This window comes from Heloderma suspectum, chromosome 4 (genome assembly GCF_057233095.1).
Source record: "Heloderma suspectum isolate Gila_16-S chromosome 4, 16-S_ref, whole genome shotgun sequence".
In the NCBI taxonomy this organism is placed as follows: Eukaryota; Metazoa; Chordata; class Lepidosauria; order Squamata; family Helodermatidae; genus Heloderma; species Heloderma suspectum.
The window spans coordinates 116,853,540-117,141,897 of NC_139461.1; the positions used below are offsets into that span (position 1 = coordinate 116,853,540).

General features: G+C 44.3%; 2 protein-coding genes across 3 annotated transcripts; one reads left to right on the top strand and one right to left on the bottom strand.

Annotated features, from left to right (window-relative positions):
- Window positions 1-10,949: 10,949 nt before the first annotated feature.
- On the top strand, window positions 10,950-34,994 carry LOC146347354 (MARVEL domain-containing protein 3-like). Of its 2 annotated transcripts, XM_084850513.1 has the most exons (4): window positions 10,950-11,449; window positions 12,930-13,061; window positions 18,793-18,947; window positions 32,992-34,994. In XM_084850513.1, the coding sequence occupies exons 2-4, from the start codon at window positions 12,955-12,957 to the stop codon at window positions 33,681-33,683; spliced, it is 954 nt and encodes a 317-aa protein (XP_084706639.1). In that variant the 5' UTR covers window positions 10,950-11,449; window positions 12,930-12,954; the 3' UTR covers window positions 33,684-34,994. The 2 variants fall into 2 exon arrangements, with proteins under 2 accessions (XP_084706639.1, XP_084706641.1); XM_084850515.1 differs by lacking the exon at window positions 10,950-11,449 and having other exon boundaries at window positions 12,872-13,061; window positions 32,992-34,727.
- Window positions 34,995-46,589: 11,595 nt separating this feature from the next.
- On the bottom strand, window positions 46,590-242,528 carry PHLPP1 (PH domain and leucine rich repeat protein phosphatase 1). The gene is given in 19 exon segments (XM_084850512.1): window positions 46,590-48,895; window positions 51,539-51,767; window positions 55,461-55,655; window positions 59,688-59,792; window positions 65,387-65,517; window positions 67,500-67,662; window positions 70,345-70,545; window positions 84,306-84,461; window positions 86,550-86,645; window positions 88,771-88,831; window positions 92,043-92,245; window positions 95,204-95,434; window positions 100,402-100,548; window positions 114,511-114,677; window positions 127,592-127,717; window positions 133,362-133,558; window positions 240,778-241,761; window positions 241,764-241,828; window positions 241,830-242,528. Coding segments are annotated over 19 exon segments (5,136 nt in total). The 5' UTR covers window positions 242,399-242,528; the 3' UTR covers window positions 46,590-47,785.
- Window positions 242,529-288,358: the final 45,830 nt, after the last annotated feature.

The following is a 288,358-nucleotide window of genomic DNA, read 5'->3' on the forward strand; positions in this document are numbered from 1 at the left end:
CTGGGAAACTACCAAATTATTGGTGGTTGGGAGAAAGGAGGTGGGGCCAGAGGAAGGGGCGTGGCCATCTGGGGAACCATAGGCAGCCAGGTTGGGACCCCGAGAGGCCTGGATTTGGCCCCCAGGACTGAGATTCTGCACCCCTGTAGGAAAAATACCTTGGTCATATGGGGTACCATTGCTTGTGCTTCACAAAGCAGACAGGCTGGGAGTTGAGCAACTGCACTCAGCTAGCACATCTGAATTCTGATTTCACATCTGAACACCCCATGAGCAGATTAATGTCCTAACACAGTTTAGTATATTTAATGGGAGAACTCATCGTTCAGTGCTCAGTTCCTAGAAAAAGAGATAGCAAAAAATGAAGGAGAAAACTCCAGATGCTATTAGTAAAAGCCTTTTTATTCTTGGCCCAACACATTTCAGATTATAAATCCTTCTTCAGGGCTACTATGCATAATATACAAAAGAGAATGGAATAATACATGACAATATTCTAATCCATCAACATATTAAAAACTGTACAGTATAAATTTCTTCCTCTAATTGTTGCGGCACAGATGTAAGTGATACATCATAATTCTAGTCTTACTCTGTGGTAAGACTACTTTTAAACTGATGTAAAAACATATCTAATACAACTTAAGGGTGCATCCTATGGCTGCTAGTCAGCGGCTAGATGGCCATAGGATAGGTTGGTTCCTGGAGAACTGACCCCCTTCCCGTGCCACCTCGTAGGCAGGGTGGATCGGCCCTGTGCGGAGCAGTGCGGAGCGGTGAAAACAGAGCATTCCCAGGGGCGGGGCGGGGAGGTCAGAAGTGCTGGTATGACAAATCGTATGTGTCATCCGGCCACCGCTTCCTGCACTCCAAGCCAAAATCGGAGTCTAGCCGTGAAAGCAGGGCTGGGGCAGCGAAGAGGAGATCCGCTCCTCACCACTCCTCCTGCCCTGCACTAGATAGGTGGTTGCCCCTGGGCTTGGAGGCAACCGTTGATCCACATAGGATTGGTCCAAGGCTCAAATAAGTATTTAAAACATGTCTTATATAATAACAAGAAATCATGCTCTTACAATTTATAACTAGTATGCACAGCAAACATTTACAGGACAAAGCACCCTTACTCAGAACAAACCACAGAAAATGGACTTTAAATATCTGCATCATTAAATCCAAAATTCAATAATAAAGAGACCTGTGGAGATTTGAAAAAACTGTGTGGGAATGAGGGAGAAACCACCACTCTACTGGATTATTATGTATAAAGTTTATTTAACTATAGATAAACAGATTTCATATATACAAAAACTGAAACACACCTTTTGCAGTAATACCCACAAATGCTATAGTTCCTGTAGTAATGGACCTCCATATTGAGATATTTTATACCAACTGCAAACTAATTGCCTATGCAATCAGATAATCACAATCAGGCAACAACAACAAAAATGTTAACAGAAGAAACTGTATGCAAATATAGTTCTTAAGGCTAACCTAATGAAACTGAAGAGGTGTTAACCCTTTATGCACCTAAAAGATCCTGACTTTCAAAAATCTGAAGTGCAATGGATAAAATCCTTACAACATGTTAAGCTGGTTTGATAAAAAAAATAAAATAATATTGACCATGTGCTGAGTTGAAAAATCTCAAAGCTGAAGTGACAATAGACTAAATAAAAACCTTTATTTAGGTTTCTTCCTTTGTTGTAATTTTACATGTATGATCTTGTTTAAGTTTGATTCATTTATTCCATAATTATATGAGATTTGGAATCCTTCAGGCAATGAAAGGGTTAAGGAGCAAGATTAAACTGTACTGTACATGTGTCCTAAAATCAAAATGTGCCAAGCAAGAAAAATTAGTGCAAGTTTAAAAAGTTGTAGAAATTAGACACTTCTGGAGGTTTGTAAAAATAATATGGTAGGACATGGTAGTTTTAAAAATTATTATTAAGGGACATAGGGTTGGTTCACACATCAATAAAAGAGAAAAACAGGACGATGGATGTGGACAATTAAAAAATTAGATGTGGGTCTGTATTGCAGGTTCTAGTTAAAAGGTTGGCCCTGGCCAGAAAAGATTGAAGTCTGCTGCTGCAATGGATATTCAAACATGCATATGATCTGTTGTTTTACTGTACACTGCCTTGAATATACTTCAGTGCAGAAAGTGGCATAGAAATTATTTAAATAAATACATGAGATAAATAAATATCACTGGAGTTTTCTAAACTTGATGACTCACAGCTCAGTGCATGAGCTTTCTCCATAGAGAAGCATTGTTTTTCAGATAATGTCAGAGGTCAGGTAACTTCCATCTACGATATTAGATCCACGATGGCCTCTTCACACCTGCAGATCATCGCATCAAATGGGTGTGCATGTGTGAACCAGCCCATAAATATTCTTACAAACGGAAATTCAAGAGGACATCTCTCATGGTTGCTATGAGCCACATCAAGCACTTGTTGTTGTTCAGTCGTTAAGTCGTGTCCAACTCTTCATGACCCCATGGACCATAGCACACCAGGCCTTCCTGTCCTCCGCTCTCTCCCAGAGTGTGCTCAAGTTCATATTCATTGCCTCGGTGAGGCTATCTAGCCATCTCATCCTCTGCCGTCCCCTTCTCCTTTTGCCTTCAGTCTTTCCCAGCATCAGGGTCTTTTCCAGAGAGTTTTCTCTTCGCATTAGGTGGCCAAAATATTGGAGCTTCAGCTTCAGTATCTGTCTTTCCAATGAGCAGTCAGGGTTGATTTCCTTTAGGATGGACTGATTTGACCTCCTTGCAGTCCAGGGGACTCGTAAGAGTCTTCTCCAGCACCACAGTTCGAAAGCATCAATTCTTCGGCGCTCAGCCTTCCTTATAGTCCAGCTCTCACAGTCATACGTTACTACTGGGAAAACCATAGCTTTGATTAGACGGACCTTTGTCGGCAAGGTGATGTCTCTGCTTCTTACTATGCTGTCTAGGTTTGCCATAGCTTTCCTCCCAAGGAGCAAGCGTCTTTTAATTTCATGGCTACAGTCGCCGTCTGCGGTGATCTTGGAGCCCAAGAAAGTAAAATCTGTCACTGCTTCCATTTCTTCCATATACCAGGAAGTGATGGGGCCAGATGCCATGATCTTCGTTTTTTTAATGTTGAGTTTCAAACCAGCTTTTGCACTCTCCACTTTCACCCTCAACAAGAGGCTCTTTAGATCCTCTTTGCTTTCTGCCATTAGGGCGGTATCGTCTGCGTATCTGAGGTTGTTAATTCTCCCTGCAATCTTAATTCCAACCTGTGATTCATCCAACCCAGCGTTTCTCATGATGTACTCTGCATATAAGTTAAATAAGCAGGGCGACAATATGCAGCCTTGTCGTACTCCTTTCCCAATTTTGAACCAATCGGTTGTTCCATGTTCGGTTCTTACTGTTGCTTCTTGACCCTTGTACAGGTTTCTCAGGAGACAGGTAAGGTGGTCTGGTACTCCCATCTCTTTAAGAATTTGCCAGAGTTTGTTGTGATCCACACAATCAAAGGCTTTAGCGTAGTCAATGAAACAGAAATAGACATTTTTCTGGAATTCTCTTGCTTTCTCCATGATCCAGCAAATGTTGGCGATTTGCTCTCTAGTTCCTCTGCCTCTTCGAAACCCAGCTTGTACTTCCAGTAGTTCTCGATTCACATGCTGCTGAAGCCTAGCTTGTAGTATTTTGAGCATAACCTTGCTGGCATGTGAAATGAGCGCAATTGTACGGTAGTTTGAACACTCTTTGGCGTTGCCCTTCTTTGGAATTGGAATGTAAACTGACCTTTTCCAGTCTTGCGGCCACTGCTGAGTGTTCCAAATTTGTTGGCATATTGAGTGCAGCACTTTAACAGCATCATCTTTTCGGATTTTAAATAGCTCAGCTGGAATACTGTCATCTCCGCTAGCTTTGTTGTTAGTAACGCTTCCTAAGGCCCACTTGACTTCACTCTCTAGCATGTCCGGCTCAAGTTCAGTGACCGCACTATCATGGCTATCAGGGACATTCAGATCTTTCCTGTATAGTTCTTCTGTGTATTCTTTCCACCTCTTCTTAATCTCATCTGCTTCTGTTAGGTCCCTGCCTTCTTTGTCCTTTATCATGCCCATCGTTGCACAAAACGTTCCCTTGAGATCTCCGATTTTCTTGAAAAGATCTCTAGTCTTCCCCATTCTGTTGTTTTCCTCGATGTCTTTGCATTGTTCATTTAAGAAGGCGTTCTTGTCTCTCCGTGCTATTCTCTGGAACTCTGCATTCAGTTGGATATATCTTCCCCTTTCTCCCTTGCTTTTCGCTTCCCTTCTTTCCTCAGCTACTTGTAAAGCCTCATCAGACAGCCACTTTGCTTTCTTGCATTTCTTTTTCTTTGGGCTGGATTGAGTTGCTGCCTCCTGAACAATGTTACGGACCTCCATCCATAGTTCCTCAGGCACTCTATCAGGTCTAATCCCTTAAATCTATTCGTCACCTCCACCATATATTCATAAGGGATATGAATTAGGTCATACCTGAATGGTTTAGTGGTTTTCCCTACGTTCTTCAATTTAAGCCAAAATTTTGCAATAAGAAGCTCATGATCTGAGCCACAGTCAGCTCCAGGGCTTGTTTTTACTGACTGTATAGAGCTTCTTCATCTTTGGCTGCAAAGGACATAATCAATCTGATTTCGATATTGACGGGGCCACCCAAGACGGACAGGTCATGGTGGAGAGTTCTGAGAAAATGTGGTCCACTGGAGAAGGAAATGGCAACCCACTCCAGTATTCTTGCCAAGTTCCCCATGGATACGTTCCCCATGGAACGTATCACAAGGCTAAAAGATATGATGCCGGAAGATGAGCCCCTCAGGTCGGAAGGTGTCCAATATACTACTGGGGAAGAGCAGAGGGAATTTCCAAGTAGCGCCAGAAAGAGTGAAGCGGCTGGGCCAAAGCTGAAAGGACACTCAGCTGTGGATGCACCTGGTGGTGAAAAGAAAGTCCGATGCTGTAAAGAACAATATTGTTTAGGAACCTGGAATGTAAGATCAATGAATCAAGGTAAGCTGGAGGTGGTCAAACATGAGATGGCAAGACTGAACATCGACATCTTGGGAACCAGCAAACTAAAATGGACAGGCATGGGCGAATTTAATTCAGGTGACCATTATATCTACTACTGTGGGCAAGAATCCCTTAGAAGAAATGGAGTAGCACTCATAGTCAACAAAGGGTGGGAAAAGCAGTACTGGGGTACAATCTCAAAAATGATAGAATGATCTCAGTACGAATCCAAGGCAAACCATTCAACATCACAGTAATTCAAATCTATGCCCCAACCACTGAGGCCGAAGAAGCTGAGGTTGATCGGTTCTATGAAGACCTACAACACCTTCTAGAACTAACACCAAAAAAAGATGTCCTCTTCATCATAGGGGATTGGAATGCTAAAGTAGGAAGTCAAGAAATAACATGAACCACTAGAGGTCACAATTGCACCGCCTTGTACAATACCTGTCGGACTGAAAGCATACTGTTGCCTTAAGTAGCCACAATCTGGATGGCTTCATATTAAATGCCAGGGGCTTTTTGTATGTATGATGCACAGCTATTCTTCTGTCATTCATTTCTTTTGTATTCCTTCCATTACCTTAGAGACTAGATCAGACCTGCACAATATAAAGCACACAACCTGTATCTGTATTTTAAACCTCTGCATTGCTGCTAGGTTTTATTCTGCTTGTACTATTATATTGTGATTTTCATATTTTATATTGTTTTATGCTGCGCTTTGTGTTTTTAATTTTTGTGAACCGCCCAAAGAGCTTCAGCTATTGGGCAGCATAGAAATAAATAAATAAACAAACAAACCCGATTATACTGCTCTCCATCTATTTGCAGCCCCCACCTCCGTTCCAGTTTGGGAAACTACATTCCCCTAGTTTGCCAACGTTGCAGTAAACATCTAAGGCCCACCCAAGCCCATCAAGTGTGGAGCAAGGATGACACAATTATGAAGAGAAGGTGGGGGAAATCTGATGCTGCTGAAATCATGACGTCTGCATGGTCCAAGTCTTAAGATGCAATGGAGAAAGAGGCTGCAGACATTCGGATGAGGCTCAACTAGGTGATGTGCTGGTTTGAGGTTGCACCTGGGATTGCCCCTAGGGCTGCTGGAAAAATGAAACAAACAAACGATTGGTCCCCCATTTTTGAAAATATCAAATCCAGCTGTTACTCAGAGCTCTCTCTACCCTTAGGTTCCTTGGTAAGTAGAAAAGAGCAGTAGAGAGAAACTAGACAAGTCTTTATATTTATTTTAACAAAGCTGGATGTAATTTTTGATAGTCTACTAGGTAAAAAAAAAAAGTGAAATTGGTTACTTTTATCTAGAAGTTGGAGAGGATGAACTTCATGGCTTCAACATTCAAGTTCAACATCAATCCTATGCATGTTTAGGCAGAAAAAAGTCCTACAACTCCCAGCATTTCCCAGCCAGCATGGCTGTGCCCTTAGCTTCCCCTGCTCCTGTCCTATCACCCCTGCCGACGTGCTCTTATCTTTCCTGACGAAGAGAGCTGAAGATCTTGAAAGCTTGCACATTTTTTGACCTTTATGTGGTCATTACCCAAAGGTATTATCCTAATACAGATTTTGGAATTCTTCCACATATGACTGGGATTCCTACAAGACTGGGAGTCCTGATCATGTGGAAGCTTACGTGGAAACAGTTGAACGTGCATAGCGTTCCCAGTGGCAAACGCCATTCTTAATCCACAGTCATCCAGGGGGTGGAGTGAGTAGCACACAGAAGTTTGGGGCAGGGCCCGCAGAGTGGACCTGCTCCCTCCTTCCCCATGCTTAGAAGTTACGTGCAGAGGACATCTGAAGACAGCTCAAACTTAAGAAGAATACATTCCGGCATAAATTACTGAAAATGAACTCAGGTTAAGGTAGATTACCACAGTTCTCTTAAGATGATTGAGACTCAGTGTATTACTTAAATTTATCCTGAGATAGAAGCAAACCACAGCATTAGTGCATAAATCTGGTGGGCCTAGGGCTGGCATAAACACATTTCACAGTGACTAAAGTAGGTCTCCACTGGTGGCTTACACAAGGACATTGGCAGTACTGACTGCTGTCACAGTGCCAATGTCTAGCATCAGCTTTTGCCCTGGGAAAGCTATACAGGTCAGTTTCCCAGTGAGCCAAGAAATCCAGCAGGTTGACAACACTTTCTGTTGGAAAGTTGTATTTCTACTATCTGTTCATTTACAAATATCAATCATGTAGGGTTGTATCCAATGGTAGTCCTACTTAGCGTAGATCCATTGAAATGAGTGGGATGCAACTTAGTCGTGAACATCAGGGCCTGCTCCAGTTGCACTGCTCCCACCCCTGGGAGATGAGAGGAGAAGCAGGGCCCTGCTGACAATCTACTTAATTCTCTTCCCTCCGCATCTCTTTTTTCCTTGTGTGTCATGTATTTTTAGATTATAAGCCTATAGGCGGGGGCTGTCTTGTTTCACTGATTGTATGTAAGCTGCTACAGAAGCCTATTTTGGCTGAGGAGTGGGATAAAATTACTTTAAATAAATAATAAATAAATCAGATAGAAGCCATGTTTTTTTTCCAGCGAGGGCATGTAATAGAAAGCTGGCATTTAAAAATAGTTCGAGAGTCTTGCTATTTTCAAAGTTACATGACGTAACTGGCTAATGCTTGGATGGGCCCTTGGTATAATTTGTTCAAGTACCAAGAAGTTTTTATTTATTTATTTATTCATTTATGCCATTAACAAGTTCATCTTCAGAAATATTTTTATATTTGGGTTAATGCCCTCTGCGAGTTTTAGCTTGAGGAGACCGCAGTATGCCTAATTATAACGTATAGCTCTGCACTGTGGCAATGGAGAAGCTGAAGATATTATTTGCTACTTTTTGGTCATCCAATTACAGCAAGGGTTTGGAATAAATTTCTGCAGCAGCTGTTCAATGGCCATGATCATTGGTTTAATACAGAGGCTATTTTAATGGGTAAAATCTCAAGTGGTCAGCTGCTTACCAGGAGAGGGAGCGAGGGCGTGAAATCCTTAGTATGACCAATTTAACGTACAATCCTATGCACGTTTAGACCAAAATAGTCCTGTATCTCCCAGTATTCCCAAGCCAGCATGTTGTAGGACTTTTTCTGTCTAAACATGCATAGGATTGTGTCCCTGGAGAGAATTAGGAGTGGTAGATATTACTGTTTTTAAAGTACTGGAATGGCCTGATTGGACTTTAGCAGCTGTCTCTTGATCTAGTCATGACTTCTTAAAGCATGGATTTATATTCAATGTTTTCCTCTCGTGTGCCTCCCCATTTTTTCCTCTGATTACTTTACTGGCAAAGGTTTTTTTTAAAAAAAATTATTATTTTGTGTCACTTTTTAAATAGTATAGAGTTTTGTGGCACCTTAAAGACTAACAAATTTAGGGAATGATCCTGTGGCCCCTAGACAGCATCTGGGGGGCCACAGGATAGGTAGAATTCCCAGATCCGAGGTCAGAGACAGTGCTCCAGCCTTGAAGCTGGGAATTGGAGCTCTGACCCCCCTCCCCTTCACAGCTGGCATGGAAAGGACAGTGCACGCTGTTCTCCGAGGTCTAGAACGCGATTTTAGAGGATAAGGAAAGGGAGCCTGTTGGTAGGCAGGGAGGGGAGGAGACTGGGGAAGCCAGGATACGAGCTATCCTGAGGCCTCCCCAGCCTCCTTCTCCACCCGCTGAGACACCTTTTCTAGATGGGCAAAAGAGCTCATCTAGTGAAAATGCAGGGCAGGAGGATGTGGAGGTGAAGATCGCCTCTGCTGCAGCTCCTGCCCTGCACAGGATGACTGTAAGCCTCCGAGTTCCCTTATTCTGTGCCCTTATTCTGGCATAAGCTTTCGTAGACACCATCCACTTTATCAGATGCATGACGTGTTAATCTCAAATTGACAGCTCTATACCCACATGCTTAGGAGGTGGAAAGAGACGCAAACTGTGTTGTCAGAGGGAACTGAAATGCAAAATGTACAGAAAGTGATAATTACCTTAACAGTCACCATTCACTAAATGTTGCTGAGTGATAACAGAGACGTTATTACACTGGTAAGCCAATTAACACATGTAGTGTGATTTAAAAACAAACAACAAAAAGCAACACCTTTGTCTTTATTCAAACCACAGGAAATAGAGTTGAATCTCTTGATGAATTGTACTCCAGCAATTTTGCCATGATATCTGTCTTTGAAATTCTTTTTGGACTTTTGAGAAGCTTCAAGGGCAATGCTACAGGGTTTAGTTTAGACTTGCAAAACTTTTGCGACTGGTTTGTTTACAAATATGCATATCAGATTGAGCATGGGAGAGCAGAAAAACAAACCCTGCTAGTCTGTAAAGGCACATCGATCTCCCCAGAAGCAAGGAGGGCCTGAGAAGGCTCCAAGCAGACACTACTTGCTCTGTGCAGCAGTTCTTTGCCTTCTGCTCATAAGAGTCTGTTAGCTCCCAAAATGCTGTTCTTGCATTTTTGTAAATAGACAGATGCTACAGAGACACTATAAGTCTCCACCATTTGCTCTCCTTGCAAGGGAACAAATCCTGTAAGGAGTCCACTCTTAGAACTTCCTGCTGCTTGGGAAGTGTGGTGAGCAGTATGGTAAGTTGACGGTATCTGTTTTGAAAAAAATAAACACATGAAGATCCATGACTCATATCTAGTTTTTCTGCCATGACATCAGCTTCCAGATTGGTGATTATTGTGGAGTGTTCCGTTGGCATAGATGTGAGCTCCTGTTAGATCCAGGGTGGGGAACCTGTGGGCCTCCAGATGTTGTTGAACTGCAACCCCCATCATCCCTGGCTAGGGCTGATGGGAATTGCAGTCTAGCAACATCTGGAGGGCCAGAGGTTGCCCACCCCTTTGTTAAATTGTTTTAGCCTTCCCCAACCTGGTGCCCACCAGATGTTCTGGCCTTCACCTCCATCAGCCCGGGTTAGCATGGGCAGTAGTCAAGAATGCTGGGAGTTGTAGTCCAAAACATCTGGAGGGTACCAAGCTGGTAAAGGCTGGATTATGTATTTGTGTGTGCATGGTCTGCATGTCAAAATAATGTGGATCCAGGCCTTGAGCAATGGTTTCACACCATAGTGCTGCATTAGTGTCTGTTTATATTGCAGGCCCTGGGTATATGAACATAAGAAGAGCCGTGCTGGATCAGACCCAGGGTCCATCTAGTCCAGCATTCTGATCACATAGTGGCCAACCCACAACAGCACCCTCCCGCCCATGTTACCCAGCAACTGGTGTACCTCTGCACACTGCCTCTGATACTGGAGGTAGCTTATAGCCATCAGGACCACTAGCCACTGATAGCCTTCTCCTCCAGGAATTTGTCTGACCCCCCTTTCAAGCCATCCAAATTGGGAGCCATCACTGTGTCATGTGGTAGTGAATTCCATAGTTGAACTATGCGCTTTGGATTTGGAGGTGGGGGTGTCCCTACATAAAAATCATGAAGATCCATGTAGGTCCAGCTGTGTCTTCTTTTTTTCACCTGACTGGAATTATCCGGGTTTGATGGACGGCTATTGCTCAGCTGTCTCTGAAAACATGCACTTTTTAAATTTTACGGTGCCTGCGCAGGATCTGCTTTGTAGCATATCCAGCGCAATAACATCGCTAGCGGAGATCCTCGCCTTTTCTTTATGAAAACCTTCCTTGCCGGCGGGGGCTCTCCGTCTCTGCCTGTTGAATTACACAAAACAACCACCCGCAAACAAACACCAGGCCCCTTTAGCCGGCCTTCACGCGTTGGGCTACCGCTCCAGCTGGGGGCTTATGGGCGCTGTAGCCCAACACCCCTAAGCTGGGGGCTGGGGCTTATGGGCGCTGTAGCCCAACACATCTGGAGGGGCCCCGGGCGGGGAGGGCTGCTTTCAGACGTTCGCGACCTCTTCACCACCTTCCAGAGCCCCCGTGCGCTGATTTCGCGCCAGCATCCTACCCCTGCCGCGCCCTCTGCCTCCCGCCCGGCCCGGCCCTGGACGGCTCCGGGTTCACCAGGTCGCGCCTCTTCGCCCGGCGAGCGCCTGAAACGGCGAGCGAAACTCGACTCTCCCCGCAAGGTCGGGCGGGCGAGTGGGCCGGGCCGGCGCCTCGCCGCGCGTCCTCCCGCCTGGGCGCGCTCTCCTGCCCGCCCCCGCCCCGTCTCCTCTCGCCCTCGCCCTCGCGCACGCAAACAAGGAAACGCGCTCGGGGCTGTCGTCGGAGGGAGGGAGCTCGCGGAGACCCTCCGGCGGGGAGGACGAAGGATCGGCGGGGGGTTGAGGCAGAACCCCCGGCAGCCGTGGCACGAAGGGCCTGAGGTCTTCCGAGCGTCGAGGAACGAGGGAGCCCCCGCGGGCAGCCGCTGGTAACCCGGCCCAGAGGTGAGGAACAGGGAAAACATGGAGGGGGAAGTTGGCCAAGTCGCTCACTAGGGACGCCGAGAGAGAGTGTTTGTGTAAAGTCGTACACAGTGGATTTAGGGGCTGGAGCATGGGGTTTGAGCATGGATTTAGGGCTTTCCCAAACCCGTTGCCAAGTCCCCTCGCCCCCGACTTCGAGGCTCACGAATGTGATGTCAGCAATTCCCCCACCAGAGGAACCTACGTTCCCTTCTGCCCCACTCACAAGTAGGATCCATGTAAAATTCAGCCTTCCCCAAGTTGGTGACCTCCAGATGTTTTGGAGTACAACTCCCAGCATTCCTGACCATTGGCCATGCTGGCTGAGGTTGATGGGAGCAGAAATCCAAGGAAGGCTGATTTCAGCCTCTTCCACTCCCCCAATTTCTGGCAGGTTGCTGGAGTGGAGAGAGAGAACCAGGGGCTCACATTTTCTTCCAACCTCAACCTGTCTCTCACACTCTGATCCCAGCCTCAGGGTCAGGAGTCTCAATTTGGGAAAGCCTTAACTGTTGTGAGGAAAGGATAGGTTTCAGTCTTCATTGCCGGAGTCTGTCTAGGGCAGCTGCTTCCCAAGACTGTTGTGTAGAAGGGAGAATTCCAGTAGGTCCAGCTTCTCCCATCATAACCACAAGCCTTGAGTTTAAGCAGCCACTTAAAGCAGTTTTTGGCTATTATGGTCAGCTTTAACTCTCCTTTGTGGCTTACGGTTATTAAAAGAATGGAAAGAACCGTGCTGCAAAAATGAGAAAACAGGGCCAGTCCATAGCATTTGATGACTGTGACACTGACTGGTTTCTTGTATGTGTCAGTAAGCCTTCCCAGATCAAACACCAAAAACAGAACTTCCTATTGACTCAGATACAACGCTTATCCACTGAACTGCTTCACACGTTCAGCTGTGATTTAACTGCCTATCAAGTGACATGTGTGCATATGAACCCAGTCAGTAGAAATAGGTATATAGCTGACTGAGCTAAAATCCATCCTAGAGAGAGCTGAAATACTCTGTGTAAACTGAACTTTTCTGGAAAAGGTGCAGAAACTTCAACCAAATAAACTGTATTCTTGGGGACAATTCTACATGATAATTTGTGAATTTTAAAGGTTTTTAATCACAGATTTTGGAAGCTCTCTGTCCCATTCACTGCAGTGTATGGTTTTTTTCTGTCCCTCGAAACAGGAATATCTCCATTTTGTATATTTCTGCCTTTTGCCATTTTCCTAACTTTTACATCTGAATGGATCTTTTGGCCTTTTTGAAGGCTAAAATCTTCTGCTCACTCAAGCATATGCTACACTAGAAGCTTTAAAAACTAAAGTTGCAACTGTCTTACAGAAAATTAATATGCCTCTCTCTGTCTTCCTTACTGAGTAACAGGTGTAACTTTGTCTTGCAAATGCTCGTCATTCAACAAATTGAATCAGAAGAGCTATAAGTAGATCTGTGTCTTCTGCACAGGCAGATAACTCCCGCAAGACACAAGATGTCTCGTTCAGAGAGACCTCATAGAGATGAAGATTACAGACACAGAGAGAGCCCCAGCAGCTATATTGATGAAAGAAGTAGGAAACTGTATCCATCAAATGGAAGGTAAAGTGTTTTTGTTTTTTAAAAGAAAATTGGACAGAAGTGGGGAGTGAGATAATCCACAATGGTACCTATTCTGTGCCACAAAATGAAGTTGTTCACTATCCCCATGGTTACAACTCTCTCTAACCTTTTCCCATTGTATGCCATTACAATAGTGCTACTTACTAGAAAGATTACATTCCCATCTGCCAAGGTGACTGAAGCTGCAGTCCTAGGTTTTATAAGGCAATATAAATTGGCACCCACTAATATTTTGCTTCCTTTTATCAATGAAACATTGCAAAACCCACAGTCAGACAACACGTTTATTAGGACCAACCAAAATGCACAAAATTGTGGGTCATAAAGATATTGCCCAACTGCAGTTTTCTTGTGGACCAACACAGCTTTGTTGTTGTTGTTCAGTTGTTCAGTCGTGTCCGACTCTTCGTGACCCCATGGACCATAGCACACCAGGCCTTCCTGTCCTGCACTCTCTCCCGGAGCGTGCTCAAGTTCATATTCATTGCATCGGTGATGCTATCTAGCCATCTCATCCTCTGCCGTCCCCTTCTCCTTTTGCCGTCAGTCTTTCCCAGCATCAGGGTCTTTTCCAGGGAGTTTTCTCTTCGCATTAGGTGGCCAAAATATTTGAGCTTCAGCTTCAGTATCTGTCCTTCCAATGACACTCAGGGTTGATTTCCTTTAGGATTGACTGATTTGACTTCCTTGCAGTCCAGGGGACTCGTAAGAGTCTTCTCCAGCACCACAGTTGGAAAGCATCGATCCTTCGGCGCTCAGCCTTCCTTATAGTCCAGCTCTCAGAGCCATACGTTACTACTGGGAAAACCATAGCTTTGATTATACGGACCTTTGTCGGCAAGGTGATGTCTCTGCTTCTTACTATGCTGTCTCAGTTTGCCATAGCTTTCCTCCCAAGGAGCAAGCGTCTTTTAATTTCATGGCTACAGTCACTATCTGCGGTGATCTTGGAGCCCAAGAAAATAAAATCTGTCACTGCTTCCATTTCTTCCCCTTCCATGTGCCAGGAAGTGATGGGGCCAGATGCCATGATCTTCGTTTTTTTAATGTTGAGTTTCAAACCAGCTTTTGCACTCTCCTCTTTCAGCCTCAACAACAGGCTCTTTAGATCCTCTTTGCTTTCTGCCATTAGGGTGGCATCGTCTGCGTATCTGAGGTTGTTAATTCTTCCGGCAATCTTAATTCCAACCTGTGATTCATCCAACCTGGCGTTTCTCATGATGTACTCTGCATATAAGTTAAATAAGCAGGGTGATAATATGCAGCCTTGTCGTACTCCTTTCCCAATTTTGAACCACTCGGTTGTTCCATGTCCAGTTCTTACTGTTGCTTCTTGACCCTTGTACAGGTTTCTCAGGAGACAGGTAAGGTGGTCTGGTACTCCCATCTCTTAAGAATTTGCCAGAGTTTGTTGTGATCCACACCATCAAAGGCTTTAGCATAGTCAATTAAGCAAGAATAGACATTTTTCTGGGATTCTCTTGCTTTCTCCATGATCCAGCGAATGTTGGCGATTTGCTCTCTAGTTCCTCTGCCTCTTTGGAACCCAGCTTGTATTTCCGGTAGTTCTTGGTTCACATGCTGCTGAAGCCTAGCTTGTAGGATTTTGAGCATCACCTTGCTGGCATGTGAAATGAGCCAATTGTACGGTAGTTTGAGCACTCTTTGGCATTGCCGTTCTTTGGAATTGGAATGTAAACTGACCTTTTCCAGTCTTGTGGCCACTGTTGAGTGTTCCAAATTTGTTGGCATATTGAGTGCAGCACTTTAACAGCATCATCTTTTCGGATTTTAAATAGCACAGCTGGAATACTGTCATCTCCGCTAGCTTTGTTGTTAGTAATGCTTGAGTTACTGAAACCATGTACTGAGAACATACCATCATTCCAATGGAGCAAAATACCAGTCATTATTGTACTTTGTCAACGTATTGCATTCATGTGATTATCCATTTTGATGAGATGTGAGAATCCTGGGCATGGTGGTGGACGAGGAGGATAAACAGCAGACATGTACTTTTAAAAGAAAGGAGTGGTGGGAAGGAGGAGGAGGTGGTTTAAGAATGCTTAACAGGAAACTAAGCTAAAAAAATGGTGTGGGGAAGGGGAAAGCAGTAGGCAAAGAACAGCTGTTTCATTACCTACTGCTAGGGGCCCCACAGCTTGCCCAGGAGCCCCCAAATCTTGTTTCTGTGTTCTTGATGAGTGGGTGATCTTGTGCAATCAAACCGCACCATGGCCAAAAGGCTTAGGTTGTAGGACTGTGTATCTGGTTGTAGGTTTGGAATCTTGGGTTTCTGCCTCTGTGTTTAGCTATTAAGAAATACCTAAGCAAGTGTGTTATTAAATTGGTTCCTTATTGATACTGTAAAGTGGTTTGCCAGTGTCTAGTTGAAGTGGACCTGTTGACGGAGTCCAACTCTCCCCCCACCCCCCGAGCCAGCAATAGATCTGATGTATTTGGGTAAATGTTCACAGTGGCTGGGTTCAGACGATCGTGTCAGGAGAAGAAGCCATCGTGGCTTCTCCCCCTGCTCCTGCGCATGCCATCTGTGCAACCGCCGTTTGCATAATTCCCTCCGATGCAGCGTTGGTTGGCGTGTCATCTGAATCCACTGTGTGGCATGGCGGGGTGGCCTCTTATCCACCCTATAACCCACGACTTGCAGCAGGGGTGGTAGGGTGGGGACGAAAGTATCCTCAACATGCTACGCGCTGGGTTTAGACAGCATGCCAACCCGTGCTGCATTGCGGGGAATTATGCAAATGGCAGTTGTGCGTGCAACACATGCAAGGGTGGGAGGGAAGCCACGATGGCTTCTTCCCCTTACGTGATTGTCTGAACACCCCCAGTGACTCTATATGTTCACACTTTGGGGCACGGCTCAAGTGTGGGAAGAGGAGATGAGATGGGTAGGGTTGTCTAAAAGTTGCTGATGTGCGACTTGGAAGTGAGAGGGATGCAGCAGCTTGTAGCCAGGACCATAACCCAGGGTTCCTAAAACTGGAGAGTACAAATAACCTTGCATATTTTGTTGGTAGCAGACCCATAAAATGGTCAAGGTTTCAGGTTTACCAAAGTGTGGGTCACTGGAAGAGAGGTGTGGGGTCACATGGCCCTGACTTTTGTGGGCCCAGCTACCTCAAGATGAGGAGGCATGCAGAAAGAGCATGGTCAGGAGCCAGGAAAGAAAAATGGTGTGGATGATGGGAACAAAATGGTATCCACAAGATAGGATCCAAAGAATTTCTTGGGGAAGAGAAGGGACAATGGATTGGATCCAGACTCAGTCATATGAGACCCACTGAAATTAATGGGACTGAAGCTAGTCAAATCAAATACCATTGATTTCAATCGATCTTCTCTAAATGTGACTCAGTCTGGATCCACCCCAAAGTACCTATAATGATAAAAGAAGATGTGTGTCTGTCAGCACTATAGCACGAAGACCATGAAATCTACACACCTGAAACTTGGCCTGCATATTAAGGGGGCCCTAAGGGTATGCACCATGGGGTCATTTGGGTTTTAAAATAGATTAATTAATTTTAATTCATGTAAATGTGTCAGTGTGTTTGAATCCTCTGGTATCATCTTCAGGCACTAGGTGGTAGACATCCTTAGCCAGCGCATAGCTTTGCAATCAGCTCAATGTGAAGCCTGGGGAAGTAGGCCAAGGGAGTTATATGGCTGCCCCTCCCCCTGCTGTGGGGCAGCCCCACCTCAGAGAAATGGAGTAGATGGACCAGTCCCCCAGGGGGCTATAGGGATGCACCATGACAGAGGCCGTGCCTAGGGGTGCTAGTGGGGATGGTTTCACTCAGACAGGGTGAGCATAATATGTCCCGCTCTGACAGCTGCATAATGTTGCTTGCTGGTTTCACTGTCTCAAACGAAGGTTTATTCCAACCCATGTGAAGTTGGGTCCATTTGCTAGTTTAAAATATATACTGGAAACAAGCTTACAGCAGAGATCAAAACAACAGTCCATTAATGGAACCACATTATTTTAAAGCATTGTTGTTGTTGTTGTTTATTCGGTCAGTCGCTTCCGACTCTTTGTGACTTTATGGACCAGCCCACGCCAGAGCTTCCTGTCAGCCGTATCTCCCCCTATCACTGTTGCCTTTTGCTTTCCTTCTTTCTTGGGCTGCTTCCAGTGTCTCAGCAGACATCGTGCCTTCTTGGTTTTCTTTTTCTTTGGGATGGTTTTTGTTGCCGCCTCCTGAACAGTGTTGCGAACTTCTGTCCATAGTTCTTCCGGGACCCTATCTACTAAATCTAGTCCCTTAAATCTATTCTTCACCTCCACTGCATATTCATTAGGAATATTAGTGAGCTCATATCTAACTCATCTGTGGGTCTTCTCTATTCTCTTTAGTCTGATTCTAAATTGTGCAATAAGAAGTTCGTGATCTAACTACAATCAGCTCCAGGTCTTGTTTTTACCGACTGCATAGATGTCCGCCACCTTTGGCTGCAAAGGATGTAGTCAATCTGATTTCGGTGTCGATCGTCTGGTGAAGTCCATGTATAAAGTCATCTCTTAGGTTGTTGGAAGAGAGTGTTTGTTATGCACAGTGAGTTGTCTTGGCAAACAGACTAAAAAGAATAAGTAGCAGCAGCAGTTCCATCAAGTTTATAAAGGAGGCAATTTCAATGTCCTCCAGAAACTTTTTTTTCTAAAAAGAGGAAAAATCAGCTTGGCTCTGGAAATGCAACCAACCAACATGAAAGTTGGGACAGAGCACACATTTGCAATCACTGTCATTCTCAATTTGTGGAGCATCGTTTTTTTCCTTCTGGCAAGTAGCTTGTTAAAGAGGGAGGCAGCTGCATCACTGGTGTCCAAGGGATTGCTTTCTGCTTAGTGGAAAGACTTATAAATCACACAGCTTAAGTGGTACAGCTGCTCGGTGTGTACACACTAACTTGCAAGCCAGAGGTCAAGGGCGGGGGGGGGGAGGGTAACTCCCCAGACAGACCCGAACATCTCGGCAGCTGTGATTACAACCAATTGATTAAGTTTGTTCCTATATACCGTCTTCATTGCATGAGAGAAAAGCTTGGGGCAAAACGGGTGACGCTTCTAATTGGCGAGAACATGGCTCATGTGTAAGACCCTGGTAATTAATGCTTGTAGATTACAGTGAATTGATGTCTTTGTGCCAGTGAGAACAGATTAATGTAGAAGAGGCTAGGACTGGAAAGTCTGAACAAATAAACAATAAATTATTGTTGCTGCTTTTAAAACTTAAAAGTTTTTTAGTGTATTTTATCATTGGTTTGTTGTATTTATTTTTTATTGCATATGTCACCCTGACAATTGAAATAATAACAATAGGAAATCCCAAGAATAACAGTCTGGAGCATTATGGGTAGTAACCCAGCAAACTTTGAAAATGGATTGGCAGGGCCAATCTGTCACAATATAACCTAGGCAACTTTGGGGCAAGAATAACAGCCATTGTGGAAGAAATAAAGAATTGCTGATATATCCACCTTTTTAATATTGGGGGACTATTCCCCTGCCCCCCCCCCCGAAATGCAGAGCCCTGGTAATGCAGATCTATCTTATGCAGAGTTAATGTAAGCCTTTCATAGCTATTAGCACTGAACTGCAGATGAACTTTGTTTCCTAGAAATACCATCATGCTAGCACACCTACCTACCATTAAGGTGTCAACTCTTTATCCCTCACCATCTGTAGATCATCACCAGGAATGCTTGAACATTCAAGACCTTCTGCAGACCCTTTCCAAAACTACCCTGGAGCAACACATGGAGGTCTTGATTCCTCACCCCAATTTTATTCTCCCAAAGAGACCTTTTCCGAGAAATGCTCAAACCTGTGCTCAAGAAGAGGTACGCAAATCATTTTTCTTATTTAAATCAATCACATCCTTTGATCTGCACTGTTAACTTGGCTTGAAGAGAAGTATAAGAGGATAGCATCTTCCATTGAGGTCAATCTTTCGTTGGGGTGGGGTGGGGAGAGAATAAAAGGTTTCAAGCTTTTCCTGAACTCTTTGTTAAGCAGAACAAAGAACAGAAGGAAGTGAAGCAACTTAAATTCCCAGCTTGCAGCCAAATCCATTTTATAAACAAATGGGAACCCTTACTAACTCCCACCTGAGTAAGGAGCCCTTAGCATGTCAAATAGTCATTGATAATGGTTTAAAGAACAGCAGATTTTCACATATGTAGTGACCCTTGAAGCCAAAGTTGCCACTTAAGCTGTTATTTGGGGAATCCAGCATGGCTATAGATTTTAGTGGACATCATGAAAGGATGGTAATCACGATATTGATTCTTTGAAACTAACACAGCATACCTCTCCCTTTTCTATCTCCTAGCTAAGAGTTGTTCAGGCAATTGGGAATTGTATCATGGAAATTGCAGTCTTTTTTTTTTTTTTAACATGTCCTGTGTTCCATCTCATTGCTATAGGCAGGGGTGCAGAACCTGAGTCTGTGAGCTAAATCTGGCCTACCTGCGATCCAAAATTGGCCCTTCGGAGTTCCCCACTCCCCTTTCCCTGGCCCCGCTCCCCAACTGCCAGCCATTTGGTGGCTTTTAGGCTTTTGCACGGTCCCCCCCCCCTTCTAAAAGGTTGAAATGCCTCTCCTAAGGATTCCTTACAGGCAGCAAGAGCTTTAAGCCACAACATGCTTTTATTTTGGCTCTGTCCCTTTTGCCTTTGGCTCCGCCCACTACTGGGATGCAACTCCCGAGAGCTTCTCTGAAATTGGATTTGGGCCTTGGGCTGAAGGAGGGGCAGCTGTGACCCCCTCATAGGGCACTGAGGGGTCACAGCTCAGTGGCAGAGCATTTGCCTTGCATGCAGAAGGTCTGAGGTCCAATCTCCAGGTCAAGCTAGGAAAGAACTTTGTCTGAAATGCTGCAAAGCTGCTGTCAGTCCATGTCCTAGGCTAGCTGGACCTGAGGAACCCGGGTGGACTGGGTTGGGACTACATGTGGGCCAGGTTTGGCTCCCAGGTGTGAGGTTCAACACCCCTGGATTGGATGACCACCAAGGTCCCTTCCAGCTCTGTGTGTTAGGTTGTCCCTGTCTTTTCCCTTGCTAATGGCTGAGAATGTGGTGGAAAAGAGCCCTCCAAATTGCTACACCACCCTCATCACATGGAGAATCCCCATGCATTTCTCAGCAGCCACCAAGGTGGAGTGAGATGCTCAGTGCGATGCAGGCTGCCCAGATGGCAAGCTGCTGAGCATGTTAATACATCGCCTGGGGAAGCTGTCTTAGCTGGCCTCCACAGCTACCAACATAATATGTCAATCAGCTCATCATCCTTCATAAAATTAAGTATAACGTCTTCTCCCCCAAATGACCCTGGATCCTCTGCCATCTGTCATGAGTTCAGCCAGGATCGAGATGGGCAGATCTTTCAGGCTGGCATCTATCCGACTGGCTGTAGAGCTGGAGCCTGGCAGTGCAGAGGGGGAACCTGATGGGCCTCCTCAATCACAAGTTGCCCAGACTGCAAGAAGGCAGCAGAGCCAAGCTGCATTACGTCACCGGATCGTCCTGCTAGAATCGTCGGGATGCCCTGCGTCGGGAGTTGTGCAAGAGCCCCAGCTGAACTAGCTTGGGGAGGAACTGTAGCTCAGTGGTAGAGCACCTGTTTTGCATGCAGAAGGTTCCTGGTTCAATCCCTGGCATCTCCAGTTAAAATGGCTCTTTGGTACCAGGTGATGGGATAGAGAGCCACTGCTGGTCAGAACAGATGGTCCTGGGTGGGACAGACAAATAGTCTGACTGGATATAAGGCAGATTCCTATGTTCTGTCTTCTGACCATCAGCCCTGGTGGCACAAGGTGCCTGCATCTGAGCTGTGCAGTGCCTGTTAATAGCCTCCCAAAGGTTAAAGCAAAGGCTTTTATTTTCTCTGCTGTTTTCCCACTTGTTCAGAAAATAGCGAGTTATACTTCTGTACTGCTTATTCGAGTTTTAGGAACCTCAGAGCAGATTCTGTGGAACCCCTGGTAGTCCCCTGTCCAGGGGTTGGATCCAACTTCCTCATTGCGCCCATGGAATGGATGGTACTGGTGGAACAAGACTTCCACATCCTCTCCCTGAAGCCCCCTGCACGTTCTTCAGATCTACTCTGGAGTGTTGTGCGGCCTTCTGGAGGAGACTTGCAGGGTGTCCAGGGGCTAGGAGAGGACCTGGAAGTCCCATCCCACCAGCAGCATCCATTCTGCAGGCGCAACGAGGAAGTTGGATCCGACCCCAGGGGTTAATCCACTTCTCTTCAGTGATGGCGCTGCTGGGTGATTCCCAGTTATTCACTCCTCCCCCGCCCAAGTACCTTTACTGCTGGTTCCTTCCCAAGCAAGCATTTCTCATTTCTCCAAAAATGGTGCCTTAATGTTGTCTCTGAGCAAATCTCTTGAATGGCAGCGTTCCAGGGCACACGTTTCAAACGTCGGCTCTCCTGTGGCGTACGGTGGCTTCTCTCCACCTCCGGTGTCATCTGTTTGCCTCAACGAGGGCACTTGCCATTTGCAAATTAGCGAGGGGCTAAATTGAATTCCAGCAGCAAATAAAATTAGGAGATAGCTATAAAGTGATTTTTTGTTCCTCGCCTGGGATATGCTTGTGCATTAATAAACCAACATGAATTCATGTGTGTCCGGAGAACAACTCTTCTCCCCTCCCTGCTTCCAGATCGCCAAACAAAATCTTAAACTAACTGGAGCAGAGGTCATCCTGTCCTGAGAATGTGAACCTCCTTATCTTCAGGATCAGGGTCATGTGCCAACTTATCCCGATTTCAGCCTTTAGAAAAACCCCAAGTTCTGTGATCAACAAACTGCTGAGAGTGAATTATGCAGATAACTGCAATGTGCATATATCTGCTTGTGTGTTTGTGGTGGTTGTTACGTAGCTTACTCAGCTTCCAAGATCTGGGTCGGGGTGGGCAACTCGTGGCCGTCCAGATGTTGTAGGAATGCAATTCCCATCATTCTTCACCATTGGCTATGCTGACTAGGCTTGGTGGGAGTTTGCAGTCTAACAAAATCAGGGGAGCCACAAATTGCCCATTCCTAGTCTAGTTTTTTAAAACTTTGGAGCCAAGGAAGCATGCTTCCTCTCCACAGGTTCTATCTGTTTCCCAAGTAATAGGCATATGAACCTTTTTAATACATGCTGCACTTCTCCCCTATTTTGTTTAGTCTGTTGGCCGCCCCCAGGAAGCTGTTATGTAAGGTCAGGTCAGCCTTTCCCTGGAACGTAGAAAGCTGCCTCCTACTGAGCGAGATCTTTTTCTATACCTGCCTTCCCCAACCTGGCACCCTCCAGATGTGTCTGGACTACAACTCCCATCATTCATGACCATTGGCTATGGAGTCTGGGGCTGATGGGAGTTGTGGCCCAAAACATCTGGTGGGCCCTGGGTTGTAGAAGTCTGCTCTGCTCTGCTTGGCAGTGCCTGTGCAGGACTTCAAACAAGAGTCAGTCTCGGTTCTATCTAGAGATGTTGGGGATTGAACCTGGGGTCTTCTGCATGCCATGTGTGTGCTCTGCCACTGAAGTAAGGCCTTCCCTGTGGAAGAAGCAGATGGGTCAGGTGCAATCATTATCTTCCCCAGGTTAGGCTAGAGTCAGGCTCGGACCTGGTTGGTCCACTGTGGAAACTAGCTAATTCTTGAGATGGGGTTTTGGAATCCAGTAATGATTTCCTGATAGAACACAGTATAATGGGTCAGGTGGGTAAAACTCTGGCTGGGTGACTGTTCTATTCTTGTGGAACAAAACTTCCATTTGAGTCCTCTTGGGATAAGAAACCACCATGTGTGTTTAAGAATATAGGAACAATCCTGTTGGACTGGATCAAAAGCTCCATCTACTCCAGGGATGTGGAAGCTTTGGTGCTCCAGATGTTCTTGACCTCCAACTCCTATCAGCCCCAGCAATTATGGTCAGTGGTCAGAGATGATGGCAGTGGTAGTCTAACAGCATCTGGAGAACCACAGGTTCCCCACCCCAATTTAGTCCAAAATTCTTTCTCCAGTAGCAGCATCTGGGTGCTTACATCAAGACAATAGCCGTTCCCAGTATTTCCACACATACCCCCCACCCCAGCAATTGCTGTTAAGAGGCATACTGCCTTTCGATGTGAAGATAACATCTAGCTATTTTGCTTAATAACCATGGGTAGACCTCTCATCCAAGAATGTGTCCATGTCCTGTTTAGAGCCATCTACGCTAGTGGCCACCACAACATCACCACATCTTGTGACACCAAATTCTCTTAAGGATACCATAGTATCAAAAGCCACTGAGAGATCAAGGAGAATCAACAAGGTCACACTCCCCTGTCTCTCTCTTGACATACATCATACAGGGTGACCAAGGCTGTTTCCAGGCCTGAACTCTGACTGAAATTGATCTAGATAATCAGTCTCACCCAAGATTGTCTGGAGCTGGTTGGCAACCACCTGCTCAAGGACCTTGCCCAGGAAAGGAACATTTGCCGCTGGCCGAAAATGATTAAGATTTTCCTGGTCCAGGGAGGGTTATGAACTTGGGATGGGATCTTTTCCATCAGAGGGATAGGGAGACATTTTTCTCCCACTCTCATAATACTTGAACATGGGGTCATCCCATGAAGCTGATTGGTGGGAGATTCAGGACAGTTAAAAGGAAGTACTTCTTCACACAGAGTTAAACTATGGAATTCACTTCCACAAAATGTAGAGATGGCCACCAGTTTGGAAGGCTTTAAAGGAGGATTGGATAAAGTTGTGGTGGTGAAGGCAATCAATGGCTATTAGTCCTGAAGGCCATATGCTATCTCCGGTATCAGAGGCAACATGTCTATGTACACTGGTTGCTGGGGAACATGGGACGAAGGGTGCTGTTGCACTCATGTCCTGCTTGTGGATTTCCCATGGGCAGCTGGTTGGCCAGTGTGTGAACAGAATGCTGGACTGGATGGACTGCCCATGGGTGGTTGCGAGGATTGAATGGGAGGAGGAGAACCACGTATGTCACCTTGAGTTCCTTTGAGATCTGCCTCTTTGCAATTCTCCCTCAGGGCCACAGCTTTAGCACAAAGATGCTAAGGAGTTTTCCTTCAAAATTCTCTGGATTCCTCTACTAGTCATGCACTGAAACACAGCTTCATTGTTGATCCTCTCTGAATCAGGGAAGTGTTTCAATACTGATAGAGATCAACTGTGGGAATGAATATTGGAACTATTGTTATGGCATGTGTAGTCCTTAGCTGAACTTTCTTAGCATTGAAACAGCTTAAAGCAGAGCTGAGGTCCTCCATTGGCTTCAGTAATCTTCAGGGAAGCTGGCGTCTGGTTTGCACGTTTTCTAATCTCAAATTGATTGGGGTCGGTTGTACATCCTGAGCATTTCTGGAAGAATACGGCTGACATGGTTTGGATCCAGACTATATCAGTTGCATTTAAGTCCCATTGAAATAAACGTGAAAAGTATTCATAACGTAGTTCCACTGAAATCACAACTAACTTTTCACGTTGGTTTCAATGGGAACTAAGTGCAGCTAACAGAGTCTAGATCCGATCTGTAGACCTTTTCCCAACAGTGGCGTACCTATGGTTTGTTATTCCCTCTATTTCTGATGTTCAGATGGGAGTGCCTTTGCACCATCCACGCACAAGGCAGAGGTAACAACAGGCTTGGGAAACAAGAAGGTTGGCAGAAGTACAAAAATCTTTAGGGGGAAAATCCCCCCACTAAGGACCATGTGAACAGCCCAGTGAGGACTCATGGACGCCGCCTATCTGAAAACAAAATGGAAAGCTGGGTGGGAGGGGGAATAGAATGGTGAAAGGAGACATGGCTGGTTGGAATACCTGGTAGCAGCACTTCAAACTGCAACACTATGATGTTACACACACACACACACACATACACACACACACACACAATAGGTTAAGTTGTACAATTGTGTCCTTATTTACACAAGGGAAATGCAATCTGTGTGTAATGTGCATCTTTACCTCTTCTGTATTTCACAGTCTCCAGTGCAATACAGCATCTGTGGTCTCTCGTGAAATATCTGGGATAAGTCAGAGCATAGGGATGTGCACTGAATTTGGACAAAGTCTGAAGAACGAGCAGAATTGGGCCCCTTTGGACCATTTCTGATGCTTCCTGAGGCAAAGTGGGCTCTTCTCCAAAGCCAACAGAAGCAAAGCTGGGCCAGAATGATGTTTTATTACCATTTCATGCGTGGAGATGCATACATTCTGTGGCCTCTCCAAATAGTGGCTTTTGATTTAGTTTCCACAAAATGCTGATGAGCAAAGGAGGGGAGGAAGTGCAATTGAGTGAGTGACTGACAGGTCCATCTTCTAATCCAAGGGCATGTTTTACCAGGGGCTCCAATCACTGCTTTGGGGGAGGGCAAGGATAGGACTGTGATATGGCCATTCTTCCAACACCATCATGCTTCATTTTGTGGGGGGAAAAAACTGGTTTTCAAACATCATAAATTCCTACACCTATCTTTCTGAAACTGTGCAGGTTCTTTGCCTGGACACACCTTTATGATGTGCACCGTTTTCATACAATTTCCTGTCCTTCTGAAACCCTTCAAGTGTCTTACTTTTTGCTCTTGAGACATCAACCACATGGGGGCTAAGGAGAGCTTAAAAATAATGACCTCCCACCCTGGTGCAAGCTGTGTACCAGTGATTGCTTTGCTTAGAGCAGGGATGGGGCCTCCAGATATTGTCAGACTGCAACTCCCATCATCCCTCTCTTTTGGCTAGGGCTGATGGGAGCTGCCATTCAAAAACATCTGGAGGACCACACCGTCTCCACTCCTGGCTTGGAGCAGTGGGAGCTCCCCCCCCTTTGATTCTGATCCCTTACAGATGTCAGAGGAGGGACTCATGGTGCCGACGGTGAGGAATCGGTGAAGGGGTGAGAGGTTGGCAGGCACTGCCAACAGGGAGCAAGGCTGGCCAAGGCAAACAGGACCTTCAGTGTGCTGGAAGTGGGCACGATTTGGGGGCATGATTTCAGCCCAGCAGTCTCAGTGATTCAGATAGCAAGGGGGCAATGCCGGTGTTGTTGCACTACCCAATTTAGGGACCAGGCATTGAGAGAGAAGTTGGGGGAGAGCAGGTGTAGGTGAGAGCGAACAGGACGAGGAAGCTGAGGAAGAGTCCCCACAATTCCTGGGACTCCTGGTGACTGTACATGGGGGCGGGGGGAGGAGGAACTGGGTGATGAATCAAACCTCTTTTGCTCTCATCTGAGACTCAAGATGGCCGGAAAGGGCAGCATGTTGACTTGATGCCACGTGGTAGCCCAACCTGAGCTCTTCTTAAGAACTCATCAGAAGAAAGTTGCCTTGCTGTAGGAAAAATAGGTTACAGTCTGTTAGAAATGCAGTTCTCAGCCGATAACTTGTGTAAGTGTAATGGAGGAGTGGATGTTTGCAACCACATGAAAGAGGAGGTGCCTCTGCCTACTGGGGCAACAGCACAGACCTGATGCAAGCCAATGTCTGTGTATTGCGAGGCATGCGTTGAGTTGTGTACATCACCTGGAAGGCGTCGCCCTGTCACTTTGAACTGGCTTCGCAGGGCTGCTTTTGAGGTGGGAAACTCTCACCCTCATTATCCATGTGGGTAAGTGTGCCAGTCTGCACATAAAATGTGAACTTGGCTTCCATTTGTGTTCCTGTTTCATGTCCAGATACAGCTTAGTTATTAATTGCTGATTGTAGGTGTTAGCAAGCAACTATGGCAGATCACAGAGGAATCTGCTGAGTACTGAAGCCTACTCTACTAGACCTACCATCTTGATAATGTTTGCACCCTTGCAGACCTGTCTAACCAGAATCTCCTTTCTTTAGACTCACAAACACACGGTCTGATCATAAAACAGCATCTGAAGTCAGTGGGAGGAGTTTGAGTCTGGGCCTTCGGTGCACTTCCTCAGCTTTCTGCTGCAGTGAGAAATGGTGTGTCAGGGGCTTCTGGGAACTGGCAATAACGAGACCAGCCCTACCATTAGGCAGAGTGAGATGGCCATGTTTGGTGGCTAATGGTGGTGGTGGTGGTGGGGCAGTTAGCGGCAAGCTGTTGGAAGACAGAGCTTTCAGAGCCCTGTGCCGCCTCAGCTAGTCTGCCGCCCTCGGGTCCAGTAGAGGATGATGTCTTGTCAACAGTTGAGGTAAGATTCAGCGACCAATCTTGTTGGTTTCTGTATGTAGAATGGGGAGCCGGGGGGGGGGGGGGCATGCTGTCCTTCACCTCAGGGAGCAAAATGTCTCGGATCGACTCTGAGCAAGCAGCACTGGGGATAGATAGAACAGCAGAAAGAGTATATAAAAGGACAGAACGTCAGCATCTGAGAATGAGACTGATGGGCCCTATTTTATGTTAAATTGCTTCTGTCATTTTTTATGTATTTATGTATTCTGTAGTTTTTATGTATTTGTTTTTTTAAACAAGTATGAGGTCCCCTGTTCTTACTGAAAAGTTGGATAACAGCAGAGGCTAGTAGAACTAGAAAGTTACTCAAGTAGACCAGCAATTTATGGCACAATCCTGTTCATGGTTAGACAGAAAAAAAAGGCCTACAACTCCCAGCATTCCAACTCCCATGCTGGGAGTTGTAGGACGTTTTTCTGCCTAACCATGCATAGGATTGCACCCTTACTGCCTTCTCTCACTTAGCAGCAGCAGCTAATAAAGATGAGACTGGTTTAGCAAGCTTCCTACATGGAAGTAAAAACAATCACACAGGTATAACCAGCAGCTGGGAGTCACCTGGTGAGAATTTGAGCTGTCAGGTTTGACTGCGGTATGAAAGAGTTACGGGTAGGTGGACCTTGACTCCTCTGAACCCGCCCTCTGGTGGCTAGCTCTTCAGCAGTTGACATGATTCTAGGCAAGGCCTGGTCAGTTATATACTGAAACTGGGCTGATTTTAGAACAAAAATTTCTGCAGCCATTGCAGCTTCCTGCACATGGAAAAAAAACTAGCTGGTTATAGGTGCGAGTGCCTTTCCACAAGGCGAATGTACAGCATGTTTGTCAGTACTTTTTTTTTAGCATACAGGCTCACTGCTGATTGCTTGCTTAGGCTCATCCAGTATTTTCAAGCTGCAAGGATGAAGAGCCACACTAGTTGCATTTCTTCTAAAGTTTAGAAGATTTGTCAAGAGCATTGTTTGTTTCGGTGGCTGACTCACTGTAGCAAGAGGGGCAGTGGTTCCTTCTCCCACCCAGGTCTAAATTGCTGCTTATCATGTTAATGGTGGCTTCCCAATCTGGCAACGTCCAGAAGTGTGGGACTACAACTTCCATCATCCCCAAGCAGGAAATGTTACATTCTTCCATCAAAAGTTTGTGTTAAACAGATGAAGGTTTAACACACTCAGATTTCTAAAACAACCTTACTAATTTTGTTCAATAGGTGAAGTTACTGTCCTGCTAGTTTTTTCTTATTTTTTCCTCCAGTAACAGCTATGTAGGGACCCTAATTTTGTTGTTTAAAGCCACAGTGTTAGGGACATGATTTTTCCCCGTGTGAGGGTGCCCAAGCTCCACAGAGCCCTGTTCCTGCCCTTCTTGCACTGTGAAAGTTACTCGAGATTTGGAGTTTGAGTAACTCGCTGTGTGTACAGAGGGAGAGCCAGATAATACAAGACGCACATTCAGAGCTCCTGTTCCTTGGACTGACCTACCACACTGTCCTATGTGCATGATGGGGTTGGGTGGGGGAGAAAAGGTCTGCGTCTTACAGGGATCCCTCTATGCGTGGACACTGTACCCTTGTATGGTCCTTCCGTCATGCCCTAAATCAGGGGAAGACAACTTGGAGCCCTCTAGCTGTTTTGGACCGCAACTCCCATAATTCCTGGCCCTTAGCTATGTTGAGTGGGGCTTCTGGGAACTGTAGGCCAAAACATTGGGAGGGCACCTACTCCTGTCCTTGGGTTTCCCCAAGACAAAGCACTAAATTACTGCTTTTGACACAGCAGTACAAAAATAACTATTAAGATTATTCTTCATTATAAATGTAGGTGAAATGTGCTTTGTGGGGGCAGGGGGGAGTGGCTTAGCATGTGGGTGATGACTTTTGGGTTCATTTGGATTCCCGAGGGGTACTGATTAAGTTCCTGGCCAAGTTACTGAACGCCACCAAAAAAAGAAGCTTAAATGACTTTAGAAAGTCTTTGGTGCATCCAAGCTGTTGCCGCTGCTCTACTATGAGGCACAACCATCACTCAGAGCCCTTCCAGCTGATGAGAAGATTGTAAACTGTGTACTAAATGTCCTCAAATGGCTGTTGCAGGGATTTGCTGTTTCAGACAGATGGTACCAGAATCTTCCAAGTCTGTATGCTATGTGAACAGCCCTAATGGGATTCCCCCCCGCCCTTCCTTCAATGTCTTGTCTTGCTTCAAGGTAGAAGCAAAGCAAAATGATTCTTCCATTTCATCGGACCTGGACTTTTATGTTTTGTTTGCCTTTCTGGTTTAATATACTCACTTTCCTCCGTAGCATTAAAATCCCGCCCAGACCTCGAATTGAGCACCCTTTGACAAAGTTTACCTCTGAACAGAAGAATGTAAGAAGAACCCTGCTGGATCAGCCCAAAGGCCTACCTAGTTCAGCATCCTGCTTCCCAGAGCAGCTAGCCAGACATCTCCTGGGAAGCCCATAATTGAGGCAAGAGCCATCTCCCATTGTGCTACCCCAACATTTGGTGCTGAGAGTCATACTGCCTCTGAACCTGGAGATAGCATATAACAGTAGGAGTAGGCAACCTAATGTCCTCCAGATCTTTTGGGCTACAATTCCCATAATCCCCGACTATTGGCCATGCTGGCTAGGTCTTCTGGGAGTTGTAGCCCAAAACATCTGGAGGGCACCAGGTTGCCTACCCCTAACAAATAGCCATCATGACTAGTAACCATTGGCAAATTGGGGGTTGGACTCGATGGCCTTGTAGGCTCCTTCCAACCCTACTATTCTATGATTCTATGAAATACATCACTTACAAAGGATGCCTTCAAGAGAACAGGCTGCATCTTACTGAAAATGTCATCCTCTGGGGAGGGGGGGTTCTATCCTGCTGAGTTACTGTTTCCAGGAGATGAAAGACTAGGACTGCTTTTACACAGCTTCAGCTGCTATGCTATCTCCTATCTGGAGAAGGCTACTGGGATGGGCTGACTGCAGTGCAGGAGCCCTTGCTCTGCTTGAAAGCTGGGAGGGCAGAAACAGAGGAAGACAGTGGCCTGGTTCACATGTAAGGACAACTCAGAATATGGGTTGGGTATGAGCTGCCATTGAATCGTGGGCTGTTATTGAATCGTGGGCTGTTGTTACATGTGAACCTTGTGCTATGGTTTAGCTTTGGATTGTTAACCAAGAACAACCCAGGAAGAGAAGCCATGGCTTTTTGCTGTGTTGTGAACTCTGGTTTTCCTGTGGTTAACAACCCATAGTAAAACGATAGTGTAGGGTTCACATGTAACAAGAACTATTCAGCAACAACCCGTGCTTACAAGAACGATTCAGCAACAACCCGTACTCTGGGTTACATGTGAACCAGGTCACTGGGGGGGATGGGACTTTGCTTGTCCTCCCTCTATATCATCCAACAGAGTCCTGGAGGGGCTTGAAGGGACTTAACCCCAAACTAAACTTTAAGTGGAAATAGAATAAGAAAAAGTAACTGCAGAGTTGGCCTGCTCTTATCTCAGTAAGTATGTCCAATTTTGAACTACTTTTTCCCAATTGAGTAAATGTAAATTAAGTAAGTTAGGAATAAAGTTTAAAGATAGATGGGTTGGATCCAGATTTAGTCATACTTGAGTAGAAGCATTAAAACCAAAGGGATTTAAATTCCTTGTGACTAACTCAGATCCGGTTGATCTCAATGGGTCTACTCAAAGTATGACTAAATTTGGATGCAATTTGGATGCACACACACACACGCACGCTAGTGGGTTTAACTATAGGTGCTTGAGACTGTAAAGGTGTTTAAGAAAAGTGGGTATCAATTGTGTTTTGTTTTTAGGTATTGAAGCTTAAGCTCTTAAAATATAGGGATAATTCATTGGGTTTCTCCAACTTATTTTTGTTTTACTTTAATTTTATGGTAAAAGGACAACAAAAAATAGCTAATTTTTTGTAAACTTGAGTGATAAAGAGCAGGAGAGTAGGATTTTCATGAGAGGATTAAAAAAAATATTTAGCTGCCCCCAAGAAACAAAGAATGGAGGAAATGAAATCTGGGTTTAAGGAAGAATTTAAAAATTTAAGAAAGTGACTGGAAACCTGGCAGAACCCTGTAGCGAGAAGGCTGACAGAGAACTCTTCTTCTTTGCTAAGAAGAGAACTCTGCTATTTGCTCTGCAAAGGCCGCCTGTCCCCACATGATCCTGTTGAGACCTGGCGGGGGGAGTGAGGGGTTGCCCTATACCCCACTGTCTGTGGTGTGGCAGCTCCCGGACTGCAAACCTCCAGAGAGCCTCATCTGCTCCTTCCCATGTAGTCAGTTGGCGAATACTATCCTTGGGGGTGGGGGGAGGGAGAATGCCTTAAATATTGGTTATTTTCCCCCATCCCACCCCAAGCTGTATGGCAGGGTGGGCAGCTTGTGGCCCTTCAGGTGTTTTGGCCTACAACTCCCATGATCCCTCATCATGGGCTATGCCAGGAGTTGTAGGCCAAAACATCTGGAGGGCCACAAGTTGCTCACCTCTGCTGTATGGTTCTGAAGGTACTGTGGAGTTTCTTATTGAGTCTTGAATCTGTTTGTGTTTTCTCTTCTGCTCCAAGGTTTTATTGTGGCTTATTAGGTTGCTTCTCCTTTTATACTTTTTTTTTTCTTTTTTGAACGCTGGCATTTCCCTGCCCTTTTGGGGTCAGGCAGGCATAGAAACAGCTTATGCATTTAAGAAAATGATTATTTCATGTCGAGTCACTGGGTGGTGAAAGTTTCAAAGAGCCCAGCTACTCTATGACAGCTACAGTCATCGCATGGCCAACACAGGTGGTCTGAATGTACCCTTCATCCTGTAGTATCAACCGAGAGCTACCCTCATTACAGATTTTGCACTGAAGGGCACCCACAAATGGTTCTCATTGTGAAGAAGAGTCTAAGTACAAGGAGGACTCACTCCCAACCCAGGACAAAGAGCCGATTACGTGGCAAAATAGTTCCACTCCAGACTGTAGGAGCTGGATTGTACGTGTGAGTGGGTTTCGTGAAAAAAAGAATCGCTCTGTGTCGGGTGCACAACATTTTTGGCCCCGAGGGCTGCATGTGATGATGGCTTGGGAGCCACGCACATGCATGCATCCCAGTGATGCTCTTTCCTCGCTGAGAGGGAGTGGGGAGCCTTCTTTCCATCCCTACCCCAGCAATCCTGATGCAAATTGCTCTTTCCCACTGCTAGTAGCAGCAGGGGAAGAGTGACTTGTATGGAATCGGTGGGGGCTGATTCAGCAGCAGCAGGGGGTGGTCAGGGTATTCCTGGGGGCCACACTTAAGGCCTTGGTGACCTGCCACTTGTGCACCCCTGCTCCATGCAGAGAAGCATGGCAGGGAGAAGGTTAGTTTAAAACCATCTCTCTTGACATCTCACTTTCTGCATGCAGTGATTTCATTAAAAGTTTGGGGTGCGTATGTGTGTAAGCCAGGTCAGAGACGTAGCTGTTCTGGAAAGCCCAGAAATAGTGTGTACCTTGGTGCATGACATAAAGCAGTCATCCTCCTCATCATCACCTGCACAACAGTGCCATACTGTTTTAACTCACAGGCCAGCTTTCCAGGTGTGCTGTTGCACACTGAAAGCAGACATATCAGAAGTCCATGGACTTCTATGAACATTCATTGCCCCACTTTCTTTCTTCTTTTCTGCAGGCATCTTGCAGTTTGTCGAAATTACACTCAACATTATGGTGCTGATCTGCATAGGGGCAACTCAGGCCGGCCTTTCCGGTTTCAGCGCTATGGGAGGTTTCGGCTCCTTCAGCCTCAGTTCAGCCTATAGCCCGTTTGAAGGGACCGAGCTCCAAGAAGTGAGGGACCTGGACATGCAGTACAACCAGATGAGAGCTCCTTGTGTCTATGGCGGCGTGGCCTTCAGCATAAGCATGATGTGCCTCACCCTTCTCTTCCTTGTCGGTGGAGCGAAGCCGATTCATCGTCTCTCGGCCAAGCTGCTCATGGCGGAGTGCCTCTTTGACACCCTCGCTTGCCTTGGGTACATAGCAGCGGTGGGCCTCTACCTTCACTTTGTCATGCAAGTCAATGCCACAGACGTGTGCAAAAGGAGAGAGAGGCTGTATGCGAGGCAAGGCTACACCTCCATGAACTGCCTCATGCAGGGTGGTGATGCAGCGGTGGCGCTCTTTGGCCTGGTGGCGGCGTGCCTGTATTGTGCGAGCACCGTGGTCTGCGTTCTCACCATACGGAGCATCCGGGAGTTTCGGAGACAGGAGGCCAAGACTCATTACAACCTTGCAAGAACAGACAGGGGGAGAGACCATTACAAGGCCTCCAAGAGCCCAGAGAGCAACCAGGTGGCAAGAACCTTTGCCACACTTGTGTAGCTTATCCCAGGTACATAAAAAGGCAGTGTAAAGAAATACAGTGGGAATGGATTCATTTTTGCACTCTGGAGTGTAGCCAAGCAGTACACTACTCGAGGTGTCTTTTGAAAAACAAACTCCTCTCAGCAGTAGGCTACAGTAATAAAAACATTTTTCAGGTAAAATGGAAGCATTCATGGAAGCAATTCCACATTTCCTTCGTGCGTTGTTGTGAACTGACTCATTGTAAGTCTGCTCAGGATTGAGCTAATGAGGGCTGTTCCTATTAAAGTTAGGCAGCTTTCACTAAGGTGGCACCATCTAGATGTTTTGGATGACAACTCCCATGACCACTGGCCATGCTGGTTGGGATTGATGGGAGTTGAACTCCAAAACATCTGGAAAGCACTGGGTTGAGGAAGGCTGGGGAGATGTGGCCCTCCAGATGTGGGGCTGCAACTTCCACCATCACTGATCATTGGCCATGCTGGTTGGAGCTAAGAGTTGGGAGTCCAACATCTGGAGGACCATTCATCACCACTATAATAGGTGCACTGAGACAAGTGGCAAAATGGGGCCTAGGTTGATAGGAGATTGGAGGAGATGAGCCTAGGGCTTCCCACAGGGCACTGTGGGCACCTTAAGGCAATGAGGGACAGGGGGAGCCCTCTGTTGGCCTCAGCAACTGGCCAGAGGGTGTGAGGTGCTTGGTCCCTGAATCACAAAGCTTGGGAGGGCAGCAGGAGGAAGAACCAAGGGCCCCATCACTCATGTTTAAAGGAATTGTAGTGTGGTTTTAGGGTGACCATGTGCCCTAGAAAACTCCCATTTGAAGGGCTGTCCAGTCCAAGACCAGTTTGAAGGTGCCAAACCATCAGAAGGGAAATTAGGGACCTTGGAATTGCCCATCACCAGCTAGCACCTGGACAACAAACTGAGCAGGCACACGGGTGTAACCTGTTCAGCCTTTCCCATTCTGTACTTCTATTTAAATTATAGTAATTTCTAACTTTGCATCTAAACATGAAAATTCATCCTCCCTCCTTTGAGGAGTGATGCAGAAGTGTCCAGCCAATGCACTTCCAATTCAGATTATCAGAATTACGATGTGCAGTCGAACTAAAGGTCTAGTTAGTTCAGTATTCCAACAGCAAGCAGACAATATCCCTAGTGAATGTCACAAAGAGAAGTAGATGCTGGCACCTCTCCCTTGCTTGTCCGTATTACACCCCGTCTGCAATCAATGACTACTAGCCCTGATCTGCCTCTCCTCCTGAAAGTGTCCTCAATAAAATGATAATAAAAAATGTCACCTCGGCTAGCAGCCATCTCAACATCCTCAGAAGTTCCTTGAGTGAAAAAACAAATTCTTCCATTGAGGCTTGTGCTTCTTGTCAATGACTTGTCTTCTACAAGCGAGAAGGATCTTGGAATTGTTGTAGATCACAAGCTGAATATGAGCCAACAATGTGATGTGGCTGCAAAAAAGGCAAATGCCATTTTGGGCTGCATTAATAGGAGCATAGCTTCCAAATCCTGGGAAGTACTAGTTCCCCTCTACTCAGCGCTGGTTAGGCCTTATCTGGAGTACTGTATCCAGTTCTGGGCACCATATTCTAAGAAGGATGCAGACAAACTGGAGAGGGTTCAGAGGAGGGCAACAAAGATGATCAGGTGACTGGAAACAAAGCCCTATGAAGAGAGACTGAAAGAACTGGGCATGTTTCGCTTTGAGAAGAGAAGATTGAGGGGAGATTTGATCGCATTCTTCAAGCACTTGAAAGGTTGTCACAGAGATGAAGGCCAGGATCTCTTCTCGATCATCCCAGAGTGCAGGACATGGAATAATGGGCTCCAGTGACAGGAAGCCAGATTCCAGCTGAACATCAGGAAAAGCTTCCTGACTGTTAGAGCAACACGGCAATGGAACCAATGACCTAGGGAGGTGGTGGGCTCTCCCACACTGGAGGCATTCAAGACGAGGCTGGACAGCCATTTGTCAGGAATGCTCTGACTTGGATTCCTGCACTGAGCAGGGGGTTGGACTCGATGGCTTTGTAGGCCCCTTCCAACCCTACTATTCTATGATTCTATGAACATACACAAAAGACTTTTTGAACAAACCGTAACAAGATGGTTAATATCAGGTCGGACTCAGACTTAGTCATACTTCCAAGTAGACCAACAGAAATCAATGAGACCCAAGTCAGTGGAGGAATTAACATCTGTCCCTTTGTCATGGTCAGATCACTTCCTGCTGAGGTTTAGACTCCTGGCGGCCTTTCCCCTCTGCAAGGGTGGGGGACCTATTAAAATGGTCCGCCCCCGGAGATTAATGGATTCCGATGGATTCCAGAGGGCTCTGGGGGATTTTCCTGCTGGTATGGGTGGTGCTCCTGTCAAAGCCCAGGTCGCTCTGTGGAATGCGGAGATGACTCGGGCGGTTGACACGATCGCGCCCAAGCGCCCTCTCCCTCTGAGCAGAGCCCAGCCAGCTCCTTGGTATACACCTGAGCTGAGGGCAATGAAGCAAGAGGGGAGACGGCTAGAACGCAGGTGGAGGAAAACTCGTGCTGAGTCTGACCGAACACAGGTAAGAGCCCACTATCGAGCCTACTCTGTGGCGGTGAGGGTGGCAAAGAGACAGTTCTTTTCCACCAGCATTGCATCTTCTCAGTGTCGTCCAGCGGAGCTTTTCCAAGTGGTTCGCAGCCTGTTACATTCTGGGCCAGGGAGAGAGATGGTGGAACCCTCAGTAGCGCGCTGTGACGAGTTTGCACGGCACTTTGAGGATAAAGTCGCTCAGATTCGTCATGAATTGGACACCACCATTAATGCAGTTCCATTGGTAGAGGCGTTCAGAGCACCATCTGGTCCAGTTTTATTGGATGAGTTTCAGTTACTGAGGCCTGAGGATGCGGACAAGGTGCTTGGCCAAGTCCGATCGACCACTTGTGTGCTTGACCCTTGCCCTTCATGGCTTATTAAATCAAACGAGGGGTTGTCCGGCTGGGTCCAGGAGGTTGTAAATTCCTCCTTGAGAGAGGGAGTGGTGCCTGCCGCTTTAAAAGAGGCAGTAATTAGACCACTCCTGAAAAAGCCTAACCTGGACCCAGAGGATGTTAACAATTATAGGCCAGTGGCCAACATCCCCTTCCTGGGCAAGGTGCTTGAGCGGGTGGTTGTAGGACAGCTCCAGGCACTCTTGAATGAAACGGATTATCTAGATCCATTTCAATCGGGCTTCAGGCCTGGTTTTGGAACGGAAACTGCCTTGGTCGCCCTGTGGGATGACCTCTGCCGGGAGAGGGACAGGGGGAGTGCAACCCTGTTGATTCTCCTGGACCTCTCAGCGGCTTTCAATACCATCGACCATGGTATCCTTCTGGATAGGTTGTCTGGGTTGGGAGTAGGAGGCACTGCACTACAGTGGTTCCGCTCCTACTTGGATGGCCGATTCCAGAAGGTGGTGCTGGGGGATTACTGCTCTGTGCCATGACAATTGTGCCATGGGGTTCCACAGGGCTCTATTTTATCCCCCATGCTGTTTAACATCTACATGAAACTGCTGGGGGAGGTTATCCGGAGGTGTGGGCTGAGGTGCCATCAATATGCAGATGACACCCAGCTCTACCTCTCTTTTACATCAAAACCAGGTGAGGCAGTGACTGTTCTGAATCAGTGCCTGGGCACGGTAATGGACTGGATGAGGGCTAATAAACTGAAACTCAATCCAGACAAGACGGAGGTACTGTTAGTGGGTGGTTCGTCTGCCCGGCTAGGTGATATTCAACCTGTTCTGGAGGGGGTTGCACTCCCCTAAAGGATCAGGTTCGTAGTTTGGGGGTGCTCTTGGATCCAGAACTGTCACTTGAGGCACAGGTGAACTCAGTGGCACGGAGCACTTTTTATCAGCTTAGGCTGGTATACCAACTACGCCCTTATCTGGACAGAGATAGCCTTGCTACAGTTATCCATGCTCTGATAACTTCTCGTCTGGATTACTGCAATGCGTTATACATGGGGCTGCCTTTGAAAACGGTCCGGAAACTTCAGCTTGTCCAAAATAGGGCAGCAAGATTGTTAACAGGGACTGGCCTGCGAGCTCATATTACGCCAGTACTTTTCCAGCTGCACTGGCTGCCAGTCCATTTCCGGGCCCGATTCAAAGTGCTGGTGTTAACATTCAAAGCCCTTAATGGCTTGGGGCCAGGTTACCTGAAGGATCGCCTCCTCCCATATGTGCCTGCCCAGACCTTAAGATCATCATCAGCGGCCCTTCTCCGTGAGCCCCTGCCAAAGGAAATGAGGCGGGTGGCTACTAGGAGGAGGGCTTTTTCTGCTGTGGCACCCCGGCTCTGGAATGAGCTCCCTAGTGAGGTTCGCCTGGTGCCTACATTGTATTCCTTTCAGCGCCAGGTGAAGATCTTTTTATTTTCCCAGGCATTTTAGCATTTTAGCTTTCTAAATTTTTATCTTTGCCGTTTTAAATCTGTATTTTAAACTCCTGCACTGCTGCTAGGTTTTATTGTGGTTGTATTGTTATATTGTGGTTTTAGTGTTCTGTATATTTTAAATTGTTTTATTGTGTGTTGCTTGGATTTAATTTTTGTGAACTGCCCAGAGAGCTTTGGCTATTGGGCGGTATAGAAATAAATAAATAAATAACTTAAGTCCCATAGATTTCAGTAGGCCTACTCTTAAGTATCACTAAGTCTTGATCCTATTATCTCAAAAAACAATACCTAAAGTCCAAGCACAGGCACCAGATCTGATGTAGATTCAAATGAAGTGACTCGGATGTATATCTCACAAGAACCCTGGCTTCTTTCCCATGGCTGGTTCTCTAGATGTTGTCTGGAGATCCATCACTTGACTGTTGGCCACGCTGGCTAGTGCTGATGGAAGGTGTAAGCCAACAACTTCTGGAGGCTACCAGGTTGGGGAAGGCTGATTGCATTAATTGCTTTTCACCACTGTGTCAAGATGTCTGTTTTCTGATAGGCTTTTGATCTGCTGGTTGGTAAGTTGCTCCTTGATCTCTCGTGTTTTTGAAGTGTTTGAATGCTGTTCTTCAATGTTTTATTGACAAGCTGTTTTTTGTTCTCTCTGCTATTTTTAATTTTAAAAAATGCATTTTTTAATACATTGCGGGATGGTTATTTTAAGTTGCTTGCCATTTGCCGTCTTGGGCTCTCAGCAGAAAAGCAGGGCACAAATGTTTGCAATAAATTAAGGTACAAAGAATGAACATGCAAATAACCCCCCCCCCCCCCAAGTTACAAAGCCATAGCTAGGGAAGACAGGAATTCAGTGAAACAGCTTGCAGAACATACTACATTGCTGCATCCAGCTAATCGGGGGTAGGCAGAAGGTACATCTCCAGATATTTTGAACTCTCAGAAGCCCCTGCCAGCATGGCCAACAGTTAGGAACACTGTGACCTGAAGTTCAAAACATCTGGAGATCTACTGTCTGCCACTCCTGGTCTAGACAGACTGGTAGCAGCTCTCCAGGGTTTCAGACAGGAGTTTTTTCGGGCCCTACCTGGGGGATCTTTTACATGGAGGATAGGGTACTACTCACGACGGCTATATATTACCTCCAGTATCATAGGTAGTCTTGCCTTTGTAGACCTGTTTCTGGGGAAGATGAGCAGGAGAGTGCTGTTGTATTCATGTCCTGTTGTGGGCTTCCCAAGGGGCATCTGGTTGGCCGCAGTCCGAACAGAACACTGGACTAGATTTGGTCTGATGCAGCACAGTTCTTATGCGCTGATGTAAGCAATACATGTGCTCTGTCACTTAGCTACGGTCTTTGCCCTCACACAGGCATAGATGGAGCATAGGAAGGACCATTCGTAGCTCATTGTTTCTGGGGAAGCACAGAGGTGCAGCACAGAACTCTTAAGGGCACTATCCACCAAGCCCTTCTGCCTTGCAAGGCCCATTCATTTCAGTCTCTCTTGTGCTTGCTCTAGAGGTCTGTCCTCAGACTTTTGCATTAGGAAAGCACAATGTGACATCGGTGTAAGATCAGAGAGAGCCAAATTTAGTCTCTACTGAATGCAGTATGCATTTTAACTGGCAGGCACACTTTTCGGTTTCCTGGATCTTTAATAAACAAATGTAAGAAATCATAGGTAAGCAAGGACAAGCTGCTGGAGAAAAACATATTGCTTTCCACAGCAATGCCAAACGTCACTCATTACTCAAAACTATGAGAGTATCAATTCATGGGAAAAAGACAAGCCTATAAATTAAGTCATCGAATTCTTTTGCAGCATCAGAGCAGCACACACAAGACACAGAGCCTGACATAAAACATTCATTCTCCTCACAGGGTCATCAAATTGTCAGCTTGATGTAAGAGGTTGTGCCAAGGGAATGTCCACAATGAAGCTGGGGTATGGGAGTTCTATAAAACATGTGGAGGGCAGCATGTTACCTAGGCAAAGGATGCGATTCATTATAGTTTGTAAATGATGCTATTTGCGCTACTGCTGTGTATAGACAATTGTTTCTGTGGAGCAACAGGGGCTCTTTCCCATTGTTGCTGCTATAGTGGCCCGAGGCTCAATCCAGTTCCGGTAACTGCACAGTCATATGAACATAATTGAAGGGAGCAGAAATAGTCTTGCAAGGGGGGGGGAGCATTCCCATTTTCACTATTTTTCTTTTCAGTCTTAGGAGCTGTTGGCATTAGTGCTGGGAGAGAAGGAAACTCTGTTCAAGTGAAAATAAGATTTCATAAATAAGCGGGGGGGGGAATGAAATTGTGGGGCAGCCCTAAAAGACATGCAAAGGCCTGCATATACATACAACCTTCACTGTACTAAAACAAAAATAAAAAAGTTATCTGAGGATATGAAGGAGAAAGTGAGGATTGGGCGCCACTTATGCGATTGATCTATAAGGACACAAGCAAATTCAGCTTGGGAGGAGGAATTGGCTTGAAGTATGTTCATCAAAAACCTGATTGGAGACTGCTTTGGGGACAGACATAATGTAATAATGCAATGGGACAGACATAATGTACGTGGACTGTGGATGGCAAGGATGCTAAAATACCGCTCAGACTGTTCCAAAAACTGTTATGTCTGTTTACAGCTTGACAAATTAAGTGCTTTCTGGAATATCCAAAATATAGAAGTGTTTTAAGATCACTGCATGAGTTGCCAGGAGAAACTTAACACTTCTCCCCAGTATCTTCCACTACATCCACCCTTTGTGCAGAGGGTTTTATATCACTTCTGAGTTTTGTACAGCACCTTTTACTCAGTATCAAGTAGTAAAAGAGCTAGATGCTCGTAGGCAAACCTATTCTGTAAGCCCCTTCTCCACAAGAAACTCTGGTCAGTCTTTTTTCCCCCCTTTATTTACCCCAAATTTAGGAAAAGACTGGGCACTGCCAGACAATGAAAAGTACCAAGCTTACTCTAAAGGGGCATAATTACGTGGAACTAGGGATGTCAGAGAATTCCGCCACGGATCTCAGTGAGGCTGAATGCCAGTGCATTTGGCCCCCCGAAATCCGTGGCGGAACGAAGCCCCCGCCCCCCCCACGAAAGGTGCATGAAACGGAGCACTTACCTGCTGCCGTCCACACTGACTTTGCTTCCTCATCATAGCTGTGATAGGCTACGTAAGTATTTACGTAGCCTATCACGGCAAGCTAAAAAAACAACAGCGTATACAAATGGCGGCGGCTACAACTACGTAGTGGGCGCTATTTGCATTCCTTTTTTTTCCCGCCGTAATAGCTTACGTAAATATTTACTTAGGCTAAAACAGCGAAAAAAGGGAATGCAAATGGCGGCCACCGTAGCCACCACCATTTGCATACGCTGTTTTTTTTTTTCCCCTGCAGGCTGCCCAGCAGCCGGATGTCCGGCTGCGGGCAGCCCCAGCTGGCAGCTCTGCGGAATCTCAGCAGAGCAGAGCCGGCTGGATTAGGATTTCGGGGGGAGGTGCGGAGTGCCTCCCCCCCACTGCGAATCACCCCGTCAAAAAGGTAAGTGACTTTCGTACATCCCTACACCGAACAATACCTCAGTCAGGCCATATTTTCCATGACTGCATATGAAATTAGAAATACAAGCATTCTGTTTGATTGGAAAATAGGAACTGGGACCATGAATGGCCATAGATAATTTTTTTTGGTAAGAGTTACCCAGTAAAACTTGTTCTGACATAAGAGTCATCATGGTTTCCCATTCAAGGTATTTACCAAGTCCACACCTGTTTAGCTTGATTACCACAGCATCAGATGTATCCAACCACTGCAGCTCTGTTTGGGGAGTGATTCTTCTATGCTGCTTTAAAATTCAGTGGTAGATTTGCTAGTCTTTGCAGAATCATAGGCCCTGTTCAGATGCACATTGGGGAAGGGTGGTTAAGCTAACCATGGTGCATGGTGGTTACTGCGAACCACTGTGTTACTGTCACACATGCAGGTAACCATGTTCTGCAATGTGGTCAGACTAATCATTCTCTAACCATCCTCCCTCTTGCAGGAACACGCAGTCCTCTGGATGGGTGGCCATGCATCCCAGAGGCCTTTGTGCTGTTGGCCATTTTGGTACTTGGTGCCTTCAGCCATTTTGGTGCTCAGTGGCTACTCCTTTGGCTGCTCTTGCTGCAGAGCTCTATGGCAACCGTCATTTAATCACGGAGGCTGTTCAGACATCATGCTAAGCCATGGCAGAGCCCACTAACCATCTTGCAGCAAGTGGTTAGTGAACATGGTTGGTCTGTGGTTAATAAACCACCATGGTTGTTGGGACAGATGCCTGTTCAGATGTCACACTAAGCCAACATGGTTAGGTCAAAACTAACCATCATGGCTTAGTCTGATGTCTGAACAGGGCCATAGAGTTGTAAGGGGTGACAGAGAACTCACCATTTCCCTAGGCAGTTGGTTCCACTGTCTGACTGCTCTGGCCATTAGGAAATTTTTCCTGATGGGTCAACCAAAACTCGTACAGAAGCAGGATTGCACCCCTTCACCTCATTACCTGAGTTCTGCTACCAACTCTAGTGTATTTTATTTAGTTGTCCTGCCCTTCTTTCAAGGAGCTAAGGTAGTACCCCCTTGTTGCGTTCCTACAACTAACCCTGTGAAGCAGGAAACAGAGAGAAAGAGACCCATGCTATATATCCAATAAAATATAAGCTGAAAGTGGTGAAGATCTTGGGAGCATAGACCAAATTAACATACTAAAAATATTGGCTCAGACTTAAGTCTTCGTAATACCCTCATCTGTGTTGCCACAAGGAAATGATATTACTTCCAGTAGTAAGGTGACTAAATGCTAGGAAGATGCATTTGGCTCTTACTGGGAGTGATAAATCACGTCATGCTATAGAAATGACTTTATTACTTACAAATGAAAGGCTGATGGGGTTTTAGTATTAACATTTTTGAACACACAAGCAGGGAGCTTATTTTCAATTACCTACACACACACACACACGAAGATATGAAGAGAATTTGCTTTAACAAATGCAAAAAAATTGTTGCATTTGTCCTCTTCCTTGTAAACAAACAAAATTTATTATCTCAAGCACTTCAGTTTGCAACAGAACTTGCAAGAAACGCAAGTAGAATCTCTCTATGCCTGCTCATTTCTTGGAGCGTTTTTCAACTATTCAAGATGGGGACCGCAATACGCATCCAAGCTCTGAGTAACCCAACTCTTCTGAAACCCTCAGCAAATGATTATTCAGACAGCAATAAAACAAAGACAGTAGCCCTTAAAATGTGGTCTGATAGCCAACAGCAGCCACTGGTACATTTCAGTTAAACAATAATTAAAATAGAGAAAAATGGCAGAGAGCTTTTCCCAAGGTTTCTTGGGAGTTACCACTACCTTGTACTAAATGTACATTGAAAAGAAAGCTGCTTTTCAGTGTACATTTTCAAACTGAAACTGGACCTGCACAACTTATGATGCACTGAGCTGGACGCTGGCAATGAAACTGATGGAGTTGCTAGGTAGGCTGCCAAATGTGCCAGGTAGGTAACAAGATGCAGAGGCCTGACAAACTGAAGATTGGCTGGCCTCTTTACCAGTGCAAGTGGCTGCACCAGAAGGACAAGGAATGGAATGAAGGCGGGCAGAAACCAGTTCCAAGTGGGAGGCAACTGGCAAGATGATTCTCAAGAATCCACTGCAGTAACAAAATGTGGTCCACAAAGAACAAGCCAGCCAGAATAGCGATCCTGAACACACCGAAGAGCAAAATTAAGCATTTGGATATTCAAGCAACTGTGTTCACTTCTGCATATTCCCAAGAAAGTTATCAATATTGTATAACATACTGCTGTACGAACTTGTATTTCCATTGACCATCCTGCCAGGTATGCACCTACACCCCCAGCTTCTCCAATTGTTCACAACACTGTGGGTTGTAACCAATGGCTTGAATCCAGCATTAGTCTAATTTAAGTCCAATTCATTTCAATAGGGAAAATCTTAAATTGTGTTGACACTGGATACAACCCTATGTGTTCTCTACTGACTTTGCTCCCCCCTTGGCTCCAAGATCTTCCCATTATGTTTCTCATATCTTACACATTATATTGGGAGTGGAGAAAAATTGGATGTTGAGCAGAGATATTTTTTTTTTTTTAAATCATGCTTTCAATTCATCCTTCCTAGACAAGAATTTTTTTCTCCTACTTTTTTGCTTATATCCAGACTTCCATCCAGGGAGCTCAGGACAGTGTCCTGCACACACAAATTATATCTTTACATCCATCCTATGAGGTAGATTAGATGGAGAGTCAGTAAGTGGCCTGAAATCATCCAGTGAGAGTCATGGCTAAGTGGGGATTTGACCCTGATGTCCCAGATCCTAGGCTGAGGGATAGGCAACTTGGTGCCCTCCAGATGCTTTGGATTACAACTCCCATAAGACCCAGCCAGCATGGTTAATGGTCAGGAATTGTGGGAGTTGTAGTCCAAAACATCTCAAGGGCACCAGGTTGCAGGGGTGTTGCTAGGCACTGAAAGGATTCAGGTCCGAGGCCCATAGGACAAATCTGCACATGCTAATTTATATCTATATATGCAAATATAGAAACAATTACTAGGATTCCTTTAAATTTCACAGAAGGCAAAGCCATCTCGCTGTCCCTTCCCCAATTTCTCTCTCTCCCTCCTCCTGGAGGAAAATTGTCCCTACCTCAAACAATTAAGTTTAGAAGAAAAGCTTTCATTAGCACCAACAGTTTTTTTTCCCCTAAACTCAATTACCATGTGTTTGGCAGGGGGAGTGTTCCATCATGTGGGGGGGGGTTAATCCTTTCCTCCCCCATTGCAATCCCCCTTGAAAATTGCCCCATGTGTGGCAATTAAGCTAAGAAAGACACCTTTCCACTGGCATCAATGGATACTCAGTGCTCTTGGAAAGAGATATGGGCTGCTGGAAAATAAATTTGGGTCCGAGGCCCATACAACACCCCTGCCAGGTTACCTACACCAGCTCTGTGAAGAACTGAGGTAGAAGTTTAACTGTTGTGTTTTATTTCAACCACTGAGGGTCTGAAGAAGTTAACAGTAGAAGAAAAATGAATGCATTTTACTCAAGGCTTGTGCCTGAGGAGAGTCACATTGTAAATATGGTGTCCCAGCAAATTGGCAGTTAGTTACCACTATGAGGTGAAAATGAAGTCAGGTTCTGTCTTTTTAGATGGAAGGTAGGACTGAAAGTGGCGCAATCTGATTGGCGAATACCTGAACATTCTAAAGATACCCACTGGTCCTAAGTTTACACGGAGGTGGAGTGGCGGAATGTTGGCCACACCAAAGCTAATTGGTTGGAGTGTTCTGACTGGAGTGAATATAAGGAGCTGTGGGGAGGCATCTGGGGGGTCTGTCAGTAGGAGTCTGACAGGAGAGTTTGCCTGAGGAGGATCAGGAGGTGTCTTCATGATGGGCTAGGGAGCCTGAAGAAGACATCGGGCTGGAAGAAGAGCGGGTAGGAGGCCAGGCACAGAGCACGTGAGGCAGAAGCTAGAGAAGTTCTGCAAGCGAGGAGAGGAAGACTTCTGGAGCATCCTTCAGAGGAAAGAGCTGAAGCCGAAGCTGGTGGCCGTGGTGTGAAGACTGAGCAGCTGCTGAACCAAATGAAGACTGCAGGAGAAGCCTGGTGAACAGCCTTGAGGGTTCCAGGTTGAAGTCAAACCCAACCAGAAAGAAGACTGCCATTCAAGCCCTCGTGATAGGTCTTTGAGTTAACTGGGGTGGAGCTTGATAGGAGAGTTGGCTTAGGTTCAGTTAGACTTGGGAACTGGGGCTTCCAACACCTGACTGGTGGTAAAAGTAACTATAGAAACCCTGTTTAAAAGTAGTTACAACCTTCTTAAATAATAAGCTTTATTGTTTTCTTTTTAATAAAGTACTATATATCCTTGTTTACTTTTCTGGTACCTCTGATCTGTTTTGTCTCACACCTAATGACCAGCTATCTTCGAAAAAAAAGCTGCATGTTAAATAAAAGGGGTGTAGTTTAATGGTGGCAGCAGAAGTGACGGGAGGGGTGATCCTCCACTTTTATTAATAAGGGGTGCGTTTGGCTGAGGGTAGAAGCCCCCGCCCCAAGACCAGGTTCTCCACAGGCTCTAACCATTACTCTACATTTCCACTATCTCATCTTGCTGCTAACACAGTATCTTCCTTACCCGCTCTCTCTCTATTAACTATATGGACTCCCCCACCCATGCAATTCCAACAGGGGGATTCTTCAATTTCTATGTGGGGAAGAGCCCTATGGAGAACACAGCCATGCCAGATTAGTTCTACAAGTAATTGCTGTAATACAGAATGTGAGAACCTGACTTATCCAGCATCAAACATACAGAGTGGTACCTGTATGTATGTATGTGTGCACACATGCCTAGACATGACAGCAGGCTGCAAGTATTTGTAAATTTTTATATTTATTATAACAAAAATTATGACATGTTCATTTGTGCATTCTTCTTTAATATAACTCTTGGTATGTAAATGATCTACAGTAAATGAACTCTATACAATCATGCTGGTTGTGGTGGCAGGGAGGCTCACACACACAAAAATGTGCCTGCAAAAGTTAATGGTGAAGAAAGACAAAAACTCGGGTATTTGTGGCCCCAATACCCACCTAATGCTCCTGCTGACTTTATGCAGATCGTTAGCCCAAAGAATCAAATCACTGAGGGGCAATTTCACAGGTGAGCAAACACACCCTTGGTGACTTGGGCCCAGCCAACCGAGATGGCGACTGGAAATGGTGGCATAGACACAATGGGTCACCCAGGGCCCATACTCCTCAAAGCAGCTAACCCACTGGGAGAGCATCATGCTTATATGATTTCCCTGCCCTCAGGTTCGGTTGCATCACAGCTTGCCGGAGAGAACTTGGATGTACATGCGATAGCACCCAGGGTGGGTGAGTGTCAGTTTATCAGGTCGCGTCCTCCTGCCCAGACTACAAAACATTTGAAGCATCACTATACAACACTGAGTTATTTACAGGAATTTCCCAATCAGCTGTTCTCTCAGAGAAAATTAGTGAATCTCAGTGACTTAAAGTCACCTGAAAGAGTAAAAGCAACTCCTAGGAGTTAGTCTCCATAATTCTACAAATGTCTATCCATTTTCAAGACCAAAAAAGCCTTTTTTTCTCTCAAAGAAATACAGTATTACAATATTACTTAATCATTTAGCACTGGCAATACTGCCCTGTTTTCCAAACAGACCCCCCCCCCAAAGAACCAGAACAATTTTTAAAAATATTACATCAATGTCATCATCAGTTTTCTCTGTAATATATTAAACCTTTTGTATTTTTATTTTTTTCTCCGCTTTTTTATTTTTTACATTTGATATGTTAAGGAAGGGGAAGAGTTAAACTAGTTTTTAATTCTAACCGGTGAAGCATCACTAGAAAAGAAAAGAAAAAAATAGGTGATTATTACAGCTAACAAACAAGAAGCAGCTGCATTTCTCAGTAGAAGGGAAGGGTCTGGAAGAGAAAGTGGAACAAAAGCTTTCTTTCTTCCCACCCTGCTAGTGTAATACAAACCTAGGAGCCTCCAGCTCTCAACGTCTTGTTATCTTGTTTCGGGAAGCTTGGTCATAGCGGCGTATCGTAATAATCGGGCAGCTGGTCCATCTGGTATTGCCGCTGCTGCTGCTGCTGCTGGTGTTGTTTCATTATCTCCTTGACTTCTTCCTCGAGCTCTGGTGGGATGATGAACTGATCGTCTGGATCTGGCTGAGCTGGGGCTGCAAAGTAGCCCCCCGTTTTCCTGAGTGGCGCGTCGGCTGCTACTTCAATCAGGTTGTGGCTCCTCTCTTGAGGGGCCACGGAGCCGTTGCCGCGGCGGCGCCCCATGGTACCTGTGGCAGAAGGGTCTGCCTTCCGAAGGAGGCACGTCTCGTCCTCGTTTGCGCTGATGACGATGCCTTCGTCGCTGGCTTCCGCGGGAGCCTGCAGCAGGAGCCGCTTCTCCTTCGCACGGCCACAGTGGATGTCCACCTCTACTTCGACCCTGCTGCCATTGGAAAAGACCCCTTCAATGGGCTCCTCGTCGTCACTGTCAAGGCCATTGTCTGAAAAGGCGCTGGAGAAGGTGGCGCTGGACAGCTGCCTTTGGAAGGAGTTGGAGAGGCAGACCGGGTGGAGCACGCAGCGCTGCTCGCTAGGGTAGGCGGGGCTGTTTTCATTCATGGTTACCTGAGGCGGCTCATCGGAGGCTGTGGACCCCACCTCACTGCTCATTTCTGAGGTGGAGATCTCGCTGCTGATCTCGGACGCCATCCCACTGCTAGAGGAGGGCATCCCCAAAGCATCGGAAGGCTTATCTTTAATGACGACGTTGACAGACTGGGGGAAAATGCCGGGGCTGGGAGGAGGGACGCCATTGAGCTCACAGCAGCAGAAACTGTCTTCGGTGACGTTGAGCTGAACCACCACAGCGCTGAGGCTGTCGTTGCAGCCGTAGCTCTGGGCCAGCGTGCAGAGTTTCTTTGCTGCTCCCAGGGCATCAGGCACATTCCTGACGGCTTCCACAGCTTCATCGACAGAGAGGCTGTCCCACAGGCCTTTGCTGCCCAGAATGAAGAACTCATCCTGAGGAGTCAAAGTGATGGACTGCACGTGGGGGCGAGGGACCACGCTCGGGTGAAGGAAGGTGTATCCCAAGATCCTCGTGGAGTCTGTCACACCATTCACTTTGCCATCCTGGAACAAAGGAGGATACATTTATTATGGTAAATGCTTAGCTCTTAACAATACCCAGTTCTTAATGCTTGTGGGGTTGAGTGGGAGAAGCCAAGCAGGCTTCCCAAGGGTGCCTTTGTAAACCTGCAGTCCTCATGCCACCTCAGAAAAGGGGCTACAATAGTGTGAGAAAATAAAACTTCTACATGGGCAATAGCAGAGCTGGGTTCAAGAATCTGGAGCTGCAGGTTGCTCCTGTTCATTTGGCTCATCATTTTTGGCTCACTGACAAGCTCTGAGATGGAGATAAAAGTTGCTGGCATGCCTTGATGGTCCAGAGTCAAGGAAATGCTCATTTGATATCACAACTGAACACAAATGGCAATGCTTCATGTTTTAGCCGAGGCATGCAAGTATGTTGACAGTATCTGCTAAGAGGCCAACACTAGGAGTGTGGAAGATGTTTTAGCCTACAACTCCCATCACTCTTTACCACTGGCTATGCTGGGTAGGGCTTAAGGGAGCTGTAGGCCAAAACATCTGGAGGGCCACAAATTGCTGACCCCTGACCTACAAACACACACACTCACACTCAACTTACATGGCCATCAATGGCATGGTGAAAAAGGACTGAACTAAGGATGTAATCACTAGTCACAACTGGTACTCTGCTCCAGATGCATTTAATGTTTTACAGAAATGTATCTGTGGACACACATTGTCTACAAAAAACTGGAGGATCTTTTGGCTCTAGCTTACTTTTCCTCCGCCATACCAACCCAAAATTATTCATCTACACTTGGGAAAACCAGAGATTTACGTCAAGCAGGCAGAGAGCAAGGGCTGGTGAGTGTGGAATCTTGTTTGTTTTCAGTCAGCTGTGCTGTAGTGAAAATGTTTTCACATGCCCCAATTACTTAATACAGTTCTCCTTTAGATATGGCAATTCCCAAAGGGAGAAGGATTAACATCTAAGAGGGAAAACACTGTTTAAAACTACAGGTCTTGGAGAAAACAATACTATGTATATGTTCAGGTCCCCAAGTTTGGGCTGGGCTATGATCCAAGCAAATCAAGCTAAGAACAAGGAGTTTCTAACACGCTATGTTGACTAATTTCCTTGTGTCTGCTGGAACAGACATGAAAGGAAAGTAAAACAGTGAGAAACCTCTTATTTTTTAAGTAGTCTCCTGTATATCTGATTAACTTCATAGGCTATCAATAATATGAGAAACAAACAGCAGAAATGGGTGAGGTGGGCGACATATTTAAGCTTGAGCTGGGACTCCTTTCTTCATTTTATACGCAGAATAATATCACACACTCCTGGACGTTACACTATCCTACATATTGCTTCCTTTTTAGTTCTCTTGACTCGTTGGGCGAAACAGTTGATTGACTGGGGAGATTTAAAACAGAGATGGTATGTAAACAGCTCCAGACCTTTCTCCCTTTTCTAATGGTTACAATGCATACATATAACAGCTATGCATGTTTATGTACTTTATCTGAAAAGATGAAGCAGGCTCTCCCCTGCCTCCCCCCCCACACAGACGCACACCAGTTGCTGCTTAGCCTCAGGACTGCTTCAAAGTTCTTCCACAGCCTTCCTCAGGGGGGAGCCCTCCAGATGTTTTGGTGTACAACTCCCATAATCCCTAACCATTGGCCATGCTGGCTGGAGCTGGCTGGAGTTGTAGTCCCAGGACATCTGGGGGTCACCAGATTAGGGAAGGCTGTTCGACCAGATACAAGTTACAGATCTGGTGTATACATTCATATAACCCTTAATGGATGAGCAAGATGTGTATTTAGCTTCCCCATGTACGAGATCAACTGTGAAAAACTTCTGCTCTCCACCACATGCATGATCGGTGAGCATCCATGGGATCCATTAGCATGAAGCAGCCCTCATAGAAACACAGAATCATAGAACAGTAGGGTTGAAAGGGGCCTATAAGACCACCGAGTCCAACCCCTTGCTCAACGTAGGAATCTAAGTCAAAGCATCCCTGACAGGTGGCTATCCAGCCTCATCTTGAATGCCTCCAGTGTGTCATTCATCCCTCTATACTTGATGTCTTCTCTGGGGGGAGACCACATTGAGAGAGACCAAGTTTTTCTCATGAATTAACACACAGCATCTAGGCCTCTTCCTCAGCAAAATACCTTATTTTCAATTTTATGTTTGCCTCCATAGAAAGTGTGTGCACCTCATTTGCAGAACACATTAGTAATCGAGTCCTTTGAGTCAGAACCTGGGAGTCCCCACCCTTTCAAATTGGTTTCCTGGGATGATCCAAAGCACCATAGCAGACACCAGAGGATGGGACACCCTTGCTTTCGTTGGGCTCTGCCAGCCTGGCTCTTAATGCAAAGGCAAGCAGTTTCTCCTCTGGGAAGAGGAGCCTCCATCTCTCAGTTTATTTTAAGCAGCAGGCTATGCACAGATAAACAGAGCAAGAAGGCAACCAATACTACAGCATTATGGAAGGGGACAAAGCTGTTTCAGTTCTATTACAGCCCCTGACTTTCCACTACAGCTTAAAACTGGTGCAAGACAACCAGAAAGGAATTTAGTTTTCATCGCTCTCCTTTCCAAAGCTGCAACCTGCAGATCATCCCCCTATGGTCTCCTGCCCACCCAGCAATCCAGTTTCTTACTTCTGTGATAATGGCCTTGTGCTGCTTGATCCTCCTTAGCTCTTCTTCACAGCTCATCATGTAAGACCTGGATAAAGGCAGAGGTTTCCCATTCCTGCAGAGAACGGATTGGCACTTCCCCACATTTGCAGAAGTTAACGTGAAGCATCCTCCTGGGTCTATTGGATCATGTTTTATATGGCAAAGAACAGCAGAGCCTCCAAGCTTCTGTCCAGCAGTTCCAAGTTTCCTGAAATGTCAAGAAATCAACATTTGCTCTTTTGCGGTTTAAAAGGGGGCACAGAATGACAAAGATCACTAGAGGTGGTGAAAGAGCCAGTGTGGTGTAGTGGCTAGAGTGTTGGACTGGGAGCGAGGAGATCTGGGTTCTAGTCCCCACTCAGCCATGGAAGCTCACTGGGTGACTGTGGGCCAGTCACAGACTCTCAGCCCAACCTACCTCACAGGGTTGTTGTTGTGAGGCTAAAATGGAGAGGAAGAGGATTATGTACGCCACCTTGGGTTCCTCAAAGAGGAAAAAAGGTGGGATATAAATGTAATAAATAAATAAATAAATAAATAAGCATCGATTTTCAAGATCCAGCATAGAACGTGAGGAATTTCCAGTTCAAAACAATGGCATCCATACCATGTGTTCCATGAAGCAGTCAGGTGAGCTACAGATAAAATACAATATGCTCTTATTGGTAGAACCCCTAGTGAAATTTCACCTGAAATTTTGGGAGGTACCACTGCTTGGTGGTAAAACACATACTTTGCATGAATCCCAGATTGGGTTCCTGACATCCCCAATTCAGAGGATAAGATAAAAAATGGATGGGAAAGACCCTGAAGAACCACAGCCAATCAGAACAGACTAGTCTTCCCTAACCTGGCACCCTCCAGATGTGTTGGACTACAACTCCGATCACCCCCAGCCAGCATGTCCATCCGCCGCATTTGCTGGGGATGATGGAAGTTATAGTCCAACACACCTGGAGGGTGCCAGGTTGGGGAAAGCTGGAATAGACAATACAGGGCTAGATGAACCAATAGTATGCCTTCAGCATCAGGCAGCTTCCTACATTCTGAAAGTAAGAGTCAATGTACATTTGAAAGTTTTCCTAATGCAAAATATCTGAAAAATTGAGGGAAGCCAAACATTTTGATAGCACTGGAATGTTGTGGGGTTTTATGTGTGTGTCTGTGTGGCGGGTGTCTCTCGTTTCTGCCTATGAGTAAATAGATCTAGCAAGGCATATTCTACTTTACTCCTTCTTGGCACCAATTCTAGCTCTGTGCACTCCTTGCTTTTATGGCAGAGGGGTCCCCAACACGGCACCTGTGGGCACCCATTTTTTTACATTTTAATTTCCCCCGTTTTTTAAATATGCGTGCATGGACTTGTATGAAACATATATAACTTTCTAAGAATTATACATCGGTTTCAACAAAAGTGGACCAAATATCCAAATAAGTATCTATTTGAAGGTGGTGACTATATGCCACCTGTTCAAATGTTGAAAGTGTAGTAAGGTCCTCAATCAATTGCATTATAGGAGGTGAGCGTTTATCCTTCCAGTGTTGTAATATCAATCTTTTAGCTGTCAAGAGGACACAGAGAATCCATTTATGACGACCATTTGTTAATTTCCATGAAGCAGATAAATAATTTAAGAGTGTGTACATCAGTGAATATTTAAGACTGTTCCAGTACAACATTTCTCTGTGTAATCACTTCCTCCCCAAAAGAAGCAAGTACTGGACATTGCCAAAACATATATTTTAAAAAAAGCATTAGCTGTGTGGCACTGCCAGCAATTAGCTGCATTAGATAATCCCTTATTAAAGTGATGCTGTGGTGTCCAATAGACACAAAAGTTTTTGCTTGAATAAGACACAGCCTAAGATCCATTGACATCACAGGTAGACACAAAAGCGGCAATCCACCGACCATTTTGTGGTGGCGCCCAGAGCAGTTTCTCAAATTCCCAAACGTGCCCACAGGTCCAGAAAGGTTGCAGACCCCTGCTGTATGGTATCATCAAAAACTGGCATAAGGATTTCTGAACTGATCTGACACCCAGATCATGATTAAAACTGCACATTACTGACATCCTTTTAATTCTACACATCTCCTAAAAATGAGGCCTTTCCAAATCATTTCAGGTTTGTCAAGCCTATATAAACATTGCATTATAACATTTCTTTCTTTTTTTTCCTCCCCCAAAGCCTCTTCAGGCTGCAATTTAAACAATTTTTCTACAACGAATCAGTCTGGGAGTTAGGCAACTGAAAATAACATTTTTCATGATTGATATATCTGTATATAGGACAGGCCATTTCTCTTCCTTTCTGGGGGGGGGGGGGTTTATGGGTGGGTGGGAATATAGGAAGAAGCATATCACATTTATTTTTATAAGGCGTTAAAAGCCCTTCAGATTAGGGCTTGGAAAATTGAATGGAGAAAGGTGTGCTACAACAAAGAGATACACACGCCATAAGTGCTGGTGCCAACTCTTTTTTATCCATGACAAGATGCAGACAGAAAAGGCAGCAGTGAAGTCACTATTGTTTCTGGGAAAATGGGGTTATCTTGCCTGGAATGTGTGCCACCGCAAAGTGCTGAGTGTATCTTCTAACATACACTGTCAATGCACACAGGGCTGCGGGGAAGCCTAGTTTTCAGGAGCTAATCAGCAGACTATGGGTGAAAAGGTCCCCCTGCCACTGTCCAACACCATGCTGGCATTTTGAAGGAGGCAGCCAGAGGACTGTTGCCTGGAGTGGCTTAAAAACACAACACTGCTTCTCTAAAACATTAGCAATTGCAGACAAAGAGGCCCAGATTCTACAACATTGAGATCTATCGTGAATGTCTGAACTGCTTAGGGGCCAAGGCAAAGACTGTTACGGGTTACCCAAAACAGAATGATCTGGTTCAGATGACACGACAGACAGCCCACCATGGGTTAATTAACCTTCAGGGCACCGTTATGAATATGCAAGCCCCAGCCGGGGCTTGCCATGTTGTCTGAACCCATGAGGTGGCATTTTTTTCAGGGTTAAACAACCCTCACATGACACATGGTATGTTTTAGAGTTATGCAAGGGTTGTTTAACCTTCAAATAACCCCCAGCATGTGGGTTTGGACAACATGACAAGCCCTGGCTGGAGTTTGCATATTCATAATGGTAGATGGCATGCAACCCAGCACCTAGAGGGTTAATTAACCCATGGTGGGTTGTTGTGTTGTGCGAACTGGCCCACTGTGTGGTTCTGTTGAATAGCCCTTCCCATAGCTTAGGGGTAGAGCACCTGCTTTGCATGCAGAAGGTGCCAGATTCAATCCCCAGCATCTAACTAAAGCATGGCTGGGCAACTTGTGGCCTTCCAGATGTTGTCGGACTGCAAGTCCCATCATCCCATTGGCTATACTGGCTGGGGCTGATGGGAGTTGCAGTCCAACATCTGGAGGACCACAAGTTGCCAATTCCTGAATTAAAGTGGTCAGGCAGCAGATGACGGGACAGATGTTCGCCAAGATCCCGGAGAGCTGCTGCCAGTCAGAGCAGACAAAACTGGGCCGTGGAGACCAATGGTCTCACTCAGGAGGAAGGCAGTTTCATATGTCCACAGCTGCCATAGCTGACCCATGTGTCAGCTCATATGCATGCTGTGCCTGTATCCCAGTGATGAGCAGTGCACAGCATGCATATGGGCCTGTGCACAGCCTCAGGACTTTTTAAATGATGGAGAAGCTGTGCCAAACACCACCATGGATAAGGGCTTTTCAGTGGCATTGCATGAGGAGCTGCCACATCTCACATTTCCCCTCAAGAGGAGCAAGGGAAAGACAAGTAGGAAAGAAAGGAAACCAACGGATTCAAAGGAAGTGGAGTTGATGGGAGAAGTCCAGTGCCACGAGACAGAAAAGCCAACCTTTGCATTACAATGAAGGTGTTGATCATGTACTCCTCTTCACTCTTGGTTTTCTGCAGCTCTTCTGCCAAGATGTCACTCATGGTACACTGCAGAAGATAAGGTACCTCCACATTACGATCTCCGTCGAAGACTCCATAGAGGGCCTCCCTGTTCTCACAGAAGTTATTGGCAGAAAGAGCTGCCACACAGAGCCTGCGGAAAACAAAGCGGGGCGGGGAACAAGCAACGCCAATTTATTTAGCAAGAAGGCACTCCACATGGGAATTTTCCACACCACCGTTTCTTCCACAATGCCAGCAGGCTTCACCCCATCACACCACCATTTTGCAGATGATGAAGAGAAATTGGTCTAGCACACAAGTCTGTTGGACTCTCAGAGCCCAATAGGAAAAGAGGCGCTTAACCTGAAAACAAGACAGAGAATTAAGTACTTTGTCAAAAAATCTGCATAGAAATTACACTCCAGGGGAATGCAGAGGGTGGGGCCAAAGTTATTTTGGTGCCCAAGACATAAAATTAAATGGCATCACCCTGTTCTCTCTCCAACTTAATTACACATGTAATAAATCAAATAACTGACCAATTTGAAACCCATAAATGTCTCCTCCCAAAATTATACAGCTGCCACATGGTACAGACAGCCCTGAAAACATACTAGTGGTTTTCCTTTTTTTATTGTTTTTTTTTGCATTATGCAAAATTAAGTATCTGAGAGTCAATATTAAGGACTGAAAACCTGCAAAAAGAAAGCCAACATCTGGTTTAATTATAAAACACCCACAACCCAGAAGACAAGGGGACATGTTCCTTCCTGAGCGCTCCAACTGAATGCAGTTATACTCTTGATTGTCAGCTCAGTTGTTTTTCCATTCAATGGCTTATTCAGTATGCAGCAATGAACAGGAGGGATGGAAAGAGGACGTTGTAGCTTAAATTGCATTTAAGCAATTGCATTTACCCTCTAGACCTCAACAAGCGCTGTCAGTGTTGCTCAGTGTGATTATTACTTGTGCTTCTTGGCCAATTTAAAGCCACACTGCCAAGCATGAGATCAACAGAGGACAATTCTGGTGGTGGTTGACTTGAGCTTCAGAAAGCTTCCTATGGAAAATAGCAGGACAGCTTCAAAGAGAAATTATAGAGTCACTGGATATTCTTCTTTTATTGTTGTTAGCCTCCTGGAATATTTGTTCCCTTGAGATGTCAAAATCTGTTTTAGCCTTGTTTAAGAAATGGGCACAATGGAACCATGCAACACAATCCTTCAGATGACGATTGCAGCTCACTGGGCAACAGCAGACACTTCTGAAATAGGAGCAATCCTAAAACGACTTAGGCAAGCCTCCCCCAACCAGCTGCCCTCCGGATGTATTGGACGTCAACTCCCAGAACAAGCCATGGGTTAACTCAGGATTGTTTAACCCATGAACAATCCCAAGTGCCCGGGTTCAGACATCATGGTAACAACCCTCAAATGCCACATTAGAGGGTTGTTACTGGAAACAGGAAACTGCATGTCCCCACAATTCGTGGGTTCATTAACCCACAAATTGCTGCCAAAAGCTGTGTTACATTCAAACAGCCCCATGGTTTGTTGCTGGGTTGTGAACTGTGGGCTATTTAAACCATGGGTTGTCATTGGCTGGGTTCACACAGCATGCTAGCCCACCCAGTCTGGGTTGTTGTTGAACCATGGGTTATCATGTTGTCTGAATGCAGTACGTTTTCCACAGGGTGGGTTATCGTGTTGTCTGAACGCAGCACGTTTTCTGTGGGGCTGCTCGTTAACCATGCAGTGTGGCTTGATAAACACCCTGAACAACCCAACAACAAGCAATGGGTATTCAAGGTGGCTTGTTTGAGAAAAATAAACCATAGTGCATGGTTAACAGGCTACCCTACAGAAAAGGCACTGCATTCAGACAACACATTAACACACCGTGAAGAAAATGCACTGCATTCAGACAACATGATAGCCCATGGTGGCCTAGCGTGTTGAGTGAGCCCGATGTATGAACCTAGAATCGTTGGATGTTCATGCGTTGTTTTGCCAGGCTACAGAGGAAGAAGACAAGAACAGTAAAAAAAAAAACACACACAGCATGCCAGTACAAAGTGCCACAAGGCAGTTGGAATGCAGAGAGGGAGTGGGTGAAGTAGGAGGAAGATGAAAAACCCAGAGCCCGAGAAAACTGTTGACATACCAGAAGACAGAGGTGGCAGAATAAGATCTTGTAGTGGTTGGGGCTCCCGTGCCGTGCATCGTTCACTACAAGGACTACTAACCCCAGAATACATTATGCTTGTTTGGGAAGGGCAGCTGGGAGCTTTTCATGAAATGAAGTTTTACACAGGAGCAACAAAATCTGCTCCCTGAGCCCTCAGCCGGCCCCATCTCTGAGGCAGACAAGACCAGCTTTTCAGCTAATCCTCTGAGCTAAGTGGGATTGAGTCTGCCACAGATGCCTTTACAGATGGGGTGACCAACACAAGCAGGACTACAAGCGGGCATGCTGTTTCCTTCCATATATGCTCACTCTCTTGATGCTACAGGCTGTACAAGCAAAAGAGAATCCAAATCTCTGTGGAGACCTCTGATGGAGATGGAAGTACAAGGTACGAGAATCTTCTCCTGGAGGCAGGTCTATTGTCAAAACACATCTTAAATTGGAGCAGAGATGTGGGGATGCTCACGATCTTGAAGTAAGTAGGATGTGGGAGGAATCAATGGGAAATGTTAAGCTGGGTGCGGGTAGTGGAAAAGTCCCCATTAGATGCGAGACAACAGTCTGAGAATAGATGGGAGGAAGGACCTACTGCTAATATTACATAGATTATATACACAAAAATACAGATGTTTTTATAACTAATTACACACGTGCAAATGCTCTTCCATCATACCCAGCATGATCATAGTATGCCCTTATGGGGGGCGGGGGGTGGAGAATGAACTTCTTTCAATTTTAAATATAAGCTAATAATTATAATAAATACTGTCCATTCCCTGAGAATACGGTATGAGAGAATTCCAGATACAAGCAAACTTCCTCTACGCTGGATTTTAAGAGGAGGAGAGAACGGGTGGTCAAATCAGTATAGACAACAGCACTGCCCATCCAAAGCAGGCATCGTTTCTTGCCCAGACATCAAGGCAATCGTGCTTAACAAATGTCATGGACTGGGACCAGGTAGTAGCCCTGCATAACCACCGAAGAGAAACACCTCTCAAAGAAGCAACCGATTAGTGTCGGAATGGTGGTTGGAACCAATGGCTGGGACAAGATTGATGTGGGTGGTACTGAGGATGGCAGCAAAGCCAAAGCCATTGTAATGGGTGGCTTAGAACAAGCGTGTGGGTGGGATCTGGGCTGTAACTGAATCCAAGGCTTGTGGGGCGCATTCCCAAAGCACTACACAAAGGTGAGAACAGCAGTTCTGTCATGCTTGGCAATGTGCACAGGATTCTACCATATGCCTGTCACCCAAGTAGAATGGGCAGAGGTTGTGGCCACCAGTGGTAGTATTTTGCCGCCACAGTCCACACATGGGGCCCAAAAGGCCCTAAGCCACGGAAAGGTGGAGTTACACCCGTGAGAAAGGAAAATCCTAACTCTAAAGATGGGAAAGAACGAAAGAAAACAAGTGTAAAGAAAAATAAGAAACACAGCTCAATCACTAGGAGATCCAGCAAGTTAATCAGATGAAAGCTCTTGTGGCTGGTGCTACTTCAGTGCTCAAAGAGAAACTGAAGGGACAGGCAGACACGCTGTCCCTCAGGCATGCTTGGGAGGGGGGAGGGAGGGCTTTCTGCCTAAAAATCTCCACTCCAGAAGGTTCCAGCTAGGCATGCTTGGGAAGAGGGAGGGAGGGCTTTCTGCCTAAAAGTCTCCACTCCAGAACGTTCCAGCAAAACTGAGGGGACAGGCAGGCACGCTGTCCCTTAGGCATGCCGGGGGGGAGGGGGGGGGGCTTTCTGCCTAAAAGTCTCCGCTCCAGAAGGTTCCAGTGAAACTGAGGGGACAGGCAGACATGCTGTCCCTTAGGCATGCTTGGGAAGAGGGAAGGCCGGCTTTCTGCCTAAAAGTCTCTGCTCTGCAGATACAGAACCCACGTGTGTGATGCACAGAAACCATGAAGAAGAAAAGCGGTGTTTCCCTCCTGTCACCCTGATTTTATTCTATTGATAAAACCTGAATAGCCTTTCTGGCAATACGAAGGGCTTACTTGTTCTTCACTCCCGATGCTTCAGTATAACCATGGCTCCAGACTGCTGGAGCTCCAGAGGCATCCCCGGATGAAGGCTGGTCAATCTTGAAACAGCGAATGTTGCTACAATGAAAAACAAACCACCCAAAGAATGAGCGCTTCAAAGGCCAAGGAAAGAGTCTCAGTACATTTTGCTTATCTTATTCCATTACACTTGCTATACTTAAAGCAGCTTTTAAGAATGTATTTAGCACAGAAGGTGTACACAGATAAAAATGTTTTTCTTCCACTTTCTGTGATGATTGCATTGTATTCCCAAAATTTCAATGGTTTTTTTAATATCCTTCTCATGCAATGTATAATCCTGCTCACATAGAGATCCACCTGCACAACAATCTTATCCCAGAACAAAATACATCCTGGGCAATTTCACACCATATGTTAGTCTTGTGTTATTAGGAGTTTTCACTTGATGCACAGTCACCATAAGAGCTTGCAGTCCAGAGTTCCAGTGGCATATATTGCCTGTCTGCTTGTCTGAATTTTAGCTGCTGTCTCCAAAACCCTGAAACTTCTCTTTAAATGCTGAAGTTCAATACAGCAATTTTTCAAACTTGGAATTAGAGCTTTTAAAAGGGGGGAAATGCCACGACTACCTGTGCTCAAATTTTCCATTGAAAAAGCACTTGTACCAAATCCCAGGCTGTTTTTTAATTCAACCAAGTTCAGTGTTTTCAAGGTTCTGGAAAGGCAGCTTATCGAGGGGTAAATTTTCATGGAAATGTGGGTGCATACACACTCCGGCCTTCCCCAACCTGCAGCCCTCTAGATATTTTGAACGACAACTCCTAGCATTCCTGAACATTGGCTTTGCATCCTAGGGATGATGGGACTTGGAGGGCACCAGGTTGGGGAAGGCTACTCTGGACTGTAGCCACAATGCAGGGGAGGGCAACTTGGGGACCTACAGCTCCCATGGATCTCTCCCTGTTGCCTATGCTGCCTACTACTGATGGGAGTTGTAGGCCAAAACATCTGGAGGGCCACAAGCTGCCCACCCCTGCTATACTGTGTTAGACAGACAAAGCATTCTGAAAGGGGCGTTGAACCAAAAAGGCTATTTATTTATTTATTTTATTCACAACCTGCCTTTTAACCAAAAAAAATAGCACTCAAGGTGTATTACAGGCACAATTAAAACTGAATTAAAACAATACATTGAAATGAAAGGGACCTTTTCAGATTTCTAAAATGCAGCCTTCGTGCCCTCCAAATGTGCTGAACTACAACTCCCATTATTCCCCAGGTAGCAGGGCACTGGGTTGGGGAAGACTGTTACGTCATCTCTCCCCATCTCCATTTGGCATTGTGTAAATCCGAACCTCCCGCTCTGCCGCCCACAGATCTACCCAATCACCCTAATGCCCCTATATTTCACACTGAAATCCTTTGTAGATTTTTTAGTACATTATAACTATAACAGTCATCTACTCCCTTCCCCATCCCTTTCAAAGAAAGTATATAACCCAAGTAGTAGTTAACCTTTGGTCTGAATTTTCAGCCATCTGAACCCACAGGAAGCATAATACAGCCTTTGGAAGGAACCATCCCCTTTTTGTTCACAACAGCTGTATAGTGTGTGTGCGTGCATGCGTGTAGGGGGAGAGATCCAAGCAACTGCTTAATTGCTGAATGGTCTAGCACAATAGCAGTTCAGAGGCCAATACAAGGCAAGATAATCATATATGGAGAAAACAAGGGGCCCACCCCCAGCCTCTCTCAACCTTGTTTCCCCAGAAATGGGTAGACTACCATCCCTGACCATTGCCCATGCTAGCTGGGGATGATGAGAATTGGAGTCCACCAGCATCTGGGGACCAAAGGTTGGGAAAGGCTGAGCTGTATAGACCTTATTTGGGAGCCCACGCCAAAGGAAGTGAGGTAGGTGGCTACTAAGAACACGGCCTTTTCTGTTGTGAGACCTTGACTGTGGAATGAGCTTCCCAGAGAGGCTCACCTGGCACCTTCATTGTGCTGTTTTTGGCACCAGGTGAAGACCTTATTTTCCTAGGCATTTTAGTCGTCCAGTTTGTTGTTTTAAATCTGCTAGGGCACAATCCTGTGGCTGCTGGGAGTTGTAGGGCTTTTTTTTCTGTCTAAACATGCATAGGATTGCACCCTTACTGTATTTTAAACGTTTGCACAGCTACTAGCTTTTATTTTGGTGTTTCTTTTAATTTATGCTGTAGTTTGAAACTTTTATATTGTATTTTATTATGTAGTATCTTATGGTTTTAATTGCTGAGAACTGTTCAGAGAGCTTTGGCTATTTATTGGGCTGTACAGAAATATAATAAATAGACAGACCCTTCAGAAACCACCCTCCATAGATAGCTAAACAGCCACTTGCGATTCCCCCACAACTCTCCTTTGCTTATAAGCTAGCAAATGGTCATCATGTTTTGTGCGTGTGCGCACACGCATGTGTAAGGATGGGAAGCATCAGTCTCTTCTTCATCCCCAGTCCCTCACTTCTCCCCCGCCCCTGCCCCGCAATCCTGTGGTGACTGAGCCACTTGTTTTCGCCCCATCACAACACTGTTCCCAGCTGCCAATGCCTGCCACTCACATCACATGAGAGAAAATTACAAAGGCATGAATGTGGGAGATCCTCCCCCAGGTGACCCAGTGCCAAGAATGAAGAGTAACTTCAGATCCCTCTCATTGGCATCCCAAGCTGCAGCCTGTTTAATTTTGCCCCACAGAACTTAGCAGGAGCCACTGAAAATAAAGCCGGCCTCTTATTTGCAGAGCCCTGCCCAGGGTTCTAGGTTTTGGCCACACAAAGGCATGTTGGAATGCTATGCAAGGGTGGTGTAACATCTGAGCCCGAAGACAAAACAGGACAGAAGTAAAAGAAGCGCACAGGGCCCAATGGATGTGTGGCAACGACTGGGAGCAGGAGATAATTAACTGGTTAGAATAATAGAATCATAGAATAGTAGGGTTGGAAGGGGCCTACAAGGCCATCGAGTCCAACCCCCTGCTCAATGCAGGAATCCAAGTCAGAGCATCCCTGACAGGTGGCTGTCCAGCCTCGTCTTGAATGCCTCCAGTGTGGGAGAGCCCACCACCTCCCTAGGGAATTGGTTCCATTGTCGTCTTGCTCTAACAGTCAGGACGTTTTTCCTGATGTTCAGCTGGAATCTGGCTTCCTGTCACTTGAGCCCATTATTCCGTGTCCTGCACTTTGGGATCATCGAGAAAAGATCCTGGCCTTCTTCTCTGTAATAACCTTTCAAGTCCTTGAAGAGCGCTATCATATCTCCCCTCAGTCTTCTCTTCTCAAGGCTAAACATGCCCAGTTCTTTCAGTCTCTCTTACAGGGCTCTGTTTCCAGTCCCCTGATCATCTTTGTTGCCCTCCTCTGAACCCTCTCCAGCTTGTCTGCATCCTTCTTAAAGTGCGGTGCCCAGAATTGGACACAGTACTCCAGATGAGGCCTAACCAGTGCTGACTAGAGGGGATCTTGCAGGCATCATGGTCTGTCTACAGCGGGCCTGGGCATGTTTTGCAAAAGAAGTGGACTTTCAGGACGGATCTGAAGAGGCAGCCTGACGAACCAAGCAGGAAGGTTCTGTTCTAGGCAGCAGTATTATGGCAACTGTAATTCATCCAGGGTGTGTTTATACAAGTTCTCAAGGTGGCTCAAAGGCAATGCAGATATTTACAAGGAGTGAGGAAAGTGAACTCTGACAAGGCTTTTTTTTTTTTTAAGAAGAGATAGATATGAACTTGCTGACAATTTCACCCTTTGGAACCTGCAGGTTACAAGAGCCATTTAAGGCCAACGTTCAACTCCAACTTCAAGGAGTGCTCAGAGGAGGAGGAGGAGGAAAAAACCCTGCAGAAATATTTGACTGTGTCACAGGAAACTATTGTGCAATTCAAGCATAAATTAAAAAGCAACAGCAGTTATCGTCTTGGGTTTAAATGGTGGCAATAAATTTCACTGAGGGAGAACTTTGCCATGATTGGGCTTGACGTCATGAGTCGGTGAAATTAGATTGCCCTGTATCTGAGGGGGTCAAAAGGGAAGATGTGCGCACACCGGTGCTTCTTTCTGTTGAAAGCCACACAACTTTTCATCCTTTCAGAAAGACGAAAAGCATGTCCATACGGAAGATGGTTGTATTTGTATACAAGAACTCTGGGGCCTGCATAAGTAGCTTGAGGTTTTTCCTGTAAATTCCAGTCTGTAGAAGAAATTGACCAAATTGCCATCCTGTGGCCTGTGAGGAATACGGGTCCTGCTTATCCTTAAGTGCAGCTCATTCAGAAAGAAAAATTCTTGCCACCTACGACCTGGCATCATCTTTATGAACTTCGCTTGTATTCCTCCCCTTCTCCAAGGCTCTGTAATCTCTTTTTCTACAAATGTTTTCAGCCAAGTCAGTCATTCCTATCAACAGAAGGTAATGTGCTTTGTACAGCTTGCCCTGGTGGCTGGGTTTCCCTGCCCCTTCTGGTCACTAAGGTAGAGCCCCCATAGCATATTGGTTAGAGTGTTGAACTAGGACTAGGAAGACCTGGGTTCAAATCCCCACGCTGCCATGAAGCTCACTGAGAGCCAAACTACACATGACACTAATCGAGTAGCATGTAGCTGAGACTTGTGGTTTGTTTTACTCTAGTATAAATGTGTGCAGCCCCAGTTCAGATCAAGACCATTGTGCTCTGGGAGGGATAAACCTTCCCCCACCAGTGTTCCCCCCACCCCTGAAATCCACCCACCCACTGGGTGGGGGCACAGGAGTTTAAGAAACGAAATAAGTCTCTACTGAGGTCAATCAAGACTTTTTTTCTTTCTCCCTCCCCCAGGAGGGGGGAGAAATTTCAGGGGGGAAAACGTGGGTGGGAAGGAGGTTTAACCCTCCCCTCCTGGAGCCTGGTGGTCCCAATCCAAATTAGACTAAATTAGACTCCCAGTCCACTAGACTAAAACAAAATACAAGCCTCAGCTACATGCTAAGCATAACATGTTGTTGGGCTCTGAATGACCCTGGTCCAGTCACCATCTCTCTCATCCTAACCTACTTTGCAGGGCTGTTGTGAGAATAAAATGGGGGAGAAGAGGGAGAACTGGATATATCGCCTTAACTGAAGAAGGCAGGATATAAATAGCGTTTGAGAAAAGAGGACCAAGAAGTGTACACTGGCTTCCTGATCTTCTGGTTGGAAAGCTCAGAGACTGGCATGAAGCAGCAGCAACCCCCCGCTCCCCTGGCTGTGCTGGGCCCAGAGTGGCCCTCTGAGCCAAATAAAGGAATGATGGTAGCAGTTGCAGTGACCACAAGAGCTCCTCCGGACCACAGAAGCTGCTCCAGCTACATCTCATGAAAGGGAGGCAGGCCTCGATATCCATCCCCAGGACATGAACTGAGATGTGGGAGAAGAGAAACTGCACTATTGGGGTGGAAAGAAGAGGGCTTAGGAACAAACATCTGGGACATTTGTGGGGTAGGGGCTGGAGCTCTACCCCATAACCCAGCAAGTATGCCAGCCATTTAACTAGTGTAGCAACAGAAGACAAAAAATAGCACATTTTTTCCCTTTGAAATCATGGGCACCTGATGTTTATATACTGGGTGTATTTCTTTCCCGAGTGCTTTGTGTTCCCTTCTGCCTGCTGTGTAATAAAACTGATGGTTCCTTACTTCAATAGCTCCAGGGTTTTGTGATCCAGGACAAGTCTGGGGTTTCCAGTTAGGTCTAGTTCCTGCAGCTTTGGAGGCAAGTTTTCAGGTAATGTGACTTCCGTCAGCTCGTTGCAGCTCAGGTCCACACACTGAAGAAAGGGGGAGGGAGAGAGAGGAGGAAAGCAAAGAGGGGACGTGAGAAACAGTTAGCTCCAACTGCATGGCCTTCTACATTTCTTTTGCTACAGCAGAGATGGTAGTAAATCAGGGTCTGGCCTGTAGCACTTCAGACCACAGGCAGGAGCTCACATGATAGAATGCTCCCACACCGGGCAACATTTTCTCAAGTAAAAAACAAATGCATCCATGAGAAGTATAGTCTAGAACCTTCCTTCTTGAAATCTAATTTTCTATATCAAAGAACACGGGGGTGGGGGCTGTGTGGGAGCACTCCCTGGGAGCCCCCACCTGAAGTGTGAACCAGTCCAGCCCAGACATTGCGTAGTATCTAGTACCGCTGCTGCGCCTCCACTGGTTCTGCTGTGCTCATGGGACCCACCAAAAGTTCAACAGAACTAGTGCTTCCTACAGGAACCCTAGAAATGCTTTTCTCCAGAACGGGAAAAGTCACTGGAGCTCCCTTCTGCAACCTCCGCTGACCTGCACTATTTTGGAAACGAACATTTCCATTCTGATCACTTCGGGAGCAACATGGCTCCGATCGCCTTACCAGTAGGTCCCGCTGGCCCAGGGGGCAGCATTGAATTCTGCCCACTGTTTTACTACCTCATCTGCTTTTTGAGGTGACTAGGCCAAAACTGTCCTCAGTGTGGGGAGTTCTACAGGACTGCATCACAAAAGCACTAGGCACCTTTTAATATTCATACTCCATGAAATAATCTTTCGATAATATTTCACATCATCACAAGACATTGTTGAAAATGTGTATTTCCCCTCCACTCACCCCACTTCAACCTTCATGCATGTTGTAGAATAAGAAGAGATTTGCCTGTTTGTCTGTGTTATCAGGGTAATTATTCTCCTTAAGCTAATGGAGCACATCAGTGTTAAGCGAGTTTTAATTAAAAGTAATTTCATGAGTACATAGATCAGGAGCCATTTGGGGAGAAGGATTCGTCTTAATTTAGACAGAACGATTGTTATCAACCATAAGCCCTCCATATAGGGCAGGCTATTAATTTAAAAAGCAGATTCAAAAGCTACTCTGCGCTGAAAAATCAAACAAAATCTAAGAAGTGACAGAGGAAAAGCAAACGAATGGCAACGAACCAGAACACTCCCAAAGATATTCAACTGCATAGTGGGAATACTAGTGATAACAGTAAAACAGAGAGGGAGAGCAAAGAAAGGGAAAAAAGCAACACAGGCAAGGTATTATGGATGATCAAAGCCTAACTTGATCAAAAGAACACCCACTCCTCTTGAATTGCAGAGATGTTTAATGAATTTAATCCAGGGCGTGACATTGTGACAAAAATCCAAAACACACAGATGCGGCTGCACATTCAGAACATGAGTGGGAAAAACGTAGCTTAAAAGCCATATTCAACCTGCCAAGCCTTATTTCATGGCATTGCAATATCAGCTTTGGGGGCTGCACGGTGTGCGACCCATGCTTTTGTTTCAGCTGCACAACCAACCAGGCAATTTGGCATTAGAAGTGGGTAAAGCTATGCAAAACTGACAGAGAACATGCCAGATGGCCCGACTTACTGCAAAGAGATGGCTTGACCCATTGAGGAAGCTGCAAGGTCCTTCTTCCCAGACACAATGGAGCAAAATACCCCGATGTATAGCTTTGTGTGTTCATCATAACTTCACCCCAGCCACAATTCTGACACATCAAATATATTATTAGCTATCTGGAGTTTCCCAGGATTTCTCTCTCTTCCTCTCTCTGATGCAGACAACACAGAACATTTATGGGTCTCTCTCTCTCTCTCTAATGCCTGGATATAATGTAGCCTCACTGATATACACACCGCTGCACGAGACACCATACCCTGACATCTGGGCTTTTCAAAGGCGCTATATTTCCATTACAGACTACTTCCAAACACCAAAAAACCTGAACATTTCAGGGTAAATTATTTTAACACAAAATACGTACCTTGATTTCGCCAAGCTGCATGACTTCTGGAAAGACTTCGATGCAATTAGAGTGCGCAATCACAGTGTGCATACGCCGACAGTTCATGATGGTTGTGGGAATGGATTTCAGCTTATTTCCACTAACGTCGATTTCTTCCAGCTCTTCAAGTTTGGCCATTTTACTACAAACAAAAAAACAAGAGAATATTTTGATTTTTAAAAAGTACTCAAAAGCTTTTATCTCCGAATGACAGCTTTAAATTAACAGTCCAATTTCCTTCAAATCTGTGCGGCCACCTTTCCAGGTACGGTTTACACAGAGAGTGCAGCCATTTTAACTAACATGTGACGACGGATGTGTCCATTCCAGAAGGTGGCAGCAGGTCTATTGGTAGCTGGCACTGGCTCAGTGGACAGGGATTGCATCTGTTGTTCATCCATGATCTCATTTTCACTGGGTGAGGCGTTGGACAAATCACACTCTCTCTGCTCCAGTTTCCCCACTCATAAAATGGAAGTAATGATGACCTCAAAGGGTTATCATAAGGGCAAAGAAGAAAATAAGTGTTGTGTAAGCTATAAAAACATGGGTAGTTCCAGACTCAAACATAAGAGTTGGAAAGCTGATTTGAAGACATTTGACTCTCCTCCTGAATACAGGATCTATGATGCAGGATGACTGTGTTTGATCAGGGGTGGCCAATGTCCGGGGAGGGGGTGCATTGCCCCCTTGGAACCCAGGAGGGAGGCTGCACTTCACTTCTGCCAAAATTGCCGCCGCTGCTGAATTTGCTGCCCTAGAAGCAATAAAAGTGGTGATTTTGCAAGGAAACAAGGTGGACGGGGAGGATGCACCTTGCTTGCAAGTCAAATTTCTCTTACAGGAGGCTTCCATGAAAAAGCATGTATCGGTAGAAGGAATAAGTGCCTTTGTTTCCACACAAAATCACCACAGGAGTTTTGCCGCTGCTCCGGCAAATTCAGGAGCACAGAGCAGCTGCACAAACGGCCATTCAGGGATGTGTGCGTGCGTGCACGTGGCTGTGTGCTGCCCACCCCTTTAAACCACCTGGTTTAAATACTTCCAGGGAAAGAGAGACCACCACCACCTGAGGTAGACTGTTCCACTGTCAAACAACTCTTTCCATTAAGAAGTTTCTCCAAATGTTCCATGAAAACCTGCTTCCCTGCAATTTCCACCCATTGGTTCTAGTCCAGCCCTCTGGGGAAACAGAGAACAAGTCTGCTCCATCTTCTGCAGGAAGGACAGACCTTCTGATATTTGAACACAAAATATGAACATAACATGAGGACTTGCTGCACTGTGTACATGACATGAGCTCTGCTTCTACATTAATGTCTGCCTTTAGCACAACAGTGAATCACAATAGGATGTATAAGTCTTGTTCCTCCTGCCTGCCTGCTTGCTTGCTTGCAAAGTCACTATTGCTGGAGCATCCTCTTCTGGCTGGGATACGAAGCACAATACTGCCAGAGGCCCAAGCCAGAAGCAGAGCACACTCCTCCCACCAAAGGCACCAGGCAGAGGTGCACTTTGTTTCCCAACCAGAGGAGATAGCAACACCAGAGGAGACAGCAACTGGTGGATCAAGGAGATGAACGAGCGGGGAGGGTAGAAAGGCATTAGTCCAATAGCAGAGCTCATGCCACATGCTCACCACAGCGAGCCATCTTCTCTTTGTTTAATCATGTTCATTTCAAGCCATATATTACTAAAACAGTTTACATCCATCACTGCCCTACAGCTACTCCGATAAACATGAACACTCCAACTGCTGAGGGGAAATAGTGAGTTACAGAAGCCTCAAACACAGTGCAGCTGTTGTGAAGTGAAAAGTCAGCTTGGCTGAGAGTCACCCCCACCTTGCTGGAAGGGCTTGATTGGGGGCGGGGGGATCTCATAGTGTCAGAAGGTACTAATTGGTGGGAAAAGGAAGAGAGGAGATGGATGAATTTCTCACAGAGGTTCAAAATATCCAGCCAAATCTTTGCCCGTAGCCCTGTATTCATAAAATGCATGCATACTGCCCATGGCTCTCAAAAGGAGCATGCAGCTGTGTTACATTCCGCCCTAACTCTTGCACCTTGCACCAATCAGGGCAGCAGGCTGGCATACCACACCTCCCTCTTTTTGCCAATCCTGCCCCTTGGGCTTGTTGAACTGGCAGAAACTGCTCAGGGCAAACTCACCTATCAGCTTCCCCCTTCCTCAATTTTTTTTTTTTTTAAATAAAACAGGCCATGAGGCTAAGATCCTGTATCTCCTTTCCTCCTCTGATCTGCTAGGCCCAGGTAAACAGTGAGCATCATCAGCCACTCCACCTGCCTTTGTGTGTATAATGCAAAAACATTTCCCCCCTTCCTACAAGGCTTCAGACCCTTGGATCTATTGGATTACAGCCACATACTAGGCTAGCCAAGCTATGGTTCTGTGTGTGAGAGAAAGAAATACTGGGTTCTTTCCCCCTTCTCCTTGTCAAAAGCTTCAACTACTATGCACATAAAAATGTCACACCACATAGGGAACAATGTATGTTTTGTTTTGCTCCCCAGGATGAAGATTAACTGCATTTGCTCACATACATTCCATCTTAACCTTGCCTCTTTTTTTCCTCCATTCTGTTTGCTACCTCTGCCTCTCTCCCCCATTGCCTTCCACACCACTGAAGTTTAGATTGTAAGCTCAATGGGGCAAAGACCTCTCTCTCTCTCTGCTTTGGTTAGCCTTTAAAAGGGGCATGCACATACAACAACACTGTATAAACAATATTATACCCATCAATAAGTGCTCCAAAACTGTCCCATGAACTGGAGAAACAGCCGCTGCAGCCCTATAATCCTACCTTGCGGGAAAGCTCTGTAGGCGATTGTAGGCCATATGAAGGATCTTCAGGTGCGGATGGCCCGTTAGCAAGGGCACACATTTATCCGTGAGGTGATTGTTGGTCAAATATAGTTCCTGTAAAATGCTGCGGGTCTCTTCGGAAAGAGTAGCTGGAGGCAGCATTTCCAGTTTGTTGGCAGAAGCATTCATGTACCTCAAGCTGCAAAACAAAGCACTGGTAGGTAAAATTTGTACTCTTGTTCATTCGGCTTATTTATTTTGTACACCTCTATCCCATCTCACCTTACGCTCCCTTTTTCCAAGCCAAACAATCCCAGCTGTTGTAACCTTCCCTCATAGGGGAGCTGCTCCAGCTCCTTAATCATTTTAGTTGTCCTTTTCTACACTTTTTCCAGTGTGAGAATTGCATACATGTGGTGCCACATCAGCCTTCCCCAACCTGGTGTTTCCAGATATGTCAGACTGCAACTGCCATCATCCTCAACCAGCATGGCACACAATGGCTGGGGATGATGGGAGATGTAGTCTAAAACTACTGGAGGGCACTAGGTTGGGGAAGGCTTTGATACATGAAAAAATGGCAGGAAGCCATGATGATTGCTTCCAATCACATGTACACCCAGTGGAATAAACAGTGGAATGGTCTGCACAATCAAAACAAGCCACTTAATTAAATCATGGCGTGTGTGGGATGTGATTTCCACAGTCACCACTTGGGCATGGCTTGTCATGTCATCTGAACCCAGACATCATGGCTTGTTGGAGTGGGAAACAACCCCCCAATAACCCACAGCAGCTTATTTTGATTGTGCGAACCAGGTTGGTGTGTACAATGGCTTTTTCTGTGTTGGAAATGTGAAGTGGCATCAAGTGCAACCAAGCAACTCTTCAACCTTATATGAACTTTTGAGAGACAGCAGCAGCCAAATTTGCAGACTTTGATAATTCCGAGCAGCTAACGAAAAATCTAGCATTTCTTTAACCAAAGTCAGACACACTCCATTTTTCTCTTTCGTTTTGTGTTGTATGATACCTCAAATTTGGCAGAGGGGTTGTGTTTTTCTGAAAATCTCCACTATAACTAAAAGGGGGGCATGAAAGCTCAAAAACATGTAGAGCACAGGATTCATGAAAAGGGCAGAATCCCAGGTCTACAGGGCTTCCAGCATTCAGGAAAGAGCAAGTATTTCCTCCTGTGGCTGTTTCCCCACTCCATCATCCCACACTTCTTCGCTCTCACTCCAAAATGGGCAAATATTCAGCTTTCTAAAACAACTGAAATATTACAAACAGAACTATTCTTACAAATACTATCAATTTAATTCAAGTACATATTTGGGGTTATTGTGGAAAACAACTTGGGCCAGGATTTCTGAAAGACTGCCTCTTCCTGTATGACCTTTTCCAAAACATGCCATCTTCACCAGAGGCCCTGTTCTTTGCCCCTATCCCAGAAGAGAGGTTAGGCTGGTGGATACCCAAGATGGGGCTTTTTCTGTAGCAGCAATCTTACTGAGGAACTCCCTTTCCAAGAGAAGTTAGATTGGTTCCACCTCTGCCTTGCTTTCGGTGAGCGGTAAATACTGCTCTACTCCTCCTGGGCTTAAGTGGATTTTAATGTTGCCCTCTGGTTTACTTTTAAGATATATCTGTTTTGCTTTTAATTAGTTGTTGTATGCATCGTTGTTTCAAATGGTACATTGTGTTGATGGCCCTGGTGGGCACAAGGCGATCTATAAATAATTTTAATAATGAACATGCAGATCATTTTTGCCAAGAGCAAAAGCAACTCCTGCATGCAGCAAACGGATTCCCTGAGGTGCTTGTGGGCAGTTTGCCAGTTCTGCCTGAATTCCAAGAACCCCGGCTGTGTGTTATTGTTTTTAAGTTTTAAAGTTCTGAGCTGTCATGGTTGCAATGACATGCTTGAGGTTAGGAAGGCAAACACATTCTTAAGAAAATTAAAATTCAAAGCAACAACCACACGAAAATTCATTATATTTTGTAACTGGCAAGCCCATACTGTCTACATGGTTGCGTTCACCCCCAGCCCCCAACCCCTGCCTGCAAGGCCCAGCTCAAAGTTTCTACACTTAAGCAAAACAAAAAGTTTAATAGAAGAATATTGTACAATAAGCATGATGTATTTTTCACGAAACATAGCAAGGGTGGGGGACCCCTTTCAGCCCAGGGCCAAAGGAAATTGCAGAAAAAGTCTCAGGGGCCACATACCAGGGGTGGGTGTGGCCGAAGGCAAAGGGGGTGGTGCCAAAATTACAAAGACTACCAGCATATCTTAGTGTAAAGCCCTTACTGCCAGTAATTAAGGCTTAGGAGAGCCATGTCAACCTTTTAGAATGGGGAAAAAATTGCACATAAGCCAAGAAACCACTAAACTATCAGTGGTTCGGAGAAAGGGTGTGGCCAGGGGAGGGGGGGCATGGCCATCTGGGGAATCTTGGAGGGCCAGACTGGGATTGGAGGGGGGCAGATCTGGCCCAGGGGCCTAAGGCTCCCCACCCTTGAACTATAGTTAGTCATCCTCTGGGGCCAGGAAGCTTTTGGCTCCATACAAAGGGGCTTCTTCACTACTGCATAGATCTGGGCTGATGAAAGGAATTGGTAGAGTTTGAATGTCATGCAAATTAGTTCAGTTGATTCTTTTTTGTGGGGGGGGCAGGTTTCTCTGTAAATATAATGCTACTTCTGAGACTGCAATTTAAAATGGAAGACGGGTGTGGAGAGAGAGGGATTGCTTAACCATTTTCCTCACGCCACGTCCTTGCTGAACCTCTCCACCCCACCACCCCAGCTTTTAACTTCACTGGGGAAAATATACCAATAAGTATGTTAGTCTTTAAAGAATGCCACCATCTTCATGGTTTTTTCAGCACAACATAACACTCTCTGGAAGTTGTCACTTGTTTGTTAAGTTCCTCCCAACCCCCTTGTTTCCAGGATTAGGGCCTTCTCCACCCCCCACCCAGGGGTCACTGCCCACTACAAGGCTCTGTTCTGCTTCCTAGCCAAGAAATTTAGGATGTGCTCTGTGATTTCACTAAATACAATTTCTTTTGTAAAAGGGGGAAGGACTTATGGCAGTTTTATCATGCCTTTCCTCAGGTGGCTTACATGGTCCCCACCTCACCCCAATTTTTACCCTCAGAACAACTACGCTGACAGACTGGTCAAGGGTCAGCCAATGACCCTTCATTGGGGATTAGAACTCGGGTCTCTCCCATCCTAGTCCAAACACACACATTGGTTCTCAATGGGGACTGTATGTTCAAAAGTGTTTTGAACAGTACAGAGATTAAGGTACGTGCTCCTGACTAATCCCTACAGATGTGTCTCAGGCTACTGGCAGTCAGTTTGTTTGATGTGGATACTGCTTAGATCTGGGGTGAACAATTTTGGAGGCTCCAGGCCAAAATTTCACTCCTGGAGGCTGCAACCCTGCTCTTGCACGCTGCCAAATTTCAGCAGCAGCACCATGAAAACTATCCGTGATTTGCTACTGAATTTCACAGGCAAATCATAATCGTGGCCTAAACAGGCCAAATTTAGAATTAAACTAAGGTTTTGAAGCTAGATTTGGCCTTCTTAGGCCACCGTTGCTGTTCGCCACCAAATTGTTTTGCTGCCCTGACACAACCGCAAACTTGGCAGCGGCCGGGGGCAGCATTTAATGTCAAGTGGCCCACCCCCGCATGCGGCCACCTCCTGGCTTAGGTCTCTGGTCTTCAAACTAGTGAGTTGTGGCCCATGACAAGGAGCCACACAGCTAGACCTAAGGATGGTTGCACCAGCAGAAGCAGCGCTCGTTGTCATTCTTTACATTTTCTTAAGGGAACGAGAGGGCAGATGGGGTGGTGGAGCTAAGAGCAGGGCCCATGTTGCAGATTACAGCAACTGCGTCCCAAACCCAGTGATGAAAATATTGAAGGCTACACTGGCTTCATCATCCATGTGAAGTGACAGCGGGAATGATCAGGAAGCTACTTGGCAGAGGTGAAACAAGGCTGTTTGCTTGAAAAAACAACAAAGCGAATTAGGGAAACCAACAGTGGAAGTAGCCCTTTGATTACAACTTAAAATATTTGTGGTGTACACATTGTGGTGTACTACCAGGGAAAAGTAGGGGAAATATTAGCACTTCTTTCTTCAGATAAACTATATGGAACATCTACACCAAATACTGAAAGATTTTGCTAATGAATAAATTCAACCCCACCCCCACATAAATAAATTCAACACTACCAGCCTATAGAAACTTGCCTTCTGCAAATGAAAGGACAGACACACGACTAAGCAGTCACATGGATGGCACAAAGGGTTTTTTCCCCTGCGTGTATAAAAACCTTTCCAAACCTCTGGGAGCTCAAGAGAACTGAAACCAGGTTAGCTCTACACATTCCAGAGAAGTAATTCTCACAGAAAAACAGAGCTTAATCATCAAGACCATTCATTATTTAACAAGAGCTGTGTGCGTTCATGGGATTGGGGGTGGGGGGAGAACTGAAGTTTACAAGGTCATGAAAAGCACGGGGGAAGCCATTGGATTTAATCCTTCCATCTAGTATCTGGAAAAACATACGTCCATTCACAAATTACTGTAAAAACAAATATCAGACTTGTGAACGCCCTCGGTTCTAAAATAAAGCCAAACAAAATAAAGCCCAGAATCTGTCTCTATATATCTAGTGCTGAAATGGACACCAAAAAAATGGGGGAAGAAAATGCATATATGAGCACCTCTCTCTATTCTCCCATGTAGATAATGGTCTTGATCAAAACACGCACAGACGTGCAAATATGTAGCAGAGCTCCTCACGACTAGGCATTTTACCAACAGCTTCTGGATACCTCAATGTAGACTGGTGTAGGGAAAAATATCAAAGCCCCGCAGCATGCATATCTCATACGTGGTTGCCTGGACTGGGGGCAGTTTGCGGCACCACCTCTACCCTGAGAACAGAAGTGATTCAGTATTGGGTCCACAGCCATTCTTACACCTAAGGAATGAACGCTCACACATGCGAGTTCTTTACTCTGCCTGCAACATGAAATGGTTCCTTGTATGTATGGAACAGTCAGCACAGACCCAGTAGCACAGCCACTACATCGCAGTCACTGCGCTTTTTAATAGAGACACTTCACATGTGTACCTGCACCTCAGAGGGGTGTCTTGCTGAGACACGTGATGTGCATGCATGAATCTGCTCTAGGACACTTGCTTTGTGTTCTTTGAAGGTATAGAGCAGGAGAAGGCAACCTGGTGCCCTCCAGATGTTTTGGATCGCAACTCCCATAAGTCTTGACCGCTGACCATGCTGGCTGGGGGTGATGGGAGTTGACGTCCAAGACATCTGGAGGGCACCAGATTGGGAAAGGCTGGTCTAAGTCATTTTAAACAGATCCCTCATAGAGTCTGCTGTTGGCTGTCGCATTTTTGCCTAGCAAGCCAGAGACGTTGCTAGAGAAGGAGTGGTGGCCAACAAGGTGTAATCATCATATGAAATGTTACATTTGGTTCTGTTGTACCCATTTTTAAAAGGAGGCCAAAGCATCTGGAGGGCACTGGCAATAACAGTTGCCATCTTCCCTTATGTTATGGAAATCAGATTTTCAATCAGTGTAAGCTGTTGAGATTAAATCTGTCCTCGTTTGAGAAAGGAAGTTGGCAATGGGATTCTCAAGACCCAATGGCCTTCCAAGGCCCACTTACTCACAGGGACATTATAATGTTTCATGGGAGTGTAAGGACATCAGGTCATTGCTTGTGCAAATCCCCAACAATATAAGAGGACAATCTCTCTATGAGCCTGCTCAACACATCCACTGCTTTTTATAGAATAAGCAAAGCCATTGGGCTGGTCTAAGAACTTTATGCATGAATGAGAACCTAGCTGGAATTAAATTTTAAAGCATGCTTTTAGAGACCATCACTGGACAGACTTTTCCACCTGCAATATAGGCTATCTTGTTCCACACTTACAAAAAATAATACAGAAATGCATTAAACTTTCCTTGTCACTCACTCACAAACATTTTCATGTCTACCTGCCTAACACACAAAGGGATGCAAGTATTAACCTGATGTGACAGGCCTCACACAGAACATCAAACAAAGCAGAGAAAACAAAGCCTTGAAGCTAGATCAAATAAATGCAGAAGACACTGGGAAGTGTCCCTGAAATCGCCCAGATTTGCACGTTTCCTTTATTAATAACCAGAAGTGAACGAACAGTGCGTCAGAGCCATTTGTTGTGCTAGTTATCTTGCCTTTCTTCCAAAGGAAATAATAGTTTTAGCTTCACAACTAACTTGTGAAGCAAGCAAAGCTAAGAAATTTAAGCCTGGGTGCAAATGTTGACACTTCCAAATCTCTTAACAATGGTTAAGGGACTGGGAAATATTATGCCTGCACCAGGCCAACGACTACTCAAAGGATCCCCAGCGAGTTTTGTGGCCACATTTTCTACATTAGCCTTTTTCAATGCATTCAGTATTTGATCCCTTGAGTTAAGAAATAATCAGCTTAAAGGGGAAATAAAGATTTTAATAGATACAAGTGGAGGAATGGAAAGAATCTGGTCATTATTTTCTAAAAGAAACCACTGTCGGCATGGTAAGTTGTGAGGATGCCCGTGCAGAGATGAAAGAGACAGATTCTGGTAGTCTACCCACCAGCCCCTAACACCCAGAGGAATTCTCCATTTTCACAGTACCATCTGCTGCTGATAATCAAAATGATTATCTGCAGCTCCCCACCGTTCAGTCAAGCTAAGGCCCTCTTACCCATTCCATCCTAGCACAGACGATTTCTGCCAAATAACTGAGATCTGGACACATCCCAGTGGGTTCAGCAGAAAGCATGCTAATGACAACACATTTATCCATGTTGATGAGAAGTCTTAACAAGGTAACCCTAAAGGTTATTGTTGCTGTAGACGATAGCTGGAGCACAGAACAACACAAAAATGCACTACACTCATGAGTGCATTAAAGATTATTGTTGAATTCTATGTATTAAAAAGCAATATAGACATTCCAAAATGCAGAAATTAAAAAGGCAAAAATCAAAACAAACAACACTACAGGTTTCAAGCGATACACATCAGAAAGCATGAAAATTTCATAAGGCAAGATCAGGGGGAGATATTGTAATTAAACCACCTTGAGTATTGTCTGTGCTGTGACAGGCTGCAAGTCATCTGAAAGCTATAACTATTGGCCTGATTAAAATCCAACCCCTCCGCTCCCACACAGTCCCAGTAAAGTAGGCTGGAAGAAGAAAAACATAGATTAAAACTAACTGAGAAAGCTATCTTCTTCATAGTTGGATGGCATGACAGATGGATAACATGTTCCTTCACAGACAACAGGCAGACCCAAACAGGCCATCACTTAAACCTTAGGGGGGTATCATGGGCGGGTTAGCTAATACTTTGGAAGACAGAAACAAAATTCAAAGTGATCTGGATAGACTGGAGCGCTGGGAAGAAAATAACAGAATGACATTTAATAGGGATAAATGCCAAGTTCTGCACCTAGGAAAAAGAAACCAAATGCACAGTTACAAGATGGGGGATACGTGGCTCAACAACACTACAAGCGAGATGGATCTTGGAACTGTCTATCACAAGCTGAATATGAGCCATCAATGTGATGTGGCTGCAAAAAAGGCAAATGCTATTTTGGGCTGCATTCATAGAAGTATAGCTTCCAAATCCCAGGAAGTACTAGTTCCCCTCTACTCAGCACTGGTTAGGCCTCATCTGGAGTGCTGTGTCCAGTTCTGGGCACCACACTTTAAGAAGGATGCAGACAAACTGGAGAGGGTTCTGAGGAGGGAAACAAAGATGATCAGGGTACTGGAAACAAAGCCCTATGAAGAGAGACTGAAAGAACTGGGCATGTTTAGCCTTGAGAAGAGAAGACTGAGGGGAGATATGATAGCGCTCTTCAAGTACTTGAAAGGTTGTCACAGAGAGGAAGGCCAGGATCTCTTCTCGATCATCCCAGAGTGCAGGACACAGAATAATGGGCTCAAGTGACAGGAAGCCAGATTCCAGCTGAACATCAGGAAAAACTTCCTGACTGTTAGAGCAAGACGACAATGGAACCAATTCCCTAGGGAGGTGGTGGGCTCTCCCACACTGGAGGCATTCAAGACGAGGCTGGACAGCCACCTGTCAGGGATGCTCTGACTTGGATTCCTGCATTGAGCAGGGGGTTGGACTCGATGGCCTTGTAGGCCCCTTCCAACCCTACAATTCTATGATTCTATGTTTTGGTCCTGTAGATTAAGGCTTAAGGCCAAAATCACCTCTCTTGTAAGGAGCATTAACAATATAATCCACTGGATTCCCCAGTCATTTTGGGGGAACTCCTAAAGTTGAGTCCCATTCTCAAGTATCCAGGCAGAGTATCCATGATGTTCTCTCAGTTCACTAATGAGTCAGCTTTCCATTTTCATCAGGGAATGTGGCATGAAGTCCAAGTGGGGGACAGCACATCGCCCAGCCTTGTATTTAACAATGCAGCTGGTGGCCATTGCCAACAAGGAATTCCATGCAGGTGAGCAAGGTGATCTTTCCATTTGTCCTCTGACACTCCACTCCAGGGCTGGTTGCAAAGGAAGGGAAGCCTGTCTCTCAGCTCTGATGCTCCTCCACCAGTTGCTCGGTAGAAGGATTTATTTTTTAAACTAGCCTAAGGCACCAATATTCTGCATTTTCATGTTGGCCACTTCCACAGCAGCCAGCATGGAAAAGGAGGCTACTAGCCTCATAGCAGGCTAGTAAAACAAAAAACATTGCAGGCGAGTAGTTTTTGCGGGCATATTTGCAAGGCTGGCAGCCAAAGTGACTGTGTCAGCAAAACAGAGCCTCCAGTTTGGATATCCAAATGCTTAGTCCAGATCTAAGAAATTTATAGACAGGCTTGTCCAAAGACCCGAGCCATTGCTTCGTCAGTGAAATTGGCCTAATTAGTCAACCTGACCTCTAGTAAGAATATTTTCACTAAGTACCGACGGCTAAAAGATAACACCGGTATCCTACAAGAGTACATATTACTAGCTTGTCTTAGCAATGATGGCATTTCACACAGAAAAGACTGAGTCGTCTATCTGTGCATACAGTCACTTCAGTGCTCAAGTAAGCAATTAGAAAGAGATTCAGGGCTTGTTTTTATGGTTTTAATGTTTTATATATTTTATATTGTTTTATTGTGTGCTCTTGGGTTTTAATTTTTGTGAACTGCCCAGAGAGCTTCAGCTATTGGGCAGTATAGACATGAAATGAATGAATGAATGAATGAATGAATGTTATGTTACAGCTACCACATAGAAGTTGCTCGAAAATGCTTCCACAGCACAGTGGCTCCAGGCATAACATCTGAGAACCACTCACCATGTAAGAGAGTCACCCGTCCCCACATCAATGTACCTGCGCCAAGTGCTCCATACCTGCGCCAAGTGCTGGCAGGAGTGTGCAGTGGTGGTGTGGAAATTCTCCATGTGAGAGACAACCCACATGACAAGCAGCTATTGCAAGTCTCCTCTTCACTTGTGTGCAGAAGTGTCTGCAGCAGTTTCCAAATGGTTGTCACAACATGATATGCCCTGTGATGCTTCCAGGTTATTCTAGTTCCTGAGAGAGGAAACTCTGTGTGTAAGAAGGAGCCCCTGTATGAAGTCCTTCCACATGATCTCAGACTACAGATGTCACCTAGAAGCATCAGGAAGAAGCCGCACTGCAGTAGCTCCCACACTGCTAAGCAGAAAGCAGACTAGTCACAGAATAGCCTCTGAAGGCATCTACACGATGGAAATAACTGAAGTTCAGCATATGAGCAATATATTTGTTTGGTTCCACAGAGAATGCAGAAGTCTGTGAATGCCACAGCTGATGAAGATCCATCAATGCAGGCATCTCGTTGTTATGTTGGGTTATTTCCAGTTATTAAGGCCTAAGAATATGGACAAAATGCTTGACCAAGTTCAGTCAACCACCTGTTCAGCCAACCATGCCCGTTGCCTCTCTGGACTTATTACATCTAGCAAGGAGGGAGTGCCTGGCTGCGTTCAGGAGGTGGTAAATGCCTCTTTGAGAGAGACAGAGAGAGACATGAGAGCAGTCCCAGCTCCCTTAAAGAAGGCAATGGTAAACTTTACCTGAAGAAACGTGTCTTGGAACTGGTGGCATGAAGCACCTTTTACCAGCTTAGAACAGTGCACCAGCTACAGCCCTGTCTGGACAAGGATAACTTGGCTTCAGTTATCCATGCAATGGTAATCTCCCATTTGAATTACTGCACTATGCTGTATGGGCTGCCTTTGAAGATGGTCCACAAACTTCAGCTAGTTCAGAATGCAGCAAGATTGATAACTGGGACTGAGTAGTGTGAGCACATCACATTGGTGCTTAGCCATCATCACAGGCATCCACTGCGTTTCCACATCCAATTCAAAATGCTTATTTTGACCTTTAAAGTTCTTCCTGGTTTGGGACCAGGGAAGGATCACCCCTCTCCATACATACCTAAGATGTTCTTCAAAGGCCCTTCTTCAGTAGGTGGCTACTGGCATGAGGGCCTTCTCGGTGGTGAGACCCCTGCCTACAGAATGTCCTCTCTACAGAGGCTCACTTAACACCTAACTTGATACATTTTGGTGCCAGGCAAAGACCATTTTATTTCCCCAGGCCTTTCAACCTGCTCCCAGTCTAAGCAGTTTTATCTTTGCTATATGTTCTTCTGCTGCTTTTACATGTTCTATTGTTGACCTGTTATACTGACCCTAGGGAGAGCAATTCCTGGTTTTCTGAACATACCCAGTTGCAACTCATACTTAGTGAAAAAGTTTCAAGTATAAATTCACCAAAGCAAAAATTCATTGTCTTGAAGAAATCAGAAGGCCCACCAATGAAAGCTACAGGGAATAATTTCAGATTTACAGTTCAGTGCAGCGCTTGCGTAACATAAAAAAGTTTGTGTTGAGAAGTTCGAAACGCTTTAAAACAACATATTTCAGTGTGAACAGCTAGTACTTTCCCACCCCCTTTAAAGCTTAAACTACATGAAGAATTATTTCTATTTGAATGAATAAGACAGCACATCTGTTCTCCTAACAGATGGCTCACAAACTGAAAGGCAAGGTAACCGTATGTGAAAGCAGAAAACTGGTCAGTCTAGAGCTCTATCATTTTAGGGTAGCTGGAAGCTATGACTAAGTGAAAAAGAAAGTAGCAAGATGCCCGACTAATGATCTAGAACACCAAACTGCTTGGAATTTCAAATCGCCACAGTACTTGAGCAATTTGTGAAATAATCTGAACTGAATAAATATTCATATTAAATTTACTAAATGTAATGGGGTCAGAGAGGAAGTAATTGGAAGAGGGGAGGGGATGGAGGAAATATATATTTCCATCCCTAGGAACAAAAGGACCAGAAGGAAACAGCAGGTGGAGGCAAGGAAGACCTCCTCAGTAGCACCACCATCAGCTGGTTTCCAAGATCCCAATAATTCCCCAGCCTTGTGCTCTCCAGATGTTTTGAACCAGACCTCCCAAGATTCATGATCATTGGCTAAGTTGGCTGGGACTGATGGGATCTTAAGCCAAAAAATACGGAGGACACCAGGTTTGGGAAGGCTGAGATAATTCACTACTTCAGTACTTTGTACCAAATGGATTTTGCAGCAGAGATGGTACCTATACCAGGATTTCCCCGCAGTCAGATGGCAGACGCAACCTGCTCTCCCAGTGACTGCTGAAGTTTTATCTCCCCAATCCACAGGCTCCAGGGTGAAAATGGAGGCTCCGTTCCACATGGCTACTAGCTATGATGGTTATATGCTACTGCCTGTATCAGAGGAGGCACGCCTATGTTCACCAGTTGCTGGGGAACATCAGTGGGAGGATGCTGTACTCATGTCCTACTAGTAAGTTTCCCACAGGCAGCTGGTTGGCCACTGCATAAAGATGTACCCTTGGTCTGATCCAGCATGGCTTTTCTTACGTTCTTATGCCAATCACCTCACTTTCTTCAGTGTTGTGGAACAACCCACACAGAAGAGAATGGAGGGATGCCCCTACCCCTTCAAAGCTCCACATGTGTGTTAGAACCTCAACAAGCTTTTGAACTGAAGCTAGCCTAGCAGGAAGTCCTCTGATAATGACTGAACCAGAGCCATCCAGAATTCTAGGGGACGGGGTGGAGCTCAGGAGTAAAGCACATGCTTTGTATGCAGAAGGTCATGGGTTCAATTCCCAGATCTCCAAGTAGGGGCTGGGAAAGACCCCAGTCAAACTTTGGAGAGCTGCCTGCCAGTTAGTGTAGTAGATGAGGTAGATGGGCCCATGGTCTGACTCAATACAAGACAGCTTCCCAGAATTATAATACGCCAACATACTTGGGCTAGGAGAATGCACTTAATTTATCACTGAGGACCAGAGTGGATCATAAGCTGCAATCTATCAGACACCAGAAGGCCAGTGCTAATCTTCTCATTTAGAAAAAAACACAAACACCCACCCAATACATTACATGTAATCTGCACAAACATGGACAACATCTGGTGCACATTGGTAAAATGTTGGGAAGAGTTCCCCCGGAGGTGACTGCATGTGGTATGTTTTGGAGCCGATAAATAAAATAAGATTTCAACCTGATTTTTAAGTTCAGCAGCAAAGGTTAGCATTCATACCCATTAGATCAGAACATGTGTATTTTGGTTTCTGTGAAAGTTGTGGTGGGCCAAGCAGCAACTGCAGCAGCAGGAGACATTTAAGTGACCAAATGCCATTCTAATGCTAAAGGCAAATGTTCAAAAGCATAAGAATTCCCTGAAAGGAAGAGATGCTGAGCTGACTCCAGGTCTGAGTGTGTGTTTTTTTAAATTTTAGTAGCTGCACCACAAAATACCTCCACCCCCAACCTTTGGCTCAACTGTCAATCTTGAGGATTAGACCGGTTTAAAATTTAAAAAGCCGAGATCCTTTCAAAATGCTAACGAGTGAAAAGTTGATGCCAAAATCCGAGAATGGGAACAACACGTGTGCCCACAGGAATGTTTTCCTCACCATCCAGTTAAGAAATGAAATACACCATACAGGCCAGTAATTGCCAAAGGACATGTGCCAAGGCACACTATGGTGCTGTGTGGAAAAAAAAGAAGAGGAATTAAATACTCCTGTGATACAGAAGTTTCCACTGAAGAAAAGGCTGCCTATTGCATCACTGCAAGATCAGAAGGCCAAAGAAGTGAACCAACTCATCTCCATGGGGGAAGACAGTACTGCTGCATCAGGTGGAACTGAAATATCCAATTATTCCTAATGTAGAGAGTGAGCAAGCAGAATTTCAGCTCAACCTGATGCATGTTTACTTGGAAGGAAGCTCCACAGTGCTCAATGAGGCTTACTCCTAAGCAAGTGTGCAAAGGATTGCCGCCTTATTCACCTTCAAGAAGAGAGACTATCCATTGCATCTCTGAATGAGTTGGTATCCTGTGCTTATTGCTAGTTGATCAGTAGACACCAAAATAGTGATTCGCAAACTCCTCTGTGGTCTGGTAATTTCTAATATTACACACGCTAACACCCAGTTTGGATATCATGGTGGCAATTCCAGGGGTCCTGGGTTGGTTTGTGACGTCCAAACCTGGAAACTCTAGATTGTTTAGAGGTTAAACAACTCAGACTTAACCCAACAGCAAACTATGGGTTATTGCTGGGTTAACTCTGGGTTGTTTAGCGATACACAACCCAGATTTTCTAGGTTTGGGCATTATGAAACAACCTAGGAATGGGGCATTCCTGGGCTGTTGATTAAAATCAGATGTGGCTCATGCATGGTGCTCATCCCTGGCAATTCTTGGGTTAAACAACCTAGAAACAAATATGGTTTTAGCCCAAATACCACCACCTTTTCTTGCTTTCTGGTTACCTGTCAGCTTTCAGCAGCAAATTAGACGGCAGCTCTGTAAGCAGGTTGTGTTGTACATCCAGGACCTCCACATGAGTTCGTTCAATCCTCTCTGGTAGCCTTGCTAATTGATTGTGTCCCGCAAGCAGCTTCCGCAAGCTGACATTGCAAAATAGCCTTTAAATAGAAAAATACACACAAACAATAAAGCACAGAACACCAATTAAAGCAAACTTACAACAAAGAGATCCCGAAAAAAATGAGCAACTCTGCAGGGGAAATCATCTCCAGCAATACAGCCAACTTGTTCACTGTGCAATGATTCTACTCACTGAAGCAAATGATGGGGGAATCAATTTATTTTTGCCCAATTCTGTGCACTGAACAAGATTTTACTCCCAGACCAGAGGTGGAAATTCTTGTGTTCTTGGCAGAGTCCTGCTGTATCCCAGACAGTGCTCTAGGGGCCAGTAGCACATTTTGCCACACAAAACAACCTCTACTGGCATCCAGGTTATAGAATGAAGTAAGCACCATGCAGCAGTAAAGGCTTCACAGTTATGCGGTTAAGGCAAATGCACATGCACAACCAAAGGAGTATGCAACTTCATATACAAAATGCAACTGCAAAAAAATTGTAAAAGGAATCTGCCAGCAAAGCCCTACCCCATGTTCTCACCAACTTAACCTCTCTTGGTGGTGGGACACGCAGAAGGGCAGTCTTCATACAGTGGCCCAGTTCAGACATAACACTTTGCCACAGCATCCACTTCTTGGTTTAAAGCAATCACTGATTGTGCCAAGATCAGAATCCATGGTTTGATCTTGACTTGGTTTAACCATAGTTTAAACTAACCACAGTTTAGCCCAGTGTAGATGGAACAAACTGTGGCTAGTTTAAACCAAGAAGCAGATGCTTTCAATCTTCTCACAATCAGCTGTGCTGGAAGAAGAGAGAGGAGGAAGGAAGCATATGAGCCCAAGGCTTGTTTTAGTGTTATGTCTGACCCAGGCCACTATGTTTTTAGATGGACTCTGAAAATATCTTAGGCATACATCAAAAATCATAGTAGTATGAATGCAAGAAGCAAGTGTTTGAAAACAAGCAAATCAGTGGCTCCCTGCTTCATGCATTCTATGATGAAACCTGAATTTGTTGCTATGCAATGTATGGAAGTTTTAATACACAGCCCCCATAGAATGCCTGAGTGTAAAATGTTGAGTGTAAAATGTGCATGGCTTGATGGGGCTCTTTGGCTAAAGTCTCTTTGCACATGAGAAAGTTATTGGTCAAGAACCACCTCTAAACTATTATTTACAGAGCACCACATCACACAGCACTAAACAATGAATGACAAATATTTTTAAAAAATGATTTGACTATTAAGGACTGAATATTCCTGAACAGCCCTGCCTGATACTCAGCACGAGATGTCCATGATGTTCTGAACAAGAAAGTGTTGGGTGCACTCCATCATTATAAATTACAACCCCAAAGAATTAAATGGTACCATGCCCATACACAGGTCTCCATGCTAATACTTTCCATCTTGCCTTTCATCCTTGAATCCACAATAAGCTACCATTTCCCTCCTAACAACCATTCGCATGCCATCTACACTACCTAATTTCCCCCCATTGCTCTACACACAGATCAAAATCATACGGGGTCTCTAGCAGTCAAATATAAACCTTTAGAAACCGTGTCTACATTTTCAATATGCTTATGGGCTAAGCACTATGGAACAGAATCCACCGTGCAATGACCAATTGGCTTGAGCACAACCTTTGGCTTCATAACCATCCATCACATAATCCATTTGTTAAGTGTCATTACAGATTATTTCTGCTTTTACCATCTAGCCACAGAGTGGGTCCCCCCATTTACACCCTTTGGTCCCAAGAACACCCATGAAAAAGAAAAACTGCAATATGTTTTTCAGCTGCTGGCAAAAAACCCTATTTTAATATTTAAGAAATGGGGCTTCAATTTTGAACAGTTGCATGGGTTGCTTTAGAACTTCTGTCTGGAAATCAGAGATACTGGAGGGTTTTGTTTTGGTCTGCATGAAAGTGAAGAAGAAGAAAAGCTGAATTGAAGCTTATGGCACAATGACACCCCATGAGGTTAAAAAACATCAAACAGAATAGAAAATAAAAACAAATGCTTGTCTGTCGCTGAAACAAGCTAAATACTGACTCAGCAATTATTTCCAAATTGTGTATCTTGTTCTTGGTTGTGTCAAGTGTGTCTGCAGGACTCACCGGGAAGGCAGTTCACGTATCTGATTGTGGCCCAGATCCAACACTTCCAGCTTTCTGCTATCACAAACCCACTCAGGAAGGCTCTCAAGGTGGTTTCTGCAAAAGCGAGACAGCAAGTGAACTAGGTAGTGAACACATGAAGCGGTATGAAAGCACACTGCTAATGCACAGGTTTTCAACCAAGGGTACGCAACAGGACAAAGCATCCAGGCCTCTTACGCAATGCACTCACCACCGGGCCTGGTGCAATCATCTGTTATTTCAAGCCAGACACTCATGTGGAGATGGAGTTTGTCACCAAAAATAAACTTCTGCCACTCCCCACCAACAATGTGTAACATGATGTCATGTAGCTGAACAAATGACAACAGAGTGTATTGCTGGTCCAGAGCACTGCAGATGCACATTACGTTAGTACGTGTCACCAGCACTTTGCTAGCTGCTCCAACTTGGATTGGAACATGCAAAGCAAAGCTGAGAGAGAGAGAGAGAGAGAGAGAGAGAGAAGCAGTTGAAAATGCCACTACTAAATCAGAACTACAGGCATGAGTTCTTTCAAAAGTGTGGTTTTTCCTTTGTGATTGAATTTAATTCTGTTCCAAATAATTTACTGAAAGGAGGATTTGGTTATATATTTTTGAACCCTAGTTAATAGGCTAACAATGACCTGTTTCGCTGTCAAAGCAGCATTAATTAATCCAAGATTCGCAGGGACATGTGGCATGTGAGAGCTGCTTCCAGTTTGCAGAAACAACCTACGAATGCCTGTTTGCAGTTGGTAGTGTGACATCCAAACCTTGGGTTGTTTGTGGATTAAACAACCAAAAGTTCATTTATGATTTGTTTATTTTGGTCACTCCATCCCCTTTACCTCCCTTGAAAGGGGAAGATCCACTAAGGACTTTTATCACCACAGCTATGAAAAAAAGTGTCCCGCTTCCATGTATACACTGTTGTTTTCTGATCAGAGTGGGCAGATGTTATTGATGCCTGCAGGATTTGTGCCCTGGGATTACAACTACATGATTCTAAGCAGAAGAGGTCATTAGCACTTTTGAGCAGTGGTGTTTTTTAAGAGTACTGAAACTTGGTTTGCCATAAAGACCCAGGTGCTTGTTGTGTCTAAACAAGAGAACCACAGAGACAAGGGTGTTGCCAGTCACTTGAAGCCTATAAATTCATGAGTCAATATAACTGCATGCCAGAATCTTATTGGTTTGTTTGCAGGGATAAATAATTGTAATTTATTGGAAGAAGCAGACTTTATTTCTACATGTCATGGTAATGAAGAATATTTGATTTCACAATATCTCTGACACTCTTTTAATGGTTTGTTTTCATAATAAGATTGCATATTGAAAAAGTATATGATGCATGAATCCCCCCTCGAACATGTTTGATTAACATGGTATTTATTTCAGAACCCTTGAATGAAAGATATATTGAATATAACTAATACAAATAGTGCTTGCCTCGCTGCAAACACTTCTAACTGAAAGCAACTTTAGAGATTTTTTAAAATATCCTTTTTATTTTCACAACTGGTATTCTGCTATAAAAATTGTACCCAAGTCACTGTAGGCAATACACTCTTGATAGTGTAAAGGGCAAAGCAGTAAACCAACACTCTGTGTAAAAACCCCCAGTTAAGAGTAAGAAAATATTAGGTACCCTGGTCAGTTTCCTTAAAAACCTATCAATGAAAGGGATATATTATGTAAGATATATGTGTTCCATGGATATTTAACTGTCATTTGTAGGATAAATATATTGATAATGAAGGAGTTTGAACCTGGTAAAAAAAAAAAAAAAAGCAGAAATATTCAGGGGGAAACATTTCCCCTCCCCCCAATCCCCTCCCTGAAATCCCTGGGGGAAAAGGGTGGAAGTTTCCCCCCTGCATTTTTCTGGTGTGTGTGTGTGTGTGTGTGTCCCCCCGCCCCCATTTTGCCCAGGCCTTCACATCTCCCAAGCTCTTTTTATTCTGGGTTGTGACAACAGCTACATGTCATGTCAAACTGGGTGGTGATAGAAGAATCATGAGGAAAGATCATGCAGTCTCATGGGCCAATCCTGATCAGTAATGCCAATTACTTGCATCTCTCTCTATTAGCCTTAGAAACATTGCAGCCTTTTCACAGGAGTTCTGGTTTCAGCCAAAGTAGCTCTACATTGTAAAACAAAGAAGATGATACAGTAATTAAAATGGTATTATGCTTACCTAGAAACATCCATATACGTTAAATAATTTGGAACAGGATACACATCAAGGTGAACAAGTTCTGGAAAAGGAAGACAGATAACATATTCCAAAAATAAAGAAAATGTATTTTTTAAAGCACACTATTTTCTACTACCCAAGTTTATCAGTTTGCTATTTTGCAAAAGCAGTGTACAATAAGGAATATGAAATATTTTAATACGGCATTGAACAGAATTCCGTAGACATAACACTCTAGATAGGATTTTCTTTTGTTTTCCCTTCACTTATATGAGACAGCACTCTGTTAGGGAGGAATGCCTTCCTACTTCTGTCTCATTCCTAAATGGCACTCTAAAATTAGTTCGGTGTTTTGACCAAACAACACAGCAAGCTGTGAAACTTGACAGCCCAAGGAATATTTTATCCTCCGGACCAAGACATTTCTATGGCTTTGTTCTCACGGGTGTGGAAAACCCTATATTTGGGTTGTACCACTTCAGACTGCAGGTGGGAGCTCCCACTACTGAATGATTCTCCATACATAAAGGTTTTTTTAAAAAATCCCTCCACGCAGAAAGCTAGCAAACTAACATCTATAGGTTACACCTGAAGTGGACAACTTGCATCCATCTCGGCTTAATTTCAAATGCCCTCTACAAGTGATCAGTTCAAAACTCTGACAAGAGTTATCTCCCCCTCTCCTGGTCAAGACAGAGAGAGAGAGAGAGAGAGAGAGAAGGAGATGGCAGTCAGAAAAAAAAGAAAGGGGGGGGAGAAGGAAGGAAGGAGGGAGGGAGGGAGGGAGGGAGGGAGGGAGGGAGGGAGGGAGGGAAGGAAGGAAGGAGGGGGGGAGGGAGAGAAGAGAGCCACCCACTTTTGGCTTTGCCCCCACCCACCCTTGTCTTCAGCCCCATCAATCACTGGCATGCAGACCCTGACAGATTACCCCAAGGAAGTGCAGTCATCAACAACAACAACAACGGTTCTGTGCCTTTGGGTTATGCCCTCCTCCCAGCAGCTGGTTTTCTCTGTGCAGGGTTTTGTACTTTGTTGTTTTGATACGGAGGCACATTCAATATATAAGACCCCATTTTCAGTCTGCTGCAGCGACACAGTGCAGACACAGGCTTATCTCCTTAGTGAGTACTAGGCCCCTGATATATCAGTGATCCTTCACCCAATCATTCCCCAAGGCCATCACTATTAACGTGACATTATGCTGTCTTTCATTTCTAGGCAAGCAGTCTATCCAAACGTCCTCTTGACCCCACATTAAGCCTTCAATCCGTGACCAGCAGCCATATAATTTTTTATACACTAAACTAACAAAGCCTAACCTACAATTACACCCCATGGCTGCAATGCATACATTCATCTAGGTACAATAAAAATAATAATTATAGAAAGCTTAGTTTTACTGCCAGTTGTTGGAATGTATTTTTATTTATTATAAAACTTGTATACTGCTAAACATATTTAAAATCCCTCAGCAGTACCACTGCTCAACTGTAAAAAGTTATGTATGTATATGAAGTTACAGGATGATGGTCTTCAATCACAGATGGAAGGAAAAAGGAACAGATCAAACGAGGTGAGAGGCTAGGCAATAATCAATCACTATAGGGTCACGAACCCAGGACCTACCCCTACACCAGTCATCAGGGGGATGGAAATGGCAGAAGGAAGAATGAGAGGAAGCACTGCTACTTCCTGTTTGTAACACCTTGAGTTCACCTGCTTATTTTGATCAATCGATCAGGACTTCCACCCAAAAGGGGCTTCAGGGTCCTACACCAATCTTTCCCTTGTCCAGCAGAGGCAGCATTATGCAAAATATAGTTGTGCAAATCCACCTTATTTGCATAATTTACATAATCTGTCTAATTTGGCTTTTATGCTTAGTCTAACCTTTAAATCAAAGAAAGGGATGATATCCTTTCCTGCAACATCCTGCAATGACATTCTTCAGTCAAAAGGAGCTGAAATGCTATATAAAATATAAACTCATATCGTTTTCCAATCTGAGGCTGGAAACCACTTCTTAGCATTATCTGAGGCATGTTGCCTATAAACCAGCTCAGCTACTGGCTTCACTACTGGGATGCCACAGCATGTTCACAACCATTTTGACTGTCAGAGATAAACTGTTAACAATGAAATATAGTGGCTAACCGGTGTAGCGTCTGTGATGAAAGAGGTGGGTCAGTTTGGACTTAAGGAAAATGTGTCATGGAGCCAAGGGCCAATATGTGTTCAGACAAGCGGAAGGCAGGAAAAGAGGGAAGAATGCTAAGTAGGTAAGAGGGGGGTTCAAATGACCCTGCCATGAGATAAATGAACACGTTAGAAAGGTGGTGAGGCTGTGGCCCCATCCCCCACGTTCAGCTGACCTACGAAGGGGCTCTATGAGCATATAATGTATGTGCATAAAGTTCCTCAATACGAGGGGGGATCCTGGCACAATCAGGGACCCGCCCCTTTTGCATGAAGCTGTATGCGTGTACATTAGAATGCTCCTAGAGCCCCTTCCCATGTGGCTGAACATGCAAATGGCAGGGGGCATGGCCACTTACACAGCAGGGGCAGGGCCAGCCTATGTGAACTCACAACCCTCTTTGTGCGTTTGCCACCTCGGGGTCATCTGAACTTCCCGAAGGGAGGGCTGGGAAACTGGGCAGAGTAGAAGACGAAAGGGAGGCAGACAGGCTGAGACCTGAGAAGCAGGAACTTAAGGGAGGGATTGGCGAAAGGGGAGTGTAGCAGACAAGAAGTTAAGGATAGGAGGAGGAAGAGAAATGGGGGACTGAGAAAGAACCTCACAGAGGGCCTAGCAAGGAAGGGCACTATATAGTGTTGGCAGAAAGGCAGCTTAGGCGACTTACTAGGGAGTCTAAAGCGGAAGGAGAAGGGGCTACATTTCACCTTGGCTCCAACTGGCCAAATCTTTGGTTTGGAATAATCTGTTTCCAATGGAATTACATCAATTTTACAGAACTAGAACCTCCAGGCCAGTCACTCTGATTATCTCACTAATTTTATTCAGTTTAGTATGCAAGGCACTTTCGCTGTTTAATAGGGTGCAATATAAATGCTAAGCATCATCATTCATTCCTGACTTGTAAGACCCCCACTGGCACGGTGGTCCTCTAAAATGTTACTGCTAAATGTTTTACATGGTGCCAGTGTGCTAGGAGCTGGATGAATCCAGAATATAATACAGCATACAAATCCACTACAAGAACAGCCAGAAACATCAGCTGCTCTTTGAACTGTGTTCAAAGTGAACATACCATTTGAAGTGGCATAAAGAGCTTTAAGCAAGTATCCGCTGATTTTGAGGGTTACCAGCTGGTTTCTTTCACAGTGCAGTATTTCAACATTATTGAAGATGGTGGCGTCTAGCTCGCCGAGTTTATTGTCCCGAAGGTCAAGCTGGGTCACATGATGTACGAAGTCAGCTTCATCTGCCACCAACCTCCTAATTACATTTAACCTGGCATAAGAACGGGAAGAAAAGAACCAGGATCAGTTACATCGATATTTACATTAAGAAGCTAGAAAGCAAAAAGTTCTCAGTTTATCAATTTCACTGTGCCCTAGGCCAAAAAAAGGCCAAACTCTGGGACTGAAATGAGCCCCTTATTTTTATATTTCTATCTCCATCTTTCTTGAAAAGCTCTTAGTGACCTACATGAGGGCTCCCCCTCAACTCTTACCCAACACACACTACTTAGTTTTAACAATGCTACAACATCAAGCATTTCCCAGAGCACTCACTGGACCCACTGACCGATAATGCTGCAAGGCAAAACCATGAATACTGCTCCCAAGTTAACTCTTGCTTATTTCACTGTGGCACAAACTGGCAGGCTGCAATTTTAGTATTCTTCTGCCATTCCTTATTAGAGATCATTCTTATGAAAAATGAGTCTTGAAAAAGGCTGCAGCAAAGTGGTGTCCTTAGAAGACGATGCACATAGTTAACATTTGAACAACCCTGGTTGATCAAAACATATATGTTGTAGCAAAACATCCAAAGTGTGGTAGATGTCAACATCCACATACGAATGCTAATAATCCCAGAACAAGTTTGCGACTGTCGGCATTCAGTCATGGTGTGAGTCTAACCAGCAGAGGACATACGCCAGTGACATACGTTGTAGGCAACTGTCAGTATTCACTGGTGTATTTCTGGTAATTCACAGAATTCAGCTGGGATTGTCAATACTCACATGTGAATGCTGATATGTGTCAAATTTCAGAATCTCACTGTAACATAAAAAGGTAAAGGTGTCCCCAACCAGTCGTGTCCGACTCTAGGGTGTGGTGCTCATCTCCATTTCTAAGCCGAAGAGCCAGCGCTGTCCGAAGACGCTTCCGTGGTCATGTGGCCAGCATGACTGAACACAGAGGTGCACGGAACGCTGTTACCTTTCCCGCCGAAGTGGTACCTATTTATCTACTTGCAATTTCTTGCTTTCGAACTGCTAGGTTGGCAGAAGCTGGGACTGAAGACAGGAGCTCACTCCATCACGCAGCACTCGGGTCTCAAACTGCTGTCCTGCCGACCTTCCGGTCTGCAGTTCAGCATCTTAACCACTAAGCCACCGCAGCCCCACTGTAACATACAAACACTATCAGATACTAAAGCATTGCCTTGAATTCCTTTGAGGGTAAAGATATGGGATAAATGAACATGAGACTCTACAAGTATTCAGGTCTCCCCATCTCTGGCAAGGTGGTGTAATTATAACTATTCATTCCACACATATCCTGACACCTAACAAGGTGACCCAATGCTCAGTATGAAAGTGGGAGGTGGGAGAATGACCCACTCTCATGCGTGCACGTATTGTAATCAATGCAGACAAGCGAAGAGAACTGGTCTTGCCTGGTCCTTGACTTATTGCAGAAATAAAAGATGATCTATAAAAAGCAGCCACTTGGACAATTTCACTGTACTCTGAAGATTTCAGTTTTATCCCTACCACTGAGCTGACAAGATCAATTAAATCACATAATCAAAACAATGCTTTGTGGTGCAATGAAAGCTCTGAAGGACCAGGACCGCATGTGTACTCTATTCAAAAAATAACGTAGTCTCTTTCCCTAAATTGTACCACATGCCTTCTTCATGGAACCAACGTGCACAAGTAAAATGCAGCAGGGAGCGATTTTCCTGCAACTGTATTTGGTATCATTGGGCAATGAAATCTAATTTAGGGAATCACACTGTATATCCCAGAATGACATTCGTCTTCTGCGATAGTGGAGGAATTATTAAGAGGGATGCAAAGCTTGTAGGAATCGCAGGACATTTATCTTCTAGATCAGATTCTTCAACTTTTTTGTTTTGGTTCAAATCCCCTCCATTAGAGAGAATAAGTAAACACATGGAATGCTCAGGAAAAGAGTAAGAGTGTTCTAACAAGTGACAATAAGAACATCTTTTTAGTCTGGAATGCATCTTGACTCACATGGGAATGTTGCTGATGCAAGACAGAAAAGCAGAAGCAAGCTATTTAAAAATTAAAATTTATGGTAATTTGGTCTGCGTTGCCAGCTCCTGCACAGTTTACTGGTGCAGGAAATGCAAATAGCAGCAACATAAGCATTACTTGTGAAAATGGCCTGATTCACTGATCTTCTGCAACTGTAGGCACGTAGGCAGACAGGAACAGCCATAATTTATATGGTTATCCACACAAAAAACAGTTAAAATCTATGAAACGAGGGGCTGTCTTCCTCCCCTATCACATGGTGAACAGTTTGTACAGCAGTTCCAGCAGTGACCCTTATCATGGGGTTACCTGCTTCATTCTTAAATAAGCTTTAAAGAGCCTTACCCAACCTGGTGCCCTCCAGATGTTTTGGACTTTGATTCCCATCATCCCTGACCACAGGCAATACTGTCCAGGTCTGATGGCAGCTGCACTTCAAAACATCTGGAGGGTACCAAGTTGGGGGAGGCTGGGCTTAGCTATAACTGGTTCGTCATACGCAAACTGCCATTCATACTGGGGGCATTTCATCATTCGTCTAGTGAATGAATCCCCAGCCATAAGGTCAGTCGCATTTGTGCTAGTAAAGAAAATATTTCTTACTGATTAAAATATTCCATTGCTCAATACACATTACATTTTTGAGGCTATTTAATAAAAACAAGTTATTATCTTGGCAAATGCTACAAAACAGTCATTTATTATTGAGGAAGTCAGCCTAATTGCATTGGTTGAATAAAGAAGCATAGATACTTATAACAATGCCATTAGCAAGGAATACCCAAGCTTAGATTTGAATACCTACACTTGAAATTTGCGATTAAATCATGGCTGATCCTTTGAAAATATGCTGGTGAACTGAAAATTATAGCAGCAAATTGGGTCTACCGCCACCCACTAAAACAGCCGTTTCACACCGTGGTTTATTCGTTCTCTCAGAGGGTACATACCTTAGATCTATATGTTTAATGTGTGGCATTCTCCTTAGTGTCTGCAAGCTGAGTGTCTCCATGCAATTTCCAGACATACAGAGCTTATCCATGGCAGGCAGCTTCTCCAATACCCCAGGAATGTCATTGAATTCATTGAAAGAAAGGCCCAGATAGCTAAGCTGGTGCATCCTTTCCAACTCAGCAGGAAGGCTCTGGAGGAAGTTCCCATCCAGCAAGAAGGTCTGTAAACTGTTGAGGAGAATGGAAAGGACACTCATCATTTCTCTTTATAAACCTGTCTTGCAGCAACTGCACAGAATCCTTATAAACGTCTGGTCCATATCAAGGCACTAAAATAGATGTTCAGAAATTCTTCATGGCTTGGGTCCTGCTTAACTGCTTTATTAACATAAAACTCCACCCCATCAACCTTTAGGAAAAGTACCCCCCAACTAGACTACACACACACACACACACACACACACACACGATTTTCCAAGGTACTAGGCATGCCTGGACAATGGTACCTGCCTACTGATGAATACAGCCTTGAGCCAAAGACCATGGCCCTGCTATGTATACCACCTATGGATTACTGGAACCCTCCAGTAAGTCTGGGAAATGAATGGGGCAGCACGAAGGTTTCCATGGGGAAGTTAAGCCAAAGCAGATCCATTCTGAATCTAGAATCAGTCCAGAATGAGTAACAAAATGTTTAAGGAAAGGTGTTCATTTCTTTCTACACAGTCTTTACTCGCCCAAAAGTGATTTCTAAAAACTACGTAATAGGAAAGCTTTTACATAAGACTGTTGTTGTTCAGTCGTTCAGTCGTGTCCGACTCTTCGTGACCCCATGGACCATAGCACGCCAGGCCTTCCTGTCCTGCGCTGTCTCCCGGAGCGTGCTCAAGTTCATATTCATTGCATCCGTGATGCTATCTAGCCATCTCATCCTCTGCCGTCCCCTTCTCCTTTTGCCTTCAGTCTTTCCCAGCATCAGGGTCTTTTCCAGGGAGTTTTCTCTTCGCATTAGGTGGCCAAAATATTGGAGCTTCAGCTTCATTATCTGTCCTTCCAATGAGCACTCAGGGTTGATTTCCTTCAGGATGGACTGATTTGACCTCCTTGCAGTCCAGGGGACTCGTAAGAGTCTTCTCCAGCACCACAGTTCGAAAGCATCAATTCTTCGGCGCTCAGCCTTCCTTATAGTCCAGCTCTCACAGCCATACATTACTACTGGGAAAACCATAGCTTTGATTAGACGGACCTTTGTCGGCAAGGTGATGTCTCTGCTTCTTACTATGCTGTCTAGGTTTGCCATAGCTTTCCTCCCAAGGAGCAAGCGTCTTTTAATTTCATGGCTACAGTCACCGTCTGCGGTGATCTTGGAGCCCAAGAAAGTAAAATCTGTCACTGCTTCCATTTCTTCCCCTTCTATATGCCAGGAAGTGATAGGGCCAGATGACATGATCTTAGTTTTTTTAATGTTGAGTTTCAAACCAGCTTTTGCACTCTCCTCTTTCACCCTCAACAAGAGGCTCTTGAGATCCTCTTCACTTTCTGCCATTAGGGTGGTATCATCTGCATATCGGAGGTTGTTGATAATTCTCCCGGCAATCTTAATTCCGACCTGTGATTCATCCAACCCGGCATTTCTCATGATGTACTCTGCATATAAGTTAAATAAGCAGGGTGACAATATGCAGCCTTGTCGTACTCCTTTCCCAATTTTGAACCAATCGGTTGTTCCATGTCTGGTTCTTACTGTTGCTTCTTGACCCTCGTACAGGTTTCTCAGGAGACGGGTAAGGTGGTCTGGTATTCCCATCACTTTCAGAATTTGCCACAGTTTGTTGTGATCCACACAATCAAAGGCTTTAGCGTAGTCAATGAAGCAGAAATAGACGTTTTTCTGGAATTCTCTTGCTTTCTCCATGATGCAGCGAATGTTGGCGATTTGATCTCTAGTTCCTCTGCCTCTTCTAAACCCAGCTTGTACTTCCGGTAGTTCTCGGTTCGCATACTGCTGAAGCCTAGCTTGTAGGATTTTGAGCATCACCTTGCTGGCATGTGAAATGAGCGCAATTGTGCGGTAGTTTGAACACTCTTTGGCGTTGCCCTTCTTTGGAATTGGAATGTAAACTGACCTTTTCCAGTCTTGTGGCCACTGTTGAGTGTTCCAGATTTGTTGGCATATTGAATGCAGCACTTTAACAGCATCATCTTTTAGGATTTTAAATAGCTCAGCTGGAATACTGTCATCTCCGCTAGCTTTGTTGTTACTAATGCTTCCTAAGGCCCACTTGACTTCACTCTCTAGGATGTCCGGCTCAAGTTCAGTGACCGCACTATCATGGCTATCAGGGACATTCAGATCTTTCCTGTATAGTTCTTCTGTATATTCTTGCCACCTCTTCTTAATCTCATCTGCTTCTGTTAGGTCCCTGCCTTCTTTGTCCTTTATCATGCCCGTCTTTGCACAAAACGTTCCCTTGAGATCTCCAATTTTCTTGAAGAGATCTCTAGTCTTCCCCATTCTGTTGTTTTCCTCGATTTCTTTGCATTGTTCATTTAAGAAGGCCTTCTTGTCTCTCCTTGCTATTCTCTGGAACTCTGCATTCAGTTGGCTATATCTTCCCCTTTCTCCCTTGCTTTTCGCTTCCCTTCTTTCGTGAGCTACTTGTAAAGCCTCATCAGACAGCCACTTGGCTTTCTTGCATTTCTTTTTCTTTGGGACGGATTTCGTTGCTGCCTCCTGAACAATGTTACGGACCTCCGTCCATAGTTCCTCAGGCACTCTGTCTATCAGGTCTAATCCCTGAAATCTATTCCTCACCTCCACTGTATATTCATCAGGGATATGACTGAGGTCATACCTGAACGGTTTAGTGGTTTTCCCGACGTTCTTCAATTTACATAAGACTAGAGATGCAAAATTTCTGGAAATTTTGAAAGGTTAAAAAATCCTTTTTGTATGATTCCCATCATAATTATTTCTTTCATTCCTTGTTAAAATCATTGATCTAATGTATATTTTTCTGATAGACATTTAGGGATGCTCAGGTGACTAGAATTACCATATCATACATATTTAAAAATAATAATAATTCTTGACAGTTTGGCTTTTATTCTGTAGACTGGGTTCACACAACATGACAACCCACTACGGGCAGCCAGCCATGGTGGGTTGTCACGTTGTCCAAACCTGGGGCATTTGCCTCAGGGTGGCTTAATTTTCACAAACAAGCCACTCTGAGAAACCATGGCTTGTTGCAGGGTTGTTCACACCCATGGTGGGTTGCCGTGTTGTCCGAACCTAGTACATTCTCCGCAGGGTGGATTAACTTTCATGAGCAAGCCTCTCTGAGAAACCATGGCTTGCTGTAGGGTTGTTCACACCCATGGTGGGTTGTTGTGTTGTCCAATCCTGGGAGAGCAATTGTACTGTGGGTTGCCAGGATAGGCTACAGAACCGCTTGGCAAGGTCGGCAAAATAGCCTGTGCCGCTCTTCACGATTCTGCCAGTGCCGGCCTCCCTTGCCAGTGACTGCCCCTCTGCCAATGCCCAAATGGCACTTTGGAGGGACCATCACTTGTTCGCCACCTTTTTTTTTTTTAAAAAGCAGTGCTTCAGGAGTATGCAAATGCTATATATAAAAAAGAAGTATGCAAATGCGTTTGTAATTGTTTAAAAAAATTCCCATTGTTTTGCAAGTGGGAATTTTTACAAGCTTTGTAATGCAGCTTGTCTTGGGAAAAATGTATGTATTAGGCAAGGCCGTACAAAATGCACATATTTGAGAAATGTGTGCACAAAACTGCATTACAAAGCAATGGAAAGCACCTGGGAAGCATGTGAACATTTTTAAAAATGTGTTAAAAAATGCATACATTAGGAGAAATTTCAGTACAGATTTTTAAAATTGCAAATTTATGCAGAAATGGGACAGAATGTGCTTGACCTTAAAAATCCAACTATCTCAGTGAGAACAAGACTGACAGGCCATCTGTCCCTAGTCTTGCTGTTCTCATGTTACAACAAGCAACCACTTACACTAGGATGGACCTACATGTATAAAAACTAGAGATGGGAATGGTGTAGGTTCAAGTAAATTAAGTTAAGAACAAACTGTCTGCTGCCCCAGTTATCTGAACCATTATGTCACAGAATGTTCATTTTTGAATGGTCCCACTGCAGAGTGGAAGACTATGCAACAAGTAGAACCCGGACCAAGAGCAGAGTTTGCTGTGGAAGGATAAGAGCACTTTAGATAAAAGAAACATCTGACAAGAGGACCTAGTGACAAAAGCTCTGCATTTCTGGTAGTGGGAGGGGAGGGTGCAGACACATGAGGTTCAATTTCGTTCTGTCTCTCTAATGCTACTTCACAATTTACATGGCAGAGGGGTTTGCTACACCTCCGAATGCGAAAACAAGGGAGAAATGAATTCTGGAAAATTGCCAAATGTCATTAGGGTCCAACAGATTTCAGAAAATTCTTTTTCCTCTCCAGGAGCAACCTGAATACATATGCTTCTTACGTCTAGAGCTCCCTGAGTAAAACTTGTCTATAGCTCCCAGTGACCGAAGAGGAGATTACTGTGCATCTCTGGCACACATCCCATTCACAAACTTACATATACATGCCTCGCCTTCCTATTTCACACTATTCATTGCACAAACACCGGTGTACACATGGCAAACAAGTTTGCTTGCATAAAATACAAAACTAGGCCTTAATCACGCTGGGACTTGTGTGCAGTGCGCTGTCCTCTCCCGTAAAGGACATGAAAACATCGAAGTCCAGAGCAACAAGTATCCTGAGGCGGGGGGTGGGGAATGAGTCGTTACCACCACCACCACCACCAGGCCTTCATACTTACAATCACACTGTTTCCTATGAGAGACCTTACAGAAAAACTAGATAGACTGTTGAAGTGGTGGCAAGGTTTGCCTCCGTCACCGGAAAGGAACCAAGGTGTATTGCAGAAGGTTCACCTCTACCTCAGTTTTGTCCCCCAAGTGCAGCTTCTTCACTTTCTTCCTTACAAGTCTATAGGAGGAAGTCATTTGTATGTGAGGAAGTGAGGTATAGCCAGTTGTATATATGGGTATTTCACAGCCAGTTCAAAATTTTTTTCCATAACTGAGACACTGAAAGAAGTCAGAATGCCAAGGGTTCATGTTGCCCTTGCCATTTGCAGTGTGTACCTACTTGTTCATATCACCGATGGCTGCTGGAATACTTCGGAGTGCATTGCAGGACACATTGAGCTCAGTCAAGGTTGGAATGCTGCAAACTGCCAATGGGAAGTTTCCTAAGTGATTGTTAGAAAGGTTAAGGCTCCTCAGTTTGCTGAACCTATAATGGAGAGACAGAGAGAGAGAAAGGGAGAAAAACAAAATAATGAACAGGGTATGAAATAAATGCCATGTTATTCAGCATTTCTGAACACCACTGAAATGTGGGTGCTAAAAATCAGATAAAGGTCGTTTTCCACAGCATTAAAAAACAGTTAACAATTGGTTGTAGAGAGATCTCCATTGTGAAGTAGCAGTGTGATTTCTACCAGTGTGTCTCCATATTGTCAAAAGGTGTAGATTTTGAAGGGAAGGGGTACAAAGATTTTATTTTCCACATGCCACAGAAAAGAACATGTGATCAGTAGGGCTCAATGATGTCCTAAAATCCCAGACATTTCCAGTTAGAAATCTAAGTTACAACTCAAATATTATTTATTTATAGCATTTATACCCCACCCTTTAGCCAAAAAGGCTCCCAGAGTGGTTTACAAAAATAAGTAGCATGGCAAGTCCCTGCCCTCAGACTTACAATCTAAATTTAAGACATGACACAAAAGGAATAAGGGATGGGGAGGGAAGAGGGAAGAGGAAAAACATGACATGCAAAGTAAGAAAAATGTGGTTTTTAATTCCATTATTTAAATCTTATGCTTATCCTGCACCGGCACATTTGGAGGTAAATAAATGGGGTTGTTCGCATGACATGACTGCCCACCATGGATTATTTATAACCCATGGTGAGGCTGTGGCACATGTGGAGGCCAGCATGCCCGCCATTTTGAATATGCAACCCCTGCTCAGGGTTGTCGTGTTGCATGAACCCGGTGAGCGTGAGTTATGTGAGAGTTAAACAACCCTTGCAGAACCCAAGGTCTGTTTTAGGGTTATGTGGGGGTTGTTTAGCCCTCACATAACTGACACTTGCCAGGTTTGCACAACACGACACTGCCTAAGTGGGTGGTGGATATGTAATTTGGTGCCCATGGGCACCAGAGCTCATAGTGAGTTAAATAATCCATGACGAGCCACAGCATGTCATCCGAACCTAGTCAATGTTGAAGGAGTGGCAGGAGTAGTATAACAATTGTAAAACTGGAGGCGGGGGTGGGATGGGCGGCAGAGTATGGAATTGTTTGTTCTGATTATTATTTCTTTTAACTGGGAAAGGAGGGTTAAGACTTAAAGCAACCCTCACAGGGACCTATTCAGTTCTTCCTTGAAAGCAACAAAGGAAGATATTCCACAGCCACTCTAGAACAATATATCCCAGAGCTGAAATGGCTTTTAAGGGCAGGAAGTTTGTCTTGATGTTTAGGGTAAAATCTACTTTACTGTAAATTCAGCCTTGCCACCATGGCCACCCTTTCCACTACGTGAGGCAATTTGAACTTCCTCAGGTGGCAGATTTTGGAGGCACTATTAAAGGACAATAAATGTTCATTTCTTTCTATACCATGCTATTTGGATTTTTGCCTCAGGCACCAAAATGTCTTGGGCTGTCTGCTTGCAAGTAAGTCCAGGAAAGTTACTAGTTCATGAAGTGTTTCTTACTAGCTGACCTGCACACTCTTACACCTGTTCCAGAGGGGTAGTCATTAAGCCTGCTGCAACAAAAATGACAGTTTTGTGGCAACCTGAAGGTTTACACATCAGTAATTTGTGACACATCATCAACAGCCTAAAAACAAGGAACCGGCTCTCTTCCCATTTGCAAAAGGTTCCATACCAGGTCACCTGGAGTTGATTGTTACCTCTGGCAAATAGGAAAGTAGCCATTTACCAGCTCTAATTCAAATCTATCGTTTGCATGCCTTGTGCTCAAGTTAGTGGTTAGATTCAATGACTACGCTTCCTCTCCTTCCCATGAATGAATTACTGTTCATCTAAATCTAGACTTCCTCTAATTATCCTAATATTTAGCTAAAACATGCTCAGTTTCCTTCTGCAACCATGAGGGCTAGAAACACACTCTATATTTAAACATAATTGCAAGTTAACACCATTCCATGGCAAGTTTTGCAATTCAGGCCATATTTTATGGTCTGCAGCATGAGACTGTGCCACTGTAAACCCCTAGAGAGCCCCCCCCCCAATCAATTGCATTAGTTATCATGTCTCATGAGGCAGAGGGAATATACTTAAGGGGTCTTTGAACATGAGACATATGCTGCATAGCCTGGCTTCTTTTATGTGTCATGATTTTAGAATCAGATAGAAAATCATCAGAGACTTTCCGTAAGCTTTAGTAAAAACGAAGATTGCACCACCATTAAATCTTCTATTAGCAGCCCTTGCCAAAAAAGCAGTTTCTTAGCACCTTCACTGGACCTCACTTCCCCAGGGTAACTGCTTTTTATTAAAAAACAGAACCCAATTCCATTATATGGTCTTGAAATGCCAAGGAAATTATTATTTAATTCCATCTCTTTGACTCTAGCATCCCAAAAAGCAGAACCTGTCCCAGCATATCAATTGCACATCAATTTCAAGAAAAGGGGGGGGGGACATGAAGCAATTACTCAGGAAAGGAAGAGGGCTATCCTGTTATCCATCCTGCATGTGCAGCCACGTTGTTCAGGTTGCCTAACAACTGGGACCAGGAGGTGTGCCTGCAGGCAACCAGCTAAGTGGCTGAATGAAAAGATCTGTGTCGAATTCAGATGAATGAGAGGAAGCGCTTTTCCTGACGAGGTTCACTGGAAGGCTTTGTTTTCCCTTCATTAAATTTTACAGGATGCGTGATGGGAGTGAGGGAGAGTCATGGAATTAATACACACCTCCACAAAACAGAGGCAACCATGGCATCAATCAAGCACTGCAGCCTGAAAAAACTGCAGTCGAGAGGGTTCTTCCCCAATGTTAGCTGCCTTTCTCCCCAACCCAATCCCCTTTCAGCTAGAGAGAACTAGCACAAGAAACTCAATGCAAAGAACAGAACTCAATGTCAGGACGGTTCCTTTCATGAGGCCAAACATGTCCAGTTGAGATGTAATTATCTTGGGCAGATAAACCATGGTTTATTGGCCCACGAATGAGCAGAGTGTCCACATCCTTCCTTCTCTGGAGGAACTGGCTTCAGCATGGATATTGGGGCTTGTTTAAACCACAGCTTCCCCTTCACATCTGAGCCAGAAAACTGTGATTTAATTTCTGCTTTCTAATGGTTCATAGCCTGGTTAGTAAGCAGGGATTAAGCCATAGGCCTGGTTCACACATAAGGAGGACCAAGTGTTCTCTTCATGGGTTGTTTGTGGTCAACAACCCATAGTTAACCCATAGTTCTGGGTTCATATGTGACAACAAGCCATGATTCAACAAACCTTGGTTTGTCATTACATGCAACCCAGGTCATTATGTTCACATCCACCCTCTCAAACAACAGTTGTTTACTCCAGTGTTGTTCAGTAATAAAGTTCTTCCTCACAGTAGGCACATTAAAGCAAACAGGAAATACTTTACTCACCAGTGTAGACAGTACAAAAAACAAAGACCTTTATCCCAGCCGTAGCATCAGCAGTAAGTTACTGCTATTTGAAAAAGATGAACAGGAACACACCCCTGGCCAAGCTTAGGGTGTTTCCAGACAGAGGGCTCCTAGAACTACCAATCAAAAGGCAGTATGTAGCTATTCCATCTTTTCATTAAAAAAAGGGTTTTAAAAACCTATTTGTTTTCTTTGACTTTTAATTAAAATATTTTATAATATATATGCTTTTAGTACTGGTTCATTTTAAATTGGTTTTAAAATTAATTTATGACTTAATGAATTCGTTATATATTGATACAGAATTCTACGTTTTGCATTGTAAGCTTCCTTGGGAAAATGGCAGTCTTGAAAACTGGCTAAGAATGGCGATAGATAGATAGATAGATAGATAGATAGATAGGGGTGTGGGGAGACATTGTTGCCCAGCGACAGTTATAATAAAACCTGAGCTTTCTCCATTGTGTTCTATGACAGCTTTCTCTTCTGCCCTAGAGGAAGAGAAGGGGGTGTGGTCTAAAAGAACTGGAACGCAGGAAGATTACAGCACTATTTGTGTGTTCTGAAAACAGGTTAAAACTGGGGATGGGTGTGCTGGCACCTCCCCCAACATCCTCATGCATATCAGCCGCATCCCCTCAGATCTCTGACCTTGCCGTGTCAAGCAACAAGAACTGCAGGGGAGCTCGCCTTAAGCATGACTGGAACTCTTCATGTGATCAGGGAGTGAATCAGGCAGGGCAACTCCACAAGAAAACCCAGGGTCATCCTTTGAAGCTGATTGGTGGGAGATTCAGGACAGATTAAAAGGAAGTACTTCTTCACATACTGCATAGTTAAACTATGGAATTCACAACCCCAGAAAGTAGTGATGGCCACCAATTTGGATGGCTTTAAAAGAGGTTGGACAAATTCCTGGAAGAAAAGGCTATCAGTGGCTACTGGTCTTGATGGCTATGTGCTATCTCCAGTACCAGAGGTAGTGAGCCTATGTACACCAGTTGCTGGGGAACATGGGCAGGAGGGTGCTGTTGCACTCATGCCCTGCTTGTGGGTTCCTGGTCGACAGCTGGCTGGCCACTGTGTGAACAGAATGCTGGACTAGAGGGACGCTTGGTCTGATCCAGCACAGTTCTTCATATGTTCATGAAGGTGAGCAGACATGCACAAGCTAGTCATGCTGCTGAATTTCCTGTTTGTGCCATACTGTACAAAGCAAGATTTGCAAGATTTCACCAGAAGCTCACATCTCACAAAAGGCAAGAGATAGAAATCCCACTTCACTCCAGAAATTGGGGGTGAAGGTGGGGTGGAGTGAAGCAGATGTGCAAGAAAGCTTTTCTATTTAACCAAGTTCATGTTTACGCCTCTGCCTCTCCCATCTTTAAATGACTGCCCTCCTCTCACAGATATTGTGAAAATGCTCAGGCATTTTGTAACAAGGCAATTAAAAACAAAACACTTTGCTTATGCTCTGAACCGAGACTGCACAACATTGAAATGTTGACAAATATCTTTGAACAGCAAGAACAATACTTATTGTTTAAGCCAAGTGAAATGATGGTTCACAGAACTGTACTCTGAAGCTGCCAATTTCAGAGTGCTGCTATTGATCTTAACACCTGATGAAGCAGTGCAGAAAAGAGAGCAGTATGGGCAAGTCCAAAGTGACAATAACATCATCAACTGCATGATTACAGTTACACCAGGATCAAGCAAATGAGAAAGCCATAGCTGAATGTGTTGCTATTCCTTGTTGATGTTGAAGATGAGTGTCCCTTCATCCCCACCCCACAAAAAAGTTCCTTTAATAATATTTTTAGCATTATATAGAAGAAAAGATATACAAATATAAATTCAATGGGTCTATTCTAAACATGACCAAGTTTAGAACCAACCTTATATACATAATTGATTCCTAAAATTAACTATCACATACATTTTCCTCTATTCTCCAAAACAAATAGTATTATATTTTTATAGCATCTCAAATTTTGACTGAAGCAGACATTCTTTTCTTTTTTTTAAGCTCCATTTCCTCTAGAAGTTCTGAACTGTTTAATTACTCTCTCTTCCTTCTCTGAGGCTGCAATCCTATATCCACTTGCCTGGGAACAAGGTTTCTTGAAATCGATTGCACTTACTTGTGCGTAGACATATATAGGATTGTACTGCAAACTTGTACTGAAATTCAGTATAAACAATATCACCCAAATTCATTCAAACTAACTATCCAAACTGAGGACTCTGTATTGTATTCTGCTTACTTGCCAACTCTGTTCTAGCCACTATAATCAAGTTAAATCACCAACTCTTGAGATTCCTTTAGCATAATATCTTCCATATAGCCAAGAAGCAAACATCTTAGATCCAAGGGCAAAAAGGGGCTATATATACTTGGGATTTCCTTTCCAAAAATCCTGAACTCTCTCACAAGCATATAACATATGATCATCATTTGCCAGGGGTTCAGTGCAACACCAACGTAAATCTGGTATGTTTCTATTACATTTATTAAGTTCAAGAGGACTTAAGTACTATGTAAAAAGCATTTTTCAATTATTTTCTCTAAGACTAATAGAAATTGTAAGATGTATTTCATTCTGAAATATCTCTCATTGTCATCACTCCACAATCTAAGGACCATCTTTCTTTCATCTGTCTCTCCCTCCTACTCATTCTCATAGCAAGATGTCATTATGCTTTGAGTAATCCTTTCATTGTGTAAACTATATCAAGGATTCTTCCAGTTCTGTTAACTCACAATTCACTCCATTCTGTCTTATCATTTCATCAAAGCATTATCTAGTTTCAAAGGAGTACAGTAAAGGAGGGCTTTTCATTCCCATACATAAATATTTTCACATTGCATAGTTTTGTCCAGCCAGGAAAAAAAGTTACTGAATCCATGTCTTCCTGATATTATAGCATTTCCCACTGTAAAATTTAGTTTTAGATTTTGCCATTAGATACCATACCGTGTGCGTGTGTGTTTCTGTAACTTTTTCCAACCTGAAATAAGAGCAAACTTCAGGACTTTTCTTTACAAGATGAATTCATATTTCCCTTTTGTGCCATAGAAAGGGGCCTTAATGGAATTCCAACATACTTCTGTTCTAGTTGCACTGAACTGCATTGCATTGCATTGCATTGCAGGCATTGGGGTGGGGGGGCATCCATAAATCACTGTGCTTTAGCTACCAACTGAGTTGCATAATTCTAAACTGAGATTTTAGGAATATTTGTTCCTTCATTTTCTGGTACAAAATCTCGTAACGGTACTCTTGAGCACCTTCCAGCATTTATGAACCTTCTAAACTTGTATTCATAAAAGCTCAGTGTATTCAATGATATAAAGAGGGATAAAGAAAGAAAGAGGAACACCACCCTTGGTAAGAGAGACCTCTTGAGCTGCCCAAAATAAAAGATGAACACCTTTACTACAATAAAAGAAAACAACATAGTTAATGGATTGATGGATGGATGGATTTTTTGAAGTTCTCTGGCCAGCAAACATAAGGCTGCCAAGACGTTGAATTTTGAGTTCCTAAGATTTACTGGAAAAGATATCCTATTTGTTTCTAGACGTGATGCTAATTAGTCTGAATGGTCGGATGACCATAAGCATGACAGAAGGAGCTGTGCTTTATGGCAAATTGCCTCACAACTAGCTTGCTGGGTCTCCCTCAGTTTCACTGTAATAGTCATCGGTGCTGTTATCCAGGCCCCATATGTTTTTGCTCATGTATCCCATACAATAGACTGCAAAACCTACTGTGGGCCACTCATGCAGCCACCACAGTGCTATGGGCCTGCACCAGAGGCACTTCACAGAGAGAATACGGGCAGGTGCAGTTTGCCACATGGGGAAGAGGCAAATTACAAGGCTGAACACAAACACCACGGCACAGTGTCACAGAAGGTCAATTGTTTTTAACATGCATTATCCAAAATTAGAGTCCTAACTTGTCTACAAGGGCTGGTTACCCTATAAACATTCTGCTTATATGAGGGTACCATGTTTTTGGCCCCAAGGATCAGATACATGTTGGAATGGGGCACACACACTGGCTACTCACTTCTTATCCCCTCCACCATTTCCCCCAATTAGGCTCTTTAATTTCTCTAATTTCTGCCATTTGCTTTGCTTTTAAAAGGTGCGCTCCTCTCTGCTTCCTGGCAGCAGCAACAGCAGAAACAGTCACAGCTGCGCTCAGAGGGCAAAGAGTCAAAGAACCTTCTTGACAGCAGCTGCAAGAACATCTCCAGGAGACGATCTGACAGTCACTCTCAGAGGGCTCTATGGTTCCTGCCCTCCAACTGCCAATCCCGGAGTGTTCTCCCAGAAGTGGGAAGACTCTTATTAGAACAGACAGGAGCTGGGGTTGAGCTGGGGGAAGGAAGGTGATCTGCAGTGGGGGTGGGGGGCAAACTGCATGAATTGGCAACAGCAGTAGGAACAGGGAAAAGGGAAGAAACCTGGAGATTTAGAAGCAGCAGCACAGTTTTTTCAGCAGCAACTGGGCGGGCCGCCTAACAGGACTTGGGGGCCTGTGGGCCACAAGTTGTGCACCCCTGGCTTATACTATTCAGTCTCAGTAAAATTAATAGCTTGTGTTGTATTGTGTTAGCTACCAATGACTAAGAAAACCTGATGCTATCTACCACTTTTACTGGGGCATTTTCACACTACCACAGTTAGTATTAAGATGTGCGCTCCACATGTGAATGCACTCACGGTCTTGCCCAAGTTAAAAGTTTGCCTCAAGCAGCTAACGTGCTTAGAGTCTGTGGAAGCCACAAACCACTCCACTCCAATATGTCAATATGGGCCCGCTATCAGCCTCTTGTGACATAGGCTGCTGCTATGCTGCATATTAACATAACCAAGCCCCCACCCCCCCACCCCGTTACAGCAGGGTTATGCTTACCTAGAGATAATGCCAAAGGAATATAATATACTGCATGCACAGCAACAAAAGCCTAATTGCTTTCTTTTCAAAGCAGACAAATGGCCACAGATGAGAGATCAAACTAGGAGTGCATCCAAATTGCAAGCATTTGCTCAACAGATAATAGAACTCTCGACAAAAAGAGTCTAAAGATAAGAAAGGAGAATGGACAGATACAAGAGGCATTTCATTAATGTAAATAACATGAACCTACATAGTGGGAGCATTTTATGATTCAAATGGGAAACAGGTTCTCTTTCTCCCCCCCCCCCCACGCACACTCAGTAAAACTCCAAAGCATGATATGCACATGGTACCACTATGCTGTTACATCCAGTGGGGCCTCTCCTTGGAGTTGAGGCTTGCAGCCTTAGCTCCAACTCAATTATCTTTTATCAGGAGCGAGGCTGTAGCTCAGTGGTAGAGCACATGCTTTGCACGCAGAAGATCCTGGGTTCAATCCTCCCTTGTAGACCGTGGGAATGCTGTAGACATCATATACCTCGACTCCAGCAAAGCTTTCAACAAAGTGCCCCATGATATCCTGATGAGCAAACTAGCTCGAAGTGGGCTAGATGAAACAACGATCCGGTGGATCCACAGTTGGCTACAGAATCGGACTCAAAGAGTGCTTATCAATGGGACCTTCTCAAACTGGGGAGAGGTAACGAGTGGGGTACCGCAGGGCTCAGTCCTGGGCCCAGTGCTCTTCAACATTTTTATGAATGACTTGGAGGAGGAGGTGCAGGGAATGCTGATTAAATTTGCAGATGACACAAAATTGGGAGGGATAGCTAATACTTTGGAAGACAGAAATAAAATTCAAAGTGATCTGGATAGACTGGAGCGCTGGGCAGAAAACAACAGAATGGCATTTAATAGGGACAAATGCCAAGTTCTGCACCTAGGAAAAAGAAACCAAATGCACAGTTACAAGATGGGGGATACGTGGCTCAACCACACTACGAGCGAGAAGGATCTTGGAATTGTTGTCGATCACAAGCTGAATATGAGCCAACAATGTGATGTGGCTGCAAAAAAGGCAAATGCTATTTTGGGCTGCATTCATAGAAGCATCGCTTCCAAATCCCGGGAAGTACTAGTTCCCCTCTACTCAGCACTGGTTAGGCCTCATCTGGAGTGCTGTGTCCAGTTCTGGGAACCACACTTTAAGAAGGATGCAGACAAACTGGAGAGGGTTCTGAGGAGGGCAACAAAGATGATCAGGGGACTGGAAACAAAGCCCTATGAAGAGAGACTGAAAGAACTGGGCATGTTTAGCCTTGAGAAGAGAAGACTGAGGGGAGATATGATAGCACTCTTCAAGTACTTGAAAGGTTGTCACAGAGAAGAAGGCCAGGATCTCTTCTTGATCATCCCAGAGTGCAGGACACGGAATAATGGGGTCAAGTTACAGGAAGCCAGTTTCCGGCTGAACATCAGGAAAAACTTCCTGAGTGTCAGAGCAATACGACAATGGAACCAATTACCTGGGGAGGTGGTGGGCTCTCCCACACTGGAGGCGTTCAAGATGAGGCTGGACAGCCATCTGTCAGGGATGCTCTGACTTGGATTCCTGCGTTGAGCAGGGGGTTGGACTCGATGGCCTTGTAGGCCCCTTCCAACCCTACTATTCTATGATTCTATGATTCTATAATCCCTGGTGTCTCCAGCTAGGGCAAGAAAACCCCTGCCTGAAACTCTGGAGAGTCACTGTCAGTCAGTCTTCACAAAGCTGGGCTACATGGACCAAAGGTCTGACTCAGTATAAGGTAGCTTCCTATGTTCCTGCTCCCTAAGCAGGGAGTCTTGCTCCCTAAACAGAAAAGGAAAATTTGACCCTTTACTTGGGTGTCGTGCAAAAGCCCCCTAGCTCTTTGGAACTGCTACCACAACAGCAAGGAAGCTAGTTACCTTTTGACAGAAGATGTCTGCAGTGTTGTTGATCAACAATAGAACACTCCAATGGACGCTTTTAATATAGTAGCATTTTCTTTAGACACGTTTTGAAATTGCAACAGCAGATTAGTAAAACTGTAGTGCATGCAACATCTTGAGCAAAGGGCCATTTCACACACTCATTAGAAGGCTGCAGCCATTACTCCTTCCACTAAGAATGCACTTCATCATTTTTTTGGTTTTAAACCGCAGGGTGCTTTTTGGTCGACATCTTTGCAGCTCATGATCTCGTGAACAATTCTGCATTCAAAATGTAGTCAATAACAGTTTAGCAAGCTTCAGAAATCAAGTCTGCCAAATTCAAGTTGGCCAATTATCGGCATGCATGCTGAGCGTTATTCTTTTTAAGAAGAGGTATTTGGCATAATGCAGTAAGACACAAAACTGTTATTTACTCTTCGCAGAGCACTTTTGGCTTGGATTTCATTCATTTTCTCAAGAGCCCTGTTAGACAGCTCACTATTTCAGTTTTTGAGGAGGAAAATGAAGGCCCGCTATGACTAGCTGAACTAAAATTCTGTGGCATAACTGAAGAATCAATTTTGTTCACCTGGTCTGATATGCTACTATTACCGATACTGGTACTATTCTTAACCTTTCATACCGCACTCGATAAATGTATGAAGTGCAGATTTACTGTAGTCATCCTCACAACAATTCTAGGTAGTAGCAAACGAACTACTATACCCACTTGACAGATGGAAAGCTGTGAGAAGTAAGTTGCCTAAGAGCATGCAGTGAATTGATGGCAGGAGCCGTGACATCTGTTAAGTCCAAATCCAACTTTATCCACTGGACTATAAAGGCTATTCAATGGCTGCCATATTTGACTTTTACTCATTAACATAGGAAAAATGATTTTCATCCCCATCCAAGGACAGTGCGTGTGCATCTGTCCTGTAAATGCAAGGGCTGCCCACTTTTAAGAAGATACCTGGGAGTGAATCCTTTCCTACCCACGGTGAGAAAGTAAGCAAATGGCAACAAAGGTTTTCACTCCTACCCTGCAACTCCCTGTGCCAGCCAAAGAAGCCAACGTGCTCTTAGACCCAAACTACACATTACTTTGAAGACACAGCTAGCAGTTCTTTATTTGTTTTTACTTTAAAGTAAGCACAGGGGCCCAATCCAGACGTTAGCATGGGGAGTAGGGGGGCTTTAACCCTTTGTCCTCCCCCCACTGTGGTCCTAATCCAGGATCAGACCTCCATCCCTGTATTTTTTATTGCCAATCACTTGCCAATGTCCTTACTTTAGAGTAACAAAAAAGAAAGGTGTAGCTGCCTTCAACGTAACTTGTAAGTCTTCAATGTAACTTGTAGCTTGGCCCACAGCTTCCAGGCAAATGGCTGTCATGACTGCCCACAGCAGCTGTATCAGGCCTCTGGGAGATGCTGTTAAGTGCACACAAGGGTCAGCTCCCCCGTGTACACTTACTGGACAATTCCACTCCTTGTACAAGAGAATGGGGAAGCCACAACACTGTGGCCTTAAAGCTGAAGTGTGAAAGTCAACAAAACAGGCTCTCTCCTTGGCTGTATGTATTCATGTGGGAAAAAAACTCCAAGAATGTCAAGCTGCAGGGGTTATTTTATGCATGGACCGATTCCATACTCTGATCAGAACATGCAGGTCAACAGCCCTCCTAAGCAAAGGGAAGGGATTTTTTTTTTTACTGATAAGCAGTCATGGCATTTACTGGCACTTGATAACACTGAGTGACAAGATACGACTGTTATTTCTGAACAAAGATACTGAAAACAGATAGTTCCAATAATCGCTCACAATCATACTGCAAATACCTGATGGGATTCTCTGCCTAGGATGACATATCAGCCACCTCATTTAGGAAGGCAGAAAGAACCTCTCTGTTTATGAAGGTATTTGGGTGAGTGGGCTGCTGCTGCATGAGTACAACGGCTGGCTTGGGTGCTGTTATGGTTTTCATATTCCCAGAGTTTTTACTGTCATTTGTATTTGTTTTAACTTGCTGATAGCTGCCCCAAGAGCACCTGCAACAAGTGAGGCCTGCAACAATATGTTGCAGTATCTCCTCACACCTTAATCCTGTTCTGTATTCCAGCCAACCCCTCTTTCTAAGAAAATATAAACTGTGTGGGGCTCAAGCAAGCAAATTCACTCTACCACCCACCCTGGTTCCAATTTTCTATTTTTCTTTTCCAACTGATCCTCAACATTCTGCAGTTCCTGGAGGTCACCAAGCATGAACAGTGTGCACTGGACTGTTATGAGCATTTTGGTTTTTTAAGAAACACAAATTTTGTACTTTTTCATAGCTTGGGTGGACAGTACCACCAGTCCTGCTGGCACCCAACCACCTGAGTTTGCTATCAGAGGACGCAATGATAAAAAGCAAAACAAATCCCCAAGTAAAACCATATGCTGCACTGAGATTTGCTCAAGACCATTTCACCCAAGACATAATTTCTGTGTAGGAACATCTGCGTATCTAACGTATACACTGCTTTGTCTGATGTATGCACCTATGTATATTCCATGTACTGTTTTGTACATGCGGCAGATCAGCTTTTAGCTCCTTATTCCAATAAGCTGCTAAGGCACCAGTTGCCACCTCATCATATAAGTTTCTTTAAGTCAGACCAATTATCAAAATGTGACTTTTTTCATTACACAGTTATGTAATATTTTTACCTTCTTTAGTCATTCAACGGAGTGATATATAAAATGTGTTCCTCTGTTTATATTCTCCTTAGCCCTAAATAACTCTCCCCTCTCCATCACAATTTTTTTTACATAGCTACGTACAGATTTGCCTCTTTGCATCAAGAAAGGAGTGCGCACTGTATAACTTTTTGGGCCAGATGGGGCACACAAACCCCTCCAAAGACCCTTGGGAAGTTTTTTCATATAGAACAGCCATCTCTAACTTCGTGCCTTCCAGATATTTTGGACCTCAACTCCCATCAGCTCCAGCCAGCATGGCCAATGGTCAGGAATGCTGGGAGCTGTAGTCCACAGAAACATCTGGAAATCACCAGGTTGGGGGAAGGCTAATATAGAACTTGAACAAGTTACATTCAGGTTTGTAATAACCACTTGACTGGACAGCTGTAGCAAAAACGAGTTGCCTTGAAGAAAGACCAGGCTGGAAAGCAAGCCATGTAAATGGGAAAAGAGTTGGCTCCTGTTCTCTTCTAAATGGCCAACATGTCACAAATAACCAACAAAGTCAGGTATGTGCAGGCAATGGGCTAGCAAAAACTCTGTGAGCTAACATTTAACAGATTACATTTGTCATTTTATCTGTAAGGATAATTAAGTCAAATGTTCTGTGGAGGATTGTACTGTTCTTTCCAGTCTCCAACTATCTTGGCAGGGCACCCTACCCATAGCGTAATGCACCCACTGTTAAATGCTCTTGCATCAGTGAGTTCCCATGGTACCATCACATTATGTAAACCGGGTGGGGTTCTTGAAAAATGACAGTGGACACACCCAGTTTGGCCCTGACGAATACAAGAAGGAACACAGCTGGAAGCTTTCAAGGAACTGCTTAAATCAATTCTTTAAAAAAGAGGAAAATTAAGAAAGAACAAATGTGATTTCAGTGGTGATGGTGGTGGTGTTTTTAAAAATGATTTACCTTTGTAGCTCATTAAGTCCTCTGGCTGTCAATGCTCCAGGGTTCAGCCTCAGGAAATTTTGCTTCAAATTGAGATGAGTGAGGTCCTGGCTATAGAAGAGGTTGGCAGGTAGATCCTCCAGGCTGCAACATGAGAGATCCACTGAGCTTATCCGCTGTGATGCAATCTGCAAAGCAAACAGCCATAACGTCAAATCAGGAAAAGCCACCGGCATCATGTTCCTTGCTTGAACTTCGACACTTGACTGTTCATCAAATGCTATGGTACTGACTCCAAAGGTGAGGCTGTTGAGGCTTTCATCTTTAGCTTGACAGGCAGTCAGAGTAAAAGTAGTACAATACAGCAGAGCTACAAAAGCTAACTGTACGCATTACTGTTCTCAAAGAACAGACTTCATGGAGGAAATCTCTCATCATTCTGACCATGTGATTCCACTCCTTAAATTCCTTCACTGGCTTTCTGTCTGCTCCTGGAGCCTTCTTGTCCTTAGCTTCAAACCCCTCTGCTGCCTTGCCCTGTCTTACCCCTCTGCGCCTATGTCCCGACACATCCATTCCTGTGAGCTAAGGCCAAAGCCAGAGAGTGATAGGACAGTAACCTAACAGTGAACAACAAGTGCAAAGGAAAGAGGCCAGAGAGAGTTTTCTGCAGCAGTGTGAGAAAAGGTAGTAGAAAATACACAGCCATACAGGGAGTTACATTAAGTTATTCCCAACTTCCGCTAGTTAAGAGGGTAGTAATAAAGATAGAACTAAAAGAAGAAGTGAAGATTCAGCTTCTTTTCAAGGATAGTGGCCATTCCTCCACAACTCATACTGCTCAACTTCATCAGAGTAGGCAATAGCAATAATTGTTTGCCAATAGCAAAGAGGCAGAGTGCAGTATATGGGACCATGCCACACTGATTCAGTTCTTTAGCACTTAACTAAAAAGTGAGTATGTGGAAACTTACTACAGAGACATACTACACCCACTACATGGGGATTCAGTCATCTATGACGACCCACCTGACAGAAGGAATTTTGCCACATGGGCTCCAGTCAGAAATCGAGGGAAGAAGGGGAGTGGTAAAGTTCTCCCTTGCCATGTGGGTAAATGCAGAAGCCACCTCCCCACCACTGTTAAGCTACAATGTGTTAAATGGTCTACTGTGGGAAAGTCAGGGAAAAACATGGGGACGATGATACAATGTGGCATGGGGGGGGGGGGGAGAGAGGACAGCAGCACAACAGTGGCACTCCTTTCTCTTTGGCTGCACTTCCTCTCATGCGGCCTATGCATCTTCAGCAGCAGCTATATGCAAAACTGAGGGAGATCGGAGCAGGCCAGGCATGGGAGTCATACGACCTGTGGAGACCTGTCCAGGGCACAGGTCTCCTGCACGACAAATACTAAAACAAAGGGGCCTTCACACAATCACAGATTATTTCAGGTAGCAGTTTTACTTAGCAACTACTTCTCATTGGAGCAAGACTGGCTACCATATTGCTTATATCACAGGTAGGCAATGTGGTGCCCCCGTACACCTCTCTTGGTGCCTATCAAGGTGCCTTACCCGTCCCACCTCTTAAAAAGAAATAACACATTTTCTTACTGGCGGCCGAGATACAAAGGGCTTGTTAAGTGTGTTGTGGCTCAGACCCCACTTCTGTCTTGTACTCGGTTTTGCGAGGAGGCTATTTCTCCTTTGCCACACTTCCTATTTTGTGGTGGTGCCCAGGACAGTTTCTCAAATTGTCAAATGTGCCCATGGGCCAAAAGGTTTGCCTGCCCCTGGCTTATATGTTCCCCTTTTCTGCCTGACAAGTTCTGTACAACAAAAGCCACCTTTCTTCATTAACCTAAGAACATAGTCTAGATAGCGCTATCTCAGCCATACTGGAAATTAACATGAGAAGCCCTTTCTTAAAGGCTACTTGCATATAAGAGGAATACTTAGGGTTGAACATATTAAGCCAGACCATTGGTCCACCTAGCCAAGTATTATCCCCTCCAACTGGCAGATGTTCAAGGGCTTCAGAGGTCTCGTTCACTCCTGTATTTGAGATCCATTTAGTGGAAATGCTGATAATTGAATCTGGGCAAAGCATGTGCTCTGCCACTAAAAGCTATGGGCCCTCCCCATTCAACATGATTTGAATGTGCAGAAATATCATGTGGTACAGGTGTTTCCTAGCACATTAGGAAGAAGGCTACATGAAAATATTTCTCAGTTGCATGCTACCTTTCTTCAGGCAGGAAACTTCTTTTACAAAGGACAGGCAAGCTAGCATGCATTCCTTCGCCAGCAAGCTAAATGAAGGACTGTACCATGTGCTTTGTCTGCACATTTGAATCTTCTCCATAAGAATAAACATACAACTTTAGGGGAGCCAAGAGCTAGACTTCACGACTTATATAAGATCTTTCAACTCTGAGCCTGCGATTTAACACTACATGTATTTGTTGAAATTTGCGTTTGTTGTTAGGTTCCTGCAGGAATCTTACCGAGTCTGCAAACATTATAGCCTGGGTCATTAACATTTCTAAACTGATGACTCAGCTGTTAATGCAGTATCCATGTAATGGGGGGGGGGGGTGTTTGTAAACACATTACTATATTAATGTGGAAAACCTCCTTCATGCATTATGAGTTCTGTATATATTGTAAGAATATGTCCCCAGGGGGTGGGGAACCATCTAAACTAGCTGATATCACTGCATCAGAGGTGCAGGTAAGGCAGAGACAAAAGCCTGAGGGTTCAATTCAATTTCACAAAACTCTAGCAGATGCATTCCAGTGGTGGGTCCAAAAGAAAACAGGTTGGGCCCTAAGGCAAAGGGGCAAGGCAAAAAATACCAAAAATACCAGCTTAAAGCTCTTACTGCCAGCAACTAAGCTTTAGGAGAGGCATTTCAACATTTTAGAATGCGGGGGGAGGAAAACACGCGAAACCACCAAAATGATTGGTGGCTGTGGGAAAGGGGCTCGCTGAGGAACCCCGGAGTGCTGTACTGGGCCTGCGTTTCTGCACTCCTGCTCTAGGATGACTCAGGACGGGCAATCATGAGAGAGAAATGTAGAGGGCAAGTGGGAAATCTTCACGTACAAGTTGTTGAGTTTACAATCTGTTATGTATCCTCGGGGGGCGGGGGGTACTATGGCTTGGTTATTGTTTTGAACCTTGGCAGCCCCGGTTGAGTTGGGAGTAGCAGCAGTGGGTGAAGCTTCTGCTAAGTTCTGCAGTCCTGTGTGTGATAAAGGACAGTTGTGTTTGAGGCCTGCTAAGTCTTACAGTCATTCCCTCTACCTATACAACACAATGATTCAACAGGTAAAAGTGACGCTACCAGGATTCCATTCTCTGTGCATAATGCAGATACTGGCCCAGAAAAAAGAACTATTTGGGGAAGGTGTGCTAATCCGCATGCCAGCAGAGAACGTCCTGACTGGATGAACGGGGGAGAAGAGCAGAAAGCTAGCCCACCATGCTCTCTCATCAGTGCCCTCTGAAAGGTTATAGATCTTTCAGCTATTCATTCCAGCATCAAATAAAGCTGTGAAACTCACTTGATATTTTCACTGCTGTGGCTTTCTAAAACCTCAAATCAGAATACAATCAAACACAACTTCTAAAATGGCCAGAAATAAAAAGGAGCTGCAACGTTAATGGTTTTGCAAGTGGTATCCAGGGAAAGTGGACAGGAGTTCATTGCTTCACAGAACTTAACAGCTCAAAATTGGCAGTGAGTAAGGCTGGCTTGTTTTGTTTCATTTTTTTTTTTTAAACAGTCATGATCTGAACATTAAAGAACCCCAACAGGAACTGGAAAGGCCAGTAAGAGTCATAACATTCTAATATTGAGCACTGATAGAGTGCCTTTCAAGGACTTCATATGCATCATGCTTTCCCCATCCTGGCACCCTTCAGAGGTGCTGGACTACAACTCCCATCACCCCCCAGCCAGCATGGCCAATGGGAGTTGTACTACAATGCCTCTGGAAGGTGCCGAGTTGGGGAAGCTGATAATCATTATCTTGGTGATCCTTACAATAGCCCAGTAGAGTTAGATTTGTACTGGTATTCCCATAATTTAGAACAAAGGTGGACGGAAATTAGTTATGACAGTACTGGTAGATCTCTGGGGGATTTGCAGTAGATTGGCAAGGGTTTCTGACTCCCAATTATTTTATCAATCACAGCAATAAAATGACTCCCCTCTCACCACCATAAATTATACTGATAAAATGAAGAAAGCCTGGGGTAACCAGGAGTGGATTTTTGTGTGTGGAAGAGGTGTAAGCTCTATTTAGTTTTGGTACTCCACTCAAAACTCCTGGGTTCAGAATCCTTTAATTCTAAGTGTACGTCTTTTGCACCAGGCTCCAACTGGTTGTTCTTTTGCAATTCTAGGGGGAAAACAAAGTAGATCCCACAAACCCAAAGTCTGCCCAGCCGTGTTTTATAGGAAAGTCTGCAGGTACAGAGATGGTGGCTTGCTGCAAGACACATACTCGGCTTAGACTTAATAATCCAGGTACAATAAACTGTGCACTCCCTCCTCGTCTTGGACACCTGGCTTCTGTTTCCTTTGATGTCTGAAGCAGGAAAATATGGTTTAAGGGCTACTGAAGTAGGACATAATCTCAATTTCATATTGTGGTTTTGAGGGAGCCATTAAGCCAGTTTCTTGGTTCAGAAATCAAGAGAAACTGTGGCTTATGAAACCAAGATAACTTCCCTGAAGCTAGGCATGAAAGGAGAGGAGTGAGCAGGCACATGGTTTATTCCCTGACTGATAAACCATGGTTTATCATGCTAGGATTGTTAAACCTGAACTGGGCATCTGAGTCCATGGCTGGGACAGATTTGAACTAAAGACTTCCTTGATCTTGGCTCATATTCATAGCTATTTACATTACATTAGCTTTCCAGTCATGGGGTAGGAAGGTAGCACAACTCTACTGGCTTTTCAAGCAGCAAAGAAGGTTGCTCAAAGGAAAACAGCATCCATTTTCGCTTCAAGGAAAGCATGCAAACAAGAGCAACAACTCAAGTTTAAGAACGATGTTACCACCAATATAGAAAATTTTCACAGACCACAAAAAGAGGCCCGTAGAACCCACTTGTGTCTATGTGTAAATGTTGTTAGACCATGGCCCCAACTGGGACTGAAAATAAGAACAAAAACAAACCAAAGGCTAGAAAGCAGGAGACATCGTTTTAAGTCAAACGTATATTCTAGCCAATGCACATTTTTCATTTGTATTGCGGACAGTTACGGTAAAATAGTGCTTTTAGTGTCATATGTGAAAAATGTTCCTTGGCTTTACAAACCCTCAGTTCTGTCCTATTTGATCTTCATTCCACAGACTACAGACAAGCGAACCAGAGTGAATGCAATGCAATACACCTGGATTATGAGAAAAGGGAACTAGGCCCACCACTATGGTCATGAGAATCCTTATCGTCATGGTAGTCTGAACTGCTTCCCCCTACCCGAAAGTGCCAGTTTTCCAGCTAAGAACTCTGCTATTTGAAATGTGTCACAGAACAAATTTTCATGAGGAAATTAGCATGCCCAGTCTGTGGAGATTGTTGCACATGCAACCATCTCAAATTCATTATTTATGTACATATCAAAGTATATGTGCTTGATCGCCACATGTGACTGCACATCATGCGACAGGTTGAATGTTAATTTTGTATTGTTTGAAGCGGTCTTCACATTTAAGCACCACCAAGACTAGGTATTGCTTTGTTCTATGAACAAAAAACCCTACACATTATTCATGTACCATTCAGAAGGCACAAGTTGAAGGACCTACTAGTGAGCCTATTCTACAGTTTTAACAAGGCCAGAAAATAGTGAGTTGAAATGAGAAAGGAACATTTTCATTGCTAACCAACAAAACATAAAAGAAAATGGAAACTTGAAAGTTTTTCAACTGTTGAGGGGTGTTTTATTTTACTACAAGAAATTAAAGATAAGTCTATTAATCACACTAAATTAAATCACAATTAAATCTGAATACATTTTGCATATGAACAAGACAACGATTTTGAAGAGAAAAACGCACACTTTGGGTAGGTGTGTTTTCAGATGATGCAGGCACACGTTGCAACAAACATCCCAAGAGAGGCATTTTTTCAGGCATGCAAGAGAAATCCCTCTTCTAAAGATGGCACTGCCACCACTTCCCAGTTGTTGATGTGTGTGTTTTTTGTAACTAGCATTATCTTTTTTAAAGGCGACAGCTTTTTAGGTGATAAACAGTTTTTAAAAATCCATTACTCTAATAGGTCCATAAGCTAAACACTGTAGCCCTGATTTTTGTAGCTGATGATGTAATGGGAGGGCCTGCCCTTTTAAAGTCTACGCCAGCACTACGGCCAAACTTGGAGTAGCAACATCATAATCTGTGAAATTCGTGGGAGAAATCCTTCCCCCACAACTACTGCTTCAGAGAAGACGAGCCCAGCAATTTCAGCATGGGTGCAACATCATGCAGGTCCTAAGGTGGTGACAGTTCTGATAGCACATTAAATTTAGAAGCATACTGCTAGTAAATGGGTGGAACATTGCCAACTGTGCGAGTCTCAAGGAAGCAACATTTCTAATACAACATTGAATTTATCAGCACTATTTTAAGGAAGGAGGATTCAGGAAAAGAAATAGTCCCATGCAAGTCTGAGAGCTGAAAGTTGAAGAAAGCAAGTCAAGCATATCCAATTGCTAGACTTCACTCTGAGGGCAGAGTCTCATAAATTATGATGATTTTAAAACCATTTGCTTTCACCCTCAGAAGACAAAGTTATAACGACAGCATAACCACATCCTTTCTAGTATTTTCTAGGTGCCAAACATTATTGTTGAGGACGGAGGCAATTTTGTTTTTTATAAAACAAACACCAGCACAGAACTAGCCTTAGCCCTGGCCATAAATCTGACGTGATAAATCTTGAGTAGTTTTGCACATTACGTGGAAGCACCGAAAGAGAACACCTCAGTGGATCATATTTCTCTGTGGAGTAATGTACAAAGAGGGGAGATGCGTCTCACTGCTGTAGGACGTGGGTGCACTCATAAAGGAACAGTTGGTCCATTAACACAACAATCCACTGAGCAGGGTTGGATAGTCCTCACAAACACACTGTGTCCTTCATGAACAGAATCCACTCAAGCTGAGGGTTTTCCATGCAAACCTGTACACATGAGGAGTCACCTGGGCAAGCGTCTGCATATGTGAACAGGCCCTTAGTCTTTCTCTTTATGCTTGATGCTGTACTAGTACTCTATTGGGAAAACTTGGGCACATGTCTGAAGAGGCGCCTATGTAAAGTTTAAAGGAGCATTTTTACAGTGGCTCCCAAAGGAGCATCCTAGCAATGAACCTTTATACTTGACATGGAGAATTCTATGTAACAGCTGCCATTCTCTCCCTTTCCCCTTGTTTCCCGCACAGGCAGCCTTCATCAATGTGGAAGGGGCAAGGGGACAGGGGAATAATCAACCTTGCCTCAGCATTTTCAAGCAAATAAGTAATTAGGCTGAAGTGACGATTCTTCAAATTTTGCACAGCTTCTATTGTTCGCCATTGCTTCTATTGTTGCAGACTGCATTAACAACATACTGTAGCTCTGTATCCTACTCTTCTCTGCAAGGAGGTCAGTGGAATACATAACAGTTATCCCATTTTATCCTTAAATTTTCGAGACAGCATAAAGAGAGAGATAATGGCCCCACATTCCCTCCTCCCCTCTCCTCCTTGGGCATGTTTGAAGCTTTTGCTTCCAATTTCAATTAACCACAGTTGAATGTGTTGTACAAACCGTAATCCACATTGAACATTAACTATAACAGCCTCCCCCAACCTGGTACCCTCCAGATGTTTGGGCTTCAATTCCCATCAGCCCTACCCAGCATGGCCAATCGTCAGGAATGCTGGTAGTTGTGGTCCAAAACATCTGAAGGGCACCAGGTTAGGGAAGGCTGAACTATGGCCTGTTTAAACAAGCCAGTTTCGTAACCCATGGTTTGAAGTTGGCTTGTTATAAACAAGACACAGTTAACACTAATCACAGTTTTTTAGGTTTGAATGATGTAACAAGCTGCAGTTAATTTAAGCTGGAAATGAAAGCTTCCAAATACCTCCTTGTGGCTATGCCTGAGAAGGAGGAGAGCATGCAAGCCCAAGGATCATGGCAGCTCTTTCTTGTTCCTCTAAGCTATGGTTTAGCATCTGACCAGAGACTGCTCCATTGGGTCAACTAGTGAGTTTATGGCCAAGTGGAAAATTGAACCCACAGCTGCCTGGTCCAATTATAACACTTGGGATTTTAGGGACATGACCCACCCCAAATTTGGGGTGGCAACAAAATTTGATTACACGGGTTAAACTGCACAGGCTAAATGAAGATAGTCTAACAGCAACAGCAACTTGAAATGTTTAAATGAAGGTAGTTTGTTTTTTACGCTGCATGTATGAAAGCTAACCAAGCAGAAAATTACAAGTTGACAGGAACATATGCATGACCTTGTATCATCAAATTAATTCCACAAACATCAGAACCTGACAGTCTCGCACAAACAAATATTATAATGAAAGCAGTTTTTTTTAAGTATCTCAGTTTAACCATTTTCTGCCCAAATAGCCAGGGAAACTATCACAAAAATCTTAGTGAATCCCAACTTTGTCTTATCCATTTTTCAGGCTTGATAACAAAAACACGTGATTAAGTGGAGGAAATAATACAACCTTTATCAGACCTGAAAACTTCAATATTTTAATGCTTCACCAGAAGATTCCCCCCCCCCCCCCCACACACACACAATTAATATCACAGAGCTTCAGCACGGGGAGAAATTGCCAAGACTACAGCAATTTAAGAAAAATTTAAAGTGTGCCTTGGATATGTATACACCAGATTGAAAAAACAGATGCATAAAGGACTTTAAAAAGGATGCCAGTGTGGCTAGGCAATAAGGAAAGAGGCAGTAAGAAATTTACTTTTTTAAAAACTGGATCAAGAAAGAATTTGAGCTTCTGGCAAAACTAATGCGTGTGTTGCAGGAGAATGTCTATCAAAGTTTCTTGGACTTTTTAGCCATGAGAAGATTTCAAAGAGGTAACCAACGACAAGGGGGCAGTGCATAAGGGATTGTCATTCCATTTCAAGACGACAACTTAACCATCTTCTTAAGGCAGGTGTTCTAAAGAACTCCAGAATATCAGCATACCAGCAAATCATTTATACTAATCTGACTACCAGAACCTAACAGATCTGAAGCCACAGAATAGGTAGTTGTGAGCGCGTAATGTTCCACTAAATTTGGCAGGCCTAATCCAGAATCCTGTGCATGCAATACAAAGGGAAATCCTCAAATAAAGTTCTATCTACTAATCTCCCAGTGACACCCCCTCCAAATAGTTTATTAGAATTAGCAGGACTAGATGAATTATTTGTCTAACCCATGATCATTTTCCTGTTATGCTCCTGCCCAACTGTGAAACATTTTACCCTTGCGTGGGCTTTCCTCAAATTACAACATGTTAATATACTCAAGCATGAAGGTGACCCCTTTCTCTTCTGCAAAAGAAAAATTGTTCATGTGTTCAATAAGCTTGTGGAAATGACAGATCGGTGTCATCTTAACTGTGCTTATCTGCAGGTGGCACCAGCAATTCCATCTTTGTTTCAAGCCAAAGTGGAGCAAAGAAACCAGCGCAGGGGCTGTTGGTAGCATGGTTTGTGCAAGACAAAAAAATCTACATCATGAGATCCAAGTGACCCTTAAATCACGGACAGTTGTGTAAGAGAAATAATTGCTTAAACTCTCTTCAATTTCCAGTCTGTGTACACTATCATCATGCGGCCTGTTCAAAGATGGAAATGTGGGAAAACTGAGGGAATGCCATCTCCCAGGAGTAAGGAGTTCACAAACCACTGCTCTTTCAACCAAGGTTGAGGACTGATTTGTATATTAGCCACAGCATGGAGTCACTTCCCCATGGATTCTTGCCATGCCACTCCAGTACCATTTATATTCAGGAATCATATGTACAGGGCCTTCCACACATTTCTTTACTATCCAAAGGTCACCCATCTAGGATAGATAGCAACATGCAAGCAATGAAGTCATGTCTCAATCCTATCTATGAAGTTCCTGGATCAAAACATTACTGGAGCAGCATGGGAAAACCCCACAGAGAATAGCTCTCACATGGCTCTGGGTAACTCATGAATCAGCCTCCACCCTTGGTTGATTCAGTCCTTGGAGACTATATAAAGGAATATCCATTAGTTGTACTAGACATAAAAGAGGAGTTCAGAATTTAGCAGAGGCATACATTACATGGGCTTTCAAGTGACATGAGATAATGAGCAAGGTAAGTGACATGCGTAGGCAATGACTTTGTCTTCTAATAAATTGAAAAAACACATGACCACAAGTGATATTCGCTCTGAACATGTCATTTACCAATGTGTTCTGAAAAATATGACCAGAGATATGGTAAAATCAGTATTTGCAGAAGTACTCCAAAGTACCTCCTGCTTCAAGGTTCCAAAACATTCCCTTTGAAGTTCTACAATAAATGGATCTATTTTCAATCAGGCTGTTGCACAGAACTAGTTGTCTGGGCCAACATTTCTACAAGTGAGTCTACTGATTCCAGGGTTCTGGCTTCTGTAGAGGTCTATGTGATTGGCTTCTGCTTCCCCTCAGACATCTGCGCTCAACACTGGGGAGCCATGCAGCTGACCTTGGGGGCGGGGCAATAGTGTGAACTCACTGCCCCTTTAATAACGTGGAGTCCCATCACGCGATCAATGTGTCAAGGCGCCTACAATCGTCCAATTATGGGAGTGCAGCAGCAGCAAAGATGCAGATATATGTATCTAGGACCTGACAATCTAAGTCTAAAATGAGTTCACTGAGATGACCTTTTTCCAAACACAAAAGATGCCTGCCCCCAACCACACCCTCTTGCCATTTCCCCCATGTCTATGTTTTCATTATTCAGCTATTTTTAGAGAGACACAGCTGCAAACAAATATCTGGGCATTTCCCGCCATAGCTCAAGTACTTTTTTTTTTTTTTCATTTACTAAGAAAAGGAGTTGGGAGGGCTTCTCTCTCTATGCTCAGCTGTCATTAGCTCACAGCACAAAATGACAATTTCTCTGAGCATATGAATACTGGAAGACTACCCATTATTTGCTAGCACCAAGACACAAAGCCCTGAGCTATCAGAGTTTGTTATTTGCCTTTATGGAAGTGTTTCCCAACCTAGCATTTGCCAGATGTGTAGGACTACAAATCCTATCAGCTCCTGACCATTGGTTATGCTGCCTGGGACTGACAGGAGTTGTAGTCCAAAACTCTGGAGGGCACCACATTGGGGAAAGCTAATTCATGGCATCTCTCTCTTTGTTAGTTTAATTTGTCCCCAACATACCTCTATGTACGTACATAGCACATGGGCATGGGCGTATTTCCTAAAACACTATATTGACGTTAGGTAGAGGAAGGAGGGGAAATTCCTTATGAGGTTACTACATTTACTACAAATCTGACTAAGCACATGCATTTCTATGCCACCAAGTAATTTGTTTTTCTTTAAAACAATTTTAAGTTCGACCATTTCTGTGAAGGATTACAGCTAGCACGTTTACATAGTATCAACATAGTATCAACTATCATAGTAACAAGAAGACGATGTCACTGATTGCATGAAGATAGGCTTACACTGGCAACTTTCCCAACACAGCTGAACAAAGAGAAAGAGAAGACACAGGATGGTACAAAGTAATCTCATGCAATCAGTACTTAAAAAAACAACCAACCATCTTCAATCTTTCTCCCCATACTTCTTAGCGTCATTGTTTTACACCACTTTCCCTCATTTCGATCTGCCTTGATTTCCGAGACAAGCTGTTGGAAATAATAAGACAACTGCTCTCCCAGAAAGAGGATAGCCAGAACTAATGTGCATCTTTATCCATAACACACAATTACAATACTGTTGAGGGCAACACTGAGGGGAAGGAAAACGGAAAGGGAATCTGACGTGTGGCTGAGCAGCTTCCACCTGGTACCGCATCTGCTACTTCAGCTGGCAAAGAAGGAAAATTAAACCAAAAGGAAAGGATGAGAGATGGGGAAGAAGATAAAATAGGAAGGATACATACACACGTCCCATTCAAATGGGGATAGGCAGTCTGGTACCCATTTTCATATCAATTCCACATCTCCTTTGTACTCAGTCTTTGGGGTATGTTGCTTGTCCTTTGCCATGCCGCCCACGGCAGCTATTTGGTGGTGGTGCCCAGGACAGTTTCTCAAATGCACCCACAGGGCCAAAAAAGTTGCCTACCCCTGCATTAAGGCAGCTAGCACCACAGAAAGTCTGGGTGCATGTGCGCACACATACTGAGAATGTCTACTGCAGCCTTCTCCAAGCCTCCAGATATGTTTGACTACAACTTCCATTACCTCAACCAGCATGGCCACTGGGGTGATGGGAGTAATAGTCCAACATATATGCTGGGCCACAACTTGGGGAAGACTGGTATGAAGTCTCCACACAGACCGCCTCCATCTACACAGCTGCGTGGAGCAAACAATGTCTGATTGAGCACAAAACCACACTGACGGGCTCCACTTCCAGACAGCACATTTGCATAAATGCAACACCCTGTGTATAGCATCTGGACTGAGCAAATGAAAGTGTAATCAAGTTTGTCACAGTAGCAACATATAAGAACCCACCATTCCCCTTCAGGAATAAAATAAATGATTATGGTGCCGACAAAGCGCTGCCTGGCTGGAATCAGCTGATGTAGTATTGTAGTTAAGAGCATGGGCTGTTAGCTAAAAAGTGCCTCCACCATGTCCATACTGAGCCTCCTTAAAGAAACAACTCTTTCTCCCAACCTCCACTGGCTTTAAGGGTATAATAGTGTTGGTCAACATTCACTCAGAATTACCTGTTCCACACCCATTTTGACGATACTTCTGGCAGTTTTGTGTAAGCCAACCAGGGTTCTACATAATTAGAAGTTGGTAAAGAAAAAGAGAGTACCATTTCTCTTACCTTTGACGCTTGCCGAAGCCATCGTAAATATTCGGTAAATGTGTCAAAACAGATGTAGTAACTCTGGCTCTGAGGTCCAGAGGAGCTAAATGCTAAACAGTGCTGGTGCTTTTTAACTTCTTCAACCTGTATTGGGAGTGCAGGGGGAGGGAGGGAGAGAAGAGAGGATTAAAAAAATAAGAATAATTTTTAAGACAGAAGTTGAGCTTCTAAAGTACTGACTACCCAGGAATCTAACTAAGAAAGACTCAAAAAGATAAAGGCTGCCAGTATAACAATGTGTACAATTGGTTTAATAGGATTCAAAGTTCTAGAGTACCCAAAGTGGGTGTCAAAGCAAGTCAAGAACAATATACTGAATAGTTAGCGCTTTCAAAGATCCACAGAACTATGCAGACACATCTCCTCTGTGCAAATCAGGCTGCAATCCTATGCAAACCTACCTGGGAGTAAGCCCCCACTGATTACAATGTGAGTTACTTCCAAGAAAACACACAGGATTGCACTGCCAGTCTAGTGTTGGTAGGCCAAACCTGAAAACACATGGTCACGGTTCTTAATATTTCACTTTAGCTTTACCATTAGATCTTTTAACCAACAAGTTGTCTAAGAAACGCCACTTCTGTTTTTCAGATTCACCACACACCTCTTCCTCGGGTGAAATGGAGCAGCAGATATGCAAAGCTGATGAGGTGCATGTAGAACCCAGGAGCACAGCTTGAGCTCCTGATGTATAGAAAAATTTACTGATAAGACTTTACAACCCCCCCCCCCAAAAAAAAAACCCAGAAAAAAACTGAGCAAAGGTGTGCTTAAGCTCCTTTACAGGTATGGTGTTTTTGTTGTTGTTGTTTTAAAAAAGCTCCCAGTGGCGCATTTTTATTTTATTTCTTTTTGCCCAATTTCCAAAAATTTGTAATACCGGGTAACATCTTCTCTCTTTACTAGTAAACACTGATACAAGATAGACAAATCCCTGTTGATCAGGCTTTCCTAAACCGAAGAATAAATCTTGGAATGCACTCGAACCACAATATCTTGAGCTTTTTCTTAAAACACTAATTTGCCTCATAGTTTCCAAGACCCAAATGCAACCTGCATCCTACAAATATTCCCTACTACAGCAACTATGTCTGCCTGTAATCAGGGCAGAACTACACGTTTCAAAGTACATGGGGATGTCACCAAAACCACAGGTTTTGTCAAGCCCTTCCTGCTCAACATCTAGTTCAATTTATCCCATGCCTCATCCCAACTTATCTCATGTGCTTTTCTATACCTCTCCTTATTGGCTGCTGCTGGCAGAGACATGGAAACATTTGTAATAACAATGTCAAAACACAGGGTAAGAACATAAGAATATAACAAGCACCCTGCAGGATGAAACTAATGAACTATCTACATCAGGTTCCTATCTCCCACAGCGGGCGACTAGATGCCTCCAGGAAGCCCACAAGCAGAGCATGAGGGAAGTAGCCCTGTTATTCCCCAGCAACTGGTATTCAGAGGCATCCTCCTCTGGTCCTAATGGTATTATGTAGTTATCATGACTTGTAGCAACTGCTTGAGTGAGACTTATAGACAGAGTGGGAATTTGAAATGAGGCTGCTGTTTTCAGAGGCAGCCCTGTGTTCCTTGTAATATGTAATCCCATGCTTACCTTACAGAAAAACTTTCTAAAACTGTTAATACTCTAAAGCAACCTTTCCCAACCTAGTGCCCTACAGATCTGTGGGACTACGCTTTCCATCATCCCCATGCAGCATGGCTACGCTGGGATATGCAACCTGGCGACCCCCAGATGTTTGGACTCCAACTTCCACCAACTCCCAGCCAATATTTGGAGATGATGGAAATTGTAGTCCAAATCATCTGGAGGGCACCGGGTTGCCCATCCATGCTCTAGACACTTGCTTCACACCTGGAGATGCTGGAAGGAATGCGGAGACAATGCAAGCAGGTGGCAGAGGGGTGGTGGTGAAGGGGAAATGAAAACAGGATGGAAGTTGTGGTACCTAGAAAATTGGATAGGTGGGAAGAAACAGCAAATGGCCTTTCTAAAGTTCAGAGAAACAGGAGATTCCAGATTGGTGTGGCTCGGTCAGAAGTGGAAGACACCAAGAGGCAATACTGGGACATGACAACTTCCAAGGAAAAAGATGGAGAATCTGAATTTTCAGTTGTGTTAGTATCAGGATGGATAAAAATTGATAATTTTTTAATGGATTTTTAACATTTAAATTAAATTTTATTCATTTAAAAATACTGTATTTCTCTCTCATTTAAGATAAATAACATAGTTACAATTAAGTCTCATTATAAACATGCTGAGCCTACACTTATAAACGTCTTATAAAAATGAATTAATGGTTCTGTTCCACACACTGGTACGGAATTCAAACAAACATGGGCATTCGTTTTAGTTTTTCATCTCATAAAAATGGCTCTGTCCAGCCTAACTACCAGCTCGGGGCTTTTGGCTCCCACTTCTCTAAGTAAGTCACAGGTGCAAAAAGCCACAGGTTGGATAGGATCGCTGTTGTTCTGTGCATATGTGGTGGTGGAGTTGGGCCAAGCTAGGCAGAGGAGCCAGTTAAGACAGAAAAAACAATAGCATGGTGACTAAACATCAGTGATGTTTAAAAATCAGAGGGGGGTGTTTTTAAAAAGTTAAATCAGATTTTTGATTTTTTAAAGATTTCTCTTAAATAATAACTAGATTAACATAATACAACTATGAGCACAAAAGCCATACAATTAATATCTAAATTAAATTGATGCCCCTAATAGATACGTTGGGTTAAAGGAGGCTTTTCTATCCAAATGAAGAACCAGTCTGATCATTTATCAAATATAAATATTTACACTCTATCCAAAAATAGGCGTTTCACTTTCTCCTGATGAAAATAAATGGTTCTAGTCTGCCCAGTAACTATCAAAACTTGCTTCAATCAATCAGACATGGGCACTTTGGTGCCTACTTAGTTTTTGTGAGGACAAGGCTGGGCCAAGACAAAATGAAGCAGAAAAGAGCAACAACAACAAAAAGACAAGAAAATTGTCCAGTGTGCATCTGCCTGTATTCCCACACTTAGGCTACAATCCTGTTAACAACTCAGGGGGGTATTTCTGAGCAGATATGTATAGGATTACACTGTTAACCTCAAACTGTCATGGGTGTTGGTCATAAGGAAGACCCTATATGGGAGTATTTTTTTTTTTATTTAAAAATATTCCTATATAGGGTCTTCCTTCCTATATAGGTACATTCCTTATGGGACATTCCTTCTACAGGTAAAAAAAAGGAAAGCAAAATATATACCATTACACAAAGAGATGCAGTTTGTAAAAATGAAACAATGTAAATAACACTCATTTTGTTGTAAATTAACATGTTTTAGTGGTCAGATCAGTGTCATTGTTCAGGAAATATATGCACAAGTTTCAATGGGAAATTTGATTTAAATTGGTGGTTTAAATCAACTTTTTTCTTGCTTATTTAAAACATGATCTAAATCAGTGATTTAAATCACCTTGATTTAAATCAATCCATCCTAATTATGTTGCTCCTGCCATTTCTGGAGATTCTCTCTCTCTCCCCCAAAGAAAAACCAAGGTATCATTAAAACTTTTGTCCTAGATGGATGAAGGAAACCAAGGATAAAATTTCAGCCTCACTGTCAAGACTTCAGTCAAATTTTTGGTCTGTTGTTTTGCAAGGTCACGCTGCCAAAAACATCATTCTGACCATCCACTACCAATTTCACACAACTTATGGTTTGCTATGATTGCTCAGAAACAGCCGTCTCAGGTGCCTTTTGAAAACCAAGAGCTTCCAGAGGATTTGGAGGGAGCACGGCTCCGCTACGCAGGTGTAAAAGGAAATATTCATGACTGTGGAGAGCACAAGTCTAACTTGCAGCGCAGGAGTGTTGAACCTCTTTCAGCCAGGGCCAAAAATGCCAGCATATTTTAGCTTGGAACTCTTACTGCCAGTATTGAAACATTTGGAGAGGCATTTCAGCCTTTTAGAATGGGAAAACACAAGCAAATGCTGGAAAACCACTAAATGGATGGCAGTCAGAGGAAAGGGGTGTGGCCAGGAAAGGGGTGTGGCCACCTGGGGAACCCTGGAGAGCCAGACTGGGATGCCCGGAGGGCCAGAGATGGCCTGCAGACCTGAGGTTCCCCGCCCCTGCAATGCAGGCATTAAGTGTGTGTTTCGGGCCTCATCCCCAAAATGGTTCTTTCATTTTCTAAAAGCACCTCTTTCATTTAACTCTCTGAATGCAGGCAACTCTTTGCATGCGTACCAGGGAATAATATAACTCAAGGATGATTGAAAAGATGTGCTCTGACAGCATTCTGGACCACACTGCTCCTTGCACAGGGAGCACATGCAATTGCCAATAAGCAAGGGGATCACAATTTCACAGCGCTTCAGTGGCTAAATAAACAAATATGCGATTATGGTCCTTTAGACCCATTCAGGTTAAAATACAAAGATAAATATGCACGTATCAGGACACAGGCTACAATTTCTTCAGTTTAGCTAATTCAGTGGCTACGATGAATTGCTGGTGAACATGTGATTCTTCCTCCAGCAAGCAAATTCACTGTGGTGGTGAATGCAAGGAGGAATATATAGGACTGCTTAACTGTCACAGGCACCCACATGGTAGTCTTAATGAGATTACTGATGACTTACAACACAGCCTTTCCTACCTTGCCTGTAATTATTTAGAGCAGGGATGGGGAACGTCTGGTCTTCCAGATGGTGTTGGACTGCGTTTTCCATCATTCTTCACTATTGGCTATGCTGGCTAGGGCTGATGGGAGTTGCAGTCCAACAACATTTAGAAGGCCACATGCTCCCCATCCGTGCTTTAAAGGCCGAGCACTGCACACAGGACTTCAGCAGCTGGGAAGTGTGTGTCATCATCTTATGGCTTCAGTGACTACAAGAAGCAACCAAGGGCAATAATTTGACCAGAATATGTCTAACTGCAGAGCTCAGAGTGGCTTACACAGGACTCCCTGCTAACCAGGCCAACATTTTCTGGTTTTCATAAAATATACCACAGCACCCTATACCCTCAGAACATCTCTGGCTTCCACTATCAGTGATTCTGGGGCTTAATAAAGGAATCTCACAGCTTGAAGATAGGGCAAGCTTAGTGAGTTAACTGGGCTGTGTGCATTCAGGCATCAGAAACCTTTTCAGCACAGAAAGGAACAGGGGTATCAACAGGGAGCTGGAACTAGGAAGCCTCTGCACTGGCTAGGCGTGCTAGAAATACTAGGGTCCTGGCGTTCTGCCGTCTTATGGGTCAACAGAGCAGTACAACCACCCACTGTCCCAGCCTAGCCCCAACAGCCTAGACTAGTTGCAGCCTTCAACAGGTGGCATTTTCAGGGCAAAAATCATACAGAGAGATTTGCACAGTGCCATGACAGCAGAGTCTCTCTGCACAAGAAGCTGTGATATACATACAAAACAAAAGCAAAAGCAAAATGACCATGCCTTCTTCAAACAACAAATGCACATTGTTTAACATAATGTGAAGAGAATAAATGCTACAATGAAATTGAAAACCATCCCATATCCCTTTGTATACAAATGGAGATCCATGCAGTTACATCAACAAACCAGTAGCCTGATCTATGCCCACTGGGAAACAGCTTGTTGAGTTTAAATTCCAGTTTACTATTCTGCAATACTATCAAGCCCCTTTTCTGTATATACAGAGAAACTGAGTGTCCGACTTGCCTTTCCGCCGATTAAGGGGAGCACGTGCATCTTTCCAGTCTGACTTTCTTTCACCGATGACACAATTAGGCACGTCCCACAAAGGATAACTTGGCGTCTCGTCCATCTGTTGACCGGCAAATGCATTTTCCCTTTTCTAACATTGTACATTCCTGAGAGCTGAATCCGTTCAGAGTTGCCAGTGCTGTGGGGCTTTCCTGAAATGGAAACAGCAAGCAGTTTTATCAGTAAGGATGCTTTCCTCTGTCAACTGCTCTTCAAAATGCACAAGACAGCGAGACAAAATTAAGGCCATATCTAAAAGGATGGATTCAAAGGGCACCATAGCTTCAAATACACAGAGAATTACTGGGCTGCAAAATTGCTTTCCCTGAAAATCTAGCTCCAGGAATAATCTGGGGGAGAAACCAGCAGTGCTCTTTACACACAAAATCGCCACACAAACATCCAGTCTTGAGACAGATGTGGATGACTGCTTCCTGACTGGATTTTGCAAGGATTGGACCACCATCAGGAATACAGGAGGTGTCTCAAAGACTGCAGGTCAAAGGAAGAGCCCTCTGGCTGTGGAGCCCTTTATTAAAAGCCATTTTAGACAGGTTCTGGCAACCCATACTACTTTACTGGCATTCTGAAAATCTAACACTGTTTAACTGGAAGCTACCTAAATAAACCATGCTGGAAGATTTATTTCTACAGCTCCAAGGAAAGAAAACAAAAAATCGCCAATGAACGATCATTAGGAAGGCTTCTGGAGAAGGAGCTACATAATTACATGTTTATTGAGGACCTACAGTAATCTAATGGTTCAACTTCGCAAAGAAGCAAAAGGCACTGAAAATAAGATGACGAACTACTGGCTGCTTCATCTCACATCACGTTAACACAACAGGGAGCACGAGAGGAATTTCAATATGATGGAATGAATATAACCTAAATTAGAACAGCAAGACTCCTTCCATATATTACGAAGCCCAGTACACACACTGAGCATTAAGGGGAAAGAAGCAATAAAGGAGGAGGGCAAAGAGGGGGGAGGGGGCCAAAGTCTTACTGAGATGAGCGTTTTCATTTTCTCATCACACTGATGAAATGAAATCCAGATTATTTCCTTATGGTAAAAGCCAATAGCAAAATAAAATACTAGAATGCTAAACAGTATGTTTAATTGGAGAAGATAAGTTAGGATGCTGTTGATTAGTGAGATGAACCAAGCCATAGCGGACACTACCAATTTTGTTTGGCAAGTAATTTTCACTCATACAGTGGCTTAACATTAACATCAGATAACGCCTTAGACTTGAGATCTGCAAAGTTATGTCCACTTCCTGGCCATACTGATCTTCCAAAAGCACAAAGGAGACCAGCATTTTATGGGTGTAGTGTTCACACTGGCAGTTTACCACTGGTTTATTGCTGAAACTTCTACAGGATGTGTGCCATCAGAGTCGTGGGGACTGTATCTGACCACGAATCATTTATGGTGTTAAGTTACTCGAAGGGAGAGAACAGCAGCAATTTCTGCCGTTTCCCCAGAGATGCACAAAACAGGCACGACAGAGATGGTTCTGGAGTTGAGTTCTCTCTTTCTTCCTGGGCCAGAAATACTAGAGAATTAGTGCCCCTTTTCAAAAACAGCATTTTCTATTATTCCTGTATTGGATGCACAGGAATACTAGGGGATCGCTGCTACTACTCTTTTCTGCTTGCAGACAAACCAGAGAGTGATATCACTAGCTTAATCTGCTCTGACAATTTACATTCCCAAAGTTAAAAATAAAGGGCCAGCCCAAATATTAGGCAAGAATGAACAGAAAGCAGAGCCTATATTTCGCACCACAGGATACTGGGAGAGTGGGGATGGAAATGGAGACACTGTTGAGTCAGGATGACAAGACATTAACAACTATGGCTCTGGAGGTGTTGGGAAGGGGAGGGGAGGGAGAGAAAAGTCGTCTCCTCTTCACCACAGCAATCTTAGTTCCATTCTCAACCACTGGGTTTTGTTTAAAACCACAACACCTGCAGAATAATGAGCTTTGCTTTATTTAAATAGCATCGTCTCCCTACAACTATGGCAACATTATATTTTTGTCTCTCATGCACACATTTTACTCAGATTTAGATAGGAGGCTTAGAGGAGTTTCACTGACAAAATTCAGTGAAGTGCTTGTTCCCAATGCAGACTAGGACCAGGCTACCTGAAAGACCACCCTCTCCCATAGGAGCCTGACCATCCTTAAGATCTTCTGGAGAGGTCCTTCTTTTGAGACCACCACCACCAGAGTCACGTTTGGTGGTGACACAAGAGAGGGCCTTTTTGGTGACCGCTCCCAGGCCATGGAACTCCCTTCCTAAGGAAGGCTAGGTTCTCTCCCTCTCTGCTATCATTCCAATGGCAGGCAAAGACCGCTTTATTCAATAAGGACTTTGGCCTGTAACTGGGTCTGTGGGCTGGCTGCCATTTTATTCTGTAATTGTTATGCTTTTATTGTATTTAATGTGTTTTATTGCTTTAATCTATTTTAAATTGTTTTTGTAAGCTGCCTTGATTGCCATTCTTGGGTATAAAGGTGGGGTATAAACCAAATAAATAAATAAAATACACACCACCCCAGCAAAACACACAGATATATGTGTGTGTGTGTGTGTGTGTGTGTGTGTAATTTGTATCAGCAATGTCAGGTTCCACTTGATCCAAAAGAATTATCTCTTTTTTTAAAGTCACAATTTGCAAATTTGGGGCATGTGTGAATATATCTCTCATGCTAAGCTTTATTTTAATTTTTGGTTCTTCCTATTTTCTTGTTTGCCTGATGATTTAGAGCAAGATGCTCCCAAGGTAAGTAAGCAGACTGATGTATTAAAATTCTAAAAAGTGGGCTCCATTCCTGTGGCCTACAAGATGAGGGGCTGCCAACTCCAGACCCAAAGAAAGCTACTATGCCTTTAAACAGCTGCATGGCAAGGAGGATAATCCATTTCAGTAGTGCTGGTTCCAGGTTTCTGAGGGCCCTCACACCCACAGGGAGTTTACCTTCTCACCACCATTGTCACCAGCTGCGCTTATCACTGTTCCTCTTCCCCATCAATGCTACCACTTCCTTGCTTGAAAGGCAGAGAGCCAGTGAGCAAATGCATAATGGTCATGTACTGCTCCTCCTCTCCACCACCACCACCACCACCACTGTATAGGACAGAGCAAGAGGCAGTGAAACAGACAGGTTGCAATGATGAAGAGGAAGATCAAGCCCAGGGAGCAAGCCTTGGGCCCCTGCTACGGTATGGGGCCTAAGCAAGGCCCCTATCATGCCTACCATTGACTCTGCTCCTGGACTGCAGTTTCTTCTGCGTCTAAACACTGGGCACAGCCCACTAGGATTTCTCCTTTGCATGCCACACTCCTGTGCAAGTCCAGTCTATTCCAGTGCCACATGTATACAGGTGACCTCAGTGGATCCAGTGTTGTTTCTTCTATACCCACAGGAAGACTTTGTACAATAAAATCGGAATGGTGGAATTTAAACCCTGCTTATTCAATAGCAGTCTGAGAGCTAGTGCTTGCTATTACCATCATGCCTTATCTAAAATAGAAGCAAACTCGGCTCCCTGAATCTATTACTTGAGTTTCGACAAAGCTATACTTTAGACCATTTATTAAAAGCAGCCATGTGTCCTAAAGCCTTGATTCCTTAGAAAAAAGAAGAAGCTAAACTACAAGATGAAAAACAAGTTTTATGGAGACTTCACAGGTCAGAGAACAGGCACATCATCTACCTTCCATCATTATGAGATATATTCCACATTCACAACTGCCCTCCCACTGTTGTTTTTTTTTAAGCAGTGCTGTAGCACTGCTCTAGTGTGTCACAATGGAAAGCAATATATTTGGCCCCATAACAACCAAGCCTCCCAAGCCATTAAACAAGCCACAAGCCACTGAAAAAAAACCCTGGTAAATTGTGAGAACATATACTGTTTGAATTTTAACACAGGATAGGTGCTTTCATTGTGGAAAATACAAAGAGGGGAGAAAAGGCTTTCTAGTTTCCAAAATAATTAATCCTCTACAAATTATGGTGGATTGCGTATGCCTTTGAGGTAGGTCAGAGAGGGGAACTGACACTTAGGACAAACCTAACCAATTATAAAAGGGTTAAAGTAAGGGTGGCTGCCTGCAGCCTGCCTGCCCCCACCTCCCTCCCACAAAGAAAAAGAGGGGAGTAGCAGAGTGCCTAAGAGTGGACAAATTTAGTCTGTTTTCAAGCTAAATTTGTCTGCCCTAAGGCTCCACAGTGGTTGCCGCCAAAATTCAGCAGCAAATTGTTCCTCCCCCTGCCTTTTTTTGCCATTGGCAGGAGTGCAGCCCATGGCGGGAGTGGGAGCAGAAATTGGCTCCCGGACTGCCCAGTGTTGCCCTCCCCTTAGTTAAAGGGGGAGAGGGAGACAAAAATTGAATAAATTTATTGCAAATGTATTACAAATTGGCAAAGCTAACCAATTATATAAGGTTTAACGAGGAAAAAGACAAAAGTGGGATCAATTTACTGCAAAGTGGTTGCCTTTTATTAACTTTTGCAGAATTGTTTATGCCTCAACTTAAAGCTCTATTATTCAATGCCTTAGAGTTAATTGCTATAAGCAAAAGATATCTGTAAGCTTTAGACTTAATTGCTATAAGCAAAGGATATCTGTACGTTTTAGCGTTAATTGCTACAAGCAAAGGATATCTGTAAGCTAGTTTTTTATAGACATTTTATTCAGTCATACCTCATATCTCCAATTATGCATAAATGATTTTGTAACTTTACGAGATCTGTAAGAAGAAAACCCAAGGAGCACACAGCTTCCATGGCAAAAAGTATAATACCAAATCAAGTGAGGGAGAAAATACCCTGAATTGGATGTTACAAACATAGCCATTCCTTACTGACACACATTCTAGCTATGGGCCTGAGGTAAAAATGGAAATAGGTTGGAAAAACGATTTGCAGGGATGGAAATATTCCATTAGTAACTTAACGCTCTCAGTACTTCCAGGATGTCTGCAGCTGGGCTGGTGCTGGAGACAGGATACTTGTTATACTGACTAACACAACACCCCCAAAAAGTCACTGGGCATTTTAACACACCAATATAGTTATTCCAACATAACAAGCTTTGTACAGGCAGGACCATAACTCAGTTAGAGCACATGCTTGGCATGCAAAAGGTCCCGGGTTCAATCCCTTGCATCTCCCCAAGGTAGGCTGGGAAAGACTCCTGTCCGAAATCCTGGAAAACTGCTGCCAGTCAGTGTGAACAATACTGAGCTAGATAGACCACTGATCTGACTGGGTATTAAGGCAGCTTCCTATGTTCATGTGAGACAGGAAGGTGCTGGTTGAAATCTCACCTCAGCACTAAAGCTGCCATTTTCCCACTCCCTACATCTTCAAATATGAGGATAATGCTGAGGTTAAGATAGGGTCAAGCATTCTGAACACATTTAAAGCGGAGTGCAGAAACAGCACAAAATGTGGTGGCGAACGCAGGATTTAGCTCCCCAAGAAGCACCAGTTTTACTTAAAATAAAAGGCAAGTAGCTAGCCTGATGGAAGCATAGGCCATGCCATCAGCCAACAGAGATGGCTGAAGAAGCTTTCCATTAGATTGGATGGGTGGTTTTATGCTTCTTGCCATTCTAACAGCTAGCAAAGCCAGAATTATATAAACAGTAATAGCTGCAGAATTCTGCAAAATAAGAATCTAGCACCATCAGTTTGCATACAATAGGGATATGCAACTTGTAGCACTCCAGATGTTTTGGCCTAAAACTCCAATCAGTCCTAGCCAATATAGGAAACGGTGTGGCATGATGGGCTTTCTAGGCCAGAACATCTGGAGGGTCACGATTTCAGCTTTGGTTTGTACAGAATTCTGATTGTCTGGGTGCAGAATAAATATCTTGTTAAGGCTTACAGATTTTCATGGAATATCTTCATTTGGTTCTATAGGTTCATTACTTCACAGCATGCTATGACAAATGGAAAGATCATGGCCCGGAAATCGCATCGCTCACCTACCCGGCAGCATAGCAAGCATTACAAAAGAACCTAAGCATAAAAATATTTAGTAAATGAAGGAGAAGCAGAAAAAAAGGAACCCAATCCCAGATCCATGGTGCTGTCACTCTTATAATTTTGCCTCTTTATACAGAATCACAACGTTGTTTTAGTGCTGAGTACACACAGCCTTGTATACAATGCTAGATATTATTATCATCATCACCATCATCCTACAACAGTGTTTGAATAGATTATCAGAACCAACCAGTTCTGATGTGCTTACTCTTATTGTCACCCTCCCAGCTGTTCCCACATATACACAGATACAGATGCATTTGCAGTGGGCATTTCTAATTGAAGCATTTAGAGCAGGAGAAAGGAACAGAGATTGCTGATGGCTATGCAAGACAATAAATGAAGAAGAAACTTGCTGGTGGCAATAGACTGAATTCACACACTTTCCATGGGTTTTACAACTGGTAAAAATAGTTGGTGCCTAGCATTAAGATTACACTTAAAGAGCATGAAGATCAAACTGCAAAGGATAATATAAACTCCAAGTAAGAGGTTTATCACAGCTTATGCCCAAATTGATCAAATAGCTATCATGGGCCCTAATGGAAGGGAGAAGCAAGCTGGAAAGCTAGTTCCAATGTATCATCTCAACAGGCCTGTACAATTTGTGGCCCACTGAGCTGAACATGGCCCACCAGGTATGCACAATGACCTGCGGAAGGCTCCATTAACCTTCTGGTTTTGCTGCTTGCCTGGAACTGCAAAATAAGCAGGTAGTCAAGCCCCACCAGATCACAATATATGACTGGTGGAATTGCATTTGGCCTGATGGGTCACAGATTTCCAAATACAAAGCAGCAAGAAGAGCATGACCGTTTTTGACTCAGAGCCCTACACACACACACACCGCAATGTTAGCTGTCCCTCAGAACTTAGAAAAGTGAGCTTTTGTTGTTCAGTCGTTCAGTCGTGTCCGACTCTTCGTGACCCCACGGACCATAGCACGCCAGGCCTTCCTGTCCTGCGCTCTCTCCCGGAGTGTGCTCAAGTTCATATTCATTGCATCCGTGATGCTATCCAGCCATCTCATCCTCTGCCGTCCCCTTCTCCTTTTGCCTTCAGTCTTTCCCAGCATCAGGGTCTTTTCCAGAGAGTTTTCTCTTCGCATTAGGTGGCCAAAATATTTCAGCTTCAGCATCTGTCTTTCCAATGAGCAGTCAGGGTTGATTTCCTTTAGGATGGACTGATTGGACCTCCTTGCAGTCCAGGGGGCTCGTAAGAGTCTTCTCCAGCACCACAGTTCGAAAGCATCAATTCTTCAGCGCTCAGCCTTCCTTACAGTCCAGCTCTCACAGCCATACATTACTACTGGGAAAACCATAGCTTTGATTAGACGGACCTTTGTCGGCAAGGTGATGTCTCTGCTTCTTACTATGCTGTCTAGGTTGGCCATAGCTTTCCTCCCAAGGAGCAAGCATCTTTTAATTTCATGGCTACAGTCACCGTCTGCGGTGATCTTGGAGCCCAAGAAAGTAAAATCTGTCACTGCTTCCATTTCTTCCCCTTCTATATGCCAGGAAGTGATGGGGCCAGATGCCATGATCTTCGTTTTTTTAATGTTGACTTTCAAACCAGCTTTTGCACTCTCCTCTTTCACCCTCAACAAGAGGCTCTTTAGATCCTCTTCGCTTTCTGCCATTAGGGTGGTATCGTAGAAAAGTGAGCTACACACTCACAAATGCAGAATGGTTCCCTCAAAAATGAGAACCAGTGTGAGGCCTAGAAAGCCTACACTAAAACCCCAAGTCAGCCACACAGTCCTCATCCTCAAAAAAGGGAAAAAAGAGCCCAGCTGCTCACTTTCTGTTCCTCATTTATAAAAGGGAAATAACGACTGGGGCTTACCTCAAGCATTCTGAGGAAGAATGACGTAGTCATTGTCAAATGTCTACCTCTAGGGAAGCCTTGTCTGCCAAGGGATGCCTGCAGGTTGCAGAGGATTCTGGGATGTACTTTAGAATGACCAGTCAGATTATGGAACCGCTGCCAGGACTAATTGGCCTCCTCGATGTTTTGAGTGAATAGCAGGGGTGAGAACCTGAGGCTCTCCCAATGTTTTGAACTACAACACCCATAACCCCCAGCCAGCATGACCAATGGCCAGGAATTATGGGAGTTGCAGTCAGGTTGGGGGGAGGCTGCACTATAGAATACACTCAATACACACACACATCCTCAATGGCTGTGCAACTTTAGGGGAAGATCAGTTGTGATAGACAAGCTGTCTTTCATAGAAGCTTGTCGGCCACTACTGATATTCTCTTTGAGGGACCCTTGAGAAGCTTCTGAGCTGCCCCAGAGTTTCCCTGGAACAAGGCCTGAAAATCACTGCAGTAGCAAGATTCGCTACCACATCCCCTGAGCAAATGATATTTTTTAAAGGTGTACAAAATAGACCATTCACCAGTTTTTCCTTTATGAAAGCATGCTGTTCTTTTAGGCCTGTAACTGGCCAGAGTAGGCCTTCCACAGATCCCTCACATATGCAAACATGTTTAAGGCATTCTATGAACATCACATACTATGAGCATGAAGAACTCCGAGCTACTCTAGCACATCCAACAACAGTGAATTTAGCACTAGAGAGGGAAGGAAGGGCAGGAATACCGAACCCGAGCGGAATTCTAGAAATTAGCTCTAGGTCTCGGATGGCTGATTGTCTCCAAGAGACATCTCTAGAATCAGCACTGCAGATTTCACTTTCTACAGCTTTGGAAAAAATAAAAAGGAAACCCACAATTGGTCCCAAAGGAAGAACATGAAAAAGGGAAGAGAAATAGTTGCATCAAGCAACCACTGTTTTAAGTGTCTCAGAGGCAGGGAAGAGTAATCTTTTCATAATCTCATTAGGGAGGGTTTCTGGAGACAATTTTCTAGAACAGATGGAATAAAGCAGGTGTGTTGAGCCCCTTTTAGCCCACGGGTTGAATTTAATTCCAATGGAGCACAGGAACATAGGAAGCTGCGTCATACAGAGTGAGACCCTTGGTCCATCTAGCCCAGTATTGTCGGCACTGACTGGCAGCGGCTCTCCCGGGTTTCAGGCAGGATTCTTTCCTAGCCCTACCTGGAGATGCCAGGGATCAAGCCTGGGACCTTCTCCATGCAAAGCAGGTGCTCTATCACACTAAGCTGGTTCTCTTGGGGGCTGCATTCCAGTGGTGGGCTAGGTGGAAGGCAAAATGGGGAGGGGTGAAGGCCAAGGGGGGCAGAGCCAAAATGCCAAAAATACCAGCATATTGTAGTTTACAGCTCTTACTGCCACTAACTAAGCCTTAGTAGAGGCTTTTCAGCCTTTTAGAGAAACACACATAATAGAGGTCTACAAAATTAGGCATGGTGTGGAGAATGTGGAAAGGGAGACATTTTTCTTCCCCTCTCAAAATACTAGAACCCGGGGTCATCCTATGAAGCTGATTGGTGGGAGATTCAGGACAGATAAAAGGAAGTACTTCTTCACAAAGCGCATAGTTAAACTATGGAACTCGCTACCACGGGATGTAGTGATGGCCACCAATTTGGATGGCTTTAAAAGGGGGATGGACAAATTCCTGGAGGAGAAGTTTATCAGTGGCTACTAGGCTTGAGGGCTATGTGCTACCTCCAGTACCAGAGGCAGTGAGCCTATGTACACCAGTTGCTGGGCAACATGAGAGGAAGGGTGCTGTTGTGCTCATGTCCTGCTTGTGGGTTCTGGGCTGACAGCTGGCTGGCCACTATGTGAACAGAATGCTGGACTAGATGGACCCTTGGTCTGATCCAGTATGGCTCTTCTTATGTGCTTATGAAAGCCAGGAAACCACCAAACAATCAGCCACTAAGCAATCAAGGAAAGTGGATGGGGCCAGGGAAAGGAGGCACGGCCATCTGGGGAACCCCAGAGGGCCAGATTGGGCCCTCAAGTGGGCCAGATTTAGCCTGCAGGGCTGAGGTTCTGCAGCCTATGGTGTAAAAGACTCTACAAGCTCTAAATGTCTCAGCTTACCTGTTAAGATTCTTCTGTCAAACTCTTGAGCTACTACTTAAATCCACTTGTCTTAGGAATTTTACAGCCCAAACAGAATGTTACCCCCTTAACCCTCCTCTGCCATTTATTTTGACGGTACTGATCTGCTACTGGGGTCCAATGGATCCCTTGAAAGCTGTTGCTGGAAATATAAATACGTTTAATTTTATTTATTTATTTATTTCTATACTGCCCAATAGCCACAGCTCTCTGGGCGGTCCACAAAAATTAAAACCACAAAATGCAGCATAAAACAATATAAAATACGCAAGCTGAAAACCACATATAACAGTGCAACCAGAATAAAACCTAGCAGCAATGCAGAGATTTAAAATACAGAAATACACTTATTTCCAAGTGATTCCAGTTTTAACATTAAAACATTATTAATATCACATTCCAAGAACGTATCCTGACACAAAGACTACTGGGGTACGCTGGACCCCATAAAGTTAACTTAAAAAAAAAAACATGTACAGAAAGAACCAGATCTATTTGTTTTGTTAAGGACAAACATCCCTGTGATGGGTACCCAGGACAGATTGGGGATTCTGTTGGTGTACCGCCCACCCCACTGCCCATCAGACCCCCTGCCTGAGCTGACAGAGGTGGTCTCGGACTTGGTGTTGAGGACCCCTAGGATGATGGTCCTGGGGGATCTCAACTTCCATGCCGAGGCCGCTATATCCAGGGCGGCTCAGGACTTCATGGTCGCCATGACAACCATGGGGCTGTCCCAACATGTCATCAGCCCAACACATGTAAAAGGACACACGCTTGATCTGGTTTTCTCGACTGGGCAGGAGGATGGTGATCTGAAAGTGGAGGAATTAACATCTCTCCCTTTGTCATGGTCAGATCACTTCCTGCTGAGGTTTAGACTTCTGGCAGCCCCCCCCCCCTGCAAGGGTGGGGGACCTATTAAAATGGTCTGCCCCCAGAGGCTAATGGATTCCGATGGATTCCAGAGGGCTCTGGGGGATTTTCCTGCTGGTATGGCTGGTGCTCCTGTAGAAGCCCAGGTCGCTCTGTGGCATGCAGACACGATCACGCCCAAGCGCCCTCTCCCTCTGAGCAGAGCCCGGCCAGCTCCGTGGTATACACCTGAGCTGAGGGCAATGAAGCAAGAGGGGAGACAGCTAGAATGCAGGTGGAGGAAAACTCATGCTGAGTCTGACCGAACACAGGTTAGAACTCATCATCGAGCCTACTCTGTGGCAGTGAGGGTGGCAAAGAGACAGTTCTTTTCCACCAGCATTACGTCTTCTCAGTGTCATCCAGCGGAGCTTTTGTGAGTGGTTCGTGGCCTGTTACATTCTGGGCCAGGGAGAGAGACTGTGGAACCCTCAGTTGAATGAGCACTTTGAAGATAAAGTTGCTCAGATTCGTTGTGAATTGGACACCACAATTAATGCAGTTCCATTGGTAGAGGCATTCAGAGCACAGTCTGGTCCAGTTTTATTGGATGAGTTTCAGTTATTGAGGCCTGAGGATGCGGACAAGGTGCCTGACCAAGTCTGATTGGCCACTTGTGTGATTGACCCTTGCCCTTCATGGCTTATTACATCAAACAAGGAGGGGATGTCTGGCTGGGTCCAGGAGGTTGTAAATTCCTCCTTGAGAGAGGGAGTGGTGCCGGCCTCTTTAAAAAAGGCGGTAATCAGACCACTCCTGAAAAAGCCAAACCTGGACCCAGAGGACGTTAACAATTATAGGCTAGTGGCCAACATCCCCTTCCTGGGCAGGGTGCTTGAGTGGGTGGTTGCAGGACAGCTCCAGGCACTCTTGAATGAAATAGATTATCTAGATCCATTTCAATCAGTCTTCAGGCCTGGTTTTGGAATGGAAATTGCCTTGGTCACCCTGTGGGATACAGCAGGGTGCAACCCTGTTGATTCTCCTGGACCTCTCAGCAGCTTTCGATACCATCGACCACAGTATCCTTCTGGACAGGTCGTTTGGGTTGGGAGTTGGAGGCACTGCACTGCAGTGGTTCCACTCCTACTTGGATGGCTGATTCCAGAAGGTGGTGCTGGGGGATTATTGCTCTGTGCCATGGCAATTATGCCATGGGGTTCCACAGGGCTCTATTTTATCCCCCATGCTGTTTAATATCTACATGAAACCGCTGGGGGAGGTTATCCGGAGGTGTGGGCTGAGGTGCTATCAATATGCGGATGACACCCAGCTCTACCTCTCTTTCTCATCAAACCCAGGTGAGGCAGTGGCTGTTCTGAATCAGTGTCTGGGCACAGTAATAGACTGGATGAGGGCCAATAAACTGAAATTCATTCCAGACAAGAAAGAGGTACTTGTAGTGGGTGGTTCATCTGCCTGGCTAGGTGATATTCAACCTATTCTGGAGGGGAGGATCACGTTCGTAGTTTGAGGGTGCTCTTGGACCCAGAACTGTTGCTTGCGGCACAGGTGAACTCAGTAGCACGGAGCACTTTTTATCAGCTTAGGCTGGTATACGCCCTTATCTGGAAGAGATAGCCTAGCTACAGTGATCCAGGCTCTGATAACTTCTCGTCTGGATTACTGCAATGCGTTATACGTGGGGCTGCCTTTGCAAACAGTCCAGAAACTTCAGCTGGTCCAAAATAGGGCAGCAAGATTGTTAACAGGGACTGGCCAATGAGCTCATATTATGCCAGTACTTTTCCAGCTGCAATGGCTGCCAGTCCATTTCCGGGCCCGATTCAAAGTGCTGGCATTAACATTCAGGGCCCTTAATGGCTTGGGGCTATCTGAAGGTTATTCTGAAGGATCGCTTCTTCCCATATGTGCCTGCCTGGACCTTAAGATCATTCTCAGCGGCCCTTCTCCGTGAGCCCCTGTCAAAGGAAGTGAGGCGGGTGGCTACTAGGAGGAGGGTCTTTTCTGCTGTGGCACCCCGGCTCTGGAATGAGTTCCCTAGTGTGGTTCGCCAGGCACCTACATTGTATTCCTTCCAGCGCCAGGTGAAGACCTTTTTATTTCCCCAGACATTTTAGCAGTTTAGCTTTCTAGACTTTTAGCTTTGCTGTTTTAAATCTGTACTTTAAATGTCTGCATTGCTGCTAGGTTTTATTCTGGTTGTATTGTTATATTGTGGTTTTAATGTTTTTATAATTTAATGTTTTTATATTTTATATTGTTTTACTGTGCGTTTTTTGTTTTTAATTTTTGTGAACCACCCATAGAGCTTTGGCTATTGGGTGGTATAGAAATGAAATGAATAAATAAATGGTGTGTTACTAGGCAAAAGATACAACCCACCAATTAGGCAATCTTCATTGGACTATCAGGAAGCCCTGGAGGACAAAACAAGTGAAAGTAAAACAGAAACCAAAAATGCCTAGGTGAAACACTGGGCTCATAGTAAATGATGGAATGTACCCCAATATCTCAGTAGGATTTCCCCCCTCAAAATAAAATTTAAGTAAGAAATCAGTGCATGGTTACACTATGAGAGTGTTAACTCCTGTGTCATGATCAGCCAACGTGGAGCAGAACTAACCTCCTAAATGTACTCCTGGGTCCAACAGACCACTGTAGTGCTTTGTTTTTTTGTTTTTGTACACAGCAATATACAAGGAAGGGGGGGTTGTTTTTGTTGAGGGGCTTTTTGGTGTGCGAGTTTTTTTAACAAATCCATTTTAAGAAAATCTACTCCTGTGCTCTTGAAGTGGTATAACTACAAAAAAGGAATTTATGAGACCGGCAAAATGCTACATTAAATGATTAAATGATTAAATGCCTACATCATTAAATGATTTATCATTAAATGATACAAGCAAAATGCTCCCCTATTTTCAGAAGTTGCTGGGGATAGGGTTGGGGAACCTTACGCCTTGGGGCCAAATCCCACCTCCAGATGACCTCACCCACTTCCCCTGGCCGTGCCCCTTTCCCCCAACGACCAATCATTAGGTGGCTTCCTGGCTTTTGTGCAGGTTTTCCCTCATTCTAAAAGGTTGACATGCCTCACCTAAGGCTTAGTTACAGGCAGTAAGGGTTTTATGCTAAGCTAAGCTGGTATTCATTGTATTTGGGCCCTGCCTTTGGCTCCAAGCTCCTTTGCATTTGGCCCCACCCATCACTGGAATATGGTCCCTGAGAGCTTCTCTAAAATGGAGGCTCCCCATCCCTGGCTTAGGCATTTGATAGTATTATTTTCCTATTCATCCCAATAAGGGTAAATTGGGCCACTGATAGCTGCGTAAATTAAATATATGTGGGTTTAAAAAAAAAAAAATGGGAAAGGTGTGGGGGTGTGGGGTGGGACCAATGAAACACTACAGGACAACTGTTGAGGAATACTTACATGGAGTATGAAATGACTAAGATTTGCTAAAAGACCTTTTAAACAAATATTTCGAACAGCTATGGTGATCCACATCAACTGCATTAATAACAGGTGGGCGGAAACTAAACTTGGGATCTACTGGTAGTTCTATGGGTAATCTGAAGTAAATCGGCAACCTGGCTCTCGTAGGGGGATCTTGGGGTTTTGTTTTAGTAAAAAAAAAAAAAGTCAGTCTAAAATCTCCCTATCTCTTGTGTAGAAGGGTTAATTAAGCTGGCTTTCAGAATGGGAAAATGCAAAGGGCAAAGTAACTTCCATCAGTCCCATTTTTGCTCTTAGTGAGAATGCATGGGCTATTGTAACATGCATACATGCATTATGACATGCAGATTACACACAGGAGTAATGGCTGCCTTCGTGCATGCATGTGCTGTGAATATGAACACACACTCTCGGTGATGCCATATGGAGATGTGTGCCTTAACAGGAGGGGTGGTGCAGGGTACCAGATTCTAACCTAGAGCCATCCCAGACCAATCTCAAATCTCCCTGGGGAAAGGAAATTCTGCACATGTGTAGTGGTATTCAACCCAAGGTGTCAGGTTAATTTAGAACAAAAGGTGAGACTATACCGTCATCAGGAGCGGTGTTTTTTTGTTTTAAACAGCTGCCACATCAAAATACTTCTGAGTGGAATTCGCTTCATACCCAACATAGTTTTCTAACTCGCTCCCCAGCATTGCAGACTTCTAGACGTGCTGTTGGAACTGCAGATCCATGGTAGCAGCTTTCACTAGACCTAAAATATCCCTTTTGCCTTTCCAACAATTCTTTTTAAAAACTCCCAAAAAGGAAATTCTCCAGTTTCTCTAGGTGTGTGGCAGGATTCCAAATTCTGTATCTACATATTCCTGTACAATAGTAAAGGGGAGTTTGTCAGCCGTTGGTCATAACCCCCCCCCCCCGCAAAAAAAACCTAACTTTGCCCATCTGGAAAGAATGTCTTGGCTAGCAGCAGTTCACACAAAAGTTTTCAGTATGATTGCTTCCTGTGACATCTCAGTCTTCTCCCTCAAAAACCACCAAACGCTGAGAATGCACATTTATTTTTGTTAAGTCATGCAAACCAGATTCTTACTTACAGAGCTTCCAACATTTTTAGGGAAGCCACAAGCTAACTCAAATCCCAGGCTTCCTAAAAGGACATGTTCCTTACTATGCAAATGCTGTGTGTTGGGGAGGGGGGGGGATCAGAACAATCTTTCCACCTGGGAATTTGACAAAAACACTATCTCATTATAACTATAATCGAGGACCCATGGAAAGTTCAGAGTTGTGGATAAAACCTGGAAAACTAGAGATGCAGAACATCACTGCATTTTTCCAACTGATGATTAAGCTTGAAACAAAACAGAACTATTATCCACAGAGGCCAAGCTGGAATGGAGGCCCTCGTAGTGGGGCAACGTGAGAGTTTTGTGTGGCTCCTAAGCAGAAGAGAAATTAAAAAGCAACCCCAATATTCTAGCAGCACTGGTAACATTTGCTAGGCCTTGGAGAGTACCAACACAACCTAGATAAGCACATATGAGATCAGAGAGAGAGAAAGCAAAACACTTCAGTTTTACAAAGATGGCTTTCAAAAATAATTAGACCTATTCCCCATGAATTTATCTAATCAAGAGGCTCCCAGAACTCACACACTAGCTTGCAAGCCACAAAGGACCCCTCCCCTCTGGGGAGCAACTTTGCATTTCTAGCACAAGCTGAGTGATAGACTTCATCCCTCTCTTCTCTGCTCATAACTTGGTGAAGCAGAAAAGGAGCTGGCTTCTCTCCCTTACTAATGGAAGTTTCCAGAAGGTAATAGCATTGCTTACGCCTCCTGCAAAAAGCCCAGCATGAGGGAGCATTCCTCCTTTCTGCAAGTTCTCCGCACATGCCATGGCATAGGATTTGGGGAAGCGAAGTAACAGAGGCTTGGCTAAGTAACCCAAGCCAACATTTGTAGCCCCTGCCTATCAAGTGCTATTAGTAATTAGAACCAAACAGAACCCCTATGATATACTGTTGGGCTGCCTACCTCTAAATAACAGAAGTTAGGGGCACACAGGGGAAGTTCTTTCCCTTCACTGTCTGACGTGCAAGCACTTCAAGGCACCTGGTTGGCTGCTGTTTGAAGCCATGCTGGACATAACAGAAGGTTGGTCTGATCAAGCAGGACTTGTCTTACATTCTTATGAAGACAGGTATCAGGCAGAGTAGATTAGGAAAGGATCAATTTAAAACACACTCACATACACAGTTAAAACCCAATATTTAAATCAGATTGACATTTAAATTGGCTTTTTGTTTTAATGTTCAATCAGTGATGTGGGACGGAAAATTTTACATTCCCCACCCCCACCCTCGGGGCTTTATTTTTCTGACAGAACATTTCATAAGTTCATTAGTAAAAATAAATGTATGCCAATTTCAAATACAATATTAGACAAGCTTGGCAATTTATAAGTTGTAATTAATGTTTTTCAGGTGATTATCCCTAGCACGTACGTGAGAGAATACGTATATGCCATTGAAATATACTGAGACGTATATGTGTCTCAGTGCGAAACAAAACTAGTAAGTAGGGACAATGAAACTAAAGGTGCCCCAACAACCTCACTGGAAGAGACTTGAATTCTGCTGAAACACATGAGTGGTTGTCAGTGTATCATGCACAGTTCTTTAGGTTGCTACAATTAATTACTGTGTCAACAGTTTTCAGTACCTTTGTTTTTTCCTTACATTTAAGCAACGCAATGGAAGTACATGCTATTGTCTTTAAATTTTTACACGTACTCCAGTACAAATGTATACATAACGTAACGTTTAACTCACATTAAGCGTGCTTTAATTTCCCCCCTCACATATTCAAGACAAGTATGTGTGGTGTATTGGGACAAAAAAATAACATGGGGTACTTTTTTTTAGCTTTGTTTATTAAATACAAGTAAAATAAACATGCTAAATTAGATCACTCTCTAGGGCATCAATAAATGTTCCAGTCCAAACTGAAAGTTTTCTGTTTCATAAATGACCCTATGCCAGTTACCCTAATTTGCCTAAGAAATTTTTCTGGAAATGCTTCCAATTCAAGGTTTCTGGAAAAAAAACACATCACTGTGTTCAATTATAGTACAAAATAAATAAAAGGTAAAGGTGTCCCCAACCAGTCGTGTCCGACTCTAGGGTGCGGTGCTCATCCCCGTTTCTAAGCCGAAGAGCCAGCACTGTCCGAAGACGCTTCCGTGGTCATGTGGCCGGCATGACTGAACACCAAGGTGCACGGATCGCTGTTACCTTTTCTGCCGAGGCGGTACCTATTTATCTACTTGCGATTTCTTGCTTTCGAACTGCTAGGTTGGCAGAAGCTGGGACTGAAGACGGGAGCTCATTCCGTCACGCAGCACTCGGGTCTCGAACTGCTGACCTGCTGACCTTCCAGTCTGCAGTTCAGCATCTTAACCACTAAGCCACCGCGGCCCCTTAAATAAATACATTTTTTTTAAATGAAATTTTGAGTTTAGTTATGCTAAATCCAAGCCCAGCATCAGCACCCACTCTTTCCGGCAGCTACATGCCCAATGGGATTAAGGCTTGCCTGGGCTCCTCCCACCATTGCCCACTGTTATTTGGTCCACCTGATAGCCCTGGTGATGCTCTGTCTACTAGTCATTCCATCCTTCTGGTCGGGCTTAACCAGCACAGTGCAGAAACAGGTGCCATTGGGAGCTGGGTGGATGCTCAGCTCAGATTGGAACCAATTGGCTGCCGTGTTACAGCTCCCATGATGTACAGCTCCCATGATGATGCCCACCTGAGTGATGCAATGCCCAGCTGAGCACTGCAATGTGAAACTGTAATGTGGAGGCTGCCTGGCACCACTTAGCTCCCAAAGCATTTACACTGCACAAGCCCATCTGCGGAGGAAGGGATGTCCAGCAGCTACAGCGCCTGCACCACCAAAGAAGTCCCAGCAGTGGGGCCTTGGCACTAGGGACCCTTTCCAAGGGAGGTGGTGGTTTGGGAGCGGGGCATTGCAGCACTCAGGCCTAGTATCAATCCTGGTTACATCCATCACCAGAGGACATTGATATCAGGGACATTTAATTAAAAGCTGCTTTGCATGTACAGGAGTAACGACGGGAAAGATATCCCACTTTTGATTTCAAACATAATAAATCTTAGTACATTATAAATCTAACTTAGTACATTATAAATCTAACACAGTAAGCCATCGATCTTTGGCATTGGTTATTGTGGAATTTCTACTGAACCCAGGAACTGGCCACTCATCGTCGTAATTCGGCTATTTAAGTCTTCCATTGCTAATGGATCTGGGGCCAAAATGACACTACCCCTGCACAAGAAGGAGGTATCAAAAGGCTTGGGGTGCGCAGACCCAAGGTTTGCAGAAACCCAAAAGATCTTTAGGGGAAAAAACCCTTAAAGAGGGAACCTGACTACCATGAAGATTCAATGGCATTGAGTGTTGGCTGAATTCGGCCCTTTGGCTGGAAGAGGTTCCCCACACCTGTGTTAGGCTAAAGCAGAGCTTCAGGGGAGACATCAGATCCACAATGGACTAGTTTACATCATCTGTGCTTGTTAAGTTAAATTTAGAAGAAGCTTTGCAAATTTATTCGTGCTTAGGGAGAAGAGCTGAATGATATTCAATCACTCTATTTCCAAATACTGAAGAGCACAGAAGTGTTTAAGTAGTGCTTATGTTATTAATACACCCATAAGCGTGAGTCACCTGAATAAATCCAAGAACTCCCTTGCTTAGCTTTGCAGTTTTCAACACGCTTAGAGGAATAGGGTTAGAGACAGAGCTGCTGAAGAGTGTGCATTTGCTTAATCAGTACTCAGAGAACAAGAGTGTTAGCTAAAATAGCAGCCTTGGCCTACACCACCAAAGAAATCCTAGGCTGTTTTAGCAATGCATCTTGCTACTGGATCATTCACAGGCCATGGTGGTGGCTGGGGTTTTCAACAGAACGGTGAGCTCCCCCCACCCCCTACTACAGACGAAAACCTTTCTGTTGTTTCCAATAGTACCATATCTTTAATCTCAAACCAGGTCCAAATCTTTCTGGAGACTGCTGCCCCCCTTCACTTTATTTTAACCTGTCAAGCACTGTGGATGCATATACAAGTTAAGAAAGAACCAAGCTTGCGGGTTGTCATCGCAGTATTAACTGAACATGTGAAACAGGTCTGTGATCTCTCTCTCTCTCTCTCGCTGCATTTTTAAAATACTGGTGAGTATGGTCATGAAATATCCTATACATGCATCCCATAAATGCACCTGTCCTTTCCAAAATTGACTGTGCTTCATCAAAAAGCCCTGCAATCTCTTACTTCTGCCCCTCAAGCATTCAACCTTCCACCACCAGCCACTCATATTATCAACAAAATTCTGTGAAGAAACTTGTAAACAAGCTTACAAAAGTGACTAGCCCTGGGGATTTTCCAATGCGGTGCCCGTAGGCACCACTCTCTCCACAGACACCTCTCTTGGTACTGGCCAGGCTTCCTGCCCCTCCTGATTTTTATTTTATTCCTTAAGATTTTTTTTAACAACAACAACAACTATTATTATTATTATTATTATTTTAAGCTGGGAGGCTGGTATGCTGCAAACTGAAGTGGTGTCCTCCAGAGCTATCTTTATTTGGGTCCAAAAGAGTAGTTTTGCATTTTAGAGCTGAGCCCCTACCGCTGCGTGGAATTAGGTTCTTGGACAAGTTATAGCCTCACCAGTTTGCCTTCTGGGAAACTGGTATTTCTGTGACTTGCCATGACAGTTATGGCAGCCATTTTGCGAGAGTGTCCACAACACACTCAAAATTCCAGATGTGCCCCCAACCCAAAAGGGCTGGGGACCCTGATTAACTAGCCTATAATTGTTTGTTTTTATTAGCCCCTTGTCCACAGACAGCATGGAAACGCAGGCTACCAGACTCTCAGCAGTCTAGTTGGGGGGAAAAACCTTGCTTTCTGCCAAATGGGCTGGTTGAGAAGGGATAGATTTATGTTTCCATGCTGACCAGAAGCTTGATCGCCTGCACAGAATTCTTTGGCATTTACAGCAACCAGGCAAACTGCTAAATACAAGCCTGCTTTAGAGCATCCTTCCTCTAACCAATGATCATTCTGGCTAGGAATTATGGGAGTTGTAGTCCAACACCAGGTTGGGAAGGCTGCTTTAGAGTGCTTAAATTGGTTCACACACATCATTCCCAGTAACCTTTACAAGAATCCCCAAGATAGGCCAGGGATGTTTTTCCCCCTTATTGCACATGTGTGTGGGACAAGTTTAGGACCTGTCTTGTGCCCTTCAAAGCCTTCAGCTGCACTACCAAAATAGGGCTTGGAAGAGAGCGCAAGCCCCAGACATGTCTTCAGGAACACAGGACACTGCCTTCTACCAAGTCAGACCATTGCCCCACCTGACTCAGCATTGTCTACATGGACCGGTGGGAGCTTTCCAGGATGTCAGATGGGGTCTCTCCCAGTCCTGCGTGGAGATCTCGGATGCTGAGCCTAGGACTTTCCACATGCAAAGCATGTGCTCAACCACTGAGCTACAAACCAGCTTTTCATTGGCCCCTTCAAGCGGCTCCAAAGTTCTGAAGTTGCTACTCTCTGCATTAACAGCAAATCTTTCAGTACCCCCATGGTAACACAGCAACAAGGTATTTGCAAGTCCTGCATGACATTAAACATGCTGCTCAAAAACAACGAATTTCTGTCCAAATTCATCCTTGAGAGAGGAGCGGAGGAGGAAATACCATTCCCTTTATCTCCTCAACTCCAAATTTCTATCAAAAGACAGGTGCAACCCTGACATTTGTACCCTGTTCAGTGCAAGATATGTTTCAAAGGAAACCCACTTCCTTTTCAAAAATAATCCAGCTCATTTGACTAAAAAAAACCTCCTGAGTGTGTTTTTCCCCTTGAGGCTAGAAAACATTAAAAAAGAACATGCACAAGTTATCTTATTCTGACACAATCTATTTATGTTTCATATTTCTTCGTCTCCACCCATGCAAGAAAGGGGAAGGGAGAGGTTAGGGATATGCTCAAAACTTAACTTTTTTTAAAAAAAGAAATCCTCTGTGGACCATCAGTGCTTAAACTAGGCTGTGGCATCGAAGAACGATAAAAATAGGGAAGAAAGAGAGCTACTATTTGCAGATTAAGCCTTACAATACTACTATGAAAATCACCTACCATTAAATCACTGCTGCTTTTTGTAGGAGAGCTGGCTATATAAACTGTGTCCCTAGTTTGGCAAAATTTTAAGCAACAAACTTGTATCCCTGCACAACAAGTGAAACAAAACTTCCTACAGAATTCATTAGAAGTTGCTGCATATAAAAGCCACTATGCAAATACAGATCCAGGTTACTTTATAACATATTCTGTAACTCCATATACTTTAGAACAGGTTTAAATTATCCAGCTCTGCACAGCAGCCGCTGGAGCTCACCACTCCAACTATAAGAGTACATCCTCCCAAAATATATTGGCACTGGAAATTTATACACACACGCAGGACTAGCCTAGCTCCCTCACCCAACCCTTTAAAACAGGGGTGCAGAACCCTTGGCCTACTGATCTCTTTTTGCAATGCACACCTGGAAGGACTGCTGGTAGTGTTCTGGGATGCACACTCAATTCACAAAGGGTGACAGTGAGGCCAGGAGGCCTGGCTAGTGAACCACGTGTGCACCCTAGAATGGCCCAGAATCCTTTGAAATGCATGGGTTCCTTAGCAGACACATTCAGGTACCAAAAGTTTAATGAAGACAAAAAGTTGAAGAACTAAAGGAATCAAGTTGATCTTGGTTCGTTATTCTCCTTGAAGACAATAGTCACTTCCTGACAAAGGCAAATTGGCAAAACTCTTAAGCCCCATGGGAAAGGGAGGAGATAAAACAAAGAGGGAGAACAAACAGAAACATACCATTTGAGGAATCTATTTGCATATCCAAACATTTAAAAAGTGCCACATTCTTAGTAAAGAGAAGCGGAGGACCACTGTAGAGAGATTTCATTGTTAGAAACGATTCAGATCTTTTATTTAAGCCATCAGTTGTGGTCATCACCAGTTAAAAAATGAGAACACAAAGTATCTCAAGGGTAATTAGTAAGGTTGCCTGGTGATACCCTTCAGATGCCAAAGAATTGCATAGGAGTGAAGATTTATAAAGGTAGAGCTACATATTATTGTGCATGTAACAATTAATCTATAACTCCAGGATGACATATTTTAAGAGATATGTGGGAAAGGGCATTTACCATTTTCAGCTCTTTGGAAAAGCTCCAATTAAACTTTTTCAGCTTACCATTATCCCTGAAGGCCAAGGTAACACTGCACTCGTGGGGCTTGGGCAATCAAAACCCAGGTTTCTGCCCTAGCTCTGTGTTGATGATCACATGCACTGGTAACCCAAAATGTAACAGTACAAAAAGGACAGTGAAGCTTGCTAAATTTGCATATTGTTACCCAGCGTTCCCCAACCTGGTGCCCTCCAGATATTTCCAACACATCACCAGCTTTTTAAAATGACAAAGGAAGTGTGACATAAACTAAAAGGGAACATGTCCCCCACCTCCAAAACGTGTGCCACAGTAACAAGAAAGGGTTAATTAATACTATCTTTAAAAATCTGGTCTAAGAGCAAAGAGTATTTAACACACAGTAAGCAACAGCCTAAACCATGCAAAGAGCGCTAGAATTAGCCCTATATTCCAGAGAGACAGAGGCCAATAATGCCTTGCCACCAATGGAACTGTCATGCAAACTGGGGACTTTTAGCTCATACACTTAGACCCAACACACACATTACTATAATGGAATGGCTAGCAGCTATGTCTTTTTCTTTTCTTTTTTTACTGTAGATTATGTGCTAAGGCCCTGATCTACATGCTCTAGAGTAAGCACTGGGGTCCCAATCCGGATTGAAATCACAGCATGGAGGATAGGGGGGCTTTAACCTGTTCCCCCAGCACACACTGTGGTTACAATCCAGATCAGGGAGGACCCACACCTGCAATTTATATTGCCAAATAATGATCCACTACAGCAAATTACTCACTATCTGGCAATATATCCTGCAGATGCTGTGATCCTTATCCAGATTGGGACTGCTGTGAGGTGAGGGGGAGTTAAAAAACAAAACAGAACACCCTACCCTCCACTTTAGAGTTCTGATCTGGATCTGCACTTATTCTAGAGTAAAAAAAGAAAAATAGGGCAGTGTGTGCTTTGCCCTTAGCTACTATAGAATGCCAGCAGGTTATGCTACTACACACAGGGTAACCCATTTCAAAATCAAGAACTAACAGCAACAGGGAACAGCCAATTGAAGACGGGGAGGTTGTTTTCCCCCTGGACTGCAAGGAGGTCAAATCAGTCCATCCTAAAGGAAATCAACCCTGACTGCTCATTGGAAGGACAGATACTGAAGCTGAAGCTCAAATATTTTGGCCACCTAATGCGAAGAGAAAACTCCCTGGAAAAGACCCTGATGCTGGGAAAGACTGAAGGCAAAAGGAGAAGGGGACGGCGGAGGATGAGATGGCTAGATAGCATCACCGATGCAATGAATATGGACTTAAGCGATGCAATGAATATGGACTTAAGCACGCTCCGGGAGAGAGCGGAGGACAGGAAGGCCTGGCGTGTTATGGTCCATGGGGTCATGAAGAGTCGGACATGACTTAATGACAGAACAACAACAACAGGTTGTTTTCAGCAGGGAAAGCTGAACACAAAGTTGAATGGGGTGCAAAACTGTGCAGCATTCAGATCTCCTTTTTCATATTAAGAGGATCAACGTAAAGCCAGGTGACAAGAGAACAGGATACTAATAGTTATAGTGATGTGTTTGTATTACAGATACAACATCAGAAGCAAAGAGACTTTTTAAAAATATCCTCTTTCAATTTAGGGAGAGTCACAGCCAACACATCTATTTTATTTGTTTACTAAAACATACATCTTAGATTTCTGTTCCAGTCAATTTCCCGCCTGCCCCCCCTCCCCCAATCCCTTCCACAGCCATCTTCATCTGTGCTCTATATATCCATGGCTGATGCTCCAAATAATATTTTACAGCCTTCAGCTGCAGTGAGGCTTTTTTTTAATGCCTTGCCTGCAGGCTCCTCATCCAACTGTTCTAGAACAAAAATAGCCTGCTTTTGAAGCAAACATAGCCACTTGTTCATGTAAAAAAAGAAAAAAGAAAAAGGAGACTGTCATGCCAACACAGAGGTTGTTGTTTCTAACCAGCCAAGTTACTCAAACATCCCTTAATATACCATTCAGAAGTTCATAGTTACTTGTCCAAATTGATTAGTCATATTACCAATGAAGTTACAAGAACGTTTTTTCTCCTCAATGTGCTTATTTAGCTCCAAATCATATTTGTTAATTTTTTTTAAACCACACACACAGCAGCATAGCCATTTCAAATGTCACTAATCTGCAGCTGAAACACACACTACAATTCAATGGCCCAAGTGTCTGCATTTGTAATAGGACCAAGCAGGCACAAACAACCTGTAAAACAGGCATGGGGAACATGTGGCCCTCCAAATGCTGTTGGACTGCAATCCCCATCATCCCTTACCATTGGCTACAATGGCTAGGACTAATGGGAGTTGTAGTCTGGCAACATCTGGAGGGCCACTTGTTCCCTACCCCTGCTGCAGGACTGTGGGCCAAAAGAGACATTACTTTAAATCTGTGGGAAGTATTCAATTTTAGTCCTACATAGAGTAGACCCATTGAAATGAATGAGACTTAGATTAGTCTTCGTAGGACTAACATTGGATACAACCCTGTGTCTAGCAGCTATGATTTTGTTTTTATTATTCTAGAGTAGGCACAGGGGGCTGATTTGGCTCAGGACCCAAGCATGGGATGGGGGGGGGGCTTTTAATTCCCTGGACATACGAGTGAAAATGAACAAAAGATATAGCTGCTAGAGTCAGATATAAAGTAATGTCTGTTTTGGCCCTCTGTGTGGCTATTAAGGCAATTTTACTAAAAGGCACATGCTGTGGTGCAGGGCTATCCCGTTAGCTTGTTGGGTGAACCAGCACATTCACTGGCTGGCAACCTTGGGGATGTCACCTATCGTCTGCAACTGAGAAGCATGCATGCACAGTATCATGCATGCACAATGCTGGATAGCTTCACCCTCTCGCAGTCTCAGCAACACCACACACCCCACCTGTCCCACACCAAACCTGTAACATGGGGACCAGAACATACAGAGCCCTCTGAGCACTTAGGACTTGGTAATTAAAATATATTACTTTCATAAAACTTTACAATGATTTATATGCTACATAGTTCAATTAATTGTACGTAAGGCTCATCTAGACGTCTGTTTCTGCACCATGCAAGTGGCCTGTCCTCTAGAGCTCGAGTGATATCCACAGTACATGGAAGGAGGATTAGATGGAGTTATGGGAAAAACACACAGGGACCCTCCCATTCCTTACACTGCTCCCTCACACTATCTCTGCTCCGGTTAGGCATATGCGAGGGAAACGGGTCTCTGCTAAGCAATCTGAGACTCCTCCACATAAAGACGCTGTGTTCATGGTCATCAGAGTTGAGCTCAACTGAAATGATATTTATAATGAGATAACATGGCAGCTAGGCAAGCATTGTAGCAACCGTCATGAGCGGGGGGAGAGGGAGACAAACAGACAATGGCAATAGGGAAAAGGAAAGGACAACACAGAATTTTGGCAGGCTTCACATGGCATTCCGGCTGCCTCCCAAGGAACAAGACTAAGGGAGCAGGTCACCAAGAATTGCTGCCATGCAGACTTCATTAAAAGTATGCGGTTACACAACAGGGGTGCTTGATGGACTGTAGCGAACACTAATCTAGATTTAAGCAGTTTGCAGACAACATCTCTGTGTTAAAGGCAAGTCCTGGTGTGCTCCATTTTTGTCGTTGAAAACCTAGACCCACTGTGCACGATCAGCAACCCTGTGTGATCACGGTCTTCATTTGGTAGGTTAGGACCTGCCATCAGTCTGGTCGCAGCCTAACCCCTCTGGTGTAGTGGTGAACTCTGAAGTGCAGGTGCTCATCATGGTTTGTTGGTGGGTTAAAACACTGGGTTGTTTACTCTGGGTCACATCAACAACCTGGGAACAGGGTGTTACTGGGTTGCTACAATGCCGGATGTAATGCAGAAGCGACAAGTGTGCAATACGCTCACTCCAGCTGTACCTGACAAGCCATGAATTGCTCTTACATGCAAACCAAGTTTTCACCTCCACGAGGAGCAGGTTTTCTGTAAAGATACTGGGTCTTAGCTGGCCATTCCACAGCAAGCCACCCACAAAATACTTTGCATTACCATAGGAAGCAATATATTGTTGCTGGGAAAATTCATCCCCCACGCCACAGCTACGATGAGAATTGCTGAAGGGGGGTGGCAGATCAGCATCCCTGCTAAGAAAGATGTGCCAGCGCTACATCCCAGCAAGCTCTGGTTCCGCTACACCACTGTTTGCAACAGGACCACTACTGCCGTACAAATGTATGGTAAATTAAGAAGAGGGTGGGGGAGAGAGAGAAGTGGATCGCCAATTCCATGGTTAGCGCTAAAGGTGGATCAAGGGCCTGAAAGGGTTGAAGGCTATGGCTTCTAGGCTAACCTTCTTACTGACACTGTTGTCTTGAATATGCAGGGAACTCTTTACATGAGGGAAAATTAAAATATTTGAGGCCCCTGGCTGAAGAATGGAGTGGTACAGACCAGCAAATAATCCCTCATGAGAAGCAACCAACAGAAAACCAAATTTTGGTTTTCAGGAGGCTCAGCTATCCCTGAGAACATTGGCTGGCATTCTGTTAGACAAGTCTTTGCAAACTAGGCTGAAATTGGTTAATAAATAAAGGAGGAAAGAAGCTTTTTGCTTTAAGAGAGAGAGAGAGAGAGAGAGAGAGAGAGAGAGAGAGAGAGAGAGACGAAGAGGAGAGGTCAATGAGAAAAAATATTTGACATACCTCAGAATAAGCCTCATACATTCGTGACTAGAACAGAAAGGTTGTTGCTGTTTTTAAAGTAGGGCAAGTGTTCCAAATTAAAAAGCCCTTTCAAAACTCAAGCTGCCCTTGCTACTGGTTTGGGATTTTTAAAAGCTTGTTGCTTAAAATGCAGCAGCCATTATTTGCGGGGCAGCATTTGTTTAAGAAGCCATTGGTTTTTAAGTTAAAAAAAAAAAAAAAAGATGCTAGCACAAAAATGGCATGTGGAATGACAAGGAGGTCTATAAAGTATAGCAATTCAGTTTCCAAATCCACTGAGGGGGCCAAAATTGATGAAGCTTGAATCTCGTTTTAACTTTAGCTAAAAGTAGATCTGAATTTGAATCGGAATCTGTGAGCTCAATTTGATCAGAACAGCGGCAAGGGGGGGGGGGTCCTAAACCACCCCTTGCACTATTTCTCCAATCTAAATTGCATCCCCTTCCCCCGCAAAAGCAATTTCATGGCTGAACAAAAGGTTCCTGAATGCTTTCCCCAATGGGACAAACAACAACCTGGGTGGGCGGGAGGATTCAAGTGGGGAAATAGAAAGGCGGAAGTGTTAACCATCCCTCTCCAAGCAATACTGTTCTGATCCCCCCCACCATAGCTCAGTAGTACAGTACATGGTTTGCATACTGTGGGCCCATTCGCACATCACAGCAGCGAAAGCTGTGGTGTGTGCTGGGCACATTCTGCTGCCTTTTTGAATATTCAACCCTGATTAGGTTGATCGAGGGTTGCTAAGTGATATCCAAACCTGGACACTATAGGTTAATTGTGGGTTAAACAATCCACAGTTAACCTAACTACTAATTGTAGGTTAACTGTGGGTTGTTTAACCCATGATTAACCTACAAGTGTCTGGATTTGACCGTCATGTAGCAACCTGATTGGCCCAACTGGAGGTTGAATATTCAAGATGGCCACAGAATGTGCCTAGCAGGCACCACAGCAAATCGTGGGTTATGTGCGAACTGGGTCAGAAGGTCCTCAGGGAAAGCCCCTTCCCTGAAACCCTGCTGAGAAAGCCTGCCAGTAATGCAGACAAAACTAAGCTAGACCTTATACCAGGTGCCTTTCATCTCCCAGAATTTATGTTTTGGCCATTAGAAAAAATAACATTTAAACCCAGAAGGAGGGAAGCAGCAAAATAGAATAGGACAGCCACATTACACTGACAAACTGGGGACATTTCAAAACTATAGGAGTCAGTTTTATACCTAGATATACATTTTCTAACAAATCCATCAAATAATTAAAATTAACCAGCCATTCAGGGAGCCATTTGATACGAGACACTTATTTTCAACTGTTTGGGGAAATACTTGTGGAAGAGCATTTTAATCTCTCTCTTGTTCTCACCTGTCACACTCACATTTTAATTGAGTAGAGATTTTGTTAGAGGCGGTGGCTCACACATGGTTAAAAATGTTAGAGTAATAAGGCAGAGAGGGCTCAATAAGGCAGAGAGGGCTCCATGATCAAAGCCCTCTGCTCATCCTATTCCCAGCAGGCAAACAATCTCCTGTTTCTCCTTTTCTTTACAGTTTCACTGAGATGACCCTCTCAGTTTAAGCTGACCTACTCACTGTAGACAGGACAGGTGATGGAGAGGCTTTAGTATCCTGCGGATCCCGCCTTCTCCTCCTCTCTCCTTTTCCCTCTCCCTGAGCTCTTCCGAGGAGTATTTGGAAGGCTAGTACTTATTTGGGACTCATGCACTGTTCTTTGCAACTGCAAAACTAAAAAGGGTTCTTAATGTTTGCCTTCCCTTCTTAAAAACTCACTTTTACATATATCTAGATTCAAGGTTATCTCTTAACATGCAACACATCTTTGCAAGCTGGTTTTCATCCATGGTCTCCATATTCCTATTTCTGGGTATTATCAATGGCCTTGCTGGCAGCCTCCACAGCAGATAACTGGAGGCTAGTTTTAGTTAAACCGCTGTAATCTCCCCTATCACTCTAATTTCAAGAATTTATAACAAGTAAGGGGGGGAGTTATTAGGTTCAAGTCAAAAGATTTGATCTTTTTTCATGGCCTCGTTACCTTGTCGTGGTGCTGGAGCTTGAGCACCTCAATGACATCATGAGCTAAACCGTGAAGGGACACCCAAGATGGGAAGGTCATGGCAGAGAGGTCAGACTAAAGATGATCCCTGGGGAAGGAAACGGCAACCCACCCCAGTATTCTTGCCGTGAAAACTAAATGGATCAGTACAACCAGAGATATGTCGGTATACCATCGGAAGACGGGACTCCCAGGTCGGAAGATGGTCAAAATGCTACTGGGGAGGAACAGAGAATAAGTTCAACTAGCCCCAGATGTGATGACGCAGCTAGCTCAAAGCCGAAAGGACGGCTAGCGGCCGACGGTGCTGGTGGTGAATGACGAATCCGATGTTCTAAAGATCAATGCACCATAGGAACCTAGAATGTAAGATCTATGAGCCAGGGCAAATTGGATGTGGTTATTGGGGAGATGTCAAGATTAAATATAGACATTTTGGGTGTCAGTGAACTGAAATGGACCAGAATGGGCCACTTCACATCAAATGACCACCAGATCTACTACTGTGGACAAGAGGACCACAGAAGAAATGGAGTAGCCTTCATAATTAATAATAAAGTGGCTAAAGCAGTGCTTGGATACAATCCAAAAAACGACAGAATGATCTCAATTCGAATTCAGGGTAAGCCATTTACCATCACAGTGATCCAAATATACGCCCCAACCACAGATGCTGAAGAAGCAGAAGTAGATCAGTTCTATGAGGATCTGCAGCACCTACTGGATAGTACGCCAAAAAAAGATGTTATTTTCATTACAGGAGACTGGAATGCTAAGGTGGGTAGTCAAACGACACCTGGAATTACAGGCAAGCATGGTCTGGGAGAACAAAATGAAGCAGGACATAGGCTGATAGAATTTTGCCAAGACAACTCACTGTGCATAACAAACACTCTCTTCCAACAACTGAAGAGACGACTTTATACATGGACTTCACCAGATGGTCGACACCGAAATCAGATTGATTACATCCTTTGTAGCCAAAGGTGGCAGACATCTATGTAGTCGGTAAAAACAAGACCTGGAGCTGATTGTAGTTCAGATCACGAACTTCTTATTGCACAATTTAGAATCAGACTAAAGAGAATAGGAAAGACCCACAGATCAGTTACATATGAGCTCACTCATATTCCTCATGAATATGCATTGGAGGTGAAGAATAGACTTAAGGGACTAGATTTAGTAGATAGGGTCCCGGAAGAACTATGGACAGAAGTTTGCAACATTATTCAGGAGGCGACAACAAAAAAGTCCCAAAGAAAAAGAAAACCAAGAAGGCAAGATGGCTGTCTGCTGAGACACTGGAAGCAGCCCAAGAAAGAAGGAAAGCAAATGGCAACAGTGATAGGGGGAGATATGCCCAATTAAATGCAAAATTCCAGAGGTTAGCCAGAAGAGAGAAGGAATTATTTTTAAACAAGCAATGCACGGAAGCGGAAGAAGATAACAGAATAGGAAGGACAAGAGACCTCTTCCAGAAAATTAGAAACATTGGAGGTAAATTCCAGGCAAAAATGGGTATGATCAAAAACAAAGATGGCAAGGCCCTAACAGAAGCAGAAGAGAGCAAGAAAAGGTGGCAAGAATATACGGAAGATCTGTATAGGAAGGACAACAACATCGGGGATAGATTTGACAGTATGGTCAGTGAGCTAGAGCCAGACATCCTGAAGAGTGAGGTTGAAGGGGCCTTAAGAAGCACTGCTAATAACAAGGCAGCAGGAGATGACGGTATCCCAGCTGAACTGTTTAAAATCTTGCAAGATGATACTGTCAAGGTGATGCATGCCATATGCCAGCAAATTTGGAAAACACAAGAATGGACAACAGATTGGAAAAAATCAACTAATATCCCCGTACCAAAAAAGGGAAGCACCAAAGAATGTTCAAACTATCGAACAGTGGCACTTATTTCACATGCCAGTAAGGTAATGCTCAAGATCTTGCAAGGTAGACTCCAGCAATTCATGGAACAAGAATTGCCAGATGTACAAGCTGGGTTTAGAAAAGGCAGAGGAACTAGAGACCAAATTGCCGATATCCGCTGGATAATGGAGAAAGCCAGGGAGTTTCAGAAAAACATCCATTTCTGTTTTATTGACTATTCTAAAGCCTTTGACTGTGTGGATCATCACAAATTGTGGCAAGTTCTTGGTAGTATGGGGATACCAAGTCATCTTGTCTGCCTCCTGAGGAATCTGTATAACAACCAAGTAGCAACAGTAAGAACAGACAACGGAACAACAGACTGGTTTAAGATTGGGAAAGGAGTATGGCAGGGTTACCCTACCAATTCAACCTGTACGCAGAACACATCATGTGACGTGCTGGGCTTGATGAAGCCAAGGCTGGAGTTACAATCGCTGGAAGAAACATTAACAGTCTCAGATATCCAGATGATACCACTTTGATGGCTGAAAGCGAGGAGGAGCTGAGGAACCTTATGACGAAGGTGAAAGAAGAAAGTGCAAAAGCTGGGTTGCAGTTAAACCTCAAAAAACCCAAGATTATGGCAACCAGCTTGATTGATAACTGGCAAGTAGAGGGAGAAAACGTGGAAGCAGTGACAGACTTTGTCTTTCTAGGCGCAAAGATCACTGCAGACGCTGACTGCAGCCAGGAAATCAGAAGACGTTTACTTCTTGGGAGGAGAGCAATGACAAATCTTGATAAAATAGTGAAGAGCAGAGACATCACACTGACAACAAAGGTCCGCATAGTTAAAGCAATGGTATTCCCCGTAGTAACCTATGGCTGCGAGAGCTGGACCATAAGGAAGGCTGAGCGAAGGAAGAGAGATGCTTTTGAACTGTGGTGCTGGAGGAAAATTCTGAGAGTGCCTTGGACTGTAAGAAGATCAAACCAGTCCATACTCCAGGAAATAAAGCCAGACTGCTCACTTGAGGGAATGATCTTAAAGGCAAAACTGAAGTACTTTGGCCACATAATGAGAAGACAGGATACCCTCAAGATGCTGATGCTAGGGAAAGTGGAAGGCAAAAGGAAGAGAGGCCAGCCAAGGGCAAGATGGATGGATGATGTTCTGGAGGTGACGGACTCGACCTTGGGGGAGCTGGGGGTGGCGACGGCCGACAGGAAGCTCTGGCGTGGGCTGGTCCATGAAGTCACGAAGAGTCGGAAGCGACTGACCAAATAAACAACAACAAGGCAGGTGTACGCAACTCGTGACCCTCCAGATGTTTTGGCCTACAACTCCAATCATACCTCACCATTAGCTGTGTTGGCTAGGGCTGATGGGAGCTGAAGCCAAAACATCTGGAGGGACACAAGTTGCCCACCCCTGCCCTATGGAATGGAGCACCCACCCAGTTAATACTCAATTTAAAAAAACAAAAAAAGATAAATGAGAAACTTTCAGTTTAAAATTAACTTACAACATTTCTGACCTGTCCAACAGTTGAAGCTCTTTGGGAGGTACACAGACACACACACAAAATACTTCTATGTAAGTGCTAACGACAGAAAATAAAAATATTGATATTCAGATAATAAAAGCCATTTGTCAGAAAAAATTTGATCTAGACTGGAGACAGATCTCAGTTGTCTAATTCCCAGAAACTTGCTGGCACTTTAAAAGAGATATTGCTGCTCGTGGTAGGTTTATGTGCAGTAAACACGTTTTTGCATTGGTTCAAATATTGGCAAGAGCTGTTTGCCCCAAGGTGATAATTCCAGTATAACAGAAAATGATCCTCAACAATTCCACAGAGATCATATACATGAAATGCTTTGGAGGCTTAAAATGCACTATGGCAGCCTTTCCCAAACTGGTGCCCTACAGATTTTTCTGGACTTCAACTCCCATCAGCCTCAGCCAGCATGGCCAATGATCAGTGATGATGCGAGTTGCAGCCTAAAACATCTGGATAGGACCAGGTTGGGGAAGACTGCACTACATAGATACTTGTTACATCATTGTATATCCCCATTTTGGGGAAGACTGCTATACTGCATTTTAAGCCTATTTAAAGGCCACTGTGTAAGTTGCAACTGATTAGTCAACATCACTAAGAACTAACGAGAATAAAACAGGGGACCTGGGTGTTAAATCACTACCATGAGGGTTGGGTAACATTTTAAGAGTGACTCATCTGATGACAGTACACCACAGAAAACTAGGATTATTATTTTTAAATAGTTATTTGGTCATTAGAATATGATTCAAAACTACCAGAAGAGCAAGAGTGACAACTGCAATTTAAAGGCATGCCTGTTTAAAAGAAGAAACACCTACAGGGAAATCTGTGCATACTAGTCACACACCTAGATTCACATGCAGCAATAAATGAGGCAGATGGAACGGAGGAATAAATATCAATTTCCCCTTCCCAAGGGGCATCAAGTAGGCAGTTTGTCTTAGGCATATTCCTGTACCATGTTACTGATTCGAGTTTCCTTCATTAATTAATACAAGCAGTTAGAGCATATTGTAAAAGCATTATCTTCCTCCTAAGGGCATGCCTTTTTGAGAATATTATTAAAAATACTGGCAGAAATATTGCAAAAAATACTGGATACACCCAAGAACGTAAGAACGGCCTTGCACAATTAGACCAAAGGTCAATTTTTTATCCAACATTCTGACCCAGTTCACACAACATGGTGGGTTATTGTGGGTTAATTAACCCACAATTAGCCAGAGTGTGTGCAGGGTACATGTCATGGCCATTTTAAATATGCGACTCTGATCAGAGGTTGCAGCATGTTGTGCAAACCCAGCCACCATGGTTAATAAACACACACTTAACCCAACTACTAATCGAGGGTGTTGTGCCACCATGTTGTGCAAACCCAGTCCCTGTTTCCAGATGCTTTGGGAAGCTCATAAGCAGCGGTGGGCCATTTCCGACTTGTGAGCTTCCAAAAGGAACCCAGCTGACCACTAAACAGAATGCTAGACTAGAGGGACCTTGGTAAGCCTTCCCCAACACGATGCCCTACAGATGTTTTCAACTAGAACTCCCATCATCCCTATCCATTGGCCATGTTGCCTGGGGCCGATGACACTTGTAAGTCCAAAACATCTGGAGGGTGCCAAGTCACAGAAGGCTGAGCTAGTTGATCATGCAGTTCTTAAAAGGGGCTTGAAAGCAATGGTCATCCTGTGTTTGTCCCTAGCATGCAATATGCTACACAGAGGTAAGCTGCCTCTATTGATGGAGGTTCACTTACGTATTACATGTTCATCCCACCCTTCCTACTAACAGCTCAGGATGGTGCACGTGGTTGGCCTCACCTACCCCAATTTTATCCTCATATCAGCCCTGTGTGTCAGGCAGAGACAGACTAAGTGACCCAAGGTCACCAGTGAACTTCCTGGCTGAATGGGGATTTGAACTTTGGCCCTCCTGGTCCTAGCATGACCCACCTTTCCCAACCTGGAATCTCCAGATATTCTTTAACTACAACTCCCATCATCTCTGGCCATTGACCATGCTGGCCTGGGATGATGGGGACTGTAGACCAACATTTAGAGACCCCAGCTTGGGAAAGGCTGCACTAACCCCTACACAACATTGTCATTCAAGATTAAAGCTGCATTTAGCTGTTGTGGTTTGCAAATACTGACAGACCTATCTTGCATGAATCTCTCTAATTCCCCTTTAAATCTTTCTAAGCTAGTCACCATTACTGCATCTTGTGGCAATAAATTCCACAAGTTATTGATGAAGGTTAATGTGTGAAGCTGCAGCATTTCTGCAATCAGCTTAATCGATAAGACACACCTGGTGGGTTTTTCACCTCTCACCTCGTGCCCCTTTGTAATAAAATAGCTCCCTTTAGTGAGATAATAAGCTCCAATACCTCACCACCAATAGCAGTTTTCCCACATTACCAACAGTAAAACTAAAGCTACAGTGATCACATTAGAAGTCAACCTGCAAACTTGCCTTTATTGCAAATGGCAGCATCAAAGGTGGCTCTGGTCTCAGGCCATGTTTCCATGACAACAGAAGGGTGAAGCAAACAAAGGAATACCAGAGTTTTCATGGAATCAGCATAGCTCCGCGCAGGGCTCCACGAAGGACTGCACCGCACCATTATAAGTCACTGACAGAAACATACTTCCGGGTGGTGTGGGGGGATTGGAAGTGAATGTCATCAGACTGGCAGAGGCTGCTCAACCAATAAGGGAGGCTCCCCTGTCCAGGCTGTACTCCCCTTAATGGCAATCTCAGGAACAAGCCTCATTGACCACAACAGGAGTTACTTCTGAGTAGACTTCCCAGACCAATGCCCCATTCCACCCATTTTTTCCCTTTCCCCCTAAATACCAGGCTACTGCATTAGCAGGCAGCCCCAAATAAATGCACTATCACACGATATCGCAAATGCGTGATAGTGCATTTTCGGGAACAAGCCTCATTGACTACAGCAGGAGTCAGCAGGTGCCCCTGAACTAATGCACTATCATGCGATAGGGCAAATGCATATTAGTGCTATTTCATGATAGAGTGATAGCGAGATACTGACATAGAGGGTATGAGTACTGATGGAAGATCTGTGCAATGGTGTTATAACGAGATAGCAGCTTAGCATGTATTACGAAAGCTGAACTATGAAGGTTGCGAAATGGGACTGAAGGTCACCAAGGAATATTAGCCATGGATCCTCCCCACGCGTAGTTTTTTTAAAAGTTAGTCCCTCAGCATCCTCCTCCAAAATAGCGTTGAAACTTCCGGAAAACAGGGAGGAAAAGGGTTGGGTCAGTGAGGTCACAGGCAAGTGAGCAACACACGCCCATGGGCAGAGCTACATGCCCCCATGGGCAGGACTATGATACTGACGCAAGTGCTGGTGATGGAACACACACCAACAGGACCGTAACTGAGCCAAAGTAAAGAGGAAAAGTCGGACTATAACCAGTCTCAGAAGAACCAGTTTTTCTGCGATAAACTCCGGGATGCCTGCTGGATGGCCACAACATCATGTAAACCACGCAGCCTCCACATGCAGTCAAGTTGGAGTGAAGCACTGGTAGAAACACACCCTCACATTCATTATTAGTGTAGGAGTCTAAATGAGCAGGCAGAGAGGCAAATGTGGAGCCATACTGACTGGGAAACAGCATGGCTAATTCAGTACAGTCAATTATCATGGCTTAAGTCATGGTGGCTTGTTTTAATCCTCAATGTGTGCAGGCTTGTTTGAGGGGGAAACAATCCTCAAATAACCCACAGGCTGTTCTAGGGTTACTTGAGGGCTGTTTTCCCCTCAAACAACACCTGCCTGGGCAGGTAATTAGGGAAATGACACCCAGGACATGCCAGGGAGTAAAGCCACGGTGGCTCATTTGATCATACGAACCGGCCCGCTGACTGGCTTCACCGAACACGACAACCCATACTCAAAGATGAGTATGGGTTGTTGCTGAACTGTGGGATGTTGTGCTGTGTGAACCCAGCCACACTAACAAACCATGATTTGTTAACCCCAAACAACCCATGAACCCATGGTTTGTTGTTGGGTTGTGAACTATGGGTTGTTCATGGTTAACAAACCATGGTTTGTTAGCATGGCTGGGTTCACACACCACAAGAACCCATGATTCAATGACAACCCACACTCAGTCTGTGTGAACCCAGTCAGTCTGTTAGCAAGAGCTCCCACAATCATGAAGGGTACACATTTTGGGCAAGATTCCAAGGACTGTGCATACATTACACTCGCAACACTTGAACTCCTCAGACTCTCCCTTCCCAATGCACCCTTTGGTGACCCCCACAAAAAAAAACCAAACTGAAAGCAAAGGAGCCCCTGAAGTAGCACATGGAATAGTGCATGGGGCTGCGGTCCTAAGTAAAGAAATCAACAATGGCCCTGGATGTGCAAGGAAGGACTTTACATGTATCCATGGGAATCTCTGGATCCTGAACTTAACTATTAACACATGCACACAAAAATAGGGATCACGTGTTCTCCTCTCCCTTTATTACTGAAATTCTCAAACTATTATATCATGGATAATACTTAAAGCCTAACCTCTAATCTAAAATAGAAGGATGAACCAATTATTTGGGGGAGTGGGAGAAAAGTACAGAAGAAAATAGTCTGTAACATACCGGATTCACCCTTTATTTTTATTTTTTTAAGATTACTTAAAGCTTCTCCTCAATAATTTTTACAACCGAATTATCTGTTTAGAAGAACCTACAAACCTCAGGGGCAGAGGTCATGTGTGGATAACAACCACTTTGCATCCTATTTTTAACTGCGGCAGTCACATTGTATGCAGTTTCAGCAGTGAAGTAATTATCTCATTGCTGGTAAGAAATGGATTAGCCAGCACATGCACACTTCATTTCTTCCTCATGTGCGACTATATTCTAATGGTAGCAACAGACTAACAAAAATCAGGAACAGATCTGCCAAATAATAAAAACATGGAAGGAGGGGCCAAGAGCTTGAGATCCTAAAGGCATCTCCTAAAGAGAAGTAGAAAAATGCTCTTACAATAAATTCAAAATACTTGATCCTTCTCTGGAACTTTTAGACCATAAAAAAGACACGGTATAAAGGCTCAGGTGCTAAGCCAGTCTTCCTGAACCTCGTGCTCTCCAAATGATCTGGACTATAACTCCCATAATCCAAAACCATTTGCCATGCTGGCTGGGACTAATGGGGATTGTGGTCCAAAACATCTAATGGGTGCCAGGTTGGGAAAAGGCTGTGTCAGCCTAAGGGAATTTTTCTTCCCCTCTTCTTTTGAACAGCTCTCTCTCTCGCTCTCTCTCTCTCTCACACACACACACACACACACACACTTCATATCAACTTCTATCAGTTGCAGCAATGAAGGATTATTGTTCAAAGGAGGAAAACCAACAACAATTCCTCTTGCCTCAAACTAGATTTGAGGTCCTTCAGATCCTGACCAAGTTTTCCCAACTTCCTTCTTTACATTTAAGTGGTAGCATGCACTCATCCCTTTAACATACTTGCTCAGAATTGAGATCTGCTGGTTTTTCTTCTTTTCCACCTCCAGGCAATGAATAGTGAGAAGTTTCCCATAACATCTCCATCAAAACATTGGGAGGCTGCGGCCAAAATGACTTAATAATAATTTTGTATTGAAAGTGGGGGTGGGGAAAAAGAAGAAGCGTCAGAGGAGGACAGAACAAACTAGTAGTGCATCTGCCAACATCAGCTAGAATATTTTTAATACTCACTTAGTAAAAGACTGGCTTGAATTGACTACAGCAACAAATGAAATGTCATCATGAATACACCCTTAGAGCTAATTCATACCCTTGGCACCTTCCAGATGTGTTGATTACAACTCCCATGATCCTCAGCCAGCATGGCTCATTGGAGTCGTACTCCATGGGATCATGGGAGTTGTACTCAACTGGTGGCAACCAAGTTGGGGAACAGTGACACAACGTTTGTTTTCATGGTGGAGGAATGGGACACCCCTCTCCATCCCCAATATCCTTGTGCTACAAAGACAATTCCTACAGTAACCTGGCATGGTTCCTGCAGCAGCCTTGTCCATCTGAACGATTTAAGGGAACACCAAGAACAAACATACACCATTTTGAATAGGATTTTGCTATCTGCAAAGTGACACAAAGTAACAAGGGTGGGGGTTGGGTAGGAAGGCGCAGAATCAAGACAATGAACAGAGGTTCATATTTGTGTGCTCTTCTGTCCACATATTTATATTTAAGCTGTTCAATTTCCCCCAGAGATGGTCCTTAACGCAAGACACAAGGTTTGCCAGAGAATTCAACAGAATGTAATTTCCGCCTCAGGTGGCCATGACAATTTCATAGATGACATTTTAATATTTTGTATAATGTTGTATTTTGTGGCAGTAGATATTATTTCAGGGTAACTCATTCTAAGAAAACTTTTACCAGATTTGTGCAGCTTAAAATGATTCTTTAAATTCTAAAGGTAGCGAATTCAGTGATACTAAGCATTTCACCCTTTTCAAAGAACCAACCTTGAGTTTATTTTACATAAGTAATTTTCCAATATAAAATGGTTACAACTGGGGGGGGGGGGCGTGGCGGGCAGGGAGAGAATCCTGCCAATGAGGTCAATCCAAAACAGGCAAGAACAGCCCAGAACTCACTGGCTAGTTTGTTGACTGGGACAGCCTGCCTTGAGCATGCAACACCTTTGCCCAAAGAGCTGCATGCGCTGCCTATATCTTGACAAGCCAAGGTCAAGATGATAGTATGAACATATAAGGCCCTAAACAACTTGGGACCAAGTTACCTGAGGGACCCTCTCACATATCAACCTGCTTGTTTACTGAGATCAACAGATCAGGGTCTCCTGGTTCATCCGTCACCTGCGCATTTGCATCTGACAGCAACCTGTTCACAGAATCACAGACCCAGAAGGGATCATTCAGCCCATCAAGTCCAACCCCCTTCTCAGTGCAGGAATCCGGTTTAAAGCATTCTTGACAGATGGCTGTCCAGTCTTTGCTTGAATACCTTCAGCAATGGAGAGCCCACCACCTCCATAAGCTGTTGGTCCCATTGTCTGACTGCTCTGACCGTAAGGAGGTTTTTCCGGATGTTCAACCAAAATCTGCCTTCCTGTAACTTCCTAGAATTTAAGCGTGTCATTTCACAACCTACAGTCTTGGATGATAGAGAACAGGTTGCAGCCCTCTTCTGTGCAACAACTTGAAAAATGTTCTCATATCTCCCATCAGTCTTCAGTCTTCTCTTCTCGAGGCTAAACATACTCAGTTCCTTTTCTGTTGTGGCACCCTCCCTATGGCATTCTCTCCTCTCTGAAGTAGAACAAGCTGATGGCATTTCGGCGCCTGTTAAAGACATATTTATTTACTGATTTTAATAACTAGCTGTATTAGATTCCCTGCTTTATTGTAGATTTTTATCTCATTTTTAATGGTTGATTTAATGAATATTATTAACCACCCTGGAATTTGTTAATGAAGGGTGGTATATAAACAACCAGCACCACCACCTCTTTCTCCTGCTTCATTTAATAATTAAGACTTCCACAACCTTTTGCCCTCCAGCATAACCACTGGACTTGCTGGCCTTGGATGATGGGAGTTGTAGTCCGACACATCTGGAGGGCACCAGGTTGGGTAAGTCTGAAATAAGTCATTTGTAAAGCAGTGTAAATGCTATTTCACTAGAACAGCTCTATTAAAGTTAAATACCAGGCCCAGAGCACCTGCAAAACCAACTTGTTTCCTCCTCATGCCAGGTTCAGAAATGAACAACTGCATCTACCATCATTTTGTATGTCAAAAAAGAAGAAATTAACAACTAGCCAGAGCTTTGGAAGTAGCAGATTCCCTTTCTCTACCTGACTGCTCTGTCCTTTTCATTACTTATTCCCATCAGTGGATTTCAGAAGGTTTTTTTAAAACAAAAACAAACAAATCTATCCAGATGATCAACAGATATATAAACAGCTATTAAAAATTAAGTAGCTTTTAAGAAGGGCCCAGCAGCTAACCATCAGCCACTAAATGATGCCCAGGAGACCATTTCTCTTTCATCCCACAAAGCTCTTCAGAAGACTGCTTAGCAAGGGAAAAAATCAGCATTCCAAGTGATGGCTTCAGTAAATACATTAATAAGAAGCTGCAAAGATAGAAACCTGTTTAAGCAAGACTGGGAAGTTCATTGGTTCAAGGCAAGGAAGGGGGAGGGTAACAGGACTTCGTGTAGCCTGGTCATGGGCTAACGTATCATCAGTATGCAGCTGGCACACGGCTGTACCTCTTGCTTCCTCCAACTAGTCCCAGGGAGGCAGTGGAAAACCTGAACGGGTATCTGGAGGGAGTTTTGGGATGGGTGAGAGCAAACAAGATGAGGCGTAATCCTGGCAACAATATAAGACAGAGGTAATGTGGGTGGGCAAACCCACTGATCTGGATGGAGGTACATGACTGGCACTGGATGGGGCTGCACTCCCCCGAACAACTAAGTGTGCAGTTTGGGGTCCTCCTGGATTTGGTGCTATATATGGAGGTGGAAGTGGCATCGGTTGCCAGGAGTGCCTTTTATCAGCTTAGGCTAGCTTGCCAGCTGCATCCCTATCTGGAGAAAGCAGGCCTTGGTACAGTCATCCATGCCCTGGTTACATCGAGACTAGACTACTGTAATGTGTTCTATGTGTGGGCTGCCTTTAAAGATGGTTCAAAAGCATCAACTGGTGCAGAATGCAGGTGCCTGATTGCTTGTGGGGGCTTAGCAATCAGAGCATGTAACAGAGATCCTGTACCAGCCACACTAGTTGTCGGTGCAATTCAGGGCCCAATTTAAAGCCCTAAATGGCTTGGGATTAGATAATTTGAAGGACTGCCTACACCTAGATCCCTCAAGACTCCAAACAGTCAGGTTTCATGTTCTGCACATTTGCATTCTTCTGATTTTTATTTATTTAAGTAGGGTGCTTCCAGTCTGATTAGGCTTTTATCATGCAATCGTCCTGACTCATTTCATGGAATTTTACAGAAGTGTCCAGACAACATTATCTTCCATTTGTAATGCACCTGTGTTTTCCAACTGCATCTCCCATCCTTCTTTCTTACCAAATAAGAAGATGGAAGATGTTGCCTTTTGACTGTCAGTGATACAAGCTGTCTGTCTGTAAGCACCCTGAGCGTCTACCACCCACTTTAGCCAAAAGTGCAAACACAACAGTGCGGACACCTGCTTAGGAGGGAGACAGCAGGCAGCAGCCACATAGACCAGAGATATGGTGTCTCCATACCTTCTGGCTGAGCAGGCACAGAGTTCAGCAGAGTAATTGGTGGATTTTCAGCCTTCCTTAAGTAGGAGGGATTTCACATGATAAAAGCCTGGGAACCTGGAAATTAGGGGAAGACTAGATTAGCCTAAGTTTCATTTGGAGGGGATATAAACAAAGAGCAGATAATGGCTCAGTAATCAACCAACTGAAATACTGTGATATATACTTGATTTGAGAAAAAGCATTTGACTTGCCATAGTACCTTGAAAACAAGAAAGTAAACCGAGTACAAGAGAAGTGGAGAGGGAGGGCTTTCTACTCTTTCAAAATCTCACAAAACTGTGTGCCAAGGCTTCCCTTCCAAATTTCTCTCGCCACAGTTAACATTAAAGGCTCTTTGTATAGCAGTGATTACATCACCATTGGCAGAATGCTGCACTGTAATTAATTGTTTATTGGTAGAACACACTGCGTGCCACTGGCATGTGATCAAAGTCCCTAGCTATCATCTAGACAATAATTTAGTGATTAATAAAAATATCAGTTAGCAATCTTTAATCAGAGAGAAAAATGAAAGCTACCAATTACCAAAATTTTCCCACGTTTTGTCAGACACATTTTAAAGACACTTCACACACACGAAGCCCAAGAGCCATAAAATGAAATCCAACTCATCTACTGTGTTGAATACAAGTGTGCCTGAAAGGGTAAAAAATCATTTCTAATCGATTACAGCAACTAAAACGTATTGATTTTCAACTAGACAGAGTCTTTGTAAACTACACCTAAAAGGGTAATGAAAAACATTTGCTGATGTAGTCTACTTGCCTTTTATACTTCACAATTGTTCTCCTGGTCTTTAAAAGGAATGCTGACGTTATTGGGATCTCTCTTTGCATGCATGCAAGAGCACCAAGCAAGATAGGTTGCTCAACAGCAAAATGCCCAGAACTTTCATCTAGCAATGCTGTGGTAACCAGTGGGCTTCTTGAAGTGTACTTCTTTAAGAAACACGCCTATATTGGTTGGTTAGTACACAGAGTCACAAACATTTCTAGTTCTGAGAACTGAGCACACTTCAGAATTCAGTCTGAAGGCATAAAATAGGAGATTGCCACAAAAGCTATGGGGATAATCCTGGGGAAACATGGGAGGATATTCTCCTGGAGGCTATAACTGGATCCCAATGCCTGTAATGACTTGCCAATCTTTGGCCCACAGAACCAAGCCCACAAAAAAAAAAAAAGACAACACATACCTGTTGGTCCATATTTGTAACACTTGACCTCAAAAGGCAGATGTTTCTTTCATGCTTCTTTCTTTATAGGGAAAAGCAGCCTGTTTAACTCAATGTGTTTGACAGAGTTGTACATTCAATTTAAATGTAGCCTTTACTATGTTTGCATTACATTCATATCTCACACAGGCTGGAAACACAATCCGACCAAAGTTTAAGCACTTTTACAGCCTATTTATTTCAGTAGAAAAGTTGAGCTTAGCTCTTTTCTCTCCTACTGAATCCAATAAAACAAAACAAAAAAACTTAACTTTGGTTAGGTCAGGCTCACTATTTTTATACAACCTAAAATTGATTTTAGAAAGCTACCAGAAAATCTGATGTAAACAAACAAAATCAAGATCTGTTTAAGCAATTATCCTCCATTTTAAAATTACAGTAGTTATATACCAGAACCAACACAACATGTGCTATCATAATACCAAACCCCATAATCTGTTCATCCACTTCTTTAAAATCTCAGAAAATAACTGTTCATCCAAACCAATATATTTCTTTTTCATTCTGTAATTAAAACATAAAGAGTCATAGAGCAGTGCCATAGAGCAGTAGGACTTTCAGACTATGTTCTGGGAAATCATTAATGCAGGGGTGCAGAAGCTCAGGCCTGGGGGCCAAATACAGCCTTCCCGGGTCCCCCAGATGGTGCCACCTCCTCCCCCTGGCCCCACTCCCTTTCCTACAACCATCGACCATTTGGCAATTTTTGTGCAGTTTTTTCTCCATTCTAAATGGTTGAAATGGCTCTCCCAGGACGCAGTTCCTGGCAGTAAGAGCTTTAAGCTAAAATATGCTGGTGTTTTGGTTCCCAGAAAGGTAACTTGCCCATCATCCCTGATTTCCCCTTGCTAACCACAGGTGAGGAGGAGTGTTGGCCATGTTCCAGCATGTACTAACCTTGCACTTGGGGAAAAAGAGAAGCTCAACAGGCTTGGGCACATCCTGCATGAACTGAGTGTGCACCCTAGTGCAGCATTCCCCAACCTACTGTCCTCCAGATGTGCTGAGCTAAGACGCTAATCTTTCCCAACCAACATCATGGCTAGGGATTATGGGAGTTGGAGCACAACACATTTGGCGGAAGATTCAAGAAGCCCAACACATTTGGAGGAAGGTTGAGGAAGCCCAACACGTCTGGAAGAAGGTTGTGCTAGAACACCCCCAAGAATCCTGGGGTCAATGCAGGTCAATGAAAGCAAGTGTTAAGTGACGCATATTGGGGCAAAAAATCCCAGCTTCGCATATAACCCAATGGTATCTGAGCTAGCGGGGAGCGGCCAAGAAAAAGATCTTGGGGTTGTGGTGGACAGCTCAGTGAAAATGGGACTGGACAGCCTAGTGTGCGGCCGCTGTAAAAAAGGCAAACTTTTTAGGCATAACTAGAAAAGGAATTGAGAATAAAGCTGCCAATATCATACTGCCTTTATATAAATCTATGGTGCGACCACAGAATTCTGTGTACAGTTCTGGTCACCACACCTAAAAAAAAGATATTGTAGAGCTGGAAAAAGTGCAGGAAAGGGCATCTAAAATTATCAAAGGGCTGGAGAAATCCCCCTAAGAGGGAAGGTTACAACAGCTGGGATGGTTTAGCTCAGAAAAAAGGAGGGCAAGGGGAGACATGGTAGAGGTGTACAACATTATGCATGATGTGGAGAATGTGGAGAGGGAGACATTTTTCTCCCTCTCTCATAATACTACACCAGTTGCTGGGGAACATGGGCGGGAGAGTGCTGTTGCACTCGTGTCCTGCTTGTGGGTTCCTGATCAACAGCTGGTTGGCCACTGCGTGAACCAAATGCTGGACTAGATGGGCCTTTGATCTGATCCAGCATGGCTCTTCTTATGTTCTTAGTTCCATGGCAGGCAAGCCAATAATGGAAAGCATTCCATAAAACTTGCAACCATTCCCATACAACTTCAGGCTCTCAAAAACCTGTCCTGTCTTTACCTCAAAAAGAAAACAGTGCTCTTTGCGAAAGTATCACCACATGTTGGCACTTACAGTGCTCAGGGTTCTTTGAAGAGCCTGCAATTATTTTTTTTAAAGGAAATAGTCAAGACAAAAGTTTAGCAGGAAAATTCTAAATCTCACATAATCTGAGCTTTGAAGGGATTGCACCAAATATTTTTTCTCTATAAAATTGAATATTAATGTTTAAGAAGTTCTTCTTGCTGAATTGGGCAGACTTCCACAAGACACAGAAAAAAGTGTAATACCTAAGTGATTGTAGTGTGTCTGCTTTTAAAACAACTCAATATAAAATCAAAATACTAAAAAGGAGTTAAGGCACTATTTCATGATCCTGAAAGATGGGGACATTTTCCAATGCAAGGTATTTTTTGTTTTGTTTATGAAACTGTAAATTGTTAAAGCAAATTTGACACTTTTCATTGAATGTTGATATTATAGCAAGGATCAGAGTAAGAAAGATGTTAAAAAAACCCAAGTTCAAGCCCCATCAGTATTGTGGAAAATTTAATTTTCAAGTTATAGCAGTTTGACTCTGAAAGGTAAGTTATGCATTATACATTTGAATACAAGGAGAAAGGAAAGCTCCCCTTTATGCTTCTTTTGAATCAGATTTGGTTATGGGAGAGAGATGTGTAGCCTGCACTGCAACTGACCATTCAAACATCTGGGGTTATAAGAGTCTCTGCTTGTTTTCAGCCCTGTGGTGGTGGTTCATGATTCTGTAATTAAAGTGGTATGCTGCTTATTCACAATGAATCCTTAATTGGAATATCTTCAAATACCTTCCCCATGAACTTCCACTGCCTCCTTAAATGAAGAAGGCATTCAACCCAAGTTTCTGATCTACAGAACTCCACCCTACCCAAACGGATGTTGCTACTTCTAATTGGTCCTTGATATCTATGTCTTTTATTACTGAAACCAGGTCTTCAAATCTTCGGGTTCCATAAGAATTCAGCACCCTTAACATGTTTTGTCTTTCAGAAGCAGTAACATATCCTTTTCCACAAGCCACTCAAGTTGCCCCCTTTTTGAACAACGACACATGATACATTTCATTTGCGCACACTACATGCATTACATTCAGGCTCTGAATATTTTTACATATACGAATACATTCCAAAATTCCTGTTTCAAGGTAAAGTGCATCCTGCACCATTTAAAAATACAGATTTTACAGCCTATTTTACATTTTTGAAATCCTAAAATGACTGGAAAAGCACATACCCAAGGCATTTTAGGGCACAATCCTCTGGCTGCTAGACAGTGGCTAGATGGCAGTAGGATTGGTTGGCTTCTGGGAACCAACCTCGGAGCCTGCACTCTGAGGTCGGTTCCTGGAGAACCGCCTCCCTGCCCGTTCCCGCTCCCCCTCCCCGGCAGTGCAGATCGTCCCCAGGCTCTGGGCTCGTAAGAGCAGGATGGAGCAGGGCAAAAGGGGGTGTTCTTGGGGGTGGAGAGGGGTGGGCAGTGCAGAAGAGCCGGTATGACACTTCCTATGCCAAAATCTGCCATCTAGCCACGAATGCCAGGGTTTGGAGGCAGCCACCTATCCCGATAGGATTGCTCCCTCCAGTTTGAAAGTGATTTAAACAAATCACTTCCAAGTTAAGCGTGTGCAAAGGATAAACAGTCCCAGTTGGTCAGTTTCAGGATAGTAAGCTGCATGTTGTCAGGCAGAAGTGGGGGCGGGAGTCTTGTCAGTTCCAGCACAGCTTGCTCTCTCTCTTTTATCTAACCACACACACCCTCACTCACACACTACCACACATACTTTGAAGGGGAAAAAACCCCTCAGAGCAGCATCTATGGCAGCAACTAGAGCTAGGGTGGATATCCATAAACCTAGAAAGAGTTTATCCATAAACCTAGGTTTATCCATAAACCTAGCTAGGGTGGATATCCATAAACCTAGAAATCCATAAACCTCCATTCCAGAAACCTGTCCTCACCTTTGCATGTCAACTAAATGCACACTTGCATTCAGGACCAGTTAGTGCACTATCTGGTACTTGTATAATACCAGCCCCTAAAGTTGTTTTTAATTTTGTCTGGAAGCACCCCAATATAAAACTAAATGATCCTTAAGAAGCGGAAACATCATCATCGACAACAACAACAACATGCAGTAAGTTCTACAATCAGAAGTTTTAGGGAAAAAAGATAGCCTAAAATATTAAATCTGGAAGGTTTCCAAATTCAGAGTATAACTACCTGACCAAGTCACCATGGTTTTGAGAGAGTTCATGGATGGGTCAATACTGATATCTGAACCCTAAATACTGTTTTAAAGCCTTAGTCTTATGAGCAGTACTGCTGTCATGGTATCTCCAAATTGTAATTAACTCTATGAAATCGCTTCCCTAAGGGCTTTCTATTATGCCTTGTAGCAGGGATAGGCAATCTGAAGCTCTCCAGATGTTTTGGTCAACAACTCCCATCAACCCAGCCAGCATGACCAATGGCTGGGGGTCAGGAGAGTTGTAGCCCAGAACAGCTGAAGGGCACCGAGTTGCCAACCCCTGCTTTAAACCAAGACAGGCCCAGCATAAAGCCCTGTGCTGCCCACAAAACCGGCAGCTGCTCTCCAGGGCTGTGCTACAGAGGTCATTCCCATTTCTGCAGCCAGAAATCCTTTCAGCTGAAGATGCCAAGAGACTAGACATGGAGCCTTCTGCATGCCAAATATGGGGCCTACCATGGAGGAAGGTCCCCTCCCTTGTTTGCTTGTATTCCTCAGCCAGTTCCTAAACCAGTGACCGCTAGCCAGGAGCAACGCAAAATGTATGGCAAGTGCCTCATTTTCTTTCCCAACCTATTAATTCACTGCTCCTGTTTTCGAGACAAGTGCTAAAATCCCATCTGGCATGTTTTACTATCCTAAGTAGGGAAAGACTGGCCGGGGGGGGGGGGGGGAGAACAGCTATCCTATTTATTTTGCCTCAAACTCTATGATTCATGGCTTTAGTTTGTGTATGCACACACACAGTAGCTTCATACACATCCATGTAAGAACTGCCGTTGAGGTCAGCCTAGATTTATTTTCAAATTTGCTTTCTGCAAAGCTGATGACCTCTGCCACCCCTTGTCTATTTTATGGCTCACTAGATAGTCAGGTCAATGCCTTCAAGGCTCACAATTGCTCTTTGCAGTCTTACTCTTGGGTTGCTTTCTTCAGCCAGATTCAAATCTAAACTGCAGCTTGCCTTCAAATGATATATTTAAATAAATAGGTTTGGCTTCCTGATTTTTATTTTAATCTGAAGACGACCACAGCAGGAAATCAAAGGAAAGGGAACTGCTTGAAAAGTCACAGGAGGGGTTTTCAGAGGTTCAATCTTCCCCTGTGCTTTATTTATTTATTTTGCTTGAGCTTGATGAAAGTTATTTTCTTTCCTATTCTCTGTAGCAATCCTTCTTCAGGCAGGTACAGATTAGATATTCATGTTGATATTATCTGACCGTTTGATGCCTTCCACTATTATCATGATGAGTAGTTAACCCAAGTCAACACAGATGGCCATTTACCAATTACCCTAAAAAGTAACTTAAGTGCCATTTTATCCATTATTTGGAGGGGCAAATAATGCCTACCCCACCCCCCAAAAAACAGGCACACTGTGGCACATACACATAACCCAGGTCTTGAAAGTCATCTGTATTTACCCCAATGTATCATTTAGGACAGAGGTCCAGAACCTCAGGCCCAGGGACCAAATCTGGCCCACCCAGGGTTCACCAGATAGCCACGACCTATCCCTGGCCCTATCCCTGGCCCCATCCCCTTTCATAGAATCATAGAATAGTAGGGTTGGAAGGGGCCTACAAGGCCATCGAGTCCAACCCCCTGCTCAATGCAGGAATCCAAGTCAGAGCATCCCTGACAAATGGCTGTCCAGCCTCGTCTTAAAGGCCTCCAGTGTGGGAGAGCCCACCACCTCCCCAGGTAATTGGTTCCATTGCCGTATTGCTCTGACACTCAGGAAGTTTTTCCTGATGTTCAGCCGGAATCTGGCTTCCTGTAACTTGAGCCCATTAACTACTTTCTACTGATCATTTGGTGATTTCCTGGCTTTCAGGCAGTTTTTGCCCCATTCTGAAAGGTTGAAATGCCTCTAATAAGGCTTAATTAGCTTTCAGCTAATATACACTGGTATTTTGGCCACGCTGCTTTTGCCTTTGGCCCACCCACCACTGGAATGTGCCCCCCCCAGCTTTTCCAAAATGAATTTGTACCTCAGTCTGAAAAAGACTCTGCACCCGATTTAGGGAGTGGTGAAAGGAGGAACAGAGCAGAGGAAGGTTGATCTTTTCTTCTCAAGACAGGATGCTAAAAGTTATTAAGTGCAAAAGCAATAGCAGACTGGTGATCCTGGTCAAGAGGTCTTGTCAAGGGAAGAAATTCCAATGGTAGCGCCATCTGGTTTGTACTTTTCACTCAAAAACAGTAGTAGGAACAACTGATGAATGGTGGTGATAGGCAGGGGGACACAAACTCTTGAAAATTAACAAACGTATTCTTTGTAGGGAGGGGTAGCTGCAGGCTGATCTCATAGCAGTGAAACCTTGTTATCCTCCTAAACAAGTGACAGCTTAGATCAGCCTTCCCCAGGTGTTTTGGACTACAACTCCCATCAGTCATAACCACTGGCCATACTAGCTAGGACTGATGGGGAGCGGTTGTACAAAACATGTGGAGGGGGAAGGCTGGTAAAGATACAGCGTCTGGGGTGTGGTTTCAACACGGATAGTACTCTTGCATGCAATTATATTTCGGGAAGCCTGAACATGACTTGCACCAGCTCGGAGTCTTTCCAGACTCGGAAACCTGGAGCAGATTCACTGCCCTGCTGACATTGGAGCCACCAGCCTCCACTGAAAACAAAAGGATCACAATAGAAAGAGTTGGTTGAGAAAAAATCATAACAGATAGCCCCCTTGAGAAGGTTCCACCCTTAAAGGGGCCTAGAAAAATTTTTTGGATAGGTAGATCGCCAGATCCCACAGATTATGAGGTGACTCCATACGGCAATTAAGGATCATTTGTTACCGGCCACATGAGACCCAGTCACAGTGCAGAACTGCAAACCTGTCAGTTAATGCAGAGGTTGATCGGCAGGGATTGGGAGAAGCAAGGAGTGAAGCTTCCAGAAGCAGTGAGATAACAGAAAGAGAAGATGGCATCCATTTTACTTAGGTATCTCTCAATGCAGAGATAGGACCATGCTGGGAAGGAAGCTGGACTGTGATACACCAGCATCTAGGCCATCGCTACACCCAACACTTGGAGAAGGAAGAATTTCAAGTGGAAAAGGAAAGAGACGAATTTAGGACAAGCACTGCAAGAGCTCAGGACACCTATGAAAGTACTAAGAACATACTACATTTAAAAGTCTACATTTCTAAAAATTTAAGTTGGCTTTATCTTTCTATAGATATTGACCTCCACCACTCCAGCCTCTCCAAAATAATCCTTGAAATGTATCTAAAACAATGAGGTGTTTGGGGTGCAAACACAAATCCACGGGAGTTCCTAACGAAAAGGATGGTTGTGTCAGATTGACCAGTCAGATTGGACAGTTACAAGATGAACACACAAGTGGGAAGCATGAAGTGAAGAAAAGGAATTATCATATTAATTTGTCTTAACAATGAGGCAATCAGGTTATATAAGGCAGACTTCAGACTTGTGCGATCTATTTTGTTTTTTTACTAGAACCCTAAAACCCACCAACCAGAGCCACAAGCACATTCTCAGCCTAGGAATTACTTTTCAGTAGCAGAACTAAACTGAGCTCACAGTCCTTTCACACAGAAGTGCACTCCTGGTTACCACCCAACCTTTCTTCATTTCAGCAGCCTAATGAAAGTGGGAAAGACATTTCATTGTTGCTACTGTTAAACAATTGGGAGCCAGAAACTTGTGAAACTACTACAGAGCACCCAGAGATCAACCCCTGACATAAAGGTTTTACACATCTGAACTGGAGCATCTGTAACAAACTGGAGCAGATCCTCTTTGCTGCCCCCAAAAAAGTGCCGAGCCACATTCGGAGTTGAAGTCCAAACCATCTGGAGAGCTGCCTTCTCCCCACCCCTGGTTTCAAATACCTGGATGACATGTACTTTTAGTTTACCATACCCCACCCCTATTTACTGAGAGAGATTGAGACAGAGTTGTAATTTATTATAAATAATATGCACATGCTTCCTAGGGATAGTCACTTGTGTGGGGGGGGAGGTTCACGACAACTTTGAAGTTTGTTTTTTAATCAATTTTTTATTGTGAGTTTTAACAAAACAAAACAAAACAAAACAAACAAAATTACAAATGTAACAAACATTTAAAAATTACAAATATATTTATATTACCAATATTATATTTATATTGCAAATATAAATATAATATTTTAGAATATGCTGTTACCACTTTGAAGTTGCCAATTCTTTTCCAATTTTTATTGCGAGTTTTAACAAAACAAACTGAAAACATAACAAAAACAAAAAACAAATAAATAAAATAAAAAATACAACAACATATTCTAAAATTCTCAGTTTCAAATATTACAATATTCGAGAAAGAAAGAAAGAAAGAAAGAAAGGGAGGGAGGGAGGGAGGGAGGGAGGGAGGGAGGGGAATAGGTTACACATACACTTCAGTAAAAGCAGACCAAATATCCACATATAAGTCCATCTGCAAGTTACACCTATATACCACTCTTTCAAACGTTGGTAGTATTGTTAGGTCTTCAGGCCATTGCATTATAGGAGGTGGGCTTTTATCCTTCCAATAACCTAGTATCAGTCTTTTAGCAACCAAAACGGCGCGAAAAATCTATTTACGCTGACCATGTGTTACATTCCAAGAAGCAGGTAAGCAATTCAAAAGACCATTTACATCAGTAAATATTAAAGAGCTTTCCAATATGAAATTTATCCGTATAGCTTCCTCCCCAAAGGAGGCAACCACTGGGCATTTCCAAAACATATGAATAAGAGAAGCATTGACTGCACGACACCTCTAACAGTTAGCAGAATTTGACAAGCCTTTATTACAAAGACATTTTGGCATCCATTAAACCTGAAACAAAAGTTTTTGCTGAATAAGGTGTAACCAAAGATCAACTCAAATGTCTGATAGAGACACCAAAATGGCAGTCCATTGATTAAACAAATAGGACGTTCCAATTCCCTGTTACATTCCTGCTGTAAACCACTTTTATCATATTTATTCACTGATAATAAATGTTTGTAAACACGAATGTGGGTCAATATATCTGATCAGCTTCACTACGTATTTTCAATAGCAAAGGAGACTCTAAAGCAGTAAAAGCAGCAGAACCGAATCTAGATATCAACAAATGTTTCAACTGCAAGTACTGCCATTCCGCTGCAGCAGGCAAATCAAATTGATCTTGCAAAGTTGAAAATAACAAAAACTCATAATCAACCCCCACTAATTGATCCAGGGTAAAGATCATTTTATCTGTCCCGGTCCACCATTAAAACATTTTCTTACCAATTCTTAAATCTGGATTTCCCCATAAAGTCAGTTTAGCATGGGAAAATGGATCGAACTGAAATAGACGTGACAGTATACGCCAAACTTCTCTAACTGCCAAAATTGCGGGAAGAGCTCTGTCTACCTTGATATGCCAAGAACCTAATACCATTCATTTAAAGAGAGACTCCAGGCAAGAAGATTCCAACACTGACCAAGGTGAAAAATCTAATCTGAGTGGAAATGACCAAAATGTGATAGAGGTCAGCAAATAGGCCCGATGGTACATAGATCTGGAAAACTGAACCCACCTTCATTAATTGGAAGTTGCATCCTTTTTAAAGATATTCTTGGTGGAGAGGAACCCCAGAAGAATGTACAAAACAAGCATTACGTTTTTGGAAATATTTGCCAGGTATAAGTATAGGGTTCCGACGTATAACATAAATAATTCAAAGTATGGTATCCATCTTAAGTGTATTCACCTTACCCCATATACTCAACTTTAAAGATGCCCATCTATCTATATCCCATGAAATATCATTAATCAACTTGTTTTAATTTAACCTAATCATTTGAGATATATATCTAGGAATAATTATTCCCAAGTAAATAACAGACTCTGGGCACTGTTGAAATCTCCAACTGGCCAATACACTAGGATATACCCTATCTCCAATACGCAATATTTCTGACTTTGACCAATTAATCGAATAGTCAGACAATTCACCAAAGGTATTAATCGATTTCATCAAAGCTAGAAACGATGACTGGAGTCTTGAGATAAACAGCAAAAGATCATCAGCATAAAAGCTAATTTTGAAGTTACCAATTTTATGGATGTCAGGGTGGACACTGAGCCCATAGAATCCCAGAGTAGTTCTGATTCTGAGGAAGAGCAGCTGCTCCTGGGAGAGGAGCGCGCTCATCCTTCCCAGGGCCAACAGCTGGCAGAGATTCCTCCCACAGGCATTCCTGGCATAGATAGCAGTCCCGGGAGTGAGAGAGCACGGGAAGAAGACTTGCTGGACGCGCGACACCGACGCAGGGAGCGGCGCCAAATGGAGGGCACAGAAAGGAGGCGTAGTGCCCGGTTGGCGCGCAAACAACGGTTGCACCCAGAGGATCCAAGGGAAAAGGGGAGGGACTCTCCCTAGCTCATAAGTTCAGGGTCTGCCAGTGATTCTCCTTCAAACGGGGACCAACTGTTCCAACGTAGGCCATAGGTACTCTGCTGCTCATATCTAGTTGCTAACAGTAGAGTTGTTAAGTTGTAAAAGAGGAATAAAGCTTTGAAAAGAATCCCTTTGTTTGTGTCTGGACTTGGCTACTGGATTAGACTGAGAGAGGCTGCCGAGGAGCCCTTGACAGCTTGGTCCCCGTTCGTCTTTTTTCTCTCTCTCTCTCTTCTCCTATTGCCGTATGGAGGGTGCCGGGACCTGGCAGTGCAAGCTCTAGCGCAAGAGAACCAGATGCTCCGTGATCAGCTGGCTCAACTGACGGCTGCCGTGCAGAATCTACAAGATGCGGTTCAACCCCCTCCACCTCTGATTCCCCCCCACCACAAGTGCCCAGTGGCTTTGCCAGAGAAGTTTTCTGGTGAGAAAGGACTTTTTCAGATTTTCAGGGCCCAATCGGAGCTGTACATGCACCTTCGACCTGAAGATTTCCAGACGGAACAGGTTCGTGTGGGTTTTATCATTAACCTTCTTTCACGCATGGCAGCTAGATGGGCTTCGGGTCTCCTTCTCGCTAAGGACTCCCTGCTCGGGGACTATCAAGGTTTCATGACAGTGATGGCCCGTTTTTTCGGTGACCCCCTGCGCACGCAGATGGCTTCTCGAGCGATTTGCTGCCTCAGGCAGGGCAAGGACTCAGTTTCCAGCTACGCTACAACTTTTCGCTTGCTGATGCAGGATTTACAGTAGAATGATGCTGCGCTAGTGGCTCAGTTTTTGGACTGTTTGAACAACGAGATCTTGGATGAGTTGGTGCGCATGCCCAGCCCGCCTACTTTGGAGGACCTCATCCAGACCTGCCTTCAGATAGATAGCCGGCTGGAGGGGCGCTGGCAGACCTGGCGGGGCGCCGGGGGCCAGGATTTCCCTCCTCCCATTCCCCCACATTTCCTGCCCCCTCCCCCACCCCCCGCTCCGGCGGTGGGGGTGGAGGAGACCCCGATGCAGCTGGGAGCTACCCGAGCCCCACTGCTGCTAGAGGAGCTTGAGCACCGGCGAGCTGAGCGCCTATGTTTTCGATGTAGAAAGCTGGGGCATTTCGCCAAAACCTGCCGAGTTAGATCCAGAGCTCCACTGCCGCCTCCTCCTCTCCTTCCCCCTCCTCCTCCTCCTCCTCATCCCCAGGCCTGACTAGACTGCCCCCCAAGCTTGTTGGGGGCCTCCAGTGTGGGGGTCAGTTCCCCACCGGGTGGGTGCCTTCCCCAACCCCCCCCACCCTCCCATCTGCTGTTGCATGTTCACCTCCACTCCTTCCAGTGGGGTGGGGTGGCGGCCCTAGCTTTAGTGGACTCGGGGGCTACGACCAGTTTCATGGATGAAACCTTCGCCTTCTTCCACAAGATTCCTACCCTGCCCCTTCCTGCCCCCTTGGCAGTGGAGACCATCGATGGGCATCCTCTCTCTTCAGGCACAGTGACCCGTATTACAGTTCCGCTCACTCTGCGCACCCAGTCCCACTATGAGCAGATTCAGTTTCCCTTAGCCAAGGTTCCCCTATACCCAATCGTGCTGGGTGTTTCCTAGCTCTCCAAGCACAACCCTCAGATTTCTTGGGGGCTTCAGCAAGTGGAGTTTGCATCTCCCTACTGGAGGTGCCAGTCCCAGCCCAGCCTTAACCCTTTCCTCCCCTTCCGTGTCTGCTTCTGGCAGTCCTTCAGCTACCGTCATCCTCCCAGAGAAGTATGAGGCTTTTCGGAATGTGTTTGACAAGAAGGAGGCTGACCAGCTTCCCCCCCACCGCCCTTTTGACTGTGCCATTAACCTCATTCCGGGGGCAACCATCCCCGCTGGCCATCTGTATTCCATGTCGGAGCCGGAACTTCGAGCTCTGCAGGAGTTTTTGGACAAGAATCTCAAACGTGGCTTCATTTGCCCGTCTTCCTCCCCCACCTGCGCTCCTACTTTCTTTGTGGCCAAGCGATCTGGAGAACTCCGCCCAGTGCACGATTTCAGAAATTTAAATTCGGTCTGCATCCCTGACAAGTACCCCCTCCCCCTCATACCTGAGATGCTGAAGCACCTGGGGTGAGCCAAGATTTTCACAAAGTTGGACCTGCGTAGCGCATACAATCTCATTTGCATCCGGGAGGGGAATGAGTGGAAGACCTCTTTCGGGACCCGGTACAGAGCGTATGAATACCTAGTGATGCCATTTGGGCTTGCCTGCACCCCGCCCCCACGTTTTCGTGTTTTATGAATGTCATCTTCCGGGACTATTTGGACACTTTCCTCATTGTGTATCTTGATAATTTACTTATATTTTCTGAGGACCCCCACGCCCATCAGTGTCATGTCTCTGCCATCCTCCAGTGCCTCCACGAGAACCAGCTTTATGCCAAGCTGGAGAAATGTGCGTTTGATCTAACCTCTTTGGACTTTCTTGGCTACATTATCTCACCTGACGGTATCAGGATGGATCCTGCAAAGGTCCAGGCTGTCCTCTCCTGGCAGGCTCCATCCACCATGAACGACTTGAAACGTTTTCTGGGCTTTGCTAATTTTTACAGGAAGTTCCTGCCCAGTTTTGCTTGGCTGACTTCTCCTCTCACGGACCTCCTTAAGGGCAGGAAATCTCCTTTTCATTGGACGGCATCAGCCAAACAGGCTTTCGAGGAACTTAAGAGGCTTTTCAGTTCTGAGCCGATCCTCTTACATCCCGACCCCAGGAAGCCTTTTGTAGTGCAAACTGATGCCTCTGACTTTGCGGGGGGGGGGGGGCGGTGCTCTTTCAGCCAGATCGGGAGGGCGGCGGGTTGCAACCCTGCGCCTACCACTCCAGGAAGCTGACCATGTCTGAGAGGAATTATACCATTTGGGAGAAGGAACTGTTGGCCATCAAGTCTGCTTTGGAGACCTGGCATCATCTCCGGGAGGGGGCACAGCACCCAGTCGAAGTTAGAATCGACCATCGCAACCCCAAACATCTTCAGACAGCCTGTGCCTTAAACCAGAGGCAGATTAGGTGGTTGCTTTTTTCTCCGTTCCACCTTAAGATTTGCCACGTGAAGGCCTCCGACAACCTACAAGCGGATGCTCTTTCTCGTAAGCCTGACCTTCAGCCAGGGAGTGAGGAAAATCCCCCCCCCTCGATTCTTCCCCCCCAAGGCCTGGCGGCAGCTGTGGTCCCTCATTCTTGGGAGGAGCTCCTTCTCTCTGCACAGGCTCAGGATGCTTTTGTTCGCACAAAGGTGGAGGAATTGTGGCTAGCCTCTGTCCCCCCCACTCTACCCCCTTCTCTTTGCGAGGTGGCCTGCTTTACCATTCCAGCCGGGTCTATATGCCTTCTAGACCCCTCCGCAAGAAGGTCCTCCATCAGTGCCACGACTCCCCCACAGCTGGGCATTTTGGCGTCGCCAAGACCCTGCATGGAGTGACAACGGATTTTTGGTGGCCTTGTGTGTGTCAGGACGTCAAGTCCTATGTCGCCTCCTGCCCAACCTGCCAGCGGGCAAAGGCCCCCTCAGGCAAGCCCACAGGCTTGCTTCACCCCCTGCCTACCCCCTCAGGACCTTGGAAACTGCTCTCCCTTGACTTCATCACTGACTTGCCTCCCTCACACAGTAAGACCACCATTCTGGTGGTGGTGGATTTGTTTTCTAAGATGGCCCATTTCATCCCCTGCTCTGGGTTGCCCACAGCCAGGGAGACGGCAAAGCTGTTCTTGGCGCATGTTTTCCGCCTCCACGGATGCCCCAAGGGTCTCATTTCAGATAGGCGGGCCCAATTCACTGCCCATTTCTGGAGGGAGCTACTGGCGTTGCTCCATGTGACGCTCCGTCTTTCCTCCGCCCACCATCCACAGACGGATGGTCAGACCGAGTGTACCAATGCGAGTCTGGAGCAGTATTTGTGCTGTTATGTCAATTACCAGCAATATGATTGGTTTTCCTTGCTGCCTCTCACAGAATTTATTTATAACAATGCCTGCCATGCTTCCACCCACCAAACTCCATTTTTTGCCAATTTTCGTTACCACCCCAAGGCTTTCCCATCCACCCTAGCTCCCTCTTCAGTGCCAGCAGCCCATGACTTTTTAGAGGAGTTGAGAGCGGTACACCACCTCTTACGGGACTCCCTCGAGCAAGCCAAGACAGCCTACAAGGCCTCTGCGGACCGGCAGCGCCAGCCAGGTCCATCTCTGCAACCGGGGGACTGGGTTTGGTTGTCCACCCAATACATCCCCTCTCACTCGCCCGCAAGGAAGCTCGCGCCTCGCCGCATGGGGCCTTTCCACATTACGGCCCAAATTAACCCTGTTGCTTTTTGCCTGGCTCTCCCCCCCTTCATGAAGATCCATCCTGTTTTTCATCGGTCCTTGCTGTCCCTCCTGGTTTCTGGCGACCCTCATTGCTCAGTTGGCTCCCCCCCGCCGCCAGTGCTGGTGGAGGGGGAGGAGGAGTTTGACGTCGTGGAGATTCTGGACTCCCGTCTTTCTCGCAGCCGCTTGCAGTATCTGGTGGACTGGAAGGGGTATGGGCCTGATGAGCGATCCTGGGAACCCACGGAAAATGTGCATGCTCCGTTGCTGCTGAGGTGCTTCCACCAGCTGTACCCCCACAAACCTGGGGCCCCAGGGGAGGAGCACAAGGGGGGGCCTCATGGGAGCAGGGATGATGTCAGAGTGGACACTGAGCCCATAGAGTCCCAGAGTAGTCCTGATTCTGAGGAAGAGCAGCTGCTCCTGGGAGAGGAGCGCGCTCATCCTTCCCAGGGCCAACAGCTGGCAGAGATTCCTCCCACAGGCATTCCTGGCATAGATAGCAGTCCTGGGAGTGAGAGAGCACGGGAAGAAGACTTGCTGGACGCGCGACACCGATGCAGGGAGCGGCGCCAAATGGAGGGCACGGAAAGGAGGCGTAGTGCCCGGTTGGCGCGCAAACAACGGTTGCACCCAGAGGATCCAAGGGAAAAGGGGAGGGACTCTCCCTAGCCCATAAGTTCAGGGTCTGCCAGTGATTCTCCTTCAAACGGGGACCAACTGTTCCAACGTAGGCCATAGGTACTCTGCTGCTCATATCTAGTTGCTAACAGTAGAGTTGTTAAGTTGTAAAAGAGGAATAAAGCTTTGAAAAGAATCCCTTTGTTTGTGTCTGGACTTGGCTACTGGATTAGACTAAGAGAGGCCGCCGAGGAGCCCTTGACAGCGGATACTGTAGCCCAGCCTTTCCCAACCTGGTGCCCTCCAGATGTTTTGGGCTACAACTCCTATCAGTTGTAGAGAGGGCATTGTCTGCAGTGGCCCCACACCTTTGAAACAAGTTGCCATCGGAGGTCCGCCATGATCCATCATTGCAGGCTTTTAAGAAGGCCTTGAAAAACCGTGGCTTGATATGACTGCTATTGTTGCTGTTACTGACATTATTGTTGTTGCACACTTTTACTGTGGTTTTTATAACTTTTTATATTTTAACTGTTTTTATGTATTTTGTTGCTGTAAGCCCCCTTGGGGGGACTTCTGCTCTGAAAGGCGGCCAAGAAATATTTTAAATAAATAATCAGTCCCAGCCAGCATAAGCAATGGTCAGGAAGGGAATTGTAGTCCAAAACATTTGGAGGGCACCAGGTTGGGGGAGGCTGCTGTAGTCATTCATTACATGTTGCAAACTTTATGAAACAATGCATGTTTATAAAGAGAATTTCTTTTAACTGAAGACCTACAGTGGCCCAAGGTTTGCTGCCCTACATCACTGCTGTGTTCAAATTTTCACTTGCTTGCTGTGCCCACTGAGGTAAACAGAAGCATGGGCAAACTTGTGATGGGGCAAGGACTGCCTTCATATTGTATGTGGTTGGGAACGCCTGGGTAGAAATACGTTTGAGTGATGCTCATGACAAAATAGAATCCAGCAAAACAGAACTGTTTCTCTGACAAGAGCAGACATTCAGTCTGCCACTGTAGCAATCTGTCCACAAAGAAGAGGCTTCATTTCCAGTTGCCACACATTTCATACCACACAAAAGGGAGAGTGCAATGCACTAGACACACAAGTATTTATTGGAAAGCTAGCAGATAGCTGTCCTGGTGAGGCAGGGTGGGGAGGGGGAATAAGATGAAAGAAACAATGGGAAGAAAGGCAGAGAATAGCTTGCTCTTAAGGACTGAAGCGTCCCCTTTTTACCCCTACTCCTGGGAGAACACAGAAGACATTCATTCTAAAAAAAGAGTGCAGTACAATAGCTGTTTGTTGTGATCAGTGTTACAATAAAGCATTTATCTAAGAGCACAGCAAGCGGCACTGACAAAAACTGGGATGCCATGAGAAAAGGACTAGAAAACCTCAGTCCATGAAAAGGAATGGTGGAGGGAGGCATACCTCCATTCAAAGCAAATCCAGGCAAAGGGATACTAGAAAGAAGGGACAGGGCTACCATCATCATGAGACTTTCAAGTCAATGAGCTAAGTTACACCGCTCTGTTTCATCCAGGAGTCTGCTTCATCGCTGAAAGGCCCCTTTGGGAAGGGTATTGAGCTAGGACTATTGTTAGCCATATAACTAGTGGTTATAGACGAGCCAGTGTAGTGGTTAGAGCAGCTTTCCCCAAGCCAGTGCCTGGCAGAGGTGTTGTGCTACATCTCCCATCATGCTCAGACACGCTAGGAGTGATGGGAGTTGTAGTCCAACATATCTGGAGGGCTCCAGGCTGGGGAAACCTGATTAGAGTGCTGGATTAGGCAGACCTGGGTTCAAACCCCTACAAAGGAAGCCATGAGGTTAACTGCGTGACCTTGGGTCAGTCAACATTCCTCAATCTAAACCTGCAGGGTTGTCATGAAGATAAAATGTGGGGCAACACAGGACCATAAGAAGCTACCTTGTACTGAGCAGACCATGGGTCTACCTAGCTCAGTATTGTCGACACTGTCTGGTAATGGCTCTCCAGAGTTTCAGGCAGGATTCTTTTCTAGCCCTACCTGGAGATGCCAGGGATCAAAGCTGGGACCTCCTGCATGCGAAGCATATACTCTACCACTGAGCCACAGACCCACCGTGGGGGTTGCTATGGATGCCAGCATGAGCTCCTTCGTGAAAGGGCAAGATAAAAATGTAATACATAATAATTATCATGAACATAATGAGTGCCAAGCCACTGCTGCACTCATTCAAAGATATCCCTTTATTTCAAGGACAGGGGACATGTGTCCCTTCTGGTGTTGATGGACTGCAACTCCCATCATCCCTCACCACTGGCTATGTTGGCTAAGATGGCCAATAGGAGTTGTGGTCCCACAACATCCAGAGGGCCATACGTTCCCCACATGTGCTCTGTTTTGCTGCTCTAGTGGGCTAGATGGAACAATGGCTGGATTCAGCATAAGGCTGCTTCCTGTGATCAAGAGAAAGGGATGTGGAAAGAGCAAGACTTGCAAAACTAATACTAGCAAAACTACCCACTGCCAACGTTCCTGACAACTCAAATATTCAGATGAGCAGCTGCACTGACTAAGCCTCCCCACCCACCCATGTCGGCCGCCAGCCTAAACATGGAGTCTGCTTCATTTTATTTATTTCCACAGTTTCTATGATAAAATTGAACTCAAGATGGGTTACAGTAAAAACATGAGTTGCAACAAAATTAAAGACAAAACTAACAATAAAAACAGCAATAAACCAGCACCATATGTCATATAAACCATAATGGTGGCAGCGGCAGCCTCAAACCATCAAACCTGGGAGAAAAAGCAGGCAATTCTTTCATCTTGCTGAAAAGCCTCCAGGTAACCTAGTATCCCTCATAGCCATAAACATGGGAGTCCAGCAAACAATAGCTTGTTAGTTGAGCCAGCCAGATACCATAGTCATTCCATTCTGCCAGGGGCTCTGCCCTCTTTCCCACTGCAAACCCCACCCTCAACATGCTCTGATGAACCCAGTGTCAAGAAAGGTCTTGCTGCTTAACAATGGCTAGGGCTAGCTGTGGAGTGGGCAGCCAGCCCAGTGATCTTAGCAAGGCAGAATAGGTGGACTTGACCTAGAACTAGGGAAAGTAAAAGAACATACTCTGCTTTCCCTGGCCCACACAGAAATCCCCAAATTCCCATTTGCTTCCTGAAATTTCCGCCTCCATGTGGGGATTTAAAAAAGAAAAAGTTTAAATTGGGAGTCCATTTTTTTCTTTTTTTAATGCCAGTATGAAGTTGAGGGGGAGATTTTGGGAAACAAACATGCAGTTACTATAACGTAGAGAAAAAGATCAGGCTCAGCTACACATTATACGGTTAACATAATGTGTAGTTTGACCCCCAGAGACCATTTTGAAAGCTACCTCATTAATATCAGAGTCTGTTTAGTATGAAGAGTATCTTCAGCCCATTTCGAAAAATGACTAAGCTTAAGCCATGTACCATAACACAGAAACGAAGGATAGAATTATCCCACATTATATCATGCACTTCCTCAGCAGAAGAGAAGCATGCTAAGGCATAGCTGGAAAATGCCAACACAGCATGTCAGCAGCTGACTGGAAGCGAAAAGCAGGAAGATTTTCATATGCATAATCAATGTAATAATAATAATAATAATAAACTTTTGTTTTTTTCAGTGGCAGACATCACCCAACAGACTACATCTCAAATACAAGACTTTGCTTTCCACAACTCAAGAGTTGACTCAGAAATTTACATACAGTATTTTAAAAAGTGTGTATATGAGAGCGCACAAGAGAGCAAGACCTAGAGGACCAAAGCAATTTAGTCATATTTAGCAAGAGATTATTTTGAAAAAACCAACTGCCCTGAATTCCAACTCAATATAAATATAAACCCAAATACACGGTAACCTCTGTGTGGTTACAAAGTCTGTGATGAGCCTAAATTTCTCATAATTCCAGCAATCATAAAGCTTATCATATTGGCATAATATGGGGGCTTGGTTACTACTAAACACCTTGCAAGATAGATTTATTAGAATCTGAACGTCACTGTTCCTTTTCTCCAAAACACAGGTGTTAGGAAAACAAGTCTGGATTTCGAAGAAGATTGGGTAAGTAGTCATAGCTGGGTCAGACGGAGGGCACAACCTTGTGTGCATAAAATTCCTTATCTCCAACAAGGGGTCTGGAGACATGATCTTCCTTAAATGAAAGCAGATTGTGTTCCACAATCTGAGAGACTATTTACAATGCAATCAAGGCAATGCAGGTTCTGGAGACCTCTCCCCAGCAGTGCTCTTCAAATCATTTTCCATTCCATCAGAGGCACTCATACATCACCTCCACCTCAACCTCAACCCAGAAAGAAGCTTGTCTCTGCGAAGCTAAATATATTATGCAGATAACCAGTTCAGATGGCCATATTTGATACAGAGGAAGGGTCTCCACAAGGGAACGTGACCCCACTATTTTTAACATGGTAATATCATCACTGAAATTTCCTGAAAGCCAACAATTTGAGAGAAGCCATTACACAGCCTTCCCCAACCTGATGCTCTCCAGATGTGTTGGAATACAACTCCCAACATCTCCACTCAGCACAGCCAATGGCACCAGGTTAGGGAAGGCTGAATTATAAGCACACTTGCCTTCTGGAAAAAAGAACCAGAGCCACCAACCACCACCACCATGCACACAATCCAGTTAGCTTAAATATATTTTTAAAACGCAAATAATAACTTAGTATGATCTAGCAACTATCCAACTTACCCTTCCCTTTTTACTACCATGGGCAAGAACTTTTCGTTTCTTTCAAGAAGCCTCTAATGACTTAATATATCTTTATCATACACCTACTTATTTGTTATAATCATAACTTTCTCTTTTATAGGCTGCATGAGCCTAAGGTTACAATTTTAAACGCACTTCACTAGTAAGTCCCACTACACTCAGCAAGACTTACTTCTAAGTAAACATGCAAAGGATTGAATTGCTTGTCTTTCCACCTCTCCTTATGTGAAGTGTCTGCTGAATACCCGATTATACATTAAAAAGATAACAAAGCCATTTCCATCCCATTATGCCCATTTTGAAAGCAGGTAGATTATTTTTAAAAAACCTTATAAGTAGTCCAAATGTGGACATTCTTCTTTACAAACCCTGTTAAAAGGCTGTTTCTTTCATTTGAGAAGAATTGCTAACATCTTATTTGCTTTCCTGCTAACAGAAAACATAACTGAACAGATTTAGTTGGGAAAAGGAGGCATGAAATATGCATAGCAGTTCCAAGGATTCTCCCTCTTTATACTGGTACTTAGAACTCAAGAGAATGCATGAGAACACTCTGTCCTTTCCCATATATCAGATAAAACTCAATTTCATTGCCCATTCTGAGGGCTAAAACAGACATTACTTTAAATCTGTGTCTAGCAGCTATGTCTCCCCCACTTCATTTTTACTCTAGAGTAGATGCAGGGCCCTTGATCTGGATCAGGACCCTAGCATGGGGAGTAAAGGGCTTTTAAGATCTGGACCTGCACTTACTCTGGAGTAAAAATGAACAAAAGATTTAGGATGCAATCCTATGCATGTTTAGACAGAAAAAAGTCCTACAACTCCCAGCATGCTGGGAGTTGTAGGGCTTTTTCTTGTCTAAATATGCATAGGATTGTGTCCTTAGCTGCTAGACACTTGTTGAAAGCAATGTCTGTTCTGGCCCTCATTTACCTGGTTCAGACAATCATTCCAGGATTCACAAGCCAGAGTTTATGAAGCTCGGAACAAGTTCCTCCCCTCACTCTTTACTCTTCTCCCATCAGCAACCAGATTAGGCAGGAAAATCCTGATTTGTATTAAGCCTGAGCGCCCCCATTACAACCGAACTGGGAAATTCTGTCAGTTACACCAAGGGTGGGGAACCTGTGGCCCTCCAGATGCTGCTGGACCCTAACTCCCATCTGGCCTGGCCAGCCAGGCCAATGGTCAGGGATGATGAGAGTTGTAGTCCAACATCTGGAGGACAACAGGATCCTCTATAAGAGCCACAAAAACAGCTGTGAAAGCCAAAAGCAAGCAAAGTAAGAGACACTTGCACCCATCTATTGTTCCTGACGTATTTTAAGGAAATCAGTTTATCAACTCACCTAAGGAATTAGAATCGAGGTAATCTTAAGTACCCATATTAATTTTTTTTTAGAAGAAACTAAGGTTTCCCCCCAGTTTCCTCAACCCAATTTACTCCAAGATGAGAAAAACCTCAAAAGCCAAGGTGTGCAATTCCTCCTTTACAAGGAAAAAAACAACAACCCCACCCAGGAATAGAGGACATACTTGGCCCCTTTAGCTACAAGATCTCTTCTATCTTCAATGAACAGAGAAGAACTGCGACCACACTACTTTGCTTTCATGCAGCCATATTGAGACCTGGGTGGGGGAACTGGGAGGGGTCACTCTCTCCCAGCTGTGCCCTCCTACTCGGTGCAGCACCAACACCGACTTGAGGGTCGGGGAGGGGGGTTGCCGTGGTCTATAGGATTCTGTTGGTGTACCGCCCACCCCACTGCCCATCAGTCTCCCTGCCTGAGCTGACAGAGGTGGTCTCGGACTTGGTATGAGGACCCCTAGGATGATGGTCCTGGGGGATCTCAACTTCCATGCTGAGGCTGCTATATCCGGGGCGGCTCAGGACTTCATGGCCGCTATGACAACCATGGGGCTGTCCCAACATGTCATCGGCCCAACGCATATAAAAGGACACACACTTGATCTGGTTTTCTCGACTGGGCAGGTGGATGGTGATCTGAAAGTGGAGGAATTAACATCTCTCCCTTTGTCATGGTCAGATCACTTCCTGCTGAGGTTTAGACTCCTGGCGGCCTTCCCCCTCTGCAAGGGTAGGGGACCTATTAAAATGGTCTGCCCCCGGAGATTAATGGATTCTGATGGATTCCAGAGGGCTCTGGGGGATTTTCCTGCTGGTATGGCTGGTGCTCCTGTCGAAGCCCAGGTCGCTCTGTGGAATGCAGAGATGACTCGGGCGGTTGACACGATCGCGCCCAAGCGCCCTCTCCCTCTGAGCAGAGCCCGGCCAGCTCCATGGTATACACCTGAGCTGAGGGCAATGAAGCAAGAGGAGAGACGGCTAGAACGCAGGTGGAGGAAAACTCGTGCTGAGTCTGACCGAACACAGGTAAGAGCCCACTATCAAGCCTACTCTGTGGCGGTGAGGGTGGCAAAGAGACAGTTCTTTTCCACCAGCATTGCAGCTTCTCAGTGTCGTCCAGCGGAGCTTTTCCGAGTGGTTCGTGGTCTGTTACATTCTGGGCCAGGGAGAGAGACGGTGGAACCCTCGGCGGCATGCTGTGATAAGTTTGCAAGGCACTTGGGACACCACGATTAATGCAGTTCCATTGGTAGAGGCATTCAGAGCACAGTCTGGTCCAGTTCGGTTGGATGAGTTTCAGTTACTGAGGCCTGAGGATGTGGACAAGGTGCTTGGCCAAGACCGATCGACCACTTGTGTGCTTGACCCTTGCCCTTCATGGCTTATTACATCAAACAAGGAGGGGATGTCTGGCTGGGTCCAGGAGGTTGTAAATTCCTCCTTTAGAGAGGGAGTGGTGCCGGCCACTTTAAAAGAGGCAGTAATTAGACCACTCCTGAAAAAGCCTAAACTGGACCCAGAGGATGTTAACAATTATAGGCCAGTGGCCAACATCCCCTTCCTGGGCAAGGTGCTTGAGCGAGTGGTTGTAGGACAGCTCCAGGCACTGTTGAATGAAACGGATTATCTAGATCCATTTCAATCGAGCTTCAGGCCTGGTTTTGGAACGGAAACTGCCTTGGTTGCCCTGTGGGATGACCTCTGCCGGGAGAGGGACAGGGGGAGTGTGACTTTGTTGATTCTTCTGGACCTCTCAGTGGCTTTCGATACCATCGACCATGGTATCCTTCTGGATAGGTTGTCTGGGTTGGGAGTTGGAGGAACTGCATTACAGTGGTTCCGCTCCTACTTGGATGGCCAATTCCAGAAGGTGGTGCTGGAGGATTATTGCTCTGTGCCATGGCAATTGTGCCATGGGGTTCCACAAGGCTCTATTTTATCCCCTATGCTGTTTAACATTTACATGAACCTGTGGGGGAGGTTATCCGGAGGTGTGGGCTGAGGTGCCATCAATATGCAGATGACACCCATCTCTACCTCTCTTCTTCATCAAATCCAGGTGAGGCAGTGGCTGTTCTGAATCAGGGCTTGGGCACGGTAATGGACTGGATGAGGGCCAATAAACTGAAACTCAATCCAGACAAGACAGAGGTACTGTTAGTGGATGGTTCGTCTGCCCGGCTAGGTGATATTCAACCTGTTCTGGAGGGGGCTGCACTACCCCTAAAGGATCAGGTTCGTAGTTTGGGGGTGCTGTTGGACCCAGAACTGTCACTTGAGGCACAGGTGAACTCAGTGGCATGGAGCACTTTTTATCAGCTTAGGCTGGTATACCAACTACGCCCTTATCTGGACAGAGATAGCCTAGCTACAGTGATCCATGCTCTGATAACTTCTCTTCTGGATTACTGCAATGCGTTGTACGTGGGGCTGCCTTTGAAAATGGTCTGGAAACTTCAGCTGGTCCAAAATAGGGCAGCAAGATTGTTAACAGGGACTGGCCTGCGAGCTCATATTACGCCAGTACTTTTCCAGCTGCACTGGCTGCCAGTCCATTTCTGGGCCCGATTCAAAGTGCTGGCATTAACATTTAAAGCCCTTAATGGCTTGGGACCAGGTTATCTGAAGGATAGCCTCCTCCCATATGTGCCTGCCCGGACCTTAAGATCATCATCAGCGGCCCTCCTCCGTGAGCCCCTGCCAAAGGAAGTGAGGCGGGTGGCTACTAGGAGGAGGGCTTTTTCTGCTGTGGCACCCCGGCTCTGGAATGAGCTCCCTAGCAAGGTTCGCCTGGCACCTACATTGTATTCCTTTCGGCGCCAGGTGAAGACCTTTTTATTCTCCCAGGCATTTTAGCTTTCTGAACTTTTAGCTTTGCTGTTTTAAATCAGTATTTTAAACTCCTGCACTGCTGCTAGGTTTTATTGTGGTTGCATTGTTATATTGTGGTTTTAATGTTCTATATATTTTAAATTGTTTTATTGTGTGCTGTTTGGTTTTAATTTTTGTGAACCACCCAGAGAGTTTCGGCTATTGGGCGGTATAGAAATGAAATGAATGAATGAATGAATGAATAAATAAATAAATAAATAAAATAAGCCAGCTACCAAAGCAGAGGTGATGAGGAGAATCGCATACAACGAATTCCCTTAACCTTAAGACATGGATGCTCAGAGAGGTGATAAGTTCCATCAATAAATTTATGTCATAAAAATCCTGCCCAGGATTCTCAGCTGTTTCAGATGTGGGCCTACTTTGGCCATTTGTCACTCTATCCATGTGGTCGGATGGCGCCGTGCCCAGACACAAATTGGTTCGTTAGCTTGCAGCAGCAGCATCCACCTGGACTCCAGGGAGAAGGAGGCGAAAAAACCAACAGGAAACAGACTCCTGTCTGGAGACATTCTCCTTCAAAAGTCAAGCCACATGCCCAGGGAGAAAGAGAATAGAAAATACCTAAACAAGAGACAGTACAAGGAGACCTCAGAGGCTAATAGATACACTAGAAAAAACTCACTGTAGGCTGGCAATTTCTTTCCAAATGTTTTTTTTTTTAAAGAAAAGAGAGCATCAGTATGTGTATAGAGCTGCATGTATAAGAGGCCCCAGGTTGCAAGGCCACTTGGGAGACAGATCCATGCCAGAAAGTCAGGCTGTTCATACTGCATAAGTGTCAAATAGACAAAGAACTCTGCTGCTCAGCACAGAACTATACATTATGTGTAGCTCTGTGGTTTCTTTTTCTACCCCCATGCAGCCACTGAGGCAGACAATCTAAAGTAGAAGACCAGCACAGAGGGACAGGGAGAAAGACAAATAACGGCCCTGTTCACACGCACATTGGGCAAAAGTGGTTAGGCTAACCATAGTGCATGGTGGTTACTGCTAATCACTGCGAGTGCTACTGCCACACATGTAGGTAACCATGTTCTACGACGTAGTTAGACTAACCATTCTCTAACCACCCTCCCTCCCACAGGAACCCACAGTCCTCCAGATGAGAGGCCATTCATTCCAATGGCCTTTCCGCTGTCGGCCATTTTGGTGCTTGGTGCTGCAAGCCATCTGATGCTCAGCTGCTACTCTTTTGGCCGCTCTTGCCGCAGAGCTCTATGGCAGCAGTCAATTAACCATGGAGGCTGTTCAGACTTCCCGCTAAGCCATGGTAGAGCCCACTAACCATCTTGCAGCAAGTGGTTAATGAACATGGTTAGTCCATGGTTAATAAACCACCATGGTTGGGACAGATGCCTGTTCAGACATCATGCTAAGCCAACATGGTTAGCTCAAAACTCCTAACCATCATGGCTTAGTGTAATGTCTGAACAAGGCCACTACTTCTTAACCCTTTCACCTCGGGACACTTTTCTTCTGAAAATCACACACACATTTTCTTTTACTGCCTCTGGGGATGCAGTGGGGGAAAGATACAGAGCATTTCACCCAGGCTCTGATGGAGGCATAACATTCCCAATACCCTAGGCCAGGGATGGGCAGAACATAGATCTCCAGGTGTTTTGGACAGAAGCTCTGACAGCATGGCCAATGGTCAAGAATGCTAGGAGCTGAAGTCCAAAACATCTGGAGATCTACTTTCTGCCCATCCCTGCCTTAGGCAGAGTAGATCTGGATCTACTGGTAGATTTCTGGGTGAGTTGAAGTAGATTGACTCCCAGTTCTTTAACAACAGCAGGAACAAAGTGACTGCCCCCGCCCCGGTCCTAAATTATACCGCTAAAATAAAGAAATCTAGGGTTAACTGGGAGTGGATTTTTGAGTGGAAGGACTGTGTGCTCTGTATAGTTCTGGTACTGAAAACAAATTCCTAGGCTCAGGATTCTTTAATTCTAACTATATGTCTTTTGCACCAGGCACATGTTGGTGGATCTCGGAGTTCTAATTTAAAAAAACGAATTCGATTTCACAAGACTGAAGTCCACCCACCTCTGCTGAGGGCAATATTGAGGAGATCAGGAATAAAATGGCGGGTTTCTATTATTTTGTTTTAAGATTTATTTATTTATTTATTTATGAATGTATAAACTACTCCACATCAAGCGAAATCAAAGCCTCATACAATAAAACACAAAATACAAAAAGTTACAGTAAAAGCAAATAGCATGCGCTCCTCCCTCCTCCCTTGGTGTAATCTTTGGTCTGCATCAGCTTAACATGGTTAACATTGTGAATCAGTATTTCTTTACTGCACAGAAAAATGAAAACATTCTTTTCCGTGTGCCCAGTATCAAAATATATTAAACTCTACAGTATAATCCGCTACACCATTAACAAGTACATAATAATTGTGACCTCTACAGTCTAATAGTTCAGTATTCACAGTTCATGATCAAATCCTAGCTGAACCCACAGCACAGAAGGTTACTTTATAAGTCACCGGGTTAACACGGAACAAGTGGGTTTTGCAAACCCCGATTACAAGGGTAATCCTGGTTGGTATTAATTATGTCTCACCCCAGTGCAGACCAAAAACTACACCATAGCTCAGGTAAACCGTAGAAAGGCGAAGGGAATCCATGCAGGGGGAGGGAGAGAGACAACACAAGCCTACAGCATGCTCCTGATATTTTAATTATGGTTAGGAACCAGGAAGGTTATGTCTGTACTGGGCCACAGCCAAGCTATCAACTTCAGAGTCACAGTGATTTTAAAATGGTCATGCAACTCAACCCTTACCTGCATTCCCAAGAAGAGCAATCTCCCTAAGAAGAGCATTCACTGGGGGCCAATCTACACGGCCGGTTTAATGCAGTAGTAGAGTGCATTGGGATCGTTTGCCAACCCACCACCATCCTGCAGCATTTGTCCTGAAAATGTGTATTTTCAGAAAGTCCTTTTACTCCGTTATTTTTCTTAAAGGCAGCTCTGGAGCAGTTCCTCGGCACTGTACTCTGTCCCCTGCATTAAATCCTGTGTGTCCCTCTGTGACCTGGCTATGACCCGCAAATGACATGATCAAGGGGTGGGGCTCCATGCCCTCTTTCTCCCCATTTACAATAGGGCTGCTTTCACAATAAGTGAAAGCAGCCATTTATAATAGCAGTATTTGCTATTAAAAATAGCAGTAGCCCTGTTTCATTCACAGTGGAGTAGCCCACTTATATGTAGTGCACAATAAAGAATACACAGAGCTAAAGGAGAAAGAGCAGCCAGTAAGAGGAGTCTGCAACCGTAGTATTGCGCAGTCACGTTACTGCGATATACCTATAACTTCATAGTGGTGCGATACACCTACAACTAAGGAATACCCAGAAGAGAAGGAGAAAGGGCAGGCAGTACAGCAAGTGAGTATGGACTGGGTTGGAAACAAACCACCCCAATCGCGGAACCGTGCTGGGTTGCCCCTTCAAAGTAATGCAGCAGTTTGCTTTTTCCATTTACAGATAGCAGGTGCTGATTCATTTATGTCTCCCCTTCAGAATAATCCCCTGTGTGTGAGCGTGTTTCCCTATGAGATCTTCCTGTGTGAGGAGGAAGCTTGGTTCTGATTGGGGAAGCAGCGGCAGCAGCAGCCACTGCTGACACTGGAGTGCTGGCAGAGGGAGGCAATTCCAGCCCTTTTCCTCTGTGCAGGACATAGGCACCTGCTGTCTTCCCATCGGTCTGTCCCTGGGTTTCAATACTGCTGGTTCCGAGTCGGTGGATGCGAGGGGCAGAGGTGTCGGGCGAACTGTTGAGGGGCAGGAGCAAGCCTCTCACTGGCTGAGCAGCATCTATGGGGTTGATGACGTTCACTTCTGCTGGCAGGTCTCTGCCCATCCAACCACAAAGTAAGGTGGATTAGAGTGCAGCTTGACTGTGAAAAGCAGGTTTTAAGGTAGTGTTTAATCTGCATTTTTTGCTTCATGTGCCTGGGACAGACCAAAAGCGATTTCAGGAGAATCTGGATAATACCAGAAGTGCTTCTCATTCCGTCTCCATGTAGACTCCCCCTGGATTATGCAAGTGCACATACGCACACAGACGTAAACATGTACTGTATAATCCACTAACACACACGCGCACACACACACACGCACACACACTTGTTAAAAACAACTGCGTGCACGTATACATGAATATGTATAAGAACATACGAAGAGCCATGCTGGATCAGACCAAGGGTCCATCTAGTCCAGCATTCTGATCACATAGTGGCCAACCAGCTGCCTGTGGGAAACCCACAAGCAGGACATCAGTGCAACAACACCATCCCACTCATGTTCCACACAGCAACTGGTGTACGTGGGCATGCTGCCTCGGAGATAGCACATAGGCATCAGGGCTAGTAACCATTGATAGCTTTAGCCTCCATGTATCCATGTAACTGCAATGGCTTGCACACACACACACCCCATATACTGCATTTCTGTTAAACACTTTCAGTAGGAATAAACAGAAGTTGCTCTAACCCCTGGTTTGCACTGGTTGAGATTCACACCAACAGTTTTCTTTCATGTTCCTCCACCCCTACCCCATCTTAATGGCAAAAGGAAAGAGGGAAAAGATACATGGTAAAAAATGTTTTCTTTTTATAATCAACAATACTTAACTTAAAAAACCACTTCCTGACAAGTTCTTAATTCAAGTGGGGTTTTTTCCCCTCATTAATGGGCAGAGGCGGGTGGGAGAGACTGTAACCCAACAATCCTCAGTGGTGACAACAGGGTTACAATTTTGCCCTAACATCCTGCACAATTATGTAAGACATGGGTGTTCACCATATGGTTCACTAGGTCATTTAACCAAAGTTAACTGCACCAATTAAAGATATCACAGACAGCAAAAACGCACTTTCCTAAACAGGTGGGGTGGGAGAAAAAAGAAGCATCTAGCTTAGCCTTAGAAAGCAACACAGAAACGTAGTTTTATGTTTGCAAATACAAAACCCGCAAAAAATTACATTATTACATGAGCTAATCAAAACACTTAAAAGACTATTAATGGAAAAATATTACTTGAAAACATAACAAGAAAAATCCTAAGCCTTTTAACTAGACAAGAGTGGCCAGCTAGCCTTCAAATGGCTTCAAAGGTGGCGGGGTGGCAGAAGACGGAAAGACAGAAAAACAGACAGACAGCTGAAATACTTCTTTCAATTCCATCTACGTCTATTATTTGCCCAAAATAAACTTTATTGGCCAAATTACATTGCAAAGCTCCTGCTAGAGCAGGCACTTGGGCCAAACTAGACATGTTGTTTATCATGCAGTTCACCATTGCATTGTTGATTTTTCTTTAATGAACAACCATCACAGAGAAACCCACCCACCCCCTGCCCCCAGCCAGATTGGACTATGGGGGGAAAGCGCCTGCTATTCTCAATGGGAGGAAAACTACCATTGGTACTTCTGGGAACTTTCCTCACATTACGAAGAGCAGGTACACCCCAGCCCATTCCGATCAGGGCCACAGCAGGGGCAAAGAGCTAACCCTCCCCCCCACACACACACACACAGTCCCAGTATGGCTCCCCAACCCCTATGGCAGCTATTTGTCAAAGGAAAATCAACTACACAAGAGCAAACAACATAAACATCCCGTCTAGTTGGGCCCTTCTGAAACACCCTGTTCAGGTACTTGTGAGGGGTCAGAAAACCATGGCTGTACCACACAGTTCATTCCGCCCACTTAGGGAAAGTTGACATAAGTAAAGAGAAGAGAACCTGCACTTTACCAGTGGCAGTCCCATCCTTTTCCTTCCAAATATGTTTCCAGTGCTACAGGAGCAACAGGCAGGGAGGCCATCGCATCCTTTCCTGCACACCTCCCAAGGCGACCAGAGACTCCAGGAAACTATCTCACAAGGCCAGCCAAGCTCAACACAGTCCACATGGGGTTCTGCTTTTTTGCATAGGACCGCAGGCCACAATCCATGGCTGACTCATTGGTGGGTTGCAGCAAGCCTGTTTCTCTGAACTAGGAGCGCTAAGGACTATGATAAAGGGAACTCCACCCCAGTTGTTTCTGCCTGTATTACTTTCACAAGGTCTCTCCCGCCCTTCCTGCCTCAACTTTATAGCCTATTAAATGTAAGCCAGTTTCAAAATGACAGCCACAGGCCTTATTCGTTCAGTCCTGAACACCCCACACTGCTTCATGCAGCCTATGAAGCCTCCACCTTGCTACGTGCATTAATCTGCGGTATGCATGGAGCAGGCCATGAAATGGAGGCCAGTCTGTTTATAGATGGCAGTAGGTACCTGTCCTACAGAGCTATTCCGTTGAGGCAACAAACATTCAAGGAGAGCAGGCAGGCAGGCACGCAAGCAAGCAACATAAAACACACACAAAGAATCTTACCAATGTACCCATTTTGATCCCAAGAAGCAACAGAGGCAATCCCACCTGCTTCCCCTCCCCCACAACCACCATGAAAAGTGCTACATAAGGACCTTCTACTAAATGCCTCATCAGCATTTCCGCTACACTGTGACATCCAATATACTCCCCACCATAAAATGTAAAAAGGATCAGTATGAGCATCCAAAAATCTGGAATGCACTGCCTCTAGAGTTGCAACTGGTCCCTACTCTCTTTGCATTCAGGAAGGGGCTCAAGACGCATCTTTTTAACTTCGCTTTTTACATTGTTTTTTTAAAAATAGATTTTAATGTTGCTTGCATTGTATTATTTATTTATTACATTTATATCCTGTCTTTTTCCCCCTGTAAGGAAGCCAAGTTGGCATACATAATCCTCCTCCTCTCCATTTTTTCCTCACAACAACAACCCTGTGAGGTGGGCTGGGCTGGGCTGGGAGTCTGTGACTGGCTCAAAGTCGCCCAGTGAGCTTCCATGGCCAGCTGAGGACTAGAACCCGGATCTCCCAACTCCCAGTCCAACACTCTAGCCACTACACCACACCAGCTCTCATGTTATCAGATTTTATTTTAATTATTTGTTTACTACCTTGGTGGGTTTCAGAAAGTAATAAGGAAGGAAATTAAATTATTGCACAATGGGGTCATCTGACAGCCACAGCAGCAGTGACAGCTCCTTGCTTCCCAGCCCTGCAGGAATCAGGGTCACATATTCCTGCACCTTCATTTAAGATTATTTAACCCCAGAAACTTTCCCAGGTTATTTCACTGCCTCCCACAACCCTGAAACTGTCAGCAATGTGTTGTAATCACAGAAATACAAGGCTCAAGAGGAAGCCCAAAACAAACAACCACTACACTGGCACAGGTCATTAGTGTAGAAGAGTCTACCACTAAAACCCTTGCATTTGCTCTGGGAAGGAAGCGCTTCCAATACGAGCTAGCGTGGTGCTCTGTAATGTAACCTCTAGAACAATCATGGGGAACCTCAGGCCCATGGGGGGTTCCCCATTCGGTCTGCCAGTTTCTTCCCCAAGCCTCGATCCCTATCCCAGCAGGAAAAAGCTTCTATCTCCAATCAGCTGCTGGAGTTAAGAGCACTAATTAGGGTCTGGAGAAGAAGCTACTAAGTGATTCCACTTGCTTCGGAGGTTTGTCCTGCAGGGCCTTGCCCTGCTTACTTGTGAGTAGACATGCTGTTCATGCTTACTTTTGAGTAGACATGCAGAGGCTTGGTGTTTGGGGGGCCCACACCTACACACAGCCATTTCATTACAGAAACAGACCCTCTTGGGATAAAAGACCAACACATTAATTCTTGATGCAATTCCATGATGATATTTAAGCCTAATTAAAGAGGGTACGAAGAGCTGCCTGGGAACCATTAAGCCCAAATGTGCCCGAACAAAGTATCTCAAGTGCAACATAGCCAACAAACGCTGGCTTCACCTCTCTCCACATTTATGGGATGATGAAAAATGCTACCCAAGTTTAAAGATGTAAGTCACTGTCAGTCATCTGAAGATCTGCTACTTCATGATTTGTACTGCCTTCACAGCAGCTGCATGCGTCTTTTTTCTAGGCATAGTTTGAGCAGAGAGCACCGCCTTTCCAGAGGGGTGGGAACAGAAATAGGACACTAAAAATATGTTAATGCCATTAAAACAAGACTTAAAAAAAAACATTGTCAATTGACATCATATTTCCATCATAATTATGCAAGTTTTCCTAGATGCTTGGGGAATTATTCTTCAGTCTGCTTAGACCACATTTTCCTATTAAGTATCAAGTAGGAAGTGAGGGCTTTAAAGTAGTATTCAGCGCCTGCCTTCCTGTGTTCTTTCCACCACTCCAAAAAAATCAAACACCCAATTTATTCTTGTTTTCAAGGAACGCCAGATCTAATTTCCTAGGCTGCCTGGCAACAGGGTTTATTACATTTGTAATCTCTCCTTGAATCTACATTTCCCCTCCCCCTGGTGCTTCTTAAATCCCCTCGTGAGCTGTGAAACAGCTGATATTCTTAGTCTTGGCTTTTTATTAATAATCCTCAGAGCCTTTTTTAAAAAAAAATTCTTCCAGTTAGGGAAAGATCTTCCTGACCAGCCTCTATTCTTAAACCACATAAAAGTTGCAACACGGCCTTCACACAAAATAGCTGTAAGCAAGAATCTAATTAGCTTTTTTATAGGACGACAGGGTTGTTATTTTTTAAGCCACTCTTCTTGCTTATATGTAAAGTGAGAACTTATTACAGACGAGTAAATGCTAACTTCTATTTCAAGTAGCAAAAACTACCCCCTCAGGCCAAAAATTCAACAGTTGTCGAAAGCAAATGAGCAGGTATGTAAAAATTACAGTGCAATCCAAGTCAGTCCCACTGAGAGTGTGTAGACTGAAGTCACAGAAGCCCAGCCAAACCACCATGGTAGCTCCTAGATGGGAAACACAGGTGAATTCAGACAAACAGTGAAGAATTCAGGCCCTGTTCACATGTGTGTAAATGCTCTAAGAAATCATAAGTTGATCATAAGCTTGTAGCTCACCATTTCCTGAGATTCTTTTGAAAAGTTCATACAGGCACAGCCATCACTTAACAACTGCAGCATCAAGTGATACCTATGCATATGCAAATGAGCCAAATATTGCCCCCAGACAAAAATCTTTCATATTCCTTCAGAACAGAACACCTTGGATCCTGAGAAGCATTCAGAGAAGGGAGTTGACTGTTGTATGGGGGGCGGGGGAGAGAGAAGATTCATAGCTTCCAACTCATTTGGTGTGATTTTCCTCCTCAGCCCCCCACACTACAGCCCACCCCATTCCACTGTGCCCCTCTTCCAAATATCAGAAGGTATTTCTGAGCGGCTGCAGGGAGGGAGGGAGGGAGGGAGGTCAGGAATGCCGCCACCCTTTTCATGAGGGCTTGTCAGGATCCAAGACAATAGCTTTGCAATAGTCAGGCCAAATATTCGTCTTGAATTCCTCAAGCCATGAGAAATAAAGTAACATACGTATACATATGGAATCAGCCCTGTGAGGCAAGAAAGGAGGCGACAAGCTGCAATCTTGACACGTTATAAGTAGACGCATTTACACAGCCGCAATGCATGGGGAAAATTCACCGCATGGGACATTCACCAGCTCAGCAGTTTCCTCACACTTTAGGACATCCAATCTCTCTTTGCTTCAGGCTCTGCAGAGTTGTGAGAAAGCCCATAGGGATCATTACATACTGGATTATAGTTCTCCAAAGCCTGCAGAATTGTGCCTCAGTCCTGCTCAATTCTTTCCCTTTGTTTAATGGCTGACAGGGGCAGGGGAGGTGGAAGAGATGAGATTTTACTTAGCTGTTAACTATCAATCTTCAAGTAAGTATCTGACCATCTAGAAGACAGTGCCCTCCAGATGTGTTGGACTTCAACTCTTAGCAGCCTCAGCCAGCATGGCCAATGGTCAGGAATGCTGGGACTTGTAGTCCAAAACATCTTGGAGAGCACCAAATTGGGGGGAAGGCTGATCTAAATTCATAGAGTGCCGGTTTGCACAAACTAACAGCCTACCGTGCCTTATTTAAGCCACAATGGGGTGTGGCATGTGCTGGCACATGCAGATGGCCATTTTGAATATTCAGTGCCCAGCTGCACCTTGTCATGTCGCGAGAACCCAGGCAGCGAGGTCTGTGCGAGGGTTAAACAACCCTGGCATAAGCGAACAATAGACCATGGGTTATGCAACAGTTGTTTAACCCTCTCAAACCCTCACACCTGGGTTCAAACAGCACAATAAATGACAGCCAGGCAAATATGCAAATCCCGCCCGCTGTGCACTGCAGCACACCATGGCTCAAACAAGCCACAGTGGGCTGTTTGGATTGCGTTAACCAGGTCAGAGACTTCTAGAGAGCTAATGGGCAAGCAAGGGGTTCTTCCCCATAGCTAATAATTTGCACTTATGCCAAGGGATATAAAGAAAGCGGTCGAACGCAGTTCACTGGTTCAAGTCCTTCTGTATACTTCACTGAACAGTAGAGGAAAATAACCTCAAGACTCCAGAACATGTGTGAGCTGCTGCCCCCCACTCAAATTTTGCTTCCCCTCCCCCATCTAAAAACTGGTGCTGGCAGCTTTTGCATGTCTGATTTTTAGAAAGAGATGCACATGACCTTGCTCCCACGAAGTCAGTACCACTGTTGCAGTTGTGCTGATTTTGCAATGGAGACTAGTCAAGTAGACCTACTACACAGGTCAGTAGCGTGAACGCACGCATGCACACACACCCAACCCAGTTTCACCCAACAGTTGTAAATATCAAACAGGAAGAGCCTGCTACACTGCAGTTGCCGCGAACAAGAGGCATTATGACCCTTTTCGCACCTAACGACAACCCATGGGTTGTTTAATCCATGTGCTGACGCCTTGCAGGAGTGAGCAGGCAAGCACACTGCCTCCCACCTGCACACCGCTTCCACTTTGCATCTGGTTTAGAAAACCACCCAGGAGTGCCCCTTTGTTACTGTCATCTAGGGGTGTCCAACTTTTAAGCCCAAGGGCTGGACTCCATTTTGGAGAGGCGGGAGGGAGGCATTCCAGTGGTCGGTGAGGCCAAATGCAAAAGAGGCCAAAACACAAAAAATACCAGCGTATTGTAGTGTAAAGCTCTTACTGCTGGTATCTCAGCCTAGGAGAGGTATTTCAACCTTTCAGAATTAGGGGAGGGGGACGGCAAAACTACCTGGAAGTTGGGGGGCGGGAGTGTGGCCAACTGGGAACTCCGGGGGGTGGGACCTGTACCCCAAGCAGGCCAGATCTGGCCTGCAGGCCTGAGGTCCAGCACTCCTGCTATCGTCCATAATTCAAGCCAAGAATACAGTGCGGAGCACAGAACTCAGCGTCCCAAAAGTCTCAGCTTTTGCTTTTTAGGAATGAGTGGAAAGCAAGTTTCTAGCCCTTATGCAAAGATGTATTTATTGCCTTCATTTATATTCTGCCTTTCCTTCAAGCTTGAAAGCAAACATGTGTTAAATGCCTGAAGAAGTCTTTGAAGCAAGAGGGGAACAGCAAGAGAGACTTCTTGTTTTCAGGGAGTGGGGCCCAGTCCCCGGATTAAATCCTTGTTCGATCTTCATGACTAGGATAAACAGGATTATTCAAGAGTTGCTTTGGTTTGTATATGTTTGGGTTATTGCATAATTTCACTTCTCATGATGTAGAATGGATTTTTCTCCCCACAGGCAGTAAGTACACATAATCCTACCTATAAGACATGTTGTGCAAGGAGATGTGTAGATAACCAACCTGGATCAACAAACAAGAGGTTCACAGTGTCCCTCCCTGCTCTAGTAGAAGAACTCTTTCATCATATCTGTTTTATGTCATTAGTGAAAATGGCCTTTCAAGTTTTAAAAATTTTATCCTGCCCAATACAAGGACTAGAAACTAATTTTTATTGTGTATGTTAACAAAACAAACAGAAACCATAACAAAATCATCATCATCATATTTTATTTTACAAGGACCAGAAAAATATGTTTGTTTATTCTCATTAAAAAATAACAACAGAGGTCTCATTAGATTCCAGGCCAGAAGCATATATAAATAAAAATCCACTGTTTGCTGCACATATCAACTGAACTGCTAATTTCCTACTCATGTATCCTCTTCTTGCGTAACTTATTCCACTGCAGCATCCAGACAGGAGGTTTGAAGCCTTAGGTTTGAAGCAAGCAGTTCCCATTCGATGGCGGTACTGAAGACTATTTTATTTATATAAGTTTTATATCAGCCTTTCTCAACTTGGCCCCCTTGATGTGTTACACTACACCTCCCATAATCCCCAGCCGGCATTGTCATGCCCGCTGGGGATGATGAAAGCTGTAGTCAGGTTGGGGAAGGCTTTTATATATTCAGCTCAACAAGCTATGCCATCAATATGACACAGCTATAATTACAGTGCACGACAGGATACAGTCTTACACATTCCCGAAAATAGTATTTTCCTCACCCCTTCCCAAAAGAATTATTCCAACAGAATGTTTTGCTGCAGACCAAATGATGAGAATAGATACAGATTTCCACACATGCACACTTTCTCAGTCATGTTGCTACTATGAAATTAGAGAGAGAACCAGCATTTAAACTGGGCGTGCTGAGGCCTTCATTCAAAAGAATGATCTCGTATAAAAAGACCCCCCTCCCCCGGCCAACTCTCAGAAGTAACAGAACAGACAAAACACTCACAAGGGCTACATCATATCCTGTGCTCCATAGGGTGTGTCAAAAACAGTCTTCCCCTTCAGAGAGAAAACCTGGAGATTGGCCAACTTTTGGGGTTGCGGGGAAGAGACGGAAAAGGAAGGCTTCAGAGACTTTTATGCTATCAAACAAAAGCAGATCACACAGGGCATATTTTGGCTAGTATGTTCTATTTCAGTTCCAGGCATGATAGCACATTAGGACAGTTAAAGCTAAAATTGCATAGCACCTTGGTTATAAAAATGATGCTGCAAGCCTATTTCTACTGGGACTGCAAGCTCTAAACTGGCAGGGCAACCAACTAAAGCTTCAATTGATCGATCAGCTGAGCAGAGGCCAATCTCGAGTCACAGAGGTTGCAAGTTCAGGGAACGTTTCCTTAATTTTTCAGGATTTCTTTGGTACTGGTGAATTACTGTAACAAGCAATGAATCAAAATATTAAAAGGAGGACATATTCTGAAAAGGAGTGGTAGCACTGGTATCAAATTGCAATTTCATGCTTTTAATGTTATACTTTCAATAGATCAAAAAGGGTCCTGCATTAACATTTTGGCAACATTCAAACTTTCAAATTCAATTTTTCTTCCTTCCCCTTCTCACAAATGGCCAGATGTGCCACGTACTCTACTGCTCCTTGGGGCTTAGTCCTAGCATTGGTTATCAGCACCATCCTGAGCCATATTAAGCACAAATGGACCAAAATGCCCCTGAGCATGTGCAGAGTACACTTAAAGCTCTTCCTGCCAGTAACTAAGCCTTAGGAGAGGCATTTCTACCTCTTAGAATAGGAGAAAAACTGTTTAAAAAGTGGGAAGCTATCAAATTATTGGTGGCTGGAGGAAAGGGGGTGCGGACTGGGACCGCAGGAGGGCTGGATTCAGCCCAAGGTTCAGCACCCCTGGAGTGGACACACACACAGCCTAGACCCCTACCACCTCTCTTTCCAGGCGTAGTACATTCCCCCCTTCATGTTACAAACCTCCAGACTCCCCTGACAAGCCTTGCTCTCTGAACCTTCCTTTCACTACAGAACTCTTTCTTCATCAGTGTTCAACTGTGGTGTCCAAAATTAATCTTATTACTTACTCACAGATTGAGCAGTTGGTAAACAGGCCCAAAGGAATCACTAAAATTTTTTCCTTTAAAACCCATTTCTTCCTATCCACCCCATGTATGTATGTATGTATGTATGTGTGTGTATGTATATATATATATATATATATATATATATGTATATTTAAAGGCCTTCACTTGCTTACAGCTCAACCCACCCTCCCCCTTGTCCACTCCTGAATGAATGTGAGAACTTCCTGCACTCAGAACAACATGAATAGACCTGGCAGCTAGTCAAGGAGATAGTACAGGCCTATGAATGCCCTGAATTCAGCTTCTGTGCAGCCGCTAAATTAAAAGCAATTCAGAGGCTTCACAAAGGCTGAGCTATTTAATGGGTTCAGGCTTTTATTTGATAATATAATTAGGCAGCATACAAATGAAAAAAGGCCTTTCCCAAGTGTCTGTGCCAAACAAGCCTACCAGTGACTTCTCCCGACGCTCTTCCCTTTTCCTTGAGACAGGTGTTATTATCGCATGCCTGCAGAAATAATTTTTTAAAGTCAAGGTAGGTTTGAAGAAACTTTCGGAACGGGTTCACGATTCTTTGCAAGAATATTCTGAGCTGCACAATGTGTCCTTCCCCTGCCCAAAAAGACTGTGAACACCCTCCTGCTGCCAAGTCTTCCACACACAGTTCTCAGTTCCATGTTCCTGAATATTTGGCTCCAATGATGCACAGCCAAACAAGACAGACCCTTCTTGGAGCATTCTCTAGATCAGAGGGAGACCCCTTGGACTGCAGATTTGATGTGCTAACACCCATCCATCCTTCCAGAAACATACACATTCACTCACTCTCCTCAGCAAGGCAACAGACCAAGAATTTCAGTTTCCTGTTTTCAAAGAGAGTGGGAGATTTGACCCTTCAGAGATGCCAAGAAAAAGAAGAAGGATGATGGCAATGCATTCAACTCAGTCAACAAGAAGAATCAAAACTTCCCAGAAACCATTTTCAACAGCTGACCTAAAACATGTGGAAGTTTAGTGGCAAAACAACATAACTATCCCATACCGCCTGTGAGTCAAACACACACTCACTCTACCTGAGGTCAAGCAGAACATTTAACACTATTACTACCACAATATTAAGCATTTAACACCCTATATTAAACTCAAGATGTAACACACAACTATTACTCTCCATTTCTTCAGTCTGGAAAGAAAATCCATTTGCTGCCAATATTTATGTGACTTACTTACAGGATTTATATACCAGTATGTCTAATAAGATTCCTGAATGAGCAAACAATGAAAAGATAAAAGAATCAAAATACAGAATAAAAATATTTAAAATCAAATTATGCCAATAAAGCCATGGCCAACCAGTCAGGGAAGGCTTGTTTAAATAAAAAATGTCTTCAGCAGGTGCCAAAAACAAAACAGTGGTGCCTGCCTGACATCAACAGGCAGGGAGTTCCACAGAGAGGGAGCCAGTACACTGAAGGCTCTACTCTGAGTGGACTCCAAATGGACTGCAAATCCATGTGCAACCACCAGGAGTACCTCATCTTATGACAAGTGACCAGGCAGGCTCGTGTAGGAAAAGGCATTCTCTCGAATATCCTGGTCCCAAGTTGTTTAGGGCTTTATACAACAAGAACAAAACCTTAAACCTGGCCCAGTAGCAAGTAGGCAGATAGTGCTGCATCTCAAAATATAGCTGCCACATAGGGGTCAATCGAAACTGCCTCTCTTATAGCTGTGCCGTGAGGCACACCATGCAGTTTGCCATCGGTATCAGCCCCCCATTGTGTAGTTTGTCTCCACAGCACTGTCACAAGATCTCTAATAGTGACAAGGAGACCAACCATGATCTGTGTGGCAAGGCAGTTCCATTTGAACACTTAAACCCAGGGCACAGCCACCATCTACGCTGTAGAAATTTTCCAGAAGCTTCCATGTGGATAGCAGCCATATTGTGAAAACGTTCTTAACAGTGCTTGAAAGAAGAGCTCTGTTGTCTTAAGAACACACCCAAGATCACTTAGAGCAGGTTAGCTACTTCCTAAATCAGGGGTGCAGAACCTCTTTCAGCCCAAGGGCTGAATTCAGTTTCGAAGAAACTCTTGGGGGCTGCATTCCAGTGGTGGGTGGGCCTGAAGGCAAAAGCACTGTGGCCAAAAAACCAAAAACACTAGCATATTTTAGCTTAAAGCTCTTACCGCCAGTAAGCAAGGCTTAGGATGGGGAAAAACTGCACAAAAATCAGGAAACCAGCAAATGATTGGTGGTTGGGGAAAGGGGCTCGGCCTTCTGGGGAACCCAGAAGGGCTAGATATGGCCCTGTGGACCAAGTTTTTGCACCCCTGTCCTAAATGGACCCTGCTGTATTCATAATTAGGATAACTGACCAGTAGACTGCATGTTAATACATGAAGTGAGCAACATTTAACGTATATTGTTAGAGTACAGCAGTAATTCCAATACAGCATAGGGCTGAAATACTGCATATGTAGCAAAGTTCCAGGAGGCTTCCAATAATATAGCTGCCCCTGCATGCCTCAACAACATGCCTGCTCTCCAGTTTAGAGTTCAACTGCTTTTACAATTGCTGTAGGACAGGAAGCTTCATACAGCAGCCTCTCAGAAAGTGATTTAGTGCATGACATAGTTAGGTATGCAAATAGGACAGGTACACTCTTGCTTTACAATCCAAAAATGGAAATCTCTCTCTCTACACTCTGTGCAGTTAAACAGTGACATTCAGTGCTTGCCAATTCATTAGCTCCAACTTCTCAGTGTTTGTTTGCAGGGCCTGTGCTACCTTCATGTCCCACCACTTACTCTTAAAGAGTTATACAGCAGTAGACTATGTTGCCCCAAAATTTATCCCTGGGCTTTGTTGGCACAATTTCTTATCCCACCAACTTGGCGGGCTGCGTGGGGGGGGGGGGGTTAGTCTGCCACTTTCTGAGCTTCTTTACAGCTAAATATTTTTACATCAGAAAACTGGGAAAAGGAACAAAAGCTGTTAAGAGACTCCAAAAATGAGGTCACAAAGAAAATGAGAAGTGGGGCAGCACCTTTTTTGCATCACACAGAATGTTCTGAAGTCTACGTACAATCATTGTTTTCATAGAACGTTCATGCTTTTAAAACGTCATGAGCATACCAAACAGTATCATTTTATGTGCCTGTTCCTTTCATGCTCCTCAAGAGCAGAGAAAGTTTAGTTACAAGGGAGCATAAGGCAGACCTTCTCAGCCAATGCATGATAACCCTGATAGCCCTGTACAGAATTAAGCACAAATATCTTGACTATAGCATCTTACCTTCCAGATGTTTGGACTACAACTCCTAGCATTCCTGACCATTGATCATGCTGGATGAAGCTAGTGGGAACTGAAGTCCAAAACACTTGGAGGGCACCAGGTTGGGGAAAGGGCAGAATGTTTTGCAACTGGGAGTTCTTACCATCACAGACTTGAACCAGACTCAGAGGAAGGGAAGGCGATGGAAGGGAAGACAATTTGTAGCAGCAGCTAGGATGACCCAACAGTTGCAGCCATTGATGTGAAGCTGATGCTACACATCAAGATTTCTCACGATACAGGAGTACGGAGTCCTCCTTCTCCCCAGCTGCACAGAGTAGGGCGGGCAGGCAGGCCCTTGCATTTGATGCTGCAGTGAGGCCATCACTGCACCCCCCTTTCCTGTGGCTAGCACATGCTTGCTAGCCTTGGCTACTGGATGCCTCTTCTGGAGGCCTAAAGCTAACACATAGGTCAGCCTTCCCCAACCTGGTGCCCTCTAGATGATTTGGACTTCAATTCCCACTAGCCCCAGACAGCATGGTGAATGGTCAGGTCTACTGGCAGTTGGCGTCTTCCAGATGTTTGGACTACAAGTTGGGGAAAGCTGTCTATAGACTTTTGTATACCTTAAGTTTTATTGGAAACACCTGTCCTTTTCAAAGCTGTGTAACATGACCCCTGAGAACGTAGAAAGTGCTTGGCTGGAGCAGATCAAAGAGTCATCCAGTCCCACATCCTGTTTCCCAGAGTGGCCAGCCAGATGCCTCCAGCAACCCCACAAGCAGGACATGAAAGCAACAACTCGCTCCCACTGACTGACCCCTAGCAGCCAGTATTCAGAACTATGCTATCTCTGAACATGGAGGTTCCATTTAGCTATCTTGTCTAATAGTGATCCCTCCAAGGAGTCATCCAATCCCCTTTTTACATCATCCAAGCTATTTTTATCATTAATTGTTTATTATGATAACTACTCTGAAAACCTAATAATGATATAATGAATGCAAACAATATCCTCCTAAAAACAAAATATGGACCCATTTCACATGTAATAGCTTACTATGGGTTTTTAACATATAGTTGGTTGTGTCCATACAGAAGCAAGTGAACTGTCTCCTGAATGCTCATTGCTTCCACTTTCTGAAACAACGCAGGAGCGTCCCGTTCCTAGGTTGTTCTTGTGATGTCCAAACCTGGCACTCCGGGTTGTTTAGGGTTAGCAATCCAGAGTTGCAACTAAAAAAAAAAACCATGGCTTAAAACTCTGGGTTATTTAACTGTAAACAATCCAGAGTGCTGGGTTCAGACATCACAACAACAATCCCAAGAACACGTTCCTGGAATGTTTCAAAAAGTGGAAGTGAACAAGTGGGTGAGAACCAGCACACTTGCTCGGTCCCATGCACTCACAAACAAGCCATGGTTAACACAACATAACTGGGTCATAAAATCTATTGGTAGATGCCTTCTGATAGTCCAGTACCTACATACTCAGAAGTTTTACTTTTGAATAGAGAGGCTGTAAATCAGGTACTGGTTAAATCCCCTTAACTCTATGAGAGGCTTCCACCCTTAAAATATGACCAAAAAATAATGTTAAATAAAAATAAAGACATAAATAAACCCAGCAGCATCCTTATGGTGTTGAAATAACAAACACTCAAATCACCAACAAGAGATTAGCATGAGAACATGGTTAGCTTCTACAACAAACCATGTCCAAAATCAACACTTGGAGGAGTTAAAGAAGTGTTTGCACAAGGCTTATTGCTGGAGCTTGCTCTACCATTGTAGGATTAGTGGGTTAGCTATAAATCCAATTGAGATCTGAAAGCCAGAAAGGGGTTGGGGGGAAGAGAATCCAGAAATTCAGCGGGTAAGGGAGCAGCGAAGAGTCAGTCTCTCCTGGCTATATACCCCATACCCAAGTATTTAGCACAGCATCAGCAAAGACTGGAATCAGGAAGGGGCAGTTGCTGACTGTCTTTAAATGAGTTCCAGCATTCTCCAAGCCTCCTGTTTGGCTGGATACTGATCTTTGTACCTTGCGTTGTACTTTGTGTTGGACTCCCAAAACAGATTGGGAATTCTGCTAATGTACCACCCAGCCTGATGCCCAGCAGTCTCTCTGCCTGAGTTAATGGAGATGGCCTCAGATTTGGTGCTGGAGTTTCCCAGGATGGTTATCCTGGGGGAGTTCTGGCATTCTCCAAGCCCCCTGTCCGGCTAGATACTGATCTTTGTACCTTGCATTGTACATCCATTGTACAATTCAAGTTGTACATCCATGTGGAGCGGCCACAGCTCAATGGTAGAGCGCATGCTTTGCATGCAAAAGGTCCCGGATTTAATCCCTGTTATCTCCAATGAGGGCTAGGAAAGAACCCTGGAGAGCCTCTGCCAGTCAGTGTCGACAATACTGAGCTAGATGGACCAATGGTATGAAGGCAGCTTCCTATGTGCGGCATTTCCTGGCTGCTATAACAACCACAGGGCTATCCCAACAAGTCACTGGCCCAACACATGCATCAGGACACACACTGGCTTTGCTTCTCAAGAGGAAAGGAGGAGGAGGACCTTAAAGTGGGGGATTTTGCATCTGTTCCCTCGCCATCGTTCAATCATTTCCTGTTGAGGTTTAGTCTGTCAGCATCTTTCCCCCTCTGCAATGGTGGGGGACCTATTAAAATGGCGCAGGGTCTTTTGCAATCTGGCCCAGAGGGCGATTTGGTTGAACCCTTGGTAGCACACTGCGCTGCATTTGCAAGAGGAGGGTAAAGCCGCTCCCATCCCTCTTGTCTAGGACTCCGCAGTTAATGCAGTGTCATCAGCAGAGGTGTCCAGACCACCATCTGGTCCAGTTTCATTGGATGACTTTCAGTTATTGGAATCCGAGGGCAAGGTGTTTAGTTGAATCCAGCCAACCACTTGTGTGCTTAACCTTTTCCTGTTATTAAATCCAGCTGGATTGTTAATGCCTCTTTGAGAGAGGGAGTGGTCTCTTCTTTCTTAAAAGAATCAGTAATCTGACTACACCTGAAGGAACCTAACCTCAACCTGAAAGAGATTAACAACTACAGGCCAGTGGTGAATATTCCCCTTCCTGGACAAGGTGCTCAAAGAAGTGACTCTTTGGACTTATAAAGCTGGTAACACTGACCTATATGGCGAGCGTTGTGCTACCCCATCCTGTTGTACATCTCCTCACAGATAAAACATGACCGCCCATTCAAAGGATGCTTGTGCGGCAACTGCTTTCAGCTCCATGTGTGCAAATTTATCATCTTACATGCCAGAGATAAACAATGCCTGAAAAATGTGCACCAAAATCATGAAACAGGCTACAAATACAACTTAAAAATAAGCTATTCAGAAGTTGAACAGATGGAGGGAGGACATCAAGAATGCTATTACAGAGGGCACCATTTGGTCTAAAAGCAGCCCTAGGATATCACATCCCTGTCTCCATGGCCCTGTTAGGCCTTGGAGAACGAGAGATGAGTGAACAACAGCACGTACCCTGTTTTTAGACAGGAGCATATAGACTAGAAAGACATTTCTACTTTGAGGTGCTCTATTATAGGCAAGGTTTTAATTAATTCATTACAGCTACAAAAGCTCTGGGTTTTGCTACAGAAGCGCAAGCCTTCTGGTACACAGTTATCTAGCCAAGTGCTGTCACAAGAGTCACAAAGAAAAACCTTAATGCATAAGACATTCTCAGTAGCTTCTGCTGTTGTAATATATAAAAGCAGAAACATACCACCGACACGATATATCAAGTTAATCTCTCACTTCTAAGTGGGACTAAGTCTGAAGATGACTGCTAATCCACTTTAAGCGTAAGATGCATCCTCATTTTACCACAGATCTTAAACATCAATTGTTCAGAGCCCTTGGAGGAAGCACTTGGAATAAGTATCTTAGAGCAACATCTCTGCTTCGTGAGTTTAGTTCTTGATACTCCGCTATCCACAACAAGATGAATTTTAGTAGCATGTCCAAAAATATGAATTGAGATCTATGGCAAGGCACTGGCAGAGGGAAAAACACACACATATATTATTCCTTTTCCAATGAAAGAAATAGTAAAACTATGTTTAAGCTTTGGTGGAAGTACCAGAGACAATGCCGCTAGGACAGGTGTGTTATCAAGTAATGTAGCCAAGGTTTAGATGCCATCAAAATGCAGTCAGGCCGATCTCTAACCATGGTTAAAGACAATAAGAGCAAGATAGATGTCTGCAGACTCCCTTCCTGCAATGACCTTAAGCAGCCTTAAGGTTACATCTGTGCTTACCTCAACCCTGGTTAACGCTAATCATGGCTGCAATCATAACCAGGATTTGAAGATGGTTGGAAAATTTTTGTCAGGAGTTCTCTTTGTTACAGTAGAACAGGGAGGGGATCCTTTCCTCCCAGCAAGGGAAATCTTGGGGGCTGCATGGCCAGTGATGTCAGGCAGAAAACTTTCCAGGGATTTATTTTTCTGCAGAAAATTTTCCACTTCCAAGGTTACTTAGTAACAATGAAAGGATGCCAATTGCAAATATAATATTAGGAAGCGTACCAATTTCAAAGTTGCAATTAATGTTTTTCAGGTAATTCAGTATTCCAATAAAAACATCTATATGACATAACATTGAAATCACATGAAATGTGCTTTACCTTTTTTCCTCAAATATTTCAATTCACATAGTTATGGTATGTTGAGACCCTGGGCTCATACAACACAGCCAGCTTATCGTGGGTTATTTTACCCAGGATGAGCCATAGTGCATGCCAGGCACATGCAGCTAACATCTCTTATATGCAACTGCCAATCAGGGCTTGCAGCGTACCATGCAAACCCAGCCATCGTGGGTTATTCAAGGGTTAAACAACCCTCACATCGCCCTACTACTAATTGAGGGTTATGCAAGGTTGTTTAACCCTGAAATAACTAAGGATGGCCAGGTTTGCACAACATGGTGCAACCCCAATCGCCCCAACCCCCAATCGCCTCAACGGGGGGTTGCATATTCAAACTGGTGGCTGCACACACCTGGAAGCCACCACAACTCCCCATTTCATTAAATAATCCACAATGAGCTGGCTGTGTTGTGCAAACCTGGTTTTAAAAAAGGTTTCTTTCTTTAGCTTTGCTGTTTACTAAATCCAAGTAAAATAAGCATGCTACACTAGATCACTCTTTAGGGCAGGGGCGGGCACTTTGTGGCCCTCCAGATGTTTTGGCCTACATTCCCATCACCTGTCACCATCGGCTATGCTGGCTAGGGCTGATGGGAGTTGTAGGCCAAAATATCTGGAGAGCCCGAATTTGCGCACCCCAGCTTTAGGGCAGCAGAAAGTTTTCTGATGCAAACTGAAAATTGTCTCATGCAAGTTGCCCTAATTTGCATGGGAAAGTTTTCTGAGAAATCTTCCAGTTCAAAACTCTCCAGAAAACCCACATTGCTATGCATGGCGATGCTAGATGGGGCCAGAGCCAAAAGTGGGTGCAGGACCCCCTTCCCTCCCACCTCCCTCCTCATCAAGCAGGCTGTCAGGAGAGGAACAGCTCACTCTTGCCAGAAGTCTAACTCGACTGCTTGCAGAGGACTTTTGAAATTAGACCAAGGGTGCCATATGGCCCTAGTCTACAGGTCACCCACACCTGAAGCAGAAAATACTGTTCAATCACTTTCACCATTTATACTACTTCAAAGAACAAGACTTAAAAGCAGATTCATATAACATGCAGCAGAAGTTCCTTCAGGACTTACCTCCCACTTGAGTTTCTAAAACCCACATGACTGCATACAGGTTTGAAAATGACACTAAAGCAGGGTGGGCAATTTGAAGGCCAAAACATCTGGAGGGCTACAACTCCCATCAGCCTTACCCAGCATAGCCAATGGTGAGGAATGACAGAAGTTGCAGTCCAACATCTGGAGGGCCATAAATTGCCTGCCTCTGCACTAATGGATCAGAATCAAGGAAACCAACCAAGACTAATATTTCAGGATAGGGAATGAGCAAAATCCTGTACGCATGCAGGCAGGCAGGGTTCTCTAATACTGAAGAATGCGCATCTCCTAGGCTGAGGTTCTTTCCAAACAAGTCGTGCCTAGGCCAGTTTTTAAATCCATCTCTTTCATCTGTGTCTTTCTCTCATGCATTAAGAGTTACTTGTGAACACTATATGCAAACTGATACTTGAAGACTGTAAAATATTCGTTATTCAAGTGATAAGATTGGAGAGTCACCATGCTAGTTACCCAAGTGCAACGTTTCTTGGTATTGGGAGGGGGGCAGCGGGGAGAGTGTTTTTAAACATCTAATTTAGGAAGGTCAAATTTGGTTATCAAAGATAATGAACTGTGCTGGCCCTCTGTTTAGCAACCAACAGTTTTCTTTCCACAGTTTGGCATTTATAGACATGTGTTTATGTTTTATCTTGGATTATAAATCAGGTTGGATATTTGCAAATGTCTTCTCCCCTGTCCCTTTATTTTGTCCTTTCCCCCCTTAAGATAGGAAAAGTTTTCTTAAAAACATAAAAATTCAGAATAGGCAGAACGGTGCAAGATGTTCAGCTAATCATCATCTCTTGCAATTTGCACCTGAATAAATATGCCGTTCACTGTTGGTCACATGCTACTAAAATAGATGAGCTGCAGCCCTTTTAGTTGAAGTTCTCTCGCCATAGCAGTCCCACATGAAAAACATGATGACCCCACTGAACTTCATATAATTTGGATAGTAGTAACGCTGTATTATTGGGGCAGAGGAGACGTGTTTCATGCTCAATGTGCTACACTTACAGGAAATGTTACGGCCATAGAGTGGGGGTGCAGAACCTCAGTCCAGGGGTCCCCCAAAGACCACACCCCTTATCCTGGTTCCACCCCCTTTCCCCAAACCACCAATCATTTGATGGTTTCCCAGTTTTTGTGCAGTTTCACCCCATTCCAAAAGGTTGAAATGTGTATCCTACTTTAAAAGCTTTAAGTTACAATATACTGGTATTTTGGCCATGCCACTTTTGCCTTTGATCCCACCCACCATTAGAATGCAGCCCCCGAGAGCTTTTCTGAAATGGAATTCAGCCCTCAAGCTGAAACAGGTTCTGTACCCCTGCAATAAAGGAACACTTTTTGGCACAAATGCTATAGCAATAAGTAGAGGAGATGCCAACAGACATCTAACACTGCTCTGGTTAAGAGCAAGCCAGTTTTATGCTAGGTTTAGGAAGGCGAACAGACCACTTGAGCATGCCATGCTCAATAGCATCATTTCTTCTACTGCGCAAAGAACAAATCAACTTGAGCGATGCGGCATTGATTAATATGTTCATTAATTCGAATTGCATAATGAAGAGCATTTAAAGACAGACTAAGTGGCCAGAAAGCCACAAGCATTCATCTTAGCAGCAAGTATGCATAATGAGAACTCCAATTTAGATGCATCTCACGTTGCAGCCTTAATATTGTTTACTAAACATCAGGGTTCCTCTTATTAGATAAGATTTGTTTTGAGTGTTAATACTGAAAAGAGTCAAGGTGAGGAAGCCCTATTTTCGCTTGCCTGTGAAGAACAGAATAGTGAAATGGAGAATGGACTCAGCTTTCAACTACTGGGGACCAGAACGGTTCCCTCACGCCATCAGGACAGGAGATCCAGCACATACAGAAGAAAGTACTTTTTCACAGTGCATAGTTAAAACTAAAGAATTTGCTACAAGATATGGTGATGGCCATCAACTTGGATGGCTTTAAAAGGGGATTAGACAAATTAAGGAAGGGTAAGGCTATCAATGGCTAACTAGACATGATGGTTATGCCTCCGATATACCAGTTGCTGGGGAATGTGACTGGAAGGGTACTATTACACTCACATCCTGCTTGTGGACTTCCCATAAATATCTGGTTGGCCATTGTGTGAACAGAAGGCTGGACTAGGCAGACCTTTGATCCAGCATGGCTCTTTTTATGTTCTTAACTATGTTCAATACCACCTAAAGAAGGCAAGTTAGCAAATCAGTTTCCGTAACTAATGTGGATTCTTCTATTTCATTGGCCTACAAGTGCAAATAATTGACTTGGCTTGCTAGTGAACCAAGTATTTCAAATGCTATGTAAAAGAAATGCAGCACTTTCCCCCACTGAATGTACCAATCAAACACAGGCATTCATTTCAGCTTTTCATCTCATGAAAATGGCTCTAACTAGCCTAGCTACCAGCTCTTCCTTCTTCATAAGAATGTAAGAGCCATGCTGGATCAGATTAAGGGCCCATCTAGTCCAGCATTCTGTTCACACAGTGGCCAACCAGCTGTCGATAGGAAACCCACAAGCAGAATACAAGTGTAACAGCACACTCCCACCCATGTTCCCCAGCAAGTTGTGTACATAGGCTCACTGCCTCTGGTACTGGAGGTAGCACGCAGCCATCAAGACTAGTAGCCATTGATAGGAATTTGTCTAACCCCCTTTTAAAGCCATCTAAATTGGTGGCCATCACTACATCTAGTGGTAGCAAATTCCATAGTTTAAATATGCGCTGTGTGAAGAAGTACTTCCTTTTATCTGTCCTGAATCTCCCACCAATTGGCATAAATTCTAGAACTTTTTCCTGCCTAAACATGCAAAGGATTGCTCCCCAAAACAATATAGCAAGGTTAAATAAAATGAAATGAGTTTTTTTTAAAAAATCAGACAGTGGATTTAAAAAAATGTAAATACTACGTTCCTTTTAATAACTAGGATAACAGTAAATAATCTGGATATGGATATAAGCATATCAGCCATGCACTTACTCCCTAACCAAATCAACATCTCTACCAGATACACTGAGTTAAAGGAAGTTTTTCTATGGGAAAGAACCAATCTGATCATTTTTCACATATGAATAACAGTCTACCTACCAAACATAGGCATTCAATTTTCACCTGATGAAAATAATCTGTTCTATTCTGTTTTATAACTACCAAGCCTTGCCTCAACCTATCAATCATGGGCATTTCATTTTTAAACCAATACCAGCACTCAAAAACAAACGGAACCACCAATGATACCGCACCCAGTTTATAGATTTTAAAAAATTATAAACAGATATTTAAAGTGTGAAACATTTCAGCATAAAATGCCAGATTCAATCACAAATAAGAGTATGCTACAATACCACTTATAAACTGAGTCAGAGCCAATCAGGAACTGGCCAAACCTCCATGGGGAAACAAAGATTAACAATCAGCACCTGTATTCAACAGCCAATCATGCCACAGTAATAAAACATCATGGCTTGTTTCATCTCATCCTTCACATGGGCATCAAGATTCAGCTGATCGCTAAGCACTGCCTCCTTAATCTTTCTCCTTTGGAGGCTCCATTCAATTGCTAGCCCAGAAATCTTCACTAAAGTTACTCTGCCGGCATGTTTCTCCCTCATATGAAGGCACCAAGGTCTAGCTCGTTTTGTTTTTGTTTTCTACTTTGTTTTTGTGACAGCGAGACTGGGACTGGGTCAAGACAGAGTGAATCCACACTGGAAAGAAAAAGAGAAGACAAAATTGTCCAGTGTGCATATTCCTGTACTCCAATACTTAGGCTGCAGGCCTATAACTGCCTGCCTAGGATTAAGCCCCACTGAACTCAATGGAACATATTTCTGAGTAGACATGAGTAGGATTTCACGGTTAACCTCAAATTGTCATAGGTGCTGGTCATAAGGAAGCCCTATATGGGAAAATTCTAAAGACAGTCCCTCAATGGGTAAAAAAGAAAGGCATCCAAAACATATACAGGGAGAAAAAGAGATGCAAAGCCTGCTTGTAAGAAACAAACAGTATAAATAATATGCCATTTAGCTATAAATTAACATGGTTTAATGATCAAATATGCACCATTATTCTGGAAATATATGAAAAAGTGTCAATGGGAAATTTGATTTTAATCAGTGCTTTAAATCAACCTTTTTTTCTTGCTGAATTAAGTCACTGATTTAAATCAGTCCATCCTGACACTCCTATAAAATGTGAAGCAGTGTGGACCAATGGATAAGACTGTTAAATTTGAACCCAGATCCAAGGCTAAGGTCAACGATGAATGCACTGGGGAAGGCTTGCATCACAGTCATGAACTTAATTTGACCACAAAACTTATTTTTTGAAAATGGGATGTGGGGTGAATTGCTGGTTATACTTGCACAACACAGGCACCCTCCAGCATTTCTACTTATCACAGAAGTGTTTGTGAAAAGGACGTGGTAATTGCAATAGTTATTCCACCTACCCAACATCCGCTTGAAATTTCAAAATGAACACAGCACTACCATTAGTCACTTCCTGCTCACAGAATGTTGCTGCCTACAAGTGGGTTAAAGTGACAACTGTTGCATCCTAGAGGAGTAAATTGCCATTCTACAGATGTTATATTAGATGCTGAAAAATGGGTACGCCCTTCCACACACTGAGTAGGATCAGCCACTCATGGTGGGCAGAAAGCAGATTTGGATCTACTGGTGGTAGTGGTAGATCTCTAGGTGATTTTCAATACAGCAGCAAGAGGTTCTGATTCCCAATTGTCTAGCAATGGTCTAACTCCCATCAACCCCAATCAGCATGGTTAATGGATGATAATGGGAGCTGTAGTTCAAAACATCTAAAGAATATAAGAAGAGCCATGCTGGATCAGACCACGGATCCATCTAGTCCAGCATTCCGTCCACACAGTGGCCAACCAGCTGTTTACCAGGAACCCACAAGCAGGGCATGAGCGCAACAGCACTCTCCCACCCATGTTCCCCAGCAACTGGTGTACATAGGCTCACTGCCTCTGGTACTGGAGGTAGCACACAGCCATCAAGACTAGTAGCCAGTGAAGGAAACCAGGCTGGGGAAAGCTGAAAACATGGTTTAGATGACCATCTGAATTGGATGACATATATTTATATATTATGGACAGTAGCCAACACTGCCGGTCCACTTATGCTATTGACATACCGCTAGCATAAATGATCTCTAGCAGTACACCAGTAGCATAAGCTGGTGAGATGGGTTTCCCTGGAAAACTCATCGCATCAGGTTACACTATTGGAGTTCTGCTTAGATATATTTTAAAAATATGGTAAGCGGTGTATAAATCTGAAGTTTCTCTCACACCCCTGTATTTAGACTATTTAGGTAGAAGTTCATAGAATGTTAAGAAATTAAAGACTGACAATCTCAGGAAAGGATTCCAGAACACTAAACCATAGTTTCCAAACAAAGCAGAGTGTTACTTTAGCTCTTATAACCCAGAGCAAATACAGCAGAAACAGACTTATAAACAAGTACTTCAACAGATCAAGTTTCCCCCCACAAAACTTGTGTTAAAACAACTTAGAAAAAGCACAATTCCATTGTGGCTTTTCAATGCTCTGGCAAGGCAAAACTTCATCCACATTTCCTGTTCAATAGAAAAAATGAATTACACAGTAGTTTTTCCGCTTAGCCTTTTTAAGCCAATAAGATAACACCATTCAGTAAACAAAAGCAAGCACAAAGATGGTGGGAAATGTCTGGATCAGAGCTTTGAGTTCTCTTTTACACTGTTCTGAAGGCTTTCATGTGGCCGTACATCACTGACAGATTGTATGAAGCGTCTAATGTTCTAAGTGGAACAGATGGATATTTTAATTGCATAGAGAGCTCCGAGGTATATCAATGCCACTATCACCAAGAGGGGAATTGTTACAAAATTTCAAGCAACAGTGTCCAATGATGAAAGGCAAAAGAACCATCAGCAAAGCAGCCTGCCTTACAGCTCTTAACAGATATGACTAACAGCCCAAGCGAAGTGAAACTGGACGAAACTGGATGGAGAGAACAGAACTCAACCCATTTTCTATATGCATCTGAGAGTATTGTATTCATTTATGGCTGCAATCCTGAGCAAATGCTCTAAGAGGTAAGTCCCAGTGAGTTCAATGGAACTTATTTTAAAGACAGCGTGCACAGATAGGGTAGGAAAAGTTAAGTACTTTTAGACCCACAGGCAGAGGTACAAAGTAAAGATACTTAACAACCTCTAAAAAATACCTAAAGTTTGAAACATATTAAGATTTCTCACCAAAAGCCAATCTAATAAAAAAAAACACTACTGAGGGGCAGGGGGGAGACACCCCTAAATCAAGTTACTTTCAGTTTTAGGGCCTTATTCCTGCTCAGCTGGTTTTAAGCTGATCCAGTCCCATTAAGTAAAACAAAATGTTAACATATAAAGTACTAAACGGCATGGGTCCCAAATATCTGAAAGCATGCCTCCTCCCCTATAAACCAGCCTGGGTGCTATTATCAGGAGGAAAGGCGCCATTATCAATATTGCTGCCCTCAAAGGTTTATGGGGCAGCAGTGCATGAAAGGGCCTTCTCTGTGGTAGCCCTGAGGATGTGGAATTCCCTCCGCTCCTGGCACCTTCAGTGTATGCATTTCACTGGCAAGTCAACATGCACCTCTTTACCCAGGCCAGTGGAAGGCTGATATGAAATCATGTTGTTTTGCCCTTGTAGTGAAGCTGTCTTTTGGACTGAGTTTTTAAATCATGGTTTTAAGTTGTTTTATATTATTTTATTGATAGGTGTGTACCCTGCAGCCGTAGAGTGAAGGGTGGGCTATAGGAAGAAAGAAAGAAAGAAAGAAAGAAAGAAAGAAAGAAAGAAAGAAAGAAAGATGCCCAGCAGATAGGAATGGGATTGTCAAATAATCTGAAAAACAGCCTGTTGGTGGTAAACCATGGGAGAATACAGGTGACCATTTGGCAAGAGAACTTACCACAGTTTGCATACAGCCACTCAGTAAGCCAATCATTTACCCTGCCAAGTGGCATGTAAAATCTTACCCACACTTCTGCACCTGATCAGAAATTCAGGAAAGCAGAAGAGCAGTATAATTCTCTACATCACTTGCTGGACCTGTACAAATGACCACCTTACCAAGCAACTACTTGCATATCTTAACTTGGTAAAATGGTGATCCGAATTCATCCATCATCATCTGCTCATGTGCGCATATCAAATTGCCGTTAAAAAGGCGCAGAAGAGTTTTTGAAGTGGAAAAGATAGATTTTTTTTTAATTTTAGTAACAATAATATAGGGGGTAGTTAAAGAGTTAGCAAGCCTCATTATGGATAGTGGCTATATTGCACCAAACATATGAGAGATCATATTCAGACTAATGCAGTCATGTCTTAGAGGCTTAGATTTCCAAGTCAAGAAGCAGAACAGCCAATGCTGATGCTATCAAGCACTATAGATTTCAGGAAGGCTGCTTTTAAGAAATGTGCATGCCATGAAGTGATCAGAGAGAAGCGAAAGACAATGGCACTGGAGAGTTCAGTGCAAGGCAAACTTACAGAAGAGCAATACATGTTTCTAGGGACAACACAGTCTACCAGTTCATTACACAAAACAAACTGTTATAATCAAGATCATTTTAATATCAACTAAGATGCCCCCAAAGCCCCGGAAGGGATAGCTGTAACAGATAAATCCCCATTTCAGATGAAACATTATTTGGTAAATGCCTACGTTATTCTGACATTTCTAGTAAGTAGTCACAGCAAAATGCTCATTTTCAGCTTTTGCCCACTGTGATCTCTCATTTGTCTCCATTTATTAAATATTAAGAGGTACTAAGACTGTTGGGAGAAATTAAATGTTCTAACAATTTATAATTTGAGTTCAAAGAGGGAAGATGTAAGCCAAGATTTTTAAAAAATGTTTAAAATGTTGTACAAAATGTATAAATGTTTATAAAAATGTATTTATAATGGTTATTAGGGAGAGACAAAAAGGTTACCTCTAAATGAGGGTAGTTAATTTGTGACTAAGGGCTGCTGTTGGCAACCTGCCCACAGCCAGTAAAGCTGTTGCTGTTGCTACCAAAAAAGCTGTTCTGACATTAGCGGTTCACAATTAAGATTTGCCAGCTTATATATCAGACAGGAGGATTCAAAGATCAAGTTTTGCTAGATCATTTACAAACATTCTATTGGCTCTCACTGGCAATGGTGTTGAACCATTTGGGGTCCAGACTGCCCCTCACATGCCAGATGACATCAGGGGGCAGTGACCTGGCTGTGACATCACTGGAACCCTGGCTGAAGTGCAGGCTGTGGAGCCTTGATCTAGCAGCCTGCTTTGCTCCCTTGGGCTTTTCCCTGACAGAGAGTTCCGCCAGCTGACACCTCAGTCAGGAAGACACTTTGCTCCACCCGAGCTTTCCCCAGCTAGGGAAAGCCCGGGCAGAGTGAAGCCCACCAGAGTTCTAGCTTCAATGCAAGGAAGACAACAGAGAGCTGAAGACAAAGCCCATCTTCACTCCTTTATTGCCTTCCCTGTGCAGGCAAGGCAACAAAGTGAAAGCTTCCCTGTCCCCTCTCCCTGAGGCAAGGCCTAGGGAAAGGCCTCATTTGAGGCTCCACAGGCAAGATGAGCCAGCTTGGGGGGCCAAATTTGGCCTGTGGGCCAGAGGTTTCCCATCCCTGGCTTATAGGCCAATAAGGGGCAGATACTGAGGAACTGTAGGTCACTGGTCAGAAGGTCCTGACTGAAAGTGCATATACAGGGAAGTTCCAAAGTGTCAGGGATCACCTGGAACAGTATGATCTGGGGATCAACAGAGACAGCATCCAAACTGGGAAGTGGCAGAAGACTAGCTAAGTTCTCCAGGACAGCGATAGTGGAAGACAGCTGGCCTCAAGGAACAGGACAAGAAAGCAAATGGGACCTCTTCTTGGCTCTATCCTGGCCCTCAAGTTAACTGACAAGAAGGAAGACAGCAGGAGTCCAGAGAAAAAACACCAGCCACAAAGAGGTCAGGGTCCACTGTGAGGGACTATGTTCAATCCAGTAGCCTTTCAGTGAAACTAGGACCAGAGGGAGAACTCCAAGTCTTGTCCTGTGTGTTATTCCAGGGAAGCTAAGTGGGGTGGCATTAGGGAAATGAACTTTGTTTTTAAAATTAACTAAGAGCTTCAGCTATGGGGCAGTAAAGAAATGTAATTAATAATAATAATTTTCTGTTCATCCCATGGTAAAGGCCTAATACTCAACTGCTACCATACTGATGGTGTATTATGGGGAAGGTTTTTCTAGAGTTTTATGGTGGCTGTGGAATGTAAAGGATTCCCTATAATACAAGCTGAGGAAGGATCGGTAGTCAGTTTCCCAGCAGTCTGAGATTGACTGGCAGGATAGAAAAGCACTGATAGGCAAAATTTTCACCACATTTGGAGTTGTGGTGGTCAGATTTAAGAAACCCACCACCCATTTTTTCCCCATTTGCTTGGTAACAATGGGATACAAATGACCAATTTTTCACAGCCACTCTTTAGATTTCTGAATTATTTTGCTAAATCTGATCTACTTTGATCAGCTACAATATCAGGCTTGCAACTGAACTGTGAATTCTTATCAAGTGCCACTATGCAGATAAAAACTAATCCAACCACAATGCTGGTTAAAAGGTTATTATGGCTAAGTTAAATATAATAGTTCAAACATCATTCACACTAATGTACTCATTACTATGTACTCTTCAGACTCCCAATTAAAGGCTACTTACTAGTGTTCAGGATCTACCTATTCTAGAGTATGACCTAGAAACACATCGTTCTTAGCTATCTGCAATGCCCTGTCCACCCATTCTCTCTCCACACTCAAAGTTTTCACCACCTAATGAAGCATAAGGAACAGGATTTAACCTTATTCTTCTTGAAACCAACGGGGGCCCTTTGGTGTCAGATTTACTTATTTGTATATAGTTATCATACTATCACAAAACAAACATTTGCGGTACAAAAGATACCACATATCAATGCAAAGATAACATATTTACATAAAGTTAACACAACGCAGGTCATACAAAGTAAGCTTTACATTCTGGGTTTCTAGCTTAAAATAAATAACATTTAACATTTATACAAACCTATATAAAAGTATATATAAAATCACTCATGAACTAAGGTATCAAGAAGCAGAGCATCAGAGCTTTGGAGTGAGATGTCTTTCGTGCAGCTAACTCCCTTTACAAACACAGCTTTACAGCTCAAAACAACACTTTTATACACAATGCTGTTGCCTGTGAAAAGTCAAATACTTGTACACTGCAGACAGAAAGGAGGACAGCAGAAGCATACTTTTTGACTTAGCAAAGCCGATGTGTCAAACATGCCGCAAGACAAGCAGTTTGATATCACAGGTAAGCGCTCATTCTACACCATCAAGTGGATTTGACATTTATTGTCACAGACAGTGTTAAAAAACGGGATACTACTAGTAACTCTGTGCACTCAACACCAAAGTTGATGAGTCCATTCTGGAAGGCTGCCTACCACATGAGCATTAAGAGTGAAAGATGGAGAGGCAGAGCAGCATCAGCGTCTAGCAATCTTTCCCAGCACATACCAAAGGACAGCAGACAGACTGAGATGCACTAGCCCAGGGGTAGGTAACCTTTCTTTGTCAAGGGCCACACTACTGCACGGCCAAATGCTAGGGGTGGGTGGGGTCAGACCCCAAGCAGGCATGGTTACCCCTTCTCTCTTTCTGCCACTTCCTCTCTCCCCCCCCATTTCCTCCCTCTCCCCGCCCCCCATTTCCTCCCTACTCCTTGGGCTACTGCAGGATGGACAGATCATTCTTGCCAGAGGACTGATCACTTGCAGACGGCTCTTGTGATTAGACCAAGGGCTGCATAAAATTAGGCCAAGAGCCACCGGTTGTCCACCCCTGTACTAGCCCCTAAGGCGGTAGTGTTAAAGCTCTTTCAGCCCAAGGATCAAATTCCATTTTGGAGAAGCTTCCGGGAGGCATATTCCAGTGTTGGGCAGGGCCGAAGGCAAAAGGGGCAGATCCATAAATGCCCGCATAGTTTAGCTTAAGACTCTTACTGACAGCAACTAAGCTTTAGGAGAAGCATTTCAACATTATAGAATGTTCTATAATGTTTTGTGTGTACACAAAAGCCAGGAAACCAACAGCTGAGGGAAAGAGGAAGGGGGAAGCCCAGAGGTCCAAAATGGGACCTCAGGTGGTCCAGATTTGGCCCCCAGGTCTGAGGTTCTGCACCCCTGCCATATGGGCTACACATGAAGTCGCTTGTGCGTTATAAAGCTATTTATGCCTAGGGAAGAGGAGACAGCTCCTCCTCGTCCACTCTGTTTGAGCACGGTCCCCTGACAATACAAAGTATCAGACTGACACACACAGGGAGTCTCTTAATACTTGCATGTGTACTTTAGGTTCACCAGACTTCCCAGTTCCTGTCACCACTGCTACTTTTATTGTAAAACCTGTTTGCATGAGAATTAAACTAAAAGAGAGAGGTAGGAGCAATTCAGAAATCAAACCCACCACGAAAGAAAGAATGATTGAAAACATGCACCTTTATTTAAGTCATCACTCATTCTGACTAGAGTGTACAGCTAAAATAGGACATTGCCGGACTATGCCATGTCAGTAGCCTTTTCATGACACATGAAAAACCCTGGAATTAAGTCAAGTCATCTTGAGAAATAAAGAATTTCAAAGGGGAGGGGGGAAGAAACCTGAATTGCCCATTTTGTGTAAAATAAGATCGCTATAGCTAAACAGCAGTTCAAATGTTTACACTTTAAAGTTCAATGAAATCTAAAATGTAAGTCATGATATGTATTATATGGTTGGTGGTTATAAACAGACCTTGCAGTGGAAAGTTCAGCTTTGATGAGCCCTTTTGTGCCTAGAACATAATAAAGATTGCACAAGTCTACATGTTAACATGCACACCTCTTTCTTTGCTTCCAAAAACAAAACAGTTCATTCTGCATTAAAAACAGTACTAAAACTCCAGAACAAAACAGAGAAGCCCTCAAGTAAATATCTTTATAACTCTTTTAATACTTGTAAGTACCCGATTTAAATAATGAGATCTCAGTAAATGGGAACGGACACATTCTTCCAAATCTGTACCTCATCCTTAAAAGGTTCACGTTCATAGACTGCTTAGAGGGGTCTTTTGATATGGCAAGCGGTACATAAATTTTAATAAGACTTCTCCAGTGAGGCAATAAGAATACTAATATTCCTTACTAAGGAGTCACTAATAGTGGAATCATATGCATGTTTACTTAGAAGTACCCACTGTGTTCAACAAGGTTTACTCCCAGGTAAATGTGCATAGGATTACAGCCCAAGATGTGTGTTCCAAGTTTCTTCTTACAATTGCCTTTAATCCTGCATGTTTGAATCTTCCTCTTCTCTCCACATCAGCATTGGTGTCTCAAAGCAGCAAACTCTTCTCTCCTATCACTGGAGTGGGGAGGGATTTATTTATCAGGCTCATACATTAAAGGAGGTGTGTTGACATGATGTAGAGTGACCTGATCTCTTACGACTCGTGCACACATTTAAAACCCATTTTACGCTAGCCCTGGAGTGCTCTTATTCTGCCCCCTTCCCCACCAATGAATTCTCACCTAGACCCAGTTCACACGTCACAGCTGCAAATCTTGGGTTGTTTAACCCATGATTCACAGGGACGCACAACGCATGCAAGCCGCTTCCAGTTTGTGTAAACAACCTCCAATACAACCCAACAGTTAACCCATGGTTTGTTGCTGGGTTAACTGCTTGGTTGTTTAGCCTCCAAACAACCCAGTGGTCTGAGTTTGCACATCATGCTCACAACCTCCGGTCAGGCTGATCAGAGGTTGTTTACAGAAACCGAAAGCGCCTTGCATGCAGCATGCACCCCCGCAAATTGTGGGTTAATTAACCCAAGATTTGCCACCGTAACATGCAAACTGGCCCTTAGGCCAGTGAATTACCTCTAGCCACAGTTTTTAAAATCATGCTTGCAGCTACCTAAAGGCAAACAGTTATCTGCAGTTACTCCTTGGCAGAGTAAGCAAGAAGGTAAAAATACTTATAAAAACATTACCTGTGTGCACTTGAGTCCATAGGATAAAGGTATTTTAAGCAAGTTTTAAATAGGCCAGTGAAGTCCACATTGGAGCATCACAACCACATACTAGCAGACTTAGACTGACAAGAGAACAGGGCTTCCAAAGCTTCAGTACTCGTGTAGAGAGGATTCTGGTACCTACAGCTACTGAACTCCCCACTTTTGCACTACTATTAAGAGGTGTAGGAGCCCCATCCTTGCCTGCATCAGCAACCCCTACATACAGCCAGGGTTCTTTCTTCTGCAAGCTATAAAATGGCCATATGTATACTAAATTGAACAGAGGCAATTCAGGCAATTCCTTTGTCAGCTCTCTAGAAGGCAAAGGATGTACTGGGAAAAAAATTCACATTCATAATTCAAATATACATCAGCTACTGAGAAAGTCTGCAAATGCAAGCAACTGCTTAGTTTCACACCATGAGAAGAAGACCTTGCTAAGCAAGGATCATAGCATCATGCCTGTATGCACAGTTTGAACATCAGGCCTCTCAATATTATTATTTACTATATTTCAAAACAGATGTTTCTCCCAAGGAGGCATTCATAGTTCTTCCCCTCCCACACACACTCCCCCACCCCTCACAACAGCCATGTAAAGTAGGTTAGGATGACAGACTGGCCAAAAATCACGCAGTGAGCTTCATGACCCAGCAGGCATTTGAACCTAGTCTACCACTAGCCACTACACCACACCAGCCATCATTACTGATTACATTCAAGAGTCCTGTAACTGTTCAATAAAGAATGCCTCGATACTTATAGTTGCTTATAACTGAGAAAGCAGTGTACAACAGAAAGCCATGTAGATTTCAGATATGCAAATCTTATCAGTACCATTCACACACACAAGTTGAGATTTGGAACCAAGTCTCTCTTCACTGCTTGTTCTACAACTCTCTGCAACCTACATATAGGCTAGAAGTGGACAACTTCTGGCCCTCCAGATGTTTTGGCCTACAGCTCCCATCAGCCCTAGCCAGCACAGCCAATGGTGATGGATGATCCGAGTGGCAGGCCAGACATCTGGAGGGCCACAAATTGCCTGCCCCTGATACAGACACGAACATAATTCTTTAAAGGAGGCCTCTTAACAGGTGACTATCCAGGCAGAATACAGTGCAGCCACATTCCAGGTTCACCTGGCTGGGAGTGGGGCTGGAAAAAACAGGGGAGATGATCAAGCACCTGACAGGTCCCCAGTACAAATAAATGGCTGGTGGGCTTCATTCAGCTCTGTGCATCTCAAAGTTACAAAGTGGTTAAATCAAAGCACATGCATTTGTCAGAGGAAGCTCAGCATGCTCAGAGGTATAGGTTTTGCCTTTCACATCTTGTACAGAACGAGCATTACAAGGCAAGGATCTTCACCCGAGAGGAAACACAGTGCATCCAGTTTAACCCCAGATCTACTGAGCCTTAACAGGAGGAAGACCAATTATGCCACAGAACAGTTTCTCCTTCTCATATACAAAAGGTCATTTGGAGCATGACTCACATCGCTATGTGCACATTTTCAACCGGTTAAGACATCCATATAGCAGTTATACACATGAAGCGTATACACATTTTCATCATCTGCAAGACGAAGTCTTGTGGCACCTTAAAGGCTAATAAATTTATTGTGGCATACATTTTTCACTTGGGTACTCTTGTGTCATCAAGAGTCACACTCCATCCAGTCACACTCACAGACAAAAAGCCTGTCTCTAGTCCTTATGAAGAAAGCAACCTTAACAGCAAATAACTGTAAACAAGTCTCACCGTTTCAGCAGAATTTGCTCACAATTATGGGTGGAGGTGCACATACACACACAGCCTCAGGTTAGTCTGAGGGCTTGTACTCACCCTGTGAAGGCCCGTTTTTTCCCTTTCTTTTTTTAGGATCTTGTTCAATTGATCAGATCTCCATGACATATCAACCCAGCTCCTTACCATTTCAGAAGTCTTTTGTCACTCAGCAGGGGACGGTGTTCAAGAAACATAGGTGTCCTTGGACCAATCTCTGGATTTTGGACTTAAGATTGTTAAACCCATCCATTTACAAAACATAGGTAGCCACACATTATACACAGTAAGTCTCAGCAATTTCAGACAAATCTAAGGCTCATTCTATCCACCTATATGCATTTTTTCCCTGCACAAGCAACTTTATGACAAACTGGTAACAAGTCGATTTTGTAAAGAGGGAACAGCCTCTTCTTTTCATCTACAAGACTGCCCTTTATAATTTTGCCAGAGGAGGAGAAGCAGGCATACAACATGAAAGATCACTACCTCATTCCAGCACAGGTGGCCCAAGAAATAGGTATCAGTTAAAGAGCACAATGAAGGCATGTGTGACTGGTCTTTTAAGAGCAACAAAGCAACCTTGCCTCCAAAGCTCACCTGATACACCGATGGGGGGGGGGGAGTAGATTAGTTCCATGCAATGGTATCCTAATCCTAACCACATTTACATAGAAGCAAGTCCACCCCCATCCCAATTCCAAAGGAGCTCATCTTCTCTACATATTGTAGCACACAGGAAGTCCGGAGGAAAAGGCTTCAGACGTTTGTTAAAGGTACCTGGTGCAAAAAAACCACCTGAAGAGCAAGCAGGTTTCGTGGTGAATGGGATTATATTTCCTAAAGGACCTTCCCTAAGCACTTAAAAAAAAAAAAACAGTTCTTGCCTGTCTGTGTTCCTTACCCAATTAGAAACAGTCTGGAAGAGGAAGACAAAGGGATCAAAACCCAAACGTTCCTGACCTCTCTCTTGGAAAGTTTGACAGAGCCAACGTGCAGAAAGGCGAATCCACCATGAGCATTTGCCAGTGACTGCATCACACAATGTGATCACACTCCTCTCCCAAACCTCCCACAAACCCCGAGGCTTGACTTCTTCCCTTCACGCACTGACACATTATAGATCTGTATGCATATACACACCCCATTGGGTTAATTACTCTGTAGTAAATGTTCAGACAGGCCATCCGCACGAGATACGATTTAACGCCTTTCCTCCACTCCTGGGCGTTACACTGCGAGGGGAAGTAGCAACCCCGCGAGCAGGCCGGCCGGGAACTGATTATCCACACGCCCCAGTGAACCCAGCACACACCTCCCATTCATTCCTCACCCACCTGCATAGAAGCGGATGAGGCAGCCGGTCTCCGAGTCCATGCCCTCCTCCTGCACCCGCCACAGGTCCCGGAAGCCCAGCTGGGAGAGGTAGTCGTTTTGGATCTGCAGGGGCTTCTCGTGCGCTTCCAGCCTGCGGGCGGTCTCCCCGTGTAGTTGCACATACAAGGCCGGCGGCGGCTGCGGGGAGGCGGCTTCCCCGGTCGGGGAGGCCTCTCCCCCCAGCGCCTTCCCGTCGCCAGGGGACTCCCCCGGGGCTCTCCCCGGCCGCGGGTCCGCGGCGCGCACCGAGGGAAGGTCTCCCGGCCGGCGCCGCTGGCTCCTGCCAGGCCCCGATCCCGCCCCGTCCTCGTCCACCGCGGCCGGCGGAGCCAGGTCCGCTTCCAATTCCTCCGAGGACGACGAGGAGCCACCACCGCCGCTGCAGGGGTCCAGCCGATCGGAGGCGCTCTCGGCGCTGGGGCTGAAGCTCTCGGTGTCGGAACCCCCCAGGAGAGACGGGCAAGACAGCGGCGGGCCAGACAGGTAGAGCTCCGTGGGGGGCGGCAGCGGGAAGGCCCGGCCGGGGCTGCGATCGGAGGGCGAAAGGCTGGGCCGGTCTCCGGCCCGGCGGCGCTCCCCGCCGCTGAGCGCCAGGCGCCCGGGCCGGGGAGCCGCCTCCCCGCCCCCCAAGCCGTTGTGGGTCCCCCGACGGTTTCGCGGCCTTCTCCCGGCCGGGATCGGGGTTAGGCTGCCCGCCGGACAGGCCGACGCTTCCATCGGGTCTTCTTTCCCGCCCGGGGCGGCTGACGCTTCTGCGGCCAGATCCCCCTCCTCGTCGTCCTCCTCCTCTTCTTCCTGGGGCAGGCGAGTCTCCGCTCCTGCCGGCGCCGCCTTCCCCAAGACCCGGACGGCGCTGCTCCCCCCTCCCCGGTGTCCGAGCTGCAGGAGCCGAGACGCCACCTCGGCCGCGGTGGTCTCCAGGGTGCAAAGCACCGGCAGCAGGTAGCAGCCGCCGCCGCCCCGCTGTTGGTGGTGGTGGTGATGGTGGTGGTGGCAGTAGTAGTAGGAGACATGGACGCATCCCCGCTGGAGGTCCCGCCGCACCCAGTCCCGCTCGGGCGGCTGGAGGGGCTGGAGCTGCCGCGGCGGCTTGGGCAGCAGGAGCAGCGTCTTCCGATCCAAGCTGCGCGTCCCCAGCGAGGCGACCGCGGCGACCGGAGCAGCCGGCGAGGAGGAGGAGGAGGACGGCGACGACGACGAGGCGGCGGCCGAGAGGTTCCTCTTCAGCCGTCCCCTCCGCAACAGCAGGGAGTTGGCGCCGCCGGGAGCAGCCGCCGCCGCCTGAGTCCCGTTGGCCGCCAGCGCGAGCGAAGCACTGCAGCCGGCTCCGGCAGCCACGGCCCCGCGCCTCCTTCGCCGCTGCTGCTGCTGCTGGCCTCCGACTACACCCGCCGCCGCGACGGTGGCGGCTGTTCCTTTGCCGCCTTCCAGCGGGCTGGGTCCTCCTATGCCGCCGCCGCCGCCGCCGCTTTCGGGGCCGGGGCCTGCCTGGCCCGAGCTGCCCCGCCGCTCCCCCTGGGCGTCCATCGGGGCCGACGGCGCTTGTGGGCTCGCGTGCTGGGGCTGCTGCGCAGGTTCCATTGTAGAACGCCCGGACACGCCGCGTTCCGGAGGGGGAGGGGGGAGCGGGATTATGTAGCAATTGCGAACATTCCGTCGGTGTCTCCGCGTTCCATTCGGCTCAGCCCCCCCGCCGCGCAGCTGCTGCTGCCGCCCTTGTCGCGAGCGCCATTAGGGACTGGGAGAGGAGAGAGGGGACCCGGAGCCGCGGCCGGCCAGCATCGCCTCCGCCTCCTCTTTCCCTCCCAGCGAGCCCGGCCTCTCCTTCGGAGGCGCCTTATGAATATTAATTAAAGCAGGCCCCGACTAGGGGTGTAATCTCTTTTCCCCCCTCTCGCTCTCTCCCTCCCTATATTAGCAACGCCACTCGGGCGCCTTCTCAATATTCATGAGCGGTGACGCCATCCCTCGTGAGGTAGGGGAGGGCGGGGCTCCAGTGATAAACAAAACGTGAGAATTTGCGCCCAAAATGATAGAAGAGTGGGAAGAAATCGAGCTGCGGAAGGGTGGCCGGGAAACGTAGTTCTCGGCCTCAGCCCTGCCCCGCAATGGGCGCCAAGGTCAGACTACATGTCCCATAAGCCATCACGCCGCCTCTGCCGGGCGGGAGAGAAAGCGCTCGCTCCCGTCTTCGTTTTTCTCCTGCCGCTAAATCTCGCCCGCCCTTGCCGTTCCTCGCGGCCGTGTGACAATTGCCCTTGACTCTTCTTCGTGCCTGCACGCCCTTTACATGTAATTTCATAGGATTTTGTGGGGATTCGAACACCCGCGCATAACGTTTGCAGAGGGAGGGACTCGTCTAATGGAAGCAAAGCGTAACTTCACAAGACGGCCTGATGTTTATACTTAATAGCTGAAGGGTCGGGGAATTTTGTTTCACTTGTCATTTAGTTCCTTTCAGCCATATATAGCAAACACGTGGAATCCATCGGGGGTCCCAGTGGGTTGTACCCAATGTTAGTTCTACTTAGAGCAGTCCTGTTGAAATGAATGGGGCTTAAGTTAGCATTGGATACAACCCAATGGATGTGATTACTGATTTTCATTAGCTTGCTAATATTTCTTCAAAGACTAAGGGTCAGAAAGGATTTCCAACAGTAATTCCCAAACTGTGTGTCAAACGCTACCATGCTATGGGAAATACATTGAAATATCCCATCAGGCCAAAGACCACAATCATGCTGGGGTCTGCCCGCTGCATTCCTATGACTACCTGTTCTTATTAGATATTACATTTCTATACTGCCCCATAGCCGAAGCTCGCCGGGCAATTTACAAACATTAAAAGTAGAATACGTATAATGCAAAAGGCAAACATATAAAAGGCAAACACTCATTCTGAGTGTAGAATTATTTTTTTACAGTGTAACCCCAGCTGTTACTGCTGGGGTTCTCACTTGACAAAGACATCACCAATTAATTAGCAAAAAATGCCTCTTGGAATACACGCAGGGGGAACCATAACACCTTTTCAGACCTTCTCCTAGAGGAAGTCTGTGGAGTTCACTGCTCACTGATTAATAACTGCAGCTTCTGCCTGTAGCTGTGTGTGCTTCCTCCTACGGACTATCATTTTGTAAAGGCTGCAGTAAAACATTTTGCCAAATGTTTGTTCGAAAATGCTACGTTCTGTCCTAAAGAGAGATATTGGCAACAAGCGAGAGACATCATCATTACAGGAGACAGAAAAAGAACTTCTCTCCAACAAGCATTCTAAACACATTTTCAGGCAGCAAAACATGGCTGACGATAACTTAATGCAAAGGATGGCTGCAATTCTGGAGACACTTAAACTGTGTGAGTTGTTGTGCCACTGAAATCATGGGAATCTCAGGTTTACTGCCAAGCAGGGACGGGGAAACACAAGATTCCCGCACCCTACCCCCGCCGCCTTCCACATTTAGACTAGTTAGTAATTAGGGTTGCAAACTTGAATAAGTACTTATTTTGGAGGTATTCAAGCAGAGACTGGAAAACCATCAGTCAGAGATGATTTAAACTGGATTCCTGCACTGAGCAGGAGCTTGAACTCAATGACCCCTTCCAGCTTTATGGTTCATCTAACAATGCAATCCTTTACATGTCTACTCAGAAGTAAGCCCCATTGAATTCAATAGAACCTACTCACAGGAAAGTGTGTTTAGGAATCCTAAGCACATCTACCTGGGAGTAAGTCTCATTGAACTGCCCAGGACTTATTTTCTAGTATATGTGTGCATAGAATCACACAGTAAAGATATAGCTGATTATTATTATTATTATTACTACTACTACTATATTTATATCCCGCCTTTTCCCAGTACTGGGATTCAAGGCAGCTTACAAAAATTAAAACATATACAATTAAAACATATGAAAATATTTTGTTCAATCGTTCAGTCATGTCCGACTCTTCGTGACCCCATGGACCATAGCACGCCAGGCCTTCCTGTCCTGCGCTCTCTCCCGGAGCGTGCTCAAGTCCATATTCATTGCATCAGTGATGCTATCTAGCCAGCGCATCCTCTGCCGTCCCCTTCTCCTTTTGCCTTCAATCTTTCCCAGCATCAGGGTCTTTTCCAGAGAGTTTTCTCTTCGCGTTAGGTGGCCAAAATATTTGAGCTTCAGCTTCAGTATCTGTCCTTCCAATGAGCAGTCAGGGTTGATTTCCTTTAGGATGGACTGATTTGACCTCCTTGCAGTCCAGGGCACCCGTAAGAGTCTTCTCCAGCACCACAGTTCGAAAGCATCAATTCTTCGGCGCTCAGCCTTCCTTATAGTCCAGCTCTCACAGCCATACGTTCCTACAGAGAAAACCATAGCTTTGATTAGACGAACCTTTGTCGGCAAGGTGATGTCTCTGCTTCTTACTATGCTGTCTAGGTTTGCTATAGCTCTCCTCCCAAGGAGCAAGCGTCTTTTAATTTCATGGCTACAGTCACTGTACCAAAGTTAAAATATAAAGTAAATAATACAATTAAAATTATATTAAAACATTAAAACAGCATTTTAGCACCTTACCCCCAGGATTCCAACTATGTCCCAAAGGCCTGCTGGAACAAGAATGTTTTAGTCTGCCTTCGGAAACATATCAAGGAGGGAGCCATCCTAGCCTCCCTGTGAAGGGTGTTCCACGGCCGTGGGGCAGCCACCAAGAAGGCCTTCTCCCGGGTTCCCACCAAACGTGCCAGTGACAGTGATGGAACTGAGAGAAGGGCCTCCCCAGAAGATCTCAGGACACAGGCAGGTTCATAAGGGAGGATACAGTCTTTCAGATAACCTGGATTGGAGCCGTATAGGGCTTTATAGGTCATAGCCAGCACTTTGAATTGTGCCCAGAAACAGACTGGAAGCCAATGAAGCTGTTTTAACAAGGGAGTTGTATGCTCCCTGAAACCAGCCCCAGTCAACAGTCTGGCAGCAGCTCTTTGGACCATCTGCAGTTTCCGAACACTATTCATAGGCAGCCCCATTTGGAGTGTGTTGCAGTAATCCAAACAGGATGTAACTAAGGCATGTGTCACCGTGACCAGATCAGATATCTCCAGGAACGGGTGCAGTTGGCACGCTAGTTTTAACTGTGCAAAAGCACTCCTGGCCACCGCTGAAACCTGAGCATCCAGACTTAGGGCTGAATCCAGGAGCACCCCCAAACTGCGAACCTGAGTCTTCAGGGGGAGTGCAACCCCATCCAACACAAGCTGAATCCCTATTCCCTGATGTGCCTTTTGACTGACCAGGAGCACCTCTGTCTTGTCTGGATTAAGTTTCAATTTGTTGTCCCTCCTCCAGTCCATTACTGATGCCAAACACTGGTTAAGGACAGAAACAGCTTCCCTGAAATCTGGTGGAAAGGAGTAGTACAGCTCAGCATATTAGTGGCACCGAACTCCAAAACGCCGGACAACTTCTCCCAGCGGTTTCATGTAGATATTAAATAGCATGGGGGACAGAACAGAACCCGGAGGGACCCCGCAAGCTAATGGCCACGGAATCAAACAGGCATCCCCCAACACCACCTTCTGAGCTTGCCCCACTAGGAAGGAATGGGAGTCCATTTTAATCAGTGGGAGTGAAAGTTAAGAACACACTTGTTTATATTTTCGCTCAGGCATGTCACAGCAATATAGGATCCAAGACAATATATTAATGAGTCTTTCCTTCAAAGAACAACTGATAATTTTGGATAACTAGATAAGTTATCTCAAAAGACATTTAAATTGAGATTTCGGTGGTGTACACATTTATTTAGATGCAATGAATAATTGATTAAAAGACAAGTGACTAGCGCTTGAAAATGATTAAAAGGCAAATGACTAGCGCATGAACATCTTTAATCACAGTCCGCCCTACTCATTTTTCCTTACATGTCCTAAGGATGAAGTATTTAAAAATGCCAACTGTACTTAGTACTAAAAATGCATACCTAAATACTCCCTGCTTCATGGTGAGAAATTCCAGCACTAACCCAGGTTTGGTTTCCTTTGGAAGAGATCACTGGAAACGTGCAGCGTTTCTGTAACAGTCGACTTTATTATACAGGTAGAACATCGGTGAAGGCATAAACCCTGTGAAAAAGGCAGACAGCATAGCGCTCCTACTAATGACAAATCTATCCAATTTTAAATCCTGGAGGAGAAGTACCCAGCACCCTGACAGGCTTGTTGCCTTCGGCTCATTGTCTCTGCTCTTTTGTTCCCAAATTGTCTCTCCTACACCTGGTTCAGTTGTTCTCTTAGCACAGCCAGATCACACTTACATCACCCTGGGGAGGGGGAGGAGAAGCATACCACCTCCCCCATGTTCTGATTGGTTTCCTCCATTCAGAACACTAAAGTTAGATCCAGCTGTTTCCTGGCTATTGAGATGACACCCACTGGCCATTTTGGGCCATTAGCCAGTGATCTACTTAACAATAGGTATGACCTGGCCAGCATTCATAACTATATTCTGTCTTACCAGCCTTCTAGTCCTCATGTTTCTTATAGCTGCAAACAGCACCAGGGGCAACCCAGCAACACATTGGACAAGGCAAGATGGCCATCTTCCTGCTATGATGTTTCCATTCCAACAGGCTATCCACATATTAAACCCAGTCCAGCAAAGAGTTTACACCTGTGTGAAAGCAGGATGGTGTATCAGCTTGGCTAGAGGAGATGCTGCTGCTATGTGTGCACGCACAGCCCAGTCAGATGATCTCACTGGGCATACCATACAGCAGGATTGTATCCAGTGGTGGAGTGGCAAATTCTGAAGTGCAGGCACTCGTCATGACAGTCCCCATAGCTACACCCCCAAGGAGAGTCCAAAAACACAGGCAGGTGTTTTGATCCATAAGAAACATACCAGTTCTAACAATTTTCGTCTCTACCACGAGCAGGGCTTTTGTAAAGGGAATGGGTCCAGACCAAGCCACCCCAAATTTACAACAGGAGCAATATATTGGAACAGGGAATTCTGGGGGGACAACAGATAACCTCAGTGTCCCTGCTAATGGAAAAAAGTGGCACTGCTACTTCCCTGCAAGCCCTGACTGCGTTACACCTCTGATTGTATCAGGGTGTTCCAACCACCTGATCATTTTGGTTGCCCTGTTCTGCACCTTTTTGAGATAAGGTTACTAAAACTGTACACAGTATTCCAGATGTGGCCACACCTTAGGCATCATATTTTCTGTTCTTTAGTTCCTAATAAGCCCTAACTGGACTGCAGATGGCTAGCTCACTACGGAACATTATACGGCCTTTTTGGTAGGGGCTCCCTGTTTATGGAATAATCTCCCTGACGAGGCCCACCTGGCACCAAGATTGTCATCTTTTCAGAGCCAGGTTAAAACTGCCCTCTTCTCTCAGGCATTTGGCAGCGTAGAATGAGTCTCTTGATGTTGTTGTGTGTGTTATTTGTGTCATGTGAACGGGTTTTTATAGTTTATATAATGTATTTTAATGGTTTTTAATTTTTGTGAACCACCCAGAGAGCTTCGGCTATGGGGCAGTATAGAAATATAATAAATGAAATTAAATGAACATAATTGTTCCTCTTTAGGTGTTTATTGACACCGTTTACTTTCTCTGGCCTGTTAATCACCACTAGTTGGCTGTAGTCACACCCACACTGATTGGGTCTTGCACTCATTAGACTGGACTCTGTATTCATTTGTGTTCTGCATAGTACTGAGCGACACATACTGCTATCTCTCACATTACTTGACCTTTGGGGCTCACTTGGTTTAAAAAAACACTTATCCTTCTTCTCTGTGTGCTATACGCTTATTTAAAATATCTTTGTACTGCTTTTTTTATAAAATATGTATATCACATGATTTACAATGCTATTAAAATATAATAAAAACTATTTCTAAAACCAACAATGAACACGTATAGGTACCTACTTAAGGCGACCACTTCGTGCATCTGACAAAATGAACTCTGGACCACCAAAGCTTATGCTACAGTAAATGTATTAGTCTTTTGAGGTGTCAGTTTTGCTGCAAAAAACCTACATGGCTACCTGTCTGGAGGGTGCCTGCATGGATGTTCGGAAGAAATGAAAATGAAACAGAAGAAAGCCTCATTGCCCTGTGATTGGATTCTGTATTCATTTTGTGCTCTGCACAGTACTGTGACACACCTACTGCTATCTTTTACATTGCTTGACTTTTTGGTGTCATTTTGTAAAATGACTTCCCTTCCCCCGCTTCTCTCTGTACTCAGGACATATCTGTCTGTCTGTCTTGTCTAGCCACTGAAATGATCACTTCATCCCTCCAGTGAAGTGGGCTCTGGCCCATGAAACTTTATGCTGCCATAAATTTGTTAATCTTTAAGATACTACAAAACTTTTTGTTGTTCATGCAGGCAGCTCTCCAGCCATTTTCTGAGTAAAACACACACAGACACACACACACCCCCAAAAGCTTCAGTAAACAGTTGAAGGTAACAAATTATAGAAAATAAAGAATGTAAGGGGGCAGTCCTATGGGGCAGACCCCCATAGGACGGAAGGCTCTATTCTCGAAGGCCCTCCATCCACCGAGAACAGAGCCCAGCAAGGCAGGTGGAAAGACAGAGGCTGTTATGGCCTTTCCATTCTCAGAAAACACATTTTACATTAGATGAGCCTCTGAGACTGTCCAACTCACTCACCTTCCTGGGGGTGGGGATGGGAGCTGGGATGAATTTGGATCCCATGGATACATGACATCTCTCCTCCCCACCCACTGGCCTGCCTCCCAACACACCCATTTCCTCCCCTCCCAAGGTCGATATCGCCAAAGCAACATCGGGAGAGGGGCCCACTGTGGAGCTTTCCATGGCGGCTGGGAGGGGCTTGGGGGATTGTGAGAGGAGATCCACAGCTGTATCTCCTCCTCTGAGGTCAGATCTCTGTCTCTGGCCGTGGAGGAGGAGATCCACTTCAGCCAGTGGAGGCTGGTGGCTCTGAGTTTGGTGGGGCTGTAAATACATTCTGGGTTTTGGTCAGAACCAGCCAGAACTCTGGAGATATCTAAGTGCTGAACTCATTTTGGGGATAGGGTCCAGCACTTTGGATAGCTCCTTTAGAGTCTTGACTGGTTCTGACCGAAACCCAGAATGGATGCAAACCCCACCAAAATCAGAGTCACCAGCCACCACTGGCTGCATCTCTTGGTCCCTCAGATGCCTTCAAGAGGCCATAGAGTTGCTGCTCTCTAAGGCGCACTTGTGAAAGATTCACAACACTATACAGAGAAGCAAACAAACACAACAATATTAAGCATCAATGCCAATTTTACAATCAATTAGATATTACAGCAATGTGGGGCTGCCACCAAATACCACAACCTCATGCCAAGGATTCCAACCCTCTCTGTGTTGTTATAGCACATTTGGGACATCGGCCCTGCACCATGAACAGCCAGTGATTTTAACAGGGAGTGGACATTCATGATGTCATGACGATGCAATATCATTGGAAAGTTTGCCTAAAAGTTATGGGAAGGGGGTAGAGATAATGTGGCATGGGCTGCCATTCTGGAGGCCAGCTCCTGTCAATGGTAACATCTCATTTTGTTCCTCTGCTTTAGTGGTCATGGGATAGCTTTTTAGTGTGATCTCATAAGCACATACATATGGAACACTATATTAGATCGTTGTAGCTCAGAAACACTATATTAGATCATTGCAGCTCTTACGGTCAGCTCCAGAAAAGTCACATGGATAACCCAATCCACATTTCAGTGTATATACTTGCTTCTGGGGTGGCTTCATAAAGTAAACACTGACTTGTTTGTAAGTCAGTTGCACTCAGTTGGAGTGCAGCTATATACTTGTTACACCATATTACTATTGAAGCTCTCATCATTTGATTTTCATCACATATATATTTGTAGCAAGACATTGTACTCCTTCCTTAATGAAAATGAGCTTGACAACTATGCACAGTAAGCAAATTTTGTAAGCTAGTGCATCAGCTTGGATTATATCCCATGATGTAATTTTAAAAATGCATTTGAGATGCAGCTAAAAATAAAACATCGTTTAGGTGTACCAGGACCTAGATCATCAGGACGCAGCTAAATATAAAGCACAGTGGCTGTTTATTCATTGGCACAATTCCTCAGGCCTGCTGTACACTTGGCTGTACAACTATGCACAACTTAACTTGCATAGGACCCTTATGCAGGGATGCACAGGTGACCTGTGAGAACGCAACTATGGACAGGAGAGATGAGTGCTACTGAGTAATCATATCAGTATCTGCACTATGTTAGAAGTGGCATCTGTACTGGGTAATTCTGGGCCGTATTGTTGTATGTCTTTCAACGTCCATTTAGTCAAAGATTTTTCATTATGCAATAGAACCACTCAGGCACAGATGTGACATAAAGCCCCAAATGAAAAATATGTATCAGCATAACATGGGCATATTTGCATGAGCGTAATTTATATTCACATTTCTCTAAAAAGGCATGCAAGGCAGCTTACAGAGACACAAATACCGATTTTTAAAACAGATAAAAATATTAAAACAGCAGTAGAAAACTGTATAGCCATTCAATTCAAAACAAATGTTTGGTGGGATAAAAATGTTTTAGGCAGCAATCCCATATATTGGAGTAAGTCCCACTGTATAGGACATGTATAGACATGTATAGGATTGCTGTGTTAGTCATCTTTTCAAACATCCCAATGGACTATGTGTAGTAAACTTGTTTGGGAATGAATAAGTCCCACTTTGTGTAATGGGGCTTGCTCCCGAAGTGTAGTTAGGATTGCAGCTATGACCTTGGATGGCAAGAAGCCAGTGAAGCAAGGCCACATTTGTTGGTCTCGAAAGACAACAGAAGTTCACACAGTAGAAGTTCCCTTAAAGATGCTGTACTAAGACAGGAAGGTGGTATTTGTTACAGGGTACTTGTTACTTCCTTCAGAAATAAAATTGATCTCTCATCTTCATGGTTACAGAGAAAAACCTGAAAAGTGTGTTCATTTTTCAAGCCAGAGGGAGAGGTCTGAGAGAAAATGAAAATGGTAAACGGTTCAAGTTCACAAATTGATTAGAAATAACAGAGGTCCTGGGTTGCAGGCTTCGAATCAGAACATATGTTCTGAAGAACAAGAAATTCATGCAGTCAGAATGTCATTATCATCATCATTATCATCATCATTATCATCATCATCCCTTCCATTTCTGATGTTCAGGCACTGAGTGCCATTTTCTATAGCCAAAATGATGCTACCCACGTTCAAGAGGGAAGTTTCATTGGAATCCGAATGTTTGCAAAAGTACAAGTAATCTTGAGAGAGAGAAAATGAACTAAGGGTGCAATACTATGCATGTTTAGATAGAAAAAAGTCCTACAACTTCCAGCATTCCCCAGCCAGCCATGCCGCAAACAAAGAATCCTGCAAACAAAGAAGTTGAAAAAGCAATGACTAAAACCAAAAGTAAAGACATTTACTATAGATCAGCACAGCATAAACAGAGGTGGGCAACTTGTGGCCCTCCAGATATTTTGGCCTAGAACTCCCATGAGCCTTAGCCAGCATAACAAATAGTGATGGCGGATGGGAGTTGTTGGCTAAAACATCTGGAAGGCCACTAGTTGCCCACCACTGATTTAAAGGCTAAACAAATATGCCTAGCAATCATCCAAATGTCCCAAATGTCAGTAATAGGCCAGAAAATCGAATAATATAATGTGTACATAAAGAAATCCATAAACAATTGTGTTTAAAAAAACCCGAAAGTATTTTGATGTAATGGGTCGTCTTCAGCAGTACAATATACAACAGTGTATAACCGCAGCCTCTCCAGCGAACATGCTTGGAAAACAGCATGGAGAAAACATAATAGCACAATGTATAAACAATTTCAGCTGTGACCAGACCAGAATAAGGTAGGCATAAAACCTAAATCTGATTTTAACATTCCCTCAAAGAAAGAAGCAGCCACTTTCGATAGTGGGACAAAGCCCACAAATCCAGAAGTGAAGATGTTTGCCTAAGGTCCCAGCTAAAGTCACTGCCACACAATTAAAAAAAAGAGGGGAGATGAAAACCAATGGACTATATTATACATCTGTATACACACACACACACACACACTCACACAATCCAAAAATGAATGTTGGGACACAGCATATTTTAGCAGTGGCTTCTGAAGAGGCAAAGTTGCTTGTCTTGTTCTATGCTAGCAAAGGACTCCTTTTGTTACTGATTGCCTGTTTTGATCCCCTACTGATGAAGCCTTAATCATTAAGGTACAGATATACTTTGCAAAACTATCCCAACTCCATTTTTGTTTGCTGCATCAGTTGTGTGTTGTTGTTGTTTTGGTTCGTGTCATTTTCTTTGTGTCTGGAATCCTGAACAGAAGCACTCCAACATTGCCAAATGTTGTTACTGGTCCCAATTTGCACACATGGATCAAATATAAAACATTTATTTTATTTTACCTTTGGCTGTGAAGTATTTGTGAGTGTTGTTCTTTTTTTAAAGCACAGGATTCTAGTGCTCCAGAATATAAAGAAACCAGAGGCTTTCTGTGTTCTTCCAGACACAGAAATCTTTATCATTACTTACAAATACCCCTGCTACAGTTATGCAACTAGGACTGGATCTCAGGGCCAGAGTCCAGGGTTCCCCCAAAAGACCACCCAGACAGTGGCAGGTGATGGGGGCAACAGAATCAAAACTCCATTTTATTCCTGTAGTCATGACGGTGCTATGATTTAAGTGAGTTTAAAATGCAAAACTGCACATGCGCTGAGTATTCTTTTTAATTATTAATTTTAAAAATCAAGGTTGGCAAACATTCTAACATATCAGGATCTGAGTGTGGAAACAGCTGTAAAGCATGGAATGGTGTGTGAGGGGGGAAGAGAAATGTCAGTTCTATGCTTCATGACTGAATTAATACACCCGGCCATCTAAGACTGTCGATTCCAGGGTCTAAAATTACTTAGCTGCACCACTGCCCTGCTAAACAGTGACATAGTAAAGAAAAAATGTCATCTTTTATGAGAGCAGTATTGAATTATTAGGTTATTTAATCAAAAGGATAAGCCTTCTCTGGAGATCACTTTGCTTGCTTCATTTTCATTTGTAATGTAATGAGAGTTGGAACTGCATCACACCCACCCACGGCTCTGTGATTAAAACAAGTTGGACAAGAGGACTCTAGTTTTTAACTCAACAGCATTTTGCATACAGGGGAGGAAAGACTAATATTTCAAAACCTTCCCTCCCACCCAAACAAATCTGTGGCTATCCTATATTTGTAAGAAGGTGAGGAAAGTAGAAAATGCCACATGATTCAGAAAGGAAGAGAACATTAAAACGAATTTAAGCAAAGTAAATAGTTTATCTCAATGAGATGTACTTATTCACTCATTCGTTTTTTGAAGGTTTGGGGGGAAGGCGTTGCTGCTGCTTTGGTTTTTAAAATATGTATTAGGGATGAAGATTATTGTATTAGTTCATATTAATGTTGATTGGTCTGAAATGCATTATGATTGACAATTCTGAAATGTTTGTGTTTGGCTTTGCTAGGTACTGTTTAGTAGTAGAAGTATTCATTGTCTCTTGGAGAAATGTTTGATAGGCTGTTGATATGGATTTTATTGTATTATTGTAATAAAAGTTACATTCATTACACTGTCGCTGTCATTATGGGCAGTATCCAACAGGGCACTTATGCCCCCACCAATTCCGTTCCTCAAACAGTGGGTCCCACTGATTCTGTTGCACAAACAGGACCCACCACTTACGCTAGGGAGATTTAGTGCTTCCTAGATTAAACCCCCAAACAAGCAGAAACACTTGTTTCTGGAAGGAGACAGATCTGCGGAGCTCCCTTATGCGAGCCCTGCCGACCTGCCTCCTTCCACAAACAAGTGTTTCTGCTCATTTCAGGTTGCCCCAGAAGTGCTAAATTGTGGTTGCATAAGCAGCGGAGAGTGCTTGTGCAACAAAACCAGCAGGGTGCAGGAGAACTGGTGCGGGCATAAGCACTCCGTTGGATACAAGCCTCTGAAATGAAAATGCTACTAAACTTCCTATTCTCGTGCTTTGATAGGATGATGTTTTGCTATGTATTGTTCTCATGCTTATTTTCTTATCTGTTGTAACCTGTTCTGGGCACAATCTCATGTCAACGCAACATGCAAATAAACTGATGATGGTTATGATTCATCAACAGCCTATAGTATGGATGTGCCATCCACTGGTTGCTGTACTAGAAGCTGATTCCTAAATCAGTGGTGTACAGCAGATAACAGCACCGTGCACCATTAGAATGGGGGTGGGGATCTGGTAGTCCTCCAAAATGGTAGTGCTTCAAACTTCAACCATCTGACCAGCCTAACTCTGCTTTTGCAAAATGTATGCTGGCTCTGATGGCATAGATATATACTGTATGTAGCAGAAGGGCAGCTCTGTTGGCCAAAGCTGCTGAGAATCTCAAACTGCAATCTTAAACCCACTTACCTGAGAGTAAAACCCACTTACCCCATTAAACTCAATAGGATTTACTTATGAATAGACAAGATTAGGATTACAATGTTAGAATGAATGTGAGAATACAGATTACAGTTCCTTGTTGTAGTGGTCACTGAGTATAATTCTACTCCTCTTTCCCCCCCAGAAATTTATTATAAAATTGCAAAAATACACAACTAAATAAGAAATAAATTCCTTCTGAAATAAACTATTCATGTTAATGAAAAAAAGAGAGAAAGGACGAATATTATCTTGGAATTTATCATTCCAGAATGCAACATTTTTCAACAAACTGTGATTTTTTTTTGGCACAAATATAATAAGTCAGTTTCATAATCATGCAGTATCTCACGTTCTTAAAATAAAATAAAATTCTTCCATTCGGCATCTATTGAGATTTTGGGAGGCATAAATAAATTAACAACCATTTTTATATCACAATCCTCTACACAATCTTTAAGGTAATTTAACAAAAGTCTCTATGAATCGGCCAATATTCTATAGTCCATGATTTGCTCAACATATAGACCTGGTTCACACGTAACAAACCTAGAGCATGGGTTGAGTATGGGTTTTAATTCAATGGTAGATTGTCATTACGTGTGAACCCTGCACTAAGGTTTAACTATGGGTTGTTAACCATGAACAACCCAGGAAGAGAATCCATGGTTTGTTGTTGGGTTGTGAACTCCGGATTGTTTGTCCTTATGTGCAGACCAGGTCATAGTAAAATACTACCCCAGTATGACTTGATGTTTCACAATGCCAAAAGATGTGTAAATAATCTGCTATTAATTGTCCACACCTCCAGCATCTATGATGTTCTAATCTATTTATCTTTTTTATCTTATACAATGTTAAGTACCATTGATACAATGTTTGAAACCTACTTTGTTTTAAATTCATTGCTCTTAAAGTTTCTTCCAGTGTTATCCCATATCCAATGCCAAATCTCTGCTGACAAAACCATACCTATATCTTTCTCCCATTTTTTTCTGATATCCTGATGTACCTCTAATGTTCATATCCCTTATGACTGCATAAACCTTTGCTGTCAAGCCTTTACCAGATGGAACTGTATAAAGCATTTCAAATTGTGATAAACTCCGTAAGTGGAGTGTATTTCCTTAAAAGTGCTTGGATCGCATGTCTTATCTGAAAATATTGGAACAGTCTTTTTTGGCCTGGGGCTATGCATTGTTGCGCTTGTGCAAAGGTGATAACGTTCCTACCGTCAACAAAGTATTTGATAGAACATGGCTTTCTATCTTCCCAAGCAGCAATATCTCCTAAAATCTCTCTGTGATTTATTTGTTCATCATATATAGAACATAAGCAAAGATAAACCTGGTGTGATCCTATCTGTATGTTTAGCCCATACCTCATAACCCGCTTTAGCACATGGGTTCCTCAATATCTTGACCTTATCATCTTTCCTAAGATACCATATCATTTAGAGGTGATTATTGGCCATTCTGCTCCTGACATTCTACTCCTGTTTTTTGAACCCAGTCTCTAACATTCATCAATTGACAAACCTCATAACATTTCAAGAATAAAGGCATATTCACCTCTCCTTTTGCCAAGTATTACTCAAGGTTACAAGTGCTATTGGGGAGAGGCAGCATCATAATTCTAGTCCTTCAAAAATGTGTTTTCCTTCTGTAAGTAAACTTCGGTCTCCAGAAGGAATTGTGGTGACCTTTGGTTGATGCAATAAAACATTTGACTGAGTGGGTGGATTTTGCAAGATCACTATAATTTCCATCAGTGATCCTGAAAAATGATCCTGGAAAAAACAAACAAACATATTTTATGTATAATTGTGAGCCTGATAGGGTTGAAAGGAATAACTGAAAGCGTGTTTTATCCCTGTCAAGCTTATTTCCAGCTATTCCCCCAAGCCATATTAAGAACCTTGCCAACTTCACACTGAAGGGGCAGTTCCTGCATTCCCAAGCCTGCTTAAATAAAATAGTGATAAAATACCTGAGATCTATGGGAAAAAAATTCCCCATCTTCATACTTAATGCTGCAGTCATATACCCATTTATCTGGGAGTAAATCCCAATGAATGCTTCTGAGCAGGCAGGTAGAAGATTATGGTGTGAATAGTTATTGTGAATGGATATGCTTTTTTGTTATTTGTTGTTATTGTTATTGTTATTAAATAACATTTTTGTTGTTTTGTTTGTTGCAAATAAAGTTTAAAAAGTACAGGATTGTGCTGGAAATGATCATTTTAAAGTTCCTTTAGCCACTGTGATTTTGAACATGGTTGGGTTCTTCAGGGGAAAGTAATCTAAAAAAATATATCTGTGCCAAATTGCCCTTTACCCCAATTAAGCAGCTCATCACACTCCCTATCAGTGTGACTAAAATGGGGGAAATGAAATGCTAATGGGGTAACCAACGGACCTGTTCTGTGGGAAGGGTTCCAGGAGAGCCAGGCAGGTGGGCAGGCAAGGAGAACAGCAGCTCCAGTTCCTTTGCCAGCTGAACTGTCCCTCCCCACCACACACAGGGTCATCTACCACAAGCTGCTCTGTGGCAAGGGTCCTGATGACTTTTCGGGTGTGGAATTATTCTTCATTGTGATTTATGATTTTATCAACGTATTTTGATGTGACTTGCCAGAATATATTTGTTAGTCTTTAAGGTGCCACACGACTCTTTGTTATTTCTGCTGCACTCAACTAACATGGCTACCTGCTGGAAATGGGAAGGATTTGTATCCTGAAAGGTGGGATATTAAATAAAAACAAATAACAATAAATGGGGGATTCCTCTCCTTCCGCAGTTGTCACCTAAGGATGGTAAAGCCTGAAAATACACACACCACAAAAATGTGGGCACAAATATACCCCCTCCCACAGGTGAATTTGGGGGCCTTCCTCCCCCACAAGCCTACATACCTGCAGAGCCCATGAAGCAGAATGTAGCTTCCTCCCTGATCCTTTGCAATCCCTGAGGGAATTCCAAATACCTGTTCCTTATAGCCCATTCCCACCTTTGTGTTGGCATACTGCAAATCCCACAGTAAGAATGGCTATGTAAAGACAGGTTGCTTACCGGTAATTGTAGTTCTTCAAGTGGTCATTTGTGCATCACGCATATGGGCTCTGCGCCTGCACCGGAGCAGAGACGTGTTCCGGAAACTTCTAAAGCTGAGCAGCGTTTTAGCGGGAATCCCTCCACCACTATCTATAGTATATACTGTGTGGGTTCCCACCTTTCCCCTCCGTTCCTTAAGACCGCAAGGGACAGTCTGAAGTTCAAGGATAATGCACCTCAGTTCCAATACACTCAAAACACATTGGCACCGAAGTGGGGACATTGGGTGAGTTGTGTGAATAAACAGATGACCACTCGAAGAACTACAGTTACAAGTAAGCAACCTGTCTTTCTTCTTCGTGGTCTCTGTGCATCATAGATATGGGCGAATAACAAGCTAACTTACCCAAGGTGGGTCGGTGTTTCAATTCAGTACCGACGAGAGTATAGCTCTGCCAACAGCACAGTCCAATCAAGCTCGAACATCCACTCTATAGTGCCTAATAAAGCTGGAAGGCTTGGACCAAATGGCTGCTTTGCATAGGTCCCTCAAAGGCACTCCTTTCGCAAAGGTGGTAGATCTTGCCACTCTCTGTGTTGAATGTGGCAACATCTGTGGCAGATATGAGGTGGTAGTTCCTTCCCTGAGGCTTGGTACACTAACCTAATAGTCAGTAGAATCCAAGATGCTAGTCTCTGGGAAGATATTGGCCACCCTTTGGTACATTCTCCATAGCACAGAAATAAATGTTGCAACTTACAGAAAGGCTCAGTTCTCGACTTATAGAAAGCTAGCGCCCTCCTCACATCCAAATTGTGAAGCTTCTTTTCCAGATCCATTGTAGGAGAAGGAAAAATGGCAGGGAGAACAATAGGCTGATTCACATGGAAATCCATAACAACCTTCAGAATAAAAGTTATGTCCAGTCTGGGAATCACCTTCTTCTTGGGAAAATGATATAAGGAAAGTCTATGCATAGAGCAGAAAGCTCGCTAGCCCTCCTGGATGTCATAATCGCTATCAAAAAAGCAACCTTCCACAAAAGCAGCCTTAGATCCATGGTAGCGAGAGCCTCGAATGGGGCCGAAGTTAACTTCTGAAGAACTAACAACAAATCCCATTGAGGAATGAAGTTTCTTATAGGAGGGGCCAAGTTCTTATGCCCCCGTAAAAACTGCCTACATGGTGGATGGGTGAAAACTGAAGCACAGTGTAAAGGACCTCTCATTGCATATATCACTGAAGTATATACCCTAACAAAGGAATATTTCAGACCTTTACTACATAAAGGATGAGGAAAACACAATATATTAGCAATTGAACAGGTCTCAGGGATATAATTATTTGCAGCCACAAACTTCCGAAAAGCTGCCAACTTGGCAGTGTAGGAGCAATGTGTAGACGGCTTCCTTGCCACCTCTAATACTGCTTGAACGTCCTCTGGTCTTGAAGAAAGACATTCTGTCGATAGCGAATCCTCCATGCCGTTAGTTTTAGACTATGAAGATTGAGGTGACAGTCGAAGACCATCCCTGTAATGATGCATCGGTCATCACGACTCTGGATGGAGATGATGGGGCAAATGGCATTCCCAGCGTGAGGTTTGCCAGGTTTGTCCAACAGGTTAAGGTGTGAGCAATGTGATCCAGTATCATAAATCTGATCTGCAATGCATTGTCCATGTTGTGGAAAACTCGAACAAACCAATTTTGTAAAGGTCTAATATGGAGATGGGCCCATTCCATGACCGATACTGTTGCTGCTAAAGACACTGAACATTGTGTGCTATGGTGTGATGTCTGGCATACAACAAGCTGGCCTGACTGACCAGATCTTTCACTTGATTCGGGGGCAGGTATGCTTGGCCTGTGGTGGAATCGAGTATTGCCCCTATGAACTGCACCTTTTGGGTAGGGGTGTGTTGGGATTTCTCCCAATTGATTCTAAGTCCCAAAGCTTGAAGAATATTGGGAACAACTACGATAGCATGAGACAGAGCTTCCCTTGATGTGTCAGCCAAAAGCCAGTCGTTCAGGTACGGATAGATCTCTATGCCCCTGAGGCACAGGTATGCGCAGACGACCATAGTGCATTCCATGAATACATAAGGGGGAGTCGATAAAATGAAAGGCAGGACATTGAACTGAAAGACTTCTGTGCCAATGGCAAAGCAAAGGAATTTCCTGAAGGACTCTTTGATGGCTATATGGAAATACACGTCCTTGAGATCTATCGTCACGAACCATGCCACTTTTTGAAGAAGCAGTAGAATCGTAGCTAGCATAGTCATCCTGAATTTTTGGGGGGCGATGAACATGTTCAGCTCTTGGAGATCTAAAATGGGTCGAAGGCCATCATCCTGCTTGGGCACTGTGAAGTATTTTGAGAAGAAGCCCCTCGTGACGATTCTGGGAGAAAGTAGTTGAATAGCTCTTTTCTATAAAAGAATGTGTGTCCAAGAGGACCTCTGAAGGTGGTGTAATCCATATGGGAACTTAGGGTGGAATGGTGGTGAATTCTATCTTGTAACCCCTGCGGACAATAGCCAGAACCCACCTGTCCAATGTTATCAATAGCCAAGTTGGGTAAAAATTCTTCAGGAGATCCCCAGAGGGGAAATAGTGAGAATGGATGGGTAGAGGAAAACAATCTGAGTCAAGGACAATGCTTGGAAGCACCATCCCTTTTAGCTTTCTGCTGATACTTGGTGGAGGAGTAGTTCTTCCATTGCTGCTGTTGAGGCTGGTATCTTGGTCCTCGGTCCCCAGAATGCTTAGGGAGATAAGGTTGTTGCTGTCGGTACCAGTGACGAGGTCAATGCAGAGCATGGTGTTGCTGCAGTTGGCCTACGCCTGTTTTGCAGGCAGTTGTTCTTGCCTTCTGCACTGAGTCCATTTTTTAATCAGTTTTTGAATTAAATAACCCTTCTCCATTGAAAGGTAGTTATTGTATTCTTGATCTGGACTCCTCAGTCAAACCTGCAGACCAAAGCCAAGCATGTCATCTCAAAGCCATGGCACCGACTATAACTTCCGCATTGTAGTCATCTTGATGTCGAGCCATGTTTATCTGCTATTGAGATAATTTAGATGCCTCTGAATGGAACATGCTAGCCAGTTCCCTCTGTTCTTCTGGAAGGTATGCACTGAGGGAATCCATCTTTTTCCATAGAAAGAGCTGATACCTGGCCTGGTAGTTCAAAACTCGAAGCCCTAGAGCAGCCGAAGAGTAGAGGTGATGCCCTACAGGATCTAATTTACGGCCTTTCTTATTGATGGGGGATGCGTGGGCTTCCCGAGAGTGCCTCTGTGTCGATTCCACGATTATGGAATTTGGGTTTGGGTGTGCAAAAAAGGTGGTGACATCTTTCCCTTGCATCCTGTACATTGGCTCCAACCTCTTGGATGTTGGGGCCATTGATGAAGGCGTCTTCCATGTCCGCTGCACAGTCTGGAGAAGAGCTGGCAGAAACAGTATAGCCACTGGACTTGAGAAATCCACAGTGACGGCGTTAAAAACCAGTCATGAAGTTGTTCAGTAGGCTGTTGTACGTCAGTTCCAAGGAACTGTGCTATTTGGAGCACCTGTTTGGAGAAATGTCCCGTGTCCTCCGAGGGTGAGGCTCTATCTCTATCTCATGAGGTTCCCACCACCTCGTCCGGGGATGACACAGAGGGTGGGACTGAGGAATAGGAGGAGGAGTCGGACTGGTAGTCCTCTGCTGGGTCAGGTGAATTAGATGCCACTGCCCGTGCTGCTTCCACAGTGCCATGAGGTGGGACTGGAGGGGGAGCAGGGAGATCCATACAGGTCCCTTTTGGTATAGAAGTAGTATGTAATGGCACTGGTGCAGGAGGAGGAAAAACATCATGAACCTCTGAACGAGGCGGCGGGACGGACTGAAAAGGAGTATACCATGGGGATGTTGCTCCCAAGTAGTGAGAATTATTAAAGAAAAGGTCTATATCCCTTCAAAGTTTCCAGTCTTTGTCCCACCGAGACCTGTGAGGGGATGATGACCAGGCAGAGTAGTGATCCCATTCCCGGTTTGGAAAAGGAGATCAGTCCCGATCATAATATCTACATCAATAGCTGGACTGGTATGGATCTGAAGGTTGGTACCAAGGAGGTAAGTCTCTCTGTCTAGGCAAAAATTGAGGGTGACACCAAGGAGACCGCAACGTTCCCTCTGAGTGACTTGGAGTAGGCGATCTGAATCTTCGGTTCCAATCTGACTGAGCTGAACAGGATGGAAGAGGCAACGTGTCTCTGAGTGCACCCTCCGAGGCCATGGAGATTGGGTCCAAGACCCAATGAGGCATCTTGGACCCAATGAGACTCCAACTATGAGATGGAGTTGTAGCTACCGCACGTATTGGAGAATTAAGTAGAGGAGGAGAAGGCAGGATGCCCCATTCCTTCTCAGACTTTTCAGTCACCTTCTTTTTCTCGGCCAGTGCATCAGTAGAAGGTTTCAGATGTTTAGCCTTTTTAGAAACATTTCTCACCACCAAAATGGCTAAGGATCTACCCGGTGTTGGTGGATCCGTTCTACCCTCCTCCGCTATGAATGGAGGGTGTGAAGTCTGTCATCATGGCCCCTCCTTTTGTGTTTCTGGAAGGAGTTGCGGCAGCCTGCTCATGAGGTATTTGAGCTTTAGTCGTGTCTACTTCCTGGAGGGCTCATTGCCAAAGAATGGCCTTTAGTCAGTCTGCTTGATTCTTGCGTGCCTGTTTAAAGAGCGATTGGCAATGATGGCAGGATTCTACCTTGTGGGATTCACTCAAACAAATTAGGTGGAGCAAGTGACCCTCCAAGGAAAGCACTTCACTGCCACAAGCTGTATATTTTCTACAAGGGGCCTTTGGGGCCATAGGCTGCCAGGACGCCACCGTCGCTGATAGAGCGACGCCTATCCCCGTCCTCCTCTGTATGTATAATAATTTTTAAAAATATTTTAAACACAACCAAATAAACAGAAAGAAAAACAGCGAAGAGTCGCTAAAACAGCTCACCGCTGACGAAACAGTAAAAAAAAGCTCCCAATGAGATAACTGAGAAGGAACTGAGGGGAAAGGCAGGAACTCACGCTGTATATATATTATAGATGGTGAGGGAGCGGTTCCCGCCAAATTCTGCTCAGCTTTAGAAGTTTCTCAAATGAGTTTCTGTGCAGGCGCAGAGCCCATATGTGTGATGCACAGAGACTATGAAGAAGAACCTACTTTACAGAGGACAGTCCCCTATTTGAAGGTGTCCTCTCTTTGAAGGGTGGTCCAGTCCAAGGCCAGATGTACACCTTGTATCATATCATTACAATTCCATCATGGCAACACTATATCCCTCTTGTGCATTTATACCTCGTAGGACACACAGTGACATTTGTTGTGGTATTTTGGATAATGTGGAATAAAAAGCAGAAATAACACAACAAAGGAGTATACTGAATGTGCAATGTGCCCCAACAGTTATCACTTCAATATAGCGGCACGTCAATACTGCTATAAAGCTGTTGTGTAGATCTAGCCCTAGTCTGGTTTAAGGATAATAAAGAATCATAAGAAGAGAGATGTATTATCTTTCTATTTAAATCAGATTATTTATTCCTAAATTTGTATCTACACATATAAATTAACGTAGGCAAATTTTATGCAAATCTGTGTCTTCTTTGTCCTCCTTTTTGGTGATGTATTTCCTCTTTCTTGGCAATACATAAGTGGCCACCCTACCCAGAAATGTGAGGTGTGAAAATAAAATAATGTTACTCCTCCTGTCCCTGGAGTCAGAGACACTCCATCCAGTTGCTATAGCCTGTTGCAGTCTACATGGCTCAGGTTCATATGAGACTGTGAATGGGTGTGAATTGCTGGGAGAGTGAAAGCCTTGTGTGCTGTTACCACAAATGTCTGTGAAGAGGAGTAGATGTGGGAAGGAGCACAGAAACAGAACAACAACAACAAAAGAGAGACAGAGAAAGGGACAGGAGGAAGAAAGCTGGGACAACAGGGATGGGATGCAATGGAACCTCTGGGGTGGGAACAAAAAGATGGGGTGACAGAGTACAAACGGGGGAGAGTATGACAGAGATAAAAAGGGTAAGGTCATAAATGAGGCTATGGAGAGAGAGGCCTGTGATGGTGCAGAGAGAGATTATGGGTGCAAAGCAAAAAAAGAGAGGGCAGCAGATGGGATGCAGGAGACCCGTGGAGTAACAGGAGATAGATCTGTGGAAGTGCAGAGCGGAAAAAAGATAGCGTGCACCATGCAGTACAGAAAATAGTTTTAAAAGAACTTTTTAATTTAAAAAAAAATTATTCATTTCATTTCTATACCGCCCAATAGCCGAAGTTCTCTGGGCAGTTCACAAAAACTAAAACCAAAAAGCGCAGCATAAAACAAAATAAAATATGAAAACATTAAAACCGCAATATAACAATACAGCCAGAATACAACCTAGCAGCAATGCAGAGATTTAAAATACAGATTTAAAACACCAAAGCTAAAAGACTAGGAAGCTAAAATGCTAAAATACTGGGAGAATAAAAAGGTCTTCACCTGGCACCAGAAGGAGTACAACATAGGTGGCAGGAGAACCACTCTAGGGAGCGCATTCCACAGCCAGGGAGCCACAGCAGAAAAGGCCCTCCTCCTCCGTGAGCAGGGGCTCACGGAGAAGGACGGCTGAGGATGATCTTAGGGTCCAGGCAGGCACATATGGCAGGAGGCGATCCTTCAGATAACCAGGCTCCAAGCCATTATGGGCTTTGAATGTTAATACCAGCATGGGGGGGGGGGCAGACTAGAGATATAATAAATAAATAAAACACTAAGTGACAGTGTGGCAAAATGCTTTTCTGTGGTTAACATAAGCCCTATTCAGGCCTTCTACATTTTATTTACTCTAACATGGGAGTAAGGGCAATGAGAATAGCTCTGCCCTCTTCTGTCTCCCGCCTTGTTCTACATGCCAGGGTGAGCCTCCACAGATACAGAAGGCTCCCTGCTGCAGGTGTTCACCCTGAACATTAGGAGGTCCATGAGAACAGTATACAACTGTAAGTAAGACTTAGAAGGCCTCCATGGGGTTATAGTGGTGTGGTCCTCTTGTGTAGGTCCAAATGCAAGAGTGGCCCTTGGAGTTGCTTAAGTTACGTGCTCTAGGCTGTAGGCAAAATTTAGCAGGGAGCAGCTGCATTTCCCCTTCTCTTTCAGGGCTGGAATATTGTCTGGCTTCCTTTCCAGCTTCTTAATCAAGGAAAGGGATGGGAGACCCTTAGGAAAAGCTGGGCATACCAAAATAGCAAGGCACTGCATTGCCTGCTTTCATTAGTCAGATTCAGATGACATATTTGGGTGCAGTCCATACTAGGCCTGCCCCAGACTTCCTCATGTTTTTTCCCAGTCTGGCAGAAATGTATCACTCTCGGACAAGAGGCAACTCAGATGAGAGATAAATAATTACATGGGGTAATTTCTCCAGGGGTATATGGACCTGGTGCAACTGCTCCAAAAAAGAAAAAAAAATGTTCCTGCACCCTTCCTATATGTAAAAGGTTTGTTTTAGGGTAGTGAATAAGCTGTTATTTTGTTATACTGCAGTATGGTTGTGAGCTAATTTTGAAGTATTGTTTCAGCCAAATGACCTTTGCCCAAATACATTAGGAAAGCCCACTAGTTATTCGGCACCGCTTGCTATACGCTTTTGTTGCACAACACCATCACATCTGCACCCTCAAGGGAGACACTCAAAGAGTTCAAGAACTGGGTACAAAAGAGGCTAAATACTTAAGAACATAAGAACAGCCCAGCTGGATCAGACCAAGGGTCCATCTGGATCAGACCAAGGGTCCAGCATTCAATTCACACAGTAGCCAGCCAGTTGCCTGTGGGTGGCCCGTTAAGTAGGACATGAGTGAAATAGCACCATCCCACTCATGTTCCCGGGCAACTGGTGTACTTAGACATATTACCTCTGATACTGAAGGTAATCTATAGCCATCATGACTAGTAGCCATTGAGCACCTTATCGTCTATGAATTTGTCTAACCACCTTTAAAAGCCACCCAAATTAGTGGCCATCCACATCTTGTGGTAGTGAACCCCATAGTTTAACTATATGCTGTGTGATGAAGTACTTCTTTTTATCTCTCTGGAAGCTCTCATCATTTAATTTCATGGGATGGTCCCAGGTTTTAGTATTATGAGGAAGAAAAACTTTTCCGCATCCATTTTCTCCACACCATGCATAATTTTATACATCTTTACCATGTCCCCCCTTACTTGTCTTTTTAGGTTAAAAACCCCCAAATGTTGGAACCTGTCCTCATAAACTCCAGGCCCTTGATTATTTTGGTTGCCCCTTTCTGCATTTTTCTCACTCTATAATATCCTTCTTGACGTGCGGTGACCAGAACTGTACACACCATTCCAAGTGTGGTCTCACCATGGAATTTGTATATGGGCAGCATGATCTTGGCAGTTTTATTTTCAGTTCCCTTTCTAATTATGCCCAACATGGAATTTCCCTTTCTTCACAGCAGCTGTGCATTGGGTTGACATTTTCATTGTATACCACAACCCCATGATCTTCTTTAGTCAGTCACTGCCAGCTTGGATACCACCAGCGTATAGGTTGTAACAATATGAAAGAACTGCTGGTTTTTGCCTGGGTGGGGTGTACTTCCTAGGAGCAGCCAGGAAGTAGTTGAAGGCAACACCCACTGCTTCTGACCTGAGGAGAGAGAGGCCACAGCCTGAGAGCGTTGTATAGCGGGGCCTTTGTTTAAATAAAACTTGGAGGTTTGCTTCTAAACCAGAGTCTGTTTGGTTTTGAGGGGGGTGCAATCCACCGGCTTTGAAACAGACATGACATTGGGATCGTTTGCCCCAACATGCATCACATTACACTTGCTTACACTGAACCTTATTTGCAATTTTAATGCCCATTCTCCCAGTTTCCAGAGACTATCCTGGAGCTCTTTGCAATCTCTTTTTGTTTTAACCACGCTAAATTATGTTTCACCACTTTGCTGGGCAGGTTGCAATACAATAGGTTCTTTTATGTATATGTGGTAGGCATGTTGCTGTTGTTCAGTCGTTCAGTCGTGTCCGACTCTTCGTGACCCCATGGACCATAGCACGCCAGGCCTTCCTGTCCTGTGCTCTCTCCCAGAGCGTGCTCAAGTCCATATTCATTGCATCAGTGATGCTATCTAGCCAGCGCATCCTCTGCCGTCCCCGTCCCCTTTTGCCTCCAGTCTTTCCCAGCATCGTGGTCTTTTCTAGAGAGTTTTCTCTTCGCATTAGGTGGCCAAAATATTTGAGCTTCAGCTTCAATATCTGTCCCTCCAATGAGCACTCAGGGTTGATTTCCTTTAGGATTGACTGATTGGACCTCCTTGCAGTCCAGGGGACTCGTAAGAGTCTTCTCCAGCACCACAGTTCGAAAGCATCAATTCTTCGGCGCTCAGCCTTCCTTATAGTCCAGCTCTCACAGCCATACGTTACTACTGGGAAAACCATAGCTTTGATTAGACGGACCTTTGTCAGCAAGGTGATGTCTCTGCTTCTTACTATGCTGTCTAGGTTTGCCATAGCTTTCCTCCCAAGGAGCAAGCGTCTTTTAATTTCATGGCTACAGTCGCCATCTGCGGTGATCTTGGAGCCCAAGAAAGTAAAATCTGTCACTGCTTCCATTTCTTCCCCTTCCATATGCCAGGAAGTGATGGGGCCAGATGCCATGATCTTCATTTTTTTAATGTTGAGTTTCAAACCAGCTTTTGCAGTCTCCTCTTTCACCCTCAACAAGAGGCTCTTTAGATCCTCTTCACTTTCTGCCATTAGGGTGGTATCGTCTGCGTATCTGAGGTTGTTGATAATTCTCCCGGCAATCTTAATTCCGACCTGTGATTCATCCAACCCGGCGTTTCTCAGGATGTACTCTGCATGTAAGTTAAATAAGCAGGGCGACAATATGCAGCCTTGTCGTACTCCTTTCCCAATTTTGAACCACTCGGTTGTTCCATGTCTGGTTCTTACTGTTGCTTTTTGACCCTCGTACAGGTTTCTCAGGAGATAGGTAAGGTGGCCTGGTACCCCCATCTCTTTCAGAATTTGCCACAGTTTGTTGTGATCCACACAATCAGAGGCTTTAGCGTAGTCAATGAAGCAGAAATAGACGTTTTTCGGGAATTCTCTTGCTTTCTCCATGATCCAGCGAAAGTTGGCAATTTGATCTCTAGTTCCTCTGCCTCTTCGAAACCCAGCTTGTACATCCGGTAGTTCTCAGTTCGCATACTGCTGAAACCTGGCTTGTAGGATTTCGAGCATAACCTTGCTGGCATGTGAAATGAGCGCAATTGTACGGTAGTTTGAACACTCTTTGGCGTTGCCCTTCTTTGGAATTGGAATGTAAACTGACCTTTTCCAGTCTTGCGGCCACTGTTGAGTGTTCCAAATTTGTTGGCATATTGAGTGCAGCACTGTAACAGCATCATCTTTTAGGATTTTAAATAGCTCAGCTGGAATACTGTCATCTCCGCTAGCTTTGTTGTTACTAATGCTTCCTAAGGCCCACTTGACTTCACTCTCTAGGATGTCCGGCTCAAGTTCAGTGACCGCACTATCATGGCTATCAGGGACATTCAGATCTTTCCTGTATAGTTCTTCTGTGTATTCTTTCCACCTCTTCCTAATCTCATCTGCTTCTGTTAGGTCCCTGCCTTCTTTGTCCTTTATCATGCCCGTCATTGCACAAAACGTTCCCTTGATATCTCCGATTTTCTTGAAGAGATCTCTAGTCTTTCCCATTCTGTTGTTTTCTTCGATTTCTTTGCATTGTTCATTTAAGAAGGCCTTCTTGTCTCTCCTTGCTATTCTCTGGAACTCTGTATTCAGTTGGATATATCTTCCCCTTTCTCCCTTGCTTTTCGCTTCCCTTCTTTCCTCAGCGACTTGTAAAGCCTCATCAGACAGCCACTTGGCTTTCTTGCATTTCTTTTTCTTTGGGATGGATTGCGTTGCTGCCTCCTGAACAATGTTACGGACCTCCGTCCATAGTTCCTCAGGCACTCTGTCTATCATGTCTAATCCCTTAAATCTATTCCTCACCTCCACTGTATATTCATAAGGGATATGATTTAGGTCATACCTGAACGGTTTAGTGGTTTTCCCTACGTTCTTCAATTCAAGCCAACATTTTGCAAGAAGCAGCTCATGATCTGAGCCACAGTCAGCTCCAGGTCTTGTTTTTACTGACTGTATAGAGCTTCTCCATCTTTGGCTGCAAAGGACATAATCAATCTGATTTCGATATTGACCATCTGGTGATGTCCATGTGTAGAGTCGCCTCTTGTGCTGTTGGAAAAGAGTGTTTGCTATGATCAGCGTGTTCTCTTGGCAAAACTCTATTAGCCTTTGTCCTGCTTCATTTTGTACACCAAGGCCATGCTTGCCTGTTATCCCGGTGATTTCTTGACTTCCTACTTTAGCATTCCAATCCCCTATGATGAAGAGGACATCTTTTTTTGGTGTTAGTTCTAGAAGGTATTGTAGGTCTTCATAGAACCGATCAACCTCAGCTTCTTCGGCCTCAGTGGTTGGGGCATAGACTTGAATTACTGTGATGTTGAATGGTTTGCCTTGGATTCGTACTGAGATCATTCTATCATTTTTGAGATTGTACCCCAGTACTGCTTTTCCCACCCTTTTGTTGACTATGAGTGCTACTCCATTTCTTCTAAGGGATTCTTGCCCACAGTAGTAGATATGATGGTCACCTGAATTAACTTTGCCCATGCTTGTCCATTTTAGTTTGCTGATTCCCAAGATGTCGATGTTCAGTCTTGCCATCTCATGTTTGACAACCTCCAGCTTACCTTGATTCATTGATCTTACATTCCAGGTTCCTAAACAATATTGTTCTTTACAGCATCGGATTTTCTTTTCACCACCAGACACATCCACAGCTGAGTGTCCTTTTGGCTTTGGCCCAGCCGCTTCACTCTTTCTGACGCTACTTGGAAATACCCTCTGCTCTTCCCCAGTAGTATATAGTAGTATATAGTAGTATATATAAACAGACTAGTATTACAATTGCATTTTAAGATTAGAACAAACCAACCACAAATCAGTTCTGAAAAAATGATGGGAGGGTAGCAAAGAAAATCTGACATACAATGGTTAGGCAGTGCCATCATCTGGGTTCTCTGGAAAAGCAAAATGAATTAATGATGTCCTTTGGCCTTGGGTTTAATACACAAGACCTTTCCTTTTAATAGCTCTCAGGTGAATAGACAAACAAGCGCTGCAGTTTAATTGCCACTGCAGTGCACTGCTGAAGAATTATTTGCCATAAAGACATACTTGTGAATTGGCACAGATTCCCTTCTGTTGCAGAAAGAAATCTACATTGTGTTCGATAAATACAGTATATAAGCTCTTCCCCAGTAGTATATTCAACACCTTCCGACCTGAGGGGCTCATCTTCTGGCATCATATCTTTTAGCCTTGTGATACGTTCCATGGGGTTTTCTTGGCAAGAATACTGGAGTGGGTTGCCATTTCCTTCTCCAGTGGACCACATTTTGTCAGAACTCTCTGCCATGACCTGTCTGTCTTGGGTGGCCCTGCACGGCATAGCTTATGGCTTCACTGAGTTATGCAAGCCCCTTCGCCACAACAAGGCAGTGATCCATGAAGGGGGGTAGGCATGTTAGCTGGTAAAAATTTGGGGAGAAGCTGCCTTTCGGAAAATTTCAGACGTTACAGGACAACTGATGTTTCCTACTCCAGCCCATGTTCTTTTGTCCCTTACTGATCACATATATGTTCCTATAATCCACAAGCAGTTGGTCACTCTGTTAGTTGCAACGCATATGGAAATTGCAGCTCAGTAGAAAATTGCTAACAACCTCTCCATACAAAAGTGGATGGCAAGTGTGTGGGAAATTGCTGTGTCAGAGAAGTTAATGCAACACAGCAAAGTTGTGTGTGGTTTGTCTAATATAGACAAGTTTGATGGTATATGTTCCCTTTCAGCTATATTAATCAATCCTTACATCTTTTTTCTCCTCCACTTGCCCATGTTTCCCTGTGGTGGTGCTTAATAAGACAATTTGACATGGATGGTTAAAAGATTGTGTTTTTATTTTTAATATTATGGATTAGATCCACATAGCATTTTAGACAAGATTGTTTTTTGTCACATCCCAACTGTGTAAAGTTGTACTTCAGTTTTGGTTGTAATTTGTTTCTTAGTTTGTATAATAAAAACACCCCCAAAAACCAACCACCCTAAATAATGTGGTGTCATCAGCAAATTTGGCGAAATACTCTTGAAGGATCTAGAATAAACAGACTCTGGATTCCTGGAAGCCACTCTCTTCTCCAGATTGTGGTTAGAAATATGTTTTGCAAACAGAGCTCTTCATGAGCGACAAGCTATACAATACAAGTCGGCACCATCTAACACAGGGGTGTAAAACTTCAGGCCCTCTGGGAGTCGCAATCCACCCTCTGCAGTTCCCCAGGATAGGAGGCCACGGCCCTTCCCCTGGCCCAACCCCCTTTCTGTCAACCACCGATCGTTTGGTTGTTTCCTGGCTTTGGGCAGTTTTACCTATTCTAAAAAGCTGAAATGCCTCTCTTAAGGCTTAGTTACGTTATTTATTTATTTATTTATTTATTTCTATACTGCCCAATAGCCAGAGCTCTCTGGGCAGTTCATAAAAAATTAAAACCACAAAGCGTAGCATAAAACGATATAAAAAATAAAAGCTTAAAACTACATATAACAGTACAACCAAAATAAAACCTAGCAGCAATGCAGAGATTTAAAATACAGACTTAAAACACCAAAGCTAAAAGACTAGGAAGTTAACACGCTAAAATACTGGGAGAATAAAAAGGTCTTCACCTTGCTTTGGAGGGAGAACAATGTAGATGCCAGGCTAACCTCTCTAGGGAGCTCATTCCACAGCCGGGGGACCACGGCAGAAAAGGCCCTTTTCCTGGTAGGCACCCGCCTCACTTTCTTTGGCAGGGGCTCACACAGAAGGACAGCTGAGGATGATCTTAGGGTCTGGGCAGGCACATATGGGAGGAGGTGATCCTTCAGATAACCAGGCCCCAAGCCTTTTAGGGATTTGAATGCTAATACCAGCACTTTGAATCGGGCCAGGAAATGGACTGGCAGCCAGTGCAGCTCAAAAAGTACTGGCGTAACGTGATCTCGCTGGCCAATCCCTGTTAACAATCTTGTTGCCCTATTTTGGACTACCTGAAGTTTCCAGACCGTTTTCAAAGGCAGCCCACATATAAGACATTGCAGTAATCCAAACGAGAGGTTATCAGAGCCTGGATTACTGTAGCTAGACCGTTTCTGTCCAGATAAGGGCGTAGCTGGTATATCAGCCTGGCAGTAACCAGCTAAAATATGGTCGTATTTTGGGCCTGCCCCTTTTGCCTTCAGCCCTGCCCACTTTGGAATGTGGCCCTGGAGAACTTCTCCAAAATGGAATTTAGCCCTCAGGCTGAAAGAGGTTCTACATCCTTGATCTAACAGTAAGGGCTCTGTCCTTACGGAGCACATATGCTCTGGCAGGGTCAAAGCTTTACGTAATGTTATGGATTTGGGGTGAGTCTAAATTATCTCTCCAGGTTCCCGCCCATCCAACTCTGTGAGTCTGGTTGTGAACAGAGATTGTTAGAATGGGTCAAACTGGTTTAGCACCTTTACCCTGGCAGATTCCCTACTGTTACGGAGATTAGCTGAGGGGTGGCTGTCCTCAGAGATGGCCATAGAGAGATTATGCTGAAAGAGGGCTTATTCCCCTCTACCCTCACCCAAGGAATGTGCAGATTGAATATGAGGTGAGAACAATAGACTCAAACTGGAAAGAAGGCAGAACGACTGCTTTGTTTTCTGCAGGAAATCCTACCGGGCTATGGGTTCCCCCAGACATCTGATGGGGAACAGGCATCTGTTGGAGTGTTAATGCTGTGGATCCTCAACCTTATGCTCAACCTGTATATATGTGTCAATAAACCTAATATCACAGAAATGCCAGAAGTCTCCAGGGACCTCCTTCTAGAGTATCTGAACCCTGAGTAAATGCTGGAACCCCTGGAACTTCTCACCACTTAGAAGTGGGGTGTGGGCATGTAACAATACAAAATCCAGAGAGAGGTGTAACATTTTAGATTCTAAGACAGACATAGTTGACACTTCAATCATTCCTTCTGCCTTTTTTCTTAAGAGTAACGTTCTAGGCACGTCTTCTCCACGCCTTGCTTAAAATTGGGTGGGGCCACTAGGGGTCCACAGAAAATTCCTTTGGCGCTGGATTTGATCCATGGATCACCAGGTGCTCAACTTTCTTCTACAGGGCCAGCCCAAGACATTTTGCTGCTTGAGGCAAAGAACAAGATGGTGCCCTCCCCTCCACCAATTCCACACATAGAAGCCGAATGGACTGGTAGTTGAATCTTACTCCAATCCTGGTGATGGTACAGTGTCCTCCAGCACACCTCAAGGCAGCAGACTAGATTAGGGAGTGCAGGACAGGCCATGTGACGCAAACAGCTCTGCCCTCCAACATCTCAATGCCATCCCTTAACACCACCACCCCCCATATATGCCGCCTGAGGCAGTTTTCACATTCGGCCTAATGATAGGGATGACTCTGCCTCAAAAATTGAATGAATTAACATGGTGGATAATCAAGAAAAATATTTCAGTTTACCCCAGAGGTGGGGGGCCTCTTTCAGCCCGAGGGCCAAATTCCATTTTGGAGCTCTCAGAGGGCTGCATTCCAGTAGTGGGTGGGGCTAAAGGCAAAGGGGGAAGGGCAAAAGGGGTGAGGCCAAAGATACAAAAAGAACCAGTATATCTTAGCTGAAAGCTCTTACTGCTGGCAATGAAGCCTTGGGGGAGGCATGTCAACCTTTCAGAACGGGGGAAAAACTGCAAAAGCGGGGAAACCACCCAAGGACCTGAGATTGGGGGAAAGGAGGTGGGCCCAGGGGAAGGGGCGTGGCCTTCTGGGGAACCCCAGAGAGCCAGGTTGGGACCACCTGAGGTTTCCCACTCCTGCTTTACACCATACTCTAGTCAGGGAAGAATCGATTGAAACGCAATGTGAATAGGGTTAGCACTGTTTGCATAGGAACTAATGCAAATGTCTTTTAAATACTGAGTAGCTACAAATAACACTTTTATGTTTGTTATATAATCAAGTGCCAAGACCATCAAGGATTCATTGTGCATGCAAAACTGAATATATCTGCTTGGAGGAAAACCAGATTGATTTCATTTTCAAGCATATTTATTAATGCCTGAGCAAATGAATCTAGGGGCTAGGGCATACCAAGGCAAGATCAGTATTTATACAGCCTACTTTAGGGGAAGAGAGACGTTTCCGAACAGCAGGGGATCTTATCATTATTATTACCCTGCGATGTCTTTCCATGTCTTGGACTAGGTTCATTTACATAATTTAAGCGATTTACTCATTGTGGGTTAAACAGAATGATGCTGCTGACACGGAGCCAGAGAAAATGGATGAAGGTTTGGACCACAGACTACTAAAGGATTGCTTCTTACCAGTGACATTACACACATTAGCAAACAGTCATTTATTCTGGTGCAGGAAGCAAAGGCTTTAGAATCAGGTTCATAATGCTTGGTAGTTATTCCTGTAAACAGCAAGGTAGGTCATGATCCTGAAACTACTCCAGGTGATATTGCATATCCTGGCATGCCCGTTTCCTACAGGCTTGTGTACCAAGAATGTACTGTGCACATTTGCCAAGGAAGTTTAGTTGCATCAGTTTCTCATTCCTTCCCCACCCTCTCAAGACATCAACTTGGACTCCGCTCTAGCTGCACCCTTAAATCGCAGCAGTGGCTCTGGGAATGCAACTCAGGCAAGAGTTTGGAACTGAGAAGGGAGGCAGCCAGGCAGGCAAGGCAATATAGACAAGGAGGTGGTGAGGAATCAAATAGCCTCCAGGTTGGGAATGAGATATAAATGGATGAACATTGGAACTTGGGTTGAGGACTACCTGTTACACCGTAGACAGATGGCATCTTCCCTGTATCCTTTTGAAATGCTTTTGCATGCCAGAGAACAGCAGGAAATACTCCCCTTGCAATTGGCAGAGGATCCCAGAGCCATGTTTACTGTATAATTTCAAATGCTTTCCAGCCTTTTCAGAAAAGGTGCGGCTGTCTCAATTGCAGTGGTGAGCAGATTAACAACAAACAAACCTTTGTGAGTATCCTTTTTAGGTTGGGTAGCTGTCTGTAAGCAAGTACAAGCCTACCTCCCAAGGCCTGTGAGAGGGGGGTGACATTGTCCAGGATAGCCTGTACTTGCTTATAGTCAACTGCCCAACCCACAAAGGATTCTCACCAGCAGCAACAGACCTCGCAACGGAGAGACAGACTCAGGAACCAGACCCTGTGGCAGACACAGATGCCAACTCTGTCCCCACATCTACTCTGGCAACACTATTACAGGACCTAACGATGCTACCCACAAGACCAGGGGTTCATATACCTGCTCATCTACCAATGTGATATATGACATCATTTGCCAGGATACCCTGCTGTATTCTGCAAGGGACAAACAGGCTAGGCTATATGCAAAAGAATAAATGGACACAAATCAGGAATGGCAATGCTCAGAAGTCAGTGGGGGAAGATTTGAACCTTCCAGGACACTCTGACCCAGTCTGCATGTAACAACAATTCCTGGGTTGTTTAAATCACGAAGTGTCAGGGACAAGCAGCAGCCTTGGAACTCTGGGTTGTTTAGGGTTTAAACAACCCAGAGTTAATCCAACAATCACCCAGGAACTGTTTTATGTGCAATCCAGGTCTCTTTCAATAACCTTCAGATGACCATTCTTGAACAAAGGAATTTCAGACAGATCTCAGTGCGAATTTGCTGAAGTACAATTCATCAAGAGATTCAACTCTATTTCCTGTGGTTTGGTTCATCAAGAGATTCAACTCTATTTCCAAAGATAGTTGTTGTTTTTATCACAGTACGTATGTTAATCAGCTTACCACTGCAATGATGTCTGTGTTATCACCAGACATTTTGTGAATGGCAACTGTTAAGATAATCATCACTGTCTGTACTTTTTGCATTTCAGTTCCCTCTGACAACACTGTTTACATCTTCTGCACCCCCTACCCCAGCATGTGTATATAAATCTGCCAATTTGCAGTTAACTGTTCATGCATCTGGTGAAGTGGACACGAAAGCTTATACCAGAATAAATTTGCTAGTCTTTAAGGTGCTACAAGAGTCTTAGCTGTTTCAGTTTTATTGTATAATTCTTGTGCTAGCTGCCTCAATGGTTGTGATGCAGGCCAGCCATTCCAGTGTCTTGCCTCCTGGAAAATACAGCATCCTCTTGGCCAAGACTGCTGGCATCCATAGCTCCACCTGGAGCTTTCCCTACATTTCCAGATCCACAAACAGGGAGTCTTTTGATGTTTTAAGTCTGCCAGAGATATCCAGAGCAATCTCCTTCTTAATTAACACCTTTTTGGCCCATCTCCTAGATCCCAGAAGGTGAGAAGAGAGCCTCTTCCTGTTCATTTGATTGGTTCATGCTGTTTGTCTGGGATGCCTAGCGCCCTGGCTAAACACCATAAAAATGGACTAAGATCGCTATATTCCTTTGTCACCTCCTTTTGACCATCTGGAGATGCTGTGTACTGAGTCTCCCCAGGTGACCCCTATGTTTTGTGACTTTCCTCCAAAAGTTTTAGTGTAGGCTAGCAAGCTTCTTATCATCTTATTTTCCAAGCACTTTTTGGCTTTCCCTTTGTCTCTTATTGGTCTTTCACTTAAGAGACAGCCAAGGACATGGCCAGAGGCAGATAATCCAAATGGTGCTTGGGTTTGTTTCCCTTTAATGGTATTCCACTTTCTGCCACTTCTGGTGAATTGCCTGCCTCACACTCCCTAATGGTAGGGTGACCAGGAGTAAGGAAAAGAAGAGGAGAATATAGCAGAATTAGTTTGAAAGAGGGGTGTACATGGCCTCATGTTCCTGAGCTATTTCAGTAAAGCAGAGCTGGGGGCCCTGTGGCCATACAGATATTGTTGGACTCTAACTCCCATCAGCCCCCACAAGCATGTGCAATGGGCAGGGGTGATGTGAGTTGTAGTCCAACAACAGCTGTAGTCTGTACCCCATCCCCGGAGTAAAGTATGTTCCAGAAAACTGCAGTGGCTTGTATCCAATGTTAATCTAACATAAATCCCATTCATTTCAATGGATCAATTCTAAGCAGGACTTACATTAGATACAACTCCGTATTTTTACATGTCTTTGCTCTAATGCCTACCAAGGTGACAACCCTGTGATTGGATCGTGCCACTTCTGGCTGACTGAATGCTCATCCATACCAAAAACAAACAAGCAGACAACCAAAAAATTACTGCTTATAGAAAACAAGATGTCAGGCAAAAGGTTAGATGAAAATTCTCTTCCCTGACATCTGATTTTCCATGTGAAATGCTTTTTCCCTTCTTTACTTGCATGGTGGAGCATTCAATTATGTGAGCTCCCCCCGCCACCCAACTGCTGTCTGAAGTCATTTGGTACAGCCTGTACACACATTTACCACTTTTAAGTGAACCAGGTCCCAGATAACTTCCTTTGTTTGTTTGTTACATGTATATCCCGCCTTTTCCTCCAAGTTGCCCAAGGTGGCATACATGATTCTCCTCCTCCCCATTCTATCCTCACAACAACCCTGTGAGGTAGGTTAGGCTAAGAGTCCGCGATTGGCCCAAAGTCACCTAGTGAGCTTTGTGGCTAAGTGGGGACTTGAACCCAGATCTCCCGAGTCCCAGTCCAACATTCTAACCACTCTACACCATGCTGGCTCTCCTTGTGGGGAAAAAACAACAGGGTGAACAGTACAAAAATAAAGCCCTTCACCTTTCTGAATAATTAATTCAATACCTAATATTGTTTGCATTTATTCATGTGAATGCAGTTTGGGATAAGTGAGATGTCAGAAACTGTAAGACTGGGGAATATTTCAATACAGCCTTCCCCAGCCTGGTGCCCTGTAGATGCATTGGACCGCCACACATTTTGTCTTTTTAATTTGTACAGTCGATGGCAGGGCCTGACTCTTTTTTCATTGAAGTGAGCTGCTTGTCTGAAAAGCAAGATAAAACTACAGAAAAAATAATGAAGTAATATGCCAACAGAGCCAAAATGCTTATAACCACCCATGGCCTCTTGCTTGACAAGGATAGAGAAGAGAGTGAAGGCTTCATAAGATTAGGGCGGGGAGGGGCATGCATGCCCGCGCGTGCACACAGAGTAACAGAGAGTTGAATGAATTATTGTTCTGAGCTGACTCAACTGCAGTTTCATCATAGGTTTAATTTCTCCCAGATAATAGCAATCTGGCGTTAAACTGATATGAGTAATAACAAAAGAATTTGGTTCTGATCCAAATTCCTTTCCCTTCAGTCTCTCTCAATTCCTTCTACTATAATTCAGTAACTGCAGGGAATGGAAGGGAAATGGATGGAATTCCATATGGTTCAGTTCTTGGTTGACCACTGGCTCTCTTGCACAGAGCTGGCTGGCAACTGTGGAAAAGAACCAACAGCCTTGGGCCACAACACACCAGTTCTTTATCATAGGAAGGGGGGCAATCCCTCCTCGATTGGATCCCAGACTGAGGGAGCAATCCTACCTACCTAACTGGAGAGATCCAAAGGGGGCTGAACTGCCATATCCAAAGCCCTGTCCAGTTCATGCCAGCAGGCTGGAAGGGAGGGAAGAGGAGCAGTGTTCTCCTCCCCTTCTCCCTGTTCTAGTTTTGTTTTTGATTTACAGTTTCCCCTCCCATTGCAACCATCAGGAGGGAACTTATGTACACCATCTCCAGAGGTGGTGTACATTCCCCTACCACTATGTTGGGCATGTGACTGAGGACCAGGAAGGCATTGGATCCACTCCTCCAATCAGCCCATGATACGCCTCCAATCTGCCCCCCTTTGCCTCTACCAACGGTAAGGGCTGCAGAGGTTTCTATGGGGCTGGGAGGAGGCATCCAAGGTAACATCTCCTCCTCCAAGGGTAGACATGTCTCCCCACCCTCAGATGGGGAAAGGTGACCTATCCTATAGTCCCTTGGAAGCCCTCCCAGGGGACCAGAGGATCGCAGCCTTAGTTACTCTTAATTCCCATTGAAATCAGTGGGACCTAAGTTTCAGGCAAGTGGCTATAGCCTTAGTGTGGATCTAACGCTCTGTATATCATTATTTATTATTAATAATAATATTCACAGTTCTGGATTTTCTAACCCTTTATTACAGTCTAGTTTTGGTGAAACTACCACCTTTTGTGGCTTCTTATAAAGTACAAAAACTTGCTAGGAAAAGGATCTTGACTGAAGACCAAACTCCTATCTGCTTATGTCTCAGCAGGGGAGAAAATCCCTTCTACCCAAGTGACAGGTATTTTCTTTCAGAAAACCACTCACCTCCACCCACCCAGCCTTATGTCCCCAAAACAACAGCTTAAGCATCACCATTACAATGGGACATAAACGTCCCCTGGATTGTGAACATAGTGTTTGTAGGCATGAATCTAGGATGTAAAGGGTTGTTAATCATTCTTTTGGAAGAGAAACTAATTGCAGTCTATGAGGCAGAATATCCAGGGTCCAGTTCATTTTTTACTTTGCAAATATGTAACTAGGAAATAACAACCCTGTCAGCAATGTTGACAAAGTGGTTTCTATTACAGAATAACCCCAGGCCTGTTTCATTCATGTTTGAAATAGATCATACAGTACCTCCCCTCAGATGCTGAAAATGTTAAGGATTCCAAGTGTAATTACAGTTCATGTTTCATGCCAGTAACAGAATATATGGTATTGTGTGATCTATACGCCATGTGAAATAGCTATTCATTACTTAAAGAACATGGTCAATCTCACATGGAGGTTTTTAGTTTGCCAGGTGACACTGCTAGAGCTAAAAAGGCAAATCATACATTTATTATTTCTACTTCTATCACATGTCCCAGTGTGAATATGCCCCCCACAAAGCAAATGACAATCATATATACATATTTAAAATCAAACATAAAATCTTAAATGTGTTCATTTTATTACTAATAGTACCTCAAAGCTCTTTGAAAACAAAAATGTCAAGAGGGTGAACTGTGTTAGTCTATTGCAGTAAAAAACAAAACAAAAAACAAAGGGTCTTCTGGCACCTTAAACGGGTTAAACTTTATTCAAGCATAAGCTTTCATGGACAGTAGTCCACTTCATCAGATGCATGGAGTATTATGGAGAGTTTCAAGTTTATATACAGTACATATGGTGGGTATAGGGGTGGGGGGAGAACTGTGAACAGTGAGGTCAGAAGGAAATTAAGGGAGCAAACCTATGGCCACTAGAGGCTGTCTAGAGGGCTATAGGATTGTTCGATTACTGGGAATCATGTTCATCTCCCTGTCCCCTGCTCCCCTGTAGCCGGCACTGTTCTCTCCGCACTGTTCTCTCCGCACCAGCTATGTTTCCGCACTCAGAAACAAAGCACGGAGATGGGGGAAAGGGGGCGGTCCTGGGGGCGGGAAGGTGAGGAGACTGTGGAAGTTGCATTACACAGCTTCCTACTGGGTGTCCAGGCCCCTTCCCTCTTCCTCCCCGAAGCTGCACCTAGACAAAATTGCTCATCTAGGCAAAAATGCAGGGTGTCCAGATCACAGAGGAGAGGAACCCCTCCATGCTGCAGCTGCCCTGCATAGGATAGTCAGCAGCCTCTGATTTCCAAGTCTGGTGACTATCTGGATAGGATTGCACCCTAAAGTGTTTAATTCTATCTCTAGTGGCTTTAATTGGGATAAAGGATTTTTATCACACTACATCTGTAAATTAGGTTACCCATTGCTAGGATGTTTGTGTTATCAGCAACAGTTGCACTGTAAATGACCACTGGTAATATTGTGATGGGCCGTGGTGGCTTAGTGGTTAAGATGCTGAACTGCAGACTGGAAGGTTGGCAGGACAGCTGTTCGAGACCCGAGTGCTGCATGACGGAGTGAGCTCCCGTCTTCAGTCCCAGCTCCTGCCAACCTAGCAGTTCGAAAGCAAGGAATTGCAAGTAGATAAATAGGTACTGCCTCGGCGGGAAAGGTAACAGCATTCCGTGCACCTCGGTGTTCAGTCATGCCGGCCACATGACCACGGAAGCGTCTTCGGACAGCGCTGGCTCTTCGGCTTAGAAACGGGGATGAGCACCGCACCCTAGAGTCGGACACGACTGGTTGGGGACACCTTTACCTTTTTAATATTGTGATAGTCACAGTCAGTACTTTCTGCATTTAATTTCCTTCCGACCTGTTTATAGTTCTTTCACACATACATTCACATACATATATACATATATATATATACACACACACACCACCACCACCACATGTACTGTATATAAACTTGAAACTCTCTATAATACACCATGCATCTGATGAAATGCGTTATCGAGGTCTTCTGCCCTGAAAGGAGGTCCAGAAAGATTTTAAATAAATACATATTGTCTGGAATAAAGTTATTCATCTTTAAGGTGCCACAAGACTCTTCGTTATTTTTCAAAACAAAAAGTGATCACTTGGGCTTTCCTTCCCCAAAATAATAAGAGATAAGACAAGAAAGTGTCTAGACACTTAAGGCACTAAGGCCTTGTCTAGTTATCAGGGTGACATACAATACTATGATTGAAAGACATCCTGGTTACAAATGAAATGAATTTGCTCCCAACAATTCTCCTCCAAATTTCTCCTCTGTGAGTTTTTGATGTCAAACATTCACCAGATCCTCTCTTGATGTTTGGATGGCAAATACAAATATCCTGTCAAATATTCACTATGATGGGATATTGGGATTTGCCATACAAAGGAGATTTGATGTAAATATTTGGCAGTTGATCATTTGGCGTTATTTGATAAAGCAAAAAATGCCTGAACATCATTGTTTCCCAACAAAAGCATGGCCCTGAAACAGCAGACAACGTTGACAAGTAATAGCATTTAGTATTTTAGTACTGATGACAAACGTATAATTTCATACTTGACTCTTACTGAAATCAAAACAAATCAAGATTTGCCAAAAGGTAAAGCACTTGAATGTTTTAAAACTTAACATATGAATATCTTCCTCCCTCTACCCCTTGATACTTTGAATCCCATTTGTCACCAAGTATTTACTTATCATTCCATTTTAGGTTTCACCTAAAATGTCACTCATTTCATTGTGAAATTCCTAAAAGATGTCATCATTAGGATGCTGTATTTAAAACCATTAAGAAATAATGACTATAATACTGATACCTAGTATTGGAGTAGTGTTCAAAATCCCCAAATAAAGTTCAGCTGTACCTATAGAGAAACTCAATGACCCTTGCAACACTGAGTTTATAAGCTTGCCTACAAACAGTGTGGCTTATTATATAGTGAAGACTGGGGGTTGGGAACGGCTGCAGCAACGCTTCCATTAGGTTAGCTGAAAAATCAGGAACAGGGTAATACAAGTCTAGAAGTACCCAAGAGATTCTAAAAAATGTATTCCATCCCGATATAATTCCTGCTTCTTCATCCATTTAATGCAAGAGTTGCAGCTCTTGCAGCTGTGATACATGAACATTCCATGGCTCCCAAGAGTCCCCAAAGCCTCAGACTCAAGCCAAGCCAGTTGTAGAAAAGGGAGGTTGTCTGGCTTCTAGATCGTCCTGAGGGTGGTCTTTAGTGGTCCTAGGTGGCCAAGTTAAAAATGCTGAAGTACTGACTCCAGTGGGGGAACTGGAGAAATGAGCCCAAAAAGAGCTGGCTTGAGGAGTTCCCATCCTCCTGAATTGGCAGTGGTGATGCCTGCTTATTGTTCACAGACTGGCTTGCTGGCTGACTCACCTAGTCACCTGCTCCCAATGCACCGAGAACAGCCCCCAACTGAGTGAGTAGGCAGAGAGGCAGCTAGTCTGAAACAAACACTCCAGTAGGTGTTGTCTGTGCAGATGCATTGCTCTGCTCATGTGACGCACGCTGGCGCCGCTGCTACTGCTGCGCTGCGGCCTTTGTCTGAGTGGGGAACAAGGAGGTGCCAGGCAGAGCTGTGACAAAGCAGCAGTGAGGTGTTGGAGGATAGAGCCCTGTGTGCCGTGCGGCCTGCCCTGCAAACACACACACACACACCAGCAAGCTTGCTACTCTCCTGTGCAGTAAAGGATGCTGTCCCATCACCAGTGTTGAAGTAACATTCAGTTGCCTGTCTGGTCAGCTTCTGTATGTGTAATGGGGGTAGGGTAGGTGGGGAAGGGAGGTACTACTGTGTTCTGTGCCTTGGACAGCAAAATGTATTGGGCTGGCCCTGCATAAGAGAGGCCTCCAGAGACCATTTCAATAGGCAGGCAACCTCACACTCTTTCAGGTGTGAGTCTGAGGATTGAAAAGTATATATCAAGTTGTGCAAGATACAGAGGCATGGGGAGAGGAGCTGTGTTAGTCATCAGTACTGATGGCACAAGCACTAACCAGTACACACCTGTTACGTTCACACAGCTGTAGTTCGCACAGCACCCACAACCACAATCAAAACATTAGTGTGTGCCAGCCAGAGTGGGATGGGGAATCAGACACAACAAAAACCACGTTCCACAGCATTTCACAGCAATAAAAACCTTGTTCTGAGTGCTGGGAAAATACTGTTCTCTTGCTACAGAAGTGGCTGTGGGAAGTGGTCTTCAACAACTGAGGAAGCACTATACAATTTTTGTCCATGAAACCCCCACCACCACATCTGGAAAGGCCATCTCCCTCTTTCTTACACGCACACAGAATGTTTCCTTCTTTGGCTGTCGAGAAACACATTTTGTTAATAATTCAGAGAAGAAAAATTGCTGTTTACTCAGGGAACCATAGCTACATATTCCCAGATGTGTCTCACGCTCCTATGTTAAGGAGGCATATGTTTGATTGTGCTGAAACATGAATTTCGCACTCACACACCCAAGCAATCAGGACAATATATATCTTTATAGAATGGCAGGTTATTACTTTTTTGCTGTCCCAGTTCTGATAAGACTAACATTTGCATCATTTCAGCAACAGGAGGAGGGAAGAGAACACTTGGCTGACCTTACTGAAGACAATGCAACAACAAATTCTGGCCACCTGCACTGCTTCCTCCCCTTGCTCCTGCCCTTTTCTCCCCAAGTAAAAAATTATGAATGATGGAAAATGAAGTAAATTCTGAATTATTTAGCAGAGGGAGGAGGGAAAGAGAACCTAGCAGATAGAAATTTGGCAGAGTTTTCTTTCCCTGTTTATTTGCGTGATGTATTAAATGGCAGTCCATCAGTCTATGTTGGGTGAAATAAATAAAACTTATACAGTGCATCATACTCGATCAAATGAGCACTGCCCATTTTAGAGGATCTGGCCCATAAAACGCCGAAGCTTTCAGAATGGTAGGTCTGCAGCTGCTTATTGCTTCCACTGTAACATCCTAGAGAGAGCTCAGAGAGACAGGGAGAGAGGAAGAGAGCTGTTCTGCAAGTTTCTGGTATGTTAAGAAAAAGCTATCTGTAGTTAATGCCTATTGGCTAGCACCCATATCATCACCAATATGCCTTCTCCCAATCTCTGAAAAAGGTTTCCAACTGTTTTTAAACAGGGTTTTTTTATATAAGATATTTTTTGTAAGATGAATGATTAACATTTTTGCATTTGAATGCATAGATGTGGCTTAAAACCAGGGGTAGGCAACTTCAGGGTGGCCCTGGGGTCATTTTTGCCCCTCCACACCCCACCCTCACCTGCAGGCCATACTCCTGCTGCTGTCTTATGGAATTCTGTGGGGTGCCAGCAACTAAAAAAAACACTGGAATTCAGCAGCAAACCACTGCAGAGAAGTAAATAGGTCAAATTTACCTTGTTCTCAAGCTAAATTTGACCTTTGTGGAATGCGAAATAGTCAAATTTAGCTTGAGAACATGCTAGTTTTGACCTACTTATCGTTCCATAGTGGTAAACGGTCACTTTTTTCCCACTGATGCAAATTTTGGTGACACAGCTACAGCAGGGGTCAATGGGAGCTGCATGAGACCCACAAGCCATGTGTTGCCTATCCCTGCTTTAAACTATGTTTTAAGATGGCCAACACCTCCATATTTCTACTGACGCTTCCAGATAAGTTTGCGTTCGGTTATATAGAGCTATTTTTGGCTCCAGATCAGTACTCAAAGGGCCACGTGGCAGCAGTGGGCAGAGTCATGGGCCAAAATGGGCAGGATTACTGCTGACATAACCCTCGCCCCCATTTTCATATATTTGATTATATTATAGAGAAGCAGGTACAGAGAGACCATCAAGAGGTGGATATCAATGTAATAACAGCAGCAAAATTGGATAAGCTTGCAAGTGGGGAAATGGTAAACCCCATTTAGAAGATTGCATTAAAATCTTCTTTTTATACATATGCATAAAAATATTAATATGTATAAAAAGAAGATTTTAATGCAAGCTCTCTGGAAAAGACCCTGATGCTGGGAAAGACTGAAGGCAAAAGGAGAAGGGGAGGGCAGAGGATGAGATGGCTAGATAGCATCACCGATGCAATGAATATGAACTTGAGCATGCTCCGGGAGAGAGCGCAGGACAGGAAGGCCTGGCGTGCTATGGTCCATGGGGTCATGAAGAGTCGGACACGACTGAACAAAAAAAAATAAAAATATTCAAAAACTTTATTTATGGTTACTTACTATTACAGAAAGCATACTCTTTTTCTCCCCACTCCCTCTGCCAGCCAAGTAATTCCCCCCATCTATTTTTCTCTCTCATTCTGGATCACCACCCATAGAATCTCTCTCTTTCTCTCTCTCTCATCTTCATTTCCTGAGAATGTCTCGGAGCCGCATCATGCAGCCCAGAGACATTCACGGGAAATGAAGATGGCAGCAGCTGAAGGCACCTTGGCAGGTGGCAAGAAAGGTGTCTGGGGGCACATTGGTTCCTGTGAACTAGAGGGTACAGTGGAAAAATGGAAAGAAAAAGAAGAAACCCCAACTACCTTTGTCAGACAGTATGGGTGGCTGTCCTGGAACCATGCGTAATTTACACAGTAATGTAAACATACTGAGAATGTGTGAGGTAACCTAGGCTTCAAGGAGCCAGAGGGAGACTTTAAGACGAAGCCAGCTAATGAATCAAAATGTCTATAAAATAAGAGACTTTATATCTAAGGAGGCATTTTTCAACACACAACTTAATTTTGTTTGCCTCACTAGAGGAAATTGGGTACTTAAAATAAAAAACCAAACAGAGGCATGTGAAGGAAGCAGTAAATCATTGAAAGAAGATGGCCATCCTGCACAGTGCCTTATCCACACTGATAAATACCATCTAGAGATAATGTCTCAGGGTTAATCTATAGAATCATAGAATCATAGGGCTGATGTGGAGATGCATGAATGCATCTCTAGCAGTTTCTTTTGTTCTAGCTAAAAGCCACAATGGGTAGGGAGCCTGTGTAATTAATGCAGGCAGGAGATTGGAGCATGCAACAAAGGAACCTTACTAAACTGTGCAAATTCTTAAGGCAAAGCAACTTAGAAAAGCCAGATAATATAAAATTGGGCTTTTCTAAGTTTATTTGCCTTACTTGCTATTCCGTGGAACTGCTTCCCTAGCTACAACTGTCTCTGGAACACTTTCCTTCCTGCTTTGAGGGTCAAACCAGAAAGGATGTCAAAGTTATGTAAATGCATTTCCAAAAATATGTTTTGTTTGTTTGCTAAATGCACGAGCATGGGACCTCAACTGAGATCGGGGCTGTGGCAGGGCACATTTAACCCTTCCCCCCTGCACTTATTCCCTGATGCAAATTGCCCACCTGGAACTGCTATCACCTATGGAGGGGGAAAACATAATAGGTACCCATATAAAAAACTTCACAAAGGGTGGCCATGTTAGTCTGTTGCAGCAAAAAAGAGAGCCTTGTGACAGACTGAACCTATTTATTATGGCATAAGCTTTCATGGGCCAGAGGCTGTCCACTTCATCAGCTTCATGAACGGTTATCTTCTGTGGGCAGTTTTATGTATATATGTGTATATTATAGTGGGGAAAAGTTTGAAGCAGAGAAGCCAAATGGCTATGAAACACGAAAAGTTCCATCTGCAACCATTCTATGTAAGCGTAAATGTACTCAAGATGACTACAGTGATGATTTGCAACACCACTAAATAATTGGTGATACAAATTCTAGCTCTGCCATGTTAATCAATACCTGTAATGAGACAGGAAATCATTGTCTCAATTCAAGCCTAAACAAATAGAATCAAACTTCAACAATCCAGCTTGGACTCTTCCTTTAAAGACCTGGAGTCTTCTGTTAAAATTCCTTTGCTGAAGAATGGCAACTTTCAGTTCAGCAGGAGAGTTTCCTTGGGAAACAAATTGTCAGCTGACAATATTCAACACTTCATGCATTTGCTGAAGTGGACTCTAGTCCATAAAAGTTTATGCGGTAATACATTAAGGTGCCACAAGACTCTTTGTTGTTTTAAGCACCCATATTGTGCCTGTGCAAAGCCCTCCACAGCCAATAGCATGTGGGGGGGGGGATTTGGATTGGGACAGGACTAAAGCATGGGGGAAAGGGTTACAATAAGCCCTCTCCTGTGCCACATCCCCAATCCAAATTGAGCTTTCTTCCTCCCTCCCCTCCAAAACCAAACAAAGTAACCTCTATCCCTGATTCATGTCATAACAGTTTTGCACCTGGCTTCAAATAATAGACCATTTCTGGTTCCCTTTCAGTTAAAAACAAAATAGATCCCAAAGGTCTCAGGTCTACCCAGCCTTAATGTACTAGATCCAGAAAATCCTGTTGGTTCACTGTTGTGAAA

What these genes read in the sequence shown, in the direction of transcription:
- LOC146347354 (XM_084850513.1), top strand. Translation starts at nt 12,955, where the DNA reads ATGTCTCGTTCAGAGAGACCTCATAGAGATGAAGATTACAGACACAGA. An exon ending in CTGTATCCATCAAATGGAAG is followed by an intron (nt 13,062 to 18,792) that starts GTAAAGTGTTTT and finishes CACCATCTGTAG; the next exon opens with ATCATCACCAGGAATGCTTG. An exon ending in AAACCTGTGCTCAAGAAGAG is followed by an intron (nt 18,948 to 32,991) that starts GTACGCAAATCA and finishes TCTTTTCTGCAG; the next exon opens with GCATCTTGCAGTTTGTCGAA.